At 37.2% G+C, this 209,068-nt stretch overlaps 1 protein-coding gene across 1 annotated transcript; it reads left to right on the top strand.

Moving 5' to 3' along the window:
- Nucleotides 1–27,033: 27,033 nt before the first annotated feature.
- On the top strand, nt 27,034–208,708 carry VWA8 (von Willebrand factor A domain containing 8). Its single transcript, XM_030948253.1, has 45 exons — nt 27,034–27,251; nt 39,619–39,696; nt 49,876–50,006; nt 52,105–52,215; nt 64,414–64,581; nt 66,284–66,448; nt 66,856–66,905; nt 67,226–67,334; nt 70,102–70,206; nt 77,279–77,410; nt 78,731–78,865; nt 78,947–79,024; nt 83,655–83,815; nt 84,992–85,105; nt 92,146–92,314; nt 92,603–92,680; nt 95,167–95,282; nt 96,219–96,325; nt 98,331–98,437; nt 102,514–102,585; nt 112,599–112,675; nt 124,735–124,810; nt 125,451–125,586; nt 126,912–127,031; nt 128,946–129,151; nt 136,382–136,533; nt 145,121–145,229; nt 146,178–146,316; nt 148,041–148,243; nt 155,158–155,274; nt 155,752–155,816; nt 155,916–156,041; nt 156,672–156,781; nt 158,819–158,973; nt 160,706–160,907; nt 167,388–167,469; nt 169,440–169,644; nt 184,787–184,895; nt 185,667–185,823; nt 188,525–188,633; nt 193,279–193,404; nt 195,229–195,387; nt 203,044–203,142; nt 204,317–204,555; nt 206,858–208,708. The coding sequence occupies exons 1-45, from the start codon at nt 27,107–27,109 to the stop codon at nt 206,964–206,966; spliced, it is 5,718 nt and encodes a 1,905-aa protein (XP_030804113.1). The 5' UTR covers nt 27,034–27,106; the 3' UTR covers nt 206,967–208,708.
- Nucleotides 208,709–209,068: the final 360 nt, after the last annotated feature.

Raw genomic sequence — 209,068 nt, 5'->3', positions numbered from 1 at the left:
TCAGAACTAAAGTAGAGGTTTTAGTTAAACAATCTCTGAAAAACTAAAGAAAAACAGGAATGGGAGAAAAGAGCTTTGCTCCTAACACTGAAAAAGGAGAAAACAGATGGCAAAATTATTTGTTTGAAAAAAGGAAAGAATTTATCTCACCCAATGGCCTGGCACTTAGACAAAGCTATTTATTTTATTGTGTTCTAATGAGCACAGTATTGCTTTCCAATTACAGCAAATCAGTATGTAATGTTCCTACTTTGGTTTCTTTTTTTCTAAGTGTATCAAGGTATATATTCAAATAAAAATTAAAACAGATCATTCTTTTCTCCAACTCCCCTGCTTAATAAAGAGACAGAATTTTCCCAGAGGAGTTTTATTGTTTGCACAAATGAAAGGAAGAGGCAACTAGATGTGTGAATATGGTGGGTGAGTATGAATGCATTCATGTGGCCAATCTGAATGAATAACATGATGGACTCACATCCATGGTCCTGGTCTTCTTTGGAGATGAGCTAGGGGGTACTGAGACAAATATTGTTGTCCTAACAGAAAAGAAAAAACCTAGAAAACTAGTTTCTCCAAGAGTTGGTGGATGTAGTGCTGGAAACCAGAGTATTTCTGTGGCCAAGCCAGTGAGGTATATGCTTACTTTTAAGGATGCAGTTTGTCCCATTTATTTCACTTCTAGCACATGCTGAAAGAACAGAGTCTCAGTGGGGAGCCTTGCAAATTGACAGATTTCAGAGGAGAAATGTCTGCTGGATAAAGAAGGTATGAAAGGAAGGAAGGAAGATGACTATGTGAAACAGTAGAGAATGAAGGATGTGCCTGTTTACTTTTCTAAATGATACATTTTTCTGACAGTAACAAATAAAATGTTAGTAACTCCACAAAAACCAATATTAAGTAAAACGGATGCTTTTAGCAATTGAATCAAGTATAACAAGATTAAAGTAATTCTTACTATAAATCCTGTAATTTAAATTCAATTATCTCAGGGACAAATCACTCCACAAAGTTTTTCATAGATTCTATTAACTTAATGTGGATTTGAAATTCTGGCATTGCTCTAATAGTCTTCCCACATTACTTTCAAGGGATCCCATCAGATGGTTTGTATGACTATTTTTGCTTTCTAATAAAGAGAGGGTGTAACATGACTTACCAGATAAGAAAATAAATTTTTGTTACTTTAGCCTTATTTATAAGTTCTATTTCTAATTTAAAGAAATAGACTTAGTCCACAAAATAGCCACAGGGAATGGGAGAACTCCAAATTAACATTGGTTAGATATAACCAAGCCTAGTTTAGATAAATGAAAAAATAAACAAAAATGACATTTCTGTATGTTTTAGGTTAGAAAAGCTGAAATGTGCAGGGGTGAAGACTGGCGTTAATGGGTCATGAACATGGACATCATTGTGCCATTTACCACATACTTTGCATGCAAATAATGTTTGGTTTTAGGGAAAAAATATTTTTTTGTCTTAGTGAAGATTTGCACAGTTAAAATACTTAGTACTACAGTGAGGTGTTATGAGCAAGTATGTGCTACTATTAGGGACTTGCAGCATTAAGGAGTTTATTAACAGAATTTACCAATCTCCATTACTGCCAAATAAAAGCATATTCAGGCATGTAAACTTCTACTCCCTCCTTGATATTTTAGGATCAACCTTATTTCCTAGAACCTAGTAGGTCCTAAAATCTTACTTCACAGTATGGTGAAATAAGACTAGTGAGATTTTTCTGACAGTCATGGAAATCTCTCGCTACTGGATGGAAGAATTGTGACTGCTGCTGGGTTCTGCCAGCCCAGTCCACAGAGGGTGTGGAGCGCTTGGAAAGGCAGGTTTGTCCATCCTGCTGGGATCCTGTGCAGCTTGGGAGACAGATCTGTTTACTCATGTCACTGTGAACAGATCCACCAGGCTGTGAAATTCCTGAGGAGCTAAATGCTCCCCTGTGAGGAATGGTGGAGTGAGGCAAAATGGGGACTAGCAAATACATTTTGACCAGGTGAACAGCAAAAGGTAAATTAAGAACAAAGTTTTAAGATGCTTTATGCTTTATGTTTTTCTGTACTACTCAGTAATACCATTTACAAGCAACTTTTCTTCCTGTGTGAGGTTTGTGGAACTTAGAGAGGGTTTCATGTTTGCGACCTGGTGGGTGAAACTATGCCAGGTGGGAATGTTTGTGGTTTGGATGGAAAAATACCAATCTGATGAACCTAGAAGAGACTGAGCAGCTCCTGGTCAGCCAGATTTATTAGGCAACAGTTTCTAAGATGAAAGCATCTGAATCCCATGGAAACAAGCAGAGGAGTTAGAGACAGGCAGGCTTTAAATGATAATATTTGTAGATGTCATGAAGACCAAAGGGACAACAAACCATGAAAATGGCAAATCATTGAAACAAATTTTTGGATTGGCTGGTGAGGTGAACATAAGCTGTTTCTAAACAGAAAAATGCAAAACTTTGTACTGAAATAAAAATTTTGTAGAAAACATATATCTTTATCTGTGGAAGAGTGACCCACATTTCAGCAGTTTGTAGAGAACTGTTGCCCATGGGTGGACTCACGTTGGAGAGGTCTCTGGACAACTTTCTTCTGTGGGGGGACCTCACACTGGAGCAGGGGAAGGACTCCTCTCCCCGAGCAGTGGCAGGAGCAACATGTGATAAACTGACCCCAATCCCCTCTCCCTGTCTCTTTGAGCCATTGGGAGGGGAGATAGAGCTGTAAGGGAGGGAGGGGTGGGGGTAAGGTGTTTTTAAGGTTTATTTTACTTCTTATTATCTTGCTCTGATTTTGCTAGTAATAAATTCAATTAATATTCTCAATTCAAGTCTGTTTTGCCCATAATGGTATTTGGTGAGCAATCTCTCCCTATCCTTATATCAAACCATGAACCCTTCATTATATTTCCTCTCCCTTGCCAAACTGCAGAGGAGAGTGATAGAGTGGCATTGGTGAGTGTCTGGCATCCAGCTGGGGTCAACGGCAAGCAAAATGTCCTGTAGCATATATGGTATATAATTTTTTCTGACCAGATAATCAGCAGGGAATCTTTTGGGTTTACAATCACAAAAATATGATATATTTTCTCTAGGTTAGGGGAAAAAAAATCTATTTTATTAGAGCAAATAAGGGCATACAAATATCCTTATCCTGACACAAAAGCAATGTATTTTATCATTAAAGGAGGTCTGGGTCCACAATAAATACCAGAGTACTAAGAATTCTACAGCTGATGCACATTTTCTGCATCTTCCATCTTATTCTCCTGATGATCTCCTAGATAGCAATGACTGAAGCTGTCTTTTTATTAGACATGACAGCTTCCACTGATGAGGGTGTTTGTAATTCTCAGGGAAGAGCAGATGTTAAGATGAAATATCTTCAGTTCTCTAACTGCAGAGTTGTGTTTTTTGGTAGACTACTCAGACAGTGGTTCTGAGATCATTAAATACCAGCTCTACACAGTTGTACATCATTTGGCAGTACAAACTTGATAAAAATCAGGCAAGAGCATATGATTACATTTCAATTGGTTTAGCCAGAGCACACAGCACAGTGTTTACATTCACTTTACAATTTCATGTTTATTTTATGCTGGCTTCAGGAAGACAGCATGAAGTTAAAGTTGCCTAGACAGAGAATTACTTTCTCCACATTAAGTCTACATTAATCTGCTAGGACAAAATTCTCTCTTCAATTTATTGCTAACAAATCAGTGGAATGACTCTGCGCCCACATAATGCATTCTTATGATTACAGTGGCTTTGAGATTTGACACTAAGTTCCCAAGAACAGATTCACTGTGTTGTTAAACCACAGCTTGAGAGCTAAGTTGAGCTGAGAGTATAAACAGAGATACCAAAGAGCAATCTCATTGTGCCTTCTCTCCAACAACAAATGCCAAGCCCTGGGATACCTTTTAATTTGCCAGTGATTTCTGAAAAGAAAAAAAAAAGGAAAGGAAATTCTTCAGCCATAACAGGAACACTTTCAGGAAAAGAGCTGGAGGTAAGAATGGTTTACTTTGAACTTGTTCTTTCAAAGTCAAGTTGTGCATCTTTAGATGTAGAGCATTATTTGGAAGACGTTAAATTCTCTCCAGTTTGACCTACATTTGAGTTCTGTGGTTTGGGAGGGTGCTGTGTGAGCTGGGCACACCAATTAATTTAAAGGATGGTAGTAGTCTTAGTAAATGAATGATGTAAAAGAATGAATAACTTCTTTGTCAACTGGCTGAAAAATTTCAGAAACCATAAAGGTGAGTTCATTGGATGTTGGGTCACAATGTTTATACTATTATTAAAAGCCAAAAGAAGCTGTGGTGACAAAGACCTGCTTTGAAATTAGCTTGGGAGGAGTGTTCCATAACACCCAGGCAATACAAACACCAGTGTGGGCAGTGTAGGAATGGATTTTGGTGGACTGACTTTTAAGGAAGACTGCCTTGGCCAGTCTGGGATTACAGTATCAGAATTTATGATGTAGGAAACAGGAGAAACAAGGACTTAAAAAAGACTGGACAGATAATGAACACAGTCTTTGTGGTATAATTTTGGAATGAGACCACTTACCTTCATGGAGGCAGATGAACATATCTCCGTGATAGCCAGATCAGGTTGTATGTCATTGCTCTACAATTGAAAATTAATTTAAAAAACCTGTTTCAGGGCATGGAATAGCCCAGAAAGGGGAGTTTCACCCCTGATCTGATGAATTTCACACATCTTTTATTATGTGAATCAACAAAGGTTGATGTCTTTATGAAGAGTCATTAACCTCCAGGTAGATAGAACAGTAGCATGCCAACTCCTCAAAGCACAAAATTCAGTACTTCTAGATAATCTTTGAAGACCATTGAAAGCACCACCTAACAAAAATATGCAGGAAGTTTGATGGCCTTTTTCTTCTTTTACTTGGAGATTAATGAGCTCCATTCTCTTTTAGTTTTGAGTGCAGTCTCTCATACACTCGTACATAGGATAAACCTTGCCTGGGTTTTTTTTGGCTTATTTTCATCCTACATTGAGAAAATACATAGCTAAAAATACTTTGGGATGCTTTCCAGGGAATACCACCCATGTGTCCCTCAAGAGACTCTTCTTTAATGTTCCTTAACCCACATGGTATTCAACATTTCCTGTGACAGACTGTGCCTCCACAAATAAGCTCCACAAGTTCCTAGTATGAGCTGTGCACTGCATACGGTAGAATAATTGCCTTAAAAGAATGTTGAGGCTACAAAACGAAGCAGTCAGAGGTAGGCAATGCCAAAACTAAGGCAGTCTGTGCAAACTCAATATGGTCCTGTTGTGCAAAAGCCTAGTCTGAGCCAGTGTCTCATCACATGTTTTTATCTCCTGATTCATTCCAGCTACAGGTACATCCAGCTATTCAATGGATGAGAAACCACTTGGTATTTCTTGATATTCATAATTTTCATCACTCTTCTTAGTGGCTTATTACCTTCTAATTGCCATCCAAAAAAAAAAAAAAAGAAAAGTCAGTCAGCATGAATATGTGTCACTTGACAAACAAAATTGGCTCTTGTCTTCTCTGCATACTTTCCCTCAGTAGTGTGGCAAAGCTGTGTTCAGATCATCTACACTTTAAGGAATTCCCCTGCTGTGTTTTTAAACACCTCCCTTCAAAAAAGATCCTGGTATCCCTAACAGTGCAAAGCATTATGCAACGCGAGCTACAGATGCTACCAGCTGTTTTTCTGCCTCACATAGATGCCCTTCACAACTGCCATAGGAAGGAAAACTTGATCCTTACATCAGATGTATCTGTTCTAGAGCTGCATGAGTTAAACTACCAGGTGGAGTTATTTTCTTGGGTGAAGCACAAAATCCTGTTTCTCAATGCACCAAAGCTCTTCAGTGAATATCCTTCCTTCCATCATCCTTCTTGACTTCAGACAGCCGAATCCTATAGCATGGGTCCCAGGGAGAAGCAGACTTTCATCTAAATACCAGGTCTGTGTTTTTTCTCTGAGCCAGCAACTATCAGTACCAGGCTGCAGAAAAACATCCCAACACCCAAACCCTTTGAACAGGGCATAAAAGACATTCTGTTTGAGAAATCAATGGAAAAACAGATGCCTAAATGGGTGCAAAGCAGTGCTGCTGCTATTAACGATGCAATGATTAATGATTCCAAGTATTTGGGATACACTTAACACTCTTTTCATAGACTCATCTAGGCATATAAACAGAACTTGTATGATTTGACTCCTCCTCAGCCACACAAATAGCCTGTTTTGCATTGGGTTACAACAGATTCAGGGACAAACAAGGCACTGACACGCAGAACTTTGCAGAATCTCCCTTAGCATTAAAATAGGCAAAACATCCCTCTCCCCTCTCCCAAATCTGCTAGGCTAATGGCAAAAAAATAAGTAGCACCATAGCTTCAAGAAGCCTCAGACACTCTGCTCTGGTTGTTGCAATCTTTCTGTTTGGCCTTTGAAGGAGTGAAGCAGCCCTTTCACACATCTTCTGTGGGAGTGTGAAGAAGACGAGCCCTCCCAGCCTATTTTAAATCCTATGTCTTTGACAGAGAGGAGACTTTCTGGAGTTGGGAAGGAGAGCTGCAGGCTTTGCCCTGAGCTGGTGTTTTCTACCTAATGATATTGAATGCGTCTTCTTACAGCGGAAGCTGTAAGGTGGTTTCCCTCCCCACCACTATTTTCATAAGCTGGTTGTTTACTTTGAGATCAAACATGTTGCTTGTGTCACACTATGTCAGCTACGACTCCTTTGAAGTGAAGCAGTTTACAAAGGTTATCCTCAGTAGTCTGTAGCCTCCACTTTCTTCAGGAGCCTGAGTAATCTGCAGTTACAGGGATAAGACACCTGATAATTCTCCCTCCAAAAAGACAGGGTAAAAGCATGCAGAGCCTGCCTAGTGCTGATAGCAATTTTACACGTTGAATCGTTGAAGCTGAGGAAGCTGCAGCTGCCAAAAAAAGGGAACATTTTTAAATTAAGACACCACACAGACCCAGGAAAATTCTCACTTAGCAAATGAAATGAGGACAAACAGCAAAAGAGAGGTACTTCATCACTGATTTTAGCAGCTAACTTTTCCTCAAGGGTGCATCAGGCTCCTTTTTTATTTTCTAATCTACTCTCCTGCTGGGTTTAGAAGGGGGAGAGGTGCAAGACCTCAATCATCCATTCAAATCTGGTTCACACCATAGGTGTGCATGGGAAGATCAGTCCCATCACTCCGACCCTTGTTTTGCCATAAAAAGGCAAGATTTCAGCACTCTTCCCCTTCTGTACTCAGGCGGAGTGGCATCTCCTTTCACACTTCCTCCTGCTTCCATGTAGTTGGTGCTTTTGAATTCTCCAGAGCACAGTGTATGACTGAGCTGCTGAGTGTTCTCACAGGGGACTGGTACTGCAGTGTAGAAGCGGCCGAGGCAGGCAGTTATTCAGCTATATTTATCCAGATGGGAAGGGAAGTGGAAGCAATGAGGAGAGGTATGCTAGCGGAACTGAGCAGCAGGAAGGACACGACATTTCCAAGGAGGGAAAATGCAAATGAGAATCTACGGAAGGCTAGTTAAAGGGAAGACAGGACTGAACAGAACAGGAGTGTATGTATCCAGCAGAGAGAGTACTGTGGTGCTGTGCTCTGTACTTCTGCATAGCTTTCCCATCAACAAAGAATTGAAAAGAGTATGTAGGTTTCTTTTTCACATACGGCTTTCTAATTCACCCAACCATACCATTCCACCTCAAGTAAGCAAGAGAGTACAAGAAGACCAAAATAAATGAGAAAATAAGAAAGAAAGACTTTTTCACACTCTTAGGATCGTCAGACTAAATGTATCATTTCTGCAGCTCCATAGAAGGCAATGAAGCTGAAATTACTTCTTCATGCATGGATTACAGTATTGCGTAGTGATTTTTCGGCATCTATAAAATGCAGTGTAAATAGTTTATGCTCAGTCCTAAGGGTGAGGTGCTTTGCTTGTTTACTTCTATTCTGAAAACTCAAGGAAATATCATATTGAAAATTTTAGTACAAAAAATGAAGGAATTATTTTGAAAAAAAAAAGTGGAAAAGATTTGCAGAGTGATAAAATGAAAGTTTAAAAGTACCTCCGTTTGAAGAAAACGGGAAAAATAGTTTAGAAATACATAGTAGAATTGTGCAAGCTCAGGCAGTACAGGAAGAACAAAAAAAGTTATTATACCCATTTTTATTTGTTCAAGACAGGAGAAAATCAGAGAGACATGAAAGGTAGAAGAGTCATCATGCCAGACAACTTTCTGATAGATAATGGGCAATCCAAACTTGCTATCTTGTGTTCTTTCTTAGCTTATGTCTGACATCCATCTGCTAGGTTTTGCTGTACATCACACCTACGTGGACTCAGTTCTTACATTTTCTTCCTGAAGGAATAAAAAAAGTTCATTGGGGTGGAGGACAAATGGAAGTCAGTAATCTTTAATATGGAACAGACTTCATATTTAGGTTGTTTCTTACAAAGTAATCAAAACCAAAAAAATTGCAAAAAATCATATTATCGGGATAGAAACAGGATAAACATTGAACACAATAATAACAGATTTAAATTAAACACAAGTGCATAAGGAGACTAAACCTTTCAGTCACAATCTATTGCGTTAGTGTAGATACACAGACTGATAAATTCTGTGGTGCCTGGTTCTTAAGGAATAAATGTCACTTTGTGTCCTCTGACTGCATCTGAAGTCAATAAATCCATCTGCTGCCTTTCACGCATGTAGAATGCATTTTCCTCCCCTACGAGCCATGTTTGTTGGCCAGCTTGCTATAAATAAATAACCTGCACAATAAATTCATATCCTTGAATTTCAGCCATTAAGTATGCATATTGCAGTCTCTCCCAGGTACAGGACGAAAGGGGAGCACAAACAGCAGTAGTCCTAAGGTGCTTCTCTTGCCATTATAGGTTGTTAAATGCAATTTTAAAATATTTGACAAATGATAAATAAAGACAACAAGTAATTTCAACAAGAGCAGTCTATTTTAAATTCTTTTTTGTGATACCTTCTCTCAGAGTTCTTGGTAGCACGTCTGTAGACTGAGGGAAATATGGAGAATAACATACATCTCCTTCCATTAAATTAATGCAACACCTTTATTTCATCGTAATATGTTAACTTTTTAAAACTCATCATCGTCACGCTACACAATAAAACACTCCTTGATGTAACACAGTACTGTATTTTCACCCAGCTCACCTAGAAGACAAATTACATATAAACTATTTTGTACCTTTTTTGCTTTGCCCTGTCAAATTTTCCCTTTAAAAATAATGCCTATGAGATGTTAATTGACTTATTGTTTGGAAAAATTCTGAAGAAACCTCTTCCACTGAATCAGTCTTAACATACTAAGCAATTTTTTATTCTTACCTGTTTGCATTTTTCTTTTGATACAAATCATATTTTCTCCCTTTTTTCTCTCAGAGAAACTTGAATTTCATTCAAATTTTGAAGAAATTCAAGCCAACCAGTTGTCAATAAAGAGCATCCCATCTCATTAAAGACCAAAATTAAACAGAATTAGTGGTCTTTAATATTGTTCCCACATGTAGTAGGGTTGCTTTTCATCACTTGATGTGGGCATGATTTCTTTTTTAGAATAATGCTATTGCTAAGACACCCACACAACTCCCCTCCTGACTTGCTGAATTTCTAACTTATGTTTTATATCAGATTGTTTGGCACAGAAGCAGACTGTGGAGAGAATATTTTTAAGAGAAAAAGTGGTCTTCTCAATCAGAAGTACAAGGGCAGTCTGGGTAGACTTGTGCTGCATGACTGAAGTTTCGTCTCTTTGTTTGCATTTTTGGTGAGAACTGAAATATCTTCCACAAGAAATTGTGGATCTCAAGGGAGAAGAGAAGGGAAGAGACTGCAAGCTACTATTCACCAGGATGTTACAAAAATAACTTTCATGTGTCAAGTGGTACAGTGTAGGTGGTGCAATTTGGCATTATCTTGCATCACTACTCGTCTATCACCACACTTTTAAAAACTATCCCTGTCCTTGGCATGGTGTTCACACACAAAGTGATTTCACTTTTTACTTTCCTGCAAAACAAATCCAGATTTCAAAACAATAGAAGCAGCAGGAGGATAGGACTAATTAATCTTTACAAAATTTGTATACTTATATATACATATAAAACGGGATTTCCAAGTTTTTGTTTCATAGGCACTGATAGAGAGAGAAGTTTCTATTTTAACAACCTAAAGAATGAGTTTGCAAATCTTTACAACAAGGATTTAAAGAAAACCCATGCAGTAATACAGAACTGAATTTGGAGGTTTAAATTAGATTATTCACCTAATTGGCTATTTTAAAATCTACTCCATAAAATAGTAGGCAAAAAGCTCTCGTGGAACTTTGTCCTTCCATGACTGGTGTAGCAAAATGGGCTCTGGTTACCCAAGCAACAGATCAACAACTTTACCTTGGCTGTAAATGAAATGTTGGGAAGAGATTAAAAAAAGGAAACAGGAAGCAGGGAGAAATTTTGAATAGAAAAAAAAAATAATGCCCAGGATCATGAGCAGGCAAGCAGTTTTAGTTTTTTGTCAATACAAGAAAAAGGACTGGATTCTTACAACATGACAGTATAAAGCGGCATTTAAAGAGGTGCCAAGAGAGTTTCAAAGCCCTTACCTATTGAGCCCTGCTGAAAATGGCAGGTTCAAGTTATATAGAGGAAAAAGGGAATATTTTATACAAAACAAAATGTGCAGACATTATCCTCTTCTGGCAGTAGGGAAGCTTTTAACCTGAGAAAGTCTAGACTGGTTATCTGGGGCACAGCATACTACTGTGAAAAGATATAGTATTTATTTTAACAGTACTGGATAACACTGGAGTAAAACGTAGGGATTTTCAACCTTATAACAGTGACTCTCTGATTCAAAGAGACTGGATATACACAATATATTTACTTGAATGTTGTCAAAGTTACAAAGATTAGGGATACAATTCTATTCTTGTTTTACATTCTATTTTGTTTCCAGGGCACAAAGTCTGGATTGATTTTTTTAAACCCTTTTACAGCAGTAAGGTAATGGGAAACTGTTTTTTACTTTCCACAGTAGAGATCCTCTCACCACTAGGGCTGAGAGGTGTGATCGTAGGTAGAACAAGGTCAGAATGAATCCAACTCTCCAGCACTCTAAGGAGACTAGAATGGGAAACAAGACAATAACTGAGCAGGTAGGTGTGTTGCTTGTGCTGATGAGGGGCTTGGAACACAAGCCCTGTGAGGAATGACTGAGGACGCTGGGGTTGTTTAGCCTGGAGAAAAGGAGACTCAGAGGTGACCTTATCAGTCTCTACAACTCCCTGCAAGGTGGTTGTAGCCAGGTGGGGTTGGTCTCTTTTTCAAGGCAGCAACTGACAGAATGAGAGGTCACAGTCTCAAGCTGTGTCAAGGGAAATATAGGTTGGGTATTAGGAAAAGGTTTTTCATGGAAAGAGTCATAAAGTTCTGGAATGGCCTGCCCAGAGAGGTGATGGAGTCATGGAGAATTCTGTGAACTGCAAATAGTGTGGGATGAAGTTTTTAAACTAAAAGCTCACAGAGCAAGTGTGCATATGTGTGCATATTCTATAAGGCATTTGATCTGGCACCTCTTGGCAAGGTAACTGAGATTTAGAACAACAAAAAAATTAAGATAATAATCAGTGGTTTAAAACTCCACTGATTGAAAGGTGCCATATCTTTAAAAGATTGCTTCAGGTCCTAAAGGGATTTGCTGTTATTTTCAACTACCATCACTAATTCCAAAGCAAGCAAGCATACTGTGTTATAACTGTTTTCAGATGATATTAATTTTGCAGGAGTAGCAAATACTACAGAATACAGGTGAGTGAGCTCTCTCAGCTATTTGATAAGCTAACTATGAAAGTTTTAGGGCAGTCATGTGCTAAACAATACTTTGAAGAGAGACGCAAAGCATCTGAGGTCATGGAAGCTAGAGACTGAACATATGCTCTCAGCCTGATCCTCTTAGTAAGGGTAGACACAATCTTTGCTGTGTAACAGGAAACTGTATCATCTCTGACATTGGTGCAACAATCACTATAATATAGCAGCCAGCATTGACGCTGGCCAGAACACTGAATGTCCACTAGACTCGCAAAAAAATAATCAAAAGGTTACAAAACAATTGGAATTATTTGTTCCAATGTCGAAGTTAGCCTTAATTTCTGATCATTGGAATTCCTGGCACATTTCTGTGTAAGAAGAAAGATTCCTCTCCAACTAAATCACTATTCCATGTACTGAGAATTAGAAATTGGGATCAAGATACATCAAACTTTTTGTTAGGCAACACTTTAAGAAGATTGAGAACACTGTGTTGTTATTATTTTACAGTAATGCCTGTTTTTTTACTCTCTTGACCAATACAGGCTTCTGCTATATGCTTTTTTTTTTTCTTGTGGGAGGTAGAAGTGCCAAAGGGCTTTTTTCTGATATTTGCGTTTTGGTTACAGTTAATGCAAAAGGATTTCCTTGTGTCCCCAGTGAGGAGGAAAGCTGTGACAAAAAGGCGGGGCCTGTTCCTGAAAATAGTGTTTGTGTGTTTCTTTCCACTTTCATTACTCCATTTTTTTTAGTGTGTGTACTCGCAGACACCTAACCTCAGACTAAAGATCGTCCTGTGAAGGTTTTGGCACAAATTTAATCTGGTGCACTGCAAATTCATAGACAAGAGTTTCCTGCTGAGTATCATCAATCAATTGTCAGTTCTTTGATCCAAGATTGTCAGTTCTTTGATCCAAGACTTCCCACTGTCTCTCTGTAGAACCTAGCATGCTGTTGCAAATAATGGTATTAACTTTAAAAAGCTTACAATACCTCAAAGTTAGCCTTGTCCCTTCTGTGAAGATTAGTTCAGAAGTTTTCTTGGGGTTTTGAGGGGTTTTATTTTCAAACTAAGCACTGAGGACAAAAGTCTCCTCCTTTGTGGAACCCAAAGCATGGACCTGACTTCTGCAGATTGTCTGCTCTGAAACTGAGGAAACCTCAGTGCACAGACACAAAGTATTGTCAGCTGAGAGCTCATTTGCAGGATCGTCTCTCCTTTTCAACTCTGCTTAATTCTATCACTGAAATAAGGACAACAGGGTCTATTTTTGGGTTTAAATGTAATTTATTATGTAATTGTTGCTCAGTAAATGAGTTTACATGGGATAAAATAATACAGAATTTCAACTGTACTTTAAAGGCTGTCTTGCAAATCACTGTCATGTTTCTACTCATTTAGGATCAGGGCTGTCAAATATTAACAATATACAGGAAATATGTCCTCCTTTTTCAGGAAATGAAATCATTGACTCAGTAAAACTGTTTCAGCTTAAGAGAATCAGATTTAAATACCACTTAGAGACATGACTAACATTTATAAAAACAATAAATATTAGTGGTATATTAAGTGTTTGCTTAAATTCAGAAGCTAACAGATTAACTACCTCTGTGTGAGTCTTTTTCTTTCCATATACAACATGATACATCAGTTTGATGAAACATTTGCTGTTACACATTTCTGAAAATATTTTCAGGACATGTATGTTCTGTACAATACAGCAGTTTTGGGTCTTGTGCAGTACTGCACATAATATATATCTGTATGTTATTTGTATATTATGGGTGTGTATTCCTTGATAGCAGGGGGAGGAAAAACAAAGCTTCTGAGGATAAATAGCCTTATTTAATTTTCACCAGCAGAGATCATGTTATTTGGTTTTGAATCCTAAATCACTTTATTTAAAATCTAATTTTATTTAAACTGAAAATACATGTAGTATCACCAAACTGATGAAACTTCTGATAGTAACCTTGTACTTCAAATTGTCCCCTTTTCCTGGCTTGTTACTAGAGACAGGCTATAAGGTGCAGGCTGGATTCTTTATTACAATTCAGTTTTGCTGGAAGGAAGAGGCTAATAGGAATGTCACACTTTTAGTTCCCATCATTAGGTCCACATTCTGCTCACTCTAGCTGCTTCTTTACTTGTCCTTCTTGATGATTCTGGTCCCATTTTCCACTGGACAGTATTTAGTCCATTTATGCCTAGGAAATTTATACGAAAAAGAAATAAAGAATAACAATATTGGATCTACGGCAGCCAGGGAGCTTTAGTTATACTCCAGCCACAGTTTGATGATTGGTGCAATCACATTTACTGCTCCAGCAGGTATTTTCCAGATCGAAACCAGAATATTTTGTGTCCTTGTCTTGCTTTATAGAACCCCAGCAGTAATTTTCCAGACATTATTTCCGTCTTGCATTTTTCTGTCATTTTGCTTCTCTCTCTTCCAGATTATTTCACATATTCTGACATAACTCAAGAAAACAACAGATGGCAACTTCATCCAAGTGGGTGTTATCCACTGGGACTGCAAAACAGGAGCTTGTTTTCCAATAACTTCCTGCCTTTCAGGTTAAAAGTTGCAGAACCTACTGCGGTGCTCTAATGTGAGTCTCAAATGTGGGTTAGGGTTAGATTGTCTTAGGCAGAGTTAAGTCTGCTGTTTTCAGCAAGATGAGATGGAGCCCTGCCCTCAATCAAAATTTTGAATCCAATCTCACTGACTAGATGTGGGATTTCTAATGTGCAATGCATGAGTAGCAGTGATAATGCAGTCCAGCAGAAGAAACAGAGGTAGTATAAAGAAAAGTAGAATGTTGAGAAGTTGTGTGGTTATGTGGGAAACAAAAAACAGTTGGCAGATTAAAAGGCTTGGAAGAGAAGCAGTAAGAGGAGGAAGGGAAGAGAGAAGGAATAAAGAAGGAAAGGAAGGAGGATCAGACGAAGGAGAAAAGTTGTAGAGAGAGAAGGAAGGAAGGAGACAAGGACGGATATAAAATATAGGAGGGCATATTTAGCCATGCAGTGGTGTGGCTGAACTCCTCCTGAGCAAAGTTCTATTTCTTCAAAACTTTAAGGCTTCCAGTTGTCCCAAAAAACCACAATGAAAAGAAATACTCTAAAAGTTACAAACAACGAGACACAATTTTACTGGATTTCTTTGGATAAAAGTGGGGCAGTATCTGTATCTTTTTCCTGACAAACAAGTAAGGAAAGTTTTCCTTCTGCTCCTCAACAAAAAATATCCTTTTCATCAACAAAGGGAGAGGACTGCAAATACTTTGAGCTACATATGGTGATTAGCTGTCAAATGGGGAAGTAAGCATAGAAGCATAAAAAATTTCACTCAGGTCACAGATGGATTTTCAGCTTTTTTTCTTTTGCTGCACCTTCTTAGCCCACAGCTTAACCAGGAGACAGCTAATATATGTAATAACTGCTACCAAAGAGAGTGGTAGTAGTGGAGTAAAAATAGTGTCAGAACACAGGAAAAACACTGAGAATATAAAAGCAAAAATAGGGGATAATGCTTCATTCTGTGATAAGGGGGAACTGGAATACAGGGCATGTCTATTGTCACAACTGAAGAGGTTTGAAATGTATACAAAAAAGAGCAATTCAAATCAGACAAAGATGTAAGTGGTTAGTTGGCTTCACCTCACCTGCCTTTGGGTGTCTAAAGTAACCCATTTGACCTGAGCTAGTGGCAAAGTTCCCACTGGAAGGAAACAGATGTTTCAAAGAAACAATTCATAGGAACCATACCTGCCTTAGGTTAAGAGGAAGTGTCCTTCCAGGCTGTCTGTTTTTTTCTCTGAGTATAATGCGGACCTCCTGCTCAAATTCTGGTGACATTTCTATTTGCTCTAGTAGAGCAACACTCAACAACCCAGGATATGCACTGTCACCACAGAAAGCATCAATACCTTGCTGAGATAAAGAAGACTTTTGTACTGGGTCTGGGAGGATTGTGGTGAGTGAAGCCTTGCCAACACCTGAACACCCACACAGCCACTCATTTATCCCCCTCTCACATGAAACAGGGAATAAACAAGATTCTCTGTAGGTATTGGCACTTGGCCAAGGCAAATCCACCACATAAAGTGGGACTAACCAAGTTTATGTCAGTCTTGTACTAAAATCCTGTATTTCACCTACTCATTGGGAGGCCTTTGTATGTTGATCAACCTGTTGAATTAAAAAATTGCTAAACAAATGCTTACAAACCCTGGGGGCTATAAAAGCAATCTGAAATATTGCTATCATTAAAGATATTTGGCACTACTCATTCTTCCATCAAAAAACAGAAAGAATATAAATGACGGTTCTTTCCCGTGGGCTTGTTAAGAATGAAAAATCTCAACAGAACCGAGCAATAGGGTTGGTAAAATACAGATGTCATCTTTTTAGTGGCAACCTTTTGCTTGAGCTAACACACTTGGCAAGAAATTAAAATTAAATTCCACATTTCCTGATACTGACAAGGAAGTAAGAGAAGTAAAAATGCCAATTTACTTACACACATGCACAAAAAAAAAGTTCACTATGTTTAGTTGTCTAAACACTTTCCCTGTTTGTTCCGCCTCATTTCTTTGATGATTTCAACTGCAACAGTTTCTTCAGTTTGTCTCCCTCTAGTGGATCACCCCTTTTGCGTGTCCGCAGATACTTTATTTTCAATTTTTAATTTTTCCATCACTGGTATTGTGTGGATATAATGTTATTATAGTAATTGAATAATCTATACACGGCAATTACTCTATTTCATTCCTGATGGCTGCATCATTTAAACTTATATTTCTTCCTACTGCCCCAGGTATCAGCTGTCTGGGCTGCAATTCATGCGAAGTATTCTCAATCCTCTTCTCATCTTAAAAAATACAATTATACTGTATTGCTTTTTGGTCATTCTTCTGTCTTCTAGATGATTTCAGGGACTGGATAAGTAGAGGCCTATGTAAAGCAGCCTTTAAAGTGGTCTAAATTAAGACCTGGTGAAACAAAATAAAGCTAGGCACAGTTAAATCATGTCACAAATAGGGAATGCCTTGTCTAAACCTCTACCAAGTATCATCTTTCAGCAACATAGATATATTCTATTGCTTGATGAATATAAGATAATGTGGCCTAGTCTTATTTTTCAAAGGATCCATAATTTGGAGAAGACTATATTTAATTATAAGCAACATAGAATCTGTCTTGGGGTTATTCATATCATCTGCATCATGATCTTAGTGTTTCTGTGGTGATCAGAGCCCTTCTGTGTTTAACATCTATAAACCACAGCAAAAAGACTTATTTCCTGCCTCAAAGATCTTACACTACAAAAGAAGAGACAGCCAAAAAAGAGGACTTGGCAAAGAGAAAGTGGGGATGGAAGAAGCAAATAAGACCTGATAGTTGAACTATTGCTGAATATTATTAGTGTTAGCACAGGCTGCCAAACATCTTTGTGACTGCAGCATTTTATAGGCAAAGAAAAGATTTCAGGTTTACAAACGCAGATCTGAAGAAAGAAAATCTCATGACCATTCTTCAGACCACCATGTCTGAAGGGGCACAACTCCTCCAGAGCAGAAGTTTCTTTTGTGAATACATTCAAATTATACTGTTCATTTTCTTTCCTTTTGTCCTTAACCCAGATAACACTGCTGTTCAAGTAGGACATAAAATAGATTCTGTTGTAATTAAGCATATAGCTGCACAATTAAATCTGAAGTTTGATAAATAGTGTGAGCTGCTCTTCATAACTACTTGTGAAGTTACACCCAGTTTTATTTGTTCCCTGTTCACTGGACTCCCACCTCCCCTTTTTCAAATTCCTTCTAGTACTTATGGGAATAATAATTGAGAAGAATAACAAAAAATCTCACTGTCAAGTTCCTGCATATTGAGATACTAAGCCACCACATTTTTACTTGGGCCCGTTCCCTCACATGGCAGTGAGATGATTCATCTTGCACCAGCTTAGCAAGTGGAGAGAGGAGCTCACACCCATTCCCACTCCCCTTTTTATGTCAGCTTGGGAAGGGATTTTAGGGGTTGATCTGGAATGAAAAATTGCATAAGAGGACATTAGTACCTTCCCTTCTTACCTACTGTACTCACAGCATAGAGGTAATTAGATTGTCAGCTACTGTTTGTGCAATAGAAAACACAGCCAAGCACTCTCAAGTTTTAACAAAAAAATCCTCTCTCCTGTGAACTTGTGTAATTGTTCTCCTTGGACCGATTCTGCTAACGCCTACCCACTTGAATAACTGTACTCATTCTTTGAAATCAAAGTATGACTGGCTAATTGCATGCAAACTGGCTTAAGCCCTTAAATTATGAGTTTTTGAAGACAAAACTGCATCTGACATGCTTTGTGCTGCTCTTGAACTACTTCAACACACTATGAAGCAACGAAATAAAAGTAGAAATGGAGGCAAGGCTTTTAAGATGTCCTTAAACTGACCTTCAGAAAGAACCAACAACGAACACTGAGAGAAAATTGGTCAATGAAGAGGAATATTGTCCCAAGTGTAAACAAAAGCTTCACAATCCCATTTAAGCCTTCTTAGAACATTAATCCATTTAAGATACTAGGACAGAAAAAGACCATTGCTGAGGACAGCAAGTGAAATTTCAGACGGGTTGGGTTGCCCTGTCCTACTCAGACAGATATCATATTTCAATTCTGAAAATACATTCAGAGGAATTTGAGGTCTTTTCTTATTTAAGAGGCTCCATTGTGGACTTTAAAAGAGTTTATTTTACCATACAGCCACTTATAAAACAAAGGAAAAAATCCCCCTCCTAATGTATGAGGTAAACTGTATAATGTACAGGTAGTTCAATCTCCTCATAATTACCATTTTCACATTTCTTTCACTTGTCACAAAATTGAATTCTCAGACAGACTGCCTGATAAAATTATATAGCTAGCTACAGTACATCAAAAAGAACAAGTGAAAGTAAGTTTCATAGTCACACACACTGAAATTCTGATTGACCTAAAAAGAAAGAGGTTTTTGTACCTCCACCCTCTTCCTTTGGAATCTATCCTTGGTTCATGCAGTTAATGTCTCTAATTTTCAGTTTGAACTGTTTCATCTGAACGTAATGGAAAAGTAAAACAAAGAGCTGAAACAACAATCAGATTGTTAAAGGTTTGTCTTTGCCTATTGTATAAAAGATAATGCTGCTGTATTAAAAACACTAAGAGAATTCTAGTGAAGTTGGAGTTTCCCTGGAGGACCTGTGTTAAATAGTCTTGTCCTGAGAAAGTAAAGATCGTTCTTCACTTCAGATGTAGGCTTTAAGAGATGAATGACAAACATCTTCAAGGTCTTTTCTTTTAGAAGGAAAATCCTATCATGACTGCATGATAGATGGCACTTTTAAAAAAATTTTTTTCAACATTTTTAGGCCATTCTTTAAAAAAAGATTTAATCAATTTTCAGTTTAAAATTCCCAGAAAAAAAGTCATGTCATTCATTCTAATTTATATTACACACAAGAGATTATATTAATACAGCTCTGTGGGATTTCAAATCTCATACCAGGTCATTTAGAGCTATTTTAAATCTGCATTTTTGTACACATATAGCCTGTGAAGGTTTTCATTCTGTGTTCATGTAATGCTAATGCAATCATGACAGGAGGGCCACAATGCCTCTTCCCACAGATGACAGCACAGAAGGCACAATTCTGTGTATTTTATTTACATTGACAAGGTCAAGGGTTCAGGCTGCTGACTGTGAACTCTCCTGTTAGATGGACCCAGAACATATGCCAGCAGGGAATTCATTGGCAGCTCCCTTAAGCAAGGACTTGGAATATTAATGTCTTAAGTGGAACAGCTGGGTGCTCACCTCAGCTTTCATTCTGAAGTAAATATTTCACTGTGTGCAACCCACAGCTCTGCCCTGTGGCCAGCCAGATGTGTTGACAATTTTACATAAAAGTAATGATTACAGAGAGGTGAAAGGTTCACAAATGAGGCAGTAAGTATGTTCACCTTTTGGGAATATGTAAACCCCATAAAAGGCCTCAGGCTCTACTGCACTAATGTTGTAACTTCAGCAGCTAGAGTATGGCAAAGCTGTATTCATTAACAGCAAACATGAGCTTGTGAGATTGCCTCACAGTTTATTGAAACGTAACCTTTGTGATACATGGAATTAGCCTGTGCTTCACAGGGATGATGCTGGATTATAGAGGAGCAACATTATTCCTGCCTTCAGGAAATCTGGCATTTTACTGATGGCACATGCCACCAGTGACACTTTGGAGGTTATTCTGTGCAATCTTCTGTAGACAGCAAAAGGCATTGAGACATAAACATTAGGAAAAGCCAGGTTGTTTATAACTTAAGGAAAAAGGAAACCTACCGTTTCAACATGAAAAGGGATAAAGATTTCAGGTAATCATTGATCAGATTTTGCTTAGCTTTTAAGCAATTAACAGCTCTACTAACAATTTGTGTCTGCCTTTGAGGTGTGGGCTGCATCTGGAAAAGCTTTAGAATATAGGCACATAAGACTGGGATGGAACTAGTGTATTTTACCAGATACTACCTGCCCATTCTACTAACCAGCTTTGTGTACAGTTGCATAACACTCCAGTTCTAAAGTGAAACACTAAATATAAACCAGTGAAGTTTGTTTGGCAGATATTTTACACCAGCGTTGAGGTGGGTGAAGAGGATACTAGATTTGGTTTAGAGGATCATGACAGCCAGAAGGACACAGAAAGGACAATAGTAAACATACATCTGATGCAAGTACAGAAAAACCAAGTAAAACACAAGTGAGCTGATACCCTACATTGATGATTAATGGGTATCAGAAATAGTGTGGCCAGCAGGACCAGGGCAGTGATTGTTCCTTGTACTTGGCACTGGTGAGGCTGCACCTTGAATCCTGTGTTCAGCTTTGGGTATCTCACTACAAGAAGGACATTGAGGTGCTGGAGCATGTCCAGAGAAGGGCAACAAAGCTAGTGAAGGGTCTGGAGAAGATCTCTTATGAGGAGCAGCTGAGGAATATGAGGTTATTCAGCCCAGAGAAAAGGAAGCTCAGGAGAGACCTTATTGCTCTCTACAATTGCCTGAGAGGAGGCCATAGCCACGTGGGGGTTGGACTCTTCTCCCAAGGAACCCCTGATAGGACAAGAGGAAATAGCCTCAGGTTGTGCCAGAGGAGGTTTAGTTTGAATATTAGAAAAAAATTATTTCAGAAAGAGCTGACAAGCATTGGAAAAAGCTGTCCAGGGAGGTAGAGGTATTCAAAAGACATGTAGGTGTGGTGCTTAGGGACACGGTTTAATGCTGGACTTGGCAGTGTTGTGTTAACAGATAGATTCAATCCAAAGGTCTTTTCCACCCTAAATTAGTCTATAATTCTAAACACACATCCCTGAGTTCCTCAGATTGCAGTATTCACTATCTAGGTACTGCCTTCTTCAGGAGGTGAGACAGCAGCAGGATCTCAATGTGTGGATTTTCTGTCTCTCTCTTCTTGAAGGGGGTCATTGTCTTTGCTGAAAGTTCTAACATCTGAAGGCTTAACACTATGCCAGGTATTCCCTAAATCCATTAGCTCATACATGAGCATTGTCAATGCATGTGAGGCTTTGTCAATCTATGAATACCTGTGAAGCCAGTGAAGCTCCAGTGTCTGGTCATCTTACTAATTCTGTAAGAAAATTTTGTATCAATAGCAACGATAACAATATAGTTATATTACACACATATTGTTATACATCAACAATTTTGTTATACTTCATGTAACAATACCATTTTAGTATTTAATTCCTGAACATTTGACTTCATGGAGTTCATGCAATTTTGCCATATTAGTTTACTGTAGCATTTTTAGTTTTTCTAGAGTTAAAGGAAATAACAATTACAGAAATAAAATAAAAACAACCCTCCTGCCTCAAAGTCCAAGCAATGCATCATCAGAAGAACAGAGATGCCCCTATCACTCAGACAAACAGCATGATTGAACCAGTTCAGTATATTTTCAGTGGATTTCAAAACTATTTTTGTCAGCAGAAAAATACTGGGGGTTCCAGTGGTGCTCAGGAGATGTAAAACAGTGGTCATTCTCCTTTCAGCCTCTGTCTTAACCTCATCCCTTGCTGCTATTGAAAAACACCTGAAAGACAATGCAGTCATTGGTCACAGCCAGCACAGCTTCATGAGAGAAATGTCCCATTTATGAGACCTAATTTCCTTTTATGACAAGTTAACTCACCTGATTGATCAAGAGAAGCAAGTTGATGTAATATTTTTGGATTTAAGTAAAGCTTTTAATACTGTCTCTCACAGAGTCCTGCTGGATAAAATGTCCAGCTCACATCTGGATAAACACATCAAGCAATGGGTGAGCAACCGGCTTACAGGTTGGGCACAAAGGGTTGTAGTGAATGGGGTGACATCAGAGTGGTGACCTGTCACTGGTGGGGTTCCACAAGGCTCCACAAGTAATAACAGGGGGAAGTCTGGCTCAACCATTGCAGTCTTCTAGTAGATCATCCTTCATATAAACAGAGTGTGTTGACCTACCTGTTAAACTATTATATATTTCCCCAGTTTTCATGAAACTCATTAAAAAAAAAAAGGTAAAGCATCTTTCTGAAACCAGAATGACTCTCTTACCAGAACTCTACTCCTTGATCGAAAAGTGAAGTATGGTGAAGTATCTAATTTTAGAACTGTTGTCATGTTGCTAAAACCAGATGCAGATTTATCGGGCAGGACAAAGGTTTTAATCTTTATTCTCCCCTCCACTTTCCAGTAACAACAGGGAAAGCAGTAAGCATTTCCTTCATGTGATGTGGCTGCTCAGCCATGTACCCTTCCCAGCCACATAGGGGTTATAGCTGCTCCTGAGTAAAACACTCTCTTTTCTTTTTTGAAAAGTCACTAAGCTATTTTTGTTCAAGTTTTCAAAAGAAGTGTTCTGCCTGCAGCAGAAATCCAGCATGAAAAATTTCTGCCCAAATTATTAAAGAATGGTGGAGTAACAAACTACTGAAAACAGATGGAGTTTGGCATAAGAAATTACAGATGCCATCGCTCATGGCCTTTATACTCTCTAAGCATTTATACTGTAACACATATTCAAATGTGGTGCATGGCCACTCAGCAGAGTTCTCACTTCTCTTACGTTCTCTGTTCCTTAAAAAAAACCAAAAAAAACCCCAAGAGACTTTCTGGCTGTAAGGAATGTACTTCCAAGTAGCTAGAGGCTATTATGTCAACCTTCCACTAAGCAATCAGGTGGCAAGAACCTCCTTACCTCAATGTCATTATTTCTTACAAAAATCAGTAATGACTATCCTTACTCACTGTTTTAGTTCATTGTAACAGTGCAAACAGCACAGAAAAACTCAGAGACAGAGGGCTCTGAATAGATACTAAGAAAGCTAACAGAGTGGATTTTAATAGAGTGGGTTTTAATTTCTTGAAGGAAGTTACCATACAAACAGATAGCAAAAATCTTTGAATCCTTAACAAGAAAGGTAGTAATACATTCTGGGATGGGAAATCTATCATAAACACCATTTGTAGAACGAATTATAGCACTGACTCTTGCTTATATTATAAGAGTGCAGAGGAAAGAGGTGGATATTCTAACAACCATTGGATACAGAGAAAGACATAATGAATGAAAGTCAGTTTAGCAAGAACTAGGATGTCACATTCACATTCTCTGGAAAAATCCCTTTGCCCAGGATTTTTCCCCTGGGAAGCTGAGAAACCTCAGAGAAAAGGGAAACAATTATTATCTCATTTGATTCTCCTGGAATGTGTTTGGAAGTTGTTTACCACAGGTGATTGTTTCATTGGTTTCTGGTGTGAGTTGTTTTCACTCATTAGCCAATCAGTGCCAAGCTGTGTCAGGACTCTGGAGAGAGTCACAAGTTTTCATTAGAATCTTTTTAGCCTTCTGTATCATTTCTGTATTCTTTAGTGTAGTATAGTTTACCATTTCTTAATATAATATAGTATCATAACATAATAAATTAGCCTTCTGAGAACATGGAGTCAGATTCATCGTTCCTTCTTTTGTCTAGGGGATCCCAGCAAATTCAAGAGATAAGACACTTTACATTAGAACCTTCATATATTATTGGTGGATCCATTTATTTATCAACTTGGATTAAACAAGGGGACAAATTTAGGATTCAAGTCAACAAAGAAACAGCTGTGCATTTCCATTTCTATTTGATTTATATTGTTACAAATCAATGTCATACAAGAGAAGCACCTTCTGGTATATCAAAGACTCACTGTAGTGAATAAGAGTGGCTCCATAGAAATAATAGTTATATTTGTTCAAAATTGATATACGAGAAGTCTGGCTCTCTCTACATCTACTATTTAAGGCAGCTACAGGTAATTTGGGAGAATAACTCTAAGTTTTAATCCAAAGAAACTAATTTTGCCTAACTGAAAAGAAATGATACAGAAGTATCCTCTTGATCTCAGGAAAATTAATGGTAAGGAAGGCCTGCATCCACTAATGGCTTGACTTTCTCTGCTAGTGTCACCAGATGGAATCCACATCACTAGGGAATTGTATGAATTCTAAGAGACTTCCCTTTTTTGTTTCTTCACATTCTCTGAACATAGTTTCAAAGGAGTTTAATGTTAGACCTACCCTCTAGACAAAGCTTTAACAGTAAATGAAGACTGACTTACTCCCATTGCTGTAGTCCAGCCAGACCATTTCAGTAAAATTCAGGCCTCAGTGCATTCAGTGGGAGATTTCCTATGAAGTTCAGATGAAGCCAGGATTTCATCTCAGCTTCTCTCCTCTGGTGTAGGAGAACTGACTGCAACTAGGCAGAGATGATGCATTGTTCTTTACAATCTGCACCTGTGTCTAATTTAGTCTTGCAGCTAAAGCTACATAGCAAAGTGCTTGACAGCTACTAGAGAGAATAGTCTGGAAACTGTCAACTCAGAGGGATGCTTTTAGAGCTCTCACTCTTTGGAGTAAGTTCTTTTCTGTTTAATCAAAGGAAAAGTATTTTTGTTAAGAAACTTGACATTCCAAATAAGAATGCTGTTAAGGCAGGGAATGAAAATATGAAATTGCTGTTTGTTACCAGTGCTGTAAATCTTGCTGAAAGCCTTCACAAACACACCAGATGCAGACTGCTAAATCCTTCCACTTCATGACAGCACCGAACCACTGAGGGAATCACGCTTTTCACAGAGAGGATTGAGCAAGTACCAGATATGTAATGCCTGCATGCATCAGTTATGAGTAACAAGTGAGGCGGATGCCATACTCAAGCAATAATTTCATATTGTACAGCCAGATAAAAATTTCACACATATACAAGAAAAAGCTTGATTCTGTGCATTCACACTATTACATTAAATTTTGAGTGCTGTCAGGACTGAGTGTATAACCTAAAAACAGTGCAACATTCAAGTTGTGCATCTAAGTGTTTGTGTATACATGTATACATGCAACAAAATAACCATATCCATAATTATGCACAGAGATAACAATGTTTCCATTATACCTTTCACAGCAACAGTTTGAAAATCAGTAAGTATAGTTTTCTCTTGCTGCAGATGGAAAGTTGGAGGCTGAACTTCGGGCTGAATTTGAAGTTTTGGAAAAGTTGATCAATTCAGAATTTTAAGACAATGCTTAAAAAAGCAAAACATTTTATAGATATATGACTCAGAAAGGGCTGAAATTTAAAGCTTTTAGCTTGACAGGTGCATATACATAAACACACAGAGGTAAAAGGAGGCTTTGTACATTCACAGTGTGAAATTACTGTGAAGACACTGTGAATCTGTACAAAACTGAAATGTCTCCTTATTTTCAGCATAAGACAAAACCTTTTCAGCATTCAGGTGATGCATTTAATCGCTTGCGTATCTGTTGCTATTTATTCTTTTTTATATAGCTATGACAAAGAGGAAAAATGTAGTCTTCTAATTTAATATCCCAGATTGCTAAAATATATTCATAAACCATTCCATTGTTATTTTGCCTCACTGGCCTTCTAGTCTGTTCCAACAGACCTTCTTGTTATTTAGCCTATCTTTAGCCTCCAGCATTTGTGATCTTCAGCTTACAAGAAATTAGGGCATTATCCATAAAAGGATGTTTCAATTTAGTTTATCCTGCCTTAGACCCAGAAAACAGGTTCACAGACCTATATTAGGTACTAAGAATAGAAATTTTACCTAACCAATACCCTAGCCAACAGGAAATGCTGAAGAGGTGAAATTTCATGTCTCCCGTTTAATGCACCTAACACTGAGACGCAGAGACATCCAGGATAAGATTCCTGGTTCCTAATATCTTATGGGGGCTTAGAAGTCTAGGTTGTCTGTGTTTAAACTGATGCTTAGCTCCCACTTTAATGACTTTCCTTTGGGATAATTATTCAGCGCTGGAAACATGCAGCAAATGGGAGGTTTACGAGAGCAAAATCCTCCTGGCTGAGAGAGCCAAAACCTGAAGTACAGCTGATAAAGGTGGTGGCTTCACTCTGGCTTCTACTTCCACAAAGGTCCCTCGCCGTCTTTCTACTGGTGCTAAGAACCAAGTCTCAACTGGATTTTCCTTGGAATTAGGCTTAGGTATCGTGAAAGCTTCAGGCTTCCACAAATTATTCTAAAATTTACTCCTGAGCTTTCACTTAAATGCAAGAGCATTACCTTTAGCTGGAATAAGTCAGTTTTGAAGTCTATTTCTGCAACGTGACCTTTTACAAAAATCTCACATCTAAGCCAAACGTCACTCCGGAGTAACTCAAATTCCTCCTGAAGTACGAAATGCCTGGATCCGAGACCGCAGGCGAGGGGAAGCACTGGGGCAGGAGGGCCGCGAGAGACCAGAGGTAGAAAACCTTCGGCGCACGAATCCACCTGGGCCGCCGCTGCCTCTCCGGGCTGTTTCAAGCCTTCCCAGCTGCGGAGTTCAGCCCCCTCGTATAAAAAGAAACCATTCTGTTCTCGCACTCTCCCGAGGGGCCGCCCCGGGCTGTGGGGCCATGGCCCCGCTCCGGCAGCTCCCGCACCCGGCGGCAGCGGCCCGCGCCCGCCCGGGCCCGGTTTCCGGCGGGACTTTGTGCGGCTGCGCTTCCCTTCCCCCACGCTCGGCCGGGTCCCGGTCTCGGTGCCCGGGCTGTGCTCGTGTCCCCGCGGTCTCCATGCCGTCGCGGGTGCTGTGCCTGGGCGGCGGGGCCGGGGGTCCCGCTGCGCGCAGGGTCCGCCTGCTCCTGCGGCAGGTGGTGGGCGGCGGCGCGGCCGCGGCGCGGTATGGCCGCTCCGAGGTCAGGGCGCTGCACAGCTCAGGTAACCCACCCCGGCCCCGGTGTCTCGGCCCCGCTGCTCCCCCGGCTGCCTCTGGTCTGGTCACAGCCCCGGCGCTGCCACCGCGCCGAGGAGAGGCCGGCAGGCAGGGTACCACCCCGGGCTGCGGGCTTGTCCATGTCCAGGCTGCGCTGCCGCCCCTGTGTCTGATGTTCGTGGGTGCGGGGGCTCCGGAGAAGGGCAAGGGAGCTGGCGAAAGGTCTGGAGTGCAGGTCCCATGAGTGTGCTGGGGTTGTTTAGCCTGGAGAAATGGAGGCTCGGGGGGACCTTATCTCTCTTTACCTCCCTGAAAGGAGGGTGTAGCCAGGTGGGGGTAGGTCTCTTCTCACAGGTAATAACTGACAGGATAAGAGGGCATAGCTTCAAGCTGCACCAGGGGTGATTTAGGTTGGACTTTAGGAAGGTTTTCTTCACAGGAGGTGTGATTAAGTGTTGTAATGGACTTCCCAGGGACGTGGTGGAGTCACCATCCCTGCAGGTGTTTAAGGATCTACTGCACGTGGCACTCGGTACCATGGTCTGGTTGGCATGGTGGTGTTTGGTCATAGGTTGGACTCGATGATTTCAGAGGCCTTCTCCAGCCTGGCATGAGGGCAAAGGGTGGAGTTCAGTCACAGGCTTGCAGGGATGCTTACTGTGGCTCGTGGTAGCTCCTGGTCCAAGTGCTTCGGCCGCAGTGAGGCACGGGGCAGCCCTGCAGCTGGTGTCTGCGAGAGCCACCCTGCTCTGCAGAGCGTCTGTCACATCTCGCCGTGCTCTCTGTTCCTGCATCTCGCCGTGCTCTCTGTTCCTGCATCGCACCGCTTCCTCTTCCTGCTGGGGCAGAGCCGCAGGGTTCGTGTCGGGGCTGCCAAGGCTGCTGCGTGTCTGAGTGTGCCAGCAGCATATGGTAATGAGATAGAGGGTTGACCTTGAGCCTGCAATGACCTGAACTGCCCTGGAATATCCTCTGGTGACCTTTGAGACAGGTGATGGGCCTGTGCAGAATAGAAGCAGTGTCTGGAAAGGGTGACATATGCCTGTAGTAAGTGACACTTCTCAGGATGAATGCCAAAAGCAACAAAGCTCCTAAGTACAGAGTGAGCGATCAGTAGTGATCTGCAAGTGGTTCTGAGGGGGGAGTACTTGCTCAAGCTCTCAATTACACCCCTTTAATCACATTTTTCTACATCTTAATATTTTGAAATCTGTTTATTAGTTAGCCAGTTCATTTATTTGTTTAGTTTCTGAAAAGTTACTCAAGAAGGAAGTCGTTGAGGGATGGATAGCTGTAAAATTCCTTCAAGAATTTGTGAATAGATAATACCTTATTTGTGAAAAGTATGAAAAAGACTAGAGTTATTTCCCATCAAACAAATTGGCATGAAAGAAAACAAGTTAATAATGAAGTGAGTCAAGTAGAACAAACACCTGAAGAAGGTAGCTCAGCACATTTTTGCCCTTTGTTGGGATGAATAACCTTAAGAAGAAAAAAAAATTTAGCAGTGTAAAATGGTAGCAAATGCAGCTATCATTGCATCACTTCCATACATTTCATCACTTTATATGTGTTGTGGAATGCAGCTGAGTTTAACTCAGTGATATTTGTGAATACACTCTGTATATATGTGAATAGTAGGAGTATTCCCAGTTACAATCAATGATGGTAGGAGTTTTGGTAGAAGGATTTAAGTCTCAAAGCACTAGAGAATCTTGTAGATAATATTAGGGATATTTGCCCTCCCGACACCTGAGACATCTCGTTCTTTGTAGTGCTTCCCATTTTGTCTGTTAATTTGGATCAGAAGCTGATTTTATTGAGAATATGAAGCATTTATATAGGGTTTACCTGTATGGCACTTTTATAGTATTCTTTTTTGGTAACAATTTCACATTGATAACACATTCTTCATGATCTCAGTTACCTGGTAATCATTACAAAGTTTCACAACATGTCTCTTAATCACTTCTACCCCAGGGAGCAGTTATCTGTGTCTGTGTCTCCCATGATTTTTGTGTTATTAGGCCTAAGATATCAGGCTCCTTTATCTGTTCCATTGTACCCTCTGTCTTACTCTCCATATGTGGGACCTTGATATTTAGAATAGTGTTTTTCCTTTTTTTATTTTGTGGGTGTTTTTTAAATTAATTTTTAAAATGTTTGCATGACCTCTTGCAGACCCTAGCATTTTTTTTTTGAGGATGCTGAAGTTACAAAGGATGATCTGAATTTTTTTGTGCCATATGTGTTTTTGCTATTTCTGTGCAGCTGCTGTAATAACAGTTCTTGTTGTAAGTGGTGTTGATGTTGCATAAATAAATAAACAAAATGTGTCTTAAAAGGCTGGAAGCTGTTAAGAGTCAACTAAGCAGCAAATTGCGTACACAGTAATTTGGATGTGACATCCCTGCCAGGTGAGGGTTGAAATCTCAAACAGGATTTACTGTCTGTCCTGGTACCTTTTGAGTGTAAGGGAGGAACTGTTGCCTGATGTTGTGCTGTTACATGAGAAGAAGCCATCCTCCTTAGCTTTTCAGCTCAGTCTTTGCAAAGTGAACGTGACTTGCTGGTTCACTGGGGGCTATGGAGGAATGAATTGCTAAAGCTGTCAAGTGGTAAAGCTTAAGAGAAGTCTCAAAGTGAAGGAGACTGCAGGACACAAGGGTAATGGGAATGTCCAGGAAGGGTTTGGGGTTGCACAACTTAATTAACTAGGGAAGCAGTTTATAGTAGCAAGTGTTGTAGAAGGCTAACTGTCAGAATAATTTTTACATGTGGGTTTCATGTTTCCTTCTAAAAGACCAAAAAGTGTCAAATTTTTGTAGACTGTAGATTTTTGTAGCCTTGTGATGAATTAGTTTAAATGCACTGTGACCTGAATAAAATGGAGTTCTATGTAACTCAGTTCACATTTATTTAATTATTTTAATCTATATGTAATATTAATGTTTTTAAAAAGTTGACAGAATACACAATGTTGGAGTTGCTGTAAGGGATTACAGGGAACAAATGCAGAATTTGATGTAAACTGAAGAGCCGGAAAAACAAAACCCATTGCCAATTAGATAGTACAGGCAAAGGAAGATCTCTTGTGTGCTTTGCTGCTCAGTGTACATAAAATAACTTATGCTTTATCACTTGTGATCGATCAAAATATGTACTAGCTCCATTTGCTGTTTTCTGCAGCACTGCCTGTCCAGGTTTACTTCCTCTACTTTCCTTATGTGAAGTTTTTGGTCAATTCCTGTTCCTAATCAAACTTGTGTTTAAAGCCTAAAAGATCTCAGTAGTACATACAAGTGTATCTGCTGAGTAACTTGTGAAAATTGCATCACACTACAGAATCCTGTAATGTTCATCATTGGTGTACAGGATCTAAAAGATTGTGGTAAAGATCTATAATCTGAAAGAAGGCTATGAATTTGACTGTGTATTTGTAAGTGTTTGGGGTTTTTTCCAGGTTTATCATTATCAAAAGACTAAAGATATGGTTGATGGTGGATGTAAATGCTTTCTGGCACATTGCCTTTTCCAGTTTACCTGTGTCATTATCTTTGTTGAGGTTCACATGTTGACAGCTGAGAATGTGTTTCCGACAATATTTTTTTTTGCTGGCAAAACCTATTTTTAGAGAGACTTCATTATTTCTTCTTTCTCATGACATTCCTATAATTGTTCATTGCCTCCGTAGTTGTACTTAGGGGACTGCATTGTGGTGACTGAAATGATTCCAGGGATTTGATTTATGGTGAGCCTTGTGTACAGTTGTTGCGTCAACACAACTCAGAAGGCAGCAAATAGGGATGGGAATTTTCAAAGCCAGTTGTCTGAAAGTTTGCAGAGTTATGCCTGGGTTATTTCAAATTATTCTAACATTTAGAAAAGAAAAGGTTCATGGTAAAAAACATAGTGTATTTTATTAGACATGCTGATGTTGGAACAAAGGGGTAAAATGTCAGGTCAACTTCTGTAGGGCTTCACATTTGGTATATCACTGGATGTCAGTAAATAGTTTCTGAGTGTTAATATTTGCCTGTTGTTGGAAATTTAATTTTTTCTGTTAAACAACTGTTACAGGCCTGATACAATATAATATAACCTGTGTTCTACAGGTTGTGCCCAGCTTAATGTGTAAGATTGAAGTTGTAGCTGCTTAGCATGCTCAGGGACTCAGGATAGTCATAGGCAATGCCATAGCTAATTTTAAAACTGTTTTGTCAGTTTTGGATAGCTTTTCAGTAAATGTGGAACTTCAAAAACATTTATTTTGATTTTCAGTTGCAGATTCTTTTTGATTGAAATTCATTTTGAAATTATACTGATGTACTTGTTATCTAAGCTCAGTTTAGAGTATATAATCTGGTTTTTCTCCACTGAGCAAAATGTCCTTCAGAAACCTTTGTACAGTTTGAAAACACTCTGAGCTAATTTTTCACAAAGTAGCATTGGCTACAGAAGATCTGAAAGGGAGGCCTGGTGGTGCAGTGGACATCTGTTACTGTGTGACTAAGAGGAGCTGGTGGATATCACTTTCTACAGACAGCGAGCAGTAACCTCCCACTCATGAGCTTTTGTGCTCACGGGGGATTTCAGCCATATAGACATCAGCTAGGAGGGCAATCTGGCATTGTGTGTGCACTCTTGGTACTTCCTAGGCTGTGTTGGTAAAAATTTTGTAACTCAGAAGCCAGGGTTAGGGCTAACTCTTCACTTTGTCTGCTGCTTTCAAGTAGGGAAGAGCTGTGACCAGTTTGGTCACAGGTGGCAGCCTGGATCTCAGTGACTAGAACGTGACTGAATTGCACATCTGGAGAAGGGATGGGAAGGTGAGCAGCAGAATTAGGACCTTGGACTTGAGGACTGCAAGCTTTCACTTATTCAGGCGATTGGTAGGTAGAATCCTATGGATAACTACCACGAAGATGGAAGGTGCACAGGAGAGCTTGAAAATTTTTAAATTTGGCAGTTTGGAAATGAACCATTCAGCGGTAGAAGAAGGCCTTTTTGACCAAGCAAGGAACTTCTAAAAGACCTAAAACACAAAAGGGGAACATACAAAAGTACAAGTAAGGACAGACAGCAGGAGTGTAAAAGTGTAATTTGGTATGTAGGGACAAAATCCCTACCATCTTGTCAGAGTGCAGACATTTAGTCCAGAAGGACCCTGATGAACATGAGAACTGGGACAACAGAAACCTCAGACAGTTTAAGTATGAAGATCTGCTGGTGGACTAAAGTGTTTCTGGGAAGGGACTGGCTGAGTAACAGCTTTGGTGAAAAGGCTGTGGGGTTGCAGTGATGTCTGGTTGAATGCAACAGGGGAAGAGATTGGCTAGAGTGGCTGTGGAACATCGTCCTTGAAGGTTTGGCGATTCAGTCAGACAGAGCCACAGCTCATCAGGTCTCATCTTGGCTGTAAACTGATGTTGAGGTTGAAGATGACCAGTGTTTCTGCAGTGTTCTGATATTTGATGAAATGGGCAGCTTAACACCTCTCTCACATGGTAAATGTATTAAGAAGGTATGTTCTGGAATTTATCAAGTCTGTGTAAGATCATCATGGTAGTAAACATTTAAAATTGACTTTTTGCCTCATAAGACTTTTGTAATTGAGCAATATCAGACTCCCTCCTTTCAGGATATTAGCCCAAACAAATAATAGCTTTTGCTAAGTAAAGATAGTATGCTTCCTGCATGGCTGGATCATAGAATCACAGAACATGCTGAGTTGGAAGGGACCCTCAAGGTTCATTGACTCCAACTCCTGGCCCCCAAGAGACCCACCATGTGCCTGAGAGTGTTGTCCAAATGCTTCTTGAGCTCTGTCAATCTTGGTGCTATGACCACTTCCCTGGCAAGCCTGTTTCAGGATTCACCCACCCTCTGGGTGAAAAGCTTTTTCCTAATATCCAGCCAAAATCTCCCTGACACAGCTTCAGGCTATTTCCCCAAGTCTTATCACTGGTCACCAGAGAGCGGAGAGCAATGTCAGATAAGATTTCACATTCACGTTGTTGATCTTTTACTAATGCAGAAAAATGAGTAAAAATGTTACTTTTCTCAAGTAAATACCAAGATTTTGGTTTCATGACACCTTGGACTGTAACCAGTAAAGACACTCATTAGCCAGCCCACAATAAACAATTGAAAAATCTAATGTTAGCTTCAAACCTGAAAATTAAAAAAATAGAAGGTTTAAAAAGAACATTGAGTAGAGATTGAGAAATATTCAAATTTTATGTTTGGAGCAGTTGTATTGGCTTTTTAGAGGGAAAGATTTCCTTTTGCCCATAAAAAACCAGAACTTTAGTGCATTTTTGTGCTTAGTTCAGATAGGTTCTGTTGTGTAAACATTTCATCTATTTCAGTCAGCAGCAGCTGTCAGACTGCATCATCCTGTTGACAGGAGCTGAGCTCCACTTCTATGATGTGTGAAGGCACTGGTGGTCAAGGAACCAACTTAAACCTGGTGAGTGCAGGGAATAGGTTTCTGTCCCTCATATTCATGTCTTTGAGAGGTTCCCAATACTGATATGAGGTGCAGAATAGGTAACAGTGTTGCTCAGTGAGTGTAATGTTTGCAGCCATAAAGACGGCCAATACGAGCTGCTATGAAAGTTACAGGTTAGTTACAGGGCTGCGGTTTTTCCCCTTCCCTGAATAGTGTATTTGGCAAAGTTAAGGAAAAAGAATAAACCTGGAAAGTATAATTTCTGTTTCTTCAAAATAAGTCAGCTCTTCAAGGATTAGTAAGAGCTGACACTCTTGTCTGTTTCTTTATGGAAGTGTGCTGGATATATACCAGTTCAAAGCATAATTTTTTCTCCCTCCTTCACATCAGAATGAAATTAAGACTTGGAAATACATATTTGAATATGATATAGATTTCAGACTTTCCTTTAACAGGTATGGTTTTATCATATTGAAATTATTATTAGCAGAGCTTAGCACCTTCACAGTTTTAATATGTTCTTGCTGTTGCAGGCTCTTGAAACCAGATGGATGGTCTGTGTACAAGTGAATGTGCAATATACTAAGGAGAGTGTGTTAATTTCACCTATTTTCAGGACTAAAGAGGCCAGAAGGCAATAAATTCATCAACCTAAAAACATAATGTTTCTGAAGTTTCATTGTAGTGTCTTACAAAAACACAGATAATACAAATACGATTTACACGTGAGATTGGAACTGTTTGTGTTGTATACTCAAAAACCTAAATACATGTACAGATCTCTTCAGGTTGTTTTCTTTTACAGTAGGATTTCTTAATTTCTTTATTTAAAAATAGCCTTTTCAAATGTATTCATTTTATTCTTTTTTTATTCATGTGTTTTTTTACCAGAAAAATGGCAAGTAGAATAAAACATCTTTCTACTTTCTAAGTTCTTAATGTGTAATTCTTGATGTGTAGTCTGACAAGTGTTGCTGCAAATAATTTAAACAGCAGTGGCTTTTTCTTTTCAGCATAGAGGAATAAATAGTAAGATTAGGGAATAGTCTCTTCTTGGGAGGTGGAGAGGTGAGGAGGGATAGTTGGTGTGGCACTAACTAGCTGTTAAGATCAGTCAAACCTGCCAAGTGCGTAGTGAGACTGCATGTTCAGGAAGCCTTCTCACTGAGATTGTAACATCACGTCATCCACAATGGGTCAGAACAAAGGTCCATCAAACCCACTGTTCCATATTGGCCAGCAGTGAGTAGGAGATGCTGGGGGAGAATAAAAGCACAGGGTGTTCATGCAGGGGTCCCCTGCCAAAGTGCCTTCCCTGCCTCCGGCTGCCTCCTCTGCGGGTTGGGGGCTTGGAGCTGGAGGTGCTGCCTTTCTATTCAGACTGAGTAGAAGAAATAGACCTGCTTGTCTGAAGAGCTCTTCTCAGTTACTGTAAAAAACAGATACAGACAATGATATTGCTTCTGTCTAAAATGCTCTAAAGAAGAGAGTGTATCATTCAGTGCTCTGCAATTACTGGGTAGCTATATGTCCATGTATGCATTTCTGTATTGCCAAGGGTGCAATTCACACCTGTCTTTTTCAGATGCAGTAGAAAGAGCTCATTGCATGTATTTGGGCTGTTTTCAGCCCCATATCTTCTTTTTTTTTTCCAGAGAGTCTCTTCAGGATTGTATCACTGGTTTCAGTCTTTATGTGCTGCCAATTTTTTACCCCTGTTGCATAGGCTCTCAGAAGACCTCCTGTGTCTGTATCCTGTCCGCCCCATGAATGGGATGTCCCCTTTACCTTTTGGGTTCTGGCTAATGTGGCTCTTGTTTTGTTTCAGCAGCCATGTTTCTTTGTGTATATTATGCACTTCTTGTATCCCACTGTTTTCCCCAAAGATGGTGGTATCTAAGGTTACTGTTTTCTCTGAGGGAGACAAGAAAGCAGAAGCACATCTTCACTGCTTGCCCAAGCAAGCCTGATAGACCCTACAAAGTCTCCATCACAAAATCCTGTGGATATAGCTCTTGTCCACAGTAGTGTGGGAGAAGCTTGTGGAATGGGTTGGAGTATATGTGGGTTGTTCCATAATTTGCCATGTAGTCAAACAATTTGGGATACATGTGCTCAAATTATGGGTTTTGCTGATTTAACATCACCATTTAACCAAGCAGGCTGTTATCAGTTCCTTGCCAGCTGGTGAAACACTAGAAAGAGCCTGTCGAGAATGACATCTCTGTTCAAAGGGTTTGGAAATGCAGTGGAAATGGAGTAACCAAACATGAGTTTTTAAACAACTACAGAAGAAACAAATTGAGATGGGAAAATGTAGCCCAGGTGTAAGTGCATGATAAGATTAGTGGGCTAATCCTTCCTGTGCTCATTTAGCTAGGAAAATGGACTTTGCTGTCTTGGTTTATTATTGCTTAAGGTTCTATTAAACGTGGCTAATATTTTTGCTTTTTGGACAGATGAAAGCTGGAGGCAACATTTGTCTCCAGGCAGCAACAAACAATTAAAAGTTGAATACCCTGTGTGCTCAGCTCTCACCACATCTTACATATAGTTCTCTCCCAGTCCATTTTTCATGAAAGGGTCCATTTTTTGTAGGGTCCATTGATGTCTGGAATACTTGTAGGATTTATGAACATGGTTAGATGTGTTGATCAAGAGTTAGCATGATATGGACTGACATAAATACCACCAGAAATGATGCATTTTTCATTTTTCACCTAGACAACACTTGGTTTTGATTTGTTTGATTTTTTTTAAGGGATAGTAGGAAATCAACAAAGGCTTTTCAGTACTGTGCTAATGAACTAGGTAATTGACATTCTATCCTGTAGATGTTATTATCATCCCCATGTATTGAAAAAGTTTGACATCTTGTTGTTTTGGAATTTTGGCCCTACTGGGTTTTGGAATGTATGCATGTGACTGTTGAGCTGAGGTGATTTTAGCTAGGAGCTAATTAATCATATACTCTTGTCTCATTGAATGTTGGCTGGGGAATTCTGAGAAAATAAACTGTCACTAATTTCTTAGGGATATGTAAGGCCACCTGCTCTTTTTAAAATGTTATTGTTCCAGGCTGAGCTAATGAGAAAGATGTCAACTTTTGCAGGAAGCAGTGGGCTCTTAGGGTGTTTTCATCAACATGGAGGTATTTTCATAGAACCATACATGAATAGAATATACTGAGCTGGAAGGAACCCACAATGATCATCAGCTCCTGGCCCTGTGCAGGAATTTGCCCCAAGAATCCTCATCATGTGCTTGGGAGCATTATCCAAACACTTTCTGAGTTCTGTCAGGCTGTGACCACTTCCTGGGGAGCCTGTTCCAGTGCCCAATCATACTGTTGGTTGAAGAGCCTTTTCCTAAATCTCCCAACACGGCTTCATGTCTCCCTGGTCCCCAGAGAGAAGAGATCAGTTGTTGACCCTGCCCTTCCCCTCATGAGGAAGCTGCAGACCACAGTGAGGTCTCCTCTCAGCCTCCTCTTCTCCAGGCTAAGCAAGCCATGTGACCTCAGCCACTCTTCATGTGGCTTCCCCTCATCCCATCACCATGGGTAGCCCAGATTAAAAAGGTGTGATGGCAAAAACGTGGTGCCCTGCTATGATCCCTATTAGCTGTTTCCCAGTGAGAAGGGGAAAGCTTGGAACTGCAGTAGAAGAAAGGGAAAGGGAGATGATGCTTAGTCAGTAAAATAGTTTTTCTTACTTTAAAACTCAAAGAAGTGGGCAAAATACTGGGATAGCCAAAGACTAGATTTCAGTCCCTGCAGTTCTTGTGTCTATTTTTCAGTGACTTTAATTTATGTAAGAGTTCCCAGAGTCAGGACCAGGGCTCTAAACTATTGCAGGACTTTCTTTTGGACTGTGTTTCAATACTTCAGGCTGGAGAGGGCACAGGACTCTTTGGTGCATTTGAAACAAAAGTTCAGCAAGGGCCAGAAAAGGAGCTCTAGACAGCTGCCTAATTCTTAGCTTAGCCCAGCTCTGTTTGGAACCATTCCACTTCTGGGCTCTTGCACAGATAAGTGTGCTTAGTTCTAGCATGATGAGTGGGAACTTCTTGGTTCTGCTTACCCTGAGAACCAGGGATGGATCCTTGTCTGCCTTTTATATGGCAGTACTGTGTCTCCCTTTTGGCAAGCTGTTGGAGCGCTGTATTGCTCCAACTGTATTGTTGCATGAAACTTACTATATTGTAGTGCATAAAATGTGGGAACAATCACCAGCTTACTACCTTTTGCCAATATTTTAGGGAAGAATGGAGGGTTGATTGTTTAGACTCCAGAAGCAATATAAAGACGCATGTGCAGGCATGTATGTCGGGTTGTGAATCCCAGTCTCTGAATTTTAGTCAAGCCCTTCAGTTTTGCAGGAAGTCAGCTATAAGCCTTTCTTCACTGCTTCCTGTTTGTTACTGTAGGTGATTCTACTCTGGCTGTTATAAATCTAGTCATTTCCCCTGAATTGTGTGAGCCATGTCAGAACCTGGGAGTTCTCAGTCCTGTGAGATGAGCAGTAACATCTGGGTATGCTGGAAGAGTACTGTGTTTGAGTGTAAAACTAGAGTCATGGCTGACTGAAAGGAGCACTACTGCATGTGTGGGAGGAGTTTTAGTTGCCGCTTTTAATTTGGGCAGGCTGCTTCTCCAGCATGTCCCTTTCTGGTTCCAGCATTGGTCTTCCAAACTGTTTGGCTTCTTTCATGGTGCTGACAATAGGCAACTGTAGATTGGGTCCTCTTGGACAGAACAGGACGAGGGGCAGGTCTACAAGAGGATTGGATCCCTGTTTAATTAAGCTCTGTACTTTCTGCATCTCACTTCTAGAAAAGCATAAACACATGAGACAGTTCCAAAACTTGGCCTCAGTTCATGGAAAGGAGATGTAATCCAAACTCTCCAAAGTTTTGTTGTGGCAAAACTATACCCATGTGCAGCACTCTTACTCCAGCAATCCTCTTCATCCTCATGCATGCACTACAGTGCAGTGGAGGTGGTGTTATCTTTAGCAACAGTAATAGGAAAAATGCCATTTTGCTGGAGCCATCTTATTTACATGGTCTTAATACTTCTAAACTCATTTGTGGGACCCAAACTGTTGAAAGAAAATAAACTTTGGTGTTCTTATTAGTCCAAGCCTCATTTTCCTGGGTTTTGGGCATTGTGCTGTTTTTCAGTGTGACTACTGCTGTGTTGGTGCTTGCCCATTTCTGTACTGAAGACTAGATTTCACTTTTGATTTCCATGAGAAGGTGCACAGGGCATGCCCTGCAATTTAATTCAAGCCTGTGGTTGCAGAAAGATAGATAAGACAGGCAGGTCCTAGTGAAGAGACCATTAAGTAAAATGGCCAGATGCTTTAGGTTTGTTGAAACCCAGAGCAAGTGCTTGAGACCACTCAAACTTTGGAAAGTTGTCAGGTTCTGCAGCCATATGGTCAGGGAGTGCAGGAAGGGCCCACTGGCATGAATATGTCACTTTGTACCACTAACAGATACTGTTCCAGTCTGCTTGAAAACTCAGGAAAATCATCATCCCTACAAGTGTTTGTCACTGATAGCTCTACAGGCAAACATGCTAAAGTTTTAATTTCAGTAAGTCAACAGTGGTAGCTGGAATTGTGTTCTACACTGGGCTTGATTTCCATAGCTCCCAACAGCTAAAGGTTCTAAAAGCAGCAACAAAAAAAAAACAGGAAAAAGTAATATTAATTAAATGTAAATTGTCCAGGTAGCTGATGTACTGACAAGCAGCAGAGCCTAATTAGTAACCACAAACACGTTGGAGGCTGCTTTGTGAATGCCTAGTCAGCCTTACCACAGCCAGGCCTATGATTTAAATTTTAAGGACATGAAATATTTAAAAGTATCTAAATATGTAAGAACTAAAAGGCTTCTTTTCTTTATTTTAGGTGATACTGTCACTATTGGAGATGTGTCTTTTAAACTCAAAACACCGAAGAACCCAGAACTTGTTCCACAGAACTACAGTAAGGATCTGCTTTCCTTTTGAGGGAGTTTCAAGGTTTTATTAAAAAAATTTCTATTCACTGAGTCACCTTCCTGACTTTATTGAAATTATCTAAGGAATATGTTTTGAAGAAGCATGCAGTTTGGGGGAGGCTGTCTTTGCTTAGTTCATTACTTTATCTCTGGTTCAGCTGGTTGTATAGGAAATCTTAACTATGAATATAACTTATCCCATTGGTCAATGGGACAGTAAGAGAATAATTTGTGTATGTTTAATTATTTTGCTAAAAAAGGTTCTTATCCAGGGATTACTTCTAAAAATAATCTCAAGTTGTTTAGTCATTAAACTGTGGCCATTTAGAATTACCGTTCAATTGTGATATGATTATACATCCTAGCAGTTTGCACATGTATGGTGGTTTTTTGCTGTGATATTTAGTATTCCCAGGTCATCACATAATTGTTATCAGCAAACATACAGGTCTTTGTGATCCATCAAGGTAATGAGAAGTCAGTTGCATAGTCATGAAAAACGCTGTCAAGTGGAAAATATGCAGACGACTATGCACATTAACAACATGCACACATGTACCTAAAATTGATTCACACTATCTTTTGATACCTTATTACAGACATCACTGGCTTGCAGCCATCCTTATTTCCTGACTGTTCATGGAGAATACATGCTTCTTGAGCTTTTCCTTTTGCACCATGGATCACAAGTGAATCACTTGTTTGCATTGTGGCTTTTCTCAGTAGCAGGCCAGATGTTTCCTGAAGATCCAAAACGATCAGTTGCCATTTGTTCAGTACTTTCACATTTAGGCTGCTGGGTATCCAGAACGCAAGTTAAAAAACATCCACTAACAACTGATTTTTCCACTCAGATAAATTTGCAGACCAAAACCAAGCACATGTGGCGTTCTAAAAGGGTATGCAAGTCTTATACGACTGTTTACACAGAGACAAGCTCTGAGAACTCCTGATGACTGTCATTGCACAGTTCTATAGGTGGAAAGTGGGTGTAATCATTGACTTCAAGTGAATTTGCTTTCCAGGATCGTGTCTAAATTCATTACATGGCATTTTGAATCAAGAAAACTCCTGGGGCACTGGTCTTTGTTTTGTTTTGTTTATTTTTCAGAAGAATGGCATTGATAATATCAACAATAGACTTGCCACTGCACAGCTGCCAATATAAAAAGTTTATATTGTTTTCTTGGGTAATAGTGCTGCAGTTCATCAGACAGGCTTTAGGTGGTCCTGCTTGAGTAGGAAGGTTGGACAAGCTGACATCAAGAGATCCCTTCTAACCTCAACTATTCTGTGTTTCTGTGATTCCTGATTTTGTAATAACTGGGATAGTAGACTCTTAATATCGACATGTTTAGATAATTGTTTCCTACCTCTATTTTGTCGCATAACATTTTGTCTGAAATATTTTCCCTTGGAAAGGTGTAGCAGAAATGCAGAAACATAGAACAGTTTTGGTTAAAGGTTACCTTTAAAAGGTCATTTAGTCCAACCCCCACTGCAAAGAGCAGGAACATCTTCAGCTAGATCAAGTTGTTGAGGGGGCAATATTAAGGGGAAGATTTTGTTTGCTTTGATTATTTAACTGGTGTGAAATCTGCCAGTAGTCTGATGGGCCAGTCACTGATCTGCCTCTGGACTGTGGGCTGATGAAGTCTCATAACTCAGCAGGCATCACACTGTTGCTTTCCTACCAGGTGATCTAAGGTACCGAAAATTTCCAGTGTCCTGTGCCAGCCCTTGTTACAGGGTAGCCTATGAGGAAAGGGTTTCTGTTTTAGACTGTAATGACACATCCCATTCCTCGTGAGTTCCCTGGGAATGCAGCCAAACAGTTGAGAAATGTTGCACACTATTATTACTTTTTACAGCTCCTTAAATAATAGATTTTTGCTTTTCACTGTTTATTTTGTATGCCTCTTGTCTCATTTTGCATCAAGGACATCAGTTGTCTATGCTAATCCATTTCCTTATTTATAATTTTGGTAGATTAATTTGCTTTCTCATTTTCTGTGCTGTACGAAATGTGTTAATTAGAACAATGCTTTACCAATGCATTTCACTATTACAATTTAACAATGCTTTTTCACTATTACACATTTTGTTCTACCTGCACTTTTTATCAAGTTAAATGTTAGCTCTAAGTTACTTTAACATCTCTTTCAGTTCTTTGGACTGAGAAGGTAAGAGAATTATGAAGGCATTTGGTAGAATCAGAGAGATTTTTCTATTTAATGACTATAAGAAAAAGTGGTTGCAAATGGATAGTGAAAAAGTTATTAAGCATGGAACTGTACAGAATAATGAGATCTTAGCTAAAATCTGGTACCACATAATAACGTTTTTGTTACTAACATAAGTCTGGTACCAAGTAATAGTAACACTCATTAGAACATATGTATTATTAGTAGTTTCTTTCTTTTTAAAAAAAAATAATAATCATGACTGAAAGGAGCCTGTGTCATGCTTGGGATGCTCTTGTTCATCAGTAGTCATGTACTGTAAGAAGGCTTACTTCAGATACAAAATTTTGCTTGTAAACTTAAGTATCAAATGAGTTAAAATTAAGTAAGGTAGAATACTAAGGTATTTTATGGCAGAAAATGTATTTCAAATAGTTTAGTGCAGTTTCTTTATATATTTAAACTTAGGAATTTTTTGACCCTTAGTGTTTAAGTTCTTTGGTTATCTTACTATGGAGAACAAAGATATATTCCTGTAGTGGAGTTAAGTAGATTGTATTGACTTCATGTTGATTATCATGATGTGAGATATTTAGAGAGTGTATGTGCATTCCTTAACAGATTCTTTTCTTCTTTTAAGAGTACTTCTCTTTTTGCTGTATGAATGACTGCTGTAGATACAAGTTGTTTTGGTGTAAACCAAATGGAAGGAATTGCATGTGTATACTAATTTATAAACTGAAACATCATATATTCTGAAAATTTATTTTAGTAGTTAATATTAAATTAAAAATGTACTTACCTGATTTCTTTTAAACTAAACCTAGAAATAATTAGATCATTTGCTTAAGTGGGAAATATCCCTGAGAAGGTCTCTGCCATCGTAATATTTGTAGTGGAGAAAGAATTAGCAGGAAGGAATTGAAGCAATTGCAGTTCATTTACTAGTATTGCATATGATATTGTTTTCTAGTTCATCATTTGTGTGAAATATGTTTCTGCTTTTGTTTTTCTGCCAGATAAAAGCCTTGTTAAAATGTGGTGATGTTGAAAGTGCATATCTATAATTTGCAGCAAATTTTAGGTGTATTATAACATATGCTAAACTCAGCATTGTTTTCTAGGCTCAAAAATAGCCTTAAAATCTGAAAAAATCATTACTCAGTAAAGAATGTAAATGTATTAAGTACCTACAAAAGTTTACATTTGTTATTTTGTCGCATAACTGATACCAAAATATTTCTTTGTGGTACCAAATTAGACTGATTTTTAGCTCCTTTATTGCACCATATTACCTTTTGCAGAAATGGATAGGGTAGGTATTGCTGCTTGCCCTATGTTTCCATGTCTTTGCTTTTCAGGTTTTTTGCTAGGTCCCTAGCAAGTTCTCTATGAAATGCTCCATTTTGTATGTTAATGTGAAATATTAATTTGTTTTGCTGTTGTTGGCAAATTGCTTTTTCTTGGAAGACGATAATTAAAGGTACATAAAATCTGAGTTCTTTTTGTAAGTGACAAGTAAAAATGAGTCCTGCACAGGGGAATTTTATTAATGGGATTTCTGTCATAACTGTGTCTGACACATTCTAGAAAGAGGGCACTTATTTTTGCACTGCTTGTTCTTTTATCAGTAAAAATAAGCCCTACATTTTAAAAGTCTCACCATGTCTGAAAGCAAGATTGTTTCTTTAATTATATTTTGGCGAAACTTTGTATCACTTTCTGTGACAGATTAGATCTAAATTTGAATTGCAAGAATGCACTCTTTTTTTAGAGGGGTGGTTCATGGCAGTGTATTGCTTTCTTTAATGGTTTCTGGAAATGTTATGAAAATGACTATGTACTTGACATTTTAGCCATTTATTAATCTTGATGAAATGATTCCCAACAAAGCTCTTCCAGGACATTTTGTTCAATGATGGCAAATCCTCACTAGGGCAGGAAAAGGGATGTTCTTCTGCAACAAAGCATTGCTGCTCTGTGAAGGTGCAAGTGCCTTCAAGAGAGTTTACATGCAACTGCATTGAATTGTGGAAGAATAATTTCAGTGTCATTTTTGCCAGATGTCCTCAATGTGAGCACCCCCCCCCCAGTGTGTGATCAGAAGTGATATGTGTGTATACAAGGGATTAAGTTATGAATTTTCTTAGGTTTTTTTCAGTTGAAATATACGAAACAGCAATTATTGTGAGGAATTCAAGCAGAATGTTTGTGTGTGTAATAATCTCTGTCCTCACAGGATCATATGTGCCACATACTGAAGCTGGGACTGATGTATGTTCAGTTTTTGCTCTAAGTGGGCTCAGCTTTTCACTGGAATGTGTGCTCAGTCTTTTTTGTGTTAACTTTACATCTGAATGTCAGAGTGCAACACTTTCTAGAGACAGGTTGTGTTGCAGGATGACTGTAATTTCATGTTAACAAACACTTCATTCATTACATTTCTTCATTCCTAGCCTCAGGGAAGGTGTCTGCTGTCAGAGATGATGATGATTTCAACAGTTTGAGTTTTTATGTAGGCTTCCAACTGTTCTGCTGTTTGGGTGTTACCACCCCATCCAGAATCTGAAATAGTGGGCTTTTTGTCAGTAGAGGTCTAGACTTTACATTATTGTCCCTATTTTGTCTGTACTGAGTGAGGCACAGACAAACATGGGGACATGGAAACCTGCAGAGAAGGTCTAGATGGAGCTCAGGGAGTTGTTTCCACTGTTCCTTGTGCTTCAAAGCTAGGTCAGCTGAATCTGAACCACTCCTGAGAGGTGTTTGTCCTCCTTGTTCTTAAAATGTGCTCATGATGTAGATTTCAGAACTTCTCTGCACACTTTGCTCCAGTAATTAAGGATTCTTTTGTGAAAAAAGCTTGTTGGAATGCTTCATTTTAGTTTTTTGGGGCACACTTTTAGTTGCCAGGGGTTTATTCTATCTAGCATAGCCTTGATGCAGAGAACTTTTTTTCTTCATGGTGGTTCTGTCTTGCATATTGGAAAACAGTTATTTCTTTTCTAGACTCAATTCAAATATCTTATGATAATTTTTCTTGGTTTTTATCCTAGATTCTCTCCTACTTTTTGGTGCTGGCCTGAGCTGTTGTGCTCAAAAGCAGACACACTATGTCCCTCCAGTTGGAGTCTGAGCTATGGATAACTGCTCTGACTATATATTTTTCTGAGTAGTACATCCAGCTAGGAATAGTTTCACTTATTCCATGTTTGTGTCACAGGGAGAAACTTAGTCTTCAGAATCCCATTTACGGTTTCTTCCAGAAAGCTATTTAGTTTTACATGTTTTCTTTATATTATCTTTTAATTTCTACTCAGATAGAGAATATGATTTATCTGTGTAGAACTGACACCTTCCTGTGAAGTAGTCAACTCAGAGGAATTGATAAATGAGCTTACAGTCTCATTCAAGAAGTAGCTTCCCCCTTTCTAAGCCCCTGCAAAAACTTGCAACTTGTTTCCTTAACACCGCAAGACCAAAAATTTTTGGAATGAAGAGTGTTCCTATGAAAAATTTATGAGGAAAAATAGTATTCCCGTGAAAACTGTCTGTGATGTAACCACATTATAAGACTGAGAACTCTTTGGGTTCTATGCATCAGCATTAAATGGGAAGAGCAGCAATGTTTTTATTTGCTAAATGGCAGCAGCTGAAAGCAGACCATGTAGCAGTGCCTCCTTCTCTACCTTGGCCATGCTGCCTCTTTCACCATGTCCTGGCCAACTCACTCTCTTTCCTCATTGTCCCCCAGCCTGAAAAAGCTGTGAAGTAAGTCTCAGTGAGCTCATTTAAAAAGAAAAATAAAAATTCCCTTTCTGAAAGGTATTTATGTTTTTAGACAAAGACCTCCTTCCTTGTCCCTTCTCCCTTAGCTGTGTTTTACAGGTGCTGCTCCCTGTGTTGGATGTACTGCAGACAGCCAGGGACAGCCACAGGACCCCTTGGTATTCAGATGAGAGAGACATCTTGTTCCTGTCATTAATTTTTAGCTCTCCTGAAAGAAGGAGCCATTTTCAGACTTGGGGTGTGCCTTGTAATGAAATTTCAGGGTATGCAGAGGTCTTTTTTATTCTGCTGAAATTGTGTATATTGATGTTTTCTAAGTGCCTGTTGGTTATTACGTGATCGACCAGAGTCATAGGGGGACAGGAGTTCTGTATTTTGTACCACATCTGGAATAGGTGTTCTTGGGAATTAGTTTACCTAACTGTCTGAACAGCAAGAAGAGTTACACATCTACTTCATTTATGGGATTTCTTCTGTAGGTGGGACACAAGGAATTGCCAGCAGATAATGTCTGGTATCTCCAATGAATCTTGCAGCTTCAGTGAGTGTGCCAAGAATTCAAGTATGAGTGAACTGGAATATTTCTGAGGCTAGCATAGCCATTTCAGTCTTGGCTTTATCAAAAGCTGATTTGTGGATCAAACAAGAGCAGCTGCTGCATTCGCTTACAAATCTATCTAAAACGTTTTTTACTTTTCTTTTTTGGAGATTTCTCTGTTCAGCTTCAGCTGCTCACTTTACGGAATGCTTGTGCAGATTCTGCTAGGTGCTGTTCTGCTTATCACTTATCACAAATCAATAGAATGCAATTTCTTTTGCTGTCAGTCCTTGGTACACAGGAATAGCAAATTGTAGCACCAACTACTCTCCTGCATGTGCCAGATGGTGTCTTAGAGAACACACTGCAGAGGCTTGCTATGCACCATCCTGCAGATTAAGAATGTAGGGCCTACTATTTAACTGCTGCAAATCAGCAGAGTGCCACTAAACAGATTGTACAATCCCAGTTTGCATTAGATGCTACCTGACTCATCAGGTAATTAATAGAAATTGTTGTAATATATTTGCTGATGCTTTCCTCAAATTTGCCCTGTCTTCTATAAATGTCATAGAAAATTATTATATAGTACTTATGGTAAAGTTGATATACAGCTCTTGAATAGAGAGGATTTTTTTTCAAGTAATATTAGAGAAAACCTAAAAGCCTTGCAATGCAGAGAACACAGTACAAGTAGTCCAAAATTATATAAATTCTGTACAAGATACTGTGTATGTGCATCTGAGGTTGCTTTTGAAAAGCGTACTGTGCTTTGGAAACTTCAACACTGACTGCATGTACAAGAAAATGTTAGATTCTTCTAATTTTAAAAAGACAACTGGGGAAGTAAAGTAGGTTTATTATCTGAACAATGTACAGATATTACATGTTAGAACTGAAGGAACTGACAAATGGAAGCTGCTCTCTTGACAGCTCACCGTAGGGAATGCTAGCTTGGAATCGTTGGCATCATTTGTAACAGGCTTTCTTTGACTGAGTTTCCAGATGTCAATGTGCTACTTTGTGATTGAAAACATGTATTATAATTGATCTAGCTGTAATCTGTTTGTGAGGAGAATGATGTGAATGGGGAAGCAAGGAAGTCTTTTTCTATGAAATGTATCAATGAAGAATTGTCTTTTGTGACCTTTTCTCAAAAAAAGCAGGACTTCCTCAGACGGTAAGTTGTATTTTTTATATATTGCTATTGCGGAGTACATTTGGACTGTTTAAACACAATGATAATATAAGTGCCTTTAAATACCTTAAGGTTTTTCATGGGGATCACATTCTAAGATTTTACATTTTTTAATGCATTGCATTCATGTTCTCTTTTACATGGTAGTTTTTCTTGCAGATGCTGCTGAACATTCTAAAGTCCTGTTGCTATTTATGGTACTGTTATGAAGTGTGAGCCAAGTTTTTTCTTGAGACCATCCTAAAAATGAAAAAGATAGCTCACATATTAATGAGAATTATGCCAGAGGCATTTGTAGTCAGGCTGTGTCAAAGCTGGTTTTGCTGTGCTTCTAGTGCATAAATTTTGACATGAAAGAGTTCCAAGCTTTTTTTTCCACTGCAAGCAAAGTATTTTTCTTCTTTTGAGACCAGCTATTGTAGAAATACACTAGAGGCACATTGGCTTCATCCAGGTAGAAGTAAAATCAATGTGAGATCTGTCCTAAAGTTTTAATTGTACCTTTAAGATAATACTTTTTCTTTGTAGGTGCTTTTCAAATTTCCATACCTGTCCAGTAGCAAAGTTTGGACACAGCAGTTATTCTGCTGTTATCTATTACCCTTTATTTACTAGAATATATCTAGTAGGAGCTTCCCTAATTTCCTTTAAAATCTTGTAGAAAGGAACATGTTATTCCCTGTGAGGAATTGATTTGCACTTGCCCAGCCGTGTGTGGTACAATGTGCGTGGCTTTTGGAATACAGTACTTCAGCAATGAAGAAGAAAACATTTTACATTCATATGATCTCACCACACCATATGTGAAAGCTAATCCTGGACACACTAATGACAGTTGTTCAGAAAACAAAACTACAAAATAAGACAAACCTGAAATGTTTGTTTACAATTAATCTGACAATCCTAATGCATAGATTGCCCACCTGCATGTGTATGCTATTTCTGTTCACATTGGTAGTAAGGATATTGTAAATTTCTCTGGAAGCAGATGATTTCAAATGGATTCCCTGAGTGCCAGACCAAAGACCAAAAGCTTCAGTTAGTTTTTGTTAAAATTTTCTTTAATCTCCCTTATGCTTGAAAAATCTTCCTTGATTCTTACACAATCATTTAATGCTGTTTCTATAGTCTTACAAAAATGGATTTTAATTGTGGTTTGCAAAGATTCAGCAGCGAACTGAACTCCTTCAGAACTGAGTGGCACTATTGCCTGCTGTCCTTAACTCTGCCCTGCACATACTGGTTCCCCTGTATCAGATGTAACACCAGGGCTTGTTTTTGTAAATGTTGGCTTCTAATTGCACCCAGTAATTGCACTGAAAAAAAGGCGAATAACCAAGTATTAGTTTGCAGATTTCATGGCCTCTTCCTCTTTTCTTAGTGCACTTCAGCATCCCAGTCACGGCCCTTGAGCCTCCAGCTTCAAAGCTCATCGTTGGTCTTGTCAGACTGTTCTGAAACAGCTGTACACACCCATGCATTCATAAATCCCCCTCCTGACTTGCTTATGTTCCCCTTCTCCTCCTGCACTAGTGCTTTTTGCTTGTGGCTGAGAAAGAGCCAGGCTTTGCTGGGGAAGTGTGTGAAAGACTTTTCTGGGGATAGGATGATGTATGGCAGTGAGTGTGATGTATGGCTCCTTCAGTGTGCTGTTTCTGCATGATGCTTTCCAGTGCTGCCAACATTTGTATACATGTGATAAAAGTTAGTTTAATTATCATCAGGTTATTGTTTTTAAATTAACGCATATGGTATTTCTTAATAGAAGTAAATAGATCTGCTTGTATTTTTTTTTTTTAATTGTGATTTTGGAAGCTATATGGTATAAATGTAGTGATAGGGCAAAGTTTGGGTTTCTGTGATAATTTAATTCTGTGGTTTATTGTGTTAAAATATAAACAAGAATGCAGTTATCTTTAAAGCAAATAGCAAATTAAGTTTGTCCCTGAACACTAATCTTAGTCTGGTGTAATCAGAGTTTTTTGGGGTTTTTGAGCTTCACAATTCACAGAAGCGTTGGGAATATAGACTGGATACATATTTTACAAATTATATTTTGTAAATATATTATGTAACTGTATAATGTATTTATATTATATTAACTGATGCTGGGGAGTCCACTCAACATTGAGTAATAAAAGCCAGTTTTTATGTTGATCAATTTAATGTGAAATACAAATCCACAACCTGTTTTTCTGGTTTATGTTGGTTGTTGTTTTTTTGAAGGATGAAGTTGTGCAGAGAAAAAATAGGTAAGATAGATGTATACACTTTTATATGTAAGTTAAGTGGTCTGATATAAACTCTGTGTGGAATTCTCTGTTTTTCAGCTGTCCAGATTAGGGCAGTACAGCTTTGTGTATTTTCATTTTGGAGATAAGCTCAAAGAAAGTGTTGAATGGCCGGGTATCTAACACTTCAAAATTTAATAATGTGCTCTTATCTCTGTGTTTCAAAGTGACAGAGTCTCTGGCCCAGTCTGTAGTCCACCATTTAAGATGGATAATGCAGAAAGATCTTCTTGGCCAAGATGTTTTTCTTATTGGGCCTCCTGGGCCTCTCCGGAGATCGATTGCCATGCAGTACCTGGTGAGTATGTTGGTTAAATGTGTTGGAGACATCGTTATTAATGTCAGCCATTCTTATACTAGACAAATGGTAAAAGGTGGTCCTAGAAAATCTTACAGCAAGCTACTTAGGAAGTAAATAAGTTTTTTCATAAACGTGCTTTCCAAAGCTCAGTTTTTGTTACAGACAAATAAAAAGTACAGACATTTTAATACATGTTTTTCTGCTTAAACTCCAGGGGAAAAAAAAAGAGTTGGAAAACTGTGTTACCATATGCTATCACAAATGGAGAAACAGTTTGTTCTCGGCATTATGTATGTTAGAAGATTAAGATATCTGCCTTGTGCTACAGACAACAAATCGTTTTTGCTTCATTACATAAAAAAAGAAATGAAGGAAAGGATTTGGGAGAGGAGTGTTCTGAGTAACATTTGGGAACAGTTATTCTGAGTGTTTAGAAAGAGTAGATGCGTGTATGATCCTCTCTTGGAATGTGGGAAGGACTTGCCTACAGCCATCTGCATGAACCATGGCAGCACCATGTACAAAATTTCGCATTTAAAAAGTCAGTGCCCTTAAAATGATCGGGGCGGGGGATGTCTGCCCCAAAAAGGGATGTGGGTAGAACTAGGTCTGCTGTGAGCTGTATCTGGAATCTGCTTGAGCAAAAGGAACACAAATGGAGGTGTATAAACAGTTGTCATAAAGATCAGGCGTTCCTTTAAAAATCAAAAGATACTAATTCAAAGGCTACCTCCCTGAGGTAAAGCACAGAGGAGAAAGCTAGAAGATTCTGAACTTTGTCAAGGGGAGAAAAGGTTTTTTAATTTAGCAAACCAGATGTGCTACTTGACAGTTTGATGTATTCCTTAAAATAAATGATAAGAGTTTGGAATAACCTAAAAAGAGGACTTGGAAAAACACCTGATATGCAGGCATAGGATACAGAATGTGCCTTGTTATTTATGCCACAGACTGTATGCACTTGAGATCTATTAGAAAGGCTGCTGCTTACTGATTCAATGCCAAGCCAAAAAATTATGTGAAGGCTGGTCTTTCCATGTGAATGATACATGCAGTGGTGCCTTTAATGAAAATATATAAGCCTGGAAAACTTCTGTTTGCTGTTTCTGAAAGCTACTATGCATTCCTTCACGGGGCTAATTGTTGAAAAACACTCTTTTTCCCCCCTTTAATTAAAAGAAAGTGTAACTCTATCTACCTGCAATGTAAAGGAATTGGTGGCTTTGTAACCTAGTAGGCACTGCAAAAGTGGAAAGACAATAGTTTTAATTGGGTTTTATATCTTTGCTTTATTTTTTTCATACAACTGTAGTTGAAAGCTGCCTGTTGAGAGAGATCTGTTAAATCAATGACATCTTTAATTGCGAAATAAGAACGAAGAGCATTTAATTATGAATCTGTTTCCTAAGCAGAATGCATGATAACCCAGATATGGAAGTAGCAGAAATATCTGTTATAAATACATGGGGGAATTGTTTTTATTCCTTTAAGATAGCAAATTCTAAGTATATCTCACATTGAATCAAAATAAGAAAATAACCCAATGGGTTATCGGTTTTTAAATAGCCTATAGTTTTACAGATGCAGAGTGCATCTCATGACAGCCAAGGAAGAGAGGATAAGAGTAATAGAGTTCATCAGTGTGCTAGCAGAGCACGTGCAGATAATAATCACAGCTGCGTCACACTATAAGTGTTACTGAACTGTGAGAGTTGAACATTTCAATCTTTTACAGAAAACTTTTGATTTTTATTTGCAATTCGTAGATGCTGGCTGTTTTTCAGAATCTGGAACCAGAAGATTGACCTACAGGATGTTACAGATGTTCAGTGGAAAGAGTATATAGCTCTTTTAGAATAGGTTTGGGGAAAATAAAAGTTTATTGAGCAGAAATTCAAACCATTTTGTTTGAGGCAGAACACACTGTTAACATTTTAAAAATAAGAGATATTAGATTTTGTCCAGAGTTATTTCAGATCACTGTGCTGCTGCCTAGAGCTTTTTTTGTACAATTATACCATTAGGTGTATTCTTAAAGTTCAGTCACTCAGGTTATAGTGTTATTTTTGCAATAACTTTAGGCTGTTGTCCTCAGGAGCTGACAAAGCGGGAGGTTGAATATATCGCACTGTCGAGGGACACCACAGAAACTGACCTCAAACAGCGGCGAGAGATCCGAGATGGCAGCGCTTTTTATCTTGACCAGGCAAGTTGCAGTCACACACCACCTAGTCATGAGTCACAAGTAGTTTGAAGGAAGTCGTGGTTTATATTATGAAAAATCAGTATGTGGATTGTCGTGTTTCTAATCTAAGTAGAAAGTCTCTTGCATAATGATCTTGTTATTGTCATAAATGTTATCTTTACCCAAATCTAAGACTACTCTGTCTCTTAAGAGTACTACAGGGTTGATTTAGACAGACCATTTTTGGTAAGAGTAAGTTCCATTCTGTGCAAGTTAGATAAGCACTGCCCTTGCTATGTCTCTTCCTCAACATTTGCAGTACATTAGGTGTATTCCTGAAATGAATCTTCTGATCTAGTTTAATTGTGAAAGCATCTAGTTCATGTGTTTTATGACTGCTCTGTGTTTTGAAACGCAAGCACGGTAAAGGGAGACAATTGGGAGATTTGATTTGAAACCTCACTGCTGGCTTGGAATAAAATAATGATTTAAACACTCTTGCCATCCATATTGCTCCAGACCAGTAGCTGATTTGGCACAGTCACAGAGTGACTTGGGTTATGTAAGATTTCTCTTCATAGGTTATCAGTGGCATGTTTCCTTTCTGATTATGCAGGTAAAATACATACTTCATGTGAAATGTCTGCTTTTGTAGACACCTAAAATTTTTACAGAAGTTAGATTTCTGGTTAGATAGGATGGGAGAGTTCCTGTGATGTAGTATGAACTTAAAGGAGTTATCTAAAAGAGTTTTTGGTTGGTGATGCTATAGAGGTTAATGATATCACCATCATAAAGGTGTTTCATGAGAGAAAACCAGAAACTTTGTTCTCTCTTTTAAAGAAACATTTTTTTCTTAAATTTCCGATGATCTCTTTTTCAGCTTCCAAATTTTCAAGAAACCTTTAAGTAGATTTATTTGAAACCACAATAAATGGCTTTGAGCAGTGGAAGATCCTCAGAATGAAGAATTAACAATTAATCTAAATATATTTTATTTCAGTTACTTGTAGGACTTCAAGTTATTTCATGCTTGTCTGGAAATGTGAGGATTGCACAATAGGAGATAATTTGAAGCACTGTACTGTGTTTTAGGGCTGTAAATGCCTTCTCATTTACCAGAGGATAAGAGCATTTGTGTAGGTTCTGGGATTAACTCATGGGCTAATATCAGCTCCACACCTGTCTGCTGTTATGGGCAGCCTTATCCTCACACTTGGTACAGGATAGTCGAGGTAATTGACCCATGGTGTAATAGCATTAATTAACTAACATTTGTAAGAGCCACTGTGTCAAGGACTGTAAGAAGCTCACTGAGATGTGAGATGGTCTGTTACTTGCGTATTTGTCTGTAGACTTTGATCCCAGACTTTGAGTTGTACAAAATGAGGCTGTCTCACTCTGTTTTGAGTCATCTCACTCCAGCATGAACACTCTGAGAAGATTTGCTTCTTAAGATCAAGGTCTAAGATGACCACCTTCCTCAGTTGGTTAGAAATTTTCATTTGAAAGGTTTTTGCCAGAATCCAGCGTAGCAGCACTTTAGTCCAAGACTTTGCTTTAGCAAGATACCAAAGTACTAAAATCTGTCGGAATCTGTTGCATCTTTGCTGAGCTCATGTTTTACTCATCATATTTATAACCAATGTGTGTTTAAGCTTTAAATGGAACTTAGGAAAAGAAATACTTGGTATTTAGATGAACACTTTTAAAATACTGGAAATATGAAAGATGAATCTCCTAGATAATGATGTTCCAGCTGAGGTTTTCTTGTCCTGCATTTTTGTTACATGCATAAAATATGCTACATAGTTATGTTTAGAACCATCATAGTCTAATTATTCCATTCTATTATTGAGCGATAAAGTTTTAGAGATTACACTGGTGCCTGAATTTCAATGAGTTAATTTAATGATTTTGAGGTTTGCAGATGCTGTACTAATTCAGAGCATTACAGAAGCCTGACACTACTCTTCTTTAAACTACAAACCATTAACTGAGATCAATAGGAAGCCCTAGCAAAATATTCCCTAAAGAGCTTGGATTGCTTCAGTTGGCATAGCTGAGACAAAGAAAAGGTGAATTCATGTGAGTGACTGAAGGTAGTAGACTCTGCTTTTCAGATTTTTGTACCATTTCCTTTCTCATGCTTGCTCTTCATGTCACCCCAGAGAAGACGGCAGAGCTTGAAAGTCGGGTTACCAGGACATCCTGTGTCTGAATTCTACAGCTTCAATAAAACTTATCCATTGTTTAAGATATAGGAGGCTCTTTGTAAGCAAGTCATAATATAGTAATGTAGTTATTTTGCACTTTGAATAATAATATACTGTAACAAAATCTGGCATCTTGTGACCAGAAAGAACTTTAATTTAGTGGCTCATTGGGTTTGCAGACACAGAAAGGTTTACAAAGTTGTCTCTGAGTGACTGTTAAGATGTTGTACTTATTTATACCTCCACATTTAATAGTGACAGATTAAGTGCTGTAAATTATTATCTCAGAGGTTTCAAAACATCTGCTATATTTTAATATGAAGTTATGGAATATGATTGCAGATACTTAATTAAAATATATTGGAGAGGCAGTCCTTTGGAAGCAGTTGTTGAAATTCCATATTGAAATATATATTGAAAGGCCAGCATATCAAATATTCTTGCATATCAGTATTTCTTAGTACTAGAGTGAATCAAGTGGGAGAGTTGGAGTTAGGTAGTTAGAAGAGATATCTGATGAAGGCTGAAAAAAAAGGGGTTTATTTACTTCAGAAATAGATCATTAAAATAAAGGTAAACATTGAACAGTCAAATTCACCACCAATTAAAATAATGTAAAATAAAGAATTTTTGATGAGGTTATGACGAATTATTTGTTTTAATTCATGTACTGACAGCAGAAAATTTTGTTTGTTTGTCTTTACTTTGGGCCAGTAATTTTGGCTTTCAGCTGTTAATTCACTGTTAAAAACCTCAAAATTGTAATTATTTCTATTACTGAGGTAATTAAGTAACCTATTGGTTTTATTCTCTAATTTATTGCATGGTTTAATTATGTTGTATATCAAGTAATTAGAATTAATTTATATTACATAAGTATTCAAATGACACCTTCAGATTTTACTTTTATTGATAGAAGACTTGTCTTGCAAAATGGTTTTCTGCCTCTATAAATCTGACAGTTAAGCTGTCAACTTCATTGAACCAGTAGAAGATTCTAATAGCCTATTGTATTTCCAAAAATTAGGGAACTAGATTTGAGGTTTTTTGTCTTTTTTTTTCCCATCTCTATATAGTTTTGCTTTTTATTTTATGTGTACAACTACATAAATCGCATCCCTGGTTTAAATTCTTATTACTGCAGCCTCTTACATTAATAATTATTACATCTAAGGAAATCCTACATTATTTTGATTGGGAGAGCAGCTAATCAACTTAGTTAGTACTTGAGAGGTGTATTGCTCCAGGATTGTGTTGCAAACCACATTGTCCAGAATGCCCGTTTTTGTTTACACTTTGTCTTCCAGCATTTACATGAAATGAAGGAAGCTTCCCAAACACAAACTATGTAATAAAGTGTAGTCTTTTCTGTTCAAGACAGTCAACTTAACTGAGGCTGGAATAAGTAGAAAGATGTCATAAGGTTATGTGCTGAATAATTGAAAGTGTGATGTCATGTTTTTGAAGATTTGCTGATTAAGATGAATCCACTGTGTGGATATATATGTATTTCACTGTCATTTCTGTCTGTACAAAATTAGACTTTGTTTTGCAGTGTCTTTGAACTATGTGAACATACTCAGTTCAATACTTTTACATCCCTAGCTGCACCAGCATCATAAGTTATACATTGGCAAAATATAAAATTGATTGTCAAGATACCAGAAGAAAAATCTTCTGACATGGCTTGAAACACTTCATATAGTAAACAATTAAACACCCAAAGTAACAAAAATGACTTCTTAAACTATACTATCTGTAAAATGAACATAACATGAAATCCCCTGGAGTAGCACTACCCAGTCTGGAGTTTGGCTTCTTTTAATCAAAGCAGATTAGAAAGGGAATTATAAAATAAGATGTGAGATTAATTGAATGAAATGATAATCGTATTGGAGAGTGAAATTATAATATTTGAGAGTGTGTGTGTGTGTGTATACACATATGTATGTATGTTTGTGTATACAGATAAAAGCTTCCTATGTTGTCTTAAAGACGTGTAAGAATGATTCAGCTTTTAACAAAAATTAACCACTGAGTGAAAATTTTGTGATTCTCTGATTTATTAACTTACTGCCTTGGAGGTGGCAGTGGGTTTTTGTGCTGGGAAGTTAGCCACAGCCACATTGTCACAAACTATAATTTAATGGACTCACTAACACTTCAGTGTCTGTACCAAGAACAAGAAGTAAGATAGTGAAGTATGAAGAAAGAAGAGACAAGCCATGCACTCCAAAAGTGTGAATGTTCCTATTCATTTTATTAGCTTCTCCTACAAAAAAGAGGAAACAAAGAGGGAAATATTAGGTAGAAATCAACAGCATTTGGATGAAATTAATATTTGTTTATGTTGACATAATATATCTTTTATCTAAAATAAAAATGCCTGTTAAGGAGCTCTGTATGGCAGCCTTTTATCTCATAGAAATGATTGTGGTATAATCATATATGTGATATAATCATATATATGATATAATCATTTGAAATACTTCATTCATGCTTCTTAAATTGTCAGCATTCAACTGGATTTGTTTGGCTAGCAGCTCAGACTCTGGTATCTTGTTTTGATATGCAGGGCATATAGATGAATATCTGTGATGTAATGTGAGGAACGTTAGGATCATGTATTTATAATTCCTTATAAAAAGTGTGAGATTCTTTTTTCTTATTTTTGTATCTGTTACATGTATATTCCACTTCCTTTTCAGCTGTTATTTCCTACTATGGGGAAAGGAGCAATAGTTTGAAATATGTGGGATCATAATATCCATAGGCAATATGGACTTGATGGATGGTGCTCTGAGTCAAAGTGATTTAAGAGTGATAACTAACTTCATAATTTTTAGATACCTGTCAAGTATTTAATTTTCTTTTTTTTTTGCTGCTTATCAGGAAGAAAAATTTAAATTGCCCTCCTCCCTTATTCCTGTATAGAAGATAAACCTTGCCTAGGTTTATTTATTTGTAGGTTTTTTTTACTAATAAATCTGTTAAGAACCTCAGTTTGCCTTCTGCTGGGCCTCATTTCTGGCCATGAGGCAAAATGTTTCACATACCTGATGTAACTGTGTTCTCATACTAAGATCCTTGGTGTAAAGCAGCTAAAATAGCTGGACCCTGCCAAGGCAGGGGCATAATTTCTTGTAAATACAATTTGCAGGAACTGTTGCAAAACCACCTGACTATTGTGTTAGCGTAAGGGGTAATGGAAGTAAAACCAGATCACTTGACGTATGGTACTTCAAAAATGGAAAATAAAATTGTGTGGAGGAAGGTGAAATCAGTGACTGGGGAAACAAAAATCAATGACTGAAATGAAGGACTGTTCCAATTCTTGTCACATTTACATATTTATGCTCTCATCATATGTTGATTCACTTCCTAGGACAAACTTTTCTAGCCAAGTTTTCTGATTCAAAACTCGAATAAATTGAGGAGTTTATTTCTTTTAGCTGCTTTTCATTCTGTGCCATGGTATAGCATCATGAAATAGCTGCTCACCAGTTCAGGCCATTCATCCTCAATGAAACACTAACTACTGCAGACTGCTGGATTCCCTCTTTGAATACCAGCTAGCCTGGCTGACAGTACTCTGGTATACTGCAATTTCTCTGTCCTTTGTGGCTATTTAAATAAAAAGAGGAGTGGATAACAGTATCTGCTCTGTAATTTTGCTAAACTCACAGGAGAAAAATAGCTATAAAACCTACCCAGAAAACACTTGATTAACTCAGTGGGGAGGTAGGCTGAATAGTGACGATGTATCCCCCGGCTCCATTACAGAGGGTATTGAATTAGTTGAATTAGTTCTTAAGTTACCTTAAGAACTAGTAATCATTTTAGTTACTATTACATTGATTTTCATTAAATTTGAATATCACATTTGGAACATGTGTAACTCAGTATATTTGTGGCCTAAGCTCAAAAATGCAAAACTGTAGTTAATCATCATCTACAAATTTAAAAAATTTTATTACAGAAGATAGAATACACTTTTTTGGATGGATGGTATGCCTGTTTGTCATCTCATCTTGGAATGGCATTATACATTCATAACTTCTTTTATTAAATACATTTTATTTTAAAGAACTAGCATAAGATTTTCAAAATATTTAAGGAAAAAGATAGCATTAAGTTTTCATTAAAATGTGGCATTTTAGTTTTTAAAGTGTCTGAATGTGGCTTTAGTAGGCCTTTATCTTACTGTGCAGTTTTTGCTGATACTTTTACTTTGGAGAAAGCCTGTTCTCATATTCAGTCATTTACTGGCAGTCCTTGTCAACTGTGGGAGTCCCAGGTGACTGGAAATCGGCAGATGTGACACCTATCTCTAAGAACAGTCAGAGCAAATTTGTGATTGTAGAATTCTATTACTTCAGTCCACTAAGTAGTCATCTATTTTAGTGTGGCTCAACAGGCTTCTAGTTTGCTCAACTCATGTGGGAAAACAATAGCTAGGGAATTAAGAGGCCTTAAAGCTGAACAAATACCTTGCAATATAGTCTTTGGTGGAGACATACCATTAGACATGTCTTTTACACATATCTTGAAAGTCTAACAAATTAGTTTCCCCAGTAGGAGAAAGTAAAAGCTCCTAATATTCTGTTCTGCTTCACTGTCATTTTTTTCCTGTTATCTTTTACTTGTTGGGTAGTTTTAACAATTTAAATTTTAGAAGTTGGATTAATTGTATTTGACTCATGAAAATGAACTTACAAGATATCAATTTCCTTTGAGTTTTGTGATATTTATTAGCATGGTAGGTTACAGTGACTCAAACCTCTTATCTATGGAAGATAAAACTATACCACATATTTAATAGTTCAAGTTTTGTCAGCCTGCTGCAGCCAGTCACCATTTTGTTAGCTCCAAACCAGCCCAAGTTTTGCACTGTCTTTACCAGATGGTTGTTCAGGATCTTTTTTCATCATAAGTGACATCTGGACATTACATTGTTGTGATGTTTATGAGCTACAGAAATGATTGGAAAGAATTGGGTGGATGAGTTTGTGTGGGATATTGTGTGGGTGGTGGGAACAAGACATTCCATTGGAAGGGACATCTGAAACGTAGGCTGCAGATGTAGAGAATCCTTACCTCATTAGTTCTCGTGTTCACTGAGTTGCTTGTACTGTTGTTTTTTTATGTTCTTATGGTTGCTGTGCTTGAGATGTCATTACAGGGATCCAGATTTCAGAGCAGGGGCAAGTCATCATCTAAAAAAATCCTAAATTGTACCTTGAGGTAGCTCCTGTAAAAGACACAGTTATTGATTACTGTTGAGCAATTTCCAGCCTTTTAATTATAAAACAGTTCTGAAATGTAGTCTGTCCATCATATTCTGAATGATGCTCAGATTTGAAAAAAGTCCTTTGGAGTTCCCCAAGAACCTTCTTTATGGATTTCAGGACAACCAGAATGTTCTGGTGTCCAATAAGCATTTTCCTGAGAGAAAAGAGCTACCACTTCAGTTCTGGTATGTGAAAACTATACTGTTCAAATTCTTGTGGCTTTACAAACTATTTTGGTAAAGCTATGTAAAAATGTCTTCTTTCTCCAATGTTTTTGCATTTCAGTGTGTGCATTGTGGTGAGCTTTTTTCTGTCCTTCGTGTTCTGACACTATATAACTTCATCCATATGTTTATACACTGTGATTTATGTAAAAATTGGGGTTTACAGCTTCCTGCATTTTCATATTTTGCACTGCTCACCATAATTCAGCTACAAGAAAGTCAATGAAAGGCTGCCTAGGGTTGTCTTGTTCCTAAGGTGTTTTTGCCTTTAAAGATAATTTTTTTTTTGGTAGGCGCAGTGTGAAACCATTGTAAGCATTCTGCGTAATGTATTTGTTGCATAAAGCCACTACAAGGAGAGCAATGCTCTGTGAAGTGTTTCTGCTCTCAGCCTCTGGTAGCTGCAGGTATTCCCTGGAGCAGGTATCCAGGTTACCAGCCTTCCAGAGCTCTGGCAGCACAGGTGGGAGGCAACAGCATCTGTCCTCTGATGAGCAAAATAGTCCCTTTGCTGCAGTGACAATAAATCTGAAAGTAAACTTTTAACAAATCCTTCTTGACCTTTTAACAAGAATGAATATGTTTAATCTCAGATTTAGTGACATGGTTATGTGATATAAAACCCACCCCGGTCAAATTTGTGTTTTATGTTAGACATTTAGAGTGAAAAAAAATAATGAGAGAGGGGGTCAATGCAACTCTCTCTGGATTCTCATTATAGAGTTGTGAAGATTTGTTTCTTGGAAGCATTTTTAAGAATAATTTTCAGTGACAGATTGCAAACTTACTTTCCTTCCTCTGATTTTTAAAATGCATTTTAGTTTCCATACCAATCCATCAATACATAGCTAAAACTGATGCTTTCAGAGGTTGCCTTATAGTATGCCTCCTTTATTGGAAAAAGTTACTACTCATTACCAACCAGAATGCAGAAATAGTATAAATCAGAGACAGATATTTCAGCTCTTCTGGTCTTAAGAGCAGACTTATGCTACTTAACAGAAGAACTTCAGAGGCAGATGAAGTGTGCACTTACTTCATTGTATTCTAGAGAACAATTTCCAGTATTCAGGTATGTTTTGAAGATGGAAGAAAGCACATCGGAGTAAATTAGTGCCCAGGGGGTGGTGGTGGTGGTATCATTGTTATAAGATGTCTTTGATTAGGAAATAAAAAACCATGGTTGTGCATTCAACCTTTCCTGAATCTCATTGTAAAAGGTGCATATAAGTAGGCAAAGGTAATTTGAAATTTTATTTTCCTGAGAAATCGAATTTTAAATACAAATTTTGAACAGTTTCCAGGTTCTGTACTTTTTAAATTTTGATCCTGTAAGCTGATGTCAGCCCAGTGTATGTAGTAAGCTGCTTCTCAGGATTGCATTGCTAATGGAGAGCATTCTCTGTCTCAAAATTAATGATTGTTATACACTTCCTTATATTTGCTGTCTACCCCTACAGCAGATTTTCTTCATATACCAGTTCAAGAGAGAGGTTTTTGTTAGTATTGGAAGCCTGTTACTTCAACACATCCATAGTGTGTGTGTGTCTCAACATGAGTCAACAAGATTCTATGGATACTCAAAATATTTTGAAACCATATGAACAGAATGTGTATTTTCCTCTGGCTAGTAAAAATCAGTCATAAAGTCTTCATAGACTTATAATATGCAGAATCCAACCAGCTTGGCAAATAAATTGTTTGTTAAAACAAGTTCTGGCTATGTCTCCAAGCTGCATTTAAGACAAAATAGCATTTTGTTCATGCCAGGTACTGGACTGTCTGCTGGAGACTCAGGTTTTCTATTCAAGCAGGTTGGAGCAGATTTTTGACGTGACCAATAACCTTCCTAGGGAAGAATGTTAGTAGAAAATTTGTTCTTTGTACACATTTTATGGGATGAGGAGAGAGGTGATTTTATGTTGCCTGTTAGGTTGTGTATGATGTCCTGAATGAAGAAAAAAATTCATTGCTTTTTTTGAAGAATTAGTGGTTCAGTGAAAGAGAAATAATCTGAGGTTTTGTCCTTGTTTAATGGGTTTATTCTAGGTTCCTCAGATACTGATTGTGAGGCTAAATATAAAAGTGTTGTCTTTTTAAGAAGGGAACTTGATCTAGAGATCTGTACCAGGATTTACGAGTGCTTTTTTTCAGTAATGTTTGCCTGAGTCCAGATTAGATATATTAATAATTAGGAATTGTTTCCATCTTAATAGTGATGTGAAAAGTTTACTCCATGGCTAATTCGCCAGTCATTAGTTATGCTTCTAAATTGCACAGAAGTATCTTGATTAGTCTTACTGGTTAGTGTTGTGGTTGTTTAACACCAGACAGAAATGAAACTGCAAATAAGCCTCTTCCCTTTCCCCCTTCCCCCTTGGTGAGAGAGGAATGAAGACCAAGGTGTGGGTTGAGATAGCAATTTACTGAAAGCAAACAGCAATGGAATAAGATATGCACAGTAAAAGTAGCAATATTAGCAACAAAGGTATATAAAAAAAAAGTGCATTACACACAAAAGGTGTTCACCACCTCAGCTTAGTTCTGGCTTCCCCAGACAAAGACAAGATGGTGAGAGCTCCCACAGTCAGTGTTTCCTGTACCTAGCTCTGAGACAATGGAGAGCAGTGACGGACTGCCCCCTGAAAACCAGGTCGCATTATGCCATGCCACCTGTTTCTGGAAAGCTCTGCTGGGACTCCCACTTTTGACCAGTCCCTGCCTCTGGGGCTTGGTTTGGGCTGAGCGCTTCTCGTCCTGGTTTTGCTGCCATTTCATTCCTCATGGCCACTTCCTGCACTGGCATCTGCTGAGGTTTGGCTCTGTGCCAGCTCCACTTCCAGGCTGCTTTGCCAGACTCTCCTGAGGGATGGGATGGAGAGGGCAGGTCCTCATGGCTGGTCCTGGCCACCTCTCCCAGAGAGAGAGTGGAGGCAGTGTCCCACCCGTGGTGTGTGCTCGCCCTTTGCTTCCCTTGAAGCCACACCTCGTGGTGACCTGTGTGGTATAGACCAGCAGCCTGGCCATGCCCGTGTGGCTCTGAGCTCCAGCCCCTCTCTGAAACCAGGGCAGGTGTCTTCTGTGCCTCCTCAGATGGGTGTCTGAGTCAGTTGTGTGCTTTCAGCCCATGCAGCAATTAATTTGTTGTGCTGAACTCATCTTTGTTCCTACTTTATCCATATGCATTTGTCTTTTATGCGTCTGCTTTCATATGTAGTTTTTCGGTGGGTTATTTTTGTATTCTGGTGCTTCTTCATTATTCTTTTTCATATCTTCCTTCTTTCTCACTGACCTATTTTTTGGCATCTATTGTATTCATCAGCGATTTTCATCTAGCATTATATGACAGGTTCTTCTGTAGGAGTTTATAGGAGACATGCTGGGAAAAGATTTCATTTGTTCTCCCTTTGCAACTGTGCTTGTGTCTGAAATTGTGTTTAGATGTGATAGGAATGCAAAGAAAGACTCTAGTGCCTCTAAATGTTGCCTGTGCCCAAACCTGCCACATTATTATCAGCTTAAATTAATGCAAATCAGAAGAAGACAAGAATGCATTATATTTCAGAGTCTTTTACTGGGCAGTAATTATGAATATTAGATATCAAATGTACTTAATGTACTTGAGTTATTGTCATTGTAACAAAGTTGCACAAAATCATCAGCACCAGAGGTTAGTTTTACATTTTGGCTCCGTGTTAAGAAGCAGCCATATATAAACAACCAATAAAGTAGAAAAGAAACCATTTTCTAACCCTAAGTTTTCAAAGTATTATCAAGTTAATGGCTGCATTTTTATTCTGGTTTTGTAGAAGACCATACTCAGTCAGGGAATATAATTTTAAATTAAAGGAATCCTTTTAATTTTATCACTCTTTTAAAAATATGGTTACTTGTGGAACTATTTTACTTTCATCATCTGTGTTTGGTTTCAACACACATTCTAATAAAACTAAAGTGATGTACTGAGGATGAATTATGCTGATGAATACTCAGAAAAATATAAAGGAATACTGGACTTTTTTCTAAATGTCTTAATATGATGTAAATAGGTAAAACCCCCTTGATTGTGTTTTCTGTTAAAAATGCTATTCTAGAATTGTTTGGTGGTGTTAAACTACCTGAAAGTAGTAGAAAGAATATTATGTGACATCAACAAGAAAGGATGCAACATTTAAATATATATACTGTGTTTGGTCTAAAATTCTGTAAGGTTTTATATCTTATTCTGTTGGTACAGAATACTGGAACTTCTGTCAATCCCCATAATAGTTAAGCAGTAAAACTTCAGCTCATGAATGTGTTAAAGGTGGTCACATGTCACCCTTCCACCACTACTGAGAGTCATGTTGATTCTTACAGAAATAAATGTTGTTTTGGGAAAGTTCTTGGAAGAACTTGGACGTTCTTTTTCCACAAAAGAATTGTTTGAATTAATTATGCGAAGTTTATTTCTATTAAAATGTTGGGGGACTTTATTTTTTTTTAAAGTGTGCAGTTCGTGCAGCTACTGAAGGCAGAATCCTTGTTCTGGAAGGCTTGGAGAAGGCTGAGCGGAATGTCCTGCCAGTGTTGAACAATTTGCTGGAGAATAGGGAAATGCAGCTTGAAGATGGTCGTTTTCTCATGTCTGCAGATCGTTATGACAAACTTTTGCAGGTATGGAAATGCTATTTGAATTTTCTTTATTTTTTTTCCTCCTCTTCTTGGTAGTGCTGGAATATTATTGTGAAGGAGAGGGTACTTAGGACTCAAATGGGGGAAATTTCACCAAGGTTTCAGGATTTTTTTCCTATGTTGCCTACATATGAAAAAGAGTAGTCCATGTTAACCTTGTATGAAGCCTGTATGTTTCTAAAATGTGAAAGCCATAATATGAGAGTAACTAAAATGTCCTTGTGAAAAGATATTTAAGTTGAAATTGTTGCCATGAAGTTCAGATAATGCTTCAGCATGGCAGTAGCCTTGTTGCTAAGCTTTTAAAATATTAGGATACCAAAAGAATGAGGTCAAGATGAGTATCTCTATATTCAGTCACTATATTGGTGCTGTATGGCCTTTAATTTACAAAAGTATATGTAAACAGCAGTCTAAACTATAGAAAATGGTTAAAGGCTTTTCCTTTGATTGGAAATGGATTTCAGTGTCTGTTGTCATTACTGATTTAAACCGTTTTCATTTCTTTGGGCTTGGAGTCCCACTGCTTGGAGGGATACTCTTCAGGCTTTTTTTTTTTTTGACAGTTTCAGTAGTACTTTGCATCTTAGTTCCATGTACTGTACTTTCCAGTCACATACCTGCTTCCTCACCTACTTCCTCGTGTTTCTATTCTGTCACACCTGTGGTTAGGTGTATGATTCAAACCCATGTGGCAAAGCAAACAAATTTGCAATAAGCCTTCAGACACTGATGTCCATTGTGTGAGGTTGCCAGCTGTGCTGAAGTACCATAAAAAATTTTTTGTAGTATTTAATTAGTAGATGCAATTACTGGAAGCATTATTACTATATTTCAAAAACAAGCTTTTAAAATGTAATTGTATTTAAAGAATGAAAATGAGAATTCAAACTAAGATTTGGTTGTAAAACATCTCTCTTCCTTTTAAACACTTTTCTGATGATTAAACATTTCAAAACTACTGCCTCAGGCACACTGATAATAGTATATGAATTAAATAAATCTCTTGCTACAATACTAAATCTAATATTGTTGTTTTGTTGTTTGGGGACTATTGTATTATATAAACTAATGTTCAATTTTACTTCTCCTGTGTGAATAATTACTGAGCATTTAGGTCTGAAGGAAATGCATTCATGTATAGTTTCAGGGAGGACTTAACTGTGATGTGGATAGAAAGCATTTTTTTAATGTCAAGAATCCTTTGCTTGCCATAATACATTTAACATCCTCAATAAGGACACTAATTCTGAATTGTTTCATATAATACAGTATAATTTGTGAATGAAGCTTCTAAAATGGAGGTTTTAGTTGCCTTTACATTTATAAGAGAAGGGAATAAAGAAGAAAAAACTTGTTCATTGTAACACACTTCTAATGTTTTAAAATAAAATATATTTTGTGGTCAGTTTATTTTCTGTTCTTTGTAAAAAGGTCTGAAAGCTATACCTAATTAGTCATTTTTTCTATGTTCATTTTGGAAAAGCTTGTTTTCATCATCCACAGATTTGACCACTTTAAGTCTTTCTAGTTATTGCATGAAAGACAAGAACTTTTGAGAAATTACCACATTTGGGCTGAAGGACTGGGACTTTTAGTTGAGCTGGAGCTTAGTCATGATAAGTTTTTAATGATGCAATGTGGACTTTTTTTTTTTCCTGTTGCTTTGTTTTAATTTATTTAGGAGCATACCAAATCAGAGTTAGATGCATGGAAGATTGTTCGGGTTAGTGAAGATTTTCGAGTGATAGCCTTGGGCCTGCCAGTACCTAAATACTCTGGTTACCCTTTGGATCCACCCCTCCGCTCTCGATTTCAAGCAAGAGATGTTTATCATCTGCCCTTTAAGGTGAGTGTGGTAGACTGGATCATTTGTATTGAGTAGAGATAATATTCTGATGTTATGTTTTACTTACCTCACCTCTGAAAAAAATTCTTGGGTAACAAAGAAAAATTCTTGGGTAACCTATCTTAAGGTGCATTTTTCATATTTTTGTCTTGCCTAATAAATTCCTGACATGCAGTCTTAGAGTTGCTGTGGAATGTTGCAGCAGAAAAGTAACTTCCATAGCACAGCCCTAAAATAAAGAATTTGATTTTTTTATTCTTAAATAAAATTAATTCTATGTCAAGGACTGAGTAGAATCCCCGTGTCTAAATTAGAGGGAAAGATAGAGAATGCTTCATATCATGACCTGTGACCCACAATATGATGCCAAAATTAATTTACTCTGTGATTTTATATTCTATTTCCAGGACCATCTTCAGCTGTTATATTCAATTGGATCAAACATTTCCACAGAGAGGTAATTTTTTATAATTAAAAAAAAGAAATTGAATGAAGAAACTATGTCCTTTCAGAATTCCGTGCTATTTTTGTGTCTCTATAGCTGCATAGAGACCAGAAGTGAAGAAATTTTTAATACATGTGGGCATGTGCTTGCACAGCTTTTTCTATGCAGCCTTCATATAATGAATCCTTAGTGCTTTAGAACTTCGGTCACGCCTTACTTGTGTGCACTCAGAAGTAGTTTCAGCATTTTTTACTATATTTAACTTTTTATGCTCTAGTATTTTAAATACAGATAGCATGTATAAAACTCTGTAATTACTTTTTCATATGCAGAATTTCTCATCTCCTGTCTTTTGCTACAACTCTCTGCTCTCAAGAATCTTCTACACTGGGACTTCCAGATTTTCCTTTAGACAGCTTATCGGCTGCAGTTCAGATTTTGGTATGTGCATACATGTGCTGTGAAACTGTATGGGTTTAAGATCGCTCAGAATTAGATTTGGTTTATTCATGTTGTTAGAAGATTAACATGAATATTTGAAAAAAAAACCAACCTGAAAACACTAAGAATAGTTTGAGGGAGAAAGGTCTCAGTCAGATATCTCTGAATAATACTTTAACCAAACATATAGTGTAATATTGAAGAACAAAGTATGGTATGACATAAGATTTGTGTTATTAAATGTATCTTAGTGCTCAGTTATTTTCCTCCCTCTGGTAAATCACCTTACCAGACTTCAGGGCATCTACAGTTTATCTGATGGCACTGAGGTAGCAAGTGGAGAGAAATAAAAACCACAACCTAGAAGTGTTTTGTATTTAATGTTACACATGTAAATCAGATTGATCGCATTACAGAGATACCTGTTGCTCTCCACTGATGCCTTAAAGGACCCAAAACAAATGTGGGAATAGGAAACAGTTAAACTGTATGAGAAGAAGCCTACGTTAGGTCTTTGGGCTGACTGGTGAATTTAGAAGGAACAGAAATGGAGAATTATGTGAAGATGCAGGCTGTACACTCTCGAAGATGCAGTACTTCTTGACAGCTAAGTCCAGAGGGAAATAGGAATTGTACATCTGCAGAGTTCACAGTGATAGGTCAGGCGACTCAGGACTAAAGCTGTGTCAGTCTTTCTGCTTTCCTGGATAGTCCTTTGTCCCTTGGACTTTATAATTACATGGTAGAAAGTCAAGGACAACATGGAAGGTGCCTCCTGATGGAAGTCAGGAATGTGAGATCTGTATAAAGAGAGAGTGGTTGGTGCCCTTTTGCATGCAGGAAGGGATGGTCAACCCAGGAAGGTAAAATGCCAGGAGAGTTTCTCAGACCCACTCTCCAAGATGCAGGTGTCTGTAGAAAGAACTTTAGATAGTTCTCTGTTGTCTCATGTGCAGTCATTTTATCTATGATACTGCTCAGCAGCAGATCACTTCCTACATATTTTATTGGATTATAAACATTAAGGCATATCAATTACTTGTGTTACTGTGGTGCTCAGTCCCCTCAGTTGTGCTGGATACTTAAAGACAGAATTTGTTTTCTGAATAAGGAGTCCTGCATTAGATATTAAGAAGTGATGAAAATTCAAGTTCAGTGAAATGAAGTAGTATTTGAAGGGCTTTGGGAAAAAATATTGTTGGATTTTGAAATAAATTGTAACTTTTTATTCTTTGAGCCGCAAAGTGAAAAATTATTTTTAAATGAATGCCAGATGGCTTTCAGAGTAACAGAAAGAAAATGAGCCCTAAGCTATTATCTAAACTATTGAGTGAAGGAAGCATTTTATTTTACAGTAGAGAATGTGAACTGTTACCATTGTATGACAGTGTCTTTTTTAGGTAAATGGAAACTGTTTCTTTTAGAATTAGTTTTAATCACTTGGATTTCTAAGCTGTGCTCAGTGATTTTGAGCTACATCATTTTTCCTTTGTACATTGGGTCAGTGCCATACTCTGCTTCTAGTTTAGTTAGTTTGTTTGAAAGTGCAGAGTGCATTGTGATGAGTAGTTTCTTATCTTCTGTCGTAGAGTCACACAGTCCCAAAACATAATTTCTTAGTTTGAGAACTCCTGCCTGACAAAAGGGAAAATTTTTTGTAGGGTCTTGTTCTGAAGAGGCTTATTTTATACATTCCATTGTAATTATTACTAACTTGAGATAATGTGGAAAAAGTACATGGCATGTCTTTATATATAGATGGAGGACTTTTAAAATGCAATAAAGGGCTCCCTGATCCTTGAAGCTGTACATTTACTATAGTGCAATAAATGGTTTATTTTTACTGGGTTTTTTTAATGTGGAACATTATAAATAGTGTTACTGCTTATAAATTGAATTATGCATTTCATAAAATATGCATCTCCTGGTTTCATTTCCAAGGAATTCTTCTTTCAGTTGTGTGCTTATGTAAATTCAAGTGTATAACTGAAAATCAGTTAATTTTATTTGAATTGCTTTATTTGCTTTGATGAAGGCTTAAAAAGATAGTGCCAGTCAAATGACTGTTTTCCACTAATGTTACACACAAATAGCCCTTAAAAATTTGCAATTCAATTTCGAAGCAAACAATCAATATTTAATAAATTGAGAGAGAGTTTGAAACACCTTTTTTCCACCAGGAAAGGCTTTATGCATAGTGTCTTCAGTAGTCATAAATGCATTTCTCATTCTTTATTGCTGCAGCAAAATAGTCAAATGTGTTTCTAGTTCAGGCAGCAATTGACAGAAGAATTAGTACTTAAATCTAACAGGGAGATAGTAAAAAAATAAGGTACAATATAATAGAATCAAAATTAAATACTATAAATTGCTGTGAATGTGTAGATTATTACTGAAATATAGATTTCTTGTCATATGGGGTTTTTTTTCTAGTTCTGTGAAACTCATTTACCTGTGGTGGGATTTGTCTCTCTTGGCCATATTTGTCTTTAGGTATCTGAGCCACTCACTGTACCTTTCATTTATGCACAGGAAAGAAAATAATTTTTAGAACATAGTTCTTCTAATCTACCTTGGACACTTAAATTTTAATGAATTACACCTGAGAAGTGCCTGTTTCAACATCTTGTCAAATACTGCTTGTAGTGGTCCTTTGTATATTGCCCTTACGGTCTTATTTTAAGTTCAAAGCTGTGCAGAATTTTGGGTTAATGGCTGGTGATAGAATGAGCCAATAATTTTTTCAATTTTTTAAAATTTGAATTAGGATTCCTTTCCTATGATGTCAGTCCAGCATGTTATTGACCGGCTTTACCCCTATCATCTTTTCCTTGGAAAGGAAGGCAGGACTGCAGTCAAAGACATGTTAAAAGTAAGTATTGAACAATATATTTATATTATAATTCTAGGGAGTGGTGGATTATGGCTGTAGTTCTCCTGATTAATGGTATACCCTGATTTAGGGCAAATTTATGAAGAAACTTTGGAAGTGGTCCTTTCTAGAAAGCAAATTCAAGTGACCTCTCCCCCAGCTGGTTGGGGAGGTAAACCAGCTTTGAGAAAAGTGGAAAAAACTGTTTATTTAAACAAGCAAAGTACTCACAAACATGGAAAAATGAATAATATTAAACAATTGAACCTCTTGCTGTTCTGAAGAGATGGGAAATTCAGAGTCCTTGTCGTGGACTCTCAGCTTGCTCAGTCTCTTATCAGTCCCTCCTGCACTGGAAAACACTGCATCCCGGGCCCTGGTGGGCCACAGGTGTGAGCTCCTGGTGTTTTAGTGTGTTTTCAGTCCAGAGCAGGGCTGAACAGTTTCAAGAAAACAGAAAAAAACAAACACAGTGTGGGGAACTTCTCTGCCTTAGCTAGCTAAAAACTAACTAAAAGCAAAGGAGAGCCCTGTCCCTCTATCTGTGCTGCAGACAATGTGCACTGAGAGAGCGGGGAATTGGGGGGGAGTGAAAATGAAGCTTCTGCACACACAAACTGTGCGCCACCACTTCCCCTTCCCTTTGCTCTTGGATCTGGTTTTAAAGGTGTAGAACTTATTTCTGGGCTAAACAGATGAATGGGGATACAATTCAGCGCCATAAAGTCACCCCATGACATGGTACTTCATGACTTCTGTATAAAAACAGAAATCTTAAGTAAATTAAATAGCTACATTATTGCTGATGCTCAAAACTTTCATAACAGTACTTTAAAAAGCCCCCATAAACTAGTTAATTTCATTATAGTGAAAGGTGAAACCTCTAGGATTTTGGAATATTTAGACCTCAGTTAAAGACTACAGAAAAGTGCTCATTATATAATAAGTGTTAATAATTTGAAAGTAGTTACTTGTATGGTTAAGGTAGTCAAATGCTTAAAAAATATCTCTGGCATTTGCCATTTAAGAGAAGATTCTAAAAGGATTGTAAATATCACATGTACAAAGTACATTCACTATTGCATGATTATAGATTGTATTACTTACTGGATTTGGTCTGTGTTACTTTTTGTTGCTTCTTTGTTGGTCAGATCTGTTTTGTCGGTTTGTCCATGTTTAATAGTAAAATTAAAATTATGATGGATTATTTTATTTATCTTTTAAAACTTAAGCTCAGTGTCATCTTTCTTTAACTTTTGATATGTTGTAGCAGTTACATATGTTGCTGAAAATTAGCATTAAAGCATTTTAACTAGCTCTTTCAGTCCTGAAAATTAGATATTATTTCTATGTTCATATTTAGAAATAACCAACTTCATAGCTAGTAAATATTTGGTTTCCCTAAAACCAAGCTTATATGTCAGGGAAATGTTTGCCTGACATCCCCACTGACGCGTTCTTTCCCCCTTCTTCCCCCTCCTTTTTGCATTGGAGTTCAGTCCTGTATTCCCTATGTAACTGGGCTGCTCTCCTACTTGTCTTCCTCAGATTTGGGATGGACATCCTTACATTTGATTAGAAGGTTGTCCTGAATGACTTGCTAGTTTTGCTGAACCATCAAAGCTGACTCTTGTGGGGTCCTACCTACCACTTCTCTGAGTAAGCCAGTATGGCCTGAAGTCCAGGACCTGAAGTCATTTGTCACTTGTCTTTAACTGTTGCACAGGAATTTCCATCTGAATATGAGGAAGAACTGCTTTATTGTCTGGGTAACCCAGCACCAGAGCCCTGAGAGGTTGTGGGATCTCCGTCACTGGAGATTTTCTAGAACTTTATGGACACAATCCTGTGCTGCGTGCTCTGGGATGACCCTGCTTGGGCAGGGAGGTTGGAGCAGATGACCCTCTGTGGTCCCTTCCATCCAGACCTTTCAGTGGTTCTGTGTCATGCTTTCCTTCCACCACAGTATGGGCTGATTAAAGTTGCCTATAAGAACAATTGTCTGTGTGTAAATAGACTTTTATCTGTTAGCAGAGCAGTAACAGTCACTTCTATTTTAATATGCCCTTATTTTAAATACTTTGTCATTTTGTTTATTCTGTCAATTACAGATGGTGAATGTCTTTGTGTTCTACACCATCAGTCTAATTTTCTATTTCTTTTCTTTAACTTTTGTGTTGTGCATGCTTTTGCATCTTGTATAAGACTGATTTGGCTCATAAAATTTTCTTTCTAAATAATAATCTGCTTTTGAGTACCTCTTTCATAGAATTTTCTGTGTTAATTTTCCTCTTTTTAAAGAAAGTCTTCCTCTTCACTACCTTCACAAACTTACTATGTCAACAAATACATATAATCTTATTTGGAATTTAATTCTATTTGTGCACCACAAATCTTGTTAAGCAATGAACCTTAAGAAATACAGAAAATAACTAGTTGCATTGAGGAACATCTGTTTATAATGATGTTATAAGCATAGCAGCTCCAGAACTGTATAAATTTTAATAAGAGATTATTTTTTGCATTTTATAAGGATGGAGAGGGAGAGGAGTCTAGCAGAAGCAAGAGTCCTCTTTTTCATGGGTTTCATAAGAGTGTCCAGATAATAACTGCTACTGAATACTTCTTTCTGTGTAAAAGGAAATGCTAATCTTAACTGGGTGGTAACAAGAATTGAAAAAACCCAAAAAATACTGGAAGTGTGTTGGTGTTGATGGATTAACTTGTGTATTCAATCACTTCTTAAGCTCAGCTAACATTTAAAGAAAAAAAAAAAAACAAATTTCAGATAATGGAATGTACAGTTTAGGTGTCACACTCAGAGGCAGATATGGGGACGTAGTAATGTAGGATAACATACCCTAATTTCAGGGTATTTTCCCTTCCAGTAGCTGTTGGAGCTGAGAAGTGAGATAGCCTGTGGTTATGCCAAACAGGTAGTTTTGGCAGCTGTTAACTGCTGTCCATGCTTCCTGAAGAGATCATATTCTTTAACCACTGTCTTCCCAAATGTTATCTTCAGCTTGGAGAAATCCTTTCCTTATGCACCTTGCTAGGCAACACCAAGATCTAGGCATTACTTGTAATTCTTATGCTCAGAAATGAAATAATGTGACATATTGACTTATGCCTTCCCTGGGAGGGAAGGTATTTTCTTGGGAATGTTTGTGGATGAGAAGCTTCATGTAAGCCAGCAATGTGAGCTTTGAGCCCAGAAAGCCAGCTGTACCCTGGGCTGCATCAAAAGCAGCTTGGCCAGCAGGCTGAGAGTGGGGATTCTGCCCCTCCATTTCCCTCTGGTGAGACCCCACCTGGAATGTTGAAGAAAAAAGGATGTCTATCAAGCAACTTTTTAATTTGATTCTAACATAACTCCTTGTTTCAAACTAGTTAGCATAAAAAAAATGCATTTAAGGATTGTGCACTAATCCAGCATCAGCAGTGGTCTTTAGAGGTGCTTAACATACAAAAGCATTGTACAAGTGCTACAGTTTGCAGCACTCATTAGTTCACTTGCTTGCAACAGTCAGGACAAAAGTACCAAAATAAACTTGCCATTTATGTGGCTTTGTTTAATGTTATTTGAAGTTTCTGCACTTTGGCAACTGTATCAATTTGTATTCTTATTCTTAAAGATGATCCTTAACTCAGAAGATCTGGCAAAGGAAAATATGAGTTGGTTGGAATTTTGGTCTTCAAAATTATTCTGTACTTTCATGAAATACTGGCATGAGAAATTATTTTGACTGACAGATGAACATTTGAAATATATTATTGTAAAAATTATGTTAAAAAGTATTTGTGGTTTTTCTCTGCAAGACTGAGATATGGAGATATCACTGATTTCAAGGAAAACAGCTTCCAGTTAAACATTGTCAAACAATAAGCTTGAGCTTGTTTCCCACAGCACTGGAGTTTTCTGTATGCAACTGAGAGGCTTTTATAAAAGTGATTGGTTCATTTAGGCTAAGCCTGGTGGGGAATAAGAGGCTCCATATTTTCTATACTTATTTCTTCATTGTGCCATAATCTTTAGTATTTTACAGCCGATTTATTGGATATTTTGGATTTACTCTTTCAATTCTCACATGCCTTTTGTGCGCCTTTTTTCACAGTATTGGAAACACCCACTGTTTGGTTTTATTACCTTCTAATCAGGTGAATCTTTCCATGAGATTTTAGAAAAATACAGACAGAACATATTTGTCTTAGTAAATGAGCAAGTCACTTTTAGTCTATATCCTTTTTTTAGCTTCACTCTAAAGCCCTAGAATTTTCCTACATTTTTTTTCATGCTTTGACTAATTCTGTGTTTATTGTCTTGATCTTATATCAAATAAAAGTTTTTTTGTTGCCTTTACTCATTTTTATATTACTTGCATGCCCACTTTAATCTTACCTGACCTCCTCAATGAAAACTGTTTCCCTACCTCACAGTACATAGGAATGCTTGTAAGACTGGAATTCTATTTCATGTCTAGACAAGAAAGAATTCTTCAGAATTCTTTTCTCTTCTAAGATATTTCTGTTACAAATTTTGTTCTAAGGAAGGATTTGTTTCTCTCTTGCTCCTTCCAAAGTATTTTATAATCTTTGGGGTTTTGCATTAATAGATGCTCTTAGTGCCAATACATACCATTGTAGTGGAATCTGTCAGACTTCATATATCAATCCATCCCATCTTGCCTTTGCAGTTCCTATTTTGCTCCTTGTGAAGCAGTGCAGTCCTCTGGTTCTTTGGAAAATTGTCTTTCCTTCCCATGCAGAGAATCTTCCAGCTTTTGCATGTCTCTTTTGGATAGCCTAGCTGCCTTGTGGGTTCAGCTGAGTGGTCATCTGCAGCTCTGGCTCATGTTAGCTCTCTGTTCCTATGACCAGCTGGATTACTGATGTATTCTTTGCATTTTCCATTTTGAGATATTGCCAATTGTTAGATGCTTCCAAGTGGTCAGAATTCCTCTTCCTTTTTTCCCTAACTTTTACAGTTTGCCTTTTCTTGCATGTTCTTAGGCATGCAGAAATTGGCCTGCTGATTATGAGCTGGCAGACCACTTTCCTGGTTTTTGGTGACTGGTCTATTCCTTTTGCTTTCCTCTGAGTCAGTGAGGAAAGCACTGCCTGCTTCTGGCTTTCCAAGTATCTCTTAAACTTTCTGATACTGAATGTGCTCGGTAGTTGTTCTCTCAAACCACAAATATTTTTTCCTTTGCAGCTATCAGCCCGAACATTTTATAGAGGAAGTTGTTTCTGGCTCAGCAGAAGTATTTAATGTGTTGTACATCCATTTTATGCCATTCTGATTCCATTTCTACCTATCATAATTCTAAATAAAGAACTGATTTAAAGAGACCTGTCTTGGTCTGAAAGCCACAGGCAGTTTTGTTTGCTGCTGCTGTTCGGGTGTAAGTGTGGTATTTACTAGAGGTGTGAGGTTGTTTAATTACTAGAGTATTCAGTTCAGCAACATCTATGTAATTACATGTGATAAATTCAAATTAACTTAGATGAATTGTGTAAATTGTGTAGATTGTGTAAATTCAGTAACAATTTGCACATAGACATTCCTCTTTCACTGCCTTGACTTAATGCCTAAAATGCTACAGAACCCTCAACAACAACAAAGAACAACAAAGAAAATCCCACCAAAACAAAAAAAAACCCAACCAGTCAAAAAAACACCGTAGAAATTTTAAACTCCTAAGACCTTTGTGTGCAAGTTCTGTTGTTGCTGTCTCTAATTCCTTGTTATCCAGTATCCAGCCTCTGCTGGCGCAGGTAATCTTACTCACTCACAGTTGTTTTCTCTTGTTGGTAAGGGATTTAGTGTTCAAGCAGTTGGAAATTTTGTATAAAAGCACCCTTAATTCTATCCAAAATGCCATTAAATTAGTAAGAATATTGCATTTATTAATGGAGATAAGAATGAGAACATTTGGTAGCTGCTTTCACAGAATCATAGTTGGAGTGTTTCTTAGAATCATACTTGGAGATAGTACTCAGTAGGCATTCCTGTCCTCTCTTTTTGTCTGAGAATTTAATGGTATCTGAAGTAGACTCAGCTGTTACAATAAGAATATAATTTTGTGCAGCCCTTTACTAAAGCACATGTATCCTAAATATGTGTTTAAACATAGTGTTTTTGTAAGCTTTTGCTCCAGAATGGAAATTTATCAAGTGAAGAAGAGAAAAAGCTTTTGTAAAAATCTGTCTCAGTTTTGTTTTTGAACTTTAATAGGCAGTGCTATGAATCCTAGTAGTAATAATACTATATGCCTTTTAAGAGAGATTTTACATTTATGAATTCTGTTTAAAAAACTTGGTTTTCTTAGAATGCTAATGAGCTGGACAGTACTCCTTTTTCTTTTGTTTACTCAACTTTCACTCTGTTGAATAAAATGGCTCTATGAATTCAGTAGTTCCAGTTATTAGCTTTTTTTGTGCATAAAGTCCCCAATATGACTGTCATTACTGAAGTTATTTAATGGTTTTCGTGCTTTCTAGGTACAGCAAATACAAAGAATATAATGCTTGAAAGAGGATTAAGAAAACATATGTCCTGTTTTGTCCTTGATATACCCAGAACATGCTGAAGGCTTAATTTGTACAGGTTGTCCTCAATTTTCATTGTATGAGGCAGCTATGAAACTAAGTAAATGCAATGTTTGCTGGTTATTTTATTGGTAGTCAGATGTTTAAATCTACAATTGGTTATAATGAGCTGCAGAGATAGGCGATTTATTATTACACATGCTAAAGGCTATGGTTCATTTCTTGTTTTGTTTTAGACTGTCAGGCCAAGACTTGGCAAAGTCACCATGTGACATTTTCAATTTACATCTGTTGCTACAGTCTGAATAAGTATACAAACTCTCTGCTTTGGTTTTAAATGTAAAATATATGGGCCATCAAGAATGTGAACACAGGTATCTACAGTAAAAGTTGAAGTAAATGGATTTAGGACTTTGCAAGTTATTAATCATGAATGTGCTTCTGGCATTATTTTAGAAGAAACAGTTCTAAAACACAGAAAGTTGTATTTAATAATTTATTTCCTCACTCCTGAATTTTACAGCGCTTTGAGCTTCAAGATTCAGAAAAATACTTGTTTCCCAGGAAGATTACCAGAGTAGAAAGTGTACATGGAAACAAACCCTTTAAGGCTGATGTAACTGTCCAAATTGGTGAAAAAGAAGTGACATTCCAGGTATGAATTTATATATTAATCAAATATGTTTTTAAAAAACACTAACGTGTTTTCATCTCTTCAAGAATTTGACACGCTTGGTAGTAAAAGTCATTTGCACTGAACTTTTTTTTTTTGGTAGGATAACACATGGTATTTATTGGAGACGGCTTTAGATACTGGAATATTAGTTTATGGATGCACATGATTTTATTTCTAGATAAAGTCATAGTTTCTTCCATGTGAATCATTACATTTTGGATGAAAGAAAAAGCCATTCAATTTCTTTTTTTTTTTGTTTTATTGGATTAGAATAGCAGAGAGTACTTATGATGTTCTTAATGCTGCTTTCCCTTTTTCTTTTTGTAAAAACAATAGTCTGTCTTTGTTTACACTTCAAATAAAATCTAATGAGTGCTTGGTAATGTTCCGACACAGGATGTTGAGAAAATGGAACAAAGAAATCACATCAAATATGATTAGTTTGAGTTTCTTCCAATGAAGTTTATGACCTGCTAGGTGGTGAAATAAGTTCTTACTCAGGAAACAGATGCTGATCTGAGAATTTGAAGTTAATGTTGAATTTGGAGAGTCTAGAGAGTCTGTAAAGAAGGTGAATTAGTGGGAGTCAGAGAGATTGTAACAACATTGGTGTGGAATACCACAAGACAGTTTGTACCATGACAAAATGAAGAGGAGAATAACAGCAAATGGGATTTTTTCAGGAAGAGTTGAGTCTGTAAGAACTTGGTTCAATTATTTTCTGAAGTAAAGATTTTTGTTTTCATTTTACATATAGGCGATACATTCTGAAAGTACTTCCGCAGAGTGCCTCTCTTATACTCTCTGAACAGGAGGGCATAAGAAGTTTATAGATGAAACAGTTTCCAGACTCGAGCAGGAAGTGGAAATGTAGAGCGAGAGCCTTAATGTGGTGAACAATTTAATCTCTCCAAAGTTTGGGTCAGAGTAGTTCCTCCAGACTTTCACAATACTAATTGCTCTATCTCTTCCATGTTTCTCTGATGAGCAGTGGATATTGGTGACTTTTTATTATAGGTCTCTTTTATAAACAGCCTGAAGTTCTTTGCATGCCCCAATGCTGTAATTGTATTGATTCACATTTTGTTAGTTTTTTTCATGAAGAGTGGGTGAAGGAGTTTGTCTATCAGAAATTACGGGGTTTAGTTTTGTGACAGTGGCAGTTTCAAGTTTGATGGATGACCATTATCAGTGAAATATTACAGTAGTTTTGGACAAGCATAACCTAGTTCACACAAAGCTTAGAGTTATCACAGTATAGCTTATTTAGCATTTTGATTTACTTTTTTTTTCTTATAGGTTCCAGCTGGAACTGCAATGTTAAAAAATCATTCTCGATCAGATACTTTCATAAGGACTTCCAGCCATAATCAACTGTTGGCAGAAATGATGCAATCCCATATGGTTAAAGATATGTGTTTAATTGGAGGAAAAGTAAGAATTTAAATTTCTATTCTCCCTTCTCCCCCATGATGTTTAGAATGTAATCTAATTAATATTTTTTTAACTTTTTAGGGCTGTGGCAAAACAGTTATTGCCAAGGAGTTTGCTGATATACTGGGATACAGTATAGAACCTATCATGCTATACCAAGTAAGGAAACTATCTACTGATGATTATGCTTTAAATATGGTCTTAAATAGAGACTTCTTCACAGCACTAAAGATGTTGGGTGTTTTTGCAAGCCCCAAGCCCTGTCAACCTTAAGAGCAATGTCATAGCTGGTGGTCATTTGGTACTTGTTTAGAAAGAATTGTGTGTCTTAGGTTGTCTTAACGTCATGGCATAAACTGAAAAACTACAAGATTTAAAAGTAGAATTAATTAATTTGCTTGCTTTTCACACAGAGATCACATGTGTAAGGTTGTCTCCATAACCCTCAGGAATGAAAGTGCTTAAATAAAATATGAAGTCAAGGGTCTCCTATGACCTTATGAGTCAAAATACACCAAATAGAACAGGATATACAGTTCTAAGTAATAATTGGTAGTGCTGCAGAAAAACATTAGCATCAGGTTTAATGCAATACACTGGTCTCTTTCTTCGATCCCTTTTCTGCTTTAGTTTTTTCCCAGACAACATGGAGACCTCCAAAGGAAGAAATAGCATTGGCATCTGATTTAAAAGTGTACTGGCATGTGGGGAGAAGCACTGACAGAGATGGGTGGTGAGGTTGAAGACTTGGAAAAGTGAGAGTGAAATAGAACAGAGAAATACTGATGATGATGATAAAAAAGACAGTCTGTTTTATGTTCTCCTGCACTGCTGAGAACCTCCCCAGACAGGGTCCCACTGCTTTTCCTTCCCCCACTGTGTGGCTTCAGCTGATAAGGGTGAAGACTTTGAAGCTCTGTCTGCATAACTGGAGTCAGATGAATGACTTCTGCCCTTTTCTTATGCTTTAATGTGGCCAAGTGCGAGCAGATTTGGGTTGCAGGTCTACATATCCTCATCAGTGTTATGCCATGTTCATAATAATGTACCTGGATTCCCAGCAGTGCCTACTATCTTTTGTCTAGTAGCCTTTTGAAATAGGTGTATAGCTTCTGAGCTAGAACTCTGTGTCCAGCTGCTCTGCTTACTTCTCTCTGTACTTGTCACTTTAAACACAATTTTAAATCATCCCAGAAAAATAACTTCTGCAACTTGACAAACCTGCTTAAGGGTGAGCACACCCTAACCCGTGTATTGTTGCACACGATACAATATTTGCTATTCACCAGCAAAATTAGATAATTATTTGCTTAAAAACATGGCCACTGTTTCTCAACTTCCTACCTTTATTTAGTATGGCTTCTATGAATATGAGCAGACGGCTTCATTTTTGGAGTCACATGAGCACAGCTGACAGTGGAACTATTTAGTAAACATCTTTCTTTGAAAGGGATCTGTAATTCCTATAAAAATAATATCTAGGAAAAGATTTGAGGTCTCACTGAAGGGAATATTTCCTTTGGTTTCACCAGGGTTTAATCAAGCTCAGAGGGCCAAGGGGTTTTATAGAAAGGCTTTTGGTGATATCAAAATGGTATCAATAAAGCAAATAAATGACTGAAGGCTGCTTGTTCATTGTAAATTCCTGTGTAGCCAAGACTAGGTGAGATCCACATATGTATCTATACATATAAATGTTTCCTAATGTACATGTGTTACATAAACTCAAAAGTTTTTACAAAAAGCAGTGTATAAAAATACATGAATGTAGCTGAGCTGTAAATAGAATTTCAGAGTGCATTTGTTTTTCTAAAAATATATAACCTATCAGGGGCTTTGCTTAGCAAAGTAATAGAATAATTTAATGGTGGAACAAATGTTAAATTTATACACTAATTTAGCAGTGAAGACTATGAAAGTTTATAATGCTGTAAATTTAGCATATTTGTCTACTTTCATTAAAAAAAATGTCTTCTGGAGTTTTTTTTCAGAGAGACATCATACAGTCCTAAATCCATTTCTAAAATTAAGGAGGCTTTTCTTTGTTCTATAGTTGTTGTTTACCTTCTGATAATTTTTGCAGGCACAAAGATGAGTAGAGAGACATTTATCTTTTGTCCGAAGCAATAGAACTGTTTCTACTCAGGCTGACTGAAGAAATTAATTCTTGGAATTTTTTTAATATATGTATATATATATATATAAAAATATATAGTCTTTACTTTTAGTATTTGCTTCATTGTTCTTTGCAACTGAAGTTGATTGAAGGACCTGAATGGTGTGAAAAGGTGTCTTTCTCTATATTGATTTTGCAGAAAAAACAACTCTAAAAGTTTTTGTGTTGTGAGGTGAGGATCAAATTTACCTAAAGCAAACCTTTTGGAACATAGATCATCTCTTATACTAGCAGTTGGCTGAGAGAGCAGTTCTTGTCTCATTTGTGATATCTGACATCATTATATGGATTTCTCATTATATGTAGTTTCATGTAGGTAGTTTGTTGAGAAAGGAAACTCATCCTGATTAGGAAAGGTTTGTTTTTAAGTTGTCTCTTAATGCAGTTAAGCAACAGCAAATGAGAAGCAGTAGCCAGCTAGTGCTTTGTGAACTGTAACTAGGGAACTTTTAGTCCAAATGCTTAAAATAAAATATTTTCTCCCCCCAGAATTTCAGAGGGGGAAAAAAGTAGCAATCGAAGTCATGTTATAACAGTTTGCCAGCAACTTGCTCCTTTTCTTCCTTAGCAAAAACAGTTTTGTAAGCACATCACTAGTGTTTGTGTACTGTGGTGTTTTTGTTTCTAGGACTTTTCTTTTTTTTTTTTGCCTGACCTCATAATTTTTCTTTACCAAATCCTTCCAGTTTTTATTTGAGAAATACTAACAAATGATGAGTCCAAATATGCATAAAAAGCAGGAAACATAGATTCCTCACCTCATGATTGCCAAGAACATGATTAGTACTACAAGCCATGAAAAATGGCTAGGTTGGAGGCTTGTGTGTTGGTATTAGCTGCTAGAGGGAGTGCAAAAGAAGTTACCCTACTTAGTTTTTCTCCTAAACATATTTTTTCCTGTGTACAAACTGTTCTAGAAAATAAATAATGAAATGTAAAACACATAACATATTATGACTGCTACAAATTAAAATGAGCTTTTTGTTTCACAAGGCAATATATTGTTGCAATTGCTTTGTCCAAAATAAGAGGAATAATTAATTCTTACACTTCAGTTACCTCCCCTCCAATGGGAGGCCTTTTTAGCATTAGAGTATTATAAGATTAGTTTTAATATCATATATTTAGGGATTTGAATAAAACTTAATAAAAATTGAGTTAGAGTAAATAAATAAAAACAATAAATCACTGAGCAGGTACTTGGCCATGAAATAAGCTCCTTACAAAAACTGTGCAGTTGTTAGCAATGGTATTCCTTTTTAATCATCCCTTAATTGAATCTCATTCAACCATTTAAATCACAATGTTATATTCATGTTATATTTCAGGAAATATTTTGCACAAAATACTCTTCTGAGTTTATCTGCAGAAGATTAATGCATGGTTCTCATGGTTGGAATTAGAGATGGACATGTACGTCTACAGAGATGTACAGCATACCAGGCTCCCAGTCGATTCATACTGTATGTTGTCTCATTTCTCTAGAGGTGAATTATCCAAAGGTGTGTTAGTTAAATAATCATTATAGCATTTACTAGCTGCTGAATGCAGAGTTCTTAAGCAAGTCCTAAGCCCACATTTTTCTCTCTTTTATGAAAATGTTTCATGTCTAATTCATTAATAATATAGAAAAGAGTGAACACAGCAGTAAAACAAGGAAATCCAACAACAAAAATACGGTATGGTTTTGTGGATTTGAATGTGAGACTTTAAATTAGATAAATGTGGAAGCACTGAAGGAACCAGACTTTGAACTGTTATTTTAGGGCTTTTAAGGAAATGTAGAAAAAGGAAATTATTCAGACTATATGATGTAATGTATTCTATTTTTATTCTTTAAAGTTCAAAGGGTTTAGGGTTGTGAAAAAGATATATGCAAAAGCTACAGTTACAATAGAAAATATGTTTTTATCTCATTCTGGGTTATGTTCACAGCTCAGCCTGAGCAATGTCTTCCAAATCACAAAATTACTATTATGTCTTTGTTTCTCTCGTGCTTACCTGTTGTAGTGGAACATCTAAAATATGTGTGCTGGAGGATATGCTAGATTTTGTCTTTGTTTTTATTCCTTGAGTATTACTTTGTGCTAGGCTATGTACTTTTGATAAATTCTATGTTACGAGGCTTCTTTCTTACCCCTTTCATTATTCTCTGATTCTTCCAGCAGTATTTTCCTCCTGAGAGGTGGAATGCCGTGCTGGTTTGTGTTCAAGATTAATGATAAAATCTTTGCTCCTTCAGGTGGCTTCCATATGAAAGAAATTATTCTTGTTTGCTCCAGGTGTAAATTGCTGCCCCCTTCTGTGCACAGGGCTGTGTACATGTTGTCATAGGCTTGTGTTTTGTTACAGAGGCAGGGGGGAGAAAAGCTTTTGTTCTTGTTTCAAAGGGGTGATATTGGCAAGTCTAGAAATTCCAAAGACTATTTAGATTTTGTGAGTAGCTTTGTATGTCTATCGCTAATACTCTTTGGAAAAGTCGTTGAAGATTTCCTGCTAATCTTCCTTTATTTTTGGGAAGAACAGAATGCAATTTTTTAAGAAGAAAGCATGTACTTGTAAATTAAGAGACTAGATCATAATTATATTCTTCTGATGGACTGATACTTCCAGGATATGACCGCTAGAGATCTGCTACAGCAAAGGTACACTCTTCCAAATGGAGACACTGCTTGGAGACCATCACCACTTGTCACTGCAGCTCTGGAAGGAAAGCTTGTTCTTCTTGACGGCATTCATCGAATTAACCCTGGCACTCTAGCTGTGCTCCAAAGGTCAGCATGGGAGCTTGGATTACTTGGGTGCATGTGTTGTGTGTACTGAGTGCATGCATGCTGAGACCTTAAGCTGCTGCTGGTGAATATGGTTTTGGAACTTCAGGAATACTGTAAAGATCAAGCTGAGCATTGCAGTTTCATAGAATATGTAGTGCTCATTTTTTTTATTTAAGAGCAGAAGCAATTCTTTAATTTTTTGCAAACCTAAAATAATATGGGAAATTTCAGCCCGTTGGAAATATAGAGTGTAAGTCTAAATTTTGGAATGAGTTAGATTTTATTCTAGAATTATGAAATCTAAAAATTAGTAATATTTGCTTAACAATTTTAAGATGCAAAATGTCAGAAAACATTTGAAACGCTTTGTGTTGAAACGCAGAGTGCTTTCTGCTTCTAAACAAGTAGGTTATAATATGTTATGCAGCATACTTTATATTGATTGCAAAGATCTCTTTCTAAACATTATTTCACAATTCAATAAAAAATAAATTCAACTTTGCAGAACACAGTAATAGCAAATACTATGTTAATAATTATTTATGCTGTCTAGTCAAACTTTTATGCCATTTCATATGCATCCATCATATACTGCCTTTTGCAAATCAGAGGACATAGTGAGCTTTAAAAGCAAGTTATAGCAAAAACATTTTCTTCTTTCTATTATTATATATATGTGTAGAAGGACAGAACAGAGATTTATACTTGCCTGTGGTTTTGGCTTTCTGTCTGTTTAGTGTTCCTTTCTGGTTTTTAGTTTTGACATGTGCATGCATTATAGCTAATCAACTCCTGCATACCACAAAATAAAACCTGGGCCTGTATGTATATTAATCATTAAAGCCAGCTGAAAGATAGCATTTCAAGAAATAAAATTATATTATTTGTTACAAGCATAACAAAAAAAACAGTTTCATGCCATTTATGCACACTCCACTGGTAAGACATTATTTTATTTTTCATGTTCTTACCATATCGATGTAAACTAAGTTGATTGACTATGCACTAAAACTTTTGTTATTTTACCTCCATGCCTGGATGCATCTTGAGTTAGTAATATTTTTTCTGTTTAGTGAGGTGTATTTCAACTGAGATAGCTTTTAAAAACACTCTTAGCTGTTACATGTATCATAAAAATTAATCAAAGTCAAGATAGAGCTTATTCTTTATTTTCAGACTAATACATGACAGAGAACTGACTCTCTATGATGGCACCAGATTGTTAAGGGAAGATAGATACAAAAACTTAAAAGAAGAATTACAGCTCTCTGATGAGAAACTACAGGAGAGGTAAAGTATCAGCTACGACTATAGAATGCAAACAACTTTTCAATTTTATAATGTTTTGTCTAATAAAAAAATGCAAATGCTTTTCTGTTAAACTGATTCCTTCTAACTGCTAAGAGAAGCATCTTTTAAACACAAGGTTTCTCCTTAGCTCTATTTCTTTTTGTGGTATGGCAAAATTATATCCTGTTTAGAGTGCTTGAACTAAAAGGAAAACATTCAATAACCTTAAAGAGAAGGAGTTAAAATTGAAAAGAAATTTTAAGTAGGTACAAAAATAGATATAAAGCTACATAGTAGTTAATTTTGGAACATTTTATTAAAAGTCTTGGAAAATTGAAAAAAAGCTAAATTGAAGTTAAATACTACTTGTTACTTTCTTTTGCCTCATGAGCTAGAAAGCTGGTATTTAATTTACACTTAATATGGGGCAGGAAATCCTAAGGATGGGTTGGGACCCATAATGCTTATTCTTTTTGTTCCTTTACTTCCACTTGTCTGCTAGAAACATTCCACAGATAGAAGTGTTATGCTGCAGGGTGTGCATGTGTCCAAACTTTGAAGAGGCCTGATGGGTTTGTAGCAGGGGTGTGTTCATGATATGCCACACATTTTCTCTCAATTGCCTTGCTGAATCTGATCTTTTTCTTTGGCCTTCATAGTCAATCCTTTAGAAAAACTGCTATTATTTTACTTCCTAGTTGTTTCCATATTTCTGGTCCCCTTTTTGATCAAAATACGGTGGGTTTAAAAAAAATAAGGCAAGAACTGCTCCAGCAAAACCAACAAAAACTCAAACTTCATTCTAAGCCTACTTGTTGCAAACTCTGTCCAGTCTGCAGAGACCATACACCTAGCTAGGTGGTCATTTCCTGCATTTTATTTGTGTGAAGAACTGTATATCAGGGAAGTGTTCTGTTTATTAGGATTTTAGGCACAGACTTTGAAAAGAGAGGCAAAAAAGCTCCAAGGGCCCATCTGGGATGGTATCCCTACTGTGCATCACACTTTTTACTACAAAATATATCTGTTGTGCCAGTCTCCTCCCTGCTCTGTGTTCATAGTCTTGTCCAACATGCTTTCAGGCTGAACGGCAGTGGCTGTGCTGTTTTGCCTAGTACCCTTTAGTTCATTGCCAGTATAGTCCAAAAACCTGGATGGTTCATCACACATTCATCTTCAGAGCTGCCACTCCTAATGGATTACATCTCTCTCACAAGAATAGAGATGTACATCTGGATCCTGCACATCCTTTTTTGTCCTAACAATGGGTGTTTTGGCAATGGGCTCCCTTTAATCTTCACTATCTGTTAGACCATGATCACTGTCCAAGCTGTCTTCTTTAATGATTGCTCTGCAGACCCTTCTCCTTTGTGTCACCTGTGTATCTACTTTCCTTCTTTTCAGCCTCATTGAGTAATCTTTTGGTTCAGTGACAATTGTGCATTGTTTTGGCTACTCTGAAGGCTCCAAAAGTTGGGGGTTTTTTTGCTGTCCTTGAAAGGCTGTCTCTCTTTCCTTCACATCTCATTGTACTGCTTTTATCTAACCACCTCAATATTTTGTAATATAATGTTTCTGAGTTGCTAAGCTCTTAATCATCTATTTGACTGACAGTGATCTCTAATGCATAAGCAAAGTGTGTCTGTTGTACTAGACAATAATGCATTTCTGATTAGTCAGAAATGGGGTCTTAGAAACAGATACCCCATTGTGTAGTCATTCTTATGTCTGGAAGCTCAGTGGGACTATGTAGCACCATCCTGGATGCAGATGAAAATTCTTGCTCCTGAATTATCTGAAGTCCATTTTGCTGAGCATCCTCCTAGGTGAAGTTTTCATTCTGCCTTTGCTTTCTTTAATGACTTATTTTAAAAAGCTAAGTTAAAATAATGAAAACATGTATCTGCTTCTTTAGTTTTGGCTTTGGGCTTCTTTGGCATCACTGGACGACTCCTCTATATAGAGAGGGTACTGTTCTCATCAGCCCTTGAGGAAATGAAGGTGTTCCAGGACCTTATCCTGGTTTTGGTGACTTCCATATTCTGAAAACATCACTTCCTTTTAACTGACTCCAGGATGCAATGTCAATAATTGCTGTTTGATTCCAGGACTGTATTTGTCCTTGCTACTCATCCTTTTCAGCAGTAGTTGTCAGTTACTGCAAACTTCAGTACCTTCCAGTGTTGCAGAATCCAGCAGAATTAATCCATCAAATAATATCTGAGGTACTGACAGCTGATTTAGTCGCAGATTTTAATCCCAACAGTGCTCACCATCCCTCCTTTGCGTGTAACACATGGTCTTTGGAGAAGCTACATAGAGTATGTTGTAATATGAATTTATTAGCAGACTGGTTGGGCAAATTCTTTTTGCCCAACCCAATTCTTTTTCCCAATCACAACTGGGAAATGCTTTCCATATTGATGAGAGACATCTCTCTTGCTGCATGCCAATGACTGTGACTAGTGGCCTTAGCTGGATTTCTGAGCTTTACTTACCCTGATTTGCTGGATTTGACTAAAGTAATTTCAGTGTGACTGCTTTTTGCCAGGCCTGTGGAATACATGATGCCATTCTCAGTTTTGTTGGGACTGAATCTGTAATGTTTGAGTGACACATTGTCTACCTAATTTTCCAATAAGGAAATATTAGTGTGTTCCTGCAGTTTTAGTGCCTTTACTCTTTAGTGCTTCAATAGTCAAAATACTCTTATGTGTAGTAGAAGAGAAAGAAGAAGAGGATCAAGATGTTTGCTTGTGTTTTTTTACTAAAGGGATGGTGTTTCAGTTCATGCTGTGATCTTGAGAAATCACATGCCTTTGTGTACAAATGCAAACAGTATTACAAAAGAGAACGTGAATGTGCTTAAATGATGATCTTATTAGAGGTGCTGGACAAAGAGGAAAGTATGGTTTGGTTTTCAGATTGTTTTCAGTTTTTGCAGATTAGAGCAGTATTATTCATATGTCATGTATTTGACAACATTTCAACATTTCAACATCAGCTAATAAAGTATATTTTGATTTTAAATTAGTTTCATTAGTGTCATTGAGTAATATGTTCAGTATTATTTCATTACATTTCTACATCTGTAGAAAATTTCCATTTTTCTAAGAAGGGCTTCAGGCTGGTGGGTACAATAGCTCTTTCAGGAGTGATAAGTGCAAGCAGTGCATTGCCTTTGGAACATTCTGGGATACTCCTTGCCCTGCTGAAAGCCTCTAAGCCACAAAGTAACTAGTGGTGGCCACAGAGTCCTTTTTCCTATATTCTTTATTATGCCAGTTTGGCTGTGAAGTTAAGTTAGCAAATGGTTGCAGAACTCATTTGCTTCTCTGAGGAAGAATTCATGTTCATGAGTTTAAGGAGAAGAAAAAAAGCTGCCCTTGAGAAAGTGACAGATGGTCATTAAAGATATTTTACATAGAAGGAAATTATAGTTGCTGATAACTTATTCATTTAATGATTGCATGATTCATTTCCCCGAACAAGTTCAGAAAGTAGAAGAAAGTGTCCAAGGAGTGTGCATATCCAAGATTTCTGCATAGAATTTCTTCTGTAATCATCCATTACTTCACCCAGACAGACACTGTAAAGGTAGCAGACAGCCTTTACAAATCCATCAGTGAAGTTTATTTGTCTGAGGATGCAGTATATAACCTGTTTGTGTGGGTATACCCCCTCAGCACACACAGATGCTAAGTTCTTGGTGTGGTGAGCAGAAAGGCAGCTATTATAGGAAAATCTAGGAGCAGATACATACCAGGATAGTTGAAAAACAAAAAGAAGTCTGTCATGATGCATAGGTGGTTTTAATGCCTTGCAGACAGTGGATTCTTTTCTATGTGGTTAGGTTAAAAGGGAATGCACAGTAGATGAGACAGATGTGTGTAATTTTGGCAAGGAGTAAATTTAGTAAGTAATAGAATTTTTAATTGCTTACATTTTTTAGCTTTGACTTCATTTGTTGTTTAGGGGTTTGGTTTTTTCCCAGTTAAGTGAATTTTGAGATAAAGGCATCTGTTAATGTTAGACTGGTGAAATTTAAAAGAAACAGCAAGAAAATAACAATAGGTCATTTTGGTTCTAGGGTTGGAATAATTCCCAACTTACAAAATTTGATAGAAAATGAGATTTATTAAATCATGTTACAGGAAGAGATAATAAAAATTAGTTTAGTCTTACAAAAAAGGGGCATTAAAAATGCCGTTCTGCATTTTATTTTATTCTGTTTTTTATGAGAAGCTTCAATTGCTCAGAACCATGGTCAATAACAAGAAAATATTTCCCTAAAATCACCCTGATCTATGTGTATGATTTTCTTTATAAGAGCAATGGTGGTAATCCTTGGCTGAAAAATTAAACAGTGATGTCAAAAGGACACTCATTTTATTAGGAGAGCGCCTTTCTGCTTGTTTTGTCAGTAAATATTTAATAGAGAGAAGGATAGACTCTTTGCATGAATCAGGTAACATCAAATCTTCCCACGATATTTGAGGCTCATTAATTTAAAAGATGCCAAGTTTTTAACAAGTTAAACTTACTTTGTCTTCATCTGTAAAACCCACAAGATTTCTTGTCATGTCAAAGATTTCTTTTCTATGAACTACTGCTCCATGTAGGAGCTCTCCATATTGTGCTCTTTTTGAGACTTGATCTGTAATGTCGTGGAACAACTTTGAAGCTCTTCAGTTGTTCTGATGGAAGATGGGAACTTAGAGAGCACTGCAGAACTGAGCCACTAATGGTGTTTGTTTAATAATACACTTAGCCTGATATTTTCAGCGTTGCAAACATCACTCCAAACAATAGGCTTTTGAAATAGCCTTTTTTTTTTTTCGTTTACAACCTGGAAACCTACAGCAGTGATGTTGTCCAAGTACGTCAGTGAATTGAACTGATATCATCAAATTGATATCATTAGCTTGCCCTGACTTTGCATCTCTTCTCCTCCCACTTCTTTCTGTGCCCTCCCTGGCTGTCCCCACCAAGCCCTTTGGGGGCAGTGACTAGGAGGTGATACAAAAGAAATACAATTCCTTCACCTTAGAAGTTGACTCCTTGTGTTCTCTTATGATGTTGTAGAAGGGCCAGAATTTGATGGATGTCTGGAGGAGGGTTGCTTTTTTCCTTAGTAATGTTAGGGAAGGTAAGTCTGAAAGTATATGTATTTATCCTATCTAGGAAATGTTTTCTTCTATAATAAAGTTGGCTAATGTTCCCTGACCTTCTTTTATGCTTAGTGACAGTGACATTCCCATTGGTTCCTCTTTCATGTGATGTTTTTGGACATCTAATTCTGTTTTTATCAGTCAGGGAGTAGCTTCTAGGCTTGTGACTTTCAGCTGAGAAAAACTCATACCACCACCTTTGCTTTGATACAAGACACTGCTGTAATTGCCCCGCTGTATCACAGGTTTCTTGTTGTGATGTACAGATGAGCCAACTATGTAGTAGGTTTATCAATTTATGTCTTCAGTAATTTGTATGGAAAATGACATGATAACAGCAATATAAACTACTTATCAAATTTCACTTGCTTTTTCCAAATGAACATCCTCTATTTTAATAAGAGTACTGTGAAATTAGTTAATGAAAGCAAGCCCATCTTGGACAAAATTTGACTGGCTTTTGTATCTGATGTGTTACTCCATTGTTTCTGCTGCTTCTGGAGATCATCTCCGTTGGTCAAAGCATGGTGTAATAACACCAAAGTCACAGGTCTGATCTCTCTATGGGTCATTCACTCAAGAGCTGGACTTGATGATCCTTCTGGGTTGCTTTCAGCTCAGACTATTCACTGATTCTGTGTGATGCTGTGATCTTGCAGGTGTGCTGATTAATGAGTACCAATGAGTGCCCAGTCCAAGGGATACAAAAGATGTGAAGGTGGCAAAGATATCAAAATCCAAGGCAGCAGTCTTTTGGTGCCCTAATATACGCATCTAAAAGTTGTATATTTAAGTTTGTGTTGCAAGTTCCTATTATCTTCAGTAGAGTCAAGACTGTTAGTTACCAAATCCTCAAGTGAGAACTGGGAAACACTGATTTAGGCTAGGAGACCAGTCCGATAAAGAATTAAAAAACAATAATAATAAAAGTACCTTTTACAGCCAGGAACAGTGTGTGTTTTTTCACAGGAAGCTGTGGAGGCAGATAGGATGAAGAAAGGAAGTTCAGAGCGGTATTAGAAAAAAATTTTGGGCAAAGAGAAATTAAAGCAAGTAAAGTTCTATCCTATATGATGCCTTTGAAGATATGGTTGGGGGGTGCTGAAAAAATATGAGAGGGGCAGAGTACTGGTTGTGGCTAGACTTTTGTGCTTGGTTGATTTAAGGAGCCAGGACAACAATTCTGAAGTTCTTGTGAATCTTAATCTTCCACTGGAAAGACCTGTCTCCTCATGCTGACTCTAAAATGAGCCAGGGGTGAAGTGACTGGTTTGGTCTTTGAATCATATCTTTCAGGAGTGTTATGAAGTTAGACATATTAATCCAAGGACCACAAAGAGCATCTGTAAGGGAATGTTCCTAAACTGTTACTAAATTCAGCTCATCACAGTATCTAGGCAAATCTCGACAGTGTCATCCTTTCTGTCAGTCTAGTCCAGTAAAAGAGGTTACTCATTACTGCAGCTCTGGTAGGTCTTCTTTTGTCCCTGAGTTGACTGTGAGAGACCCCGTTCTAGGTAAAGCACTTGTAAGAGTCCATGAAATGAGTGAGATGTGCTCATTTCAGACATACAGCACAGTAGACTGTAGCTTAGTTTGTGGTATTTGTCCATCTTGAGGCATGCAGGTCCTCTTGCAAATGAAGAGACTTGGGTACACTTATGAGCATAAAAAAGTGTGTAAATTTTAAAAGTTTCACTTATGCAGCCTTTGTCTTTTCTTAAAAAATGAAGTTGCATTGCAAATGATCTGGATATGCTATGATATATTTCAGTACAATAATTTATCTTCTTCTCATTTATTGTAAAAATTAAATCTGATATTCATTCCTTAAGCCAGGTAATGCATTTTTAAACTCTTTTTTTGCAGGTCTATCTTTCCTATCCATCCTTCTTTCAGAATAGTGGTCTTAGCAGAACCTCCTGTCATTGGAAGTACTACCCAACAATGGCTGGGTCCAGAGTTTTTGACACTGTTTCTGTTTCATAATGTTCGATCTTTAAGCAAGAGTGAAGAAATTGAAGTTATTAAACAAATGGTAAGTACATTCAGTTCTTCAGGCACTTACTGGCTTACTGAACAGGATTATTTGCTACATATAAAATATATTGCTATTTCAATGTAGCATAAAGGAGCTGATTTTTGTAGTTTATCAAAGCAACATACCTGCTTATCTTTTAATGCATAATTCTTATTTTAATATCAAATGCTGCTGTAATAAAAAATACTCTTCATCATAAAGCAACTGTGGCAACTCTATGGTTATTGCATACGTGGAACTTGGATATCTTGCAATAAGATTAATACTGTTTTTTCTTTCAACCAGATTCCAAATGTACCCAGTGCTGCTGTGGAAAAATTGTTGTCAGTAACACACAAGCTTCGGGAGACAAATGATGCCACCGTGAGCCCTTTTTCTTCTTCTTTTCTCTTTGCATTTACTATCTCTTGCTGTGACTGCCTTTGCAAAGGCTAGGTGAAATGTGCTAAGCTGTAGTGTTATTTCAAAGGCTGCTTGATTGGAAAACCAGCCCCAGAAAGCTATTGCTGGCAATTACTGTGCTGCATACTATAAACTTCTTTGATTTATGGTGTAGGTGTACTCCTGGCTGCATTGCTGCTATATAGGCTATTCTATTAAAGAAGTAATGTCAGGAAAAATAAGTTCTCCTGACAAAGTGACCACAGAATTCTTTAAAAATATACTTAAATCATGGTGAAAAGAAAAAGAAATTATTGCTACGGCAGCTAAAACACAGCATGCCTTTGATGTAAGTAAAATGTATAACATTTTTGATGGAATCCGGCAGTACCAGCTTAACTGGTACTTAAGAAATTTAATTTGTTGTCCTTAGTTTTCACTATTTTAACATTGATAATAGTTTTTATAGTTTTTCTATTTAAGAAGCTGAGAGACGCTGTTATGTTCTTTTGAGCTTAAAACAGTAAGAAAAATTGACTTTTAGGTACACTGTTGGGGCAGTTGTTATAATCATCAGTTGAGCTTCCTACATCTAATGTATAAATGTGTCAGTTTTTACATACTTGGAGACATACCATGCCTGAATAGAGCATCACAAAAATATTTTCCAAGTATGTGGATATCTGTAGAATTTTGAAATACCTAAATGAATTATGTGATGCTTAATGAGAAGTAAGTTGCAGTATGATTCAAGAGAGGATTCTTGTAGATCAGCAGTGGCATGAGGCATGGTGGGAACAGCACACCTGTGCAGTGACTTGAAATGTGTGCCTAATGTACATTAGGCTATTTATAGAGTTGTCTAAGTAAATAAGTGTCTGCCAGAGATTATACTGAAATATTAACCATTGTTTAAAGTTGTTTTGTTAGCAATAGAATACCTGTAAACTGTTCACTCTGTGGGCATTGTCCACGTCATTGTAATTGTTTGCTTGATTTACAATAGAATCTGGAGGCCACAATCAAGATCCTGTTGAATTAGATGCCTCATAGATACATATTAAAAAATTGTCACTAACACAAGTTTACGTTTGCAGTTGTTCAGTATAAAAAATCCCAAACAAATCAGGTAATAGAGGAGGAAATTTAGTTGACAATACTTTCAACTACCAGTTGGAAATACTCAGAAGATACGATACAACTTTTCCTCAATTGTACTATCCTCTATGAATAGTAAGGATAGAACATTTACCCTTGCCCTTGCTTCAGGCATAGCTGAGTAGGTCTTGAAGTAACTCATGAAATGCCATCATTTACATCACAGTGTACACAGTGCTTGCTTGTAAACTATGGTTGTTCAGAAGATGTTTCACAATCTTCTGTCAGTGAAAGCAGGAGGAACAGGAGTAGTAATCTTTGCAGTTAGCCCAATCTAAATAATTCTTACTCATTCCTCAGAGGTATGCTAAAAAGTATTATTCTTTCCTTTCTCATAATTTGAGAGAAGTTTTGTGTGATTTCATAGAACTGACTTTTTTTTTTGCAGTTAGAAATGCAGTTAGAAATTTTGTATAAACTTGTGTAAACCCAAACAAAACATTTTGAAATTACCTAATTAAAATATTTCACTTGACCCAGGCAAAACATGGCGTGACTTATCAGATCACACTCATTGTTGTGTGTTTCCTGCTAAAATAAGGAACCTATTTGTATTAGATACCTTCATCCGGTAGATATAATTATAGAATGATTTCTTTCTCAGTCTTTGGATCCTTCTTTAAATACATGGTTGCTTGTTTTGTGTTTCTCTTTATTTCTTTTAAATTTTGTTGTGTTTGGAGGTCTGCCTTCCCAAGGATTGAATAATTTCTGTAAATCTTTGCTGGTTCATGTCCAGTTTTTAGCATTTGTTTTAACATGTGGACAACAGCAAAGGACACAGTGTTCCAGTAATGGCCCGCCCAGAAGGCGTGTGCAGAGGTGATACAATCTCCGTACTGCTGCCCAGTGTTGTCGTGTTTATATGTCTAAGAATCCTGCCAGACCTTTTTGCCAGAGCGTTACATGTGGAGCTCATATTTAGTTTGGGAAAAGCAGATGACTTTTTAGCACATTGATCCTTTCACAGTAGCTAACCTGTTTTTTATTACTGATATTTAATGTTAGGGTTTATATTGCACATAAAATTCCGTTCACAGCACATTTTTATTCCTGTTGCTTATCAAGTGATATTTTAAGGCTAATCTTTTGGTGACATAATGATTTCCATGACAGTGACTTACTGCAAAAATTACAGAATTACAAACTTGCCTATTAAAGTGCACGACTTGCTGTAGAATGCACAAAGCATCCATGAAGCAGGAGAAAAGTTGAAATTATTTCTTTTGGATTGCATATTTCTCCTGACTTGTTTGCTCTAAATCCCTCACATGGATTGAATAATTAAACTACCATGTATTTTTTGACAGGCACAGTCCCTGGCCTCATTTTTATCTACTCGACAACTGTTGCGAATTTGCCGTCGACTGTCACAACATCCAGATGAAAGCCTTTATAATGCGATTAATAAAGCCTGCCTTTCCAGGTAGAACTGCTAGATTTGGTGGAAGTTCCAAGAGCTTCTTGGTCAGTTGCTAACATGCAAGATAGCTTTTAATGTGTTTCAGTAAATAATGCAATTGCTGTCTTGCTCCTTGAAGTTGGTAATTTCTTTAAAAATATTTCTGAGGTATTCTCAAACCTGGAAGGTAAGTACAAAGGAGTTGGTACACTTTTCCTATCTTTATGAAGATACATCATTACATTATATAAATTAGGTCACCATTATCAGCATAGCTTCACTGTTTAAAACACTCAAAGCAGAGCCATATTAATGTTTAATTTGACTTATGTTTCATGGACACTTGGTTTCAGTTCTAAAAGCTGTATCTAGAAGAGTTACAAGGGTTTTGTTTGCTTTGGGATTTTGTTTGTGGGTTTTGATCTGTTTGGGGGTTTTTTGGGGTTTTTTCCTCTTCAAAAGAAAGCAAGTTTTTATTATCAAAACTTTGGAAAACTGAAAGGGTCTAGTTCTAGACACCTCAGAGCTTACTCTCTCTATATGCAACCTGAGATCCAAGTGAATTGAGTAATGAGAAAAGGTATTTCCAAAAAACAATTGTTTCTGTTGTGGCTCTTGCTTGTAATAGAATGAAGATATTACATGCCTCCAGATCTAAACCACCCTCCATTACAACCCTATTGCAGTATTTGATAATACTGATGCCTTTAAAAAAGAGTGCACCACCACAAATGTAGATCATTGGCTATTAAAGAAGCTCAGTTCCTCTCCTTGGGGATAGGTGAAATGTGGAAGGCTTTTTTGTGAAAGGAGTAGACATTCAGGGTTTGGAGGTGCAAGTGAATCTTCATTTTAGATTACAGATTACATTAGATTTAGATTTTTAATTACAGAAAATACTGAAAACTTTTAAAAGAAAAAGCCTTAAAATACAGCCTCCCTATTATTCTCCTTTTTTAGATTTTTACCAAACCTCGCCAGATCAGCTTTACACAAAAATCTGCAGGATTCTGGTATTGAAACAAGTCCAGATGACACAGAAAAACTAGAGGGAAAGGATTACACATGTAAGCTTCTGCTATTTTTTTTTCCTGCTCTGCAGCAATGTTACTCAAATTGCTGAATGTATAAAGATGTGTTAGTTATCCTCAAAATTAATTTCTTTCATTTGTATCACTGACTTTGTTCCATCAGAATGTGTTGCTGCTCTCACTATGTTGTATTGTCTGCTGAGTTCCCTGCTCATGGAATTTTGTTTTCCATCATGTTTAAGTGTTTCTCAGCCTATAAGATCCATGGTCTCAGGCTTTTTGTACTGCTTTTTCATTTTTCATCGCTGATAGTCCTCTGTAGAGTTACAGCCTTAGTTTGATCTTAACATTTTTCTGTTCTGTTTTTTTACCATTGCTTCTTTCTCTCCCCTTTTAAAATCACTTTTTTTTTGAGATTCTTGTAGAAGTTTTGTGCCATCATTTGCTTTCATTCTTGCACACACTTCTTTGTTATTCTCTTTATTCTCTTTAAATTGCTGTAGTAGTTGCATGTCACCTTTCTTGAGCAGGTCTTAGTTTCTTTGGCTTATCCAATTTGTAATAATTTGTAGTTGTCTTCAGGGCTATGCATATATTTCTGCTTCTGCCATTTTTCTCACTTCTGCTTTCTCATTCCTCTGTGACCCCCTTCATGCTAGCTGTATAACTTTTCATATCCTCTGTCAGGCAGCATACTGTGAGCAAGTTGCCATTTTCCATTCATATGTTTTTCCTGTTCTCTGCCTCACCAGTGTTATCTGCTCTTGTTCTTCTGTATGTTTGTTCCCAGTTTTGTGATGTATTAGATTGCTGTATTTTTACTGTTAGATCTGTGCAGTGGTAAACACATCTTTGCTTTTAATTCATGTGGATTGTATTTTTATGAATTTATCAATGTCTGTATATATAGAAGTACATATTTATATGATATATTACTATATAGATTTTATATCTTATATATATATATCTTTTATATTTTATATATATAGATTTTATATATGTCTTTTATAAGATATATTAATGGATATATAGTTTCTATTATATGCAGTACAATATGTGTATGCAAGTATATACAAATATCTATGCAGGCATATGTATATACATATATATCTGCAACCTCTATGTATTATTATATCTCTTACTCACATTATATATAATCTAGATACATCCCTTGAACTTTCTGTGTTTTTCTGTTTCATGCCATAAAGCCAAACAGCTAAAAACATCTGTCTAGAAATAAGGGTATTTTCAGTTTTATACCATGCCAGATTAAGAAATTAGTAGCAAAAAAAAAAATATTTTTATTGCATTTTTTATTAATTACACTTATTTTTATTTTCCTAAGTACTGAATTTATGGTTCTTTTGATCTATGGAAAGTTTTTAATGTAATTTTTCTCTTAGAGCTGTAGTTGAAGGGTATTTCAACCACGCAGTGCTGAAGGAGAGAATCAGCTGTGACTCTGTACTCTTGTGTTGGGTGTGCTCCCCCTCTCAGCTGAGCCCCCACACAGCCACTTGTTACCTCCCCTCTGTGCTTCACTCCACAGTGGGACAGGGGAAGGCAGCAGAAGAATGGAAGTGTGAAACCTTGTGGATTGAGGAAGTATAGCCTAAAAGTATTGGTGATGTTCCAGTAATACAATAAGAGTGTCAAATTAGACCAAGGCAGTGATCACAACTTCTGGTGTTTCTTATGGTCCTTTTCCAGTAATACAATAAGAGTGTCAAATTAGACCAAGGCAGTGATCACAACTTCTGGTGTTTCTTATGGTCCTTTTCCTGTACGATCACCTTTTCATCATTTATTGTAATACACTTCTTTACAGTTTTAAAGAGAATTCAAATTCATGATAATGCAGCCTTTTGTAAATTGATACTCTTCCAAGTGTTTTCTTTCTTTAGATAGAAATAATTTACTGCAAACCAGAGCCTTGTTAGAATCTGTAAATCGTTACTTGTGAATGTTAGGTATTGATTGAATTGTCTGCATAGATGATGTTGTAAAAAGTACATTTGCTTGTTTCCTGAAAAATGACTAGGTGAAATAAACAACGGGATTCTGAAGATAGGGTCTGTGACCATGCCCATTTATAACTCAGCTGAGAAAATGAAAGTGCCAGATGTTTTGTTTTATGAAAATGCACAAGTAAGTACAAATCTCCGACTTCTGAGTTAGAGAAGTTTGTTAAATGTGTACTAATGGGTATGCTCATATGTGTAGTAAATAACATACTAACTAAATTTTAAGGATACATTTCTGAAGTAGTTTCTTTAGTCTTAAATTTTTCTCATAGCATTTGGTGGTCATTTTGGACATACTTTCATCCCTGTGTGAAGAGATTATAACAATTCTGTTGAACATTTTGTTTGTGTTTACTGCTGCTGGACTGATCCACCCTTAGGGCTGGATTGTAGATTGCATCCTGAGATTGTGTTTTACCAGCCTGTTGCATAAAGTTGTACCTCCCTGGGGTGGGTTGACCTTGGCTGAACTCCAGGTGCCCACCAAGCCACTATCATTCCCCCTTCCCAGGTGGAGAGGGGAGAGAAAACAGGCTGGAAAAAAACTCATAGGTTGAGATAAGGCAGTTTATTAAGCAAAAGCAAAACCAAAAATTTGTGTGTGCACAATCAAAAAGAAAAAACAACAATTTAAATCTCTACTTCCTGCTAGCAAGTGATGTTCAGCCACTTTCCAGGAAGCTGTGAGCTTCAGCACATGCGGTGGTTGCTTGGGAAGGCAAACACTGTAAATAACATATGCCCCCACTCCTACTCCTTTTCTTAACTTTTGTATCTGAGCTGTTGTCATATGGCATGGAATATACCTGTGGTTACTTTGGGTCAGTTGGCCTAGGTGTGTCCTGTCCCAGGATTTTGCCTACCCTAGACTACTGATGGGGGGGAAATGCTGGGGAGACAGTGCTGGTGCTGTGCCAGCCCTGCTCAGCAGGAGCTAAAGCACTGATGAGGCAGCCCCAACTCAGAACAGAGTGGGACAATCCCCTCCTTTGCCTTCTGGTGCTGCTGTGCCTGATGCCCCCAGGACAAGGCTGGCCCTCCTGGCTGCAGGGCACTGCTGACTCATGTTCAACTTACCATGGACCAAGACCCCCAGATCCCTTTCCATGGCACTGCTCTCCAGCCTCTCATTCCCCAGTCTGTCTGTACATCCAGAGTTGCCCCATCCCAGGTGCAGAATCCGAAACTTGCCCTTGTTGGACTTCATATGGGTGATGATTGCCCAGCCTCTGATGTGTCCAGGTCTCTCTGCAGGGCCTCCCTACCCTCAAGGAAGTCTATAGCTCTTCCCATTTTTGTGTCATCTGAGAACTTGCTTAGTATCCCTTCCCATTCTTTAGTATCCCTTCTAAGACATTTATGAAGAGCAGAGAGCTTAAGTTGGAGCCCTGTGGAACCCCACTACTGACTGATGTCCCCCCATTCACTACAACCCTTTGTGCCCAACCAGCTCCATCTCAGCCAGACCCAATACACTCCTTTACATTAGAATTAATATTGCATATTTGAAAATCAAGGAGAATAGTACTTAGAAAATTAGTTATTAGACTTATTAATTATATCTTTTAAATAGTTTAGCTTATTAATTAAACATTAATGTGAGTTAATTCATAGTAGTAGTAAAGAGTGGTTAATGAATACAAGGAAAAGGAAGGGCTTTGTGACTGTAGGCTTTTTAGTTTCTGTTTCTCCAGCACCCCATTTTGTAGAGCAGCTTTCTTCTCTGTCTAGCAGAAAAGACTCAAAACTGTCAGACAAAGGTATCCTTAGGAAGAGGTTTACTCTCTTGGTTACCTTTAAAATATTTTCCTCCTGAAAGGCAGTACTGATAGCATGATCTTGTGAAATACTTTGCTTTTAGGGGCCTGGTATGGGTTTCCATACTTTCTTTTCCTAGTCTTTTTTGTACCTCATTTATAATTTTGCCCCAGAAAGACTATGCTAGATGGGTATCACCTATTGAAGGTGATGACAAGTCATGCAAGGGGAACAGATGACAGACTTCATCTTCCCTACTAACATTTCATGTGAGATTTTGTTCTGTTACCATTTTAATAAAGCACATAATTTGTGTCTGTTGGAAAGGAAATCCTGAGTTCTCCTAGGACTTACCACCTGCTTTGCTTTTTCCACCTTCTTGCTTATAGCTTCAGAAAACTGTAGACAAAACTGTGTTCAGATTTTATTCAGGGAACCTCTGTTAAAATTGCTGCACAGAATGACCTGCTCTGTATCTTTCTTTGAATAGCTGTCCCTGCTAAATGCTAAAGGAAACAGCAACCAAACACCAGTCAGGATAGGTGTTCCAATTTCTAAATGAATTCTATTCTTTATTTTCTGTATTGCTACTTGCAGTTTGGTGATTCAAGTGTTGTAATGATCATTTAACAAAACCTGCTGGAGAATGAATTTGATTTGAGTTTAGTGCAGTGCTTCCTTAGCTAAAGCTACAGAAATAAACTGAAAGCAGAGTTTTCAGCCCTTTGTAGTGCTGCACAGTGTAACGAAACACATAGATTTTTGCCTTTGTATGTTTGGTCTTGAAACAATTCACATTACAGTGAAATTTAATATTGACATGAAACATTGCTGTTGGTCCACAACAGGTGTCATAGGGATGGGAATGTTTTTTTTAGGTAATATGCCAAATGCAATTTTCAGACAAGGCACTGGGGAACATGGATTTATATAGGTGATGGATATTTTCATTTTCTCTTTTGCCTAAATGGGTATTATTAAATGTCTGCATGCATCATAGTACAATGCTAATTTAAGTCCTAGTGCAAAAAAAGAACAAACAAATGAAGTATCAATACATAGTATTTCTGGTGGGTAAGCTGCTTTGCAGGGGAGCCGTAATGTATGTATTTTTGTTAATCAAGGATAAAAAAAAAGTCATCAAAAGGATGTATTTGTGACTTAGTAATAAAATTTAAAATTGTAAGCAGTGTGTGTGATAAACTGACTTACTAGAATTTCTCCTATAACTGGTCAAATTTATTTTCCTCAGTTATAAATTTCTAATGTATACACATGCAAAAAAATAGAATAATTTGCCTTGAAGTGCTCTCCTTAAATTGTGTGTTGAGCATTCAGTAGTCTTTTGAAATGCCTGGTTAGGATTTCATGGTATTAAGCTGTGTTTACAAGAGTTTCTTTCCCCACCCCCAGCCTGTGTTCTAGAGAGATTTGGAAATTTAAAATATCCTTCACACAGAAGCAAAGGGGTTTTATGCTCAGAAATTATAAGCAAGCTGCTGATTTTTAATTTTTATATTAATCAAGTCCTAGAGATGAGATGATAATGTATTTATTTAAAGACAATCATTCATTTCTCTAAGTAGGTTGAGTGACCTACTTACAGATGACCTATTTTTACTAGATACAGTGGAGAAATATACATGACTTTATTGCGAGTAAAGTAGGCTGCATTGCCACATTATCCTGAAATCCTTTCTATCCTTTGAAACAAATCATTTGTGAGAAGCGAGATAAGGTTAAAGGATGTACAGTGTCTGTTACCTGTTATGATACTGTATATATGTAAAAGTATACCTCCAGCATTTTGGCTTCAATTAGGCACATATGAACTAATAATTAATAAAAATTGAATAGTTAGGCACATATTGTAAGATACATATAAACACTTTCGGACTTGAACATGCATATTCCTGTCTTTAATTTCCTTGAAAATAAAGTTTGATTAGAACAGAAAAAGTATATTTGTCATTAAGTTAGACCTGGTGTTTAATGTTTAATAATATATATGTGTATAATTAGCATATGTCTTTGATTCTCTCTGTTTGATTTCTGTAATGTTCTACTTGGATATTGCTGAAAAGTTGGCACAAACTAAAGAAAGTTTTTACACTCTGGGTGACAAGCATTCAGCTAGGCTGAAAGGAAACATACAAGGAATGATTACAGAGAATTAAAAGTATTTAGGGAAATCAGGCTCCCACAATGAGTTTGAGCAGAGGATGTAAATGTTTCCTTGTTCTAATCACTGGATATATTGCCTCTGCTATTATTGGCTGAGAGGCTTTTGCTATGAAATAAGTAGCTATAAGTAGGTATAAAGTTCAAAAATATCTGGCCCCAAATCCTTGAAGTTAGGTTCCTGTTGTACCACTGTCATTAGTGAATGCATAAATATGAGAGCATAAAATGAAGTGAAAATTTTTGGGTTTTTTTCTCTAGCATATGATGGTAATGGAAGATATGCTCAAGGACTTTCTGCTGGGAGAACATCTTCTTTTAGTTGGCAACCAGGTGAGTGAAATATTTATTGCAATGTGTGCAACAAACTCATTATTCAATAATATAATTGAATCTCTGTTTTGCTTCTTTGTAACTGCATTCATTTCTATTACTGAAGTATTTGGCCCATTTTTCAATTCCTTATTTAACATTGTCCAGGGGTTTTATAGGCACACATTTGTGGAAAATGTAAATGCCGTAAATGTGTTGTATATGGCTGTCAGAGTAAAAAGTCAAGGCAATACACACAGAATATTCTGAGTTGGAAGAGGCCTACAAGGATTATCAAAGTACAGCTCCTGGCCCTGCAAAGAACCATCCTCAAGAATCACATGCTGTACCTGAGAGTGTTGACCAAATGCTTGACCAACACTTAAAGGCCTGACGAGTCCCCTGGGGACCCTGTTCCAGTGCCCAAACACCCTCTGGGTGAAAAACCTTTTTCTGATATCCATCTAAACCTCTCCTGACATAGTAATAGTGGTATGTAACATGATTAGCATTAAAATCTTCAATTAATGACTTTGGTTATCTTTCTTGACTATGTATCAAACCACTCCTTTAAAATCTCCAGTGGTAGGTAAGAAGTGTACACTTTAGTATTACCTAAATCCTATTGATAGCTAAATATTAATTTTCTCTAAGAGAGTAACAGATTTGTATAGTTCTTTGACTAGTATCTTTGCTTATCAATACTTCATTGTTGAGGTTGGTTTTCCCCCCCAAAAGTAACGCCCCTTTAGTTTAGCTGTCCCTTAGCAAGGATACAATAATTTTTTAGCAGATGTTTCTCTTTTTGTTTTGCAGTAGTCTGTAGAACATCTAACACAAAGCACTAAAAAATGATCTAACCAACAAGGCAATGAATATAAAATGCTAATTATTATTAATGTGTTTATATTGAAGTGTAGTCTCATCTGTTTAGCATCCTTATCAACTTGAATTTACAAAGATTGTTTATTTGCAACCTCTGTAGACTTTTGAAGGATAATGCCAGCTTCTCCAAAAGGTTTAATCTCTTCATAAATAGAAATTGATCTATTTCATAAATGAAACAAGATCTAGTTATTGTATTTCATAAACAGTGTTGTCTATGCCTGCTTCCAAGCTGGTATTGAAAATGTTATGTAGTACAGATTGCCTGCAGCAACTGCTGGCAAGGAATAGCAGGAGCAGGCTGAACCACACGAAAACAGAGGCAGGTGCAGAGTCTTTAATGATAACTTTTGCAGTCCCTCAGTGCCAAAGCAAGAGTAGCAGGTCTGGGGACAGCAGCCATGGTCACCCAAGTGCTCAGTGACTGCCAGACAGGTCCATGGTGAATGAGGCAAGTCTGAGATCAAGCTGGGAAGTCAAGTCAGCAGGTCCAGGCTGGGGTCAGCAAGATACATGGCCAAGCAGAGCATCGCTGCAGTGCCGGCTGGGAAGGAACAAGGAAAGGGCTTGTAAATGGAGCTCCCATGGTATGAGGGACAAAAGGAACCCTGGCAAAGCAGGAAAACCATGTCAGAGCTGACCTTCAATACAATGAGTGAAACCCTAGGTGTGCGGAAAGAGCTTGTGTATACCAGTGGTAAATCAGAGCTCTGACACGTGCCTCAATTGGCAGAACAGTTTTGAAGACTATGCAAGTACAATTATTAGGATATAATGGATTTTTCCAGCAGATGTATTCTCATCTCTAATAATTTAATGCATGTCAGATTTTGTTCCATCTTTTGAGTCTCTACTTGAAGACAGCATTAAAAGATTTGACTGGATTGAAGTATTGGAACATATTGCTTTGATTCCAGACATCAGGTCAGCTGCACCATTAAGTTGGAAAATTAGTTGATTTGCTGCGCTTTCTCTTTGGCAAATCAGCAATACAGTTGTTTTTTTTTAAATTGCTAACATACTTATGAGTACTTCCAGGTTTAATCTTTACAAATTTGTTCCACAGTTTTTGTGTGTGACTAAGAAAAGACCAACAGGCCTTTTCCTTTCAAAATGCTGTTTTTAAGTTTGAAGTGCTGTATTTGCCATTCTGCAGTCTTTTCAGTACCACAGCAATCATTCTTCATTTCTTGGGAATGATCACTAACCACTTAGAAATTCCTTGGCTAATTCCTTAAATATTTTACTGTAAATTTGTGCAGCTTGTGATGAATCATGTTCAAGTACTTTAAAAGCAACCACATTGCATCAATTGTGCTTTCATGCAGTATGTGTAGATACTTCATTGAAGATATTAGTGTTTTCATCCATAGTTTGTAAAGAAAATTATTTTTAAAAAACATTATTTTTTTCCCTTTAGTTTCTTTTATCAGTTCAGTCTGTATAAGAAGCTAGGGTTTTGTGATGCCTTGATACATACATCCGTGTGTACCTGTATTTCCCATTTGGAAAAAACAGGTAATGATTTTGAGTAGATACAAAGTACTGGTTTGAGTTCCTTTCTCTTAAGTGTCTTATTAGTGAATGAGTGAATCATGGAAATTCAGTGTAATAACTGAAAATTCAAATCCTCCGAACCTGAGTATTTCAAAACATAGGATTAACATCCCTTTGAATGCCTGTGTCATTTCCTAGATATTTAGTTGAGTTGACATTTACCTTAGGACATAATTTGGTCTTTCAAAATGATGACTGTGTAAGTGTCTTCATTCAACTGTGGTTTAATGTGCAAGGCTTGACCGGTAGTCTTTCTTTTAGAGTCTGGATTTGGTTTTGGTTGGTTGACTTAATGTGGTTTTCCACCTTTGCCTCTTCTATTTGCACAACACATGTACACACGCAAGTTTCCTGTTAGCTTAAGACCTCTGTCTTTTCAAAGTCTGTAAATGTGGTTTCTTCTATAACTCTAAGAGCTGCCTGATGAGAACCCTTTTACCAAGACTGTTTTCAAGATACAGACTCTGATGATTAGTATCAGTAAATTATAATTAAATTATCTTGGTGGATGTTAGGAACTGGCTTTCTTAATGAAACTAAGGAGAGTTTGAAGACAAATGTAAGATGCCAACAGATATTTTTAGAAGTACTCAGCTTCTGAAGTAAACTGCTTTACAACACTTCATTCATGTTTGTTCCCTGGGGCTTATATGACCTAGGATTTCACAGTATAAATGTTTTACATGAAATATAAATATTGGTACAGTGGTTGATGATGTACTTTGGATGTTAACTGGAATGTATTTCCATTTTGTATACAAACAAACAGGTTTCTTTGAGTTCATATGATATGATAGGTATGAATTTTCAGCTATGAAATAGCTTCTAAGTAAAGAATGTGCCAGTGCCTTAACTATAGGTTCTGATATTGCTTCCTGAATGAGCCTGTAGTCTGAGCATGAATGAGTCCATCTATGACCATCTACAGTTTTTCAAAGCACCTGCAAAGCAGCTTCTTCTTTGGCTGAGTGTAAGAAGCTGCATACTACTCTCACACCAGCAGGCAGAGAACAGAAAGAGCGCCCAGTTATTTCAAATGTTGCAATGACTGTTTATGTACTCATTAAATACAGGTCTTGCAGTAGCTTTTGAGCTTCATGAGACAGACTGGGTAGTGATTCTTACTATCTAGGAAAATTTTTAGACTGTGTTTTTGTGATATTTTTCCAGATAAACAATGTGCAGTTCTTCGATTGGCCACTACTTGCTATCTTTTACTGTCTCCTTGGATTTTCTTTGACAAATGCAAGAGAAACTATGTTAATGAATAGAATTTGTTTATGTGAAAAACCTTGTGGAAATAGCATTGACTGAAATGAGATTTAATCTCACAATTTTAAATGTTAAATATAACATTTCCCAAATTGTTGCATTTGGAGGTCATGTAAAGAGATGTGTTGGATGCTTTCACCTTTATTAGTCATAGGTGAAGTCTTGGCAGCCATCATCTGTCTTTGAAGATACCATACATAGTATTTATAGTTACATAGGATCTGTGGCTTTCTGGATAGAGAAGGCTCACAACCCTCTCACTTCTGAATTGTTTTATTGCCGTGAAATTCTAAAACACCCAGCAGCATGTTAAGCAAAATTGAGGTTATTTTATTTGGCATCACTCCGTTGCCATGAGTTATTGAGTTGGCTGTTCAGAAGTACAATGAAGAATTCTGTGAAGGTGATAAGTGTTGTAAATAATCTGAAAGAAACTCTAGCAACACTTGTTTATAGTGTTGATGTGAACCCACAGTAAGCAGAAATACATGAATTATGAGTATTATGTCCAGCCTATGAAGGCTGTGAGTGTCCTTTGGGCGGACTGGCTTATCTCTCTTACATGGAAAGGTTGAGGGAGCAGGGCCTCTTTAGCTTGGAGAAGAGCAACTTGTCAAATCTTTGGGGTCTTGTATACAAATACCTTAAGGGTGGGTGTCAAGACAACAGGGCCCAATTCTTTTCAGTGGTGCTCAGCAATAGGACAAGAGCATCGGGCACAAACTGAAACACAGGAAGTTCCATCTGAATATGAGGAAAAACTTCTTTACTGTGAACGTGAAAGAGCATTGGAAGATGCTGCCCAGGGAGGCCATGAAGTCTCCTTCCCTGGAGATTCTCAAAACCCTCCTGAATGCAATCCTTTGCAACCTGCTGTAGATGAACCTGCTTTAGCAGGGTGGTGGACTAGATGATCTCCAGAGTTCCCTTTCAACCCCAACTACTCTGTGATTAAAAGGACTTAGAAATGTAATGGCATTCTGGTACATTTGCTAATATATTTCCCTGACAATGTAATTTCATCCTTTCTGCTGCCTTTCTTTAACTGGGAGATCAACTTACATGAATTCTTCGGCTCACATTAGTAATTTATTTTATTCTGAAGAATTTAGTAGGACAAATGATTGAGTCTTTCTTAAAGATATTTAAAATTACATGCTTGATTATTAGATCTTTTCTTCTAATACAATATTTTCATTTCTAACTCATTGTGAAATTGAATTAAGTGCAAACTGAGAATGTGATAATATCAGTAATCAAAAAACTTGAAATAGCAAATGCTTGGCATTTCAACTTTTCTAGAAATAAGTCTTGTTTTCCTGCTTAAACTTGTTTAAAAATAGACAGTTTCTTCTGCAAGTCAAGAATGTACTATCCCAAACCAATTTTTTATTATTATTGTAAGCATGAAGACACTGAGCTCCAAATGAGCTAAATTGGGCCAAATATGATGATATTTCTTGTCTATTAGGTATGACAGTTGTGGAAAACAGAAAATATTCTCTTTGACTTGGTACAGTCAGTGTGTACACATCCGAGAATAGGCATGCTTCTAAAATGTGTCTCTGCTTACAGTATTGCTTTCTGCCTTTACACATTAAACTGGAGAACCAGAATTGAAAAATAAAAAATGAATTGATTTTTCTTTTGGATACTTCTTCTCACAGATTCTTTCCATCATATGCTTCTCTCCATTGAACCACAGTTGTCTTACCTCACTGGAAATGCACTGATTGTATTTAGCCTGACAGGGCTCTGGTTCTACTTAAAGTCAGAACAAAGCATCAGCCTCTAGATGCTTATCTAGAGCTACAGTCAGAGATGCATCCAAAGTATTCCATTCATGATTCCTAACAGGGAATTAAGTTGACTCTTATGGTGAAATTTTCTTCTTTTGCTGCCACTATAATTTTGGTGTGCCCCAGATGATAAACTTGTAATAAAAAAAAAAAATCAGATACTAAACCACAGAACACTTATTTTTGTAACTGATGAATATGTAGATTGCATATGGAGCAGGAGTTAAAATCACCACTGCTTTTGTATTTAAATTTGTTGCTAACATTCAAGCAAGGTAGCCGAGATAGGGTCGATTGCAGTGGTCCTCTTGGTAGCAATGTCTAGAGACTGCTGGCAGCACACCTTCTGCAGATATTAAAATGCATTATTCACATTTGTTCCAAGCAGGGCTTCTCAACACCTGGAGTGTGTGAAATAATTCTGCGTAGGTACTGCGAGTTGCTTTGGTGATAATAGAACATTTTTTTAGAAAGCCAGAGACACATCCTCTGGTCTAAAAATCGCAGCCTCAGCCATAATTGCCTCAGCAATACATGCATTGCAAATGTCTTTGTTGACAGAAACACAAAAGCTGTCACCATGAAAGGTGGTTTGGTGCCAGACCCAGGGTTAGAAACGGAGCAATATGAAAAGTGTTTTCATTTTCTTTATTTGCATTGTTCAGCGAAAAGTTTCTGTGCGAATGATAATACAACGTTAGAAACTGAGAACTCTGACAGGAGGGCTCTGTGTACTAAAATTGTTAACTCAAATCTGTCGTTCACTCTATAATAATACAATTTTAAAATTAATTATAAAATGAAACTTCTTGAGGTAAAAAAGTGATAAACTGCTTTTTTACCAGTTTCAAAATTTGTTTCATTCTTTTGTAATAAAACAGGTGCTCTGATATGGAGAAGGTATGATTGCAGTGTTTCAGCTGAAGGGCTGTACTGAAGACCACAACATGGCAACCTCTTCAGCTGGTTCAGTATGACCTGCAAATCATTTAAAAGAAAATAAAAATGAGGCAGCCTGGTTTAGATTTTTTTTTTTTTCAAAGAGGCCGACTTAATTTCAAAAACTTGGGTCCAATTCCTTTGGACTATAACTTTATTGTCTTTATTTGGGCTGTGCAAGGGACAAATTTCGGTTGTCAGTTCTGCATCCTGAATTGCAAAATGTCTCCTGGGACTTATAACAACCTTGTTTATATTTGAAACTGCAGCTTCTGCTAGGAAATTAAGCCATTTCATCCATGGGAGCAAGTGTTTACAGTGTCAGTTAGAAGGATTTTTAACTAAGGGATTATTTTGCCTTCTAATTGCATAATTTCTTGTTTGTTATTCATTAGTGCAGATATTTACTTCCCATTTTTCTATTTCAGTTATCCCATATGTCTGATGGAGTAAAAATTGTCTAATATTTGCTTTCTGAAGTATTTTTACTCTCTTCAGCTGAAACACCAACACAGATGTTCTTTTCTCTCTAATTAGCATATGTTTATATTTCTGTTAAATTAAGTAACTGCAATAGTGTGTATATAAATAGCACACAGCAAGTGTTAATGGCAAACTGGCTTGTCCTCTGAATGTTACCTTAGCCTGCAATAATTGCAAAATTATATGAGATTATATTCTGAATCCAATCCAAGTTCAGCTCAATCTTTTAGTATGTTCATATGAAAGATAGTTCAGGTTATTCCTGTTTAAATAGTTTATTGCTAGCTGTGTGGGTGTCCAGAAGATCCAGCTTGATCTTTGGCAGTAAGGGCAAAGGAGGGTGACTGTTGCCATTTTTGTAATTTCTTGTTTCTTGGGTGCCTGTAACTAGAGTTTGTTTGGTTTTTATTTTTCCAAAATGTGTTAGCATTTTCCACATTTCTTGTCCGCATGAAGAAGACTACTATACACGTATTCTTTATCCTATGGAGGTAAGGTGAATTTGGAACAAACCTGCTCTTTTTGGCCTTACACTAATGCATAGTACTTAAGGAACAAATTCATCCAAACTCTTGGTTTTTGGAGTTTCTTAGTAGTGCTAAAGAGCCTTCCAAATATCTTTGGTCTCTTCCTTCCTTGCTGTGATATTGTAACTTCTCAGTGGAGTAGCTGAGACCTAGAGGAATGGTAACTTGTCATGAAGTAGGAATGTAGAGGGCTGGAATCAAAAAGCTTTGAGGAGAACTTTGCTGCAGCTACTGTTGCCAACCAAAGATTTTATGTGGTACACCACAGCCTCTGTGAAGGCACACAATGTACCCTCTGAAGCAGTTTAGTCTAGAAGTTAGGCAATGTTAACTTGTTTATAATAGCTAAAACCTGGTGGGAATGCCTTTTGGCTTTTAAATACTGCATGCACCTTTTAAAAATGTATGATGTTCTGAAATTGAAGTATACTTAAATAAAAGGAAATATGTGGAGAGTGTGGTGAGATGCACAGATAAAAATGAAGAAAGGGTGAGATGTGGTCACGGCACAGCTCCCATTGACTTCACTGGGTTCCTTTGGTAACTAATTTTTTTTTTTAATTACAGTAACCACTTTGTGTAATATTAAGTATGTTTTACATTGATTCAGTATGTTGATATATTTCATCATCTTTGTACTTGCCACAGCTGGCTGGAATCCCACTCTGCACTGAAACAGGATACGCAATCTACTTGGAATCGGTGCAGAAATTGTGTGCAGACATCTGCCCAGCCATCTTTAGCTCTCTTAGGAAAGGAAGCTGCTTTCAGCATGGGTGTTTTGTGCTTGACGTTAGAAATGCTCCTGTTTATTCACCCATTTATGATCTGACTGAAAGTAGCAGGAAACATATGTGAATAAAACTGTCTGTGTACACCACTAGGGGATTCTTAGCCTGTTTCTGGTTACCTTTGAATGTCACTGATAAAATTTCTGAACTTGAACATTCTCCCCCAAATGGGTATGTCCTATAAGTTCCTGCAAGATCCTGTGAGCAGAATTGCACCCCCTTTCACAGCAGTGGAGAACTGCTTCAGGTGACAGTTTTCAGAAACTACTGTGAAAGGTGTCAAGTGTGTTGCAGCTTCTTACTACACCTCTATAAAGCTGTAGATTCTTCTGAAGTAGATTTGTGAGGAGGCGTGTGGCAGAGCGCTAACAGAGTTGGCTGTTCTGTGTGGGAGTCAAGTCTGCAGTAGAATATAGGTAGTTCTATTTTTGTCTCCTCTGCAGTATTTTTTCCTCCGCTCTCATGGTGAGAACTCTCCTCCTGTGATTTCATTATACATATGTGCATGATTCTCCATTCTTACAAATGTAGCAGAGGAGAGAGAGACTGTGGTCCCATTTTAAGAAACCTAAAGAGTTTGCAATTCTGCAGCTGGCAGTTAGCATCACTCAGCTAGAACTTACAGCCATAAATGTCATAACTTGCAGCTCTGAAGGCTCCTATTCTGTTTAAATGCCAAGTGAAACAGATTAGTGGAACTCAAATTGGTTTAATCTAATCTCTTTAATCTTTCTTTGGGTTATGTTTATCTTCTTTACACTGGTGTGGACTACTAGATACATTCATGCAGTCAGAGTGAGAATCTCAGCAGAGGGATAGTGTCTTGTCAAACACTTTTTGGCTGGTCCATGATTGAGTTTTTCTTTCTGCTGTTTCCTTCTTCTTTGCAACCTGTAGCACTCTCACTGTCATTCTGAGCTTCCTGCAGCCACCTACTTGCAGGAGGGGTAAGAATTTCTGCATGTGAGCTGTCACCTTGGTCTGCATCTACTGTAGCATTTCAGACCAGATCTAGAATGTACTTTTGAAGGGAATTTCCTTACTGCAGTTCAGTACATATGCATCTATCTTAGGATGAGAGTGAAGTGGATGTTCCCCAGAAGCCCACCTAATTTGTGCTCTTTGATAATTCCTTCCCTGAGTCTAGGTTAGACCTGGACTGAAGTATCAGTTCCTAAATGCTTAGGACAGGGCACACCAGGGCATTGCCAACACCTAATTCATTTTCCACAGCTTGCTAGTGCAGACATCCTTCAATAGAGTTAGAGATCAGTTTTATCTACAGCTGAATTCCGATTCCATCTGGGCCTCTTTTTGTAACTCCAGTGGAATGTGATCAGCAACTATTACCAAGGCTGTGCCCAAATTCCATGTGACAGTTACAGGATATGTCCTATGACCACCAAGAATTACCTTTGCCTATTAAGTGCAAGACAACTTCCTAGCATTGACATTGCAATACCTTTGTGAAATAAAAAGGCTGGAAAAGCTTGTGTTAGTTAAAGGATGCATAGCATGTGTGACATAACTCTAGGGACACAATCCTAGTTCTGGTTATTTCTAGTAAGACAGATAAGTATTTTGTAAATATATATATATAAAGTAAAATACATGTAATAAACTTGTGTTCAGAATTTTTCGAAATAGATTGAAGTTGTATTAACCTATGAAGGAGTATGGAGAGTATTTTAAACATTTTTGGCAAGTTATCTTTTCTGTCTTTATAACTCATAAGTATGTACATCTGTATTATGTCTTAATATTATATTTGTTTACTGCAGGGAGTTGGGAAAAATAAGGTTGTTGACAGATTCCTTCATCTTCTAAACAGACCCAGAGAGTATTTACAGCTGCACAGGTAAGAATGTGTTAGATTTCCATACTTTTTGGTTTTAATCAAATTTCTCATGTTATTAAAACTCATGTTTCTGAAATTAATGTGTTTTTACTGTTTGAACAAAGGCCCCCTAAGTGGCACACAGACCACAGGAATGTGTCTGGCAGAGGCAATAAGCTGACAGGTTGAGGAGTGGGTGCAAGAATGTGGTGCAATCATCTTGTTTGATACACGAGGAAGTAGAAGTGTGCTGATGCTAAACTTTGTTCAAAAAACAAGTTATATTTTGCTGTCATTTCTGGAAAGATTTCCCTAGCATGCAGTATTGTGTGAGGGAAAAATTGTTTGAATATATCACTCATCAGACAAGAAACATTCTACATAGTAAAGGGTTTTTGGCTTTTTTCCTTTGGCACTCCTGCTAAGTGCATGTATTTCTTTCTCACCCATAAGAGTTTGGATTAGAAAATTACATCATAAGCTAAAAAACAGACTTCAAGACAACAAACCAACTGAAAACAATTCAAAAGCTGAAATAATAGGAAATTATCTACCTGCTTTTTATAACATGAACTTGAAACTAATAAATGGAAATAAAGAATAAATATACCTAGAAGACTCATTTTCAATTGAACTGAATCCCATTTCAGCTTCGTTCCTAATCTTTATCTCTTTGTCTTCAACTTCCTAGCTTCATCACTCTGTCTCTTTCCATAATCACTGTTTTTTAAATAGTGCTAATGAAAATGTTGATCTTCGGTATTTTGCCCATTAACAGCCTAGTCTCTGTAACACTTTGTCTCTCACTTTCTCACCCAGATTTTTGTCTTCAAGTGTCTTGTACTTGTATTCCTGATACTTGGATAGCTCTATCTCATTACTTTTCTACTGCTGTGTCCTTTATACTCCTTATTCTAGACTTCCATCACTTCTATATGAAATACTGCTTTTGTGACCTCCTACTTTCAGCTTTGCATTAACTTTCCTGCTTGGAACAGCTACCCACTTTGTCTGGATAAAATACACTGTGATTCTTGCAAATCCCAATTATGTCACAAAGTACTGCACTATTTTGGTCCTTTTCTGTGTTCTCCAGTGATGAGGCAGATCAGTGCTTAATATGAATTCATATAGCTCAGGAGAACATTGTGTAAGCACCATGTTTGGGGTTTTCATGCAGCTGTAGAATGTATAAATTCTACATGCTAGTTGAGACATCACTAGGAAGAAAAATGTGCATTTATTGTCTTGTCAATATAGTGTTCTGCAGTCTCTATAAGGTACTGCTTGTGATTACAGGGGTTTGGAGAGAGGTTGAAGTAGAAAATGAAGGAGAAAATGATGAGTAGTCCTATGCAATTATAGAAAAATAATTTATGAATATAACAAAATCAGAAATTTCTATTTTCTGGGTAGTATTTTGAAATGCTATGTGAAGAACTTAGTCTATATAATATTTTGGTTATACTTTACAGGGTGTTTAAACAAGGATTAGAGTATTGTTAGTGCACTCTTCTGGATTCAAAACAAAGTAAGAGCAAGTTTACAAAAAACCCAAACAGTTTCCTAGTAAGCTTTTACATACTTTGTGGGGGAGATTCAGTCAGTAGCTTATAGCATAGATGTACTTTATTAAAAAATATTCTGGAATGTGCACTTCATCTTGACGTTTCTTCAGATTTCCTAGCTAGCTACCGTAAGTACCTTTAAGCATGCCAAGGAAAGTACTTCTAAATATGATGCTTTTAATGATGCTTGTATACCTGAATTACAGATCTTGACAAATTCATTAGGGTGGGGTTTTTTGTTGGTTTGGAGTTTTTTACTGTCTTGATGAAAGAATGTAAGGAGTTCTGCTGTTCTAACTCTACGTATGTTCAATGACATACAAGCAGGGAGTATTTACCTTAGAGGCAATAAGCTATTACGAGGAGTCATTTTAAAATCTCACATTTTATGTCTTGTACTTCAAGAGGATGAGAGGAGATAAAAGACAGAAAAAGGGACATCTGTATTTACTTACTCTGCAACTGATTCACATGGGAAGGGTCAGCCTGACCTAAAGGTTTTGATTGCTTATGGAGGCTATAAATCCTTTCTCTTAGCATTTCCTACAGCATCTCATTGAGAAGTTTTATATTCTTGAAATTTGTAAGTTTTATCAATCATTTTGATACCATAAAGCAGAAAATCTTAATGGAAGGAAGCTGCAATTAGATTCAATAATGGCAGAAATTAAAAAAATATGTATTTATTAATTATTAAAAAAATTGGCTGCTTTCTCTTGCATACTTCCTAATATTAGCAGCTGATCAGGAGTTGACCAGCTCTCTCATTGCATTCATTGTGGGGTTATGGAAACAGGTAATGTGGCACAGGCTCAGCACAGCCTCTTCCTAGGACTGCCCTTATGAAACATTTTACTGCTTTTCTGTGTTACGGAAGAACTTCCATCTGCCAGGATTTCCCTGTCCCTCCTTTCCTACAAGAGTAAGTTTCAGCAGAGAAATTCCAAATTTTGTTTACCCTCCTGGTATGGTGGACTCCATTTTGTTCACCCGGGCACACCAGCTACATGTTACAGAATAAACAACAGCTTTATTTTGTCTAATATCAAAGGACTTTTAAGAGTTCTTATAGAAATTAAACATGTACTGGTTTTACAGGCAGTAACTAAGAAACTGACTGTAAGAAAATTTGATGTTCTCCAAGCTAACGTAACAAGTATTTGTGTTGCTCCTAAATTAATGAACTCTAGAAAGCCTCAATATTTTATGAACCTTTCTGTTACTACTTTTGCTATCTCTCCTGTGAGTGATGTGGAAAGAATTTTCCAGTGGTTCCGCACCAAAATCTGAAGTTAAATTTGGTAGACTAAATTATTATTTCATTAAATCAGGGAAATAATTTTCATGGAAACTGATAATCATAGAATGTGCTGAGTTGGAAGGGAACCACTAGGATTCTCAAAGTCCAGCTGCTGGCCCTACACAGGACCAAGAGTCGCACCATGTGCCCGAGAGCATTGTCCAAACGCTTCTTGAACTCAGACATATGGTGAGCACTTCCACGGGGAAGCTCTTTCAGTGCCCAACCACCCTCTGAGTGAAGAACCTTTTCCTGATATCCAAACTAAACCTCCCCTGACACAGATTGAGGCCATTCCCTGGCGTCACTGGTCACCACAGAAAAGAGTTCAGTGCATGCTCCTCTGCTTCCCCTCACAAGGATATCTTGCTTTATTATTCTTTATTGTATATTTATGTTTCATTACATCTTGTTTTTTTAATTCCCTCATGATATCTTGCTTTGACTTTCAAAGTCTCTGAAACCAAGAAGATTCCACAGAAAGAAGGAAAAAAAAAACTTTAGAGAAAACTCAGGCAAGAAAATATGCCCTGTTAAGACTGTAAAATCCTTCTTAGCACTGATGAGAGCAATAGATAAGTATAAAACTGTAAGCTCCCAGCTCTCCTACATAAAAATGTCAGAAGAAAGTATCATGGACTCTAAATAGTTGTCTCCTTTGATATGATCAAAGAAAAAAGAGATTAATTTTACTTCTCTTATCATCAAATTGCTAACTAATTTTTCACGAAGAATGATTTTCCTGGAGTAAGATGTTCTTTATCTGTCATTTAAACATTTAAGTTTACATCTATTTGGAATTAAGTCATACTCTCAAGCTGCGTTTTATATTTCAATTAGAATGATTTTTCCTCCTTGCAATTACTATTTTTGTGATGACTATATATACAGAACTACAGCATTTATCCTTCTGTTTTCAGTTCAAGCTTGATTTATTGTTCCAGTTTGGGGATTTTGGAAGGATTTTTTTGTTTGGTTGGGTTTTTTTTTGGTTTTGTGGGGATTTTGGGGATTGTGAAGAGACTTCTGATAGGAAGCTTCCTGAAAGCCTAGGTTCTGACTAGGAAGACGTAAACTTTAGTGACACAATTTTTATGGTAGTTTCTGGTGGTATAAATTAGGTGCTAAATGTGGAGAGGCATGTGGATTAATATCTATACATCGAGTTTTTTGGAGTCATATGTTGTTATCTGATCTTAGCTTTCATCAAAATTAAAAAAATACACTGCTATGCTTAATACAAAAGCAAAAAAATAAAAGAAATATTTAAATGTAGTTTATTCTCATATACTAATTTAGGCAGCTAAAAACAACTGGAAACATACTGGGGAGAACAAGACCTGGGAAAACTGTCACCGCTGTTCTGCTAGTGTTGGATTTGCTTTAAGTCACATAGCCAAAAAGATCTACTGGTAACATGAAATCCCTGAAATTACCATCTGCCATCATGAATTGTGCTCTTAATTGCTCTGATAGCAAACAAGAACCTCTCTGTCTTGACAATGCCTTTACAAAAAATTAATTGCAGAACATCTGTGTTTGAAGAAATGTGTTCGGTTCAGGAAGGCATGAAGTTCATTTTTGTATATCAAAACCTTTTCTTTAAAGTTTGGTGTACATTGTGCTCCTTGATTTTTTGAGGTAATCAAAATCTGGACGCTGGACACTGTCTTGAGTATCTTGACTCTATGTGGCCCTCTTTAGCAGAGGGGTTGGACTAAATGACTTCCAGAGGTGCCTTTAGACCTCAACCATTCTGATTCTGTGATTTAGCAATTTCTGCAAGGTAGCAGCTGGATGACCCCTAGCTCTTGTTCTAGGTGTGTTGTATAAATATTGTAGTCTTCCAAAAAAAAAAAAAAGAGTTAAATTAATTTATCTTATCTTTGTAAAATTTTATAATCCAGCAGTGGTTGTTGCATGGGAGGAAGCCATTTGCACTGTCCTTAGCTGATGCTCAAACGTGTTAGTATGAGCAGTAGTCAAAGTTGTGAGGATTAAGAAACAGCTTCAGACTCAATATTGTTTTCAGAACAGTGTGTTAATGAGATTAAATTTAATAACTTCTAGATTATTTATTTATTGTTATGATACACATGTAAATAATGAGTGGTTGTTAAGCAGAAGTTTCTCCGTTGTGTTTCCAGCTTCATGCTGTGTCAGTGACAGATTAGCTGTAGCAAATGCAAAATTTGGAGCTCACAGTCTCCTCTGCCACCTATCACAGACATTCCTCTATACAATTGAAAATGACCAGGAGTGAAGAGTACTGATCCTTTTCTGTTGTGATGGGAACTTGAGAACTAGTGAGAGAACTGGATCCCTCCTCTGAGCTACTAAAGATGTGGCCACTGAAGTCATGATAAGTAAAGTTAGTCAACTTCAACTCTAATGTTTTCAGTGTATAGATCTGCATAAGAACATCACCATCACTTACAGAAATAGAAGCTTTTGATGTGTAGACTGCAGTGTAATCTACATCAATAATTTATTGATGCCTATGAATGGATTTTCTGCTGCTCAAAACGTCAGTGAATCTGCAGATGCGAAATGATTCGTTTCACTCCATTGTTCTCCTTTTGTGTATCAAGAAAATAATCTTCTAGGAAATTAGTTTATTGTGAAAAAAGATAATATGAATCTTCATAGAGTCATATGACAAAGAGAGGGAATGTTTTTTAGTGTGTGAGAGTTGTTCTCTATGAAGTCAAAAATGTTAGAACAGCTTGTAAATATGATGTGATACCTTTTCTTGAAATAGAGAATGCAGGAAGTTTTCTTCTTTAGCTTTTGATAAAACAGGTTTAGCCCTAAATTAGCCATGTTAAGTCTTAGTTCTCCGTTTGATATCTTTTTCTTACAAGTTGAGATAACTTATTTTTCTAAGCATTTACATATACACTGCAGCAATTTATCTTTGTTGTAAATGTGATGTTTGACACTATCAGTGGAATACTAACTGCTTTGAAATTCTATTTTGTATCTGATGATCTTACTATTCTCTTTCAGGATACTACACTACCTTGTTCTATGTGTCCCAATGCATTTCCTTACAAAGAATTTGCTTAAAACATCTTGATTTGATGTCACATCTTCCTGTCAGAGTTACTATATTTATTCTAGTGACTGATGATTGGAAAGTGTGATACAGGGTTCATTTAAAAAATCTACTCCATTTTCTGTTGTGCCTTTTCTAGTTCCCTAATAAATGACAGTAATCTGATTATCTGTTTTCCAAAACTTACCTGAGTTTGCATATATTATCCTTTTCAAAACAAACGTAATTTTGCTGTGATCTTTAACAATCCAATTAATGAGGAGTTTGAGGTAGGAAAATGAGCTTATGGTGTCCCTACAAGCAATACTTCCTACAAACTGTGCATTAATCTTTAGATCTTAATTTTCTTTCCCTCTTTTTCAGCACATGTAATAAGTATAAAATCTAATTATCTGTTTCCCTTATTGAGATAATTTAAAACTACCCTTTCAGCTTTATTGACTTCAGATTTTTTAAATTCTAATTTAAAAAGCTGTTTCAGAAGAAACAGTTTCCTTTGCCCAAGATACAGGTGGATACTAGAATTATATTGTACTTGTTCTCAGAATTGCATTTGATTATCATCTCTTGAAAGAATATAGGACCACATGAAATAAGTTAAATGCTGATATAGCTCTGTACGTCTCTTTTTAAACATGAACAATACAGAAAAGCTATCGCCATCGTGGGCTCTTGAAGGAAGTGTCCTATAGCTGCACTGGTTTATTTCAGTTGAGCACAGCAAAGGCAGGGGAGATGTTGTATTGTTTTGTTGTTTGTTGGCAGCCACAAAACAAAAGTCTAGGTAATTTTTCCTCATGATTCATGAGTCATTAATTTTTAATTTTTTTTAATATTGTACTTTATATTGTGTGCATTATTCTTTATGTAGGTCATGTTAGCAAATAAGTAATAAGATGATACATTTTTGTAATGAAGATTTATGTTGTGAAGCCCTGAGTGCTTGACTATATTATAGGTGTCTTTATAGTTTTTACTTGGTTTTTTGCCTGTTTTCTTAAATACATTTTCAGCCAATACAGAGTTGCAATGCAAAGCTTCCAAGATTTCATGCCAGCCGATGGTCCCTGTTTCCAATGTTAGCTTTTCATAAGCTGGCTGACTAGCTCTGTTATTGTCAGATTCCAGGCGTTAGAAAGCTGCTTAGTTTTTCTTTTTTTGTAGGAATTGAATTCAGCTTTAATATCCTGCTGCATGGCTGTTACAGAGAAATAGCTCAGGTTAGAAGACCCTGTTGTTTCATTTTTCTCTAAAGTTGAAGTAAGAGTTTCTCACTGTTTACTCAATTAAATGTATTCTTGCAAGCAATAAGGGAAGCTGCAGGGTGTCATGTTTCCCCATTTATGGATTTTACAAGTAGGGTGAGTGAATTTTGAATCTTGTTTTGGCAGATGGATCACATACAAGTAATTTGTAATTCAGATTTAAGCATATACCATGAATTAAACATAATTCCCTTTGACCTTTCTTCTGCCACCTGCAGTCATATTGAGTACCTTTATAGTCAAAATAATTTCTTGCATTTTAAACAAACTTATGTCCTGCTGAGTAGCTGTAACAGCCTAGCAGGGGAAAAAAAAGGTGAATTTAATTATCAGTTCCTACAGATAAGTCAAAAAGCCTTTACAGGGTCATTTTTAAGAGAGCAATGAGACATCTGGTCGACTTTTCAGATATTTCAGAATTTCCTAAACATAGCAGTCAGGTCATGCAATGCAATGGTTCTGTGATGGGTTGACTAAAGAAATTAATTTGTAAATGTTAACATCATGCAGATTGATTCCTTGTGTTGGGATTGCCGGCTCTTCATCAGGATAATCCATGAGTGGATTAACTGACCAATTAACAGCTTCAAATGGCCTTTGGACTAATTATTTTTCAAATACTCTTTCAAATTAGGTCACAGCAGATGGGTATATTCATGTCTGATTGACATGTAATTAAGAAGAAATATGTATCTATGTACATAGGTATTTAGATAATAAATGCCTCACAGAAATGAAGAATTTCTAGAGCATACACTCTATGTCTCTGGTTTTTTTTTTTGCAACTACCATGAAGTTTTGTGCGGTGAATCAGAAGGCCAAACCTGAGCTTGGTTTATATAACCTTGTTACCGTGAGCAGGGACCCCTAGAACACAAGGTTGCCTTGCACAAATTATCTCTTACCCTTTAAGCCTCAGTGTAAGTACATACAGAAGCCAGGACTGTATTCTTCTGCACTTGTCAAGATGGAGTAATTCCAGGGAATGTGAGTGTTTGTGATGTCAGCTGGGGCCTGACACTGTGTTCTGTATTAGGGCACAAGCCTTCCTGGGAACTCAAATCTTCAATTAAAGCATTGGAACACCTTTTGTTAAACTAGAGGATAACGACTAACTCTCTGAGGTTGATGGAAATTTCTCCTGACACAATTCATAGTTGTTCTCCGGAAGGAAGGCATTGCTGTCAGTGAAACAGAAACTGTCACAGCAGTATGTTTGAGTCAGTCTGCAGACCTCAGAAATAGCTGCCTTTAGGGTAAATAATGCAGCAGTAGCAAAAAATAAATAAAAGACAGCAACAGGAGCTAATAAAAACCATGAGAAGAATTCACAAAAGTCCTACTATGAATTGAATGATCCTGTCAGAGGAGTTGCTATATTTCAGTAGTAAATATTTCTTTTTTTTTTTCTTTTTTTTTTTTTTTTTTTTTTTTCTTTTTAAATGGAACATTTGTGAGAATGGCTTCCTTGATAAAAGTGAAAGTACATTCTTAAGAAAGACATTAGAGAGCTTTTCATATTTTTCTTTTACAATTAGGAGAAGACAAAATCAGTTCAGTTGAGTAAGATGACAGTATGTCAGATAGTTTTTCTCACTCTACATTCCTACAGTCTTGCTTCTTTGTGTCAGACCTGTTTTCATTGCTGAATGTTATGAAATTGGAAGGTTTTGGTATTCATGTCTTTGTTAGAGCCTGTTAGTTATTATTAAGGTGCTATTGTTATTAAGTGAAAGTGAGTTGGAGTTTTTAGTTCCTTTCCTGTGGGAATTTTGAGTGCCAGATTTATTTTGCATTTAGGAAATGCTGCTTGCTATGTTGTTCAAAAATATTTCAGACCTAGTGTGTTTTTATTTTTCTGTATTTCAGCGCCTTTATATTTACGTAACTCATTAAAAAGTGGAAATTTAAGAAAAAGCCCTAAGGAGATAATTTCTTTTTAGCCATTTTTTACTGTGTTTGGATCATAGTAGGTTTCTGAAGAACAGAAATTAATGATATATAAGTGTATAGCATATGATTCTGAAAGGAAAATAACATTGATCTGTCGTAACCCTTGTAAAATCATTCATACATGTCTGAATGTAATAGCCTAAGCAAATACAGGAGTTTCACATACACTTAAATTGTCAAGCCAATGGAATTTATATTTGACTTACATTTAACTTCTGTAATACGCTGCCAATGCCCCAGTGTATTTCCTTAAATACTAAGGCCAACTATCAACAAAGCAGAAGAAAGATAAAATAAGAAAAAAATTACAAGATAGATTCAGGATGTCAATTTTTATTTTAGTTTGATACCTTCTGTATTTTTTTTGATTGTGCTACTTTTGTAATAGCACTTAAATGAACAGTAAACTCTTGTAGTGTTTATTTTCCCCAAAAATGTGTCAATTCTGTCTTCTCTGAAGAATGAGATCATCCTTAGGATTTGTGTGGGCTGCTGATTATTATGGAATACTAAGCACAATTTAGTATTCCGTATTAGGGGGTTGTAAGTAATCTCTGCAGAGCCAGAGGATTAACTCGCTCAGCAAAAGTAAAATACTATTTCATGTTACAGTAGAATATCATCTGACATTTTTGTCTTTTCTTGTGTCATCACCTGTGTGACAGCACATCACTAGAGATCTTCCTTTCCTGATGTGTTTTGTTCACTTTATTGTTTTTCATTCATTGTCTCCTAAATGCAAATTTATAATCTGTAAAGCATCCTGTAATTCATCTTCCTTTATGTTATTCTTGCCTATCCTTGGGTCCTCTCATTTTCTCACCTTTCTATTACTTTAAAGAGATCACAGTTCAAATTTGACAAATTCTTCCCCTTTTACCTTGTATTAATTCCTCAGAACATTTTTCCTTGAGTTATTTCTGACTAATTAGTACCTATGACTATGACCTTCAAATACTCTAGCATTTGACTTACGCATTTTAAAATTCTTCTGCATCTGCAACTTTATAGGCTTGAACCAGAAATGTTAACTGATAGTAACATTTGGGGAGGCTGATACATACAATCTGAAAATTTAGTCCCTAAATAGTGTGTGTTCAAGAAAGAAAAATCATTGGTTAGTTGTTATTTTTGGATCTGTTATTGATTTCTCTGCCCAGCGTATAAATTGCCTAGACACACAGGATGACAGTAGAAGCTTTGTTTTTGTGTCCACAGTAGGATTTCTAAGATAACAGATTAGTGATACTGCTTATTTTAATGATTTAATAAATAATATGCTGCAAGTACATACAATGTTAATATAACTATTTGGGGCAGGGTTTCCTACTTGTAACAGGGTTAATTGAATTGAATGTGATCCCATCTTTGTAACCTTTCCCTTTCTGGATTAAAGTTCAGATGAAGTAGCTAAACATTCAAAGTTTCTCTTTCTGCCCTCTACTTTATTTCTGTGCATGTAAACTGTGGGATAAATCAGTTGTGGGCTTAAAACTAAACAAGAAATTATTAGTGATTAGGGACAGAAATCCTGCTGACAGCAGTTTCAAATAAAGGAAATGTGCAAGTTATCCTCTCAGTTTAAAACTGTATTTGGAAGCTGGCCACTTAATAGTGTGCTGCTAACAGTACTGTTTGATTTCCTGTACCCATGGAGCTTATCAGAATTGTTGGTTTTACAAGGTGTTGCAAAATTAAAGTTAGAACTAAGTGGGTGTTTGAAAGAGTGAATCAGCTAGGCTTAAGCAAACAGTTTTGTTGCACAGCACAGCTGTGAAAGGTAAGAGATTTTTGTTGTATCAAATGTTACATACAGTGCAAAGGTTACCAACCTTACCAATGGACCAGTATGTGGATCTCAAGCAGCATTAAGAGAGGTTTTCGTGATGGGTTTTGTCCTGTGATCAGCCCATCATTCTTTTGACACAGATGAATCCAAATTTTGAAATACAGGAGGAAAGGAATGGTAAAACCATCTTGCCCTAAGATTGAATTTCCTGTTGCCCATTAAAGCATGGGAGTCATGGGGACATTCTGTCATGACTCAGGTCTGGATTATTCTCTAGCTCATTGGTCCATCTGAACCCCAAAGTGGGTTCAGAAATGAGGTTGGTTATACAGATCATGGCAAAGGTCTGGGCAAGTACTTTATACAATCACTTAAACTTTCCCTGGGTTATGGACATAATTTATGTAGGTGAATCCATTGTGGTGATGTCTGTTGCTTCACCTTTCTGAATTGCAACTGTTTTTTTATTTATCTGTGCATCCAGTGGTGGTTAAAATAGATTAAATAGTGAAGATTAAGCAATATTCTCATTATAGATTTTACTTAGCACTATTTTAAATTTGAAGAAAAGGTAATTGAGCAATTCAAAGACAAATCAAATTTCAGAAAGAAACTGCTACTGGAGCATCTGTCCCATCTAAGAGCTTATACTGGTCATGATATAAAATGTAGCAAGCCAGTAGGGCTTAGAACTAAAAATAATTGATTTTAAGAATTCCACATGATAGGTTGTTGGATTTGTTTGTTTGTTTGTAGGTTTTTTGGATGATGATGTGTGGAGAAGAACAGCTAGATCAGTAACAATTCCTGTTTGTCATATAAATGACAGTTTCAGCATACTTAACTAGAAATAGTAACATCAATAATGTGCCTGCATACAAAAAATAATGATTCTCTTCTCAGGGGTTTTGTTTTCAGGGTTTATGAGAAATGGAGAACTACTGTGAAAGTCCTGGCAGAGGCAGGAATATTCACATTTGACCACTAAGTGGGCACACTTGTTCTCAGTTATTCAAGTAAACTAAAAAATATTTTTTTTCCCCTTAGAAAGAGACTATTCAGTTTGTCATTTATTCATTTTGCATTTTACTGTAGCTCACATTCCTTTGTATTTTTAATTAATACCATCTGTTTTTCCACATTTCAGGGATACCACTGTACAAAGCCTTACCCTACAACCTTCTGTAAAGGATGGTCTTATTATATATGAAGACTCACCGCTGGTCAGTAGTAACATTTGGATTTTATATTTGGAAATGTTTTTGATTTAAACTGTTGGTGATTTGATTTTTCATGGCCCAGTGAGTGAGTATAGTAATAAACATTTTAATAATTTTTATTTGGTCACATTGGTCACATTTGCTGTGCCAAATGTGAATAAGATGATGATCTTGGGAGTCCCCACGTAGAAAATTAGTATGGAAGATAATTTAGTATTAACTTGACACATTTCAACTGGTAGAGTGGTATTTGCCTCCTACTCCTTTGTAGCACCTCACACCTACATGCGAAGTTGGGCTTCAAACAGCTCTTGCAGCCATTCTTCAGTTCTTTCAGCTACATGTTGAAAGTCTAGATGCAAACTGGCTTTGCACCTCTCTGTCTGCACTTGAAGTCATTCAGTCAGGCTCCTCACTTCCCTCGCTTTCCATCCTTCTCCAGGAAAAATGGAAACACCCAACTTTCTTGTCTCACCTGCCTCCTCTTCCTTCTATTGTGGTTTGGTCACAGCTTGTCCCTGTTCTGAGTCCCTTTCTTGTCTCAGTGCCACTGAGGTGTCGCTACTGCTCACTGAGAAATCAGTAATGCAGCTCCTTGCAGGGTTTTGGCCAGAAGTGATGTTATGATTCCTTTCTCTTCTAGGTAAAAGCAGTGAGGTTCGGACATATTTTGGTAATTGATGAGGCTGACAAAGCACCAACAAATGTTACCTGTATCTTAAAAACTTTAGTAGAAAGTGGGGAAATGGTTTTGTCAGACGGAAGGCGAATTGTTGCCAGTAAGTAGAGCAAAAGCGTTTTCATAATTTACAGTAAAATGTAACATGTTGCTGGTTTTCAGTTGCTCAGTAGCAACACAGACCATTCCAAATGGATAGTTTGTTGCTAAGAAGTTAACAATTAAAGAATTTACAGTAATTTTCTCTACTACTTTTGCAATAGTCACTATGGTTTTTTTAAAATTAGCATTCTTGTGAAATTTGCTGAAGAATTATAAAGAACCTTAACCCAGAAAGTGTAACTTGACCTCTCTGCTTCTCATTCACCATAAGAAATAAAGATCTAGTTGAGAAAATTATGATCTTGGTTATGCCCAGCTGGACATTTGGGGTATCATTGGATCAGGTCTAGAAGGAAGATATTATATATATCTAGGTCAAATTGTTAAGGGTTTTATCTAATCAAATATTGCATATGCTTACTTGATTATATGCTTACTTCATTGTTTAAATATGTCCTGTAGGATGAGGCTATCTGTAATTTGATGGAATTTAATTCATCTGAGTTCCATGAAATAAATATTTTTCGTTATTTTTCAAAAAAAGGCTATGTTTGAAGGTATCTCTTGATGCTACTTGATGCTAAACTTCATATAATTAGTTTCATTTTAACAATATGGGGAATAATGTTTGAATATAGCAGTCATTCAATACTCACATGGCACACTTGAGTTTTGCTTGTCATTATAAACTTTAGATGGGCTTACTCTAAAATATTTTCTAGCCAGTCCTAATTATTACTGTAGTTTTTTTTAGAGGCAGTTAAAGGATTCCCAAACACCATGTGCCACTGGAATCATGCTGAAAGGGAACAAGGTTCTGAATGGGGGCAGTCTGAGTAGTTTTGGAGAACCAGTCTTCACATATGTTAAATAACGTATCTTTGTCATCTCACAAATTTTGTAGTAACCAGCCGGAATTTCGATCCTGTCTTCCCAGATCAAATCATGTCAGACCTATATAAAATCACATTTTATTCACCATTGGCTTCACCATTTTAGTGAAATGAAATATAAAGAAAAAGGTAGTCTGCACCCCAAGCACTGTGGATGCATTTTTATGTTTTTTCAATTAAACATTTTGGTTAAATTTTTGTGAAACAAACTATGAAACTTTGAAGTGAATGCTAGAAAACTCAGTTGAATGACGTGTAAGCTATTGAGCCCTTTTTTTGGTAACTGTTCTTCTAACTCTAAGATGAATGTAATTAAATTAGAAGAATTTTTCTTCTAATTCAAAGAATTCTTCACCTAATCTAATTATGTTCGTTCATTCAGTATCACAAAGCTTAAATATGCAAGTAATAAATTGTATTTCTTTTCCAGATCATGCTCATGTAAAAGGGAGAGAAAATGTAATAGTTATTCATCCTGATTTTAGAATGATAGTTCTGGCAAATAGGCCTGGATTTCCTTTCTTGGGTAATGACTTTTTTGGCACATTAGGTAAGTGATTCATATTAATTTATGATCTTTAATCGACTTGACTAATAGGATATCTGTCTTAATCAATTAGATTTCATGAGGAGAAGGGGCCTTATGCATATTGATACTTTGTTTCGTGTAAGACATTAAGACGGTAATGTAACATACGTAATGTAATGTATGTATCTTAATGAAAGTGCCCAAACTTGACCTGAATGGAAAAGCTGTATGTGATCTTCTGTGTTAAAACTAATTTGTTTTATGGGATCTGGATGGATATTGCAGACACAAGGTTATGGAAATCTTTGTTAATGAATGTATAGAGTATACAAATACTGCAAACAAATTAACTGTAAGCTTGACACCTTACAGCTCTCTCAACTGCTCACTTTTTTTTTTCTCCCATATCATACAAGCCACAGCTCGGGTACTGTCCTGTTTGGTACAAGAGATGGTAGCTTGATGGATGGGCTTTCAGTAGTAAAGGCTACCGTATATTTTGCTGCTAGCACTGTGCTACTTGCTTCTTAGTCTTTATTTGCTTCTCCATGCATATGGCCTTAGTAAAATATGTATGTTTGACAAGATACTGAATTTATCTCAGTATCAGGTAAAGCTGTCCAAATTTCACATCAACAATTTTCATATCAACAGAAGCCTTGTTTTAGAAAGCTCTTGGTAGGTCCCAGAAATTCTGTGTGTCAGCAAAGATTCCCAGAGCTTCATCTCACAGCAAAACCACAAAATTAAGTTGCACAGGGGTAAGTGGTGAAGAATTCTTTGGCATGTATAGCCCACTGTTAGTCTAAGTGGGCCTCTAGCAAGGTTTTGGCATTGTTGCTGCATGATGGCTGTGAACTGAGTACCCTCCAGACTCCACTGACTGTATTATATGTGTTAGCTTGGCCCTTTATATGCAGGAACCTTAATTTATGTGGTTTTGCCTATTAACTTTGGCCATAATGCTTAATCTGCAAGAAATAATATACTCAAAATATACTCAAAGAAGCAGATGCAAACCCAAGTCCGTATTACTTAGTAGTTCTTTGTTTTTCAGGTGAGCTTCCCTCTGAATGGACATTCTCTGTCTGAAACTCATTGGCTCTGAATTTCACAAAGCTATGTTGCCTCAAGAGAATTTACTGTCATGTTTATTTTTCAGAGCCTAGTTTCCTTCCTTACATGAACCCTTTAAACAAAACCAATCATCCCAGTGTTACTGCTCTTGATCCGCATGGCAGAAGTGTGGTTGAGTCTTTGGGGTTCTATAGTGATATTATTTTTCCAGCTTAGGGTTTCTTCTGCTTTTAGTTCGTCCTTTTTCTGCAGGATCTGATCATGCTTCTTCGAAGTTTTGTACAACTGTTCAGAGGCTTTTTATGAATAAACTCGATTATAAGTTTGGTATCAATATAATGCCAATGTGTGGAAATAATATCTTGCCAAATTTCTTACCATACTTCAAGACAGGCAGGGAGAAAAGATAAGATAAATTCAGTATTTCCTCTAGACCTTTTAATTGGGTTTGCATTAGGGCCTTCCTGCATTTCAAGATTTCCCTGAATTCTGTGGTGTTTTGAAGGAGTTCAAAAATGGGTTCCATTCAGCCAGTTATGTTTTCTTAAAATCTTTTTTCTTTTATTTCTTCCTGCATTCATTTGATTTCATTTGATTTGTGTTTCTTCTTGAAGTTGATTCTTCCCTCATGATATCAGATTCATTAAAATGACAGGCGAGATCTCTATGTTTCCAGAAACCTCAATGTTCCTCATAGCTTCTACTTCATAGTTTTCACAGTTTTAGCAACTTGGTACTCAGCATTCTTTTGAGTCATATCTTTTCTATTAAAGGTCCAGTATTAAACTTAAAGAGGCTGTTGTGGTGCTATTTCTTTATAAATTATCTAACTTTGTGCTTTTTCTTTTTTCTTTGTAGGGGACATATTTAGTTGCCATGCTGTTGATAATCCCAAACCACAGTCAGAACTGGCAATGCTTAAACAATATGGTCCCGATGTTCCAGAGGCAATTCTGCAGAAACTGGTAGCTGCTTTTGGAGAGCTCAGGAGCTTAGCTGACCAAGGAACTATTAACTACCCCTATTCAACTAGAGAAGTTGTGAACATTGTAAAACATTTACAGGTAAAGTACATCACATTTAATTGAAAGCTTGAGTTCATCAATACTAATCTTTTAATGCCTGAAGGTTTCAGAAAGAAGATGCCATTATTGTTCACGCATTTTTATTTAATTCTTGTGAAACACTTTACATTTTGAAAGAAGTATAATATTAAAGATGCTCAGATAATCAGAGGGTAAGGATCACAGATGTGCATGGGCAGATAGTTTTTCTGCATATTTATTTATTGATAGGGAAAAAACCTGTAAATCTGTTTTTCTACTGTGTGAGAAAAAAGTCACATACTGTGAATACTGTGTGCAATGTTCATACTGGCACTCATTATAAAACTCCATATTCAACATACAATGCTTCCAGGACAGTGCAACTGTTCGTTTTATTTTGCTATAAAATTTGTGGGTTTAATCCTTTCCTGTGAAAAAAACAAATTCTTGCTGCATAACACTAATACATCTGTGGTGGATTTTTTTCTAAGGAAAATGCTATATGGACAACAACTCACCAAGGGAATATGCAGGATTCATGATTACTTCCTACACATATTTAACTGCAAAATTTTGAATTCTGATTTAATGGTGATCTGGTTTTTAAATATTACAGTAAAGTCTGACTTCTATCTTTATAAAGTGAAGGATTTTTTTTGCCTGAAGCATTTAGAATATAAAGTGTCTTAATGCTCTTTGAAATAGCAGTGCTTTTATTTTGTTCTGTTTGTAGTTCTAAAATTGATAGTTTGCTAATTTATAAGCCATTTCTTGAAATATTGAATGTTTTTAAATAATAGTGGAAATTATTGTAATTAATACAATTAGAATATAATTTCTCACAAATTTGGACCTACTGCTCCTGTGTTTTATACTGCATAGTATAACAGTATGGCATGATAGTTTTGTGTTTGTGGTCATGTAAATATTCACACACATTCAGCCGTATACACAGACATTCAGATCCTGCAGGGTGGAATTACTACTTTCAAAAATCTTCATCTAGATTTCTGGGGAGGATAGATTTTTGTGTTCTGTGGTCTCTAGAGTGCAAGAAGATCGCAAGACAAAGTGGTGCTACTATGTTATCAATAATAGAAAGAAAAAATAATGCTCTGTAACTTTGTGCTAAGGGTTAATAAGATTCAGACCTAAAGGCTGAGGAATCCAGATAAACACATAAGCAGAGCAGTCTATTAGGATCCATTACCAGCTGATAGGTATTTGTTTACCAAGCTGATAGAACATGTACATGCTGATCTCTAAACACACAGTTACATTTAAAATGACAGTGGAAAAATTACAGACTTGAGGAATATTTGCTGAGCTGCTGAGAAGCTATTTTTTTAGGGTGTTTGTTAAATTAACTGGTTTTTGTCTTCATACCCTTCTGCTCTTCCTACCTTCCTTCCTAGCTTCTTTCCATCATCATCTATCTCCAAGTAACCTGAAGTTGTACTGATTTCTGTTAGTGATCAGTGCAGAAACATAAGACTTAATTCTTGTATTATTTGCGTGTGAACAGCATCTAATTGGAGATTGAAAGAGCTGCATTGCTAATTGTCTTAAGGGCTCTTACTGTCTGCTTCTGTCTCCTTCACTTAAGCAGATTAGTATGGTCACTTCAACCTGGACATTGGGTGCAGTTCAGTGGGGAAGTTTCCCATCTGCTAAGCTTTCACCTCTTTCAAAGTGTAAATATCCAAATACCTCTCCAACATGCATCTTTGACTTGCTTTGTAACATTTATTTTCAAGATCCCAGTCTCCTAGCAAGAATAGAACATTCTGTTTACTGTAACTTGGTTTTCAATCTGAATAATAAAAAAACTGAGTAGCCAACTGTAAACAATGAATATAGACATAAAGGTTATTCCAAAGTAAGAAACTTTTAGGTCTTCAGGTAGAGAAGAAAGAGGAAGGAGGGAAATGAGTCAATAAAATTGCTGGTCCTTAGGAAGGAAGGAAGGAGGGAAGTTAGTCATGTTGTTAAACAATTTCCCTTACAGCAGTTCCACAGAACTGCTCTCTTTGTACTATTGTGTTGATTTCTTTCACATAATTTTGGAATTTTTTGCTTGTGTAAAAAAAGGTTGGATGTTTTGGACGAAAAAAGTGCTTTTGATTACTGTTGTCTGACAGCACATCTGAGCATCAGGACTAGTCAGTCAAAAATATACTGATTGCTATGGTATCAGCATATTGTTAGGCTAATCTCTGACTGACTAATTGTGATCTTCAGCATTTAGGATACACATAAGGAGTACAGTTACAAGATTATCCTCCTCTAAAGATTATGCAAGTAGGGAACATGTAGTAATTTAGTTGTAGCTTAGACATTGTGTTCAGAGCTAGGTTGCCTCTCTACTAACTTTTTCTTAGGGAAAGGTTTATTTTCATGATGCTTCAGACACCAAACTATTTTGAAGACCCAAAACTACAGGCATATGGAGAGTTGTCTGATGCAGGTACCTAACTTGATTGCTGCAACTTTTTCTCCTTTTGGAATTTGGGTCTTGCAGCTCTACTTGGCAGGTGACCTGATACAGCCTTTTTGTCTTGCTCACCTCCAGTTTTCAGACTGTCAAATGTCAAAAGTCTTTATGTTAATAATGGCTTATGGGTAAGCTCAGAAGCTCTGCCCTTGCTCTGTTGGGTTACCATAAGGTGCCGGTAACCAGGGTATGCTGTGACTGCTTCTCTGCAATCTGATATGCTGTTTTTCATGAAACCTTGGTAGATGGTAATCAGGAAAGCCAGATTAGTCTAGATAAAATGGCAATAGCTTTTTTACTAACTGTCCTTTAATTTCAGAAAACTGAGATTTTTTCTTCTCAGTCATCTTTCTTTTTTATATCTGAGATTGCTTCCTAATAGTAGGCACTAGTATAACTGTTTCCAAACAGTAAATGCCTAAGAAAACTTCTGGGCCTGAAGTCTACTCATCATCAGGTTTTAAGGCCCATTCCATAAGCTTTTGTGATAAGATAGTGCCTTTTTTTAATGTTCAGCCTAATCTTAAAAGGAAACTAGGCTTATCAAAAAACAGTTTATATCCCCTTCTCACTTTGCTGCCTAATAACCTTTTAGCCTTTTGGCCAGTTACAATGGACCTCAGTTATCAATTTTCAAATATAATCAGGTCTCTGCTGGTTTAATCAAAATCAGTGGCTATGTGACAGAGAGGAACTGATTGAAATTGCAGGGGGAGAATTCAGCTATTTCATTTGGCAGTAGATGATGCCCACTAAAGACACGAGTAGTGGTTAATCCATTAGTATGTCTGTCACTCAGGGTGAGCCATAGACATGGCCCTGCTGAAGGACAACTGAGGAGGCACAGAGAGAGCTGGCAACATTCAGTAAAAGGGTGTAGGGGTAGGTGAAGGGGGAAACCAAGAGCATGGAGGAACTAACAGATATCTGAAGTCACCAAGATACATTGGGAAGTGAGCGTTAGTGAGAACACAAGGCAGAAGTCTAAAACAAAAAGTCTGGACTCATTACAGACTGAACACCAGATCATTTATCACTTTCATTTCAGGACAGTGGTAGAAGTACAGTAAACTTCAATGGGTATAGCATATTTGAATTAGGATTCTTGATTTCTACTGGAAATTACAATTTTGCTCATAGATTTTACACAGGCTGTAGCAGTACATACCTTCATGGAATGTTAGATCTAAAAATATATGGCTTTTTCACCACGTAAAATTCTCTATCAAATAAAGCATACAATATATGAATAAAAATATACAATTGTTGAAAGCAAAAAACTGTGTTGCTTACTATTTTAAGGAATAGCCAAGAATCTAAGTTCTGAAAATAATCTAAGGTACACACAGAAGTGTTAGTTGTAAGGGGAAAAATCAGTGAATGACAGTCAGACTGATAAGAGGTCAATATTTTCTCTAGTAATCTCATTTTAAAAATCAATAGAAACCAAATGATTTTTTTTTAATGTTCAGTTCAAGCCCCAAACAGTCAACCTTTTTTTGGGATTTTCTTGTCTTTTTCTTTTTTTCCCTTTAAATGAGCTGTCATTTCCTTTCTTCAGTAAGCAGTTATTAAAGAGGGATTGGATTTGTTCTGGTTGAAACAGGAGAGTTGTGATTTTTTTTAATTACTGAAGTAGCGGACATTTGTACAAATGGCTTGTGTTCCCAGAAGCCATCTGTTGTACCTCAGGAAATTTTTTATGATGTCCTGCTGACACAAGAGGCATGGAACTGTTGATGCAATTCATTGCAGAAAAGTATACTGATGACAGAAGTTATGCAGTGATTCAGAGAACTGCAGACATACTTGGAGACTTCTAGGGAAAACTGGATATTATTTGAAGTACTTGACCAAGGTTTCTGCAGTACCTAATGCAGGGGAGGTGAAAACGTAGTTCATGAATAAATTAGATAGCTTGGTGCTGGTGTGTTGGTTGTGCTTTCACTGAGAAGAACAGAGAAAACACAGTATTCATCATATAAATGTTGTTTCAGGATTATTCTCTACTTCTTACTGGTCAATTAAGCCAAGGTGCAACTAAAATGTAGAAGTTAGCACTTTCACTACTAACATTGTCATGAACTTTTCAATTCACCTCATGTGTGAAATGTTTATACATTTAGTGTTTAGTTAGAATAGATGATGGGAGAATGGGTTTAGTACGTCTTTCATTATACTTGTTACTTTGTTAGAACTGGGTGTTGTAACAAGGATAGCTTAGGCTGTAGAACAATTTTACATTATCCCATAATAACTTGTATTTTGCTAAGCTGTAATGGTGCAGAACTTCTAGTAGGTCCCTCATAGACAGATTTAAAGAGCAGAACATAGTTTAGTATGCTTTTATAGCAACACTAGTATTAAAATATTCTGTGCCATGTACACCACAGATAAAAAGGTTTGTACAAGCTTAATTTAGCAGTGATATTCTAGTCTATCACAGTGACTAGCTAATTTTAGTATTGCTTGTGTCACAGGTATTTTATTACCAAGATCAGATATTTATAAAGTCAGGAAAATATTAAACTCCTAATGCTGATATTTGATTAAGAGCATAGATCAAAGCATTTCTAAAATTCTTCTGTTTTCTTCTGTTTTAATTTTTAAGTCAGGATTCAAATATCTGTATTTTTAATACATATATAAACTTCTCTGACACTTAAGTCTGTTTTTCAAGTTCTCCGTACCAGCCTAACTGACTAATGGGGAAAAAACAATTAAGACTACAACTTCTTAAAATATCTCTCCACAAGTTTATGTTCATCACTGTCAATGTGCCATACTGAGATGGAAGTGTCTAGGTCCTTGTCTGAAAAATCTAGTATTTGAATGGAAGGCTTGCAGAGAAAAAGTGAGACATTTTTAAATAGAAAGATTCTCACTCCAATCTCTTGCCAAAAAAAAGAGGATAAAATAAATTAGTTAGGCAGTAAAGTTCCAGGATATACAGCAAGTTGATAATTATTTTTTTAAATCCTTTTTATTTGCTTTGCTCCATTTACATCTGTGGTGGGCTAACCTTGGTTGGATGCCAGGTGCCCACCAAATATATTCTGTCACTTCCCTCCTCTGCTGGAAGAGAAAATATACTGAAATGCCTATAAAACAAGATAAAGGCAGGGAGAGATCACTCACCAATTACTGTCACAGGCAAAACAGACTTGACTTGAAGAAATTAGTTTAATTTAGAGCAAATCAAATCAGAGTAGGAAGATGAGAAATAAACACAGATCTTAAAACGCCTTCCCCCTACTCCTCCCTTATTCCCAAGTTCAACCTCACTCCTGCCTTTCTCTGCCTCCTCCCCTTCAGCAGCTCAAGAGGATGGAGAAAGGGAGCTGTGATCAGTTCTTCTCATGTTGTCCCTGCCACCACTTTCTCCTCAGGGGGAGGACTCCTCACTGACTTCCCCCTATGCTCCAGCGTGGGATCCCTCCCATAGGAGACAGTCCTCCATGAGCTTCTCTATTGTGAGTCCTTCCCACTGGCTGCAGTTCTGCAGGAACTGCTCCAGCCTGGGGCCCTTCCACAGGGTCACAAATTCTGCCAGCAAACCTGCTCCAGTGTGCGCTCCTCTCCCCACAGGGCCACAAGTCCTGCCAAGAGCCTGCTCCAGTGTGGGCTTCTCACAGCCAGCGATCACAGCCTCCTTTTGGCATATACCTGCTCCAGCTTGGGGTCCTCCACCTCAGTGGCTTTCTTAATCAATGACATCAGTTTCTCCGAGTGGTTTTCTGATATTAAAAATTCTTCATCTCTCTTATTTTAGCTTATAGAATCCTAGAATAGTTTTGGCTGGAAAGCACCTAAAAGATATTCTAGTTCCCTGCTGCTGTGGGAAGGGACACCCTCCACTAGATCAGGTTCTCAAAGCCCCATCCAACCTGTCCTTGAGCACTTCAGGAACGGGGCATCCACAACTTCTCTTGGCAGCCTATGCCAGTGACTCACTGCCCTCATGAATTTCTTCCTAATGAATTTTTTCCTAATACCTGATCTAAATCTCCTCTTTTTCTGTTTAAAGCAATTCTCCCTTGTCCTATCATTACATGTTCTTCCAGTCTCTCTCCATCTCTCTTATAACCCCTTTTAGGTACTGGAGGGTCTTATAAGGTTTCCTTAGAGTTTTCTCCAGGCTGAGCAACTCTCTCAGCCTGTCTTCACAGGAGAGGTGCTCCAGCCCTCTGATCATCTTTGAGGCCCTCCTATGGACTCAATCCAGCAGGTCCATGTCTTTCTTATGTTGAGAACCGCAGAAGTGGATGCAGGTGGGGTCTCACCAGAGCAGAGCAGGGGGGCAGAATCTCTTCCCTGACTCTGCACTGCTAAGTGCAGCTAAGGACACGTTTGGCTTTCTGGGCTGCAAGTGCACATTGCCAGGTCATGTCCAATTTCTCACCTTCCAGCACTCCCAAGTCCTACAGAAAGCAAATTTTAAGAATACAGGCTAGTATTAATTATATTCTCCAATGATTACACCATCTTGTTGTGTGTATAATGAAAGTAATTTTTTAAACCATTAATGGTGTTTAGTGTTAAATAATTGTCACATGCTTTTTTTGCTTAAATCAAGTTTAGTGTCAGTAATTTCATTCTGACTTGAAATGATGTCCTGGAAATGAAGAGTAAAGATTACTTCAGAACTTGTCTGTCAATCAGATTTACAGTTGTTCATTTTAGAGGTACATAACGATGTGCTGTAACTTAATAGATAGTCACTAAAAGAAATTTGGTGGTCTGTTTCTTTACAGAAATTTCCATCTGAAGGACTTGCAAACGTTGTTCGAAACGTGTTTGACTTTGACTCCTACAACAATGAAGTGCGTGAAATTTTATACAAAACTTTGCACAAATATGGGATACCTATTGGAGCAAAACCGACCAATGTACAGCTGGCCAAGGAGTAAGAATAACATATGATATATATTAAGAAGACATATTTCTCATGATCACTTTATAAGTGTGTTATCTTGCTGCTAATTGATTTTAAAACAACCTGGAATTCTTGGAAGTCAATCCTCCACTGGTTCAAATTTATAATCTTCCAAATGAGTTACAACAATATAAGTTACTTCATGAGCATTTGCTTATTATTAATATTTAATCTATAAAATCCATGTACATATTAATAGCTTGTAAGGTAAACAGGTATATCTTAATAAAGGGAAATACTTGTTTCTTCTCCTGTGTTTTTAATTCAATTGCAATACACTTCTGTCCTGTTACTTATCATCTAAGTCTGCAGAAAAAAAAGTTATATTCAGTGGTAGCTGGGTTTTGTCTTTGATGCTCATAGAGGGCTCTGCAAAAGTATTTCTTCTGAATGGAGCAGTGCATGTAAGCTTGAAGAACAGCTTTTGTATGTGTCTGTAAATCACTGTTATTCTTTAATTTTATTATTAGTTGATATATTACACCATATACTTCTTTTGCAGAGGTTAGAATCCAACCAGCTACATTATGTAGTAATTCCCTCCTGTCTTCAAGCCGCCCCCCACGCTCTGAAGGGGCCTTACCAGAAAGCTGGGGAGATACTTTTTACAAGGCCCTTTATTGACAGAACCAGGGGGAATGGCTTTAAACTGAAAGAGGGTAGGTATGTTTAGATGAGATATTAGGAAGAAATTCTTTACTGTGAGGCTGGTGAGGCACTGGAACAGGTTCCTCAGAAAAGTTGTGGGTGCCCCCTCTCTCCAAGTGTTCAAGGCCATGTTGGGCAGGGCTTTGAGCAACCTGGTCTAGTGGAAGGTGTCCCTTCCCATGGCAGGGGCTGTTGAAACCAGAGGATCATTAGGGTCTTTTACAACACAATCTATTCTATGATTCTGTGAAACAAATGTAATACACTCTTCCAAAATTCACAGAAAACAGGCTTAAGTAGATCATATTCAAAAAGAATTAGAAAACTTACTCTGTCTTGAGCTCTAATACATAATTTATTTATGAAGAAACAAATATTTCCCTTTCATGGAGAAAGCTTTATGAATATATGGAAAACTGAGTTTGCCACATGACATACATGTTTTATACTTGCTAAGGAGGGACTGATTTTTATGGTATGATGTATTGATAGTGATTCTGGTATGGGTGAGTGAGCACTGGAACAAATTGCCCAGAGAGGTTGTGGAGTGTCTCTTACTGGAGATATTCAAAAGCCTTTGGAGCAGCCCTGTGTCTCTGGGTGACCCTGCTTGAGCAGGGAGGTTGGAGCAGATGACCATTGTGGTCCTTTCCAGCCTTATACATTCTGTGGTGTTAAGTGTCCATGTGTAGTTTTCTCCTGCTGCAGCACCACTGTTATCATATCTAATATCCTACATATAATAAAAAAGATTGGCAGAGTAGTGCCTGTGGTGTACCTTTTAATTTTCATGACAGGACTATTACATGCCTGGGGAACCAGTACTTGAGCAACGACAAAGTCTGTCAAATTGACAGAACACACTTGAAACTCTTGCTATAATTTCTTTGTTGAACATCACTTATTAATTTCTATTTTAACTAATTACAATGTTGGTTATAGTTTTTGAGAAATTTGGTCTTTGTATAATTCTAGAAGTATTAGATGTGGGAGAGGATTCTTTAGTAATGAGACAATTGGAGGTTTAGGAACCATAACAGAAAGATTGCTGTAGTTGGGGACTGCTCAGTCTAGAGGTGAGAAGATAAAAGAAAAATGTAATTATATTGAATTAAAGATAATCAGCTGATCATTTTGAGTTCATCACTGAGGTTTTCTAGGAGAGGTTACACCAAGCATGACAGACTTACAAGATCTCCACAAGATGCTTATCAAAAACTTTACTAGACCCGCAGCTGTGAGCATGTAATTTGTACACTGAAGGCCCAGGGGAGGAGAAAATACAGGAGCAGTTCACATACAGCTGATAAAAACAACTTTTTCTTAGTTCTCACTGTGCTGGGCTGAGTACTTGGCTTTGATGGTCTGTCCAACTTGAGACCTGTCTTGGTTTTAATCCCTCCCTCTCATCCACTACAGCTGGCATTTCAGGTTCTTACCGCTGCATTGTAAGACAACCTGGATTTTGGTCATGAGGTTCGCTCCTATGTAAGCCACAGGTAGATCACCTTGAATTACAGCCACATCTTTCATGTTTAGGCACAGTTGATTTTGCCTTGAGGTTAAAGAACATTGAGATAATCTCTCCAAATCTGTTCCAGCCCATATTGCAATCTCCCATGATGGACAGACACATTGAGGTAATTTGGTATATGTTGTTTGGACTGCTGCAGAAAAGATGCTGGAGTACTGCCCTCTCTATTGTTTTCCATGAATCTGAGAATAGGATAATGGTGTTCATTTAGTCCAGCCCACTTCCTTCAGAAAAGATGCAGGTTATTCTAAAACCTTAGCTCATTTTTTTCGTGATTCATGCCTGAAGACCTTCAGAGATGAAATTCTATAACCTCCCAAGGAAAGTCAGTCTTGTTTCTAAATAGCCTCAGCACTAGAAAGTCACCTCTCAATCTTCCCTGTTTTTAAGGCCTCTGGTTTTATTTTTCTTTTATGCTCCTTGTCTTCATTTGATGTGTGTCCATCCTTAAGTATTGGGTGTGAAACTGGTAAAGTTCATTATGGCTGGAGCCAAGTACAGTAGTATGAGAGTACAGAATAGAAATGTATTGACATTTTAAAAGCTCAGAATGTTTGCATTTCATGCCATATTTAACTCATCTCTGGTTTTCTAAACATAAATCTCCACATCCTTTTTGCAAAACTCTCCATAGCACTTACCCCATCTTCACTTTATGTGATCAACTTTCTTCACACTTACATTTTTCTTACTGTATTGGGTTTTTTCAGATTGGTTTTATGACATGTCAATATCACTTTCTGTTTTAAGCTAGTTTTCCTATCTGCTTCTAGGCTCTCACAAGCTGGCAGTCTGAAGATGTGATTTTTAGGTGTGATTTCTATGTTCCAGCAACAACATCATATCCTCACAGATGACTTTTGTACCCCAGTCTTTTTTATGGTAGACTTTAAAGACTTACTAGCTATCATAATAAATTGCACAGCAGTTCTATTAAGTAACATGAAAACTGGGATAGTAGTCCAAATGAATTCTTCCTGAGGCTGTTAGTCATACAACAGCAAAATTGTTGTATAAGAATAAAAATTCTGTACAATTAAATTTTGTGATACAGAAGCCTTTCCAGGAGATTCTGGGGAGGAAAATTGTTATAGTGAAATGCTGCCTCCATTACACAGGTGCTCTCTGCCATGTCTTGAATCGAACGATTTATGAATTCTTATTTTAATAAGCTTTGGAGAAGTCTGTCTCCAGTTACTGAATCGAAAAGAAAACTTGCATAAATCAGAATTATTTAAATTGCTGCTGCAATATAACTGCTGTAAATATAGGAAAAAAATTCATGAGACACACAAGCAGCACACTGAAATACAGGGTCTCAATAAAAGAATTATTTAGGTATATGTCCAGCTGAAATTGCTGAAATCCAAGGAAAATTAAACAGATGCTTGCAGGTGACCCTTACAGGAATTTTAGATTAAATTCTGGAATTAATATACCTAGTGTTGGAAGGGAAGATTAGATGGTATATAATGACCATTTACAGGATGATTCTTGCAGTAGTTGTTCTTTCAAGAGAGAAATTAATTTGTTGATAATAATTTATTTATTAGCAAAATTAATATCATGTATTAGACCTGTAAAGGAATGCTTTACTTGGTCTTTTTCCTTTCTTCAGTTGTCATTTTTTTTCCAGGTAGGATAACCATTCTTCAAGGTACTGACATGTTCAGTATTGTCAGGTATTAAAATACTTTCTGTCTCTCCTGGTACCACCTGTCCACCAGTTTATGATTTTTATCAGTATTGTATGTAAAGCAGATGGATTGTCTATGATGGTTTGCCAAGACATAGTAGGTAAAATAAATTACTCATGGTACTAACTCATTATCTTTCTTTATGTATACAATTACATTTTGTTTTTCCCATTGACATCTGTTATGTCATATTTTTCTAAATTCATGTTAATCTGCCATTTCAGTGCACAGTTCAGACCATCTGCAATTTCTAGGTAAAACAGCCTTTAATCCTAATTCTGACATTTATCCTTGATGAAATTGCCATTCCATATTTTTCCTCCTGTCACTATTCACTTTCAGGAGCTTCCTATAAATTCAATATTTGTTTTATATGAACTGGGTTTTTTATATGTCATGTAAATATGTACATTTTAATAGCTTTGTTTTTGTTTTGAGACTGTTCTTTCATGTGGCTTTTTTTCCCCTGGTAATCTGTAGTTAATTGTTGGGTATGTCTCCTATCATACATGTCTGTTGTCAACCCTGTGTGTTGCAGGGCCAGCTGAGGAAGGGGAATTGTCAGGGAACAGGAGTTTTAACATACAGCTGTTCTGAATGTCTACTTCAGAATGTCTACTGAATGTCTTCAAATCAAAATATGTTTGGATAAATTATGGAGAACTGGTTGGCAAGGAATTTTCCTGATTTCAAGCTGTATCTTACTTGAGTCCAAAAAGGTTACGTGGGATGGAAATCTTTTCAGCTAGATGGAGCACAGGCTGTTACTGGAGGCCTTGAATAATACATTCTGTGCCAGCACTGAGCTGGTTTACAAGATCATATATTAAGCAGCTTTGTTGTATGTCATAGTTCATCTCCACAGCTGTACTAATACGGTGCCTGGCCGTGAAGAATTTGCTTTCAGTGGAGCTGCACTTTTACAACATTCATATCCATCTTGTAGTATGTTCTCTGAAAGCTAAACAGAAAACTTTATAAGCAGGTTCTTTTGACTTTTTAACACAGTTGTTTGGTGATTTAGGTTTTTTTTGTTTGATCTTTTTTTTTTAACACCCCAAAATGAATTTATTTTCTTAAATCAAAAATATAAAATGGAAAGAAATTGTGTTCTATAGGTGTCACTTTGAAAAGTTTTCTAGCAGCACAAGAGCATTATGTTTTGACAGATCATTTTCCCTTTGATGTCTGTGCATGCAGAAATTCAGGCTAAATAGTAATTTCTTGTAGAATTGCCCCATCAACTGTAGGTCTCGTGCAATCACTTTTCTGAAGCCAGCCTATATATACATTTCATGGACAGCAATAATCATGTAGAAAACCAGGATCTCAAATTAATGGTGAATAAACAGGAAAACAATTTTGAATTTTCCTAAAGCAACAGGCTTTGACACATCCATAATCAAAGAACTAATCAGGAATAATTCCTTAGAAATTGCTCTTAAATCTTGGATTTCTTACAAGATTAATGCAGTCTGCCTGTAGCTTTTCTGTTCTAGAAACTCTTTCCATCTTTTGACAAAGGCAAAAATCATGGATTTCTCTGTACACCCCAGGTTGGAGAGACCAGTGAAGTTTTAGTACCATTCTTACTCAGCCACTGCACTTTTTATACCTATCAGATCTCTTTGCCTTACAGATTTTTGCCAGTGTTGACATTTCCATTGTTTTCTATCTGTCTTTTATATAAATGCTATTTGGTTAATTAATTTGCAATACAACACTGTGGCAGGAGCATCTAGTGAAGTTTTACTAGTTCTGTCACTTCAAGTTATTTTCAAAATATGCTTGTTATAAGTCCTGGGAAAACAAGGTAGTTTCCTTAGTTGATGTGTATCATATGTATTCACTAGGGGAAGGCTGTTAAGATGTATACACATTTTTAGTGTGGATATGTTGTTCCAGTTGTTCTGCACCCTCACTCCCTCCTGAAACTCATTCAGTAGACTGATTGTAAGACCTTAATGCCACCAGCTTCTTCAATACTCTTAGTCTTTCTTAGACCAGATTTACACGAAAGAGCAGTGGGACAGCAAAGAAAAAAGAAATTGTCAGGCCCTGGAAGAATGAGATCCCTATTACTCTTGACAAAGAGCTTTGTATTGTGAACTCTGCTTTCTGTATTATTCTGAAATTCAGATCTACATTTCCCTCCTCTTTGCTATTTATGATGACTAGCTTTGCTGCCTCAGAGAAACGAAATCATTCAGAAACAGGGAGGAGAACAGAACCTCAAAAATCTAGGAGAAAGTAGAAATAAGTTTTCCTGAGGGAAGAGAGGAACTATTAGCAAAGAAAATCTCCAGAAAGCTGAAAGAGAGTGGAAATGTTTGTTTGGGAATGCAATCTGTAATTCTGTTGCTATAAAAAGCAGGGTATCTGCTTAGAGGTGGTTATTAACATATGTTTTGTTTCAAATTTTAATAGCTATTCATGATCATTAATAAAGTTCTTGATTTCTAGGATGTTGTCCATGGGAATAATATGTAAGGAATCAAAACTAAAGTCCAAATCCTTGTGAGAGCTGATGTTCCACTGAGCTAATGGGAAATAACTATTGCTGATTATTGTCATATCAGAGATTATGTTATTCAGAGTCATAGAGCAAAAAGAAGTCTCCAGGGTTTTTTTGCACACAAGACTGCTTGTGGCTCAAGACATAAACAATGCTTTGCCAACAAATCATTTAGAAACTCAAATGGAAGCCTGAAGTAAAATTCTATTTCATAGATATCTAAACTGACATTTAGTCTAGTGGCTTGACTGTTTGCCTGTTTTTCTGGTTGCATGAATAAATGTATCTAAGAATTTTGTATATGTTGAAATACTGCATCATGAATGTTTTTCCGTAATGGTGTTAAATGTTGTCATTTGCCATGTAAAAACACAACCTTGGGGATTTTTAGTTTTATTTTCTTTTTTTAATCTGGCCTAATTTCTCTTCTTCATTTGGGAAGAATTTTGGCTACACTAGCTAGTTGTAAGAACGGAAAAATGCAGAATGAAGTGAGGAAAAATGCAAAATTAATCACTCTGCAAACACTGGTATCTATTGATATTTTTAGTCAGGCAACAAACAGTCCATGAAGACTCTCCTGGTTCTTTGACTAAGAGAGGGAATTAATGAGATACTCTTTCCTCATTACATGCCCCAATGGCACATTGCTGGCAGCTGGCCATTTATTTATCTGTGAGCACCAGTGATCAATAGCATCCAAACCATTTTCTGTTTGCAAAACAGTGTCTTTGGCTGTCTGACTGCCTTGGCATATGCTGCAAACACAGAATGGTGATGGAGGCTGAGTTTATGCTCACGACTTCTGGCTTCTGGTTGCTTGAGGTTTGGTATCAATATATCATTAAGAAATGTTAAGACATCTTTCCTGAATGAGTAGCAAAAATTAAGGGATATCTGTATTCATCCCCTGACTTTTCCCATAAGTTCTTATGGGAAAAATAAAATAAAACTAAAATTCTCTAAGTTTTATATATAGTCCAAATGATATTTTAATTTGGGATTTTTTTTTATTTGGGATCCCTTCTTATTCTGAAAATAATATAGAGAAGAAATTAAAGAATCCTCTAATTTCTAAAAGTGCCAGGTTGGTTGGTGAGGAGAGGGAAAATAATTGTAAGACTAGGAACAAGCATCATCAGATAGGACAGAAGAGACCAAGCAGATACTTTTAACAAACAGTCTGAGAGAACTTCCTTAAAATAGGCTTTGAAGATATTTATAGAAACTGGGAGAAGGAATGTCTTCTATTCTCTTGCCAAGTCCTGTAGCTGTGCAATAATTTGCAACAGCATGTAACACAGAATGCTGTTTTGATAGGACGTCTCTTTAGGAGTGACTGGTCCCAAAAAAAAGAAGCCAAAAGTGATAAGTTCATTAGCTTGAAGGTATCTGTGCCAATTAATGAAGTCAAACTGCTTTCAGAGGCTGTAAATCACTTCAGGGGAAAGAAAGAGAAATTGCACTGTCTGTATTTTGCTGTGATGCTAGATTGTCACACATCAGCATTTTCTTTTCCTGTATAAATGAATTTTGCTTTGGTCCACATATTTCTTTCTTAGATAAAAGATACAGAAATGAGGAAATTAGATCAAGGCAAGCAAATGTCGCTTTTGAAGATGTCCCTATCCTTTCTGTAAGTTGTACTGGCCAGAAGGAATGGAATACTCTCATGTCTGTATTCCTTTGCCTTTTTTCATGTGAGCAGTGGTAAAATAAACAGAAATAATTTTTCTTTCATGGTTAATGAGCCACAGAGCTTACTGTGGTTATTCTGCTGGTCTTTTAGAAGAGTGACCTACTGACAGAAGTCCCTTTAAGGGGTGCTGGCACAACCTGATCCAAATAAAGCAAAGCAAGAGATGGTTTGGATATAGCTCACATAATTCAGACTGGAAAACTTTTCCTTTTGAGGCCATATTATACATTGCTTCTTCTCTTATGATACTGCTTAGATCGTGTCTATATTAGTAATCCAGAAGGCTAACATTTTTGTGATTTAAAATGTAAAAAGGAATAAAATATTTTAGCAAGAAAACACTTTCTGCAAGAGAGTCTTCAGATATATTTTGTTGGAAAAATGCAGTTGTCTAAATTATTTATTCCATATCACTTACTGGTTAATAAATGTAAAAATTCATTTGTTCCTACATTATTTGACAGACTGCCATTACCAGATCATAAGTTTATGGGCTACTGGAAAGTTGATCAGCCAGGAAATGCGCAAAAGAAAATGCTGTGTCCATCAGAAACTAAAAAAATAGAAGTAAAGGTTTGTCTTTTAAATTATTTTTTATTCATATAATACTGGTTTTATTTATTGGGTTGTGACAAGTCTAAAATGTTATTAATTTCTTTAGGAAAAAGATTGTGTACAAGGCATGGTCCTTGTCGCTTGTTCTTGGAGTTTTTACACTGACTAGAAAAATTACCATTTTCATATACCTAGCTGTCACAGTGGAAGATGTGCTTGAAAACCAGTAAGCTTGGCCAGAAGTTCTTGAAAAGAAGTATTTATAAGGATATTGAAAATACCTTACCTGAAGAAACTTTGTAGCTGTCTTGGATGTTTGGGGTGGCCAGTTACAGGCCCCAGATCTCAATTTTTGGCTATGATCAGTGACTGAAAAGAAGGCTGCTTTCTGTTTCTGTTTTGCCTGCTGCTGAAGTCTTACAGGTCTTTGGCACTGACAAGTTTGAATCTGAACCTTTGGTACCATTTGATCTGCAGCCAAAGTTTCTAAGTCCTTTTCAGCTCTGAGTTCTTGGCTTAACTTCAGTAATTATTACTCCAGTGAGTAAGGAAAAACCTGTACTGCTAATGTGCTGTATGGGTGAGATTTAAACTTTATATAATAAGAAATTGCCATATAATTTCTTTGAAACAGAAATATTCTGGTATTTTCCTTGTATAAACTGTGTTTCATCTGTACATGCTATCTCCTGATGCTACTAAGTGATAATGGTTCCAAACCATGAAAAGACTAAAGAGGAGAGGCACGAGGTTTCTATACCATAAAGGAAATGGTAGTGTGGACATTCAGAGAGTTTATATAAACAACGTTTCCTTTTCCCTTTAATTTGTTTAGTAATAAATATAAAATTATTTAGTGAGTTTTTATTGTTAATAGTATTACAGCATTAAGAAGACTTCTGTATTTTCATAAAGAATGGGGAGTGGAATGTTTTAGGAAGCCCTCATGGTTATTATTTGTTTTAGGGCCCTGTGTACTTAAATATTCAAGGCTTTCCACTGGAACGACATGAAGCCAGATCCATCAGTTTCACAGAAGAACTTGCTTTTTGGACACTGCCTCTAGATGAAATTAATTTAGTTTGTGACGTCACGGTAACAAAAGGTACAGTAAGAAAAGCTGCTGACTTTTGTAATGATCTGCAATGTTACAAAGAGGTGAGATGTCCTGGAGATGAGGAAGGACTGGGCTGTTGACTTCTTAAGTGCTTGCCAATAGTCAGTGGCAGAATATAAAAGGGCAATATGAGGGATTTCAATTGTACTAACACTCCAGTGCATTTACAGTAGTGTATATTTCTAGATATGCCTGCAGTAGAGTATAGAAATAATACTAGGAATTGTAATGTGAGAATTAAAAATATAGAGTATGGGAGTGAACTATAGGAAAAAAAATTACCTTTTTCCACTTTCTTTTTTAATAGTGGGTGAAATACAAAAATAATCCACTGAAATTGGTGCATAATTTCACTGAGTCAGTGTGGTCATTGTAAGGATATGCATCTTTCTCAAGCTAAGAGAAAGATGTGTAAATTAAGTAGAACACAGCCACAAAACTGCAAGTTTGTTAAATTTGTGTATTCAACACTGCATTACTTGACAAAAACAATTCTTTGACTTTTCCTCTCTCAATTCAGTTTTAATAGAAATATTTTAACTTGGAGAGTGCTGTGGGTTTTTTTGTGTTTTTCTGTGCTCATGCTGAGTGTTTCTCACAGGACCAAACCTGCCTTAGTTACCTCTACAGCTTATGTCCCATAGGGAATTGCACCATTGGGAATATTCATAAATGTTTTTAGGGTTCATTGTTAAGCATGTCTTGATGCTTAAAGTTTTTAGCTTTTATAATTTTCAGATCCTGTACTGCATTAGTGGATAACTCTGAACTCCATACGGAGTGTTAGGAAGCTCTCTTCCCGTTTTGGTCAGACAAAACAACAAGCCTTCCAGGCCTGGAACCAAGGCCACCCTCACAGCCTCAGGCCCTGAAAAGTATAAATAAAAGTATATGGCAAGGAGCAAACTGGTGGAATATGACTTCATTCCCTGAAGCTGTAATTGGACAATTAACCTCTGATATGCAAATAGACAAAATGTATCTGCCTGAAGAACTCATGACCATTGTCCATCTTGGGTGTGGCCTCTGCGAGGCTTTTGCGCTGCCCAAGGTGGATCTGTTAAAGGTCTTTAATAAATATCTGCTTTATTCTCTAACTCTGTCTAGCCTCTGTTCTAGGTAGCCATTTCAAGGCATCAGTCTAGACATTATTATGTATTATGTACAGATCTTTAATGATCAATACTGGAATGCTGCTCTTTCTATTTGCAGTCCAATTTAGAAATACATTAGCAGGCTTTCATGGAAGTGTAACAGAAATTAGGTAGCTTTTTATTGGTTTCAAGAATTGTCTGAAATTATTCAGGAAGGTGGTTTATGTGAAAAGTTCTGTAGATTGTTTGTACAATGTACGATGTTTAATTATTAAATACATTAATTTAAAGGGAGGATAGGATAGGATAGAGAAAGAAGAAGAAAGAAGATTATAAACCAGCAAAATCAGAGTAACATACTAGCAGCTGGCTGACACTGCAATCATGCCTACACAAATATGTCTTGGACTACTTGTTTAGAGTTAATGGTGTTGTGGCAAGATTCTGCCTGTTAACATTTAGTTAATATCAAGAGATCATTTCTCTTTATCTCCCTTGTCAACAGTGGTAATTTTTCAGTACTTTTTGCTATATCATCTGCCAACTTTATGACATCTATTTCCAGAAGAAAAATGCACAACGTCAATAGCCTTTCACTATTTTGTTTTCTTATTTCAGAAGATGAACATAAAAATATTCTTTATGTTACTACATGCAATCCTGTTTCCTTGTACTTTATGAACATTTCTGGTAAGACTGGATACTTTGTGGATCTTTATGACCTCTTCCCAAGAACAGTTGGAAGTGTCTGGCAACCTTTTGTGACTGCAGCACCACTGGGAAATCCACTTAAAGGTCAAGTGGTTCTACATGAAGAGGAGGTAAAAAAAAATTAAATTCCAGCTAAATGTTTAGTCATGAGCGAAGTAGTGTCGTGAGGGTATGTCACTGGGGACTCCACCTCTATAGACTGGACAAGGCTACCTCCTGCTGAACGTTCTCTCTTTTACTGTACTTGTAGCTTGAGAGTTGCCTTCAGCTTTAGTTTTTAAATGGAGATTTTCCTCTTGCACTCTTTAGCTGGACAATGTCCTTTTCCATTCTTGAAGGTGAGTTTACCTGCTTATCTTCTCTTACTGAGAGAGGGAGATTGGACTTATGGGAGAAAGAGGGAGAGTGGGTCAAGTTCAGGACTCTCAGTCAAACAGCATATGTTTGCAAAAAACTTAAGTTCAGATAAAGTGTTTTATGTGAACTTAAGTTCTGCTCCAATCTTGTCCCCCTTTTACTTTTCAACTAGTATATAAAAGAGACATTTTCTGAGTCACCAAGTAAATTGTTGCTTGTATTTGCTCCATATTAGTTTTGCAAATCCTTGTATTTCTTCTCTAACCTGTGAAGTGTTGAGACTAGAAGGAAGACTAACTAAGCCTTGACATCCACAATGCAAATTGAGAACCACTAACAATTTCAGTATTGTATAGGAATGTGTATTGTATTGACAGAGTGACAAAACTATCCTTTGTTCTCTCAAAAAGGAAAGAAGCCTAGAAGTTTTTCTTTTCAATTAGGTGAAAAAGCCACTTCATAGGTCTAGGGGACTTCACCTCAAACTTAAGGATAGCTAATTGAACAAGAGCCAAAAAGTCCCGCCTGGGCAATTTAGTAGAAAAAGAAGAGAACAAAGAAACTAATTGCTTTTGTAAGGTGTTTTACCAGGAGCAAAAACCTCCTGCACCTAGCTCAGTTTTTCTCTGTTTGTTATTTTGCCTTTTATTAAACCTTTTTGTCTCCAACACTGTAACAGAAGCCATCCTGCTGATTTTTATGCCACCAAGATAGCCGAGCTATCTTGGGTGTATTATAGACCTCCGAAAGCTTATTAAACCTAGCTCAAAGAAGTTACTATAAAAGGGTTGGTTTGACTTGAATGCTTTTTTAAAGACAACTATTGCATACTTTACACTTTCCCTTACTATCTGTGAGCTGATTGTAACATTTCCAATTCAAAATTTCTTTGCCCAGTAGTGGGAAGAGGCAACCTGCTGCTACTGTTCATTTTTTAAGATTAAAAATAGTTTATTAGGCTACCTAGCACTCACTGTGGTTTGACATGGGCATTAAATCAGTCATTATTGTTGGCTTTTTTTTTCCTTTCTTTGAATTTCTTCTGTCAATGTTTCAGTAGGTGAGAGGCTTCAACCTAGAAGAATTTTTCCTACATTGAGTTGAGGTGTTAACAGTTTTCAGTCATTTCTAGTGTTTCTGCAATGCTGTTGTTCCAGCAATATTTGTCAAGTGTTCCTGCCACTTTCTGGTGTCAGATGCTGCTGTTAAGCTCAGTGCCTTATGAGAAACACAATTCTTCTGCCTTTGGTGGAACTGCCTATGCAGGTGCAGCTGCCTATTGGATACTTTCCAATGCAAACTAGAAACAGTATGATTCTGAGGTTACCTGCTTGTTGAACGGTTATAGAAATACCACTTGGGCTATTTTGAGGTGCACATAGCACATTTTTTTGGTTCTAAATAATTCTTGGCTTCCTTTGGAGAAGTTGATGCAGGAAACTAAAACAGATGGCAGTCTGTCTTGTATCTAAAAATGTTTAGAATGTCTCACACTTTTTAATATAAAGCCAGCAATATTCTTTGCATTCCAAATCTCCAAAATTCCTACCATTTTGTTTTTTACCAAATAACAGTAGCATCTGATGTCAGAAATGAAGGTTCTTCTGTGAAGTGTTAGGTATTTATCTCAGAGTCTGGTTTTGGCTGTCTTCATGGAATATACCTTTTAGTGATGGTATGATAGATATATTTTTCAGACTCTGAAATAAAATTTGTGGCATGGGGAGATTATGGTAGTTCAGTGTCCCTTTCCAGATGACTTCAGTCATGCTATAACCTCATGTTTTTCTCTAACAAAGCTTAAATATTGCCAGTTTCAGACTTGCCTTTCTTGGCAAGTGCTACAGGTGAATACATCCTGTCTGTAAATAAGCTTGTTTTACACTGGAAAATAGTACAGAATTAAAACATTCTGAATGTTTTGCATTATCTCAGAACTTTTGACATATTTTTACCATTAAGGCGGACCTTATTCACTGTTTGTGAAAATACGTTTCATTTAATTACAAACTCGTTTGCAAAAAGTCCTATTCTTAGGACACCATTCGGAAGTAATTTTAGACTTCTTGAGAACTTAAGCAACTTAGAAAACAAAAAAAAAGAAGGAAGATTATTCTCTTGTATATTGCATGCTCATATCCATGTACTACATTGGCAGTTTATTTGGGGTGCTTTTTAAGTGAGCCATCAAAACAAAGGTTAGATGAGTGCTGCTGTTGTAGTCTTCACAACAACTGCTGTCCTTCCTTATGTTGGGGTTCAAGTGTTGAGATCACTAGTTCCCACTGAATCACAAGAGGGATTCTCAAGCAGTGTAATTTTTATACATAGAGCTTAGGTTTTATTCCTAACTCTTCCTACAGTGGAGCCATGGAAAAACCATGTGCTCTGTGCACCTGTGAAATGAGGGGGATGTTGCTGTGTATGAAATTTAATCCATTATTATTGATGTTAGCAGGTAAGCATATGGCCTAAGAGAATCATCCAAGTACCTTCTGTATTTGCTGTGAGAACAGAGGTTTCCTGAAGAGCATTTCTTCTCAGTTCAAGTAGAATATGTTTAATTGCCCTCTGGAAGTTCCTCTCTCTTTCCACTGGCTACGGAAAGAGGCTTGACATATAGTCAAGGTGCCTACATTTTAGGTGGTCTAAGATCATGGGCAGGCATAAACTCAGAACTTGCAGCATTCACATGTTAAGAAAAGTAGATTAGTGGCACATCTGCATTTCGAGCAAGGCTGCAAGAGTTAGCTAGTTGTGCCACGGTGCATCAAACAAAACAAGAAAAACAAATAATATAAATAACACATTTTGATGCTTTAGAGATTCATCTGTGTTTAGTTGCAAAAAGACTAAGAAGTATTAGCAATATTTGTAAAAAAAATAACTTGCATCTATTAAATAAAGTGGCCACTTGACACCTGCTATTTCATAATAATCAATATCATCCATTAATTAGACAGTACCAAAAGCAGCTTTTTCAATGTTTTTCTTTTAATAAAGGTCTTTGGAGATTAATGTTTCTGATTAAGTTATAAAAAAAGAGTGATTTTAAATTGATGATAACCTTATTGGAAAAGATGAAATTATTATATTGTGGCTCTTCAAATAAGCTTGTGGGTTTTATCTTGTTCCCAGATAACATCCATCTAGATTCAGTAGAGCCCTCCAGTAAAATAAAATGAAAAATCACCATTTCTTCCTGTCCTTTTAAGTAAAAATTTGCTGAAAGTAAACTCCTCAGGGATTTAGCTTAATGGCACAAGTGGGAGATTTATCTGATTTTAAGCCACATTTATATCTTCTTGGAAGAAAGGGTAGATGATTTTATTCCTCATGGTGGCCATTGGTCTCAGTGAGTGCAAGCTTTTTTGACTCTATCTTTTTGTTCAGAGTAAACTCATAGACTTTGAAAGGACTCTGCAGAAATCTCAAGTAACTCTGTAAGATGGGAATTGCATTCATCTTTTCAAAGCAGCAATGCCTCTGCCATCTGTCCTCCCTGCAAGTACTTCAGGGCCTACTCTTATTTCCTGCTAGAGCTTTGTGCCCTCTGTATGCACTTTTCTTTCTGCATCTCTCACATCTACTGCTCAGAATGAGAACAAGTACAGACACAAAAGAGTTTTGATAACTTTTATGCATGATTTTATATGGGGTTTTAGGAGCAAACTGCACATGGAGAATTGATTTGCTCATAAATTAACAGCACACTTCCGGGATTTTTTACAAGCTCTTTACTGTGTTGAAAGGCCACAACTGGACAAACAGAGTAACCTACAGGCTACCTCAGGGAGCACAACAAGCTTTGTTCAGGCAGTGTCCTGCTGGCATCCTTTAACTCTGCTTTTATCTTTCTTGGTCAGGAAGTGGGGTGGGGGGGAAGGAAATGCTTTTCCCTGTCCCACGTGCTGCTGCAGTTCTGTCAAAGCTCTCTGATAACAAGGGAGTGAGAGAGTCTGTGGCACAGAAACTGACACAGAGATCCACCTCACTCACATGTAGGAGATGGCATCCATTTTTTAAAACAAGACTTCTTTTAACAGTTTGTGATCTGGCCTGTAGCACAAGTGAGGGTCTGAATATGACAGTACCAGTAACATAGTTACTCCTGTAATCTCTAGTCCCCATGATATTTTGATGCATGTCTTCAGAACAAAAGGTGTATTTTCTTATTTTCTTCAAAAACTGGTTCTTTTTTTTAATATTATATAAGACTTTTCTATGAGTACACCTCATAGTAAAGGTCTGCTTACAGAGAAATGTGTGCACCTTCTGTAGAATGGGAGAATGCTCATTTTCCATAAGCACAAAGCTTATACCACTGCTTGTTGTTTTCAGTTCACTGAAATCTCAAGTCTCCCAAATAATCTGAAAGACAGCACTTGCATTAATTAGAATACCAGTAATCTACTTGCAAACATTTCCCTGCCTCTGAAATGTGATGGTTTGAGCCCCAAGCCATAAATTTTTGCACAGACTTTTTCCAATTGAACCTGATGAACAGTGTGTTAATGTTTGTATCTGTTCCTATTATTTACAGTGTCAGGATTGTAATGTTTCTATCACTCAAGTGATCCTTGAGTAGCTCTAATAGAAAAGGTGGGACAGGAGGCGAGAGGATGTATGGTTACCCTGCCAAGCTAAGGATCAGCCTCAGCCTGAAGCAGACTGTGTGTGCAAGGTTGCTTGCTGAGGAGATGAGCATTGAGGGCAGAACAGATCAAAAAGTTTGGGGAGAAGAATACAAGAACATTAAACTGAGTTATTTGCACTGTGCCACTCTGAAACTTTCCCGAGCTCTCCCCTCTTCTGCAAAACCATAAGGAACAACTTCCCATACCAGCAAAATGAAGTCACAGTCCTGTTTGGTTTAAGAACTTTTTAGAGGAAAATGCTGGCTAAAATAAAAACAGCAGTAAGGAAAGGGAAACTTTGCAGTAACTAAAAATAAAGGCACACCACTTCACAAGATTGGTTATTGCGTCTGTCCAGAGTTTGGAATTCCAGACACTGGGGTCGGGAGGTCACCCAAAGGTTACTTTTCTCCCAGTCAAGAACAAACAGAGCGGAATTGCACACCAACATCTTCTCCCAGCCCACTTGAAGAGTTGCCAGAGCTGCTCTTGGATGTGTTCACAAGTGACGCAAAAATCTATTCTTAAACACAGACAGAATATACATCAGTCACTTAGCACAGAAGGAAGCCATTAACATCAAAAGGGGTGGAGTAGAGAAGCTTTTTATACTACCCACTGCTCTCATAAATTTAACACTAAGTGGAAGAATGTAATTGATTCGTATGTGTTCTTTATCTCACGTGGAAGGCTAATGCTGTTTCAGAATTCTATAAATGAAATATGGCAGAAAACCAAAATCCCAAGCAAGTGTCCTATTTTTTTTCCTGAATCACATTTCTGTAATTTTAGTTTGTAATACATAAGCAAGCTTCTTTTTTTAGAAATATTGAACTTGAACTGAAATTCCCAAATGCTCCAAATAACATGATTATATTTTAAATACGTTACCATATTTAGCTTCAAATTACTGTCATTATTAAAGCTAACTCTCACAAATATTTCTAGTGAAAGTATGAAGAGTACCCAAAGAGAACAAAACTGCTGTGACTCAGATTGTTCATATTTGTTTTATTTAGGGGAATTCGTGGGAATTTACGTTTTACTTCCTTAACGTCTATTGTGCGTTATTGCACATGTTGTACGTAGGCAGTTTACTTTTAGTAAGTCCTTGCAGAACCTAATGTCCTTGCAGAAGTGAACGTTTCCTTGAATGGCAAACAAAAAATTGAGCCCAAGGCTTAATTAACTTATTCATTTGTACCTTTTGAATTTCATTTGATGCAGTTAAGACTGGCCCTGAATGCTTATTGTCTTGAATTCTTAGTTAAACACATTAGGAGCAGCTATAGTGCATTGCAAAAAGAAATGTTTAAAAAGCCCCCATCATTTGATAGCATGTGTGACCCTTAGGCATCAAGTAACAAATGAGAAATCTGAAGTTCAAAATTTAGCACACCATTTTTCATGTGATGGAGATTTGCACCATCCCATCTGCTTCTGGTCTCCATCCTTTTGAGTCATCCTGCTGTCCTCCAACAGCTGTCCCACCTCTGACACTATAAGCTGTCAGAGAGTGCAGGTCACAGAAGGATTGTCACATCCTGGCATATTTAATATCCACAGGCTCCACAGTATCAGAAGTATGAACTTCGAGAGAAAGTACTAAGCCATTTCTTCTTTCACCAGTTTGTCACCTTCAGTGGGACTTAAGCATAAAAACTGAAATGAGGTATTTTAGTGACTTGACAGAACTAATTGGTATGTCTCTTATCTGTAGCTGCATCATAGACATGTAAGCCATACTAATCCAGTTCCTAGATGTTATGCAGAAGTGAATGTGAGATGTATAGATAAAATGCTGTGGAAAAACAGTAGTATCATTCCAGCCCTTGCATGTACTTAACCTCTTCAGTTTCTCTATGAACTTTGAAATGAACCAAGAAAATCCAGCTTACATTTTGCAACAAAATCTTAATCATCTTTTCAAAATGCCATAAGTGGCTCAAATTGCAAAAGTGCTTCAGATAGATTTGTTGCAGTCTCTTAAACAAGACTGAGATGAACATGGATCTGCTTTTCATTTTCAGAGCAATGTTGTGTTGTTGCTGGATACAAGCAACGGTGCCCTTCGCCGACTTTTGCTCTTGCCAGATACTCAAGACTCTCCTAAAAGAACATCTTGGTGGAGAAACAAGGAAGAGAAGGTGAGGAATAGCACCTGCCCCTATTATACTAAGTTTTTTTAAAAGCAAATGTCAGTATTGGAAAAACAGGATCAATAAGTTTATCCTTGTTTTACAGCCCAAGCATTTATTTAATTGTTTACTCTTATGTATGTCTAAATGTCTTACACATAAAATAGCATTGTTATGGACTAGTGACATAAAAAATATAAATAAATTTTCTGAAGATACATGTCTTTAAAATATCCCTTTTTAGGGCTGGAACTGGAAATAATGGAATATTTTGTTACAATGAATTATGTCCAACATAATGAACGCAATTATGATACAATTTATGACTCGGAACAAGGCAAGCTAGATAGCATTTTGAGAGGTAATTAAAGCTGTGGATTCTTCTAAATAAATGAAAAAAAAATAGTACACTTTCAGAGGAGTCAGGGAAACTCACTGGAACAAATCTAACAAACACTGATTGTCCTATGATGTATGTTTATACAGAGCAGCTACAAAATGTGCCGAGAGTTTTCACACAAAAACTGGCTGGTGTTCTACAAAGAAACAGGGTAAGAGTAAATTATATCCTTATATTAAATTGCTTTAAATCAGATCTCCTTGTGTATATCCCTAACTGATTATTCTTTTCTTGGCTTCCAATTTTATAGAAACCACCTTATTGTACTGGATGTATTGGAGGGTCAAACTCACACCATCTCACTTCCAATCAGTCTGAAATCTGTTTTCCTGGTGGCTGAAGACCGGTGGCTCTTGGTGGAAAACGAGACAAATAAGTTAGTTCCGCCTAGTTTTCTCAATGGCATTATTTCTTGTTTGTGTCTCATTTGTGTACAGGAGTTTCACTTCTGGTCTCACACTTGTTTTTTTCTCTTTGTGAAACTGGCTGGACTTAAAAGGTTGGTGTTTAAGATGCAGATTTGCTGTGGTGAAAATGCAAATAGACTTTTAGAGTAGGAAATGAAGAGGATATTCCAGCCTCTGAAAGTCTAAACTAGCTTTGATCATATGTGTGTTAATATTAATTTTACTAAGGTGATATTGATCTTTAGAAATGAGAATGTTGGTGGACCTATCTCTGGAAATACAGACATGTAGTCCAGAGTTAGTGCCTGCTTCCTTTACTTTCATGGTCACATGAAAGAAACGTTACTCTGCTGTCTCATTTTTATAAATGCACGTCAAATGAAAGTGTGTAAATAGTTGCCAGAAGACAAATCTGCTATTTGCTGGCTTACCCTTTCCTATCTCACAGATGTTTGGGAAATTATATTTGGTTTTAGCAAAAGGTGTTGATAACCTTGTTTATATAAATGTAGGATGTGTTCTCTGTTTCAGAAGATAGGAGTCCTTGTTTAGAGTGACAAGTTTAATCAGGAATTATTACAAATGTGTATCTTTTACAGGAAATTTCTTTTAACCAAGCATGCCCATATGGAAGCTCAAGGCAGTGAGGTTTGCCAGCTGCATGCATTGAGTGAAGAGCCAGCTGATATGGGATTTGGCTTAACAACAGGTACTGAATGCAAGCTTCACTAATTCCTTTTTTTTTTTTTTTGTCATTTCTGTTTGCAGCTGCACAAACAAGACTCTTTAAAGATCTGAGTAACCATCTCTTGTGTTCTGTTTTTGCCCCCTTATCATATTTGGTTAATAATAACAGCTTTTCTCAAGGCATGGCACATTCCATGCTCAAACTTCAAGTGGTTTGAATAAAGCATTTTTGTTTCATTCGAGCATTCAAGACCCTCAGTCATGGACTTTCAGCAAACAGGCAAGCACATAGAATAGAAAAGGAAGAAAGATGATTAGGCAGGTATTAGAACAGGAAATGAAGGGAACAAATACACTAATGATTCCAGGCTGTAGGCTGTTGCAGGTCTGCTACTCACATTCAGATGAGGTAGAAAACATTTCCCAGCCCTTAGAAAAATACAAACCAGCTACTGTTAAAACAGAGCAGAGGTCACAGTTTCTGTGGTTCTGTTGATAGTGTGCAGGAGGCCATTGGGGCCATCACACCTGTGTTAAAAGATGGGGGGAATTTGATCAGTAAAACTCCCAGATGGTGCTAGGCATTGAGGCATGTCTTAGTTACACAGTAAGGCAGAAATCTGCAATGGTCATCATTCTGCCTGGTAAGATCTGTCTATCTTCAAATCTGATAACATTTTCAACCCTGAACATTTGATTGCGGTGCACAAAATCTTTATTGTGCTTGGGGGTTTAATAAGACTGGAAGTATATGTGCATCCCATCTAACATAGGTTCATAGGTTTTGGTCATTACATATCAGAGAGACAGAGGAAACAGAGAAACCACTTTATATCTCGTAAAGAAGGAACAAGTTTTGTTTTGGTTATTGTGGCTAGCATAAATAAGAAAAATGAGATTAAGACAGTGTAAACATGGTATAAGCAAATGTTATTGACAAATAAAAGGGCTTCATTTACATAAACAGCAACCAGGTGGATACCAAAAACTAACCATAGCCTAAATATCCAGAATCCTTTTTAACTCTTGTACAGTTTACTCTACCAACTTATCAAGTGCTATCAGAGCACAGTAGTTTCCTTCCTCTTACTACCTTATTTAGAAACCATTCTGGAGTATCATTCCTCAGATGGATAGAAATGTTATTATAATTTCCAGTCTCAAACTATTTGTGGGCAGTTTATTGTTGCATGCTTTCTGTGCTATTTTTATGCTTCGTTATCTTGTTTCTCCTCTTCCAATCTGAAACGTTATCATATCCCCTGTCCACCTTTTTCCAAATCATCCAGTGAACCCCAAATGTAACATCTTCAGTCTGTTCTTGTTCTTTGAGGCAGAATCTGTGGCAGGAGAGCTAAAAAAAGGTAGACTAGTGTGGGTTTAATGCTGACCCAGACTATTTATCCTTTGAGGGAGGAAAGATTTTCTCCCACTGCCATGTAAACAAGATAGTCTTGTGCTCATCAAAGTGGAAACAGTGCAGAACTAAAGATAGCAGGTTCTGTTAGACTATGTTGGTAATTTGAGGCAAGGTTAAAGGCTTTCACAGATGCACAGGATAAAACTCAGCTTTTCTTAGCTTAAAGACAAAGAAAACCAAACCATTATTCAACAGAAATGCATTACAAATTACAAATAACATTATTTAAATTACAAAACAGCAAGAGAGTCACCAAGAAATGTCACATTGACACTTACCTGTGCAAACCTATGTTTTGCCTTCTGGTGCATTTGCATTATAACAATTTTCAATGGGATCACATGCTGTTCTGTTATATTCCATAGGCTTCCTGCCTCATTTGTACAGTAGAGGGCAAAATTAAGTGGTATAAGCAACTATAAAGCTAGTATTTCCTGATTTTAAGTACTTGACTTTACAAAAATAGGATTATTTCCTTCTCCTCTGTGTTATAGTATCGTATAATCAGATCTGGTTTTTAGTAATTTTATACTCAAAGTAATAGCCAATGTTCAGTGCTCAGCACTCTTACAGTTAATATCATTTCCTATTGCACATCTGGATTTAATGACTTTTATTTTGTTGAATTTTCCTGTTTAGTGTCAGAATTGTGTGTGCCTCATGCAGTTTCAACTGACCAGCTATCTTCAGAAAACCTCAGTGCAGCTGTGGGACAAAAGATCAGCTCCCCCAACAGGATCTTCTCAGATGAGCATAATTATGCTACTATTGTCATTGGTTTCCCTGACCTCCTGGTAAATACTCAGCATTATTGTACAATGAAATAATACAGTCTCATTTATTCTGTAACCCGTTAAGTACCTGTTTACTAAACGATTTGGAAAAAGAAGGGTGTGACAGCAAGGAAGAAATTCATGTAGTGTACACCGTTTGTTATGGTAGTCTAATCTAGAAGCATGTAGGTGGTTTTTTAGGTAATAAGAAATGGGGCAATACAATGTCTAGCACAGCCAAAATACATTTTTAGTAAGCTCTGAACAGTGCTGGCTACAGTAATATTTTCTAAATCACATGTTTTTACAGTTTTTTAATTAAGCATAACCTCTGAGAAAAAGGATATCCATACAATTTTGAACTGTTCAGTGTAAACTTCTTGTCCAATGTGCAGCAGGTAGCAAGACTACGTCAAGGAAAAAGAAAAAAACAATACAGAAAATTATAGCAAAACTATAAAGCCCCTTCACTACTGAATAATGTAGCTGTGTGTAACTACTATATGTAAGTGTGCTCACTGCCATGACACAGTTGGAAAAGGACCAGAAAAGAAAGTGAAACTTAGCAGTCTAGAGCTGTTGCAAAGAGTAAAGGCAAACTCAGAGAAAATACAAGCAGTGTGTTTAATTCTTTGGACTTTTTTAATATTTGCCACCTAATGGTACATAAAAAGGGTAGTGATCATGGAATAAATAATTGTATGTCATGTTTGTTTGATAAATTGGGGCAAATTATAAAGTGTAACTGTTAACACACATGAATAAGCCAAATGACAGAAGAAAATTCATTGCAATACAAAATTATTCAAAAATATGTTTTTGTCAATAAGACTGTCTTTGCAATTAGCTTTTGATTTTTCCTTGGTTTGGTTTTATATTATCAGATGGTTTATTCAAGCTGTTCATATTACTTACAGTAGATGTGATTTTATTGCTGGAAAAGGGAGGTTGTCTAGAGGAGGGAGTACTAAAGAAGCTGCACACTTCAGTACGAACATACTAATGCGGCTGATGAAGCATTTTTGGCTCTGCCTGATTTAGAATGTGGTACCACCTTTCCTCATATATAGTTTTAGATATCCATGTGAATTTCAAAGAGGGAGTGTTAAGGGTTGATGTAAGAATGATGGGGCAAAACTTCACATGCAGTGTTTAGTGGTGGTGGTGTAGGTGTTTAGTGTGAGCAAGGTATCTGAGCTCTGACTTGCAATAGCAGTGCTCAATTGACCAAACACTGAGACCTTGGAGATGATTTTTTTGCCAGACTCTTTCAACCATAGTGTGAGATGAAGCCACTGGCTTTCATGTAGAGACCTACACTTCAATCTCTGAACCTGGAGCTAAGTCCCAGCCTTAATGCTTATCTTTGAATCAATTACTGAATATCTATTTGCATTTATCTATATTAGTGGAACCCTAACAGTTTTTTACGTAGCTTGATTCCAAATCCGGTTATTTCAATGCTTTCTGTTCCTGGTTCAAGTAAAAAGGAAAAAAGTCAATTCAGCTTCAGATCTTCAGAGCATCTTGATGCCTTAAAGTCATGTAGATGGTTTGCTGGTTTTCACTCCCTGTAGGAGTTTTTGATGTCAAAATAATCCAGGTCATTCCTTGTCATGCAGTAGCGTAAGAAGTAACCACAATAGCCACATTTGATTGGAAATTAAATAAGAAGTGTAACTTATCAAGAAGTGTTTTTTCTTAGATTTAATAATAGGGATGTTTTCTTCAGTAGACACCTTCTCTTTTGCAGTCTCCCAGTGAAGTGTATAGCTGGAAGAGAAACTCCTCTCTGAGTCACAAACGTGCTTCTCCTTCTGATCCACTTTATTATGGAGCCCAGAGGAAAACAGGAGCTGCAAAACAAACCAATTGTGTTACTTTATTGGCTTCTAATCAAATAGTCCGAATTTTAGCACCCGGAGATGTGCCCCTGGAAGACATTTACCCAAAAGGTAAGAGGTTCATATACCTGTGCTGCAGCACACTTGTTTTTTGTTTCATAATCTGCTATCACTCATTAATTTTTCCAGAATGTTCTTAAATAGTCACAGAGCAAGCATTTGAGAAGGACTGTAGTTGCACTTTTAAAATCAATCTGAATCTTATTAGCATGCTGAATTGTACTTCTGAGGAATTAACAGGGTGTCTACACTGTGGATATCTCAGTAGATTTCCCTCTGTCTGCAGAGGAAACCCAGTACAAGGTTTATCAGGTGCCCCTTATTCTAGCATTGCAGGCTTCAGTGAGTAACAGCTCTGCATTCACCTTAACCATCACCTTCATGACTAGGCAAGCTTCAGTCACTCCTGCCTTCTCTCCAAACTGAAGAGACCCAGACTGTTTAGTTCTTCTCCTGTCTAAGAGAATCTTGCATGAACAACATTCACGTGCAACAAAACCATCCTCCCTTCTGACACTAATAAAGCAGGTGTAGATTACAGATCTTCAGACATTTTTATTGCTGCCATGACAAGCTTTCTGTTGTCATTATAACTTCAGCTTCTTCAGCCAATAATTGAAAATACAAATTAGTACTAAATAACAGCATTTGTGAGTTTTGCGTTAATTACCTTTAGGAATCTCCAAAGTTTACTATCAAAAAAGAAAATGCCCAAAATATTTGTGTATGGTAGAATGGCTTGATTTCATCAGCAGAAGAAGCTATTCCTGATTTAGTCCCCGTGTGAACTCTCTGACCCAGACTAAACATTTTATTCCAAATTAACTCAAATAGAATGAATGATCTAATCTACCTGTCCTCATTTAACACAGATCAATTTCCCTGTATGGAGAAACCCTTTTATTTATTACCAAGAGGATAAAACATTTACTTGACTAAAGAAGCCAAGTCAAGGATATTAACAAGGTAGAAAACTTCAGTTACCTCCTTTTGTAACTGAAGGAAAGATTACCTCTTAAAAAGATTAAAATTAATAAAATTAGTTGGAGTTACAATCTTGGAACTAATTATACAACTTCAGGCTGTAATCTTCTCATACTTTATAAAATGCAGAATGGTTACACTGGGTCACTTTTTCCAGGTTTTCACAGAAAAAAAATAAATCTGAATCAGAAGTAGATGTTTTAGAGGATAAATCTTCTGAGCTTTTTGTTAAAATTAGTTTACTAATTTGGGAGTGAGAGAGGTATCTTCCCTCAGTGCTTCCAAATAATACCTAAATTGAGATCTTGACAAAGATCTAAAAGATCTTTTATTTCTAAAAGCTTTTAAGTTGCTCTGCTATACAACACCTTGTATTGCTAGTTTATTATGATTAAAAACCAGTGGACATTCTTCATGAATCCAGGATACCAGTAACCTGAGCATATTATCAGTCTGAGAATTGGCTTCTGTCTGACCAAGCAGTTTAATTTTTTTCTCAGCTGTGATGAAATATATTTATGAATAGGGATTCATAGTTTTAATTGTATAGAAAATTGTATGAGGTTTTCACAGTGCTTTATGGCCGTTTAAGTTGAAAGATTTCATACCCTGAAAATTGTTATCATTGATTTTTCTTTTCTGAATATGTTTTAATTTATGAATTATAAAGACTAATTTTAACTGAATCATGTTTAATGTAACCTTACGGATTCAGTTAAATAGGCCTGAGCAAGACTCTAGGTTTTCTATTCCATAGTCTTTTCAGGACTTTTTCAAGACATTTCCATTTATCAGTTAATGGCTGGATTTTCTAGTGGAGGAGCTATGAGGGAAATCCTGTGTCGACCTGTGCTACTCAGCATGTCATGAAAAAATAAAATTAATTAACACTGAGGTAACAGTGCTGATGATAGTGGTTATTATTCATGGTAGGAAGGATTTACCCTGGAGAATTACGAGAAGGACTACAATTCTGGATGCAATAGAAACAACAGGTGAGATTCGGTATAGATGAATATGTAGAGGAAGAAAAAATCCTAATTTTACATAAAAAAAGATGGGGATTATGAGAACATCTTACAAGCATTATTTTGCTGTCACGATAGATGGTTTCATTAAGATAGCAGTTCAAAGCTCAGTAGCACTTGAAAAAAGCAACTGAAATGTTAAGAATTACTAGGGAAGAAACAGAAAAAAGCAGAGAACCTCTTTGTGCTGTTGTACAAATCCATGTGTCCTTAACACTGTTCAGTTTTGGTCCTCCGTCTCAAGGTGAGTGAAGGCTGAACTGGGATGAGTTCAGAAAAAGACAAGAATGAGCAAGATTGCATTGGCCAACCCTCCAACATGTGAAGACAAGATCAGGAGAGGGACATATGGTAGAGTTCAACAAAAACATGTATGGCATGGAGATTTGGAAAAAACCAACAGTTTTGCACTCAGTACCAGAGTTAGGGAGCAGCTAATGAAGCTATTAGGAACTTCATGGGAACAAACAAGACACAGTTCTTCATAGAGTACTAACCTGTGAAACCACTTCCCAAAGGATGTTGTGAATGCTGAAATGCAGATCCAGAAGAAAACTGGACAAACTCCTGGAAAGTTAACCAAATACATAGATATCAAAACATAGACAGTACATTCATTTTAAGAAGCCCCTAGATTGGAACTGGCTGGTGGCTGGAAGAAAATACCATGTGCACTTGTCTGTTCTTACGCATTTCAAGCACCTAACTACTCTTGGAGACAGGAGACTAGATTAGAGGGACCTAGTATTGCCATTGTTATGGCACAAATCGAAACTATTTCCAAGTGAAAAAGGGAAGACAGGAAAAGAGAAGCATGTGTCTTTGTGCTCACTTGGAAGGTGAAATAATAAGGTAGTAGCCCTTATGATGCCCATTTGAGATTCTGTTTTTGCAACCTTCTCTGCTGGACTGTTGTTTCTTTTGGAGTTTGCCCCTCAGTCTCACTAATTGACAGAATATTTGATTGAATACACATCACCTGCTACCAATTGCTGCTTAACAGTCTTGGTCTCTTGAAATTCAGTGCTGCTTAGTCCTATTTGTGCTCCATTGTTTCTGTTTTGGAAACCTGTAGTTACTTACCTATGAAAGTTGTATCCTTCCCTGGGAGATGGTAAAGTGAAGCAAAGGCATCTTGCTATGTGAAATCAATGTGTCCGTCCCTTGAAGCTCTTGCACTACTGTCTCCTGTTGCCTTTGAGAAGTTGTTTTATATTTTTGATGTTGTTTCTGTATCTATCAGATTTTCTTTCTCATCTTCTTGGACAACTGGTCAGTTCTGGCATACAGCCTTCCATTTCTATTAATAATTCAAAGTACTCAGCCAAACTCTAGCATGCTCCAATATGTATTAGTGAAGCTGTTCCAGGAACAATAACCAAAGAAATATTTGTCTGTACGTTTTATTGGAACTGTAAACCAAATGATAATTATTTTTGAAAATAAATTATAACAAGTAATAATTTCCCCAGAGACTGCCAAATAGATGTATGGACACAAAATATAAACTCAGACAAGAGATCATGACAAAATCCAGAAAAGAATTAATGTTTATTCTAAAAACAAGACTGTAAAGACGAGGGACTACTTGAGATCGAATATTTACTTGGATTCTCAGCACTTTCTATAGATGAACATAAAACAACACCCTATTACTGAGCGTGTATCTCTGTGAGTATAACAGTAACTGGAACATGTAGTGTAACACACTGTTACCAAAATAGCCTTGACACGTCACCTGGTCCACCTGTTTATATAGGGACAGGATGACACGTGTAGTCTCTTCTTAACTGAGGTTTGTCAAACAACTGGCCTATTGCATTGGTTCGTTCTCCTTGTATAAGAAAAGCTTTTCATGGTATCCATCTTTTCTTTCTCTAAACAAAACTGAATACTTCATGTCACCTTCACTCACTCAGGATAATATCACTCTCTTTATAACAATCTTCTCAATAGGATTGGATGTGTTTTTTAAAAAAACCCTCTGCTTAGACAAGAAAAAAAGTCTTTGCATTTGTCCTTATAACCCATCTGTTCTGACCATTTTGTCATCCTCAGGACTATTTTGTGTCACAGAACAATGGAATGGGTAAGGTTGGAAGGGACAACTTGAGGTCATCTGATCCAATCTCCCTGCTCAGCAGGATCCTCTAGAGTATGTTACTCAGGATTGGGTCAAAACAGTTCCTCTCCAGGGAAGGAAACTCTACAATCTCTCTGGGCATCCAGTTCCAGTGCTCAGTCACTATTACAGTGTAGAAGTTTTTCTCATGTTCAGGTGCATAATTTTCTGTCTGTTGCCTGTGACAGTGGTCACAGGGGTTTTCAGGTGAGGCAAGAGACGAGAATGTTGACTTCATGTTCAGAAGGCTTGATTTATTATTTTATATTATATATATAAGAGAGAGAGAGAGAGAGAGAGAGAGATAGATATATATATAGATATATATATATATTACATTATAACTATACTAAAAAGAAATAGAAGGAAAGGTTTCCAGAAGAATAGAAAAGAAAAGAATGATAACAAAGGCAGCTGGCTCCGACAGAGAGCGAGAGCCAGCTCTGCTGTGAGTGGTCACCAGATCTAAACATCTACAGGAGACCAATCACGGATCCACCTGTTGCATTCCACAGCAGCAGATAATTATTGTTTACATCTTGTTGCTGAAACTTCTCAGCTTCAGCAGGAAAAATCCTAAGAAAGGACTTTCACAAAAGAAATGTCTGCGACGGTTGCCTCTTGTCCTTGGCACCAAAGAGCAGAGCCTAGTCCATCCTCTAACACCCTCCCTTTAGATACTGACAGACATTAATGAGATCCCTTCTCAGTTTTCTTTTCTTGAGGCTGAGCAGGCCTCAGTCCCTCAGCCTTTCCTCATAAGAGAGTTGCTCCAATCTCCTCATCGTCTTCGTAGCCCTCCACTGGACCTGCTCCAGGAGCTCCACATCTCCCTTGTGCTGAGGAGCCCAGATCTGAACATTGTGTGTTTTCCTTAAAGCTTCATGTCTGGAGCTGTGCATAGCTGTTCTTCTCTGTCAGGCTTTGGCAAAAGAAGAACAAATTGCACTTGTTCGTGTTCGATGTTCACATTTCATCGTCAAGATTCTTGACTGCAGTTCTGGGGCCTAGCCAGCAGTTCTTGTGGAGCATTTAAACATTTGATGGCCTTTTTGTCAGCTTCCTACTCTGCAATCCTTTGTCTTTTTATTGTCTTTAATTTGTTTGATTTGTGTTCTTTCTCTAATTTATGGACTTAAGTTTTAACTTAACTGGCAGTTCAGTATCTGCCCTTGTTTTAGATCTTCATCAGAATTTTTGATGCGTATCTTAATCTTCATTACTAACAGAAGAGAGAGAGCACATTATAAAATAGCAACAAAATCTAGGGGAAACCAAAAGTCGTCTTTGGCCCACAAACATGCATTTTTCCAGACCTTTTTCCCCTGTTTCTGATATGTGTGATATTCTCATTTTTATAAAGATGAGTAAAGTCAATAGACGTGCTGCTGTAGGCATGTATACTATAGATATATAAATTGGATATGCATGAGGTGCTGCTTTGAGTTGTTCTGTGTGCTCCTTTGAATATTAGATCTCCTTATGCTACTGATCATGTTGGTCTTTTCTGTGTGCTCTTTGCAAGCGTCAGCAGTTCTCCAGGTAAGGCTGGACTCCTTCAGGTCAAGGAGGTGAAAGATACATTGTTTCAGAGGAAAATCTACACTTGATTTCATCTTGTGACAATGAAATTTTGTATCCATACTCGGCAGTGTGATTCAGACTTGCGGTTTCTTTTCTGAAAACTGCCTCAATTTACTTCACACAGATGAAAAGTCAGCTCCTAACAGGAAGCGGCTTCTGAGACCAGGCACAGTGTACTCATAAGCTGGCAAAAGCCAGTGTAGGCACACAAACACAAATTTATTTCTGAGGGAAGGACCATATATTAGCTGTATTCATTAAACTGTCCATAAACTGAATATTTAATGCTTGATAGTCTAGGGCCTATAAATTATAAAATCTTTGCATGAAATCTTTGCATATTAAGAATCTGCCTCCAAAGAGTGGTTCAATTTCAGGGAACAGTGTTTAGGTTAGTATTATTGAGAATTTTTCAAGTGGAACTCATAAACACAATGTTTTGAAATGTTCCTCAATATGCTATTAAAGTCAGATATACAACTGACATTATCTTCAGTGACAGATCAAAGCAGCAAGGTAGGGACTGCAGTAATGCTTGAATAGTGCTTTTGTTAGCAGAGCTATATTTGTGAGTTATTTTGACATTTGCTGGATAAATACATTGTTCTTTTGTAACTGTGACTGTCTGATTACTCACTATCGTAATAATAAAACAATTCCTTTTTTGCTAGTTATATTCCTGTATTGAATATGAAAGCTTATCATTTTCTGACAGGTACTGTATAATAAAATGTTTACATATAATCTGCTAAATGCAAATGCAATAACCAGTTAATCATGCAGCTGGAAAATAACATGTTTCTTTGTTTTCAGATGTCACTCCTCCACCAGCTGCTGGATACTTGGAAGTAACAGATCTTAATTCAAAGAAAATCAAGTACATTGCAATTCCTGGGTAACTGATTTTATTGATTAGAGCACTGTCATCTTAGAAGAAGAGTAATTATTACTTTATGATAAGCAAATATTTCTTTTGATGTGGAAAGTAAGATTGATTCATACCTAGTGTAAAATTCCACAAACAGTGCTGTATATTTTTGTCAACATAATTTATCTGTTTTTACTAGGTAGTGCTGGTGAAAATGTAGCAATTAATTAGTAAATATGAAAGGTAGCCTTATCTTCTGATTTTCATTCCCTTTGTTCCTTCCCCCTCTTCCATCCACTTTATTCTCAACCCTCTTTCATTATGGTTTGCAGACTTTATTTTCTTTTCCTTTTTCCCTATCTTTAGGATCAGAGAAAGACAGGCAAAATGATCCACTGCCAGGTATTAGGAAACTGGGAATGAAGTTCGGGTCTAATATAAAGTTTACTTTGAAAATAGCTTGAGCTTTTCTGTGGAAAGTATACATTCCCAAGTATCTTGCATGATAAACAAGTATCTTGTAGGATAAATTAAAATAGCCAGGTTCTATGGCTTCTCTTTGGTTTAAACATCTGTCTCTCAAAACTATAGAGAGCGTTTGCAAATGTTTTATTGAGTAAAGATATATTTTGGTCCTAAATTGTCATTTTCTACTGTAATAATAATAGTAAACATTTTTGTTTTAAATGGCACTCTCTCCACTTTGCATATTTAAATAGCACATGTATGAAACTCACAAAGAAATTTATATATTTTTTTTAATTCTATTCATATAATGCTGATTTTGACAGTACTTTTTTCCTTTAAATTCATACTGGTTCATTAATAACCTAGGAAAAATTCTAATTAATAGAGAATTCTTTTTGCACTGTTCACCATTTATAATTGGTCCATCGGCCTACATCTTACACAGTCATTCAAAAATGAAAGACATTACCATAAAAATGGTAAGGAATCACTTTATTTTTCACTAGGATTTTATAGGAAATAAAAAAATGACAAAGCTATTTTTCAACATTAGGACCCTTAAGCTAGCATTAGGATTTAAGCTGTGTATGGCAGATCTGAGCAAAAGTCCAGATTTTTAAATGTATTCCGGTAATAACTGATGAGTAAAGTAAGTTTTCATCAAATATGAAAACATTCATCTATGTATGAATAGTTCTCTGTTAAATTCTAAAGGAACCTTTCTTCCTTCTGGCAAAGTTAGCCCAGTGAAATGCTGAGATAACTCTTTCAGCTGAGTTACTACATGGTGGTTTCAGTCATAGGCAGAAGCATATGTGTTGCTCCTTCTTATATTTTTGAAAATTATTAATTTTGCCATTAGTGCAGGCTACCAAGTCATTTATGCATGTAATTAACAGTACTGAAAAATGTATAGATTCTTCCCTGCATTGTCTAAATTTCCCTTCATATTCCATACTTATTAGGCCCTGTCTTTCAGCAGTAAATTTTTGTCAGCAAGCTGACTGTTTAAAAAAGTGCTACAATTCTCTGTACTTAAAGCTATGTCATTGTTAAATGAGTATTTAAATCTTAATATTTTATTAAGTCACTAGAGAAAGGTGTTACTCTAAGTTGATGGAAGTGTATTTTCCTCAGTGCTCGGATCATGTTCTCTCTATTTTTATTTAAGTTTAATATTTTTCAGTAGCATCTTTTAAAATTTTTGATATTCTTAATAGTTTTTTTCCTAAAGATGGACTACTTTTAGATAGATTAGATATGCAGTGTATCTAAACTACAGCAGTTGTTTTCGCAACATGTTGCCTTTCAGCCTAGTCTTTTATATTGCTTCTTATACAGTCAGGTGACTTTTGGTTGTGTCTAGTTTCAGTAGGTGGAAAATTTCAGACAAAATAGTGGGTCCACAGGGCTGAGTTACAGTCTCTCATGAAATGAGGATGTAATTTCATGTATTTGTCACCTTAACTACAGAAATACTCATCCCCCTTTTAATTGCAGCTTCAAAAAATCATATTCATGTTTTTCAGGTCAAAGTCTCTCTCTCCATATACATCTTGGCTCTCGACGATCTCAGATGCTGATGCCCTGCTGGCACCACTGGGCAAAGTAGGTTTGGTTACTGTGGACATGGGAGGAGGTGTGAGGCTGTGGGAGACTGGGCTGGACAGCCTCCAGCAGTCACTGCAGGATTGGAGGAACATGATTGGCCAAGAAGATGGTCGTCCTGTGCAGGTAGGACTTCCCAAAGCTGAACTGGAAAACATAACAAAATAAGCTATGGAGGAGTTTTCAGCTGGGAAAGGAGTGGAGGGGAGAGCTGTTGAAAAACACTATGAAGTAGAAGTGCACCTGTGAGAAAAATTTAATAGACTTCTTCCCTGGAAAAAGAGGCACAGTAGCTTAATTTGAAAACATTTTGTAGCTCCTGTAATTATGGTTACTGACAGACTCTTTGTCTTACACTGTTTGTATTTTTGCCAAATTCCTGTGCAATTAAATGCAAATAAATCCTTTATCTCCTACTGATTTTTAACTGTAATTTTCAGAATGTAGAATAATGAAATTATTTTTAAAGAAAATTATATACTTTCGCAGAGTTCAAATTCTTTGAAAAAAAATACTGGGGTTTTACTTTGAAAAAGAAATTTTGAACCTAGGTGAAAAATGCCTTGAATTCACAGTAGAGTCTTTGGCTAATCTTGATAATTTTCTCAGCTGAGCAGAGTTGCAAGGATCTCCACACAGCCATGTTCTCACATGGAATGTTTAGGTAGATGCTGAAAATACACAGCACATACATGTGTGGTGTGTGTGCATGTATGTATGTAGATATATATGAGTGTTAATGTACCAGCTAACAGGTGTGATCACCATTGCAACACAGAGGGAACATTCAGGACTCTTCAGTTGCATCTTTAATTAGAATGGGAAAACAGAATGAGTCTATTCTTAATTGGCTCTCTCTCTGGTTTTGGTTGGGTTTTTTTGTGAATAAGATATATTAGGCCAAAATGTCTTTTACTTTTTTTTCCCACTCTTAGCTCCCTTTCTACAAGATGTTCTGTTGTTACAGAGACTTGGGCAAGAACTGACATGTTCTTGTTACTGGACCTCAGCAAATGCCATTCATAAAAGTCATGAGAAAAGGAAGCGCCTTCATGCTCCACACTTGTGGCTTTGCCAGTGCCATGTTCATTACCAGTGCAGTAGCACTAGCACCATCTTATGGTCAGATATATTCAGTTTACACCAGCCCAGGGAGTTTGACTAGTTTCAATAGTTATTTTTAACTTTTTCCTTTTTAAAAATAACTTGTTCTGTTATTCGACAATATTACTATATTGCCAATAATAGCCAACAAATTATTAGACAATACTGGCTTGGAAAGTACACTCCATAAGAAAATTTAAGTCATTTAACTAGAAATCTCTAGTAGCTATTTTAAAGAAGGCTAAGAAGTTTTGCTGCAGTCACAAAGCAGTTTTCAAAATCTGCTGTAGAATTCCTCTCCACTGACAGCCTGCCTCACTACTAGGCACACTAGGGTAAAGCCTCCTCAGAATAGCTTTCTTTTTTCCTGTCTCAAACCAGTGATTTGTCAGAACTGAAATAACTTGCTCTTTTGTTGCCACATTGTATCACACTACAAGCTGGGTTGTACTGGGCAAATTAATTCAGCTACCCAGCCAGCTCCATAAACCAGCCTGTGGGTTGAGTGGCAGGAACTCCAACCATGTTCCTTCCTAAGCTGCAAGCATATCACTGGTCCAGGATTTGTGGGGGTGTAAAAGATCAGACCAATGAGCTATCCAGACTGGGTGCTTTAGATGCCCATTATAAAGAAGGGCTGAAGAATAATTCTTTCTGTTGCCACATGAACATCAGGTGAGTGATTCTCTTTGTCTCCAACCCACTCCCCCCCACATTCACACTCTTTGATTTGTGCTAAAGGACTGGAACAAAGCCTCCTATGTGATCTTCTGACTAGCATGATTATCACTAACTTCTGTTTCCCTACTTTACTTTTTTGCTTTGCTTTGAATGGAAAGATAATGAGACCTAAGAAGCCTTGTTTACAAAGGCATTGCAGAGCAATAAGAAATAAATTAGGTCTTTTATTTTATGTGATCTCCAATAAGATAATAGATATGTATTTGCTGTGTAAACTCTGTACTTTGATAATTGGAAATGAAGGCCTTCTTCTTTCCTACTTAATTTCTCAATAGGCCTAGACATAAAAGCAGTACTTTATTAGGGCATTCATTTCTGGAAATGAAAGGATCCTATTACCTTAAAAACATACTCATGTAGCTTCCCTGCGTAATTGAGCATAGCAAGAACATGTCTCCTGATCCAGGGACAATTACTTTGCTAAGAATGCTGCAGCTAGGTATTTCCTGATACCTGTTTTTGCAAAATTGGACATATTGTGCAGCCATGTGTTGATCTGATCATTCAAGTGTATGAAAATTACCTCTGTTTGTGTAATGTTGCATGTGCATGCTTGTGTTAAGCAAGATTTCAAGTCTAATGAGGTTTCTCTAGTTCTTTGACTAAACCCATCATTCCCAATCATCCTGTAGCAGAAACTCACTTTAAGAGAATTTTCAGTGTTCCACATATCACCCACCCACCTCCAATCTCCCCTTCCCTTAAAACTGCCATTTTTGCATCCCACAAAACTGCGACAGGCTTAGCAAAGCTTATTATCCCTTCACGGTGATGTTCTTAGACCAATCCAAGACCTGTCTGTGTGGTTGGGAACCACTGATCTGCAGAAACACAAACTCTTTGAGTCTTCCTGACCCTTTAGAGAAAAGAGAATTAGAGGGTTTTCAATACAAATATAGTTTCAAAGAATTGGAATCAAATCTTCAATCAACCTTCAGTTGGAACTATTGGTACTATCTCCTAGGGCTGCATTTTTGCTTTCACAAACATGTTAGCTCTGAGGAGGAGGCTGGATATACATAAGCAATGAAACAGAGGAAAACAAACAGCTGTTCCACTTGTAATCAGTAATTAGGCTCCCTTGATATAATTTGTGGCAATCTTCATAACAGTCAACATTTGTTTTGTATTGTTGACATACTCAGCAGAGTTCAAACTGCTGAAGTCTTGAGGCTACCAAATTAGTTTATCAAAATATGGTATGTGTTTACAGAAGCCTACATTTATACAGGCAGTCAGAATTTTTTGTCACTTATTGAAGTTTTAAACTCAAAATTATACTACAGTATTCTGAAATTATTAAATTGGAGTGTCTAAAATACAACATCTAAACAAAATACTGTATTTTCTAAAGCTATGAGCTCTACTTCAAAAACCATCGAGCTTTTTCACTGTTTGGTGTCTCCAATAAAAAGGTCACTTCATTACCAAATACAAGAAGAGAATTTGAAGGACAATTTATTTTTATAATCTTGCTCTAAAGTTTTGTGGTAATAGGCAGACATTGATAAGCTTGTTTTTCTTTTTTCATCCAAGGATTATTGATGGAAATTAAATAGAATAGCCCTGATTGCATTCTGATACCATTCAGATATTGTCTTTAAGTAAGCATTATTTAATGGTATGTCTCATTTAGATAAAGTACAATGCTTACATAACAAAAATTAAAAGGTGCATCATTTAGAGGTATTTCAATAGATGTTAAGGCATTTATCTGTGACTATTAGCAAAAGCATTTAGTTCTGTATTCACTCTACTTAATGTTCTCCTACTGTAGACTGTTGTCCACAATGTTTCATGCTATGTACTCAGTATGCCATTATTTTCAGAAGTCCCAGAACATACCCAAACCTGTAAAGTGCATAAAAATATACTTAGTCAAAGATTGCAAAAGCTTTGCCATCTAGTTGATGCTAATATGTATCTGAACTCTAAATCATATCCACTACACTTTTTTAAATCCGTATGTAGTCTTGATCTAGGTAATATCACCATGCAGACTGGCATCCTGAAGCTGAGGATAGTCTCCTGTTATTTCAGTACCAAGGTTGTCCAAAGAAGGGATCTGATTGATTTAAAAAAAAGTATTGTAAACTGAGACAGTTTTTTTGGAGTCTGTTTAATGTATTTGTGGAACCTGCAGTTATATCATCTCCTACCTACATGAGATAGGTTTTTGAAATTGCAGTAGTGCCCTGTGTTTGTGGCTGTATATAAAGGCCTAATGAGTTAAGTAGTTGAGATTGTAACTATTTTGATTTCCTTTGGACTGATCTCTCTCATTTTCTGTATAGGAAGCCTTCCTCATAAGCATTCAGGTACTTATCTGGAAATTAATTAATATTTACATCTAAGTGAATAGTTAGCAAGAAAAAAACAGAGTCTTCTTTCCATTTTCCCATCTTTCTGCTGTCCTAAAACAGGGTCACAATTTCCTGCTACATCCCAGATCTTAAAGGTCAAGGCCTGCTTTTTTTACAGTACACTTCTTTATCAAGGATGGATATTGCTTGTGTCTCTGGCCTGTGACAGAGCCCCACTCTAACATAAGTGTTCTGTGTAATGTGTTGTTTTCCTCAGAAAGTTAAAAAGCTGAAACTTTTGACTCAGGTTATATCTCCTGTAAATCTAGGAAACTCAGATGGGGTTCCTAGATGATTCAGGTTCAGCCAATATGATGTCAAGACCACATAGTGTAGGACTGAGCAGAGCAAAGATATAGCACATACGAATTGAGTAGGCACCAGCTGTTTAAAAATAGATAAGGAACATTTACCCATGAGCAAGTGCATGTGCTGTGTAGAACCTGAATAATACAACACCTACATCATCCCACCTCTCTAGTCTGAAGACTGATGGGCAACACTCAGCTTAAAAAATGATGTACCTCTTTGTACGTGTGTCTGTCCAAAGGAAGTGTGTAAGAGAGACACTGACACCTTAGTATGAAACCAGGCCCTTCCAAAGAAAAGGATCAGCCTGGAAACCTTTTCTCCCATTTTCTCCCCACTTTGCTTTTGTGACTTCACCTGATGTAAAGGTTGAACTGGAGTCAAAGTTGAGTACACTCCTGAAGTATTCATAATGCCAAAAATCTCAATTTCCTGTTGAAGTTAAAAGAAGCCCAATCACATTAAATTAGGTGAGGGGTGTGCAAATGTAGCTGAGTGTGTATCTTATGTATTCACAGAGAGGTACAGGCATATATTTGCACACACACACACACACACACACATATGCTCATTTTTTCCCCGGTTGTCATACCTAGACATTGAATTAGAATTACCTGAAAAGTAATTCTAATTTGCAGGTAGCCAGTCCCACAGGGACTGTATTTCATAATGAGCAAGAATTGAAAGTCGATTTGGATAAATTCCCTTCCTTGAATAGTCTCATTTATTCCATTTGTCTCATTTATTCAATTTCCATGCAGCTAATCATGTAGAACTCTACATTAATTATTCACCCCTTAAGTTAATTCATATTTTTTATTTCATTGAATGCATCCCGTTCACCTGATGAAATTTAATTTTTTAGGTTGGATGTTTATCTAAAGAATAATTCAGGAGTTTCAGTGATTCCAACTTGCTTATGTTTACTGCTCAGAATCTACTTTAATCTATATTGATAGTTTGGGTGTTTTCTTCCTTTATAAAAAGTGACATTATACTTTATAATGTAACAAAAATCCAGCCTTTTCCTGATGTTAAAACTGAACTGGGCAAAGCTGCAGTTCTTGAATGCAGACAAAAGCATGACCTTTAGCAAGAGTGGCTGGTTCTTCTCCCCACCACCCTCCCGTTCTCTATTTTCTACTTTGCACCAAGCAGTTTTTCTGACCACATGAGGGCATCAGTGGGCTAATAACAGTGATTTCCCTCGGCTTTTAAATACTGTCTGTGCAAACCCCATAAATTATGAGAAACATGTGCAGTAAGTAGAGAGTTCATGCAAGTTTGGAATTACCATATAATGGCATTCTGCAAACCTGCACAGGATCCTGAAAATCTCGAAATACTGCAGATTGCAGAGTTATCTAGTCAATAGGTTATTCCAAGATATAGTTTGATAGCGCTTCCAGTTCTGAGATCCATGAGCCCCAAATCCATAGTTTTAGTTCTGTGACCTCTTCCCGGGCCATATAATTTATTCAGCTGAGGACTAGCAGCTGTGTACCAGCCCTTGAAGGAAGGCATCTGAGTATGGGGAAGCATGAGACTGGAAAGCTGTGAACTCACAGAGCTAAATAAATGCATATCTCTAAAAGTATTTATAGGATAAAGTAACTCAGATAAAGATCATTGGCCCTCTGTCAGATACATTTTATATAAATTTCCTCAGCTTGAGTGAGGCCCTTGTTAGAAGCACAGTACAAGCACTTCTAAAATGCATTCTCTTTCCTAAGGAGATCTTCCAGTCTAATTGGAGCAGACAGACAGAGCAGGAGGGAAATAACCTTAACTTTCTATTAGAGCAGTCTGATGCAGCACAAAGTTCCCTTTCTTTCTCTGACCTTCCTGTGGAAGCCCAAAGTCCTCATGGGAGAAAATGTTATTACCTCAACACACTGTCTTGAAGATCTCAAAAAGTCTGCAACAGTGCACATTGCTGACATAAAGGCTGGAGCTCCTCACACCAGTGAAATCCTGCTGTCCCAGTAGGACAAATGCATGCTAATAATTATGCCTTTATGTAAGTGGTTCCCTGATCAGTGAAAGGACAAACATTGGGAAAATTTCAATAATCTGATATGTTACACTAATGCCAATTATAAGAGAATTTCCTTTAGAAAGTAAAACAATGTAGTAGATATTAGATAACTTCTGCCTCTGCTTCTTAAGGACAGCATTGACAAGGTCCTAGGAATACAGAAAATCAGGCTTTTCTCCTTCCACATGTAATTTTTTTCAACTTTAATTTTACCCTGTGGTCTTCAGTCTGGACCATTCCAAACTGACATCATGTGTTCACTTATCCCATGTTTGTAGCTTGTCTAGGAGGTCTGTCATAGTCATGATAAATAACCAAGCTTGATGTTATCTGTCTCCTCTGATAATATTTCATAGTGGATTAGAATACTAAAAAGATGACGACCTCACATCTTATAGTTGAATAGAACTGACTAGGGAATTTTAAATAATGACACAGGAAAATGGACTTTACGTAGGTGTTTACATAACAGAGGATCCATTAGATGAAACAAATGTATTATATTATCTTATTACTTTATTTAGTTTTCCAGCTTTTAAGCCACACACTGTATATTTGTGGGCAAAATACTCTAATGCATCTCCTGTGCAGAGTTTCTGAGTTGGTTCTTCAAATGACAGCTTTTAGTTCAAAAAAGAGCCCACTGCAGAATTTTGTACAGTGGTTTGGTTTTTTAGTTGATGTATATAAACTTCATTTGCAAGCCAGATACAGCTTTTTATAAGTTTCACTCCAGATCTCCACCTCTACCCCATCCAGATTCACTTTTCTAAAATGCCATCAAAGTTTGATGATGCTTTCAACAATTCTGGTATTCAAGACAAAAGCTTAATGCCTGCCTGAATTTTAAATGCTACTTTTAGAATTAAATATTCACCTGAGTCAGATGATGCATGAAGCTTTATTAATTCAGTTTGAACTCCTGAAAAGTTTTACAGACAAGATAAAAAATCAAAATGAAGTCAATGAAAAAAAGAAAACATATTAAAAGTTTTGTGCTGCAGTGTGATAAATGTTTCTTTTCATTTCCAGATACAGTTGAAGAAACAGGATGTATTTCACACATTTTTATTGTCTTATCTAAGATTAGACTTATCTTTTCTGTGGAAAAATTACTTGTGGACTCAATTTTTTGCTGTTGTGAACAGAAATTGTGCTATTAATTTTTAGTACATAGAAAAAGCTGTACATGATATAGTACAAGTGAAAAAAATAGAAACCATTAGAGGGGTTTTTGCCTGTTTATGTCTTTCTCTCACTAGTTTGTGTAAGTAGATTATAAAAAGTTTTCTTTCTCCCTTTAGTAGAATCAGTTTTATGGTAGAGTGTAAAACCACAATGGAGCAGGCAGGTTAGCCTGTTATCTGCCTGATGTGCAACTTCTTTGCTCTTTGAGAATGTAATGCAGAAATTCATGCTGCTGATAAAGATTGTGTTAGAGGAATGTTCTTGTGACCTGTACAATGCAGCCTAGCATAATATTGGGGGTTTAAGATTGGAGAAGCTCAGAAATAAAAGAAAAACAATTATTTTGTTTCAGGGAAGCATCAGTCTTTTGCACATCTGCAGAAGTACATTATGCATTCCATGGAACACATTTCCTAATCCTTTGTGCCACTGTGGGATGGATTACTTAATGCATTTTTCACATGGAGTACAGTTGTGTTTTGTTACAGTCAAAGTCAATCTTTTTTCGTAATATGGTATGAGAGTGAAAGATTTTGTACTGATTTTGATAATGAAATTACCATCTCCCAAATCACCCGTAAGGCAGAAATCTACAACCTTTTCCCTTCTTTTCCTGCAATATTCTGCTGATACATGCTCAATGTTTGTCTACAGAACTAATGAGGACAGGAAGTTAAAGTGCTTTATAGTGTTTTTAGTGGGTTTATATTCATGTAACTAATATTTTTCAGCAATAATTTAGTGCCTTTCATGGAAAGCAACCCATTTTATTCATTGACTATAAACTGCCCTGTTTAATATGTTTTATGTTAATGGAAAGGCAAAATATCAGATTAACTGTTTCCTTCCACATCTCAGATATGTTATGATAGGAGCAGATATCTTCTAATTGGATCTTGGAAGAGTTCTTTCCTTTATGATAAAAAAAGTAAATGAAGAATGGGATCTTCCCAGCCTACATCTACCTTCTTTCCAGGACTGTCTAATCATGCAACAAATTAAGCTAATGAACACCTTCTTAATTTACATTGAACTGAGCACCTGAATCATACAAATTGTATTCTACCTCAAATCTTAGTGCACACATTCTTTTCCCTATTTTCTTCTGATCAACAGTAAGAAACATCCAATAATGCAGTATTATTACTAATAGTAGAATAAGTGCTTGTGAAAACAAATTTGGGCACCCTAAAATTTTCTTTTTTAAAGATTTTCCTCCATAAATATCAGCTGTAAATACTGCAGCTGTGTCCCTATTTGCTTGTATAATTTTACGCATTTATTCAGTTGGGACACATGAAATCATGCTGGTTGCATCTTTAGTAAATGTGATCTATGTGGAAGGATCTTCTGAATGCTTAAAAGGGCTTAGTAGAGAGGTTGATTCCTTGTCACCACATGCAGCAAGGAGGAATTCCATTTATTTCTATTATGAAGATGTAAAAGCCTGTAAGGAATGCCCAGCTCTGCTTAGACATTCCCAAAAGGATAAGAAATACTTGGTTTGGGGAGGTTGGAAGAATAGAAATACAGACTATTTTTAAAGTAAAAATTTCATCTCTTTACACCTGCAGGATGTTAGCCTGGAATCAAAGTGGTTTTTTCCACCTTTTTTGTACCTGGAGTATTAAAATGAGTGTTGTGTTTTATGTGAGAGAATTAGATATGAGTTCAGCCTGTCAGGGCCAGAGATAATTAAAACTAAGAGGTGAAAGGTCTGTTCCCCTGTACATGAGGCAGCTCACCCCCATTGGAAACCAGAGTTTCTTTGCCATTCCTGAGGCAGAAATTTGCTTTTGTTGCTGTGAGCCCCACAAAGGAGCTTTCTGGCAAGCAGTCCTGAATGGGAGGCACTGACACCTCCTGCACCCTTCAGGAATTTTAATGAAGTTAACCCTGTCAGGATACAAAAGTAAGCTGCTGTATGAAAAGACCATCCACTCTCTAGCCAATTTGCAGTGTTGCAGTGTCAGTTACAGGGCAGGATAGCAAGAATATCTACAACAAAAAAAATTATCTGCATCCCAGTTGCATCCCAGTCAGCCTTAAGGAAAAAGCACTTTGCATTTTACTGGAAGCTGTCACTCATTGATTACTTTTCTATTCAAAGCTAGAAATATTTTCAAGCTTGTCTGACTTCTGCTTACATATTCTAAAAGATATTTCCTAACCTGTAACCATGAGTTCTCTATCTGCCAGCAGTTAAGTCTGAGTACATGTTCTGTCCCTTGTTTTAGAGAGCCAGCTTTTTACACAATTGTAATGGAGGTTTGGACAGTGAAGGCTGTTGGCTCAATCTCTTGCATAAGCCTGCCAGGAATAAATAAAATTTCAAGTGGGACAAGACAGGAGAAGATGAAATTCCCTCTCTTTCCCTGTCTCCACAATAAATACAACTTGAGGAATCTTAGTCTTAAGTTAGTGGTAACAGACTTGAAGAATGAGGAGCTGATGTATGACTTAACATACTTGGGGGAATGTTGTTAATAATCTGAAATATGAATGACTGAATAATAGATCTTCTGAAATGTTCATTTCAGTTGACTTTGCTAAAGGTCTTTTACTCATTACACTGGATACTATTATAAACATGTTAATAATAGAGCTATTAATATACATTCAATGCAGATGTACTTTGAATAGTACTTGCTAAGATACAGAAGTGCACAGTTGTGCTGCTTGGGACTCTCTTTAAATGATGAATCTTCTTTTTAAAGATTTTTTTTTTCTTCTCAGTTTTGCTGCAATGTACAATTAAGATTACTGGATGCTAAAATGTCATTAAGGTCACCTGCACAAAATCAGCTGAAGCTAAATTTGATAATGCTATTGGTCACTTTTACTCAGAGAGCCAGAGAGATTTTTTTGAAATGCATTAGAAGCAAATTAATTCTGAAATCAAAAGGGAAGTACTGTATTGTGAAAATAACTCACATGTTAGAATGAAGTATGGGTGTGTATGGGGCATCAATAATTTTAATAATAGAGTACAGCATCTGTCTTCATAATTCCCACGCTTTTATTGTGGGTTATTTTCTAATGGGTTCATGTAAGCTCTTTTCTTCCCATAGCTGTGACAGTGTCTTGAAGTAGTGGCAATGCACAGTGTATCTGGGTCAGCTCTGTGATCCTCAATACAGCCTCTGTCTCTTACTGAGGGATTGTGAAAGTGTCAAAAGTATGCCAGTGCTTCCTTACTCTCCAGGGGTTAAAGTTATTAAATTAGATGATTTCACATCAGAATTCAATAGAACTCAATCCCACATTCACTTAACTGGCATGAATGTGGCTCTAGATACACTTCTAAAATAGTTCAGATTTGTTTAGTATACAGTATGCCATAGTTTGTCTGACCAGCTGAAGTCTAGACAAAACTACCAGCCTTTGACTCATCTTTGCAGTGGCCACTATTAGAGATTGGTATGTGTTTAATGGCTGTTTGGCATAAGTATGGCACAGATGTGAAACACCTGGTTTCACTGTGGTGTTGAGTGTGGTAAATCATGTAATGGACTTCTCTCAGGCTCTTTATCTTTTTCATGAAGGATGATAAAATCACTTAGTTTCCAAACTGAATATGTTTGTATCAGTTTTCCCTCTGCAGTTTGCTCTTAGAATCCCAGTGTTGTCAGGAAAAAGGAGGGGAAAAAAAGTGGAGGTGTGTAAAAGCATTTTATCATACATTCATATTTTTCAGAAGAAACTGATCTAGAGCAAGTTGTTCAGATGCCATGTATCGCTCACTGAAAGTAAAATCAGTGTTTAGTTCTGTTCTTGCCTGGCTACCCTTACTGCCAGGAGTTAATGGATGTGTAAGAGGCAGGACCAGGAAATTAAATCGAAGCATTAACAAGTCATGGTATTTGTTGTTGTTTCTCAATTTCCCTTTCTCTTGCCATCGCCTCTTAAGGAAAGCACACTCCTTTGGCATCCTTCTGACCTGAACTATTTGTATTCTCTCATGCAAAATTTTTGTTTAATTGAATTTGAAAGACCTACAGAGCCTGCATCACAAAATCCTTATGAATGTACCCGTTGTCTATTGCTGTAAGTACCTGAGAATATAGAAAGAAAATGAGATAACAAAAGTATTTTAAACCAGAGACTAAGACATTGAGGATTACTGACAATTAGGACTCTGCAGAGAATAAAATAAGAATTGTGTGTGATGAAGACTTTGAAAAAAAACCTTCCCAGATAGGGAGTGCTTTCACACTCTGATTGTGAATCACCAAATATAAAAACAGGTTTAGATAATTTACAATTGAAATATGTGTGCCTTGAATGTTTTGGAAATAGTGTTTTGTTTGGAAATCAGAAGGAACTTTCAGAGGGAAAAATTCAGTTTTTGCAGCTATTCTTCTCTGACCTGTGCCTCATAGCTCAAGGCTGCAAGACTGAATTTGTGTGTTGTTTCACAAAGCCATAATATGCACACCAGGCAGTATGGAATCTGCACAATGGTGCAGTAATGAATAGTGCCTTTCAGTGCGTGTATAGCTAGGAAGAGCACATACTTCTCTCAAGAAGGGGTGATTAATCAAAACTTTTTGAAAGGAAAAGAGTTCCTAGAAGTCTTGCAATTAGATTCAAATGGAAAATATTCAGAAGGGGACAGGTCAGCTTTTAAGCAAGGAAACAATTTATATATTTGAAAAATACCCATCATAACAGTAATAGAAAACTCATTGTAGAAATTACAGTGAGACAAGCTTGGCAAAGCTAGTGTGGATTTTATGTTTGCTTGAGTCCTTTCTCTGCTTTTAGTACTTGTTTTTCTTGTCTTTCTACTCACTCTAGACAAACTAGGTATTTTCATCTGAGTGTTCTTCAGTTTCTCAGGTTCCTAATCCATCCAGTTTTAAATTCTGACCCTTAAATCTACCTTTCCAATAGTTTCTAATGTCAAGAATTCTTCCAGTCCTCAGAGGGGTGACTTACCTATGGCTCTTCCATCTCTTTATATTTGTCATGCTGAAGAATTTATCATTATCCAAAAGTTTTTCTCTTCATTTTTCTTCCTGATCCTCATCTGATTTCATGTCAAGGCTCATTGATTTACAGTTTATTTATTTGTAAAATATAACTTCATTTCTAATATAGGTGTTTGGTAGTCTGACTTCTAGTTTATAGAGGTGCTTTCAGAGTAGAGACAATTTTTTTGGCTGTAAAATTACCCTGAAACTTGTAAAATTACCTTCCATAGATATGGGAATGGCAAGGGGAAAAGTCTGACAAGTCACTAAGGGAATTATCTAAGAGCTCAAAGAAAAACCAGGAAAGTATATCCAGAAGATTCTCTTCAGAGGATTCTACAGTGTGCTAATATAATGCAATTTCAAAGTATATGGTAAATTTGAAAAATAATTACCCCAGCAAACCAGTGCTAATAAAAATTGGTTGCTAAAGTATTCAGAGTTAGCAAAATTCTACTACCTTCTGTCTGCAAGGATGATACTTAAAAGAAAAGTAGATGAAACTGCTGCAATTCACTGGCATAACATTTACACATCTGCTGGTGGTGTTCTGCTCCAGTATCATTGAATTTTCAATTATTTTATCCATTCAGCGATTAAGTATAAATAAAAAGAAAAACAGCAAACTCACATTCTGAAATTATGATCGATTGAAGCCCTTGTTTCTTTTCTTCTTTCTCAACCAATTTTTTTCAAAGTTATAACAGAAATTAAATGTTGGATGTTTGGTGTCCTTTCAATAAGAGAAAGCAAAAAAATCATTATAAGATTGAAGATTTTCTATTAACCATGCCACTTTAGAGTTACAAATACCTGTTTTAATCAGATTTAATCAGATCAATATTGTTGTAAAATAAGTTTATACTAGAAACTTTTCTAGTGCATGTGTACTAGAACCACTATTTGTGAACAACTTAGACTTGAGAAAGATATGTGAGCACCAAAACTCTTTTGTCTACAGACCTTTTCACTGAAGATTTAAGCAATGCTTGTATTTCAAAATGTTTAGTGGAATTTTTCAGTGGAAAAACTTGACAAAAATAGAATATGACATTTGCATCACTGGTTATAGTTATGTTTGTTTCATAGAGCTTTCTTTTGAAGAAGGAATATTTTTCTATAAAAAAAACATAAGCATGAACATGTAAAATTTTGCCTAATTTCATGTTTCTCATTATAGAATAATATTTATTTCATGAGACTGAAAGTATAATTTTGTTTTAAACTAAATTCAGCAATTTTTGTTAACCAGTGTTATTGATAGTTTTTAAATCTACTAGTTATGGAAAAAAAAAGAGCGGTTTATTTTAGAGGAAATCTCTTAAACCAAAAAAAGTATATAAGCCTAAGGGTAGCATGCTGTTGTGGTTACATGTTTCTCCCTATACAAATGTTAAATGGATGTAATTTAACAGATTAGATCTTGATTTTACACTAATGACATGGTTCACAGAGGATGTATTGTACCTCTTTGAATTGATATAAATTCTGTAAAGGGAAAGAAAATGATGTTTTGAATAGCTGCCAGGACAGTGTTGTTAGAGCACATGTGTTCCAGTTCAAAAACATGTGTGGAATTCATGTCAGCATGAAGTTGAGTCTGCAAGACAGTGAATTCACTGCTCTACAGTGAAAACCCTGGTAATGCCAGTGAACTTCTGAGAAGGCAATAAATCATAGTTATCGGGGCATCAATTCATTGGAGAATTAAATGTGTTATGGTAGATAAGAAGAAAGGTTAATTCTAAGTGGTTAGAGACAATAATTTTCCATCTCAGTCACTGGGTTTCATTAAAAAAATATAATGTGGCACTAAATTACAGAAGATTAGTAAGGGGCAGTTCACACATGATTCACTGATTTACTACATGACTCAGAGTTCCTAATGGGAAGGAGTATTTTTGCCTTCAGTCACCCACTTAAGTCCAGCCCCAGCCCAAAGTGACTCAGCCCTGACCATCTGGCAGCTGTTGGCATTCAGCTGTGCCGTGAGTCAGTGGACAGGTCTGGAAAACCCAGCATGGCAGAACTTCTGGGGTCCAGGCAGCAGGGTTGAGAATTCCATGAGCCTGTCATTTGAACTGGCCATTTGGTGGCCAGTCTCATCTCTTTAGTCACTGTTCATGAAAGGAACATCAATCTACCCATCCAGAGGGAATGTGGGGCTACAGTTGGGTGTACATGAAATGTGTAAATGGATGCGCAGTGCTGTGGATGTACATTACTCTGAGAAGTGTTTGAATTGCAGGTGATTCTATCTACAGGGGGATTTTGAGTTATATTGGGCAGTTATCAGGAAGCAATTTCTGGTGTGGATATGAACAGAATGCAGAGGGTTCCAGATGTGGCAGGAGCCTTAGTTCAGGTGTGAGTCTCATGTGCCACTCAGGAGCCCTGTTTTACTCTGCTCTGTTCTGAGGTGGAATGTTGCATTTATTGAACTAATGCTGGTCCTACAGCTGCTCAGCACACCTAGTAGTTTATTATTAGGTTGTTAGGGTATTTTCTTTACTATAAGAGATATTTACATATCTCTCTCTCTTTTACAGATAACCATTGAGAGGGAAAGTGGTTTGGATGTCAGCTCCCCCAAACATGGAAAAGTGGATCCAGCCAACATGCCACATGTTGGTGGAAATATGTGGGCTGGTGGAACAGGTTTTTCATTGTTTTTGTTTATTTGTTTGTTTTAATTCATCATTGACAGATATCTAGGGGAGATGCTGTGCCAGTCAAAAATGGTTTTATACAAAGCTGTTCTCTGCTTAGATCTATTTTACCCAATACAGGGTTGCTTTATTGCCAGTAAAAGAAGACAAAAGAAGTATTTGCAATGTCTAACTTAAACTGTATGTAGCAGATCTCTTCTTCAATTATACATTTTTTGTTTCCTTTTACTGGCCATACAGAGAACAAGAAGCTTGCAGTCACTGCAACTAGGCTGAATCAGTTGCCATTCTCTTCGATGTCCCTGTAGCTGCAAAAATTCAGATAGTGTAGGCAAGAGGTACACAGAACAGGCAAAGTACCTCCTAATTCTAATAGGTCATGATAGTGGTCACAAGATAATGTGATTTGGAAGCAGTCTAAACCAACAAATTCTAGGGAGAAGACAGAGTCTGGGACCAGGAGCTCTGAAGAGATGTTCAAGATTGATATGTTCTATGGTCCCCTTTGTACAGTGATGAACCATTGTGAATCAAGTCTCAAGGAACTATAAACACAAGTATTCTATGTATTGTTTCTTGTTCTTGTTTACCATGACAGCTGTTAGGTTTTGAAAACCTTTGGCAATAAATATTTCAGCTGGGCACTGTTAATAACATTTTTGGAACACTTGTAGATAACAATGGAAGTTTTAAAGCAAATTTGTTATTTTTTTTTAATCAAGTGTATATTCCTAATGGTTTTTTATCTCAACCATCTTAGGTGGGAGAGACACTGCTGGGTTAGGTGGCAAAGGCGGGCCATATCGACTGGATGCTGGCCACAGGGTTTACCAAGTGTCTCAAGCTGAAAAGGATGCTGTTCCTGAGGAAGTTAAGAGAGCTGCTCGAGAGATGGCTGAAAAGGCCTTTAAACAGAGGTAATGTGAAAGTCTGTCTTTGCTTTTCCATTTCCCAGAAGAATTTGAAAAAGATGGCTGAAAAGAATTTTCTTTCTTAACTGCATTTATCAGCTCCTTTACCCTGTTCATTATCACGTAACAGAGATTACCAGCACATGTTCTAGCTGTTCTGGGCAAGATGTATGGAATGTTTTATTGAATTAAGCCACAATGTTAAAATGACTGTGTGATTTGGTAGAGTACAAAACATTGCTAGATGGAGAAGGAGATGGAGGTAAATATTTATCTTTTTTAAAAGATATAGATTATATGAAAATTTCTTTGAATTATGATGAATCCAGATTGTATGTTGTTAAGAATTAGTCACTTAACAAGTGTCTTTCAAAATGGACCACTTCAAGCAAATTGCTTCTGTTTGAAAGCTCTATAGCCAGATGGTTAGAGCATGGTGCTAATAATATTGAGAGTTTGATCCCTGTATGGGCCATTCACTTAAGAATTGGACTTGATGATCCTTGTGGGTCACTTCCACTTCAGAATATTCTGTGATTCTGTCATTTGAACTATTAAGCTTCAGCAGCTAATTAACACAAACAGCAGGTCTTCTCAGCATGAGTGTAATGTGTGATTACCAGTTACTCTTTCCCAGAATATGCACAGAGATTCAGATTTCTTCCACCAACTGAACTCTCAAGTCAATCTCTGGTATTTTATATATAAAAAAGCATCCCACCTCTTCAAAATTGCTTCTGAGCTGCTTCAAAATAGAAACTATGGATATGTATGGTCTTGGATACTGTACATCTGTCTGTGCATATGTCCACCCGGCAAGCTTTTATGAGGTTCTACTGCCTGTGTGGTGATTCACTAAAATAGAGAAAAGGGGAAATTCCTGGCTACTGCTGCATGCTGTGGGAACAGTACAGCTATGCCCTGTAAAATCTGGGTATCTGTACGTGAGGTAACAATTCCTGTCCTGCAAAACCCAAGTGGACTGGCATGTACCAGCTGCAAATGTAGCCTATTATGAAACCACATTTGACTTGGATCATTATTCTGTATCACTTGTATAGTTGTGGGAACTAACAGATAAAAATAGGGAGGTTAGAGTCCTTAGACAGACAGAAAAAAAAAGGAAAAAGGAAACTGCAGATTTCACTGCTTTGTTTGTACAGGATTATCTGGAGAGGAGAAATTTCATATAAAAGTTATTGATGCTTTCCTGGCTAGGTAGTACTTCTAGTGGTAAATATTTTAAATTGCCCTATTTGACAAAAATGAAATTAGCAACTACTCTGGAATAGCTGCAGTATTTTTCATTATATTTTTCTGAACTATTTTTCACTTTGGATTTATGTAGAGTGCAACAAAGTAAAAAGGCATGTGAGGTTCTTTTTGTTTCTTTTATAGATCTGAAGATACTGAACTCTGTTGGCAGGATTCATGAAATTAAATGTGCAGCACTGAAAGTTACTTTTTCCTGCCTCTAATAAATAAGAGTTGGCTATAGTGACTATGTGTATGCAAAACGTCAAATAGAAAAAGACATCATAATAGAGAAAACAAACATTTGATGTTTGATTTTAATATTATCTTCAAAGGGTTGGTCTAAACAGCAGTTCTCAGGTATACTTCATGATTCAGGCAATTAACTTGTGATAGTTCTGGTTATAAAAACTTGCCATTAGAAATAAAATTAGCCTATAAATACTTTACTATCCATTTATAGTTCAGCGAAAAACACTGTATTTTTTAAACACTGTGAGATTATGCTGTTATGAAGTGCTTGTTTCAAATGGGCTGGGCACAGATAGGCCAATATGTTTTAGCTCAGGACTGAACCCAGCCACATGCTGGTGGTGGAATGGGCAGGTACACGGCTGCTGCCTCTCTCAGTGATGTTGGGTCACAGCAAATACCGAATAGTGAGCACTCCCACCATATCTGCCTGTTCCCTAGCTCGTTCTTCACTGTTGGACCTCTGTAATTACATTCCAATGGTGAATTTCAGCTGTTCTGCTAAGCTGTGCTGTTCAAAAGGTGGTACAGAACTTGAAATGGACACATCTTTGCTTATAAAGAAAGCATGTATCTGTTTTCATGGTGCAGGTGTGCTCTCTGTTACAGGCTTCTGGACAGGATAGTGCATGACTCATTTTCTATGGGGGGAGCACGTTTTTGTTAATGTTCATTTAAAACTTCTTTGTTTCAAGGTTTCTTCATTTAATGAAGCACAAAGATAAGTATTTGAAACAGTTACTATTTTTAAGTCTTCAAGGACAGATTTTATAGTATTTTACTTAACCTTTGTGTTGAAGCAGGAATCAGGATATGTTTAAAATACTCCGACAGTGAAGTAATGAACTCGTGATCCTTTTATGTACAGATAGGAGCACCTTAGCCAACAAAGCCTTTCAAATTTGGTCACATTTTTCAGAACCTCTGATTTACTTCTCAAACTTTAAAGCATATTAGGAGAGAGTCATATATTAGTAACTTTAATTAGTTTTAAGGTGATACAGTCCCTGTAGACATTGGTGAACATCTGCCTTATCAAAAATTCACAAGAGTAGCTGCCACTTCTCTGATTCGTTTCTTCTGTGTGCTTGTTGCAGTCTAAATTTCCCTGTTACCAAGTAAATAAACTTTTAGTTTAGTAAGTAAATGGAAGATAGGCCTGTTTCCTAAACTGTTCTTAGCTCCTTGTTCTTTCCTTTAGATTGAAAGAGATTCAGATGAGTGAATATGATGCATCAACTTACGAAAGGTTCTCTGGAGCAGTCCGACGTCAAGTTCAGTCACTCCGCATCATCTTGGACAATCTGCAGGTGATCTTAGATTCTCTGATAAAGGAACACAGGGAGGTCATTACATTAGTCCCAAATACTATCCTGCTAATATCCTGTTAACATCTGGTAATCATACCTTTGAAGGCTAAAAGCAAGTTCAGGTTATAATCAGTTAGGAAAAACAGTTTTATATTACTGTTTTAAAAGGCAGCCTATATGTGAACCCCAGTGGTCATCTCTACATGTTCCATTATTCCCATTCCACACCTTACAGAGAGTACTAACTCAGGAGCACAGTTTTGTGACAGAAAATACTACTACACATTATGAAAAGAGTTTGTGTAGAGCCCAGTCTTTGTCTTTACCTCCAGTCCAAGAGTATTTTTTAGCTGTCATGTGCAAATGCTACAGATGTTAAAAGAGACACCCACTCCAGGAGCTTTAGTACATATGCAGCTGAAAACATGGGTTTTTCTCTAGGTTTTTAACTCTTGGTAATAGAAATAGGTATAGCCCAAACCTTTTAAGTGGAAACTCACTAAAACCACCAGTTTGCCTTTCTTCTGGTAACTGGAGTGGTGGTTGTTCTGGGTTTTTTTAATACTAATGTTCATATACCGGGTAAATAAAATTGTAAGTGCATTGTTTCTAGGAGGCATCTGCTAATCTTCTGTGAAAATTAAAGGAAAAGTGATTTACTCCTTATAAGACATATTTGATTGTAAGTATTTCTATTGAGGGCTACTAACCACTAGTGTATATATAGCTTAGTTTATTAGTCACTGTGCTGTGTCTTAAGCAATGAAACTGAAATACAGAAAGAAATCAGTCTGTATGATAAACAGCCTCCTCCTGGCCAAAGAAATCTAATCCCCTGGTATTGCAAGTAAGAAGGGTTATATTTCTTTGCCTTATTTTTACTTTTAAACCTTTGTAGCTACAACAGCATTACGATAATCACATATATACACAAAGAACCATTAGCGAGTTTGAATATACCAATTCAAAGAACTCCTCCTGTAATGAACATTTAAGTTGGGCAAAATTAGGTGATTCATGCACTTAAAATGTGTTTCAGTTCAGGACACAGACTTTTGGCTTATAAAGACAGTTCTCTGTTGAAAAGTAAATTGGATGTAAATCTCAGTTTTGTCCACAACATTTATATCTAGGTGGGTTTTTAGCACACATACTATTGGAAGCACACTCTGGGTATGAAGTCAATAAGTGAATCTTCAGTTTGAAGTATTTTTTTGAGTCTGTCTTATCTGTCCCTTGGAGTCAAAATTCTTACATTCAGTGGTCATGTTAATCATAATAAAAAATAACATATTTTAATATAAGGAGGCATATCCTCTTGCTTCTTTCAAAAAGGTCATTTTAATATCAAGGCAAAGTCTTATAAACTGCAGTATTTTATGAGACTTTGCTAACTTCTTGCCAAAACCTGTGAGAGCTAACCACAAAGTTAGGAAATGTAATTTATTATGAATAAAACAGATTACTGAATTTGAAAAAGCTAGGCAAAGAATAAGAGCAATAGTGAAAGAAAATTTTAACTTTATGAATTTTATATAGATTTTGGTAAGGATTCTATTGGAAGATGAACTAGGAAAATGAAGATAAATTATAATAGGAGTTAATTCGTTGCAAAATCCCTTTTGTTTATAAGGAAGCTGAATACATCAGATTTCATGCAATGTTTTTGAGAGGGAAAAAAAGGTTGTTTGAATTCTTCAGCATGGTAATTCATCCAGCCCTCATGAAGAACTGTGCATCTGTCTCCCATTATTTTCTGTATAGTCCTGTGTACACCCCAAGTTCTCAACTAGCACAGTTTGCTTTCTGTTGTCAGTCAGTCCTTCCTCATATCTCAAGTAAGAAACCAATGGCAAAGTTCATTGCAGTAAAATTTGCAACTCAGATTGTCTATGTGTTTTTAACTTTGTGAAAATCCCAAATTACCATCTCAGTAGAGAACATGTTTGGCTTTTGAAAAATGTTTGAGTTTGCTTTATCTCAAACTGTGTTCACATAATCAAAATATGTCACCCATGTTCATTTAACCTGGATTTTCCTTTTAATATATGCCTTTTATTCTAATTTTTGTGGGTTTGTTTAAAATATATTAATTTTATTAAATTTTACCTCCCTAGAATCAAGAGACTGGGATATGGTTCCAGTTGTCTATAGCTTGCCAAAAGTTAGTAGCAGCAGAAAGAAATTTTTTGAATAGGCAGATCCTTCAAAGTGATACATAAACATAGTCTGAGAATGTAATTTCATTGTTCATTTTGTTTTTTATAACTTGCTGATCTCTGTCAGCTCTTTGAACAACGTTATCAAAACATAATGAGTTTTTGTTTATCTTCTGTAGAAGTAGCAAAGCCAGAAGTCCAGGAAATCCTGTCACTGATGGGCTCTTTCTTCTCTCCCCTGAAGCTTGTCTGTCTGAACTCCAAATTGAAAAGGTTATGGTCAGTCACTCACTCAGAAAGACCTCCTTTAATGTGAGGTGACTTGCTTTCCAGACAGTACTTCTCTGATTATTGATGATTGCAGAGAGAACTAGGGGCAATTGTCCCTGTAGCTTCTCAGCATCATTTAAGCCCCTACATTTAAACTGGGCAAACCTGGGCCTGAGTTACTGAGCCTGCTGGGCACTGTCTGATTTAGACCATGGTCTGGTCATAGCAGCAAGAGTAAAATAGTAGCAGTCCTATAATAAGCATGGCTTGGAAAGCTGGAAATATTAAAAACCCTGTGCCCTGTCAGTAGTATTTTCATGATTTCAGCAGCTAAGGGAACATTTGTGTAATGTTTTCCCAGAAACAAATGCAGACCACAACTGGCAGTGTTTAATATGTCCTCTTACCATTACAAGTTACATATTTAGATGTGATAGCTTCGCATACACAACTTTTATCTCTGACATTTACAGACAAAGTCGTGTATGTATATTATCAAAACAAGGTATGTATATATATTAGTGATGGTTTTCTCTTAAAATTGTAAATGCTTTTAAACTAAAGGGTTTTTTTGGTAGGACACGTAGAGGTCACTAGGAATTCACAGGTGAATGTTATGCAGTTCTGAAGGCAACAAAGGGATCAGTGATCCTATGGGAGAAGGGATTTAACTTTCATCCCAGGCATATTGAATGATAGTCGAAATTCCTAGTTGGTGGTACAAACAAACTCATGGATGCCCCACTGCCAAAGTGGCTTAAAGCTCAGTTGACTGCAGCACCATGGAAATGTATCAGAGAACACATTGAATTGGTGAATTCACAACCTCAGAAATATTTTCAACTTTCCCTTCTGTGATTTACTAAAAGGCTGAGGTTTCCATGGTTTTTGGGAAACATTGTTTTTCCTTCCTATCAGGAAGCATCTGTAAAGCTTTTGATTTTGTTAATCAAAACATTTTTCTGTGGCTTTGTAGTCTTTCTGCCCACTTATTTTCATGGGCAAGTAGTCCATTAATCTTGAGTAATTATAGGCAGTAGTCTGAGGTCCAGAACGCCTTCTCTACACACTGAAACAAAACCTCATACATTTAGTCCAAAGCAAAATCAAAGATTCTCTGAACCTGAAGAAGTCATTACCTGTACAGAACTATAAAGATTCGTCCTTTCAAATCCCAGGCCTGCAGTTTACTGAGGATTTGTAATATAAGACTTCCTGCTCATCAGAGAAGAATTGATTTTCATTCCTGAAAGTCAATGTTTAAGGCAGTTTGAGTCCTGTTGGATATTTGATTTTCCTCCGGTTGCTGACCAGAAATTTGCTGAGGGCAAAAGCATTATATGTAGACAAATTCAAAATTGTCTTTCCTTGTTGGGCTTACTACTATGATGAGCAATTTTAACACAAAGATTTAAACAAATTAAATAAATGATAAACCCCATATATACAGACTTTGCTGTCTTTAGGGGATCTTATGTATTATGAACCTATTGTGCCTTATGTATGATGAAGCTAACCTTTGAAAACATGCTTAAATATGTTGCTTATAATATTATAACGCTTGAGTCTTCAATTTTAACTGCATGCTCTGTGTACAGGAGTTCCATGAATGTTTGAGTTCATGGATTGTAATGTATTTTCATCAAGTCAGGCTGTAGATAACCAATGTCCTTTCAACTTAAACAAAAGAAGCCCTTATTGGACTGTCTCTTGAGCATCACGATTTTAAAAGTAGGGTTTTTTGAATATGTAATTAGTTTATACTGTTAATACTGTTTTAAAAGCAACCATTTACCATTGCCTAGAGTGGATAAAATGGATACTCTTTAGTTTTTTAAGTCACCCAATGGCTTTTCCTTGTTCTGTGTGGATTAAAAACACCTAACAAATGGTCAGGTTGTGTGTCCCTTCAATTGTATGTGTATCTGAACAGGTCTTCCACACACATTTTCAGCATATTGGCAAGAGGAAGGGTTAACATTTTTGCAGTTCCCAGTTATACTCCCATAAATGAAACTACTGAAAAAATACCAGGTTACAGAGGGAACATGTTATTTGTCAGTGTTGATTTTTCTTTCAGAGAAGACCAGGACAGCTGCGAACACGTTTTTGGATTTCTTTGACTTGGGCCAAAACTATCACATCATTACAAAGAAATTAGTGTGTATGTCTTACATTGTCTGACACACACTCACATCACGTCTTTTCTGTTGTAGGCCAAGGGTAAAGAAAGACAATGGCTGAGACACCAAGCTGTTGGAGAGCTAGATGATGCCAAAATCATTGATGGGCTGACAGGAGAAAAAGCCATATATAAACGGCGTGGAGAACTTGAGCCGCAAGTAAGTGTCCAACAAGAACCGGGGAAAGGTGAAGTGCTTAACAAGGTTGCTGATTTCATAGTGGCTGTACAGTGCTGATTTCACAGTGGCTGTACAGTGCATCTGTTTGGAGTTTGAGTAGGTTATATAGATGAGAAACTCAGAAAAATATCTCTGGCTTGGGATGTCCCTGGCACAGAGGCAACCACTGGATGGAAAATTTGCTGTACCTCTTTTTATAATCTTGCATAAATATTTCCTGTTGGCCACCCTCAGAAGGAGGACACCAATCTAGGCAGTGCTAAGTTTTGATCCAGTGCAACAGTTTTTTAATGTTCTTATTTTGTATTTTAATAATCAGAAAGCAATTAGAAGAAAACATTTATTTTGTTTGCTTGTATAGAAAAAAGGAAAATATTTTCTCACTAAATTATTGTTAATAAATATGCTTGATCCCTTCGGAAGTTTAAAAAAAAAGTGCTTTACAAATGTATTTTCCTTATTCCATGGTATGAAAATAATTTCAACATCCACAGATACTTGGATTTACAAGAATAAAAATTATGATAGAAAAAAACGTGAGTAAAAGCCATTAAGTTATGATAAAGTTGACTGTCCTATAACCTGATTCAGCCTTTCCTTAAAAGGCTTTGCAGTTAGATCTATGTGAGTCAGCAACAGAGAAACCACTTGAATCAGACCAACTAAACCTGGCCAAAACTAGTGGGGCTAGTCCATAATATTTAACAGTAATATTTAATGACAGATTGCAGTTTGTAAGTACACTAAGTTGGTTTTGTTAAATGGCTGAGTACAGCATCTTTTTGCATGTCAGCTACCCACATGTGATAAATCCCTCGTATTATTTTTTATGCTATTTGGTCCTTAGGTTGCTTTGAATGATTTATGGAATTTTCCACTGCTTGTGTGAAAGATCAGTAAGGGAAAAGTGATTGAATCATCAATTCTCATTGTTTACTCAATGTATCAGTTTTAAGGCTATGTAAAAATAATTCAGTTGGGAAAAAATGTAGGATTTAATGGGCCTTCTTTTGTTTCTGGGAGGGCAGGGATGCCACAGTCTGTTAAAAAAATAAAGTACAGAAATCCTTTACAGGTAAAAGGAACATTTTAGCTATTTGTTTATATTGTGACTGGGTTTTTTTTTTGTCAGGTCATCTTTAATAGCCTCATACTTAAATCCAGACACATCTCATTGCATGCTAAATAAAACACCTCCCTTCAATGTACTGTGCCAAAAATTGTTAAAACAGATGGAATTTGTTTTCAGAAAAAAAGAATGGTTTCAGCATTAGAATGAAGATGGAACTAGTAGTTAATCAGAACAAGATTTCAAACATTTTTGGAATGTTATTAATCTCAGCAGACAAGTTTTTACAGTCATATACAGTCACTGTTAGTACTGCATGCCAAGGAAAAGCATTTCCATTCTGAAATGGCAGAAAAGAGCAGAAAGAGCTCTTTCTGCCAAATTTGAGAGTTTCTTTACTGAAATAAAATGTTAAGAATCAAAACTGAAATAGAAAAAAATTTTCCATGACAAGTATGTGTGGAATGTTTTGAGGTATTTTGTTTCCAGTCATTGAAGGTAAGAGGTAGCAATGAGCTGAGTTATCTGTCAAATAACTGGTTTGAAATAGAAAAATAGTTGGGTTTTTTGTTCTTGAAAAAAAAACCTACAACAGCAAAACCAAACAATGTTTACTGGATAAAATTTTCTTGATTTGCAAAGTACATTGGGTTTCCTTTTGGAATATTTTATTTTTACTGATGTTTAGCTTTCCCATTTCTGGTGGGTTGAGTTCTGTGGTGTTTCCCTGGCAGCCGGGGAGCCCCCAGCAGAAGCCCAAGCGCCTGCGCCTGGTGGTGGATGTTTCGGGCAGCATGTACCGCTTCAACGGCGTGGATGGGCGCCTGGAGCGCTCCATGGAGGCCGTCTGCATGGTCATGGAAGCTTTCGAGAATTATGAGCACAAATTCAAGGTAATTGCAGCTGGGCTGGGAGCTCTGGGGCTATTGCACAGCCTGTGTGCAGCACTGGAAAAAGTGTTTCAGCAGTCAGTCTAGCCAAAGAATATTATTCATTCCCACAAGGAAATAAAGACATTAATCTATTTCTAGCAACCTGAAAAATAATACTAGTGAGAAGGTAAGAAACATTACACATTTCAGCAGGGGAGTATTCAATCTAAGACTTTGATTTAGTGAGATTTGCTGGGGTTTTTTTCTGGTTTTATCTGTTTCTTTGAGAAGAAACACTTAAGCCTACAAAACACAAGTAAATATGAGCTTCAGGACATGCAGAGATACCACGTCCTTCCATCCACCCAGAGCGCACACAGCAGTACTTGGTCATGGGAAGAGATCAGACTTCTTTGTCTCTTCTCTGTTCTAGTTAACTGAAAGCAAGAAATAATTTCTTGTACTGAAACATACTAGGTTACAAATGTTATTTAATGGTAGCCTGCAAATGAAATGTAAATAAACATAATGGTCTTTTTGTCTCAGTAAGCCTAAACAAGGTCTAGACCATGTTTCTTTAGCCATAAAGAAGATAGGAATAGCAGTCTCCAGTTAATTCTGGACATACACTGTGTTTAATGGAAGAATAGAAATGTCCACTACCTTTACTGAAGAGCATATCAAACATAAGAATTAAAATATATCTGAACAAAACATAAAGTCTCCTAAAGAAAGTTAAGAGAAATTTAGTCCAGATCAATTCAATCAGGTCTGCTTCACCTTGTTCCTCCAACAACATGATTCTACAGATTTCTGTGCTTCCATAGAATCTCATGTACAAAATCAGGCATGTGCTTTTAGCATGTCTTCGAAAGCCTAATCATGCACACTAATATTTTTGAAGAGAAAAGTCTATAAGAGGAGACAGGCATTATGTTTTTTCCTAAGAAAACAAAGCATGTGCTACAATCTTCTTTGGCAGTAAAGCTTTCTTGCCCTTAAACTTTATTAAATGGAGCATGTTGAAGAAATTCAAACAAATTTGAAACTATGGTTTTGCTCCCAAAATCACTACATTCCTGAAAACATAATGAAAATATGCTGGGTAGAGAGTGATGCTGTGTAATCCTGTTGGAGGAAAATGCTGTAACCATAAACTTCTACCTTAGCCCAGAGAAACCACATAGGAACTAAAATGTAATTTAAAAAATAAATGGAAATCAGGGCTTTATTGGTTCTGCTGTTCATGTATCTCCTGCTCACTGATAATAGAAAAGTTAAGGACAAATATTTACAGTGACAGTGCAATTATGCAGCATGATTTGTGTAGTTTGGTAAATCAGGTATATCTGAGCAACACAGATATGAGTATGGCAAAATGCAGGCTCATCCACACAGAAAAGTAGTGGGCACTAGGATAAATATCATATCCTGTGGTGTAGTCAACATGGTTTTGTAAAGGGAAGTAAGTTATCTATGTGTGTGACAAGCAAGGTTGGTTGGTTGGTTAGTTGGTAGAGTCTCTTCCGCCAAAAGCAATTGACAAAGTCCCTTGGTAGAAAATCCTTTAGATAAACAAAATACTGCTAAAAATATAAGAAACAGCCTAAGTGGTCATTTTTTAGTGGTGGAGCTGTGGTAGGATCTGTGCCAGAGTCCATGCTGTTCTGTTGTTCAGTATATACATGAGTGATCTGTTAAAGGGGATGAAAAGGTGACGAAAGTTGCTAATTATATGATGCTATTTGAGAAAGTAACAAGGGAAATCCAGCTACAAGAAGTTGGATAAGGACCTAGCCATAAATGGTGACTGGGAAGTAAAATGGTAGGTGAAGTTTAGTGATTTTCAATGTAAAGTACTGCAGGTGGAAGAAAATAATTTTGATCTTAAGTACACAGTGAGAAAGTCTCAGCTTTCTGTTAGTCCTCACTCCCAGCTACAGACTGGTGCCCAACAAAGATGTCTTGTAATTATGTTGCAGGGGTTCTTTGAACACTCTGTTCTCACCAGCTGTCAAAAAAGCTAATGGAATGTTCTAAACTATTAACAAAAGAAGAGAGAAGAAAGGAAAATGCATGAGAATGTTACTATAAACATCCACAGTGCATTCAGTTTGGGAGTAATGTGTGCAATTTTGCTCGCCCATCTCACAGAAGTTCTTGTAGAGATGAAAAAGAAAAGAGGGTAACAAAGATTGCAGAAGGTATGGAAGTGTCCCCGTACAAGGAATGACTAAATAACTAAGCAAGTTACTTAGTAAGAACTGCTCAGTGTGGAAGAGATAAAAATCAAGAAGCTGATAAAGCCTTGACTAAAACAGAAATGGTGACCTGGGGATGATTGTTCATTCTGCTCTTATTTTGAGCAATAAATTATTTTTCATTCTCGCAGCTGAGGAAGATGGCTTAGAAAGTGATAACACTGGAGAAGGATGTAACACAATGGCAGGTAACCATTTGTCCTTATTTCCAGTGCAGCTCTAAAGCTGAGAACCCAGAACCCTGAAGTGCATGCTAAAGGAATGACATGTAGAACTTGACATGCAGCCAGGACACTGTGGAGAATTAGTTAAGATCATTACAAACTCTCTTCAGTGCTGTGATTTTAAAATCTCTGGGTCAGGCTTCAGAGAGCAGGAGAGGCAGTAACTTGTTTAAAATATCACTGACTCCATTCTGTACAACTCTTGACACTTTGCATGATGCTGCTGATTTTTCTCAGGACAAAGCTGAAGGTTTGGTATGTCTGCAAAAGTAGCATACATTTCTCATATATAAGAAAGGAACCATTTGAAAAAGAAGAACACACAACTCTATAGTGTTCAATTAAAAATTTGCAGTTTATCACTTTTTTATTTCTTCCTTTTCCTTATTCTCTTCTTCCCTGGTTTTATAAAAATAGACTTTTTTGGCCTTCAGATACGCCTGCTGTTATCTGTTCCTGCTGTAGCCCCATCTGCACAGCTCACAACAACATATGCGGTGAATTTGAGGGTTATCTTGTAAAACATGTGTTGAACCAAGGGGATCATCTAGCTTGTTAAGCAGAGGGGATTTACATAGTAAAGTTCTCTTCGGCTATCTAACTGCAATGCAGACTTTGGAAAGCAATTCCTGGCTTTTTCTCAGGATGACCTTTCTGATGGTGCTTGGTTTACTTCTCTGCTACATACAGTTTTGAATTAATCAGATGGGCTTTTTCTTGGCTGTTTTATCCTGCCCAGCTGAGATTTCCCCATGGGTGGTTTTCCTAGGCATCAAGGATGATGTTGATTGTCTGATGATCTTAACAGCACTGAGTGAAGGTAGAAAATAGTTTCTTCTTGCCTTCTTATACAGAAGAGCTGAATATTGGGTATATGACTGCACCAAGCAGGTAATGAAGTTACCATTTATAAAGTCAGACAAGTGCAGTAGGTATTTTTCAGTTTTTTATGCTCATGTGGGACATCCTCCCTACTTCCATTTCCCATAAGTGCAGGTAGTGAATCATTCCTTGTCAAGGGGAAAACAGGAGGCCCATCTTCTGAACATCCCATTTTAGGTGCCAGTTGTTTGACAATGCACAGAAGTTCTCTTTTTTATCTGAGGTAGTACTATGTCTGTCACAAACTGTATGTTTTTATATCATCCCCAGTTACTGTGATTTGCACACATAATGGCAGATTGAGGAGGCATGTCCAGTAAATTATCCAACAGCAATTTTATGAAGCCTTAAAAATATTATGAGTCGGTAAATAGCATATTATGTAACTGGTAGGAAAAGCCTGAATTGTTATTTATAGCTATATTAAAGGGATTTTGAAGATTTTATATGCCTCTTTTAGCACTCTGTGTTTGTAAAATTTACTGTGGAGGCAGCATTGCTAATTCAGGAAAAGAAGAAATGGTCCACATGTTTGGCAGAATAGTTTATTTTAAATAATAAGCAAAAGGTTTAAAATAAATTCAGAAAAATAGAATGTTCGGTGTTGTCCAAAGAAGAGATGAATTTATAAAGATCTAGCCCTCCAGCAGAGTCTAATTCACACTGCCTTTTACATTCAGCACACATTTTCTTTCAGCTTTTTAAATGCCTTCAGAAATGAAACCTTTTGGCATGGCGCTGCAGAAGACAAAGTCTTCTATTTTACCCATTTTAGGCAGCAGCAACCATCCATTCAGTGCAAAATGTGGCAGTGGAACAGAGACTGTATTAACCATTTCCTATGGAAAGAAACCAACAAAATGATGCTATTTCGAAATACATGTTTACATGTTGTGTACCCTGAATAGAGCAGTCCTTGTCTCAGTTTACCTGAGGCTATTGGAAAACAAGCTCTGGTGTACCACAATAATATATTATTTCAATTAAGCTGCAGTATGGCAAATGTATTTTGCTACTGGATTTGTCCTGAGAGCCTTTGCTTGCAATTTTGTAAAAGAAAACTGAAGTCAATTTCAAGTAAGATTGTATCACAGCTTTTCTCTCGCTTGTAACTCCATCCACATAAATCCTCCTTAGGGAATTTATGGGGAAAAAGCATTAGATTGGATCCCTGCTTTTCAAAGGCCCTTCTTCTGTGCTTGTCTTTAGCTACTGCAAAGGAAGGAAACTGGTTTTGACAAAGTCTGCATGTGCCTGCATGTGTTGGGGTTCCCAGTTGACCAGGACTGAGGAGCTGTCTGCACCTTTTCTTTACAATGAGTGCACCAAGGAAATATGAAATCACTAAGGGTTCATTACTAGAACACATATCAGGAGGAGGTAATAATTTCCTGCAGGAGAGATTTTAATTCTTTGCCATTTCAGAGTGAGCTTCTTTACTCCAGTTTTGCTCCTCTCCCAAACTCTGATTTCCTAAATTGTGACAGATTCCTTACATTTCCCTGGGCAAACATCTCTCTTTTGTCACCTCTAGAACTTTGCTGTGAGCCTCCCCCCTCCCAGGGAGCATCTCCCAGCCTGCAGTCTTATGTTGATGTAAGTCAGTCCAAGTCAGTGCAGCTACATTCCCTTGCTGTGAACTCATCCAGCCTCACAGTTTAGGGAGCTGAGCTTCCCAAAACCAAACTGACACTCATTAGATTTTGGCTACTTCTGGTCCTTGACTTGGATCAGAGGACCATGAGACCCAGCACATGAGGGCTGTTGACCACAGCTCCTCTTTTCCCCAGCGCAGCAAGATCTCACTCTGTTCAGGAGGCCCTACTTGACCCAGAATGCAGCAGTCAGGATGAATCAAATAGCCACTTCTTCCCTGCTGCCTCACCAAACCTTTTTAAATCACAAATAGCATAGTAAGCTGTCAGCAAAGAAACAAGGAAACTGATAACATCTGCTAAAGATAAGCACACGTATCGTATCGGGTGCATGCATGGGCACACACAAAGAATAATAAGCAACTCTCTGAGCAGAGAGCAGACAGGACATGATGTTCCCAGGTGGATGCCTTTCCATGCCTGCAATAGTTTGTTCAGATCATTTGAGCCTCGCCTTGCCTGTAACCAGGTTGTCTGTTCCCGCCTTGTGCAAGAATGTGGAGGGGGCCCTGCTGTAGGGTCAACATCTAGAGTTTCATCAGGAGATACAGCAATTCCCCTTACACAGGCTGTCACACTAAGTTTAAACTCAGACTGTTTGAGATGAAAGCTTGGTCTGTTACTGGTGTATGTCAAGAACCGCAATGATATTCCCAAACAGCAAAGTTTGGCTTATTCCCATGAACTCAGTATGGCAGAGCTGACACAAAGACAGCCAGTGGGAGACATCTAGGAAGCCAGGAAGGAGCCCTCTATGATCAGCCTTTTTACACAGGAGAATGGCAGCATTTTGCTTTACATAGTTAGTTTGTTGTTTTAAAAGTGATACCAAATGCAAAACTGCTCAGCAGAGGATGTGCAAAGTTTCATAATTAAGAGCCTACCCTGAAGATGTGTGGGCATTTCTGACATTGCATAAGAACCACAAGCACTGTATATTTTCTGCTCCATTAAACCTCTGCTTTATTTAGTTCCTCTGATTTGAATAGTCTCTAATTTTTAAAACAAAACTCATGCACACATTCCCTGTGTGTGGTTCAGATTTTATTAAGCAGGATATATTCCTGTTTTATTTAGGAATTATGCTGAATGTAACCCCAACATTATTCTCAACAGTTGTATATTTTCATTTGCCATGTCTTCATATCCATAAAGAGAGAGGCTGAAGCATTATTGGTGATAAGAAATAGGTTTTGAAGAGAAAGCATGTGGCAGACAGAAAGCTTTACGTGAGGCTTGGTAGCTAATACTAGGCATGTAAGTGTTGAGGAGAGCAGAAATGGGAAAAGCCAATGGAGCAGAAAGAAATGGGATTGTATGGGGACTAGATTATATAAAGATTTCCTAGGGGAAGGAAGTCTGGTTTACGTGGGGCTGTCATAAAATGGTCTGACCTTGGGTGAAATAATCTGCAGTATGTAGTACATTTGCTCTTTAACGGAGCGAGGTGTCACCTTTTAAAGTGTTGTTCCAGCTGCTCTAGCTTTCTTTTGATACGTTTTTAAGCAAATTAGTGATGTGGAAACAAAAAGAGCTTTGTCTGTAAAGACTGCCATTTCTCCTCTCTCTAGGACCTGACTTATACCAAATAAAGTGTCTTTCAATAGGAAAGAAAAGACAGAAAAACTATGAGGAATAGACCTGCCTTTTACCAAATTATTATGTGGGAATTAGGGATGGTGAACCCAGCAGGAACCTGTAACAGTACTTGAAAAAAAGAAAACAGAAAGGTAAAATACTGCATCAGAGTTCCCTGTCAGGCAGGGGGGAATACAGGCATGTTGAGGAATTGCCAGCTCAGGTCTCTCTGGGCTCAGATTCTGTATACTGTGCTCTCTTGCTTGGTGTAGGCAACTCTAAAATTCATTTTTGTCCTGCTCATGAATTCTCCCTGGGGTGGCTGCCACATCCACAACACAAAGGGCAGGTCAGGACCTTGCCATAACTCAGCTTGTCTTGGTTTTCATGTAACAACAATGAAGCTCTCACATGAAACAGAGGCCTTTGCAATATTGCTTTATTTGTTCACTGGTTATTTGAACTATTGTGGTTCTACATGTCAGTTTTGCAGCATCTCACAGGAGAATGATGTGCACACCATCTCCTTTGAAAACATACAGGGGCTCTTGGAATTCACTTCTCTACATACTTTCAGCAATGGCTTTGATCTGTTATGCACAAAAATAAGGAGTGCTGATTTTCAAGAAAGGGGATCTGAAATACTTTTTTTTTCAGAGCAGAATGAGGTCACCAAAAAGATTCATCAAACATAGAGGCTATTCTCAAACAATGTGCTTCTTGTTTGTCAGACTCAAGAGGATGAAAATTGCTGCTTTAAAAGAAATACGTGGACAATGTGAGAGGGCAAGGTCTTGATCTTACACATCACCGCTGCAGTTGGTGGGATGATGTGAAAAAGAGATCATGAAAATAAGGAACTGTTCCTTAATTTCAATATTTGGCAATTCTTTCCTATGTTTTCATGTCAGTGAGAAATTGCAAGTAGTTCCCTTAAACAGCTCATAAACAGAAACAGAGAACAGTACTTGGGATCTTCTGTTGAAAATTGCAAATTGCCTTTGATCTGTCTTATGTCATTGTGAGCCAAGGGCCGTTTGTGACTAACAGGTGACTGATGATGTTTCTTTCTTGTAGTACGACATTGTTGGACATTCAGGAGATGGCTTCAACATCGCCTTGGTTGGGAGTGACAAAGTTCCCAAGAACAATAAGCAAAGATTAGAGATTCTCAAGGTAAAAGTGATGCTGGTAATTAAAGATTTTATGACTGCAAAGATAAAGTTGTAAGCAGGTCACAGAATACAAAACATGAGGATAGTAAAATAAAGACAAGAAAGCAAAAATCTGTGTATTTTCCAAAATTTAAACAGGACTTTACAGAGACATGGCAGAAAACAAATTGTGCCAAAATAGTAGAAGCTAGGTATGCCTTATTCTGGACATCTATGCCCTAAATGTGTCATTTTGACTTCCTATCAAAAGATAGGGGAAGTTCCAGAGATTATATGGTCATATAGATAGCTCTGCCCAAAATCATGTGATATGCACACTTATGAGTGCATAAGTGACTCATTCAAAACTGTAGAGGGATCCCAGGTCAGTGATTTAGCATGGTACCGTCAAGAAGTAATGCATCACAGTAGCATTGGGAAAATGTGTCAGTGCTAGATTGGAAACATGTTAAATCACAATGGCAAAGTGAGTGTATCCACCAAAATTTTTCTATAGTAGGATGAAGAAAAATTAAGTATATTGTAGGATTTACGTGGTTGGCAGCTTGATAGGCTGGAAGCATGTATCTGAGCTTCCTTCAAAAACTACTTTTGAAATAGCTCCTTTGATTAGAAGAACCTGATTTAGTAACATCTAAAATTCCTGGCCTTCTACATAGGTAACAGCTTCATCGATGAATATGGTGTATTTGTTTTGTAACAGCTCAAACAAGATGTTTTATCATTTTTAAATGTGACTGCCACTGTCAGGAATCAGATATTTGATAATAACTAAGACACTACTAGGATTTGGAAGTCCAGTGCAAATTATGAACATGCAGGAGCTGTTCACAGCATTAGGAACCTGTTTTCTTCTTAAAATACATAGGAATGTATCTACTCAAACTGCAGCTGACCAAATTAATTTACCTTCCCTAAGGCCCAGTCTAATTAGGTCCCTGTGTGGGTTTTGATTGTTTGACCAACTGTGTTTTTAAGAAGTTCCCTGTCTTAAAATTTGACATATTATGTACAGAAAGCTGCATCTTCTTTTCTATCTGGAGCACTGTCTGCATTTCTGATGGATCCCCTAATATAGCAGTACTGAATATTGACTCCCTCCTGTGCTAGCTGAAATGAATGCTTGTTCCTAAAGTCATCTGATGTATTTCCACATGGTTATGCTGTGCACACAGACCATGCATGCCCACGCCCAGTTCTGCATGAGTGGAGACCATACCTTGGAAGGGACAGAACATGCCATTCGGGAAATCGCCAAGGAGGAGGCAGATGAATATTTTGTTATCGTCCTAAGTGACGCAAACCTGGAGCGTTACGGGATCCCACCAGCGAGGTTTGCACAGGTCTTGACCACCAACACTCAAGTCAATGCATTTGCCATATTTATAGGATCCTTGGGAGACCAGGCAGATAGGTAAGTGTTTGGTTTGTGCCTAGTACAGTTTGCTTTCATTCAGCATTAATCTAAATTATGCTTTTATTGCAGTGAGTTGCCCCTGCTGTTGTTCTGCACCGAGGTTTTGGTCATAGTATCATAAAATCATACAATAGTTTGGTTGGAAGGGACCTTTAAATGTCATCTATTCCCACCCTCCTGCCGTGAACAGGGATGTCTTTCACAACTTCTCTGGATGACCTGTGCCAGTGCATCATCATTCTCATTGTAAAAACTTCTTCCGTATCTCCAGTCTAAATCTACCCTCTTCCAGTTTAACACCTTATCCTGTCATTACAGGCCCCAGTAAGAACTGTCACTATGTCCTTATGAGCCCCTTTTATTTATTGAAATGCCTCAATAAGGTCTCCGTGGACTTTCCAGGCTGAACAACCCCAACTCTCTCAGCCTGTCTTCATAGTAGAGGTGCTCAATCCTGCTGACCATTTTTGTGGCCCTTCTCTGGAAACCACTCCAACAGGTCCATGTCTTTCCTGTGCTGAGGACCATGGAGCTGTACACAGCATTCCAGGTGGGATCTCACCAGAGTGGAGTAGAGGGGCAGAATCACTTCACTCACCCTGCTGGCTGTGCTGCTTTTGATGAAAGAAAGCCAGGGTACTCTTGTCTTTCTGGGCTGCCAGTGGACATTGACAGGTCATGTCCAAGTTTTCGTGCATCTCTTTTTTTACTATTTTCATTATTCATGTACTGGCAAGAAGCTGTAGCTCCTGAGTTGTGGCAGGGAGGAGACTGGCTTGTGGATCCTGCAGACATCCCTTGTAGCCAGCAAGGTCAGAGCATCCTGTGCATCCAAAGGGAGCAGCTGATGCCATCCTCCTGCTGCTGGATGTGCATTATACCCTTATGTAATGTCACCATGTAATCATAATAGTGCCTTTGTTATTGCCCAGTATATGGTCCCAGTGTGTGCAGGCCTAAGAAAAGAGATTTTAAACAGAAGATGCTGGACTTAATTTGTCTTCCAAACAGCCAAAGGTTTGACTCCGATACACCCCTTGTGTTAGAGACATAAATTCTTTTGAGTGTCTGAGACAATATGCCTGGGTTTAGTTCTACTACATAATTTCGCTTTTAAATGTTTGGGCACAAGGGGGAAAAAAAGAAATTCTGTCCTAGGTGTTCTTTCCGGTTCCACATCCACTGAGGACCAGTACCTGCAGATAAAAGCTGGTATAGCCACAAATATCAACAGTGTCTTTTCTGTTTGAGTCTTCCACTAGAGGAGAATGAGAGAAATCTGAAAGGATGTTGGCCCTCAGTAGATAACTTTAAGCAGTAAAGGGTTGAAAGATACAACAGACACCATGAGTTGTGGCCACAGGTCTGTGCATCAGAGCTGTGTTAATCATCAAAACAGAATCAATTGTGAAAGATTGTAATTACAGAAAGCCCCTTTACTTTTGATAGGAATTTAAAAAAGAAAAAATTAATCTTTGACCATGTCCTGCTGTGTAAGAGATCTTATAATGGCCTAGTTCACTGGGTATGGAAAATGCACACAGTGCTGTCACTGAAATGCATTTCTATGTATGTGGAAGTGCAGAATTAGACAAAGCCTTCCTGTAACTGCTGTGGGGGAAAGAGAAGGGAATTCTCTGTTGCAGTTTTTTTAAAACTAATTTTAAAAGTGAGAGTTCACTCACTTTTACTCACTTGGAGGAATAGTATAGAGCAAAATCTCCTGTAAAAAGCAGAGAAAAAATAAATCCCAAGCCTGCTAACTGGACATGAGGGAGCTGGAATTTGTGACATGCATCTAGTTTGACTTTTAAGGGTGGGTTAAGCTGTGAATAAAAATGTGTCAGGTTAATATTGGCAGAAGAACACATTTCCATGTATCTGCAGTGATGTCTAAGAAATATAAAGAGCACAGTTAGAATCATTGGACTTGTTGAACTGAAAGAGCTGTGGGTTCATGGAAGTCAATTTACAATAAGTGTCTTCATTTCCAGTGGAAATCTGTAGCTGTCCTCAGCAAGCCAGTTGTGGTGGCACCTCATGGGATCACCAGTTCCTTGATCAAAACTGAGTTCTGGCATGTCAGAAAGAGGACATGGATTTCCAGAAATCTCTGGAAATACTCTTGTTTGTGTTGCTGAAAGGAACTCTGTGCCCTACCTGCTCTCAATGTTTTCTCCCTCTGTTGCTTTCCCAAACCTTTAATTGTATGGTGACAGCAATGTGAGGAATCCTGCCTTGTGGTAGGGAAGATAATTTGAGGTGTTAATTGTGTGTTGTCCCTCATTCTGCTCCCTAGGCTGCAGAGGACACTGCCAGCAGGTCGGTCTTTCATTGCCATGGATACCAAAGAGATCCCTCAGATTTTGCAGCAGATCTTCACATCTACCCTGTTGTCAAGTGCCTAAGCATCACTGCTGTCACCAGGTGTGAACTCAAAGAGGAAACCCAGTCCTGCTGGAGGTACAAACCCTAAAGCTGAGGATAAACACAATTATTAAGAAAATACATACCCTTCTTTAATCAGCCAAGCAACCACAATCTACATGACAGCCAGGCTGTAAATTTTCCCCCAGAATCTCTCAAGCGAATCAGCACATTCAAAGGGCTGCAGCAGGGCAGAGGATGGCGACAGAATGGATGTTTTTCTGGAGGGACAAACAAACAAAGGACAGTCTGTGATCATTCCTCTGCCTGCCATGCTGCCAGCACTATGGAATCATCTCATCCTGTTTCATTAAACACAGTTCACTGGGATTTGGTAATCCTGTGCAAGGCAGATCCAGGCAATCTGTGTCAGTGTTTCGTGTGCATATGTTTGAATGGGTGGTTAACTCCATCTCTGATTTAAACAGGGCTGCTCTTGCCAGGCAGGAAATCCTTCCTTCCTCTCCTGTTGCTTTCTGGTCTTGATGGGCATCAGGGCTTCACCCCGAGGCTGGGAACAATGGAGCAGTTTGGAAACACTGACCATCACATGTAAACATTCATTATCTGATCAGGCACCGTGCTCTGAGTTGTCAGAGCTAGAGAAAGTGGCTGTTAAGAAGAAAACAAAAGTAAATTGGTTCAGTTCTGCCTATGAAATGTAAGAGGAAAGGGTCAAAACACTCTTGAGGACCCGAGGCAGTGTTTCCAAGGAGGAAACTTTGCATGAGTCCTTTGCACTGCTGATGATGCTGCACCCACTGCACTGTTACACAGAGTCCCTGAGATGGCCTTAGCACATGGGGGTGACTCTTCAATCAGGAGACAAAAAGGTTACTAGAGCTTTGCTAGAGCACATTCACCATCTGTTTTTCTTGGGTCATTTGAAGGTTAAACTGGAGGAGAGATTTAGGCATGAAAAAATAAGTTATTTTTTATAAAGGAAGAGGGGAAAGTATTTTAGCAAGATATCTGTGTTAGAATGTATTTAATACCCAAGTTAGTTTTAAAGACTTATTTTATGATTCAATCAGTTGGTGTTTGGCTTGTCCCATGAGGTGATAATTCCTCCTTATCTACTAAATAAGAGCTATTTTGTAGTTCTTTGGGAACAGTGGAATAGTCAATGAATTGAATGTATGATTTAATTAACCTGGTGTGGGGGATGTACATAATAACTGATACTAATTAGAGAGTAACTGAATAAAAGAACATTCAGGAAGAGTGCTTATAAAAATCTGAAGGAGGAATTGCAATTCTTTTAATTTTTCTCTTAGTCCTGCAGTTGATCAAGCTGCACCTTGAGCAGTGTCTTTAGAAGGGAGGAGGCAAATTAATATGATCTCATTAAATACAACCATTGGTGTTTTAAAGGGTCCAGCTTATGGTGGTCATTCTCTAGTCCATCAATCCTGCAGCTAAAATCTTTATCAAAAACGTCCCCTGTTTAGGATGAGTTTGAAGCCTGGTCAGCTTTCAAACTCTTTATGACAAGAGGGGACGGAAGACATTTTTCAAAGTCTTGTTAGCATTGTTATGATAACTGTATATGTGAAAACAAAGAGATTGAAGATGCAGTTCCTGTTTGGAATTGGGAGGAGAAGGTTATCCCTGGCTGGGACAAATGCACGTGTATGCACATACACACGGATGCTGCTACTAAGGGGAAGTGTGCTTCAAAATAAAAATATCTTGGTCCTGTAAACATATGATGAGATACTAAATGCAATAAAGAATTGAAATATAGATAAGACTCTTACTAAATGTGTGTTTATAAGGAAATTCCTTTAGCACGTCTACCTTTATTGCCAGCAGTCCTGAAAAAAGAACCTTTTTCTTGCAGGTAATTAGCAGATGCACTGTACACTTTCTACATTACTTGTGTGGATAAACTTTCTCACCTCAGATTTAAATGCAGTAAAATACTGTCACCTTTATCATAAAAAAATAGTGCTATTTAAAGGAAAACCATGATAAATCCAGTTTTTAATCTTTTGTTTGATTATGCCTCTAAATTATACTTCATGTATAAGTATCATTTACAGTTACCTTTCATTACAGTTACCATTCTGTAGTGTTTGGT

Source organism: Camarhynchus parvulus, chromosome 1 (assembly GCF_901933205.1).
Source record: "Camarhynchus parvulus chromosome 1, STF_HiC, whole genome shotgun sequence".
In the NCBI taxonomy this organism is placed as follows: Eukaryota; Metazoa; Chordata; class Aves; order Passeriformes; family Thraupidae; genus Camarhynchus; species Camarhynchus parvulus.
The sequence above is the reverse complement of the archived record's forward strand: the minus strand, read 5'-3'. Positions and strand labels throughout refer to the sequence as shown.

Bases quoted from the DNA above. Each gene is read 5' to 3' on its own strand.
- VWA8 (XM_030948253.1), top strand. From the start codon at position 27,107: ATGCCGTCGCGGGTGCTGTGCCTGGGCGGCGGGGCCGGGGGTCCCGCT. The intron at 52,216-64,413 runs GCAAGTTGCAGT...TTTTTTTTAAAG, and splicing joins GCGCTTTTTATCTTGACCAG to TGTGCAGTTCGTGCAGCTAC. The intron at 112,676-124,734 runs GTAAGAATGTGT...TCCACATTTCAG, and splicing joins GAGTATTTACAGCTGCACAG to GGATACCACTGTACAAAGCC.